This window comes from Semicossyphus pulcher, unplaced genomic scaffold, assembly GCF_022749685.1.
Source record: "Semicossyphus pulcher isolate SPU_LCO1_2020_fin unplaced genomic scaffold, fSemPul1.0.p SCAF_5, whole genome shotgun sequence".
NCBI classification, from domain to species: domain Eukaryota; kingdom Metazoa; phylum Chordata; class Actinopteri; order Labriformes; family Labridae; genus Semicossyphus; species Semicossyphus pulcher.
The window spans coordinates 12,940,922-13,229,279 of NW_027211726.1; the positions used below are offsets into that span (position 1 = coordinate 12,940,922).

General features: G+C 41.8%; 1 protein-coding gene across 1 annotated transcript; it reads left to right on the top strand.

Annotated features, from left to right (window-relative positions):
- The first annotated feature begins 108,705 nt into the window (after window positions 1-108,705).
- On the top strand, window positions 108,706-233,808 carry trps1 (trichorhinophalangeal syndrome I). Its single transcript, XM_069682128.1, has 11 exons — window positions 108,706-109,103; window positions 127,816-128,249; window positions 159,933-160,655; window positions 160,865-160,980; window positions 168,807-169,407; window positions 170,116-170,330; window positions 170,798-171,008; window positions 171,111-171,354; window positions 176,027-176,813; window positions 225,709-225,831; window positions 232,186-233,808. The coding sequence occupies exons 2-11, from the start codon at window positions 128,237-128,239 to the stop codon at window positions 233,791-233,793; spliced, it is 4,641 nt and encodes a 1,546-aa protein (XP_069538229.1). The 5' UTR covers window positions 108,706-109,103; window positions 127,816-128,236; the 3' UTR covers window positions 233,794-233,808.
- The last annotated feature ends 54,550 nt before the right edge of the window (window positions 233,809-288,358 follow it).

Consider the following 288,358-nt stretch of genomic DNA (forward strand, 5'->3'; position numbering starts at 1 on the left):
TCCCCTTAACTATCCCTTTAAGTAGATGTATGTAAGTATCTTAGATCTTCAAGGTTTTGTGTCAAAGGGAAACTGTTCGGTTCGACCACAGATCTTAAAAAGGCGCTTGCTCTTCATGTGGTAAACGGTGTCAAAGCTTTAAAGAAAAAAAAAAATGGCGGAGGTGGGGTTCGGTTTTCTACTGGAATGTGGATTACATGAGTAATATTTCCAAATCTATCTGTCTCGCCATAACAGCCTTATATATATATATCCGGTCTGCTCGCCTCCACAACAGGAATAATAAATTCAATATTCCAGCTGGACGCACAAACCCGCCATTATTCACTTTACCTGCCTCGGTGTGTGTGCGTGTGCACTTGAGAGAGTAATGGAGAGGCACCGCAAGAGAAAAGGTGTGTGTAGGTTGGTGCACATGCTGTATGTGTGTGTAGCTCCCTGACTGCTGTTTCTGATTGTAATACATGAGGGCCCTCGCTGTATTTGAACCACATGTGTTACATGCCTGCTGTTCTAGTTTTACATTAATAAAAATGTGTGTCCGTGTCTGAGCGTACAATCCTGCTCCTGCTACGGAGTGTTAGAGTAATAAAATCATCACACAACCTCATTGTTTCTGACATTTAACCAGAAAGCAGAAAGAGGAGAGAAAGTAGAGCAGAGGAGAGGAGAAACATCCTGAGGGAAACATCCTCCTGTGGTTAAAAGCTTCAAGCGTTTATTCTCCGTGTGACGGCAGCTTTATTTTCATACTAATTTCCAAGCATCACCCCGTGAATCAGAAAGCTCTGTCTACAGACGAGACGCAGGGAACTCGACTCCTGCTGGGATAAGAGGTTGAATTGGGGTGATGTATTCTTGTGTCATGGGCTGATTCCTCGTAGTTAAACCTCTGAATTTCATTGTGGGCTTTGTCAAAGGTGCTTATATGTATAGATGGTAGAACTGGACAGAGAGGGGAGGCTATCTGATTTCATCTAGAGGGGGAAGGTAAATTGATAAAAAAGTCCCCACAGATTTGGAATATCCATCTTTCTGACAGTGTGATAATAAGGAAAATAATCACCCGAAAACAATTTTCAAGGAGGAGTGGTTAGTGCTGTCACCTCACAGCTAGAAGGTTCCTCGTTCAAATCCAGGGGGTTTGCATGTTCTCCCTGTGCATCTGTGGGTTCCCTCCGGGTACTCCAGCTTCCTCCCACAGTCCAAAGACATGCTCGCTAGGTTAATTGGTGACTCTACAAATGAAAATAAGAGCCCCTTACTTCAGGACGCCTGTGTCACATTGAAACTTAACCAGAGGAAACCAGGGTCATGTTATCAGAAATATTTCTATATTCTAGTTTGTGGGGATACATGTTGATCTTTAAGTCTTATTCTAATCTTTTTGGCTGTAAATGTACTGTAGAAATATTCAGGGCCTGTGTCCATTGGCAGCGCCTATTTTCTATCCAAACCAATGCAGTTCAGTGTTTTCAGCGCCCAGCGTCCTCAGCACTAAAACGCCCTCGGCGTCAGCTGTGTTTTGTCGCTGTGTTCACAGCATTTGCGTGAAAATAGTTCAACTTTTGAAACCCAGCTGAACTTGTCAATGTCACTTCTCAAGGGTATAATTTCCAGGTCTAGAGCTGTTGCTAATGCCAGGACACGATTCCTTTCTATTGTTTTTACGCTATCTTTGTAAAATTTCCTTGAATTAAAGCAAAATATTAAGCATAGAGAAGCTTTAAAACAGACTCGACAATCACTACCGAGGGAAGCAGAAGTGCAGCCAAAAAACTTGTGTAATCTAGCAACAGTGGGCTCTGAAAATGTCGCAGAAAAACGCCGCCATTGGACACAGCCCCAAAGGGGGTTTCAGAATTCTCTACCAGAGTGACATACTCGGCCAGAGACAAATTAAAGATATATTTTATAATTCTTTGTAAAATTTGGTTACTGCAGTTTTTTCCCCCTTTTTTTGTAATCTCATTTTTAAATGGGAGGTATTCTGAAATTTTAAAATCATGATGGAATTCCCACAAATCAGGATCAAAGTGCCCACAGCCCTATCTTCTAATTACATCGCAGGTAATATAAAGATTACTGCTGCAACTATTTTGATAATGGATTAATCTGTTGATTATTTCTACGATTAATCGATTATTAATCGGATAAAAAGAAAAAAGCAAATTTTTAGTATTGGCATTATATTCAAAACACAAAAAATATTATGTCTTGTTTTCCTGTACAATGCAATGTCAGTTACGTAACTCAATATCTTTTCGATTTACTCAAATAATTTTACATGAAAAAGGAAAGTACTAATAAAAAGAGGACATTGGGGATGCAGCCATGAACTCAATATAAAAGGGAAATGTAACTAACCAAAATATATTTAATCAAACACTTCTCACGTTTCTGTTGTGAATAAATAAAAGATTTTTAGTCTGTCTCTGACTAAAGGCATGAAATATTAAAAAACTCCATAACGTCATGTTATACTCGAGTGTCTGTCCGAACAAATTTATGCTAATTAGCGACAGATTAGTGTCCGTCCGGACAAACACACGATTACAAGTTAACACAACGTGACGGACATAAATACTTTCCGTCAGTTTTCTCTCCATGTTGTGACGGTTTAATGAAGCCGGGCATTAGCTTTATCAAGAGTTAGCGACACATACGGATACTCCTCGATGAATGATTAATGTTTATCCCAAAGAAGACTGGAGACAAAGAAACTTCCTGGCTGGCTACCCCCAGTGACGTTTTCACATCGCATGCCGTGCATGACAACAAAGATCCAACTAATTGATGATGAAATTTGTTGACAACTATTTTAATAATCGATTTAATCGATTAGTTGTTGCAGCCCTAATAAAGATCATGACATGAAGTTTAAGTCAATCAGTGAATTAATCTGAATAATATGAATTTCCTCTCTGAACAGGATCTTCTGTATAAAAGTTGCCTTCATATTGGGAAAATGTGAACATCAGTGTGAAATGTTGAAAGTGTAGTCACATCATGCTGAGATATTTCTACTGCAGCTAAGTGACTTTTAACAGCCTAATGTTTCTCTGCTGGCTCAAACATCCATCACCGCAGTCAGATTTCTTTGTCATTCTTTCAGTCAGAGCGGGGACTTCTGAGAGTTTATAAAATCATGCAGAAATCCGCCACAGAACAGGAACATGGTATGAGTTTCTCCTCCCATTCAAGCTTAAAGACACGTCGCACTTTGACTAAAGAGCGTGACTCACTTTTTCTTGATAGGAACAAATCTCCCTCGCCTGCTCTCGCTCTCGCTCTCTCCCACCTACACGCGGCCAACTGAACCCAACAAGTTCACTTCTGATCTTCGGGGATTGGTTAAAGGCATTGTGGGAAATGCAGGGAGGCTTTAACTGGCGCTGAAGACAGGTTGAGAGGGAGCGGGGGAGCAAATTGCGACACTTAATCACAAAATAACTGCTGGAATGCACCGAGCCGCGCAGATAGATGGTTTCCCAGAGTGAACGAGTACCTGAGGGTGGAATTTCTCTTTAATTGTGTACACGATGACAGTGGGTAACACAAGGACACTGCTGTCCACTGCTGTGTGTGTGTGCGTCTTTGTGTGGGAGGGCAGACTGGAAACAAACTGTACTCTCAGAAAAAAAAGAATCAACAAGCTGTGACCGCGATGCAGCAAAAAGAGTTGCCGTGGCGATGTAAAAGATGCTGCATGAAGGAGAAGACACAAACAGTACTGAGATGAAATATTTCCATTTTCGCTTCACTAATTTTTCATGTGAACCAGCAGCGAAGTTTGGAAAGTTACCCTCAAGTCTAATCCATTACAGATTACAGATCGCTCGCTCAAAACGGTAATCAGTCACAGAACTCAGAGGAGAATTTATTTTCCATTACGCCGCCTCCACAACCTATATACCATCCTTAAGAGACAACAATGATTCCAGTCTGTACATTTTAATTAGATTTTTTTTTTAAGCACCATAAAGTCAGTGCAGGCATTTGTTCTTGTGGTCTCAGCACTGTTCATCTTTTCTCCTCTGTTGTGATGCTACATTGAACTTTGTGTCAGCACTCCCTGTCTGCTGGTCAGCTTTGGCAGCCTGGTGCGGTCTGAAAATAGCACAGTGTTAAAACAAAGGCAGGGGGGCCGTGGTGATGTGGGCGTGTTGCGACATGTACTGAGGAGATGAGAGATGGTCGAGGAAGTCTTGTTTAAGTAATAGATCTTTCGGTCCAAAGGCTTATTAGACCCACTGAACAGAGGTTAAGACAGACGGTCACATTCTCTCATGTTAAGAAGCTTGCAATGCCGTTTGACCTAGCTTAGCACTGAGGCAACATTTTAACAAGATTGAACTTTTTTGCTAGTTGACATCACTTTTTTCTCTCGAGCTCTGTCGGATGAGCTCAATGCAGTGGTGTTGCGTAAAATCATTAACACAGTGCTGTTTCCGTTTTAAAACGGCCACAAGGTGTCGGTATGCTTCCTGAGAAGTACGTGTTGGATCGTCGAACAGCCCCACACACCGCGGAATTGGGAGAGCTGCTTCCTACAATTTTTGTAAACTTCCGGAATCTGGAAAACCCAAATTGATCTGGAGGGAAATGAGGCACATCTCAAGCTCTGTTTTCTGTCCCTCACATTGACTTCCATATCTTTGTGTGTACAAACAATTGCGACTTTACTATTGCCTTCAAGAGATGTCCAAAATTTTCCAAAACATTAGCGCTAAGGGGTTGACAAAAGGTTTCACGAGGGATGACGAGGGGTTTGACAAATGTGGTTCCACAGAGATAGGCGTTGAACTGGCACAGAGACATGAGGCAAAGACTCAGACCATGTCTACACGTACACAGGTATTTTTCAAAACGTAGATTTTCTTTGCGTTTCGGCCTTCCGTCCACACGCAAACTCCATTTTAGGTCACTGAAAACGGATCTTTTGTAAAACACACCAGGGTGAAGACTTTTAGGGGGCTTTCACATTAGGGACCCGGGCCCAAAGTCGAGTTTGTTGGATTAGTGTGAACACTGTGTACCGTACTCGGGCACGGTTTGTAGATCTGTGCCCGGGTCCACTTGAAAAGGTGGTCTTGAGTACAGTTCATGTGTACTCGGGTACGGTATGCATCAGGTGTGAAAGCTAACCGTACCAAACCACAGAGGTGGACTGCTTTTTATAATGTCTCCTCTGAAATCCTCGTATGCGCGCAGCACCGCCGATCTCATCCTCTGAACTGCACGGCCAGGGGAGAGGAGGAGAAGGGGGGCAACCGTACTCGGGTACAGTATGAAGCAACCGTACCTACTGTGAAAACGCCCTTAGAAACTCTGTTTCCACGGAGACGTGTAGATGGGGTAAAGGGCGTTTCTGGCTCGTGACTTCAGGCAGTGCGCCGTTATCTCCTTTGTGAGGCGTCACAAATGAAGCGACATTCCTTGCAAAATGACGGACGTGACAAAAACGGTGATGCTTCTGACCTTGCTAACAGGACTTTACATGTTTACACATATACAGTATGTACAGTTCGGAGGCGTCGGGATGCACTACTTCCGGCAATAGATTTTTTCAGACTTTTGATTGGCTGCTAATTTATTTTTCTTCTTTGCATGACTGGGTTATATCGCCACCTGTTGGTGTGGCATTCTCATGAAAGCGTTTCTGTTGTGTTTTTGTGTTTTTGTTTGGACGGGTTTTTTTTTTTTTAACCGTGCATGTCTCGGCGGAGTTTTCTTTTCTTGAAACGAAGGAGAGAAAAACTTGTGTAGACATGTACCTTTCGTTCACTCTTTTCCAACACATCGTCATATTTTATTCTTTAATCTGTTTGTGCAAATGAATGATCAAAATGTTACCCCTGATACCTGCTGGGCTCCACAGATTACCGTGTTCTCATTAGGAGGATGTATGAGTGCAGGAATACAATATGAGGGTATCGTCTGAGCTTTCATTCATCAAGCTTTTATTGAAAACCTGATCGTTTCCTTTTTGGATTCCTGCGGGTAACGGTCTGTTTGCTGCTGTGTTTGTGCTTCGGTCAAAAACATTAATACATATCATTACTATAAACCTTTTATTGTCCTCGACAAAAGTGGTTCTTGTTATGACAAAGCTTTGAGTGTCTGCAGCTTAGAGCAACTAATGACTTTACCATGTGTGTGTGTGTGTGCGTTCTACATGAGTAATATTGTAGTATAGATGAATTATTGGCGTCCATCCATGACTATGCACTGCTGTACCAATAGGGTCTATAATATGTGTGTGTGTATGTGCATGTGTGTGTTAACCCATAGCTTTTATACACTGGCTGGCTGACAAAAACAACAACCCTGAAGGTAAAGGAGACAAATCTAATCACACAACACAGAGGGAAAGCAATCACACACACACACAGGGTACACAGACATTCTTTCTTCTTTCCCCCTTCTTTACGCATACATGCACACTCACAGGGCCTGGATATATGACAACTGTGGAAACTCTGGGAACTGGCTAGTTTTTCAAGAAAGTGTCTGTTCAGCGGACCGTTAACATATTTACGCAGGGTTTGGCCACAGCTCCCGGTCGCTTTCTGCTGCAAAATGCCCCCAAGATAAATAAATACGCCTATGTGTTTAAAAGTATTAAAATGTATTTACGGTTAAAGCCAACTCATATTTGTTTGAACATAATGGAAAGCAACATGTTTATAATACACCCCGACTCCTGTCAGTAGATGTAGATGTATGGCCATGCAAGTTAGATGTAAAAGAAGAGCCAAAACGCATAAACAGTGAAGAAAAATGCAACAAATGAAAGTAAAATTTGTTAGTTATGTTCATGTCGACCAGTCTGAAGATTGAAAAAAAACCTCCTTCTCCGTTTGACTTTCTACATTTGTCTTTCTCTCTGATCAGACATTTTATCCTTACAAGCCACTGATAAAGTCCAACTCACACAAACGCCATGATGAGCACAACATGACGCCTTGCACATTTTCTCCAACAGAATCATGTAATTAGAAAGAGAAAAAAACACACAAAAACAAAACTTAACAGAGAGAGAGAGAGAAAACTGAGGCACACACACACACACAGGCAGTAAAAATGTAAAATAGCACAAAGAAGAGAAAAGAGTGAGTGAGTGTGTAGGCTGAAAACAGAAAACAAGGAGTGTATGGAAGCCCAAAGCGGACATGCATTTTATTTAGTACGTTTTCCCATGATAACAAGTAATGTCGAGTTGTTTTCTCGAGATCTTGAATTATTTATTCTTGACTCACTTGCACCACTGTAACGTCAGATGATCTTAAGTTGCAAAAGCACAAAAAACATAGAAACAGGCTAAACTTACCTCATTAGTGTGGGCAACGGCAGCATGTGGTGGTCTGGCCTATCACAATGACCAGGCTATTGTTTTGCTTTCTAGGGCACCAGAAAATAATCCAGAGAAAACAAGCTTTATTATCTCAAGATAATGACATAAATTAACCCCATATAATATGAAAACGGGCATTGTTATCTCGAGATAATGAGATAAATGAATCCGTTATAATGAGAAAACAAGGTCTGTTATCTCAAGGTAATGAGATAAATTAATCCATTAGAATGAAAAAACAGTTATCTCAAGATAATGAGATAAATGATTCCTTTATAATGAGAAAACAAGTGTTATCTCGAGATAATGAGATAAATGAATCCCATTATAATGTGAAAACAAGTGTTGGTTTCTCAAGATAATGAGATAAATTAATCCCATTATAATGTGAAAACAAGTGTTGGTTTCTCAAGATAATGAGATAAATTAATCCATTATAATGAAAAAACAGTTATCTCGAGATAATGAGATAAATTAATCCCTTTATAATGTGAAAACAAATGTTGGTTTCTCAAGATAATGAGATAAATTAATCCATTATAATGAAAAAACTGTAAGCTCTGTTATCTCGAGATAATGACATAAATTAATCAGTTTATAATGAGAAAACAAGCTCTGTTATCTCGAGATAATGAGATAAATTAATCCGTTAAAATGAGAAAACAAGCTCTGTTATCTCGAGATAATGACATAAATTAATCTGTTATAATGAGAAAACAGCTCTGTTATCTCGAGATAATGACATAAATTAATCTGTTATAATGAGAAAACAAGCTCTGTTATCTTAAGATAACAAAAAACAGGAAGTCAAGATCTCAGGGAAACAACAGGAAAGTACTGGTTATCACAGGAAAAATGAGTAAGTAAAATGTTTGGGTGCGTGGCTGATTATGGCTTCCACACTGGAGATAATTAAAGGAGAAATAATAACATGAACCAATAAGAAATACAAAGATGGGTCAAAAAGATTAAAAAAGAAGGTGAAAGTGCAGATGAGGAGAAACGCTATGGTCGAGAGAAATGCAGTGAAAGTTGGAAGAAAGACTGAGAGAATCATAGTTTCCATTTTCCAGTGCGTCACATGAAAACAGTCTATTCATTAGAGCATCAAAACTAACACGCCACGCTACGACCACTTCAAAGAGAGGGATGAATATACACTGAAATATACAGAGCGAGAGAGAGGGAGGGAAAACAAAGATGCTCTCTGTCTCTGCTGCCAACTCAAAGCAGGAGTGTGTATGTACAGTATGAATATAGAAGTATGCTTATGTGTTTATTTGTGTAGATAGAAAATGTGCAATGCTAAGGACAGACTAAGGGTCGAAGAGGCCACCGCTCCGACTTTCAGTCTCTTCAAGCAAACATATCCATCATAACAAGAAATTTCACTGAGTGGTACGGAAGCCTCGAAAGGCTAAAGAAAATGATGGTGTTATCAAAATGTCTCTCCTTTGATCGTGACCTTAATACAGATGAAAAAACTTAAAGTTATTTAAAACATTATTTGTGAATACAGAGAAAACAATTGTCTGGAGGTGAACAAAAAAACATATTTCAGGAGGGTTTGTTGTGGTAATACTCATTTTGGCCATTACTGGCTGAAGTGTGCCACTGCTCCATGTACTAAAAAGGATTAAAATTGTTCCTGTTTGCTTTAAGGTGAGTTATAATTTTGCCATGGACTCAAAACACAAAGTACAAGCTGTGAATTGTGTGTTTTCAAATTATGGTAATTTACTGCCATGTCTTTTAAATGTTACATCACTTCCTGTTTTAGCCTGGTAATGTGAACTTGGGTCTTTTAGGGCCTTGTAGACATTTTAAACAGATCAAAAAATGTTTTTTCATTAACCATTTATTTTACCATGAGCACATCTCATGTTGAAATATTTCAATGTAGAAAAAATAAACTACTGCCAATGTTACTGTCGATGTATATTCTACTCAGTAAAAAGCTTATTGTATTGTTGTTTTTCTATGAGGCATTGTCTCTTTTTCATTTTGACTTTATATCACACTTATATTTTAATGTCATTTTTTACTACTCTTATTTTGTACTGTAATTTTGGAGCAATTTGGGTATAAGCATGTCCCTGTGGATTAATAAAGTTCTACCTTATCTGATCTTATGTTATCTAAATGAAGCAAACCTAATTGTGATGCCTCACGACAAGTTGAGGTCTTGATAACCATCCAAAAACTCAATTTTCAGGTTCTTCACAAACCTCAGGAGGAAAATTACTCAGCATTTCAGAAAAAACTCCAAAATTATAGAAAACTTAGATAAAAAGCTGCACATGTTGTGTAATAAAAATACCCTTTCCCTTTTTTTTTTTCATCCCTTCGGGCAGCCCTCACATCCACTGTTCGGGAGGCACCGCCCCAGGCGCACTGAAAACAGCCTTTACTTATTTACACTGTGCAATCATTTATTCACTCAGGTTCAAAAGCTAAACCGACACACACACTTTAGACTTGTAATCTTCCCCATGTGCCCAGGGGCTTCTCTAAAAGCCTGTGCTCTCACCTTCAGCCCTGCCAACGCTGAGACCCCTGTGGTCAGAGGTCCGGGGGCAACTTTCCCATCGACCTGGGCAGAAGTCCTTGCCTAAAGGTATATGGAAGAAGCCAAGTGCGAGCGTGTGGGTTGGTGCATATTAGAATTGCATTTTGCACTACATGCCCCTCTTTTGCTCTCATCGCCCGGTCTCTCTCTAAGACTGTCCTCTTTTCCCTTTTTTTCCGTCCTTCTTTTTCTCTATGCCTCTGACACCGTCCTGCCCCACCAACATGTGATTAACCCCAGGAATGGAAAAGCTGCCCCCGTCCACTTTGTGTAAAATTACATGGCCTTGGGATATTTTGAAGCGCAGATTGTCCAAACACACATTTCCATGTAAACGAGGATGTATGAACGGAGTGCAGGAGAACAGGCTGCATTTATCAGTCCGTTTTTAACAAAGTGCTCGCAGCTAAGGACTAATTCAACAGTTGTTAAAAAAACACACGGGGATTCTGGGAGATTGGCCCACAGATTGACTTGCCTGATAAGTGATGAGAATACAGACATTAAATTATCCGTGTATCCTTCATGGTAATAACTTTACAGGGTTTACATTGTGGAGAGTAGAAAGCAGTCATTAATTCATCCGAGAGTTACAAAGGCTTTTTGTGCGAGCTCAGATCAAGTCCCTCTTTTTTTTTTTTACAGAGGTTTTTTGTGACAGAAAAGTAGCACTAAATTATAACTACATTTCCCCAAAGGAAATGGACAATGTGGTTGTCTTTTTCCACTAGTGCTGTTGTCACTGAGGCTGCAGGACTTTCAGTTAAACCTGCATTCATTTTCCTTTCTGGTCCCCTAGGAGCAGCGCTACCACCTGTAAACAAAACACTGACACAATCACAACCTCTAAAGTTGCAATTAGGACTCCTTTCACATAACACGTCTTATATTGATGCATTATTAAGGTAAAAATATTGATTGATGCAGTTCAGAAGAGCAGCACGCTGTGGACTTTGTTTCATAAAACTTTACTTCACTTTGCTGAGCGTCACGGAGCACCTGTGCCTGCAGGGCACGATGACCCCCCAGAACAGTCTGAATAACGTCTACAAAGACTCTGCCGGGCAAGTTTTCAAACATCACCAGTTCCACTTCCAATGGTGGCAGGTAGTGCTGAAAGCTAGAGCTGTGAAGGTAACTGCATGGAATACAGCAGGTCGAGGTCATTACCGTCATCCCAACAGATGCTGTTGCTAATAGCATTTTAGCTAACATATTGCAGGAGATACTGCATTGCAGGCTGTAAACTTTAGCTCAAACTGTGATGGAAGCAGGCAAGGGTGATGGCGACCAAGGCAGGGCAGTACGACTCCAGTATTCTGGCTGCTACAGCACTCTCTGTTCCCGTGTGACGGCTGAGAATGAGTCTGTAGTCTTTTTTTTTACATTGCTATTCCACCTCAACGCTGTAACGAAGCTCCGCCATCATTGCCATTTTACATTCGACCAAGCCACACCGGGGTTAAGCCGCCACAGTGCGTGTTTTTACAGCGTTCTGACGTTGCGGAAACAAAACGTGCGCGAGGTGCAAACAAAAAAAAGCCAGAGCTTCACACACACACACACACACACACACACACACACACACACACACACACACACCGTGCTGTTCTGTCCTGCTGAATCCACCGTTAACACTGATGCTGTTACATCTCTGTGATGCCTCTGTTACTACCTCCGATGGAGTGAAGTGTGAAACTGAACCGAAAAACAAGTATCATAATAAACTACCAAACTGCATTAGGTGTTTTTGGTGTAGAGAAAATCCATGCTGTTGTACCCTTACATAAGAACTGTGGCGCCTTGTCTACTTTCAGGTAATGCATCAGGGATCATCTGAAAGCTTCCTCCCTTTTGGATTCTCCAGTTCCCTAAATTTCCAAATCAGGTCTTCCGAGATGATTTCCAGTTGATCAGCAGGGAATATCACGTGTCAAATTTCGGGTCTATGCAAGAACCATGTAAATTCAGCAATTGCCCAAACAAACGCTGTTTAACGCTCAAGTCAATGCTGGTGTCTTAAAATGTATTTAATGACGCATTCTGTGTAAACACCTTCAAAATACAGAGATGAGAGAGGATGGCATGTGCTGTACATAGTAGTAGAAGTACACATGCAGACAATAGCTCCTTATTCCACAAACTCTCGCTTTTACACACACACACACACACACACACACACACACACACACAAACTCGTGCAGATGCCCACTGCGACCAGATGAAAACCCCAATGAAACAAACAAAAGGCAAATACACACAAATCCAGTTAAACCAAAATGAAACATTTTATCATGCTTTAAGCACATTTCACTCCAGCAATCACATAAACACGTAAATATATTCAGAAATATTTTCCCTCTGTGCAACATTGCAACGATTATCGGATTATCGTTTCATCTTTTGTTTTGGTGGATCCGGACTGCCGATTTAAAATTCTAAACAGATCGGATAAAAGGAGGCTTTGAAGTCTTATGACTGTTTCACTTTGGTTCTTCGCTTCTTCTCCTTTTCTTTCCCTCCTTTTTTCTGCCTCTTTTGTCTTTAATGCCTTTTTATCTCTCTCTCTGTCGGTCTGTGTGTCTGCAGTTGACGTAAACTTTGTTTTTGGTCTCCTCAACAAGCTACTGATGCTCCTTGTACACAGCTGGAGTCCGGACTTGTTTTTTCTTCTTCAGTATTGATCTCTTAAAGGATTCTCTCTTTTCAGTTTCGTGCTCTGCAGGGGTCAAAGGTCAAAATGGACACTTAATGTGGGAGAAAAATCCTTCCTCTCCTTCCCTCGCCTTTTCTGTCTTTCTTCCTCGCATGCTTCTCTGCCCCTTTGTTTTCCTCTCACATATGTTGCGGTAGTAACACTAATTGACCATTCTTAAACATCCCATAACCTAATCCTGGTTTCTATGACGATATAATTCAATTCCACTGTCAGATTACTTAACAAATTCCTCCGAGAATGAGCTACACACACACACACACACACACACACACACACACACACACACACACACATCTGCTCAGTCACTTTTCCAGTTGGCATGTAACTCCAATTGAAGTAAATAAAAAGGAACACCAACGTAGAATAACCGTGTGTGTGTGTGTGTGTGTGTGTGTGTGTGTGTGTGTGTGCAACACCAGCGTTGATGGTTGATAGAAAAGAGATGAAACTATTTAATTAATTAAAAGGCAGATTCAGCAGTCATGCTTTTCTGGGACCCAGATATAAATACTCAAGATCAGCCACACACACACTCATATGCTCACACACACACACACACACACACACACACACACACACACACACACACACACACACACACTGTGCCGTTCGTGTTTTGTTAAGATGTCCAGGGAGGGAGTAGGTTTTTATTTTTTTATCCATATTTATCGTCTCTTTTCTTCTGAAATGACCCGGTTTCCACCAGGGAGATATTAACGTTTAATTTAATGTGTGTAGAGTGATATACTGTAAGGTGGATGGAAAAGTGACGCATCACTGTGTGCGGTCCCAGCCTGCTCTCCTGACTGTGTTGACATGTATACTGTAGGCCCCTGAGGGCAGGACTGTTAAATGTTATCAGCATTGTAAAAGGCAGCAGTAGCTACAGAAGCATGGCTGATTTTAAATAAAGTCTGGCAGCAATATGGACGACTGATATCATGAAGCTGTGTTTCATTTGTGAAGTTGTAAAGCCGGTATGGATAATGGTCCTTACTGCGCTTCAAAAAGATTGCAAATTTAACTCCTGGCTAAAGTACTACTTAGCCTCCTGTGCAATCATTTACAAGCATAACTTTACAAGATGCTCCACGTTCCTCATGTAAGCGCAGGCAGCTGGCTGCTCTTCTGATATTCCCCTTCATATTAACATATAGGCTCACAATAGCCTAAAACTACGACTTTATTCCTCGTAACATTATGACCTTATTCCTCGTAACAATATGACTTTATTACTTGTAACATTATGACCTTATTCCTCGTAACAATATGACTTTATTACTTGTAACATTATGACCTTATTCCTCGTAACAATATGACTTTATTCCTCATAACATTATGACCTTATTCCTCGTAACAATATGACCTTATTCCTCGTAACAATATGACTTTATTCCTCGTAACATAACCACTTTATTCCTCGTAACATTATGACCTTATTCCTCGTAACAATATGACTTTATTCCTCGTAACCTTATGACCTTATTCCTCGTAACAATATGACCTTATTCCTCGTAACAATATAACTTTATTCCTCGTAACATAACCACTTTATTCCTTGTAACATGGAGACTTTTTTCCCTGTAACATCATGACTATATTCCTCGTAATTGTACCACTTTATTCCTCGTAACATTATGACTTTATTCCTCTTAACATAATGACTTAATTCCTTGTAACAGAACGACTTTATTCCTCATAACATTATGACTTTATTCTTTGTAACATAATGGCTTATTCCTCGTAATATTACGACTTTATTCATTGTAACATAGCGCCTTTATAGTCCTCGTATCATTACGACTTTATTCCCCGTAACATTACAACTTTATTCTTTGTAACATAATGGCTTTATTCCTCGTAGCATTACGACTTTATTCATTGTAACATAACCACTTTATTCCTCGTAACATTAAGACTGTATTCCTCGTAACATAACCACTTTATTCCGTTATGCACTGAGATAGAAGGATTTATTGTCAAACTAGAGGCACCACTGGTTTTGAGTGCAGTGCCACTCCTTAATCCTAAAAACACCTTGTTGTAACATCTCTTCCATACCAGTTACCATAATATCTCTATCTAAAGTGGGAGACACAACTTCCTTTGTTTATTTAAGTCATTGAAACAAACCATACAAATAAACTGCAGCAGCTCGAAGATTATCCCCCTGAAGAGAGGCTTGAATCCATTTTCTCTAATTCAGCTTTAAACGTTCAGGCAGTAAAGTGGCAATATAGTAGACTTTAGTAACAATGATTCATGCCATTGTTATGATTCAACAACACACATAGACAATGCTAGACCCTGAAAAACTCCCCAGCACACAGAGACACACACAAACACACACAAGAGTTCAGTCATAACAGAAGCATATTACAGAAAAGCTGAATTTATGGTGCTCTTTGTTGCACCTTAAATACACGCACACACAAAGAATCACACAAACTCATAGAAGCTTTTTGCTCTCTCTCTATAAACACAGTGCCTGTCGCTTGTTATCATGCATGTCTACATTTCCTGTCTGTAATTTGAACGAGGGCGTGCTGCTGAAAGCCTGCTTGGAGCCCACTGACCTGAAACTTGCTAAATGACAGACAGAGAGTGGAGCCTGAGAACATAATGACACTCAGACGGGAGATAAGTCAGCCCTGTTAAGAAGAATATCTGAATGCTAATCAGCATCAGTGATTCCTTTATTTACTCAGGGCCTCTTTATGCTTTACTTCACATTCACACAGCTCAGTAACTTCTGCTCTGTAGAAACACGTTATCCAGCTGCTCCACTAGGGGAGCTGTGGGTGCATTAAGATGCTCAAGGGCTCTTTAAATTTCAACCTCCTTAAGGTCACTGTAAGATCCTTTACTCACCCAAACTGGAGCTTCATATTCTTGAAATATTTAATCAATAAGTTAATGAAAACAGCTGGAAATTTAAAGATCTGTATAGTTTTATCAGGAGGTGGAGACCAAACCAGAGGTAAAAGTAAAGTGAAAATATGACGTGACAATAGTTCTTTATGTAACAGGGAAGTTTTTAGTAACATATTTTTCATAACAAATTCAACCTGTGATATGGTGAAAAAAAATTTTCAGGCAGTTTAGATGTATGTCTGCCCCCTAGTGGTCTAAAAAGTGTCTTCGAACATGTGACGGGACAAAAACCAAGTGTTGTATAAACAGGTGAAATGGGTGCTTTTTACTTCAATGACTTTATTAATGTTACCAAAAAAGAAATGTCATTCAAAAGGTAGACAACCCTCCATGTCTCTCTCTAAATGCAGGATTAATCCTGTTGTGCAAAGTGTATTCAAAGAGCCGACTATTTTCACCTCCAGCAGATGCAGAACCATGAGCCCCATTTGGAGTCCTGTTTCTGCCCATATGACCAATGTCCAATATCATATCTATATCATTCTACATGTACTTCTAGCTCTGTTGTCAGCAGCCCCCGTCTTGTCTTTTGCCTCTGAAGGTTCATCTGTGTTCTACAGCTAATTCGAAAGTGGGCAGGCCGATTATAAAAGGAAATTTACCGAAAACAGCTGCTTGTTACAGCTGAGGACACCGCTGATGAGAGGAAGCCGAAAGGTCAAAGTTCTGGGTTGCATAATCTAAACTGTGAACTAAAATAGCCTCAAACATGAGCAGAGAGCTGCAGTTTCAAGAAATGACTCTCAGCGGGTTCGTGATGGCTCTTTGAACTTATTTTTTTTGATACAAGAAATGTTGATTTGTGGAGATTTGAGATCTGGTAAAACATGCAAAATATCTAAATGAGCTCTTTGTTGTGCTTTTGCTGCTTGGTATATCTAGATTAATTCATTCAACCTGAGAGCCAGGGGTGGATCCAGACCTTCTTGACTGGGGCGGCCCAACTGGGGCACTGACTTATGCAGGGGTGGCATGAAGTATTTTTCTGACAGGTAGTTATTTGATGTTATAAAAAGGATGATTGACAGCTCTGTTGACAAATGCGGCTCCTGCAGCCGATCTGTTTCGGATTAGCAGAGTAGAGGAGGAACAGCGAGAGGAGACATAACTAAAACACTCACTACCGTCATTTGAAGTTTCCATATCTGCTTCAGACCAACATAAGAAACTGTTCTGCTGTTAAACACGCCGACGTGCGGGAAGTGTGCGTTTTGGTTAGCGGCTACGGCGGCTCCACCTGCCGAGAACTGCGCAGCTCCGGCTCCAAATGAGGTCACCATCGCAAGATGGCAGCGCCGATCATTGGGGTATTTTGGCTTCATCTTTGTACAATGACAGTAGATGGAGATGCGTCGTCCATTTTTATACAGTCACTGGCCCAGAGTAACAATTTAAAGTACTAACAAAAGGAATATGACACGTTGAAATGCAAAGAAAGATACTAGCAGCTTGATGCAACATAAGCCCCGCCTCTGACAAGGCAAATAGACAATCATAGTTAAGGATTTTGTGGTTGGCACCTGGGATGGCCAATCAGATTTCAAGGGGAGCCCAGGCCACCCCTGTTGAGGGCATGCCTTCATTTTCAATGATGACAAAACAGAATAAATACAAAGAACGGCAACAACACAATTAAATACCATGTGAATGCAGCAGTGTTTGCCCGTGGGACTTTAAGCGTCAGCCAATTACTAGAACGTGTTAATGCAACAGTATCATTGTGCTGGGTTATTAATACACCATATCATGGGATAAAGTTCTGTTGGATGACATCAACACTTTTTTTTTTGCTTCAGAATAAATGACTCATTTATTCGTCCTGCTGCCACACTCCCCCAGCCGCTGTGGGGCTCTGACTTGTTGACCTTTCACATCCCTCATTAACGTAACAAGTAAACACCAGTTCTTAAGGTCTAATAGGACCAAGAGGCTTCCTAATGTCCCTTAATAGGACTAATATGCAAATGATCTCATAATCTCACTTCACACAGTTTGACGGCTGGTAGCTTTTGTACAATCTCTGTAGAATCTTGGCAGTCTAATTAATTCTCCGCTCAAAGCTCATTACCATTTTTTCGGAACAGAAATTATTTGCATATTTTCCAGGCACCTAGCCCGGGTGCTGATGATGAGGGTTATGAGGAAGGATGCAGGCTGGCATATTTGTTTACAATCATCGCAGACACACACATTCATATTCATACACTCACACACAGATTTCTCACAGCTGTTTATACTATCTATCTATCTATCTATCTATCTATCTATCTACATGTATATTCATTAGCAATCAGCGCTGAGTGCAGTTAAGCATAGCCTATCAGATTCTGCCCCGACACTCCTGGATTTGCATTTTTTAATTGCTGCTGCAACGAGTGTATTACTGACGCATCACCTACCTTTTGCACAAACACACACACACAAACACACAGGTAGTGTGCCAGAGACTTCTCAGTTAAATTTAGATGTTAAGGATCTGCGGGTTTCACCCTCTAATCCTCTCTCTCTCCATTTCTATCTTACTTTTGTTGCTAATATCTGTAATTATTCTGGCGACTGCCCAACAGTGTGTAAGGAATTGAATTTAGCTATCTGCGTGTGTGTGTGTGTGTGTGTGTGTAGTGCGTGTCTCCCTCTCCCTGTGTAATTGCTTGTTAAGCCGTTTCAAAAGCAGGTGCAGTTTGTCTGAATTACTTCTCTGTTTTCTAACTTACTTGTGTGTTTTTGTGCGGGGCGCGTGGGCGTGTGTATAATGAGGGTGACGTCTGACAGCTCCCTTCCTGGAAACACACCTAAGAAAACACACCGTACACATAGTACGTGGCGGTACGAACAAAGTCCCTTACATGCATACATTTTCACAGGCGCACATACGTGTGTACGAGCAAACACGCGGGGGGAAAGTGTCTCTCTTTTGAGAACGCGGCGCACACCTCGTGTCGCTGACAGATGAAAACCTTGACATGTCCAGAAAGTCAACATCTCAGCCGCTGACCTTTTCTGATTGATAGCCGTGTTTGTGTAACTTCACTGGTTTTTGGAATTCAGCTTTGAAGTGGTTTATTTGTCGAGGAACTCATAAATAAGCCTGTAAAACCTTGGAAAAAAGTTTGGAACGCTGTATTTTGTCTGTTTTAGAAGTAGTTTTAAAAACTGTTGCAGAAAACTTGTTTTTCTTTATCGTGCAGCACAACAGAACACAACTGTTCTGTATGCGATAAAGCGCTCGACTCAACTTGAACTTCACTATCATCATGCACCAGGCCTTTTACCGCCTGACCAGCTCGCGTCTTTTAAGGATGAAATTCCCTGGCAAATGTTTATAAAGGCCTTAATTTACTGACCCTAAATTTAAATGATGTGTTTACTGACTTTATCATTTCATACAGAGAGTAAAAGCTTGAGCGAGACAGAAGGAAATATAACACAAGAAATAAAGATAAGGAGTCAAGCTTTTTCAGTGAGTAAAATGAGTAAAATAAATGTGTTTAAAAGACAAAATGTTGGCAAAGCAATCAGAACAATAATGGAAACAAATTATCTTAAAATTGCTGAAAACTTGAAGCAAGAAAAGCAGAGAGAAACTTGATGATGGTCTCTTACTGGAATGCTTCCTGTGTAACATATCTGTGTAATTACGCACGATAACATCTGATAGCTGCCCTATACACGGACAGTCTAAACTGTTGGCCAATCTGCAGCCCCAATGGAGCAGTTGGATATTTCTTACTTTGCTCAATAACACCTGAATGGTCGGTAATAAGGTCGAGAGGCCTCCCATGCCAGATATCCCAGTGGTCAAACTGATTCTCTTCTGGCCATAAGCTGTCCTCTCTTTTTCACAACTGCAGATCTTGTGTAATTTAAGCAACATAAATCTATCTCTTTATCTCTATGCTAATTTAAAGACGATTGCCACCCAAGTGGGAACTACCAGAAGAAGAAAAAGAAGAAAAATGTGCAAAAAACTGCCACTTGAGGCTGGCTCCAAAAGGAACTCGTTACCACCCATTTGCCCCTGTATTAGAACAGGTTGTGGTCGCTTTCAGTGACAGGTGGATGCAGCTAGCTGTCTGCTTGGCTTGCTGCTTCTGACATTTCCTTTTTAGCCCCTTCCCCCATTCCCTCAAGAGGTTTTGCCTTTTGCCAGGCCGCCATTGTGAATAAGAATTTGTTCTTAATGACTTAAAAAAATAAAGCTTCTGCAACTCTGGTCAGCAACCATCAAAGATAGAAACTCAGGCTGTGGGAAGACGATGGTTAACTAGCTCATTTGCTAGCTAATGAATTAGCCTCAAGTGTAGACACCAATGGGGTGAGATGACAGTGGCTATGTCCTTATTTAAACAGTCTGTAGTGTCGCCAGGTCCACTTCCTGTTGAAATCTGTATTGTCTTTATGTCACCAGATATGAGGAGGATGTTGTTGACTTAAGCTAACGCTTTTAAAAGTCATCTTATGGGTGAATGGTTTAGAGAATTTTCAGGAGACAAAAAAACCCAGTTTTTTTAAGAGAAGTTTTTTAAAACTAAGGACAGAGCAAGGAAAGCTGATTTCCAGTCATGATGCTAAGCTAGGCTAACTGGTTGCTAGCTCCAGCTACAAACTCGTAGCGCAGACATTAAAGTGGTGTCAATCTGTCATCTAACTCTTGGCAAGAGAGTACATGTTGCTCAAAATGTTGAACTATTTCTTTCTACACAGTTTTGACAAATCGATGCAGTTTCAACAAAAACATGCAGAGTAATAAACACATGAAATATATTAAAGAAACGCTCTTGGACAGTAAGAAGAAGACAGAAAGAAGGACAGACACACAGAGACGCAGACAAATGCAGTAAAAGCATAATACGTACAAGAGCGGACGGAGGAGAGTTGGAGGGGGGTAAAACTGGGTGTAGGGGTTCCCTGCGTTCCGGCCTGTCTCATTGTAAATTCTCTCATTTAAAAAATGGTGAAATTCATTTCTCACACAGATGGGAACAGGCAAGGCTGATTTCATTAAAATACCCCATCTGTTGGTGGGTGAGAGAGAGAGGGAGAGAGAGAGGGAGAAAAAAACAAACAAGGGTGAACCAAACAAAACAGTTCTCCTGTCCTGGAATAATTTGTTTCCCCTCCAATGATGTATGTGGTTTGTGTGTGTGTGTGTGTGTGCGGTACTGATGGGGGTTGAATTTGAACAGACAGGCTGCCGTTGCGCCGGCAAGAGAGAGGGAGAGAGAGAGAGAAACAGAAATATGTATGTGATACAAGAAAGAGAGCTGGTGAGAGCGAGGGAGATGTGATAAAGGGAAATGTGCAGCTGGAGAGTGGGTGGAAGAGTGAAAAAGAGAGGAGAGAGAGAGAGACAGGTCGGAAGTCATAACTTTCCAATGATCGTGAAAAGGATGGAAAAAACACGGGTAATGAACGATTCTGCAAAAGCAAAAGATAACTGTATACTTTCTGCAATATATGACGTGGATTAGGTTAAGGACAGAGCTTGGTCGTGGCAAATAAACAGTGGTTAATGCTCGGTTAGTATTAGACATTGAAAACATTTGTCAAGTTGGAAAGATGTGGATTAACTTTAAAAAAAAATGTCCATTAATTGCAGGTTTGTGAGGGGATAGATAGCCCCGCCACACAAATGTCAAGACTACTTCCTGTTCTGGCACCAAATGCCAGCATTGGAGTTAAATAATGAGGTGCACAACTGTCCAATATGGAGGGAATTCCTCGGATACCGGAAAGTTTCTTTCGTACCTCTAAACTGAGCTTCTCAAAGAACAGACAGGGCCATCTGAAAACATCAATAGTCCTAGTGTCCGTTCACTGGTTTCCACCAGAGGAACTTTCCCCAGGGACTCAAGCACTGGGTTCTAAATACGGTTCCCAGGACTCTGTGAAAGGATCCTGCTATGGTGGTGGTACTTTCTGAAAGTACAGGGACTTTGTTAGGGGGACTTGCAGGGCCTCAACATTTTTTTTTTTTCAGACAACAAAGAGCAGGAGGAACCTTTTAATCCCTTGAAAAGTAGCTCCGGGGACTAAAAGTCCCAGGTGCTTTTGGTGGAAATAAGGCTGCAAGACAACCAGCATCAGTTCCAGTAGGTCACTGAGCCCGTCCAAGAACTGTTTTTTTCAACATTTAGGTTTTCTTCAGATTAGCAACAGAAAAATATGTTAATGACAACAAATAAATCTTCAATTGGGTCGTATTTAAGAAAAACGCCCTGTTGCTTGCTTACAAAACTGCAACAAAAACGGCTCCTGCCTACCTGAACGCCCTCATCCAGATACACTACATCCTGCCCACTGCGCTCTGCCAATGAAAGGCGCCTGGTACTCCCATCACAACAGGGCCTTAAGGTGCTAACTAGACTCTTCTCCTCAGTAGTTCCCTGGTGGTGGAACGAGCTTCCAAACTCCATTTGGTCCGCAGAGTCCCTTTCACCTTTAAGAAGAAGCTAAAGACCCAGCTCTTTATGAACACCTCTGCACTTAATGATATTGATGCTATTGATGATGACAACATTGAGGATGTAGTTTATGCTGACTAGGATTTTTATGATGATGATGATGACTATACTGATCTTGTTGATGTTGCTGAAAAAAAACAAACAACGCAATTTACACTGCCTGTTGGCACCAGCGTCTGATCGCGCTTGAAGCTGTTTGTTGGCACTTGCTGACTTCGTTCCCTCCTGTCTTGATCGTTGCTTGTGTTGTATTAACTCTCAGATGTACGTCACTTTGGAAAAAAGCGCCTGCTAAATGAAATTGTAACATTGAAACAAAAGTAGTGATGATCATGGAGAGCGGGAGGTCACAAAACATGGATTTTAACCTTTAAGAGGAACATCTTTTTAAACCTGACATGCAAACCCAAGTGTTAGGAGCATTTCAAAATGAGTTGGCTTAGTTTGGGCATCCTCTGTGAGAATGGGGGAAAAGGTAGATAGAAAGATAAGAGGGAATGAGAGAGCTTGGACTGTGTTTTACATTTGGCCTAAACTGATGGAGAAATGTTCTGAAAAGCTCCTGCTTATGATCTTCTGGCCTGGGCCAGCAAGTTGTGTTGCAACTCTTAATGGGGTAAATCTGGTAACACCCTCTGTGGGAGTGTATAAAGTTCAACGATAACGTCGAGCTACATCTGTTCCAGAGCTTCAGATGGAAGCAGCATTATCTCCTTTTCTTTTTCCAGTCCAGGGAGTTGTCCTCGTATTAAATGCTTGCTTTCACTGTGTTTTCCAGGGTGAAGTTGATATATAGACTAGCTACCACAAGACCCCCTTAGAGGGGAGGGTGTTATCTTACATGTTGCACATGCCACTTGTGAATGTACATAGTTGTGAGTGGATTAAATGACATTGTACTGATGTGTTCATGCGTTGTATATGGTTATTTACTCATTTATTGCTCTTTGTCATTTTTTTGAGCTATGTCCCTACTTATGTGGCTTTTTGTAATTAACACGGATCTACAGCAAGATGAAGCCAAAAACAAGTTTCCTCACAGGGACAATAAAATAAATCAGAGTTAAACGTAAGAATGTCAAGACGTTACATAACCACACGTCTTATTTTGGTGGGGACACTGAATTATAACCGGGTTGTCAGCTGTACAAGAATACAAGAGACGCCAAACTGTACCACTTTATGTTTTAATTGACATGTAGCTAGTTTCATGACAGCAATGAGAGACTTTTGGTCATACTTCACAAACACCCTCCTCCTACGGAAGCCCTAAATGGACAAGCATCCATAGATTTTATTTACACAGTTTTCCAGTGATAACGAGTAATTTCCTTCTCGATAAGATCTCGATTTATTTATTTCATTATCTCGAGATAACAACGCTGCACCACTGTAGCATCAGTTAATCATAACTCACATCCCCTGAGTTGCAAAAGCACAAAACAAGAAAGAAGAAATAGGCTTAACATACCTCACTAGTGTGGGCAATGGCAGCATGGCATGTCGTCGTCTCGCATGTCACAGGTACCAGCCTGTTGTTTGTTTTCCAGAAAATTATCCCATTATCACAAGAAAAAAAAGCTTTGTTATCCGAAGATAATGAGATTGATTAGTCCGTTATAAAGGGAAATCCAGCGTTGTCATCTCGAGATAATGACATAAATTAATCTGTAATTAAGGGAAATCCGACGCTGTTATCTCGAGATAATGACATAAATTAATCTGTTATTAAGGGAAATCCAGTGTTGTTATCTCGAGATAATGAGATAAATTAATCTGTTATAAAGAGAAAACCAGCGTTGTTATCTCGAGATAATGAGATAAATTAATCTGTTATTAAGGGATATCGAGCGTTATTTTCTCGAGATAATGAGATAAATTAATCTGTTATTAAGGGAAATCGAGCGTTATTATCTCAAGATAAAGAGATAAATTAATCTGTTATAAAGGGAAATCCAGCGTTGTCATCTCGAGATAATGACATAAATTAATCTGTAATTAAGGGAAATCCGACGCTGTTATCTCGAGATAATGACATAAATTAATCTGTTATTAAGGGAAATCCAGCGTTGTTATCTCGAGATAATGAGATAAATTAATCTGTTATAAAGAGAAAACCAGCGTTGTTATCTCGAGATAATGAGATAAATTAATCTGTTATTAAGGGAAATCGAGCGTTATTTTCTCGAGATAATGAGATAAATTAATCTGTTATTAAGGGAAATCGAGCGTTATTATCTCAAGATAAAGAGATAAATTAATCTGTTATAAAGAGAAAACCAGCATTGTTATCTGGAGATAATGACATAAATTAATCTGTTATTAAAGAAAATCCAGCGTTGTTATCTGGAGATAATGAGATAAATGAATCTGTTATAAAGAGAAAACCAGTGTTATCTCGAGATAATGACATAAATTAATTCATTATATTTTAAGATAACGAGATAAATAAGTTGAGATCTCAAGAAGACAACCGTTAATGACTCGTTATCACGGGAAAACAAAATGCATGGATGCGTGTCCGCTTCAGGCTTCCGTAACTTCCGTAACCTCCGCTTTAACCTAAACCACGACCCCACTCTGATGGTAGTATTTCTTTCCCTCAGCCCCTCATTAAAGGATAAGTTATCTAAGTTTCTGTAAGTTTGGAAGTGACACGTCTGCCTTGGAGATTTCAACCCCTAACCCACGCACTCTACTGGAAATGTGAAGGTTCTTTTATCCCTGCAGAAGTTGTTATGCAACACAGCTTCAATAAAATTCCTAAATAAAATGACCTCGTTTGAAAAAACTTAATGTAATGACGTACATGTTACACGTTACACATAGGCAAGTTATAGTATTAGTATCATATACGTGTATGTACGTCTATCCTGATAGTCTGACATCATCCCACTAAGGACTCAGCACACACAAAGCACTCTGACATTCTTTACATACACACACACGCACACACACACACACACACACACACACTAGCAGCTAGCCTCTCAGACTCAGTGATAATGCACACTGGGCATTTATCTTTACAGTGAATTATGGTACACTGCGGTCTCATTGACTCTGTGCACACAACTGTGTGAGTGTGTCTCTCCAAGTGTGTGTATGCATAAGTGTTGAATTATGGCCCCCGCTCGTCGGTGTGTGTGCGTGCGTGTGTGTGCACGAGTGTGTGTTGAATTGAATTATGGCGTTGCGCTATCTCATTGACTTCAACTGAGTCCCATTCATCACAACTTAACCATGGAAATAGACTTTATGGACAAAATGCTGTTTTAGCAGAGTGTGAGAGTGTGTGTGCCTACTCGTACTGTGTGTGTGTGTGTGTGTGTGTGTGTGTGGAAATAGTCCTAATGAGCATTACAGCAGAAAGAGAGAGAGAGAGAGAAGGGTTAGTGTATGTGTGTAAGATTTTTGATTTATTTCTGACTCTCTGATTCTACCTGCATTAAGAAATTATTTTACCAGCAGCGATGTAACTACAGCTCCAAAACCTGACAGTTGGCACACATGCGTACACACACACCACGGAAAAGTAGTCCCTGTCAGTTACAGCACACAAAATCAAAAGGATTTAAGAGGTAAACGTGTATTACAGTGCGCGCACACACACAGGTGTGCATGCAATCCTTCAGACTCATCCAGTATGTATGATCCATTCACACTGACCTTTTACTATAATAACATAGTTGCTATTTCTGTATGAGTGTGTTTGTAAAGGTCAGCGCCGAGTAAAAGTGCATGTGAGGCAAAGACAGCAGGATTCATGCTCCCTGTAACAGGCTTTACAATCTTTATACTTTTCCAGGCTGGAGCTGAAAGTTTAGTGTCCTGCAAGGAATTTAACAGCGGCAATGATTTCTGCACCCACTAAAGAGTATCCTCATGTGTGTGAAAATGGATGACAGGGCCACGGCGTGAGCGGTGCAGATGAGATAACTCAAGAAACCGGCATCCAGAGAGCTCTTTCATTCGGGGCGTATTTTCCGCCGAGCAGGGACACGTCGGCTGATGTTTGCCACGGTTACCTCTTTCTTCTTGGTGTGGAAACTGTATGCTTTTTCCACGGCGCAAACATTATTTTTCTTACACTCAGATATACACTTTGTGGAACAGAGTTTACCTCCTCTGTGACAGCTCAATAACAGCGGTTGTCTTTTATTTTGGCGGTACACTCACACACCTGCATCCTCTCCATATCTCCTCTGCTACTTCTAAAACATCAAACCGTCCGTCTCTTACAATCACAGAGCTTCCTCTTCTCTCTCTGGTATTATATCTTGTAAACGCCCCCGTTCCCACCGCCCCTGCCCGGCGGCGTGATTGCCACAGAGGAGTTTTTTATTTGTCCTGTTGGAGCTTAAGTGTCGGTCGATGCCCCTGCATCTCCATCCAATCTCTTTTTTCCCCGGTGTTTATCATGGCTGTTAAAAACTTTTTTAGCCCTCTCTTTTAATCTTTGAATCTCTCTTCTCTCTGCAGGCCTCAGGATTACTTCTTGGATGTGACAGCAGTAGCTCAGTGAGTTTCACACTCTTTTCATATCCGTCCCATGAAAATATACATCAGCAGTGAATCAAAACAAGTGTTTATTTCTTGACGGAATAAAAGGAAATGGAGGCAATGATGACCTGAAAGAGGCGTTTAATGACCTCCTCTACTCTGCTAATCCGGATAAGATCGGCTGCAGGAGCCGTATCAGCTGTCAATCATCCTTTCTACAGCATCAAATAATCAAATCAGAAAAATGAACACTTGGACGTAAATCAGCATGATAAGAACTAACTATAACGACGGAAACCATGTTTGAGAAACATTTATTTAACGTGTATTTTGATTTTATAGTTTGACTCATGTCCCATCTGTTAACATGGAGGAGGCGGGCTTTATGACCTATACTGCAGCCAGTCAGCAGGGTGCGATAGAGATGTTTTGGCTTCACTTTTAGGAAGCTGTCATGTCGGCCATCTTTTTATGCAGTCTATAGTCAGAACAGTCTGGATATAAGCCGACTATAAGGCCTTGCACATGGTTACAAAACTCCTGTGTAGAGAATTTATGTCAAAAAATGTTTTTTCCTTTCATGCTGTCAATCTTTCTCATCATCTACAAAAGAAAAAAATACATTGTCATCTAAGATTGATGTATATGTTCATGGGTAAGACACAGAGTGTGACCTTTTTTTACAGTGATTTATTTGCTCTTGTTTGATGAGCTCTCTAAATTTTAGACAACATTTGCAGGCCTTTTTTCATGTAGGTTTACTGCTGCGTGGCGTCCTTAAAAACAATCACTTTGTCTACATTCAGACGTCAGCTGTATAACGCCGACATGCAGGTATCCTGAAAACATAAAGATAGCACTTTTCAGATGACTTCAAGAGCGGCCCCATTTAATCGTCCACAGTGACCATAGTGAAGTTGTGTGGTTCGCTTTCTTCCATCCAGCCATTGTCTATATTGCTTATCCTGTTCAGGGTCACAGGGGGGACTGGAGCCTATCCCCGCTGACATTGGGCGAGAGGCGGGGTTACGCCAGTCAAGATCGCCAGTCAATCACAGGGCTGACAAACAGAGACAGACAACCTTTCACACTCACACCAACAGGCAATTTTAGAATCACCAATGAACCTAATGAGCGTGTCTTTGGACTGTGGGAGGACGCCGGAGTACCTGGAGGGAACCCACGCATGCAAACTCCACACAGAAAGGCCCACTATGTACGAACCATAGACTGTATAAAAAGATGGACGACATGACAGCTCCCTAAAAGTAGAGCCAAAACATTTCCAGCGCCCCCTGCTGACTGGCTGCAGTATAGGTCATAAAGCCCGCCTCCTCCATGTTAACAGATGGGACATGAGTCAAACTATAAAATCAAAATACACGCCCGATACATGTTTCTCAAACATGGTTTCTGTCATTATAGCTAGTTATTATCATGCTGATTTACGTCCAAGTGTTCATTTTTCTAACAAGTTTAGTTTTAATTAGTTATTTGATGCTGTCAAAATGATGATTGACAGCTCTGTTGACAAATTAGGCTCCTGCAGCCGATCAGTTCCGTATGACGTCACCATCGCAAGATGGCAGCGCCTATCACAGGGGCTATTTTGGCATCAATTACGTACAATGGGAGCAGATGGAGACGCGTTGTCCATCTATATATACAGTCATTGGTACGAACCAGTGTTCGAACCAAAAACCTTCTAGTTGTGAGGAGACAGCACTTACCGCTGCACCACGTGCAGCCTGGACCATTCTTCTAAGTCCTCCTAAAAGGCACTAATTTTGCCATCATTGAAAGCACTAGTTTTTTTTTTAATCAAATTGTCTATCAGAATCAAATTCTTTAGATTGCAAAAACATTTAAATCATTGACAATTATTTGTTACAGAAAAACAAGTCAAGAAAATGACGCTGACTTCCAGCTAAATATGTTTTAGTTTATTTTCTATGAAACTACAATCTGAGTCTGACATTCTTAGACAAATTACCCATAAAGCCGCTGTCACATAATTTTTTTTTTTGTGCTGAAAATCATAATAAAATTCTGCTTTTTAGTGCATTACATTGACACCAAATGCTGCAAAAGTGCATTCGATTATAACAGTATTTCTTTTCTTAAGCTTTGAAATTCACGTGACAGTTGGTGTTTTTTGAACACACAAAATGTGACACTTTGCACCCCAACAAGATTAACACAAATAAAGTGCAAAAAAAAAAAGCTCTCTCTCTCTCTCTCTCTCTCTCTCTCTCTCACACACACACACACACACACTGACAAATGACAGAGAATGCTCCTCTGACCATGCACTACAAAATATGCTGAGCAAATGAACTAAGCCAACCGCTGTTTATAATTATAGATTTACAGCTCCGTCTGTGTGCGCGTGTGTGTGTGTGTGTGTGTGTGTGTGTGTGTGTGTGTGTTTGTGCATTCTTGTTGGGACTTTTGTCTGGCTTTTTCTTTTGACTTCACCTGACCTCAATTTACCTGCTGCTTGCCTCGAAATGCAGCAACAACCTTAAACACACACACACACACACACACACACACTGAGACACACACACTTCCTTAACTTGCTTTTGCCAATGCTCGCACACACACACACACACACACACACATCCTTTGTCTCACGCACACACAATTCTCCATATGAATAATACATCGGAATATAAGCTGTCCTAAAGTCGAGATAGAGGCAGTGACGAAGTGAAGGAGGATGAGTGTGTGAGAAAGTTTCTGCGCTTGTGTGTTGTTCGAGTTACTTAGCTTATCAGATGACGCCTGTGACTCTCTGCACGGCTACACACACTGTCTCTGCTCATGTCTGCCTGCGTGTCTCTCCGTCCATTTCTCTGAAGGCTGTCAGGTTGCATATGCCAACTGATGACACTCTGATCTGCGTGTGGGCGGGTGCTAAAGCCTCTGGGTGCACCGTTTAGGGTGTTTTCGGACGGATTTTTTATCCCACCTGTCAGCTTCGGCTTCCCCTGAGACATTCAGGGACACAGGGAAAAAGAGTGTCAGGCAAAAACAGTAAAACTTTGGCCTCCGAAGTCGTTAAATTCAACATGTTAACAGATATTCTGTTTGTTTACTCGAGCTGTCAGCAGCTTCTCCAGCAGGGCGTAAAAATACCTCAGAGGTGGAATATCAATCTGGTTGTATCATACACTAATATCAAGGTGAATTACTTAGGGTTGCCAAGACAGGGTGCGTTCACACACAGTGTTTAATGAAACATGAAAAGGAGCAATTGTTGGAAAATGAAACAGAAATGAAGTTTTTTTTTTTTAACCATCTAGAAGGACTTTATTTTGAAAGGATTGATTCTGCAGCACGGACACAGCTGCCAGTTTGAGACGAGCACAGCAGCCAGGCTGACATGCCTCTGGTTAGTGTTAGGGAACCAGACATTACAGCAACACATCATGTAGCTCATTTACAAAGTCTACTGCAGGAAGTTGAACACTATGTCTTGTGAACGCATTCATTGCTGCCGGTCTATTTTCTTGCAGCGATGTTGCACTTTTAAAGTAGCATGCCACTTTGTTATTTACCCTTATTTTGTAGGGTTTAATGAAAGTTATATTTGTTGTGTTTGGGCCTGGTTTGGTGTCATTTTCCACCTTTATTAAAACCTTTAAACTAGATTTTTTTTGCTGCACATCTTGACCAGGAATCCCTCGAGAGATATCGTTGAGGAATTTTGTGAAGCTTGACAACCCAGAAGAGGAAAAGACTGATGTAGGGATGCACGATATTGGATTTTTTGCCGATATCCGATATGCCAATATTTCACAACTCATTTAGCCGATTACCGATACCGATATTTTTTTCCCGCACACCTAATTGCAGAGATCATCAACTCTCTTCTGTATTGGAATTAGCGTACAGTATAATGGTGATACTCTTATCACATTTGTCGGGGTGACGGGTCTTGAGATGGTTAATCAAGTTTGTAGTGTTGAAAGACTTTGCCTCGGCTCCTCCTCGCATCACCGAAGCTGAGCAGTCATTGCAAACAGCAGTTTTGCTATCTAATTCGGACACTATCGTGCATCCCTACTCTGATGGCTTACATTGAAGTAGTTTATATATCAGTACACATGCAGTGTAATGCCAAGTCAGCTCTAACAGACCATTCCTCGCGCTTGATGTTTAACCTCTCAGATAACGTTATGTCACTCTCCTGTATACCATACATGGCTGTCCCTTCACGCTAACAGGTCTAAACTTATCTTCATAATGTAAGCGCTCTTACCTCTACTTTATGAGCCTGGGTCGGAAGTGAGGTTGGAGCCACTCTGTCGGCTAAAACGAGGGTTTGTTGGTTTTAGAAACGGGTATCCCTGACAGTGCAGCTGTGGTGTCTTCATCACAAAGCGACTGGATTTACGGCGAGGAGTGTGAGAGGTTAGCCTGTGACCCCAAGCCTGACCTCAAAAGGCTTCAGCGTGATCTTACCCTTGGGAGCTGAGAAATTCCACCACAAACACTTTTATCATCTTATGAATGAATAAAAAAATACTTCTTATCTAGAAATGTAGAAAGTCTAGAAAGTTTTGGGCCTTTTATTCCATTATTGACAGAGAGACGCAGGGGATGAGAGGGCGGGCATGACACGCGGCAAAAGGTCGAGGGTGGGAGTTGAACACTGGGCTGCCTCATAGAGGACTGTGGCCTCTCCATATGGAACGTGCGATTTAACCAAACCGGCGCCCCAGATATTCTGAATTTTTAAACACATCTTTTGTTACTTTTCAGGCAGTTTTTACTTCTCATTTATTCCTGTGAGAAAAATCAAACACAAGACTGTCGGCCGAACTGTCGCGGCAGACGGCCTTTTACAAGGAGGATTTTTACTCGCCTCTGTTTCCAGGTGCTTGTTTATGCTGGATTAATTTTGGGTCTCTGTAAATGAAACAACAAACACAACAGTCTAGACCGGCTCTATTTGTAAAAATGTCCTGAGGTAACTTTGGTTATGATTTGGCGCTGTATAAACAAACATTTAAAACTACATTAAAAACTAAAAATCTGCAGAAACAAAAGTGTTAAAAAACTATTGGAAAGAAACTCAAGAAAAAAATAGTCCCTGGAAGTGGTGCAACGATCGCTCAGTCTAATGGTTCAAACTGCCCAGCATGAAGTTATAGCAGAGACTGTCCTTACATCACTCTGCTACCAAACTGCTGCTGATGCCAAGCTGTGTCACTGTCTGCCTCCTAGTACCAGTGTGTGTGTGCGTGTGTGTGTCACTGATAGAGAGGAGAGTAATTGTGTTTCCATTGTTTGGGTGTCAACCGCTCTTGGTGTGCTACATGTTTGCATATTGTTAATTTCCCCCTCTTACTGTGCAGCTCTGCATGTACCTGATCTGTGCCTACCTCTGTGCGTGTTTGTGTGCGTGTGTGTGTGTGTGTCCTGCCAAGTCGAGAGGTCCCTGCACACTGACACTCGATTTGACAGGCCTGCTGACACTCTAGCATTTAGCCGTGTGCGTGCAAGCGCGTGCGTGTGTGTATGTGTGTGCGATATGAGTGACAAGGTGTGACACACTAGCATTTGTCTCCTAAATGCCAGAACAGAGAAGTGACACCAAAGGGCACAGACACGGCGAGAGAGAAGCGTGGGGAGGGAGGGAGAGAGAGGGGGAGGGAAATGGGTTTCCCGTGTTCTCACATTTGATTGGTCGCTCAGCTGCGTATTTGATATTTTTAAAATCCAAAGAAACCTGCGCAGCTCTAATCTGCCTTTAAAGTGTGACAGCCTCACACCTGCCAAGGTGTTTTATCTGGCTGGGGCACCTTTCATCTCGGATGTCGCAAATGCTTTTTCACTTCACAGTGCAGAAACACTGCGACAAATCTCCATCTTAACAAGTCTGTTATTGAGGCCCTGCAGAACGTGTCTTATTTTGTATCACAGGTGAAATGTTCTGCCAGTGAGACGCCTGTGTTGAGAGAACATTTCGACATATTTCCAGTACAAATATTTGTCAGCTTTCCTGCAGTGAAAGCTGGTGCTGCCGAGGCCTTGATGTTGTTGCTATGAGCAGAAAAGGAGCTGTCCAAGAACTGGTCTGCACCTGTGGTAACGCTTACTGCCAGCAGCAGCTTCCAGCCAGTCAATACTAAATATCCTTTTTTAAACCTGTTTGTTAATTTGTCCAGGGTGGCATGTCTTGAGTACTGTGCATATCTCTCTGCTGGGATCAGACAACGTGATATCAACCTGGTGATAAAAGTAAGAGTAAGGCACTTTATCCATTTATCACATGAAGTGTGTTATAAAGAAAGAAATTAAGATCTTTCATGTACTTTGTCAACTAACTACTAAGAGCGCTTTAAAGTTTGTTCAGTAACACACTCTCCTCTCGATCTCCTGGAAGCGGCTGCTTTGAGGACCACAGTACGACTTGCTCTGTTAGCATCTGCTCGGTAAGACTGTTAGCACTTTTAAGACGCGGCGGTACAGCATAGCTATGCAGCTCTACGGCGGCTTTTTAGGCTCACCATCTTCGGACAATACACTCTGTGACACTGTATGTCTTGACCGTTTTTTAATGTATCTGCTGCAATAATAACAATGATCCTAAAACTGGCATTGTACCGCCGCCTTTGCGTACTTTTCAGCCACTTGTTGCAGACGATCACCGTGTCTCTCCACTGTAGTTGTGAGTGACGGCCTGAGTCATGAGGAGCACACTTGTTTACAGATAAGTGGTGCCGACTACTGTTGTGAACGTTGGCCTTTAAAAGTCTGTAACCCAAATATAAGACGATCGCACTTTTTTGCATGTATGTCAAGAAAAAAAAACGCCTTACATTATTATTATACCAACTTCATCACGCCTTCAGGTGTGACATCGCGAAGGCCGCAATAACAATTGTTTTCAATGATTGGTATGTCTATTATCTTTTTGATTTTTTGTTGTTGTAAATTCTTGATTAGGAAGAACCCCTTGAGATGTACCATCTCATTTTTGAGGGGGTCCTTAGGGGGTATGGCATCTCCAAATGTCATGTTTTGACCCAAAATATATTTGTTTTTTATAGAATAGGAAATAAATCAGAAAATATACATATTTTAAAAGCTGAAATTAAAACTGTGTATTTTTTTTCCTTTACAAATAAATCAGTTTATAATAATCAAACTTGTTGGTGATTAATTTAATTAATTTTACAATGAATCAATTCATCTTTGCACCTTTAAACTTCACCCTCTTTATATGCGTGTAATACCAACACTTTCACTATTTGTAGTAAAAATGAGAGAGACCAATCAGTGAGTGAAGACAAGCACTTCCATGTCATTCATAAAACTCTGTTTACAGTGAAGTTGATCGTGTGTTTGATCCTCACATATGGCAGGGAAATAATGAAAAAGGCACGTCTGATCCAATGTCTATTTGCAACGTCATGGCAACGGGCATCTCCACAACTTCCCAGTTTGGGATCAATTGAGTACGTCTTTCTGTCTGTCTGTCTGTCTGTCTACAATTTATGACTCTTTAATTGTCTAAATTGACACAGTGATCATCTCAACAGACAGTTGCAATGAGTTGCAAGAGTTTAAGTAGCTGCAATGGTATTAGCACCACCAGCATACAGTATACCTGAGTGCAGCATAAGGACTTTAATCAGACAGACTTCACCGTGCTCATATTTGATGAGCAGCAGCCTACATGCATCAATATTTCATATTCAATCTTGTACCAAAATGTAACAAAGTCATGTGGGGTCGGGTTCATATCAGAGCGCAGATTCAGAAACAGGCTTAAATACTGTAAACGCAGCAGCAGACCAGCTCATTTTTATTTCATCTCCTGTTCCGCTGGTTCACGGAGACCCTATCAGATAAATAGATAATGCACAGAGCCGCCGGACGACAATTTGCATGGGAGCTCTTTGAAATGACGCCTTCATCAGCGGTGCCAGGTTGGAAATCTTGTGTTATCAAAGAGGGATTTCTGCAACCTGAGGATGTTGGGGGGAAAAAATGCAATGCTGTAATTGTATGATGAGGTTTGACGTGACTTTACTGTCAGTTTAAATGTTTTTTTTCCTCTGAAATGCAGCAAGGTCACTAAATAAAACATGGAAAATAACAGAACAATATCGATTTAAAGCTGAAATAGAAGTAGCCAATTGTCAGATCTCTCCAAACTTTTGCTCCCACTTTGAAATCCAAACAAGTTCAAGAGCCTTTTAAACTTTTTTTTGCGTCCCCTCTGTCAATAAAGCCTCTCTGTGCTGGACTGACTCGGCCTGGAGCAGAAGTCATTTAAGGAAGAGTCCCTCACATCTCAGGCTCGGAGCAGCGATGAGTGAAAGTAGTCCCTCTGCCCGCCACCGACTCATTAAATCATATTAATTCTCCCGTCGTGTGGGGACCCAAACTGAGTAAATGCAGGCGCTCGCCCTGGGACCCGCTCTCATTAAAAAATAATAGCTCTTGTGTCATGTAGGGACGCGGCAGACGCTCGCCATGCTGAGCTCAGATTAAAAGAGAGAATTAATGTTTTTCTACCTGTGCTGGAAATGATGGAGTGCAATTCTGTTTGTTATGAGCATTCAAATATAATCAGCTGTTGCATCACTGCATAAAGAGGAAATGCCTTAGATTTCAGTACGAATTACATGTGGACAGAAAACCATGATCCTGTACAGTAGGAGAAGTAAAAAACATAAGGTAAGATGTACGATATTGTCCCTGAGTGGAAACTTCCCTTAGGTAATAGTGCATACAGCTCAGTGCAATATAACATAGAAACAACTGCTAACTATACAGACAGGTAAATGTGTTTGTAGGCACAGATAATAGAGCATAAAAGATACAATAATTACGATTCAGAAATTGCAACATTGATATTGAAACTTATTACACGGCTGTGTTAAATACTTGATTCTGGTTAATTGCGGCATTCCGAGGTCTGTTATTTCTCGATAACAGACCGTTGTTATGAAGAACAGACCGTTGCTAGGGATTCGGCTGTCATCACACAATCCTGAGGACAACATTTGGTCATATTAAACCGCTGAAAGATGTTCGGTACATTTGACGTCGGATTGTCCACAGAGGGAAAAAAGAAAAAGGGACGAAAACAGCAGAGAGAAAGCAACCTGCTCACCCTGTCGGGGTTCCATTCCACAATAACCTGCACTCTATATACATTATCCCTTACATAATAAATAAGTTCTATGGTAAATGCTGCAGGGGTCATGAGTTACGCGGTAATTTTGTAGGTAATTGTGTTTGCCTGTCTTTGTTAATGAGTGTGTATGTCTGTCTCTTCTAACTCTCTTGCTCTGTCTTACTGTCTGACTGTGCGTTCACACCGAACACGAAGTGAATATTCACCTTGTGTTACTCGTGCGAGTTTGACCGCCAGATCAAAATTCATGTTTAAATAACAGGCAAATATTCACTTCCGGAATGGCGGAGAGGAAGCGGGGCTTATCTCCATGGTTACCAACGGCGTCAGGAGAACCTCGATGTTTAAAGGCTTTCACTACACCACATGACGCGAATTCGCTGAAGAAGCTAAATTTTTTCAACTCATGCGAATTTGCATCGCAATCGTTCACGCAATCTGTAAGGGATATCTTATTCTCTTGTGGACAAGAAGTGAAATGTTTAGTTTCATTTTGTCGCTGTCAGGCAGAAACCTCGTATCTCCATAATTTAATTTCGTTTCATGACTTAATGCTATTGGTCACCCTTTACGTCTGTAGATACTCACTATATAGACAGGCAGAAAAACAACTGTGACAATGCAGTGACATCCCAGATTTTTTAAAAGTCCATAGAAACACTCCTAACGTGTTAGAAAAAACAAACCTGTTCTAGATCATAATAACTTGTAAGCTTATATGTAACAAAAAAGTAGATCCATTAATAATTCTTGTAAACTTGTTTGTCCTTAAACCCACTTAAAAAGCACTTTTTAAACGGACCCCTAAGATGAATATGTATTCATCTCATGTGTAATATATTTTCATTGTCTTAATGGCTTTTGCTGGGGAGTCATTATCCAGTCCCTCATGCTGATGCGCCTCTTTACTCTCATGTTCTGCTACCTACTTTCACTTCTGACCTCTCCTCGTATTTTCATCACAAACTGTTTCACAAACCCAAACAGGCCTCACAAACTTTAACCGTTTCTTTTTACAGTGATTAAACACAGACTTTAATGTGCTCAGTTTGCCCGAGCACGCTCACAAGCACACAGCTTATGTGTGCTTTAATGTTTGGGTTTGGTTTTCTGGTACGAACGTTTATTTTGAAGTAATATAATTAATTCAATAGGATTCAAAGCAGCATCAAAAAAAGCCCTTCTCTCAGTGTGTGTGTGCGTACTGTGTTTCCTCCCCATTGTTTGGACAAAAGTGTGTGTGTCATTGTTTTAGGGGAAACATGGGACAAAAATGACAAATGGTTTTTTAAACCCGCACTGACACTCTATAGAAATGTGTTGTGTTTTTTATGTGCCTGGGGAGCACGAGTGTAGTGTGTGTGTGTGTGTGCGTGTGTGTTTTGTGTGGCTTCACAGCTACAGTATGTTACTCTCCTCATGGGTCATGTGTAATCCCCACAGCCTGTTTAAGTGTGTTTTCACTTATCTTAAGCCCAGGACACATTTAAGAGCACCGAAAACCGACGTGACCAACTTTGGAAACAAACCTAAAAGCAGCATTTTCTCCCTGGCCCATTTGGGGTTAATTTCCCTCTGCAAAGTTTCTTACAACAAGACTTACCAGAAGATTAAATTATTGGGTTTTTTTGCATATGAGCAGGGGCGTGTCCAGACTGTTCTGACTAGGGTGGCCCAACTGGGGTACTCGGTAATGCAGGGGGGGCATGAAGTAAGAGTGTGAGCGCACACACACGTATCTGCTTTAACACATAAAAGTCACACAGTTGTTGCAGTCTCTTGTACATGTTTTTTAATTACAAAACACACAACAGACGAGCAAAATATTTCTTCCATGCTTAATTCTTTAATGACTCCAAAAAGTATAAGTCACAGTTTAAAGTACCGACGAAAGAAAATGTGCTACGTTGGAATACCACGCAAGCTACAAGTAGCCAATACAGCCCAAAGTTGGTTTGAACATAAGTCCCACCTTTGACCTGGCAAATAGCCAATCATAGTTAAGGATTTTTGGGCGGCACCTGTGGTGGCCAATCACAAGTCGGAAACGCCCCTGTGTGTTAGTCGGCCCTCTTTCACTCAAATAATAGTGTCATAGTGCCAGGAGAATAAAATGTGAATTAAACCACCAAGAAAAAAAGAAAGTTGTCTTATGAGTGCAGACGATAAAAAAATAAGATTGTTTTCTCTCAGACTCAAAATGTAATAAAAACAAAAACAAGCTACAGAGCTACTTAAAGTTACATTTTCATCATTGAGGTTCGTTCAGTCAGTCCCAAAACTGAATCATGGGTACTTTCAGCTGTGATAGGCCCATGCAGCAATGCATTATGGGGAATAGTGTGTCTACTTTTCTGAAACAACCCCAAGCCTTTATTTGACATTTAATTGAATGTGTGTGTGTGAGTTTGTAAACAAGAGATTGTGTATTTGTATAAGTGCAAAAAAACTCACTAAAAGTGAGTGAGTGCAGAGCGTCAACGTGTGACAAATTTTCAGACTGTTAATCCCTCAAACTTACTTTTTCATAAGAGGCCCAGGAGCCACATGCACGCAAAAAACACACACAGGAAGAAGGAGAAGGAAAAGAAGCAGAAGAAGACGGAGGAGGAGAAGAGGAAAAAGGAGAAGAAGAAGAAGAAGCAGGGGAAGAAGTACAACAAGAAGAAACATCAAAGAAGAACAAGAGGAAGCAGGAGAAGAATGAAAAGAAGACGCAGGAGAAGCAGGAGAAGGAGAGGAAGCATGAGAAGAAGAACAACAACAAAAAGAAGCAGGAGAAGAACATCGAAGAAGAAGAACAAGAAGAAGAAGCATAAGATAAGGAGAAGAAGAAACAGAACAAGGACAAGAAGAACCAGAAAAAGTAACAGAAATAGAAGAGGAAGAAACAGAAGAAGAAGAACAAAAACAACAACAAGAGGGAGAAAAAGGCAGATGGAAAAAAAGAAAAGAAGAAGAACAAAAACAACAAGGAGAAAAAAAGAAGAACAAGCATGAGATAAGGAGAAGAAGAAACAAAAGAACAAGAAACAGAAGAAGAAGAAGAACCAGAAAAAGTAACAGAAGAAGAAGAAACAAAGAAGAAGAAGAGAAAAATCCTTATCTTCAAACATTGTGGCTTCCAATCCTTGGAGATTCATGTGGCGCCTGTGTGTGTATGTGTGTGTGTGTAAGCTTTTGCATATAATTTCAACATTTGACAACAAAGTCATTTGTATTTGTGTCATTGTGTGTGTGTGTGTGTGTGTGTGTGTGTGTGTGTGTGTGTGTGTACGTGTGTGTGCGTGCTTTCTGATGTGGTTTTGTTCGACAGAAAAACAAGCCTTTAAGTTTTACAGAGAAAATCCACCAATCCCCAAATGGATTGATAATTACAAACAGGACAAGACTGATATGTGCGTGTGTGTGTGTGTGTGTGTGTGTGTGTGTGTGTTAGTGTTTGTGTCGCGAGGCTGGAGCTGAACATGTTTTATGAGTTTTGAAGGAAAAATAATTACAAATTCATGCCACAGCTCACAGAGAGAGAGAGAGAGAGAGAGAGAGAGAGGAAGGCAGAGACAGAGGGAGAGATTTACATCGAGAGAGAGGAGCAGAAACAATAGAAACTACCGGCAGGATGGATGGAGCAGCGAAGGGACAGAAGAGAGAGAGCAAAAAGGAAGATATTTATCATGGAGAGAAGAGCTTAAAATTTCTGTTATGTAAATAATATTAGATAGCTCGAGCCAGAGTTTGTTTTTGTTAATATGAGCCAAAAATAAATTATTTGTCTCCTAAACAATCTTTTCTTTTCTGACATAATCTGTTTCCTTTCTCCGTTTTCCATACAGTTTTGATTCGATTGTGCCAAAGTGCGACGCATTCAAAACAGCTTAGGAAATATTGTTGATTTCTGACAGTCGTGCCAAGAAAGCATCTTTGATGTGAAAATTAAGACACTGCCAGGGAGTGAAAGAGAGAGGGAGGGAGGGAGACAGAAAAGGATGACAGAGACAGAGGGAGAGACGGAGCGAGCGAAAGAGGGGGAAGACGGAGAGGATTGTTTAAAAGAGACATTTTGATGAATGAGCAGAGTTTTGGGCCAGTGGCAGTATAACTAGGCCAGAAAATTATACACTTCTAAACAACTTCACACGTAGAGAGAGACCTTGAATTCAGCACAATTAGACAGACCAGACGAGCACAGAGCAGAGAAGAAGAATAGAAGAGAGTAGTTCTTTGGGCTAAATGCTAACATCAGCATGCTAACACCCAGGCCACACTGCAGGCCTATCATGCTTAAGCGACTATATGCTAACATTGATTTTTTTAGTTCCTCTACCCTTGTGTTGTAAATTGTTCTCATGATCTGGCCTCTCGCTTGTCGACCTCTGTGTCTGCCGCTATGCTCTGATGCCCAATCCTTGATCTGTCGTTGCTGACATGTTGTTTATTTCTGGACGTTGCTGAGACTGTGTTTGTATTTGTTTTTATTTATTTCTTTATGTGACTTGGTAGGCTGTGAAACCAAATTGCACTCTGGGATAAATAAAGTTGCCTGAAACTGAATCAAACATGCTGATGACAAGAACTTATTACATTTGTCATTTTCACATTAGCATGCTAACGTGCTAATTAGCACTAAACAGCATTCAAGTGCAGCTAAGGCTAGTTTTGTAGGTATTTAATTATAAAGAATAAAAGTTGAACGTAAATGTCCATAAATCAGAGAGATCAAGAGGTCAGCAAAATGTGTAGGATTCAGCCTCTGAGGACCATGAATGAAGGTAGAGCTTTTGATGGTAATCTACCCAACAGTTGGTAAGTTGAGGGGTGGGGACCAAAGTTGGAGCAACAAACCAACACTTCCAGCCATGACACTTGTTAGCCTTGACACTTTAAAGGCTACAATAGCAATTTGTACAACTTTATCAGTGCTGCACGCTGACTGACAGACTGGCTAAGTGGGTGCTCAGCGGCTGCTCTCCTCTAATTGGTGCGTTGTTCTGGGGCGTACACCAATCAGACTTCTCCAGCCACCCGGTAGCACAGGTAAACATAACAGCCTAGAGGAACACACGGCTCTCCCAGCCACACACAAACACACAACAACATGCTTAGATACACACGGGCGGCTGTAACAGGACAGTTTTATTTTGGTACAATTCTATACAATATTACAACATATACTACAAAATACGACTACAATACCAAATACATTCTAGTTCATGCACTGTCTATAACTTTATGGGCCCTGTCTTCCACCTGGCGCAAAGCCCCAAAGCCCGCATCGCAAGTGTCATTGCTGTCTTCTACCCGGCGCATTCGTCATTTTCATGCCCAGCGCCCACGTTGTATAAATAACAAGTGATCTTGCGCCACCGTTAGCGCCGCTGGGCTTGTTGGTTTTGAAATGAGGTGTGGCCAGGCAAACGGATGGCGCATTGCTATCTTGAGGACGCAGAAAGCGACTGCGCCATAGACCAACAAAAACCTGGTCTAAAGTTTAAAGTCAATGGTGCAGTCTGTCTCTGTCTCTCTGCTATTTAAAGGGCGAATTACACCTTGCGCCTCAGTTTGTGCTCAGATTGTGCTCCATGTAACAAGTGATTTAGGGAGTGTCCAACCCACTTTTGCTAAAGACTAACTAACTGATTGACAGTCTAATCGCTCTCGGACAAATGAAGGCATTGAACTCAGACCACTTCACCTCAGCTTGCGAATGTTTTTATTAATTTCATTGCAAATGATGGAAACCTCAATGATTTCCGAGGCTTAAATAAAGGTTTGAAATGAATAATAATCGCTTTCGACTGTGCGCCTTCGTCTAAATAGGGCCCTAAGACAGTTTGGGACATCAGATGTGAAAATAAATGCGCTGAAAAAACAGATCTGTTAACCACCTTTTCTACTCCAAATGGCAATTTTTATTTTAATCCAGTAAGTTTAATACAGAAAAGAAACTTGTGTTACCAGTTGAAGTACATTTTTTAGGTGGTCCAGCATTCTGGACGTTCATGTTTTCAGGCATAAATATGAGATGACGGCCTTTGGAACAGACTTGTGCCTGAACAGCGACACACATGTTGAACTGTGACACTTGAATGTCCTAGCGAGCATGAACATCTCGGATGTCTTTATTTTTTTATGAATCATATATTTTTTACATAAAAGGTCCCTGTGATAATTTGTTATGCTCTGTGCACTTAAATGTACTCTGTGTTGTAACTGTTTTTGTCACATGGCAAAAAAACCCTACAATATAAAGTCTCTTATGAAGCAGAATTCAATAGAGCAAATATCTGTGTTCACAGTTGCATTCAGGTTCTCATGAAAAGGTAGGTCATGGTAATGTCAGGTTAAGAAGGTTTATGTTTTTCCTGAATAAGAAAAGGTTTATTTTGTTGTGAAATGTTAGAGTATTAGAAGTAGAAATATAAAAAGTAAAGCACTTGATTTTAGAGCTTGTGAAAGACGACAAATTAATTTTTGGTTGACCTTTAAAGTCATGTTAGGTTCATGGCTAAACATTTTTCAACATGCAACATTTTTACTCTGAAAAAGACAAGAAAAGTTGCAAAAATAATCATAAAAAATAAAAGACATAGATATGTGAATATATTATTAAATTGGAGTATATGCAGTGCAGCACAAAACCATCACACTCATCATATTAATCAATATCGCCTTTCTGCCACTAGAGGCAGCAATGGCTCACATACCAACACTCCTCCTCCTCCTCTTTCTCCCTCTCTCTCTCTCTGTCTCTCTCTCTCACACACACACACACACACACACACACACACACACACACACACACACACAACCATCCATCCATCACGCGTGTGAAAGATCCTTAAGGCCTTAACATTACTCTTGTTTGCTGTGATCGAGTGCTTGACAACTCAGTCTCTTTCTCTGTTTCACTCTCTTGTTCCCTCCCTCTGCCTTTCCCTCTTTTATTCTCACGTTTTCCGCCCCTCCGTCTCTTCATCTTGCCTCCTCACATACTCTCACCCTAAATCTCCGTGGTCCCCTCCTGTCTCACTCACTCCGTACCTCTCCGCCCGTCTCACTCTCTTTTCTTTTTTTAATCCTCACTTGCTGCCTCACACACATGCACACTCGCCCCGGACGCTTGTAGTTATCAATCACGCTGATTATGATCTGTGTCATCGTAGGAACATCAATGAGGGGTTTTGAGGGACAATGACATCATTCATCTATACATCACGGCTAATATGGTCTGCATTTGGTGTTCTTGAAGTGGTGAGAGAGAAGGAGACAGACAGAGAAAAAGAGACAAAAGCTCTGTTCGGATGGGATTAGTTTCCCGAAAGACGTCTGAGATGTAATTACTAACAAAGGGCGACGCTGCTTTTATGTCGCCATTCTGATGTGATTAGAATCACTGCAGTTTCCAGCCAATACAGAAAAAAACTTTTTACACTTAAGTTGAAGTTTATGACAGGAAAATAAGGTGATGATCCGACTTAATCCAACTTAAGCTCCTTGTGGAGGACAGTCAAAGTCTGTCGATCATAAATTGTAATTTCATCTAACAATGGGCTCCCAGCATGCCTTGCAACTGGTGGGCAAATAAAGCCAAACGTTTTGTTATATCCAGCACAGTGTCGGAGCTTTAAATAAAGTTTTGTTTTCTTAATAAAAAACAAAAAAACAAAAAGGTAAGGTGAGTTAGCCAATTAGTCGTAGACAAAAAAAAATAATGATGGTCTCTAATTTGCTAAACAAAAAATTATGATGCGCATTTTCTACAATTTATTAATCAACTATTGAAAAATATTCTATAAAATATATAAATGTATATAAAAATATATATATAATAAATATAAAAAAATACATAAAATAAATTTAAAAATATATAATAATTTTAATAATTATATAATATTATTTTTCTTTTTCTTTTTTAGCCTTTATTTGACCTCTTACCTCCTTTTACCAAACAACAGACTATTACAAAAGGAATTAACATAAAACTGTAAATTAGCAGCATTTAGTGACAGGACATGTGCACGTAACTGGTTAAACAGTCCTTAATCCCGCTTTTTATAATGCTTTAATATCTAAAAAGCTGTAATAAATTCATAAAGTAAGTAATCAATACTTAAAGCCTGAAAAACTCTTTTAAAAAAGGGTTCAGGGTATTAAATTACCAGTTACATATATTTATTGCAGGAAATGACAGTTAAATTATATACTTTGTTATATACTATTTTATGCCAAATATATTTTACCTCTAAAGCAATAATTACCCTACAATAGTAGGTTATAGTTTGTTTGGTAATTCTATAAAGAAGCATGAAAAACACAGTCAGCATCTGTGATGGATAAAAATACCAAACCTCATCTGAAAAATGACATATTCAGTCTAAAATAGTACAGACATAGTGTGTTTTTAATCTTGTCAGTATTGTTTAAACATGTTAACAGTTGTTTGGAGGTTTTTAATTAGTTCTGATGGTATTCTCTGTTTGTGGATCATTGTTTTTGAGATGTTTTAAAGGAGAGAAGGAAGGGATCCAAGATGGAGGAAACGAAAATAGTACGAGACAAAAAACAGTCTGCTATGAGACAAAAAGAACCCAAACAGAAAGTGAGACAATGTGAAAGAATGAAATAAAAGTTGAAGAGGAAAGCAGGACACAGACAGGCAGACAGATGAGGAGGAGGAGGAGGAGGTGTGGAGAGAGAGTCAGACAGAAACACAAGACAAATGCAGCTCCTTGTTATGTTGTGATGGATGTTGCAGCAGTGCAACCTGGGATTGATTTGGCGATGGCTGTCTGTCAACATGCCGACCAGAGAGAGGAAGTAGGTAGCGTTGGAGTAAAGATTGACTGCCATGATAACGGGCGGTAGTAATGAACTGTAAGTGTTTGGGTAGCAGTAAAATAAAGTTTTATTTTCTGAGCTCGCTGTTTGTTTCATCTCTGAAGTCTGAGCTTCTTTACTTTGTGTCTGGAGAGTTCGTTTTCAGAAGTATTTACGGGCAGCTTGGGAGAAATAAAATGTTACGACCATCCTTCTATATGTCTTAAATTTAGAGGGTCTGGTCTGTAAAAGTGTCATCATTTTAGCAGTCAGGGATTAAAAGGTACTGTACCTTTAAATCCTTAAAAAGGTCTGTTTTTTGATCTAATTTGTGCTATTTATATTTGGAAGAACATCTTTTATTATAACTTATTATCTTTGACATATAAAAGGGTCGTCATTTGAGCTGTCGAGATTAAAGCGTACTGTACCTTTAAATCCTTAAAAAGGTCTCTGTTTGAATCTATTTTGTGCTATTTACATTTTCAAAAAACAGATTTTATTATAACTTATTATCTTTGACGTATAGAGTTCATTTTCAGAACTATTTACGGGCAGTTTGGGAGGCATAAAATGTTACGACCATCCTTCTTTATGTTGAGGGTCTGGTCTGTAAAAGTGTCATCATTTTAGTAGTCAGGGATTTAAAAGGTACTGTACCTTTAAATCCTTTAAAAGGTCTATATTTGAATCTATTTAGTGCTATTTTTATTTTGAAAAACATCTTTCATTCTACCTTATGTTTGACTATAAGAGAGTGAACTCTTTTAGACGTACTGTACCTTTAAATCATTAAAAAGGTCAGTGTTTAGATACATTTTGTGCTATTAATATAAAAAAAACAAACATTTTATCTTTGACAAATAAAAATGTAATTTCAGCTGTTGGTGTTAAAACGTACTGTACCTTTAAATACATAAAAAGGTCTAAAAATATATTTTAATCTATGTTCTGCTATTTATATTTTTTAAAATATCTTTAATTAAAACGTATTATCTTACATATAAAAGGGTCACACCATTTTTGCTGTCGGGTTTTAAACGTACTGTAACTTTAAATCCTTAAAAAAAAAAGATCTACGTATGTTTGAATCTATTTTGTGCTAATTATATTTAAAAAAACATATTTTAACATCATTTATTATCTTTGAAGTATTTAGTATGATGACATTCTTTCTTTTGTGTAAAACTACACTGAGCTGAAATGCAGAAATCATTAAACCATAAAATATTCCATTTGATTTTCAGCTTTTTTTTCTCCTCACTGGACGCTGACCTTGAAGTTGTTCAGTATTTTTTTTTTCCTCCATCGTCTCGGGGGCCCTGCTGGTTTTCATTCAACTCATCGAATCCAGAAATGAGTCACATGTGGGGCAGCAGGTGAGTGCAGTTAACCAGGTGGTTCGATGGAAACCCGACAGTACTGTAGACCTGTCAAGCTATGAATTAATTCATAAAAAAAAAAGTTTTTTGTTACTTCAATCCAGGAAACTGAAGAGATTTTCTTTATTTTATAGTGCGACCTTTAGAGGGCACTGCACCTTTAATTCCCTCATGATGTAGATATGCTTACTGTAAGATTAGCTGTTATAATGTGTTTTAAGAGCCTTAACGTACTATTTATACAAAGAAATATAATAAAAAGTTACCATGAAACAAATACACACAAAATTCTGTTTGTGTATAACTCGAATTAGGAAAGGAAAAAAAAACATTTCCTTTTGTTGTCGGTGAATAAAATGTGGGTTTCTGTTTATATTTCAAACTGATCAAATGCAAGCGAGAGGAGTCGGTCTCCGCTCCGCATCCATCTGTGTGTTTGTGTTCAGCTGGAAGCGTTATAAAGCTCTGACTTACATCTTGTGTAGGGAAAGAGAATTGAAACCATTTAAATTGGAGACAGAATATTGACAATATGTAAACCGCACAGAAGAAAACATCAGTTTTACGGGAAAGGAGAGCATTACAAGAGTCGGAATGGATCGACCACACTGGGCCCTGTGTTCTTCTTTTTCCTCCCTGCATTCTGTAAATTTCCCTTTTCCCCCCCACCATCCTTAAATCTCTGTATTTGCATCCGTCTTATTCTGTGAATCTTTTTCTGTCTCTCTTTTATGTGTGATGTTATCTGACCCCGCGTCGGGCCCTCTTCTCTTTATTTACAGCAGTTATGTTAATGAATATGGATTTTCTGCTGGCGGGGAGATTTCCCTGCTAACTTTTGTGGCTGTTTCAGCACTTAAAAAAAAAAAAAAAGAAAAAAATCCTCGGGGTTTGGAGTGACATTTTGGATGAAAGTGAGTTGTAAATGGAGGGTTGCATAACAATACACAACTGGCAATTTTAGCACCAGAACGTATTAAGTGGACAATTATGCAGGAAAGCGGGAAATGGCTGCAGAACGGAGACAAGATGAAAAATGAGGAGCGTGCAACGTGAAATAAACGGGAACTATTATATGAAATAATGCAAAATAGAACCACTGTAGTAAGGAGGAATATTAAATCAGAGTGTTATTAAAGTGATTCTGCATAAGTGAAGCAGAACAATAAAAGGTGTACGTAAAAACGGAGAGTTGTCTGTGTTATCTAGGAGGTCAAAGGTCACCGCAGCAACAGCAGCAAGCGCTTAGGAAGAAACAGATAGATGATGGGGGTGCAGGGAGAAGGAATATTTCCCGTGGATTTTACACACAGTGAAGCGAATCATGTGTCTAGGAATAAAAGATGTGTGTGTGTGTGTGTGCGCACAACTTGGCGTGCTACCTCGTCTGCAGCACCGACCCGCCCATCAAGAGGAGCACGGTGGAAAATCCATCTGGATCATACACACACCTAATGACGTCACACACACACACACACACACACTGTGCAGAAGCGTTTTATTTTTGTTTCTAAATTGGAAGTAAAAAGTCACACGGACTAAACTCACTGAACCGAGAGGACGGGAGGAAGGGAAGGCAGCGAGGGAGGGAGGGAAGGAAACAGAGAAAGGAGGGGAGAAAAAGATGAAGATAAAAGAGGAGGAGGAGGAAAAAGATAGACGCAAAAAAAGATGGACGGCAGACGTCCGCAGAAGATCTTGTGAGAGTCTCACACACACATGCGCACACACATAATCAGTCTGTATCTGACCACCCCTCTCCCTTTCCCCCCCTCATACATAAATATCAAACTGTGTTATGCAGGTACAACTAATCCCCTATATGTGTGTGTGTGTGTGAGTGTGGGGTGTGTCTGTGTGTATGTTGCGAGTGGGGGGTTCGGGGGGGGATCTGGCACAGCATGGTAGTCATTTCCCTTCTAGACTCAACATCATACACACACACACACACACACACGGCAAGCGTTGGAATATCATTACGGTAAGAGCTGCAGTGAGCAGGCCTCTGACACAAGCGGCCCTTTGTTCGATCGCAGACACACACACACACACACACACACGCGCAGCAGACCCAGACTCAGGCCTTCCATATCGCCAATATAATTACAGCTATTACATCTGACTCAAATATAACTTTACATCTCTCTCTCTCTCCTCTCTCTGTGTCTTACTCGATCGCCCTCCTTTCTCCTCTCTCTCCCTCTGACTTTCTTTCTTACTGAGGACCCATGTAGGAGCCATGTAGAGCCATTTGTGTGTGTGTGTATGTGTGTGTGTGTGTGTGTGTGTCTGTGTGTGTGTGTGTGTGTAGTGGCATAATGCTATATAAACATTACCTCAACTAACGAGCGGTAACTGGTCTGGCCCAAATTGTGTGTGTGTGTGTGTGTGTGTGTGTGTGTGTGTGTGTGTGTGTGAGAGCGTGGTTTAACTTAATGACCTGTACAGTCCGGTTTTTGTTCAGAGGGCTTTTACTGTGAAACGAGGGAAAACATCTCCATCTCTCTCTCTCTCTCTCTTTCTGGCAGTCATACATTAAACGAGGGATGGTATATGAAAAAAGGGGGGATGAGAAAAGGGAGAAAGGATGGATGGATGGAGGGTATATCTTCCATGAAAAAACCCTCAGGAAACTCAACATGTATTTTTTATTCAACTGTTCAAGTCCTCGTCTTTCTCTTTGCAGTAGAGATAAAACAATTAATTTATCAGTCGATTAACAGAAAACAGAGCTGCTATATTTGTATAACCAATTAAATATGAAGTAAATCATCAAGCAACATATGTATATTATGCAACTCCAGCCTCTAAAAAGTGAGCGCTTGCTGCCTCTTTCTGTTATTTTCTCTGTTTTATCTAAATACTTGAGAACAACTTGTGCTTTAAGGACGACATTTATTGATTTATTGGACATTTTAAACACTATACGATATAGTATTTAAGCTATGCAATCTATTATTCTAATGTTTTTTTGAGTCATGTTGTTAAAGTTTAAAAATTGTGTACATATTTTAATTAAATGTATTTTTCAGAGCCTCTCCTTCCTCCTGCAGCGAACAAGCCGTTTTGCCATTCAAAGGTTAGACCTTCGCAACGATTGGCTGGCAGTATTTGGAGTGACAGCGTAGCCCCTGTGGGATCGCACACGTGGGGGAGCGGCTGCACAGCACTTATATGTACGAGCTACAATCACCAGGAAGTATCGGGATGGTAAGATGAAATCTTGACGACTGATGCTAACGCTGTTGGGCAGTTTGGCTAACTCGACTACAAGCTAGTGCAAGAAGGCAGTCTGAGGCGAATGACGATTGGTCGATGTCAGCGAAAGCAAGGATCTACGTAGAAACCTGCCGCTGTTCTGAACGGCCCATTTCAGAGGCGACTTTTTTAAAAACACAGAATTCTGCAGTTTTCACTTTTTCACTGTGAACAATAAACACCCAAAAATGTGAAACACATGCAAAATGTGAGAATATCCATCAAAAGATATGACCCCTTTAAAGCTGCAAAGAAAGGTGTGTTAATCAGTTAAAAAGAGACAAAATCAAACTTCTGTCAAGGCTGAAATGACACAGAAATAAAAGGCTTTCAAGCATAGAGGCAACTTTGGTGTCAGGGATTTTAAAAAACCAACAAAGGTTTTGTTTTTGGTTGCAGAACGTGAAACAACTCCGGAGTTACAAGTACAACTGTGTGAAATTCTTCAGCTGGGAGGCTCCACTTAATATAAATTGCATACAGGGGTTTGATTGCACTGTGTGTGTATTTGAAGTCTTCTGGCCTGGTGGATAAAGCTGTTCCTCAGTCTGCTGGTGTGTGCTTTGAGGGACCTGCACCTCCAACCTGAGGGCAGCAGGGACAACAGGGACAACAGGCTGTTGTGTGGGTGTGATGAGTCCTTGATGACCCTCAGGGACTTCCTGAGGCACTGCTGGGCGCGCAGCTCCCGCAGGCTGGGCAGCTCACACCGTGTGATGTTGCCGGGGGCCACGCGCGCACCACCCTCTCCAGCGCCTTACGGTCCATGCTGGTGCAGCTGCCGTACCAGGTGGTGAAGCAGCCTGCCAGGAGCCTCTGTAGGATGTGAAAATTAAAAAAAGGTATTTGAGATCAAATAGTGAGACTTGTGAACAAAACACAGTCGCAGTCAGACAACCACGAACAAGAAACAACCAAAATAAAGCCAGACACCCAAAAGCAACAAATAGAATCATTAAAAGCAATTACAAGAGTCATAAAAGGCGTCATAAAGTGAAGCTAAAAGCTTTATTATATTCCAGCTAAAATTTCCACTTTTACAGCGTGTGTCACAGAGCCGGTTTTGAAGCCAGCGTGACACCATTAACCACCATTAGTCAGCAGCGCACACAGTCGGCCCACGTGTCCTTTCTGCAGCACTGACCAGTGGAGGTGGAAGGTTTCATCCAGTTCATCTCGCACGACGGTGACAGTGAAAGCATCTATTTGGTGGCTCTGCAGGATGGGCTAACAGGGTCGGAGGTAGGTCCACACTGTCACCAGGAGCAGTTAAACAGAGCTAAAGACCGAGATGAGGAGTGTAACACATGCCGCACAGAGAGGCCCGAGATCCACAGCTGCTCGTGCTTAAAGAGAAACGTATGTCTTGGCTCCTAAATCCTTCATTTTTAAACATCTCCCAGGCCTTTTCAAAAGCCATTTAGGCATCAAAAGAAGGGGAAGGGATTAAACTGCAGCAGTATAACAAGCCCAAAGACAAGGCTTCACTCATTTTCATTCTGCTGAGACACTGTGCCAACTAGTAGCCGCGACTTCTGAGGGTTTCTCCCAGACCGCCACACATGTGAATGTTGTTACGTCCAATGTTATTGGCCTGTTGTCTGCAACATGATCGACAGTTTAACTTACTCTCTAATCCCTCTCTCTCTATGTTAAGACGTTTTTTTTTTTATTGCTACACGGCCCGGTTGGATTCTATGTGTGTTTGTTTGCGACAAATTTAGAGGCTCAAAGTCAAAGGGCTTTTTGTCGCAGACGGCGAGAGCAGAGCGTAGGCAGAGACAGATAATGGAAAACAGTCACTCGCCATCATATATGATGGACATGCATGCTCTGTGACGCAAATGTAAATGTGTGTACAGTGTGTATGAATAATGTATTGACATGAACTGCTAATAGAAGGAGCTGAATGCCTCCTCAGTTGTTGGTTTCGTTGCAGCAGATTGAAAAAGACGTTTGAGGTGAGGTCATGGATGAAGACTTGATTCGGTGCTCCACCTTTAAAAGCTTTTTCTGTCCGACTTCGGTGTTCAGTTTTTATGTCTTTTCCCCCTTTTTTTGCAAACTATTTAAAATATTCTTTCACTTTATTGCCGTGTCGTAACACAGTTTGTTCATCTGTATTTAAATGCATTCTGTCTGCTTTTGAAAATATGTCTGTGTTTTCTAGAGCAGATTTGTTGTTGTATAAATCCAGTTTATCGTCTCTACACTGCTTCAGCTTATGTTGCTCAAAGCTATATATCTTAACTAATTAAGAACACACACACACATTGATTCAATAAGTGACAACTGTGATACAGCCTTTCTATAAGGAACAGGTGTGTGTAGGCGTTGCAAGACGTTTGCATGAATTTAAATGAGCAATATGCTGCACACACAGACCAATATGTAGAGTTTGTTGATGATATTATGGAGAAATAACTCATTATTTGTGTCACGAGTTTAGGCAGAACCGAGATGCAGACTGACGACAGGGTAGGTGTCAAACTGTTTTATGTAGAAAAGCTTGCCGGGGGGAGCTTTGAGGGCTGAACTTTGAGGCCATGTCTGTTGAATGGTTATTCTCATATTTTGTTGGGTTTCACATTTTTGGGTGTTTATTGTTCACAGTGCAAAAGTGAAAACTCCGTGTTTTAAAAAGGTCGCCTCTGAAATGGGCCGTTCAGAACAGCTGCAGGTTTCTACGTAGAACCTTGCTTTCGCTGAAATCGACCAATCGTCATTCACCGTCATTCACCTCAGGCCGCCTTCTTGCGCTAGCTTGTAGTCAAGTTTTTTGTCAAGATTTCAACTTACCGTTCCGATCCCTCCTGGCCATTCTGGCTCGTACATATAAGGCCGAATAACCGATCCTAGAGCAGCCATGTTTTCCCCTACATGGTATCGCACACGTGGGGGAGGGGCTATGCGGTCACTCCAAATGCTGTCAGCCAATCGTGGCTAAGGTCTGACCTTTGAATGGCAAAACGGCTTAATAGGAAACAATAAATAATAGAAAATTGATTGCACAGCTGAAATATGTCCCCTTTAACAAACGATCCAGCAGGGACTGGCTGTCAGTGCAGGGTTCTTGTAGGAGGTGGTGACTGCTTGATGGCAGGCAGGTGTGCTGATAGGAGATCCAGCACTGGTGTGCAGAGCGTGAAAGGGACAGAGGGCTCTCTCTTATAATGCCTCATTTTGTAACTCTGCTCTTTCTTTTCTGTTTTTTAAAGCTTTTTCTCTCTGTTGCTCAACATTTGAGAGAGGAACAGTCAGACTTTTCAAGCATTAGTCTGCACCGACACATTTCTAAGAAGCACCATTGGTTTAACATGCCAATTTGTCTTGGAATCTTTCCCCCTTTAGAGCAACTAGAGTTTGCACTTTAGTTTTTATGCTTCTACCATGGCTGAGAACACTACTTAATTAAAAGTGTTCTTTTTTTGAGATTTCAGTGTGTTGATCTGAAAATAAACGGAAAAAAACGTGAGTCTGTACCGGTCTGAACATGGTGTTTTATTTTGAAATGACCGGATGCTGTATGCTGCTTTTGTGTGTGACTTCCTGTTTGGAACGATCTGCTCTGTTCAGCTGGACACGTGTTTGAAGTGGCGTCCGTCAAAAATAGACTCGGCGCGTATCTTTAGCGGAGCAGAGCGGAGACACGCTTCTGGGATGCGCCAGAGATGGACCACGGCGCGTGCTGTGGAATCATGATCATTGACTTGAATGGGCGAGATCGACTCTGTAGGTTGCGGCGCACATGGAACGCGCCGGAGACGGATCCTGTGGAATCGAAGGGTTAGACTCTCTTTTAATCTTAAATGCATCGGGGATTAAACACTCATGGATCATTCAAACACTGATTATACACCCCTAAAACAGCCCATCAGCCATTAACATACACATCCAACTTGTTAATGAATCCTCTCCTCCATTACTGTAGATCTGATTTAATTTCCTAACGGCAAAGAAATAATACACTTCTGGGTCATCTTAGTTCTTAATTTGCTCTAAATCCAAACTTTAAAAAAAACAGCCGCTTCACCCAAACAATTAACGAGTGGCCGGTGTAACTTTAAAGCCCAATAAATGAGAAAAATGAGTTGAAAATTAGGGTGAGCTTGTTATGCATAACTTGTACAGACACACACAGAGTCTCTCAGCAGGAGGCTGCATATTCAGGAATCAACACAGCAGGAGAGCCGCGGGCAGAAACCAATCCCGCCTGGTTTCATTTCTGAGTTTGCAAATTGGCACAAGATATTCCCGACTGGTCCGGCATCCCAATATAAACACCTATCTGATAAAGAGGGCAGTTTGTATGAAGGGAGCCTGGATTCCCTTTATGTATGTAATTATGTTTTCTGAATCAGTTTTTTTTCAGGCTCCATGGACACTGAAAGGGAGTCATTATGAGTTCAACAAACATCTCTCATAATTCATGTCTTATATGAATTATACGAGCAGCAACTCTGGCATTGCAATGAGTGGTTTTCTCCTACTGCATGTGGAGATAATGTGCTCAAACATGCATGAACCTTTACAAATAAATACAGGGGTAAAGCCAGGCTGATAGCGAACAAGTTAGACATATTAGCTGTTAGCCTAGCTGTACCGAAACAGTCCAGTAGAGGGCGCCCATCTTTTACCGATGAATCATTTTGTTTACCTCTGCAATCAGTCAGTGAACGCGGTGTGACTCCTGGGTTTGTGACCAAAAATCACAAGTACCACTCGTTTTATTTCAGTTTTTTGAAGTGTTTTTCTGGTTCAGCATTGATGGATAATTAATTTGAAGGATTCAAGGACTTTCATTGTCATACCATAAGAATAAAGTAGTAGTACATGAAAGGGAAGAAAATAAGGTACCAACAATTATTAAAACTTTAGACCCTGAGTAGTAAACTTTATATCCGTATAATAAACTATAAGCAATAAATAAAAAAACTATACCTCGATTAATGTAAAGTACCAGGAGCTACAGAAGCCGCTGCACTACTGGGAGCCGCCATCTTGGATTAACCACAGTCTACTAAATTTAATGTATAAAAAAGGGCTCTGATTTATTCACTGGATTAATAAAGTGATTCACTTTGGAAATTGCTCTGTGCTGAAATTTATTCAAGACTTGTTGGGGCGCCGGTTTAGCTCATCGGTAAAATAGCATGTCCCATGTACAAGTGTTGTCACCAAGTCATCTTTGCTCAACTCCCAAGTGAGTCTAGAGTCATTTGGTCCAAGTCTCAAGTGAATCTCGAGTCATTTGGTCCAAGTCTCAAGTGAATCTCGAGTCATTTGGTTCAAGTCTCAAGTGAGTCTCGAGTCATTTAGTCCAAGTCTCAAGTGAGTCTCGAGTCATTTAGTCCAAGTCTCAAGTGAGTCTCGAGTCATTTAGTCCAAGTCTCAAGTGACTCTCGAGTCATTCGGTCCAAGTCTCAAGTGACTCTCGAGTCATTTTTTCTTTGGCAAGTCCATTCAAGTCAAGTCAAGTTAAGTCAAGTCACTTTTTTTCCACCCAAGATCCAGCACTCTTACCTGTAGTGTCCCGTCTTTATAAAGAGAAAAGTCAAGTTATTAGTAGCTCGTCTAATAATGATATTATTGGCCAATTTATATAACCTGTTCAAAAAGTATGACAATGAATTGTATCTGTATTATCTTGGCACAGACGCAGCCATGATGATGGTCTGGTCTGAGACCGTATTGAGTAGTAACAAGTACGACTGATGAGGCTTCTCCTTGGGGGCTTTGATGTTGCGTGTTGCCATTGCGAGGAGTTTGACTGACAGCCAGTCCTCCAATAATGACAATCACATACTGTGGAGCTTTTTGAGTCGTCCAATCATGATTTCCAGTTTGTGCTGCGTACATACTTGAATTTTATAATTTTATATTTCACAGCTAACATTCAAACTTATGAACACATGCAAGTCATCCAAGTCATCATGCCTCAAGTCAAGTCTCAAGTCATTAACTTGCAAGTCCAAGTCGAGTCTCAGATCATTTATTTTTTGTCATCAAAAAAGTGACTCGAGTCGACTCAAGTCCAAGTCACCAAGTCTCAAGTCCACATCTCTGCCATATACAGAGGCTACAGTCCCTGATGTGACAGCCCCAGGTTCAACTCTCACCCTCTGCCCCTTGCCGTGTGTCGTCCCCACTCTCTCCTCACCTGTTTCTGACACTATCCACTGTTCTTTCTCTCTCAATAAAGGCATAAAATATTTTAAATATAACATTGATATTACAATATTTTAAAATGAAAGAAAAACTATGGTCTATATATTTTTTGCACAAAAAGCTTAATTATCAGGACGTTTATACGACATTCGTGAGTGTGTGTTCAGAGCTTCCTGTTGTTTGCTTTTCACATCACGTCCTCACAATTAAGCTAATCCAAACAGTTGTTACATTTGCATTACAAGACCGACAAAACTTTACAGATTTGTAAGTTTTCATTGTTTTTGAGGCTTTTCCTGAAGCTGCAATGTGTTGACGCCAACAACTAAATATTCCAGGGCCTCGTAAAATGTGCACAAAACTATAATTGTGCAAACCATCTGAATGAAGTCCTCAAGGAGCTAATTTGCAGGCAGCTGAAAAAAGATATATGATAATGTTTGTTTACTGTGTGTGTGTGTGTGTGTGTGTGTGTGTGTGTGTGTGTGTTAGCGTGTGTCTGTGTGAGTGTGTTTCTCTGCAGGGAGCACTGTTTAACACACACACCATCTGGACTTCTTCAAACACTGCATCAATCTAAGTTCCCCAACATCGGTTTGTGTGTGTGTGTGTGTGTGTGTGTGTGTGTGTGTGTGTGTGGTAAACTGTATGTTTAAGAACATGTGTGCTTTGTGGATTTCTCTCTTGGATTTGTGGATTCAGGAGAGCATGTTCACTTGCCTGCACCTTCAGGTTTGTGTGTGGTTCTTTGCTGTAAACATGCAGTCTTAGAGGGTTTTTGTGTGTGCGTGTGTGTATGAGGTAGTTTTTGGCTACAAACAACAGAAAGTCCTTAATAAACCTTAAATCAAGGTGACCCAAAACAAACTTAACAGCTTTATGGTACACTTTGGTCCCACATAAAACTTTGACATTATCAAAAGTCTCTTTTTACAGCCTGTTCAAGTCAGAGATGTTGTGCCATTATTCTGCCTCACCGCTCTGAGAATAAGATTAAGAGGTCAATGTTGTTCTACCTTTAAGCTGGCAACAGAGGTAGTAACGAAAGTAGACACCTGTGGCAATAGGACGACTGAAGGGGGCAGGGGTGTAACACCGTGAGGACCAGCAGCTAGCTAAAAAGTGAAGAAGAATAAGTGAGGCAGCTAGCTAGGAAAGTGAAGGAGAATAAGTTAGCAGCTAGCTAGAAAAGTGAAGTAGATGAAGTTAGCAGCTAGCTAAAAAGTGAAGAAGAAGAAAAGTTAGCAGCTAGCTAAAAAGTGAAGAAGATCTTAGCAGCTAGCTAAAAGTGCAGGAGAATAAGTTAGCAGCTAGCTTGAAAAGTGAAGTAGATGAAGTTAGCTAAAAAGTGAACAAGAAGAAGAGGAAGTTAGCAGCTAGCTAAAAAGTGAAGGAGAATAAGTTAGCAGCTAGCTAGAAAAGTGAAGTAGATGAAGTTAGCAGCTAGCTAAATAGTGAAGAAGAAGAACAAGTTAGCAGCTAGCTAAAAAGTGAAGAGGAAGAAGTAAGCAGCTAGCTTACAGCAATCTTAAATGTACAAGAATTGGGGGTTAGGGTAAATCATACAGAGCTGTTTCAATACCACTAGCAGCTATCAGTGAGTACACTGGTCAACGCAGGTAAACTCAGGTAAATTCAACTTAGTGCCTGATAGAATAACAGTAGTACAATGTCTCCTTTGTATTTTACCAATATACACCTAATAGTGTATAATAATTTTGTATCATATTTTGTTGTGTAATTTTGGCGCAAGAATTTCCTTCTGGATTGATAAAGTTCTGTCATATCTTTTTTTTGTAATCCATGTTTTTCCACCAATATGTATTACTTTTATTTGCAATGGTATTTGAGAGGTACTCGGAATCAGTATCGGGAAGGAAAAAATGGTATTTGAACATCTCTAAAATCCAACAGTTGCTGCCTGATTGGGGGTATTCACCCAGGTTCTTTGGAGACTCGTTTTATATCACTTCCCAAAACTCCAAAGTGACCAAAATTCAGTCTGATTTTAAGGCTATTGTAAACGGGAATGTACCCACCAGTTTCTTCCGTCTTCACCACTTTGAGTGTGGTTGGACCACAGACAGACAGAAGCATCATACTAAGCAATAAGTGTTCAGATGATTTGCTGTAATCTACTTTGGATGTACTTTAGATTATATTATAGACTGAGGGTTATGTGGTCATTGTCTCCAGCTGTTGACATCAACATTTATTAGTGTCCTTTCCATTTGCACTAATAACATCTTATAACCTACTTCCTAACCTACATTACCTCATTGTTTTTGCTGATCGGCCCTCTCTCTGACGTTATTGATAACGCACATTATGCCACTCTCACTCGCACTGCCATAGCAGGTAATCAAATCTTCCATTGCCATTTTCCCATTGCGCTTCTTATTGCAGATCTACGTCTATTACACCCTTCACATCCATCCGTCCAGCTGTCAGAGGGAGAATGCTGGCCCAGTGATTCACCAGGTAGAGTCTGGCCAGTGCAACATTTTCCCTTTGCACTCTATAAATATCATTCAATTCAAACAGTGAGTTAGCTAGCCAGTCAATAAGTCGGTCACCCAGTCAATCAACCAGCTAGTCATCCAATTATGTACCGGACCAGTTTGCCAATTATTCATCCAGCCAAATGGTCAGTCAGCCAAACAGTTAGCCAACAAGCCAAATAGTAAATTACCCATTCGGCCAAGCAGCCAGAAACAAACAGCAGCTAGTCAGACGGGCAGACACAAGTGTAATTAGTGATAAGTGATTAGGATGTTCCAGTCATTGACGATGAACAACTGCATTCTGCAATTAGGGGCATCTCCGTTTCCCTATCTGTTTCTCCACTCCTTCCTCGTTCAATACGTTGTGCTCTCCAGTTACAGTTGTGTGAGTGTGAGTGTGTGTTGTGTACGAGTGTGTGGCCCGACACGTCACTCGCACAAACACAAACATTAGGATTCTGCTCTTTGCTGCACTTAGAGAAACTTCCATTGAGAATCCATTAGCGGCCTAAAAGCACTCAGACTAATTATGAATATAAATCCACTGATGTTCTCGGATGCAGTGTTCAGATACACAAAAAAGTAGTTTTGATCAAACAAAATATTTCACTTTTAGAGTTTCAGTGTATAAAAGAGCATTTTTACATTTAAATACATGATTGAGCAGCTACAACCGATGCTGTGGGTTTTAAGTTTTTGTGTTTATAAAGCTGTAAAAGTAAGATTAGATGCAATTTCTTAATTATAGCCGTTGATTTTGTGATGTTTTTAAGTGTTCACGAATATTTCTTAAAGAAAAATATCAATGTCATGTTAGTTAATTGAGAGCTCTTTTTTGTGTTTTCTTAAGAACAAAATTAAAGACTTTCTCTAAAAAAAGAAAATTATTTGTTGTAATTGTAATGAATCCTTAAAGAAGGAGCCAGAACCTTTGAATTAAATAAATCATTTATTCTCACTGGTTTTATAGGGACAACTACTTAACTACCCCATTTTTTAAACATGAAAATGTGAGGAGGTTCGTATTTAGAGATTTGTAATGTTTGTATGTAGCAAAGTCTGAGGTTAGTTTGGAGCGATATGTGAGGTTCGTATTAAGTGATGTGTGAGGTTCATATATAGATGTGTGAGGTTCGTGTTTAGCGATGCGTGAGGTTCATATTAAGCGATATGTGAGGTTCGTATTAAGTGATGTGTGAGGTTCGTGTTAAGCGATGAGTGAGGTTCGTATAAAGTGATGTGTGAGGTTCATATCAAGTGATGTGTGAGGTTCATATATAGATGTGTGAGGTTCGTGTTTAGCGATGTGTGAGGTTCATATTAAGTGATGTGTGAGGTTGGTGTTCAGCGATGTGAGATTTGTATATAGCGATGTGTGAGGTTCGTGTTTAGCGATGTGTGAGGTTCGTGTTTAGCGATGTGTGAGGTTCGTGTTTAGCAATGTGTGAGGTTCGTGTTTAGCGATGTGTGAGGTTCGTATTAAGCGATGTGTGAGGTTCGTGTTTAGCGATGTGTGAGGTTGGTGTTTAGCGATGTGTGAGGTTCATATTAAGTGATGTGTGAGGTTGGTGTTCAGCGATGTGAGATTTGTATATAGCGATGTGTGAGGTTCGTGTTTAGCGATGTGTGAGGTTCGTGTTTAGCGATGTGTGAGGTTCATATTAAGTGATGTGTGAGGTTGGTGTTCAGCGATGTGAGATTTGTATATAGCGATGTGTGAGGTTCGTGTTTAGCGATGTGTGAGGTTCGTGTTTAGCGATGTGTGAGGTTCGTGTTTAGCAATGTGTGAGGTTTGTGTTTAGCGATGTGTGAGGTTCGTGTTTAGCAATGTGTGAGGTTCGTGTTTAGCGATGTGTGAGGTTTGTATTAAGCGATGTGTGAGGTTTGTGTTTAGCAATGTGTGAGGTTCGTGTTTAGCAATGTGTGAGGTTCGTGTTTAGCAATGTATGAGGTTCATGTTTAGCGATGTGTGAGGTTCATATTAAGTGATGTGTGAGGTTTGTATTAAGCGATGTGTGAGGTTCATGTTTAGCAATGTGTGAAGTTCGTGTTTAGCAATATGTGAGGTTCATGTTTAGCAATGTGTGAGGTTTGTATTAAGGGATGTGTGAGGTTTGTATGTAGCGATGCGTGAGGTTCATATTAAGCGATGTGTGAGGTTCATGTTTAGCAATGTGTGAGGTTTGTATTAAGGGATGTGTGAGGTTTGTATGTAGCGATGCGTGAGGTTCATATTAAGCGATGTGTGAGGTTCATGTTTAGCAATGTGTGAGGTTCATGTTCAGCGATGTGTGAGGTTGTGTTAAGCGATGTGAGATTTGTAAATAGCCATGTGTGAGGTTAGTGTTTAGCAATGTGTGATGTTGGTATTAAGCGATGTGAGATTTGTCTATAGCCATGTGTGAGGTTAGTGTTTAGCAATGTGTGAGGTTGGTGTTAAGCGATGTGTGAGGTTCGTATTAAGCGATGTGTGAGGTATGTATTAAGCGATGTGTGAGGTTCGTGTTAAGCGATGTGTGAGGTTCGTATTTAGCGATATGTGAGGTTCATATTAAGTGATGTGTGAGGTTGGTGTTAAGCGATGTGTGAGGTTGGTGTTTAGCCATATGTGAGGTTGGTGTTAAGCGATGTGTGAAGTACGTATTTAGAGATATGTGAGGTTCGAATTTATCCATGTGTGAGGTTGGTATCTAGCAATGTGTATTCAAAAGACAAGCTGTTGGTTAGTGTTAGGAACAACAACGACTACTGCATCTATTTATCTTGATTAAAAGTTATTTGTCATAGAGTAGACAATTCAATAAACCACCAGTATATATTAAATCCAACAAAGGTAATATTCTGCCGTTTTGACCGCCGGGCTTTCTACAAATTTAAAGCCCTTTTCACCTCGCCTTTTCTCATTTTTCCTCTCCTCTCCCTCCTCATCTCTCTATTCTCCAATCATGCATTTCTGTGAACCCCCTTTCTCTGGGGGGAAAGGCTGGAATATTGGGTTTCTGCTGCTAATGGGACACGTTCAGAAAGGGCCATCAGAAAATGGCTTTTTTTCCATTCTTATTGGTGCCCCATGGATATCTTCAATTTCCTTTTTTTCCACCACGTCTCCATTATTTTTTCAATCAGGGGGAAAAATCTTTTGTGGATAGCTAGAGGATTGTAAATCCTCGATTCACACGTTTTTTTTGAAAAACAATTATGCACGGTATATGAACATCAACAAGTAGGTGTCTTTAATTTTGGAAGGTTCTGAGCTTTTAGTTAATTACTTTTCCTGCTCAGCTGCCAGCAAAGAGTATGATTGACAGTAAGTTGTATTTAAGCAAATCACTATGGGCACTGGCAAGAATTTAAGCGATCCATTTCACTATTGTAAATATTAATTACCTGCAGTTCATCATTCATTATCTCTAAATGTACAGCAGCCACTCTATAAAAAAGTTATTACTTTAACCTCCAAGCACTCAAGTCCTCCAAACACCTCAGCAATAATATTTAATAAACGCTTCATTCAAATTCGTATTGCTAATTTGGGATCAGAGTTTTTCAGTTGCCTTGTAATGAACTGTTAGAGTTAATCTCTGGAAGTTATAAGGTTGAATCATTTGTGGAGGAGACATTCAGCTCATTTATTGAAACAGTCTCGCCTAAAAATAGTTCTGGTCAGAAGAATGCTGCCATATTTACCACACAGTGGTGAGGACAAACACGCTTTTTTGTCTAGACGTTGATAGTCTAAAGGCTTTGTGTGGTCACAGGAAATCAAATCTGAGTCAACAAAGGCGTCAGATTTGTGCCAGACAAAGATGTAGCAGGGTTAAAGCGCTCTTTCATGACAGAAGTTAATATGAGTTGTTAACAGAAGACAGCCGGAAAGATAGAAGACAGAGTGACATGTAACCGCATTCAAGTGTCTCAAGTGCATCATCTGACCTTTAAGCCAGAAATCCACAAAGCTTTTATAGCCACTTTTCTCCCACTAACTATATTATGGCACTAACAAGATAATGTTATGTTACAGAACGAATAAAGTTATTTCTGCACAGTCTTCCTCTCTGTCTGCTGCTAAAAAGGACAGATCTATTATCAGTGTGTTACAGAGACAAACACACAAAGAGAAAACAAATTAATTTAATAAAGACAATCCGGTATAATGTCTGTTAGCGGTCCTATCTCACAAAAATTATTGTCGGCTTTCCAATAATTGTTAATCTTGCCCATGATGTTATGAATCAATAAAGTTATAACCACAAGCTGCTGTTTCAGCTAGGTCTAGATCTATGGAGTGTTTTCCAGCTTATTGTTATGGTTATACAGCTCCCAACTTTACTGTTTTATGTTTTCAATAATAGCTCACTGTATACTACCTAACCAGCACCAAACAACACAGCACATGAACATAGTTGAGCATTAAGCCCCTAAAGGGACACACGTAAAAAATGGAGGAGAACAAAACAGAGCTAAAAGGAGAGTGTATATTTGAATAACATTTGCCAGGTGAGCCAAAAAATGTTGTGTCTGCTAGATTATGAAACATGACAACAGTGTTGTGTGTAAAACTTGTTCTGCCCCCAAATTACCAAAAAAATCTATTACTACCGCATTAATTACCGTAACATTCGGTGTATAACACACACTTTTAATACATTTTTGTTCATCTAAAAAGTGGGCTGCGTCCTATATACTGGTGCAAGCAATGGAGAGAGAAGTATTTTATTGTGTTACAGCATTTTAGCCAGACGATAGTGCTATAATCTAGCTAAATCGGCCAGTGCAGCCGCAACCCTCACAACTGTCAACGTAAACATAGGCTGAACTACCACAGTAGCTAGCAGGATTGCAAATTCAACATGGCAAAAACAGATAGTAGGCTATAATTTCTGTCTGTACTTGTATACACATGTACATTTTTATTTATTAATAGCTACAGAAAAACTTTTTTTCTCTCTGGGATACCCCCCAAAAACAGACTGTGAATCATATTCTGGATTTTACAGTAAGTGCTTTGACTTATCTAAATATAACCATGTACACACTTATCATGCTGCTAGCTGCCAGGGGAAACTACTAAAGGGGGGGAAAATTCAATATGATGAAAGTAAAAGTTTAGAGATACATTCAGTGTGACCATTTTGTTTGCAGATATAGCCAAAGGAAAAAAGTCCTTGTTATGTCTATAAAATAAACTTTTAACCCGAGTAGTATAAACAAACAGGATAATATATATTGTGTGTGCGCACGTGTGCCACATCTAGGGAAATGAGATCCCCGAAATATCAGTATAGAAACTAGAATGTCACTTGTAATCACTTTGCTCGTCATTAATCCTCGTTATCGTCACAATAGATCTTTATTATGATTCTGATGTGAGGGAGAAGGAACAGAAAAGCAATCTTTATGCTCCAGAGAGAAGAGAGAGAAGCAGAGGGAAACGGAAAGGAGAAAGGAGAACAGAAAATGCAAAGTCATAATTGAGCCATAAAGAATATTGTTAGCAGCAAATGAGCCACAAAATGTGATGACTCAGCAGTTCTTGGATCCTATCATGAGCCAGCAGTTCTGTGATGGCAGTCCATGTCACCCATGGATAGACACACAGGACTAAAGGTCAGTGGAGAGCCGACTCAGAGATTTTGGCAGAGTTCCTTCAGAAAGCAAAAAGTTTGTTCCGATTGCACTCGCTACTCGCTGAGTTTCTGCCCTTTTCTGGAGCTGAGAGAGGTTCACGGAACACTGTGAAGAGCGTTCTGTAGCCACCATCATATCTACTAATGGATACTAATAATAAATTGTTGTTGATGTTTAAATGGTACCATGCCAACAGAGGTAACTCCTGAACCTCTTGAAGCAGAAGCTAGATGTGAAATGCTTTTCATTCACTCCAAATATACTTTAATGTTATAAAGAAGTAAAGCTTCTGGAGAAAGCTTCTAGTGTGTGTTGACATCTGAACTTCATCATTGAATATGTTTATACCAAGTTGGTCTCCCAAGTTTTATCCTAACATCAGTATCTCCATTGGGGCATGGCTGGTGGCAACCAAGCATTGCATTTTATTCCAATTAGATCTGACAGTTGAGTCTTTTTCTTCTTGTGTCCACGTTTTCACAAGTTTTTCATAGGCTTGTATAGGCCTCAAGGCTGGCTCACACTAAAAGATTTTTTTAAATCTTAACAGATGATGTGAGAGACCCCAAATATGACGACAAATAATGAAAGTTTTAACAGTTTTGTTCTTGTAGTGTGTGGAGAACAACGATATGACCAAAACAACACTGCACACACCAACAGATTCTATTCACCAACATCCAGAGTCCCGACTCTCAAGACTGGAAATCTGGCAAAATCTCTCGCTGTCAAATGCAACTTAAGCATAAAAAAACATGGCGGATGACGGACAACAACAATTGTTCAGTCAGCTTGCTTCCCAATTGGCTATCGCTTCGTTCCACATGACAATCCACAGAGTGCATGCTAGGCATTCCTCTGGGTTCCCCCCACACAACATGTTTAATGTTCATGATTTGAAATTAGTGCGGCCACGACATCCTTCCGTGCAGATCGGGGGAAGTAAAATCACTCTTTACAACAATCAAATAATTGTGACTTTGCTTACTTTTGTCGGAAAGAGGGGAATCGGGCCCGAAATCGGCTTGATTATCTTGTAGTGTGCACCCCGCTTAACTTGCTCTACGCTACTGTTCATGTTAGCTGGCTTTTGTCTTGATATAACTCTGATATTTTAGCTTGGCCTAAAAAAAGTTGCCATTACCATTTAAAGTTGGTCACTTCATGCGCCTTGGGCAGAGCGCATCAGAAGAAGGCGGCATAATTTACAAATCCTAGAGGACAAACAAGTTACACATGCACAGAAAAAACCCAATGGAAATCCATTAATGTGAGGGGGCTGCACGTGGACATCACCCCCGAGCAGTTGATGCCTTGCTCAATGGCACCTCAACAGTGCCCAGGAAACTGACACCTCTCAAGCTACCAGCCCCAATGCCATGGTTGGTCCATACCGGGACTTGAACCAACTACCCTCCCGATCCAAGGCCAAGTCCCTAGACTGAGCTACCGTCTACCCCAATCAGCAATTGAATAATACAAAAAAGTGACGCATTGCAGTCAGATACTGAAAAGGTGCCCACCAACACAAGTCGATAAGGAGGGTGTTCTGATTACAAAAAGTGTGCCAGTTCACCTCCTGGGTACTGCTGAGGTTACCCTGAGTAATGCACCGAACTGTTCAGGGTATATTCCAGCTGCATCACTCTGATGACTCTCAACATTAATGCATATAGCAAGTAACAAGGGGACTAATGAAGTACTTCTACTACTGTCTTTTCTCCTTTCAGGTCTATCTACATGGGTAAGTACTCACAGACAAGTTAAGAATGTAAAGTAAAGGATGTGAAAATATCCACTGACTGGACATCAGCACACCAAATAGCCCGACCTGACCTGCCTCCTGCACATGAATATTTATGATGGGGAGTAGAGCCCATTGGGACTCTTTACGGTCCAATTCAGACCCTGGCAAGCATCCATACAAGCCCCTCAAGATGTGAATCTTGTCCCTCGCCATATTGGGTTTGATGTCACAACTCCATCTGGATCCATTTTTTGAGGCGACCATTTTATGTCCCTCCTGGCAAACAGTTCACCCATTTATTTGGATATAGGAGAGGATTCAGGCCATATGACTTGCACTGAATCACGCGGGGATCATGATTAGGACGCCATGATACATGGCTGGTAATTATAGTATGTTAGAGAGACATTTCTGTGGACTCAGCAGGTAATCACATAATATTCATCTCCAACTCTTAGTGTTCTCATTGTCTTTGATGTTTCTATTATCTACCCTCTTTTCTACCTCCCTCCAATCCTCCTTATCTTCTTTCCTTTTCCTTCCGTCCATCCATTCCAATCTTTCGCTCTCCCTCTCTCCACTTGCATATTCCGTGGACGAGAACAGGTTTCCACTGGGATCTGCGCTGAATATTATCTTAAATTTTTCATTTCTCATCTCTGCTGCAAGTTTTACCCTCAATTTGTTGCCCAGAGCCAAAAAAGCAACATGGGATTCATGAAAAACGTGCGCACACCACAGAAAATGCGATTATCCATCTCTCTTTCCATCCCTCTCTCTCGCACTATCCCAAACAACATGGGAATGGAGGATCGTGCTTGCACCACAGACTGGAGTACCTCAACGCTCTGTCTCTTGTCTCCTGTTTCCCTCATGCCATTCCTTCCTGCTTCTGCTGCTCCTTTCAATCCCTTTATTTCATTTTTTCCCTCTCACTCATCTCGTTACATGTTATCCCTCCTTGTCTCTCGTCTCTTTTTTCTCTGCTTTTCTCTGCGTCTATATTTCACTCCCTCATGCTCAGAGGTAATTCTCTCCGTCCTCTCTGGAGCCTTATTCATCATCATCATCATCCTTTTGCCCTCTCTGAAACACACACACATACAGTATATGCTCACATTGACATTCACCAATTCAGTCAGCATATCAGCGTCACCGCCTCTGAACAATATGATGATAGCTGATAGCATTTTAGTGAGAAGAAGAAGAAGAGAGATGGAGATGGTGAGGAAGTGATGCAATACGCTAGCTTGGTCAAACTATGACGTTGAAGGTACCACCATTTCTGGATGCTGTCCTCTAGTTTATGTTTTTGCTTGGGGTGGAGGAAGAAGGTGGGTTAAACAAACACGTAACTTTCATCCAGGAAACTAAGGTTCGATTTTCCTTCCCAATACCAATTTCTAACCAACACGTACGAAACCAGTATCCAATCAACTTAACAAGCAAGTCTTCGGACTGTTGTTTCGGTCGAAGCTGGAGTACCCAGATTGAAGCTACGCGTGCATGGGGGAAACATTCAAACTCCACACAGAAAGGCCTCCACCAGCCAAACCAGGATTCAAACCAAAAGCCACCTAACCACCAAACCAACAAGTAGCCCTTGTTTGCTATTATTTTTGGGCACATTGTTTATGGTAGCAGAAGATGCCTTGACTGGCATACCTGCTAATTCACTAGCAAGGATAACACCATCAACAGGATGGGATTAAACAGTTTATTGATTAATGAGATTGATGATAATGATGGATTGGATTGGAGAGGTCAAACTTCTTGCGGTCGACGTTTTGGGGAAGCTTCAATGGGGATCGCCGTAGCACTTGGACTCGACGAACCCCCTCAGGGCCCTACGGATAGGAGGACAGACAGAAACAGAAAAAGAGCAGGGCTTTTCTTGTCTTCCAACCACTGAAAGCGCTTTTACACATGTCACATTTACCCTTTCACAGACTGATGGCAAAGGCCTAAGTGCCAATTTCCAATCAGGATCTATGCCCATTCATACCCAATGGCTATGCCGTCGGAAGCAATTAGGGGTTCAGTGTCTTGCCCAAGGACACTTCGACATGTAGACTGTAGCCGTCAGGGATCGAACCACCAACCTTCCAATTGAGAGATGGACGACTCTACCACTGAGCCACAGCTGCTCCAGTGTAGGTTTACATTTAAGGGAATGCCAAGAAGAGGCACAGTTGAGGTGTGGTCCTGCTCCTGAAACTTGCTATATAGTATCAATACCTGATACTGCATTTTAGGCAGTATCGGAAGCTGATACTCATACTGCTATACTGGTATCAGAACTATGCCAACTAGGTAGATTTGTTGTCTAAACCGAACCAAACCATGACTGTTGCACACCTTATAACATGTGTCAGTGATTGTTGCTCATCCAAAAGTCATAAAATGAATTTGATTTTGAAAATGTAATGGAGGTTGCCTTTTTTTAATAGCTAAATTTACTGCTTTATTATGAAAGTGTAGCCAGTTGTTGCATATTTATTGAAGCTAACTTGACTGCAGTGTCATGGTTTATTGTTCACAAAAAGTTGAGGATCCAGATGCAGACTTAAATGATTTAATAAAACAAAAATCTGGGTAATCCAAAATCCAAAATAATACATAGGCAAACACTTGGATCAAAATGGAAAACGTACCCTGGGTTTAACAGACAAAGACAATGAACCAGCACAGAGACAAGGTAGCACAGAGACTAAATAAACTTAGGAGGTGAGGCTAATCAGACACAGGTGAGACAATCAAGGGGCAGGTGAAAACAATCAGGGCAGGGCACACAATCAAACAAGCAGGAAACACAAAGGCAGGAAGTGGACCAACACGAGAGACAAGGTGACAAAGTAAAACAGGAAATGATCTAACCAAAAAGACACAAGTGAAATACTAAACTAAACAAGACTAGATACTGACAAGAACACAGAATAAACTAAATACAAAACCAAACGATGACAAAGTGACAAGGTAAAACAGCAAACAATATCTGAACCCCGAAATACAATTCTTTAACAATGTATGTCATTTAAAAGGATTTAAACATAGGGAGAGAAAAAGGTCGTCATTGCTTCTGTGACTGACAGAAACACAGAGAAAGACGAGTCAGAGGAAAAGCCTTTTTAATTTTGATTTGTCAGAGAAGGACATGAAAAACAGGGTTTCTAAATGAGCAAAATATAACGTTAAGTCAGAGAGAAAAAAAACCTGAGGCACAACGTAGGACGCTTTCAAATAGGGGCCGAAAAGACATCATCAAATAAAATGCTGTAATTTGTCAAACTCTGTATCTCCATTGTAAGGAAATTCTCATTATTATTACAATCAAGAATCCTGTTAAAGTGTCAAATTGTTGTCAGCCGAGGTCTTAATCATTTTGTAACAACAGAATGTGAACGGGATACACGGAATATAAATGCACGGAGGCAGACAATATTAGATCTAATTTAATCAGCATGTCTGTCTGGTACAATGTAGTTTTACATGTCAATGACATTTATTTATGAAGTAAAGTTGCAACAGATGAGAGTTTTTTAACACAATCACGATTTAACACGATCAATAAAGGGGGGGTAAACGCCGTGGGGGAAAAAACTGGATAAAGACAGCTGAAAAAAAACCTCTTTCAATAGAACAGATCTGTCTTGGAGGAAAAGAGAAGCTCTATTTTCTTGGGATAATTTTTTCTCTTTTCATGAAGGTAAACAATTCAAGAGTCATCGCTCTTGGCCAGGGATGTGCAAAAGCAAAAGCAAAAAAAAAACATCAGACAGAATTAGATGCATATGTTGTCCTTCAAAGACTGTTGTTTGCTGCTTTTGCATGAATTATGTATTGTATTCGACTGCTTGGTTTGTTTTTTGTTCTTTAGTCCCTGAATATAAGCCTGCTGGTAACAGACACAACACAATTAGTCTGGTTTTCAAACTCAAATTGCTTATTCTGAAACCAACCTTTGTTACATGAACAACAAAGGTTTTTAGATAAAGATTTGAAGTTTAATTCATTTGGTTAATAAATAGGCAGATGTGAACACACACACACACACGTACGCCCACACACTCTGACCAAACTGCTGAAAACAATGATGTCATGAAAAAGGATGGAAATAGAGAGATGAGAAAGACACAAGAAGACAAAAGAGTACACACACACACACACACACTGTGGAGGAATGATAAATTAACTTCATGTGTCGTCATATACAGTTTACCCATGTGACATTAGCTAAGATGATGGATGAGCGCGGTTTACGGGCCCAAATATGTCTTTGTGTGTGTCTCTGGCTTGGGAACGTGCAAATATGTATGATTTTTGTTGTGATGGATTTGAGCAATGCTCGTGCACATTTCATAAACTTTTCTCCACTTTCATACTCTTGCCGGAATATTATTGTACTTTTTAGGCCTTACCCATAATGCATTTCATTGAAGTCCACTGTGAAATCATTGACTCTCACCACCGTTGGGCCGTGGTATACCCATTTAGCGTTGCAGTGCATATATTATATATTATGTGTTTGTGTACTTCAGTGAATCTATTAACATATCAAGTCATCAAATGCAAAATTCATTAAACCAGATTAGATCAGGGAATAAGATGAGTGGAAGAACAACTGAGACATGTATTTAAAAGAATTAAAGGCAACAGTAATAAGCATTGTGTGATGTATTTATGGCCTCTTAGGGGAGTGGGGGAGTAATGAACATCACAGCTGCAGCTGAGTACAACAAGTGAACAACATCTGATCTCACTCTCATTACTTAGAACATACGACATGAGGGAGAGTGTCAGGACGGGAGTCAGGAGACCCTTCAGTCCTGTGGGGTGCTGGCTTTGATGTCAACCGGTGGTCCCCTGAGCTGATCTCATCTGATTGGCTGTTGTTAAACATGCGACTTACCTTTAGAGAGGTGTGTTTTATGTAAACTTCTCATTTGTTGTGTAGTTAAAATGCCCCAAATAGGCTATATTTTCAAAATAAAAGCCCCAGAAGGTATGAGGGGCTTACTGCAGGCTACATCAGCCACATGACATCACTTCTTCGAGTACATGGCTGTGCTTATAAGACCTGGTGGTTTACCTTTGTTCCAACTAAGACACTTAAAGTGTAACTGCACCCACAGGTCTGACCGTAACTCCACCCGCTGCACAATTTTGAAAAATGCTCAAAGTGGGCAAGGGGCTTGGAGGGGGGTGGGTGTGTCCGACAGCTCAGTGACGACCCCTCCCCTGGCCAGGGAAAAATGGAGAGCGACACAGAGTCACAGGGCACATATGCCCCAGAGGGCTCTTTTGAGGTGGAGGACTTCTCCCCTCCAGAGTCCCTACAAGAGCACAGTGGTGGAGGACCGTGGTGGTCCCGAGCCCTATTAGTTTGAGTCGTTGGCTCCAGCCTTGTGAGGCAACGCAAGTGTGCATGCGCCGACCACGCGTGCATTGACAGGTGTTACCATTCCTTTTTTAAAATAAATTTCATGATGTTATTTTGTCCCAAACGGTCGTGTCTGCGTCACCATCGGCTGGCAAGGTCCAGGGCTGATTTAAAACAGCGTGTTTGAGCCATTTCCAACCCACGACATGCCGATTTTTCCACCAGCACTGATGTGTTTCATCACAGTACAGCAATATAATTTAGATTACAGCTCAAAAAACATGTTTCAGTGTGCAGTGACTCTTTAAAGATCCTGTGAGGAACTTTAGGTTTGCGTTGACTTTGGCGACCCCTGTTGACAAAGTGGTACCTCTTATCTCTTTGCTGATCTTGTCCTGTACGTGTATAAGATGTGTTTTTTAACAAAAAAATCTCATCTTTTTTTCTTTTAACGTTCAAACGTATCACTCTCTGTGAATCTTTGCCATGGAATATATAGAGAAAGGCTGATTTGGCAGCATGAAGTTAGTCGCCTCGTCTGACACCTACCCCCCGGCGGTGCTTTCAGGCATTAAAAATAACTATATAGAAATCATCAGTCTTGTCGCTGATGCTCTTGTTTGCTTTTGTAGCTCATATAGAGGCATTGGTGTTAATTTCAGTCTGTTTCATAACCGGCTAAAAACTCCTTTCAGCTGCTCTTTCATATAAGGCCCATAATGCAGTTATGTCACTGTGCTTTCTTCACAAGTTGCATTCTCTAGTTCAATTTGAACTTTAGAAATAAAGGAGCATATTAAAAAACAATTGCAGCAGAGACATTGGTATCATTACCTACTCTTAGTTAAGTCCCAAAACACTGGACCCTTCACTCAGTGGCACCTTTGTGATGATATCACAAGGACTATTCTCTCATACATGGGGAGATCACCTGTAATTAAAAATACTAATATTGTTTGTGCTGATATTTCAGTTAAAGCTCCTGTGAGGAGTTTTTCACTGGTAATGAAACAGACTGAAATTAATTCTGATGTCTCTATATGACCTACAAAAGCAAACCAGACCATCAGCGACAACATTGATTATTTCTATAGAGTTATTTTTAATGCCTGGGGGGTAGGTGTCATACGAAGTGATTAACTGCACGCTGCTTTTGTTTACATTTTCCAGGGCAAACATTTAAAGTGAGTAACACGTATGGCTGTTAAAGAAAGAAGGATGAGATCGCTACTTAAGCATGTACAGGACAAAATCAGCAGAGGTAAGAGGTACGGCTTTGTCCACATGGGGAGCCAAAATCAACACAAACTGAAAGTCCCTCACAGGAGCTTTAATCTGTTCCTCTTAACAAAGATATTGATTTCTTACTTCCTGATATGACTGCACTGACTAAAAGCTTTTTTGTAATAGTCTAAGGACACATGATCCGAATTTGATGCTGTAAACCATATTGCAGTTTTTGAAACCGCTTATGCTGCGCAACTGTGTGTCTTTGAGTGTGTTATAATCAATAATGTGTCAAACATGATGTTGTGATAAATTGGTCAAATAGCTCTCTTTTTTCCCCCACATGAAATGATTTTATTACTCTATTCACACGGCTATTGAAATTGAAGTGTGTGAAGTTGCTCCATTGGAGAAAAAGAAATGACAGAAAATAAACTGTGTGGATGAAACTTTTCCTTGAAACCAAATTATATTTTGCTGTTGTGCCAAATGTTCTAATGAGGACAATATGTGCTGACACTGTTGATTCAACAAATATGGAATAGGCCGTCAGAGATCAAGAGGAAAGCATGTCGAGATTGGTTTAGGGTGAATTAACCCTTGAAAAATGCTAATTGAACCACTTGGAAGCATATTATGATAACTGTCTTTGGTTTACGGTATGTTGTCCACATGTTTGTAGTGCAGGAAAATAGCTGGAGGACAAAGTAAAACACAAGAGTGACTGGATTTGATCCTGCAGCAGTGGCTTTGATAGCGATGTGTAAAAGTAGACGCTGGTGGCGTGTAGACAGTTGGCACCATGAGACAGACAGAGAGAGAGACCAACACATCAAGAGAGAGAGAGACGCTGTGGTTTGTCTTCTCATGGATATATAATCAGTTTAAGAGGAAGTTTTTTCCCCTCAGCTTCGCTTTGATGCACAATCACATTTCGGCCCGCACTGTAATTCTCTGTCTCTCTCTCTTCATCTGTCCCTCTGTCTCTCTGTCGTTTGGCGTTTGATGTGGTGGCACCCTGGCATTGTTCTTGCTATTGTGCCAGTGTGGAAAGAAGGGAGGAGGGCCGGGGCGAGCGGGACGGAGGGAACGAGACAGAGATAGATGAAGGGATGGTATTATTGCAGTATTGATGTGGCATTGAGGCCCCAGTAAAGTTTTTAAAATCTGGATATAATTGACAGCTACGCTGGCAGATCTGGGATTCCCATCAGAACACAGCGGAATGTTCTAGAATGTTCCGTGATGACCTCTGAGAACTCTGCGGAAGGGCCAGCAGGACTCGTATATCATCATATCATCATCACAAATACCAAACAGTCATGTTTCTAATTATTCCTCCTGCCCTCCGCCTTTGTTTATCTTCCATTACGCCGCTCTTATCTGTCCTCTGTGTGTGTGTGTGTGTGTGTGTGTGTGTGTGTGTGAGAGAGTGTGTTCACTCTTGTAACTTTATGAGGACCAAGTTTGAGACACTGAAGTGGGCATTTGTGAAAAGTACTAGAACCAATTCTTTCCCAGGCCTTGGTTTGAGGGTTAAAGGGTAACCTAACCCCACCTGAAAATCAAGCTATTTCCATCCTGCAGTAAATCTGTACATCCACTTCTGCAGTGATGTAGCTTACAGGTGTATTCCAGGACCATGTGACATCACATGTGGGTTTAGCTGCAGATACAACAAACCACATCCTGACCATTATGCCATTTTGAAAATGCAAACTGAAAGGTTAAAGGTTAAAGTCATATAAACGTAGGAAATCTCAAAATTTCTCTAAATTTTTTAGCAACTGAAAGGACAATGGATTATGGAAATCATGAGGGACATCAGGCCATTCTTTACCCATTAGCTCCTTCAGACGAGAGCTAACGTTAGCATTCAACCTCTTACTAGTTAACTAGCTTACTTACTAGCTACAAACTACTGTTTAATTGTGTCAAACCATATGAGGGGAAGACATAAATTACTAGCTAACATTCGTGTCAACTGGCCTAACCTTCAAGATAACTGGCTAACTTGATGTTAGCTAGCAATTGGTTTTAATACTAACATTTGCACTTGCTGTGGTTTTAGCTTGAGATATGGTGTGATATCTCTCCAGGTTTCACAGATTATCTCTCTTTTCAGTTGCTATAATCAACTGAAGTGATGAAATGATAAGTGAGGGGTTTTTTACTATTATATCAGTTTTTAAAATGTTCATAGAAATAAATGTGTGTATGTTTTCATAGTTTTGAAGTGTTGTACATACATAAAATATGAAAATAAGTTTAAATGTTTTAGGACTTAATTCATAAAATATAAGGAAGGAACTGCTGATTTTTACTTCATTAATTGTTTATAAGATAAATTGTGTTCATTTAAAATTGTTGCCTCTTTGAAGGGCCTTACTCCAGTGGTGTGACGCTTTGTTGTTGTGCGAAAAACCTCTGTCCTTTTCAACTCTTTGTTGTTTTTCTCAGTGTCCACTTTGGTTCACACGCTACACTCTGTGTAAAGCATACAAGCTTTGAGTTAAATAGTTTCACCAAACAACATTTTGTGAGAAAAAAGCTCCGCTTCAATAAAATCTCATCTCTTGATCACGTTGTGGTCATTTTATTGGACGCATCAAGCTGGAAAATGTGCTGAAGCATTTGGACATTTAGCCTTGATTAGAACAATTGCAACATCTGTATTTTTGGCTTTTTAAGCGCTCATCATGCAGCCAGCAAGAGCACAGTTGCATGAATACATGTCGCATAATGTCTCTACAATTGTTCAAATCAGATCATTTAATTCCATCAGGGCGAAATAATAACTGATACATGTAACTGAGCATCTGTTTCCAGATGGATGTGTTTGTGAGTGTGCATTTGAGCATCTACAGAAGCCTGGATGTTTTGTCTATATTTATGTGTTTGATACCATGACTCCTTCACCTGCACACACACACACACACACACACACTTCCCCCGTCTCTCACATTCTCTGTTTGACCCTCTCTCTTTCGCTCAATCAATTTTAACCACAGCAAATGACTAATCCCATTTAAATAACTCATGAATACAAAACAATCTCTGTACTGACTCATGCTGAATACTAAGGAGATAAAACAGGAAGTGACTTGTATCTCAATATCTGCATTATGTTAGCTTATTACTAATAGTAAAAGATAGCCTGATATTTTACTTGTGTTGCGGCCAAAACCCCAAATTAGTTTAACGTGTTCCTGATAATACAGTTGTTGTTTCTTATTACACAAATGGGTCAGGAATGTGTTATCAACCACTGATGTGTTTTTTAATTATAGCCTCCTATGTCTTGGTGAATCTATACTTGTTTTAATTTGGTAAACCCATCATTTTATCTCCTTGTTGGGTGAAACCAGTGGGCTTAAAGATGCCAAACAAATTACAGTCCTGTAAGCTAAGAGTGCACACTGTTATTTATTTATTTACAGAGACGACAGGAGATAGTGTTGGAAACAGGGGATGAGGGAATGGGAGTTGACACGCGGCACAGGGCCAAGGGAGGGAGTCAAACCCGGGGGACGCCGCATTGAGGATTGTAGCCTCTGTACACGTGCCAAGGATCTGACCGCGAGCTAAACTGATGCCCACTAGCAAAAAATTTAACTATAGATTTTTTTCAACTCAGTAAAAGCTTCATTTGGATTAGCATAATTATGTTCTTTCACACAGCCATACCCATTTAGAGAACAGTGCTACTGCAGTAAAAGGGAAGGTTGCTATGGCTTTTAAGGTGAACACCATCACAGTCAGTATGTAATAATGCGCAGCAAGGTGTCTATTATTAGGAATAAATGGACCACATGGCCCTGAAAGGCATTATCCCATGGCCACTTGCAAAAGGAAAAGAAATAAGACCACTGAGTGTATGTTTCACAATGTTAGACTGTATAAAAAGATGGACAACATGACAGCTCCCTAAAAGTGAAGCCAAAACATTTCGACGCCCCCTGCAGACTGGCTGCAGTATAGGTCATAAAGCCCGCCTCCTCCATGTTAACAGATGGGACATGAGTCAAACTATAAAATCAAAATACACGCCGGATAAATTTTTCTCAAACATGGTTTCTGTCATTATAGTTAGTTCTTATCATGCTGATTTACGTCCAAGTGTTCATTTTTATGACAAGTTTATTTTTAATTTATTTGATGCTGTCAAAATGATGATTGACAGCTCTGATGACAAATTAGGCTCCTGCAGCCAATCAGTTCCGGGTAGGCAGAGTGGAGGACGATCCGCAAGTAGAAACGTAACTAAAACAATCACTACAGTCATTGAAGTTTCCATACCTGTGAACGTTAACCTCAGACCAACACAGAGAAGCTGTTCTGCTGTTAAACACGCCGGCGTGCAGGATCTTTGCTGTTTTTTCATTAATTTAAGTGTGTGTTTGGGTTAGCGGAAGTGGCTACTGCCGCTTCACTCGCCGATCTCTACTGCGCAGACTCTGGCTCCGCATGACGTCACCATCGCAAGATGGCAGCGCCTATCACAGGGGCTATTTTGGCATCAATTACGTACAATGGGAGCAGATGGAGACGCGTTTTCCATCTATATATATACACAGTCATTGTTTGTGACAAGTCATCTTTACTCAAGTCTCAGCTTGAGCTTTTTGAGTCGTCCAATCATGATTCCCAGTTTGCGCTGCGCACATACTTGATAGTTTGACATAAACTTGACAACATTGAATTTTATCATTTTATATTAAACAGCTAACATTCAAACTTAGAAATACATGCAAGTCATCCAAGTCATCAGGCCTCAAGTCAAGTCAAGTCTCAAGTCATTAACTTGCAAGTCCAATTCGAGTTTCAAGTCATTTATTTTTTGTCAAGGCAAGTCGCAAGTCATCAAAACAGTGACTCGAGTCCAAGTCACCAAGTCTCAAGTCCACATCTCTGATGTTTCTTGTGTTTAGCAATCAAAATCTGAAGTTTTACACGAGCAAAACTATTTCTCCCTGGTAATACCAAAGGGTTTGACTTATACTCATCACCATCCCATAATGTTCTTACTTCGTCCCGTTGCTATGGTTACTCGTTTTAGATACAGGCTGATACTATGTAGCCAGTGCATTAGTTTGGAACGTTAAACAGGCAGTTTAACCAGAACAACAAACAGGTGTACACTACCAGTCAAAAGTTTGGACACATTTTCTCATACAAGTGAATGGGAATCAGAATGTAGTATTCGCCCGGAGCATGGTATACATAAAAATACACACACACTTTGTTTGCCATTGTCAGAATCAGCTATAAAACTAAAACTAATAATTGAAAGCAATTTAAAAACTGGTCTGTACAGATGTATGAGATGACATCTCCCATTGTCAGCTTTGAGCCGCTGCTGCCATGAAAGAGTTTCTCGTGTTTGAACAACCTTTGCTTCTCTGGTTTAATTTTCTTTTGGCTCACCTTCGGCTCTGTCACTCGTTTGCAGAATTCTCCCACAATTTTATTATGCTGTAACTCTGTCACAGTGAAGGGCCAATGAAACTGTTCTATAATCACTCTTTTAGCTGCAGGCGCCCACTGAGAAAATACTGAGTGAATGGGTCTACAAATGCATACCTTTATTTAATTTAAAACGACACCAAATAACACAAGGTTACACACAAAACTAAATATGGAAATCAATTAAATGTCACCCTAAATAATCCAATCCGTCTTTGTTTTGACTCTGAATATAAACTGAAGGCCCGTGTTGGTATACCCTTGATGTTTTTGGTCTTGTGGAAAATACAAAAAGTGGAAAATGTCACCTGTACCCGTCAGCCGTAACTGTGTTGTGTGCGATCTCAATGGTTCAATGCCAAATTCATAAAGCGTGTGCGAGAAAGATAAAGGGCGTTGATGAGAGACTGAAAGAGAGAACGACAGGGACGGTGAAGCTCAAAGAGAACGAGTGAGCCAGAGAGGGAAGGAGAGAGAGAGAGAGACGGATAGATGATTGATGGAGCCAAAAAGCCGATTTCTTGCTTCATCTGATCTGCATTACTCTGCAATCAGCAGACACACACACGCACGCAGGCACACACACCTTGCAATCAACACACACACTCAACATCTCTCTCTCACAGACTATTAGACTGCAATCAACATACAGGTTACTGATCAGCAGCTGTCATCAACAACACACACTGCATACATATAGACTACACACATACACACACTGTCAGTTTAAGCTGGGTATGAAGTCAGTGCATGTCTTCCTTTGTGCAGATAGCCTTGGTCATCACACACACACACACACACGTGCGTTTAGGTAACACCTTCCACACGGAGTTTCCCACCCTTGAACAGCTACTGAGCAGCTTTTATGTTGTGGACTCAGACGGCCTTGCTCACTTTCTTTTCTATTTTCTCTATTGATCCCCGAAGGACAGATTCATCTTTTCTCTGTTCTCTTCAGCAGGAAGGTCAAACTGCAGGGTCGGCTACACAAGCGTTCCCCAGGAGCTGTAGGCCTTCAGTATCTTACTCAAGGACGTCGCTTTCATTTTGGCCAGAAAAACAAAACACACAGACCTGAAACCAAAAACCTTGGCTGCACTTTATGTATTAATCATATTCATGGTTTGGAATAAGTTTTACACAAAGTGTTTAGTTTTATGGGGTAAAGAGCTCAGACTAGTGCCGCCACTCCTGTACAAAAAAGGAGCCAGTTTAGTTGGGTGTCTCATCTGGATGCCTCCTGGGCGCCTCCCTGTGGAGGCATGTCCAACTGGAAGGAGACCCCAAGGTAGACCCAGAGCCTGCTGGAGGGATTATATACCCCACCTGGCTTGGGAACGCCTCTGGATCCCCCACAAGGAGCTGGAAAACAATGCTGAGGAGAGGGAAGTCTGGGCTAACTGACAGGCTTAGCCTGCTGCCACCGCGACTGGGCCTCGGATAAGCGGGAGAAGATGGATGGATGGATGTTTAGTTTTGTACTCAGGGACTCTGCATGTTCTATTGTTCCTATCTCCCACCCTACTGCTCACAATCCCCTCACTCATCAGCTGTTCTCATCACCTAGTCTCATCTCCCCAATAGCCCTGCAACACACCCTCATTGTTAGCCTATTGTTGTTGCTGTCATTTAAATATGGCTTCTCTCTGCCTCCAGTTTATTCATGCTATCGTTAAATGCGACCTTCCACCACCCAATCACTGCCCAGTCTTCAACATCAGCTGCATCATCTCATCAGCCTTAGATGACATCATCAGCCAACACCTCCTGTGTCTCCACCGGGGACATATATATATACTATATATCTTGGTGCTGCTCAGGGCTGACACCCTTCGATCACCATGTCTCCCTGAAGAGTCCAGGCGCTTAAGACTTCTGATCACGATTCATCACCACATCATCATTGTGGGATAAATATTGATCCTTACTTCATTTACTTGTCTGCTCTGATTGAACTAAAGGTTGCTGGTGTCCAACCAGTGTTTGTTTGAAATGGGGCAAAGCTTAACTTAACTTATGATAAGAGCAGCAGTAATTGGACTTAGCTTTAGATTGTTGACTTTGGGTTATTTCTAACAAAGAAGAATTATATATGTGGCTGCTTGGGGAAAACTTATGAAGTAATTAAAAAAAAAACACATTCGTGAATTTTGGTCTTATTTTAACTATTTCCAGAGGAAAGACAGACTTTTGAATTACTTAAACAAACTGACAGCTTCCAGGCTATAACAACAGTTGTGTGAGATCCAACTGATAGAGGTTTGATTTGGATACTTCGTTGACTCTGTGGCATGTATTATAAGAGAGAAGAGTACAACTCAGATGACACTATTGCTGCGTTCGAAATGCCATACTATACTCACAGTACGTACTGATTTGGTCAAAGTGTAGTATGCAGTATGCAAGCAAAAGCAAAATGTGCAGTATGCCAAAAATACCTGGATGTCGTACAGATACGGGAAAAACTCTCCAGTATGCATTGGACCAGTCTGCCTCGCCTACTGTATCCCACAATGCAAAGCGCTGGAACGTCACAGCGGCAGTTGAAATGAGGGACAGCAGCAGCATTCCAGCAGAAGGGGGCGATATAGCTAGAGAAGGTTATTGTTTACTTTCACCTGGCGTCGCATACTGCAAAAAACTGAATTGAAAAGCTCCTCCATACTACATACTACCGCCGAACCCAGTATACACTATATGGTACATAGTATATAGTATACACTATATGGTACGTAGTATATAGTATGTAGTATTAAGTACGTAGTATAGTATATAGTATGTAGTATATAGTATGGAGTATAAAGTATGTAGTATGTAGTATATAGTACGTAGTATATAGTATGTAGTATATAGTACGTAGTATATAGTATGTAGCATATAGTATGTAGTACATAGTATATAGTATATAGTATATAGTATGTAGTATATAGTATGTAGTATATAATACGTAGTATATAGTATGTAGTATATAATACGTAGTATATAGTACATAGCATATAGTATGTAGTATATAGTACGTAGTATAGTATATAGTATGTAGTATATAGTATGTAGTATATAGTACGTAGTATAGTATATAGTATGTAGTATATAGTATGGAGTATAAAGTATGTAGTATGTAGTATATAGTATGTAGTATATAGTATGTAGTATATAGTACGTAGTATATAGTACGTAGCATATAGTATGTAGTACATAGTATATAGTACGTAGTATATAGTATGTAGCATATAGTATGTAGCATATAGTATGTAGTATATAGTACGTACTATAAAGTATGTAGTATGTAGTATGTAGTATGAAGTATGTAGTATATAGTACATAGTACATAGTATATAGTATGTAGTCTGTAGTATGTAGTATATAGGACGGCATTGGTCCGATTTATTTAAATACATCCAGCTTTTACTCATTTTAACAGTTCTAGTTAAATTACTTAGTTCTGTGAGATTCTAGTTAATAAAATCTCCAAAAAATAATGTGTTTCGATCAATCTAAGTGTTAATAATAAGGAACATTAGACATTTACCATTGTGGAAAAAAAAAACACTTTTCTTTATTGATTGATCAATGACAAATCTACATCTACACACAAATACGAACACAGTGTGCATTTTGCTGCATATGCAGTATGCTCACAGTACAAACTGTAAGCTATTTCTAATGCATTTGGTACACACACACACACACACACACACACACACACAAACACACACTTATGCAGACAAAACAACAACAACCCTGCTTATTAAAGAGATGATAAATGAGAACACAGATTTGAAGAGTTTCTAAAGTCAATGAAAAAATATCACACACATACACACACACACACACACACACACACACACACACACACACACACACACACACACACAGGATGACAAATTAGTAGTCTAATGTGAAGTCTTTCAAAGCAAGTGCATGCAAACACACAAACACACACACACTCCACATAGATGAATGATTAGTAACTTAATGTTAGTGAAGCGTCATCATTTTTCAGTTGAGTGCTGGTGGTTTGTTGGTATGAATTATGACCTCTGAGTTGCCATCCATCTACCACTCTCTCTCTCTTCTTTTCCTCCCTCCATCCAGCCTTCTCTCTCTCTCTCCCTCTCCTTCCTCGTCTTCCTCCCTCTCTCCGTGTCATTGCTCATCTCCCTGCTTGCCTCATCATCATAATCAGATATGATTTATAGTGACACACACGTGCAAACACGCACACACGCGGAGTCCGACACGCTCAGATCGCTAATCAGATATTTGTCCTGCGGTGAGCTATCATAACTCTAAGGATAGATTAAAAAAAAACCACACACACTGCAACAAGATGCTGTCTGATAAATTAATCTCCATCAGTGTTTTATGCGCACACACACAAACAAAAACACCTTTCTGTACACACATGCATGGATACCTGCATAAAGAAAACTGCCCCAATGTGTCCTAAATGAGGCGTAATTAATGGAAGTAGACAGGACACATGCTCACCTATCCTTCATCTTCATGTCATCATTTTCCAGCCTAACTGGTTTTTGATGTGTGACACTTTAGCTGATGCAAAAAACATGCTAAATGATGCCATAGTGCACTAATGGGATTCATATCTGCCAGCGTGCTAATGATTGCTGGTATAGCTGATGTTAAAGGTGTTATGGGTAATATTTCACCGGCTTTTTGCAGTGTAATTCATGAGCACGGGGGTTACAAGTGTTGCTGATCAATGCCAGCAGCTCAGCAGCCACCGAGGTAACAGAGGAGCTTTCAGATGTTCTGAACAGGCAAGGTCTGATTAGAGAGCTTCAGTCTGTGAATGTGAAAGTAACGCCAACTGGAGAGATTATTAGGCCATGAAGGACTTGAAACATTTTTGTGTTTCAAAATTAAAAGGCCACAAAGTGAAACTACTAACCGTGTGGATGCTTGTGGCTAAGAAAATAAGACATTTTGTGGGTTTGCTTTTGACATTTCTGGTAATTAGAAACAACCTTTGCTCCAAAAGAAATTTAATAATTAATTTTTCTCGTGGCTTTTTCAGATAATGGCTGTTGGAGTTGAACCAGCAATGCATTCTGGGAGATTCTTTTAACAAAAGGTCAAAAGTTGAACAAAGAAGCCAAAGATTGATTATGGTTCAGAAGTTATTTTAAAAGCCTCCCGAGGCACAAAAAGGGATATATTATAGCTATAGTCACTTGGCAAACATTAAACAGATTATTCACAGGCAGAATAAAATCAGATACAAGTCCACAAAAAACATGAACAAATGCAGGAAGAGCAGAATTTAACACTGATTAAAAATATAACAGTAAAATGAAAGCACTCAGATTTGAGTCCCCTGAAGGCGGCATGGTGGAGCAGTGGTTAGAACCGTTGCCTCACAGCAAGAAGAAGAAGAGAAACTTTACTAATCAATGTTTTATTATTACAAATATGCAGTTGGGGGATTCAGTCCCTTGCTCAAGGGCCAGTCGACAGTGCCCAGGATATGACACAGCACCTTTCCAGCTACCAAACCAAATTACACACTTTGTCCGTACTGGGACTTGAGCTTGCCACCCTCCAGTTCCAAAGACAAGTCCCTACAGACTGAGCTACCGTCTACCCAAGAAGGCCAGGTCTGAATCCTGGTTTGTCCGGCAGATCCCTCTCAGTGTGGCCCTGCCATTCTGAACAGGATAAGTGGTATGGATAATGGATAGATCGAGAGTCCCCAATATCAACGAGGCTAACTTGTCCCGCTAAGACACAGTCCGACCAGCTTCACAAAAACCATGCTTTTCAAATAGTTATCAGAGTTAACCAAATGAAGACGAAATGGTTTGGAAAATGGGAAAGATTACTAAAAAATAAAGTAGATTAAAATGTTGTCTGGCACTAAAAAGAGATTATGAATTGGCAAGATACCACTCTACTTTCAGAGGTAGAAAGCAGAGGAACATCCAAAGAAAGTCAAGGCTCCAAGACCAAAAAAAAACACATTATATAGCGCTTTTCTAGTTTTGTAACTACTCAAAGCGCTTTTACACTACATGTCACATTCATCCATTCACGAACACATTCACACACTGATGGCAGAGGCTGCTACGTAAGTGCCCAGCTGTCAATCATTCATCACATTCGCATTCTGGGGCAATTTGGGGTTCTTGCACACTTCGATGTGGAGGCTGAGGGAGCTGAGGATAAACCACCAACCTTCCGATTGAAAGACGACCGACTCTGCCACAGCCGCCACCACTGTAGTCACTGTTCAACAGGTGTGGCTAACATGGACAGACTGTGTTAGAAAAAACAGATCAATGAAATATGCTACATTCACATTTGTAAATAAAAATACTCAAAATAGGAAACGTACCACATCCTGAGAGAGGATGAATCACACAGAAGGGAGCTGCATCACTGCCATCTTTTTTTTCTCCTCTTAATTTACTTGAAATTGGTCATTTTAAGCGGTTGCTTTTTATTTCTGAGAGAAATGCTCTGAGGATTTGTTGTTTCAATTTGTGTGTCCCTGTCTTTCCTTAGTTCCTTCCACACTAGCCTCTTTACTTGTACCTCTGTCAGACGGACAAAAAGACTGTATGAATGCATGCCAGCTGAAAGCGAGGAGGTGAAAGCGCTGAGAAAGACAGGATTTGGCTCTGCGCTGTTTGGTCAGGCTGCACTTTCCCGTCTTGTGTGAGAAATTCACCAAAGCTCACCAATCTTATTTCACTTATTCTGAAAGGTCGATCGAATCAAAACCTTGTCTGAAGGAATAAATGTAGAATGACTCCGTGAGGAAAAAATGTCACACTATGTCTCACAGTGTTTAAAACCAATGCTCACATGGAATATTGGAAACTAATTTTACAACAATTCAGTAGAAAGTAATACAAATTAAATAATCCCATTTAAGCATCTGGGGATTTAAAAAAATATTTCAGCTATGAGCAAAAACTATCTGGTTAAGCACATCCCTTTTAACGTCACTATGAAAACACAAATACACTAATCTTGCTAGCTAGCAGCTGCTTGCTAGTTGTAGCTAACGTTAGCCTGAGACACACTAGAAGTAGCTGACAACTTACAGTAATGATGCAGCTCATTTAGACAGTCTTTTCCTCCATGTTTAGCTTCACAATGTCCTCCACCGAGTTAGCAATTAGCATTCTTCGTGCTGGAATTAGCCGTCTGTGAATCGCAGCCAGCAACATCTTTATAAATAGGTAAAGCAGCTGATCAGCAAATTAGCTTAACCACACGAGAGCGTACAAACTTTACCAGATTGTTTCGAAACTTAGCTCTGCTAGACAAGAAACTATAAGACTAACTTTAGTATGTTCACTTGAGCTGTATTGCATTGTATTGTGATAAATGTATCCATGGGGAGCAGGTAAGACATTAACATCCAAAAACAAAGCTTACACGCTCAAAAAAACACGATTAAAACACTGATAGAGGTTTGGTTTGACAAAAAATAGACTGACCCAGAAACAGGGAAGTACAAAGGCTAATTGCACTGGGGAGGTAATCAGGCACAGGTGAGACTAATCAAGGAACAGGTGGAAACAATCAGAGGCGGGGCTACAATCAAACAGGAAGGAAGTAAAGCTTCATACAAGGGAAAGGAAATTTACAAAGTAAAACAGGAAATGGAATCTCCAAAAAGAGTGATGTATAACTAAACAGGGACATTACAAGACACTTCAATGTCTATATATGTTAAGGTGTAACCACTATATCCTAACCTAGCCTTAAGCAAATGTTATAGTTTCCTAATCCCAATCACAGTTTAAAAGCCACAGCCACCAGCTTTTCCTCACCTTAACCTTAACTATACCATATATTGCTATATGCAGATGACAACTTAGAATATACAGGCATTGATACAACATTGTCCTGTTATAATGGCCAATGCTTTAGATTCACCTCCTTATAAAGCACCATACCGAGCTTTGGAGAGAATCCAGAATCCCCTTTGATATTATTGTGACCTCTTGGATACCACTGGGACTCTCAAGCACCTTCGTCTGGCATATAAACAAACCTTAAGTCACAGTGGTATTTGTGAGCGACGCCTTACTCAACAGGGATTTGTATGTACTGCAAATCTGATATCACTCACGGGAAGTGATGTGGGTTTGTTGCACCTAAACTTCAGCAGACTATAGCAAGTCTTTTACTTGTTGTTCTCACATTTCAAGGCCTTCAAATAAGGGCATTACAGTTTGCTAACCTTTCCTTTCTCTCCTTCTCTCTTACATAGATCTGTATATATGTGATTGAATGGAACACGGACAGAGTTTTAACTGATCAGCGTTTGTGTCAATCAGAGCTGTGATTTCCCTATCGGTCACTTTCCTGCTTACTTGTGTTCTTGGCGTTCCTCCATCTTGCTTCTGTGCAGGACAGTTCTCTTTCATTTACCAAAAAGTGAGAAAAATTCCTTGCATTCCTAGTGTCTCTCATACATCTCTATTTGCTTTCCATCCCTTGTCATCTCCATTTCATTCCCTCCTTCTTCCTTTTTCTAAATCTGAAATCTGTCATCCGTAATCAGGTCTTCTCTGCACCCTGTCCTGGTCCACATCTGGGAGCATGTGACGTGATTTGGTCCTGATCTCCGTTTTCGCCTCTTGATGACTTCATCTCCTCCTCATCACTGGATGTGGAATACCTTGTGTTTGTAACCCAGCCTTCTACAGTGGACCACTATTGGATTCATGGATCACCACCTGGCTGTCAGCATGACATCCCTGTAACCTTGCAACAACATCTGATTGAAAACCGGTTTTTAAAGAAAGTGTTTTTTTTCCCTCTCCATCGTGCACTCTATGACCCAACCTCCGCCCTTCTGCAAACTCTTCAGTGAGCTCTTCTGGCTCACGGTGTATATTGTCGCGCTTTAAGCCTGCAGCTGAATGTTTAACAGCAAATATAACATCCTTATTTTCAACTGTAGCTTCTTCAAAATGATTGTATTTTTATGGAGGAAAATGAACACTTTCATAAGATTGATGCAGATATTACTTTTGCATTCCAGGCAAAAGCATAAAATAGTTTTTATGGAACTGTCACAGCATTCATAAAAATCATGACATACCATCATATATCAGTGCGCATTGTTACGTTTGAGGGATCACAGGCGTTCGCCATTTATCTTCATTGTAAGTTGGACTTTTTTCTATAGATGGGTTGTGAAAGACACAAAGGCAGCTTGTTTAAAGAGCTGATGTATGAAAGATATTTGCCCTTGTCTCTGAAGTAGTTTTGGTTTAGTTTCTACTCAATACGCAAGTGCAAAAAAAACGCAGTTCCTTGAGTGGCCACTTGAGGCTGGCTCCAGCAGCCAGGAAACATTGTGGCAGATGTGAAAATGCCCATTTTTACAGCAGAAATAAACATGTTTAGAGCCTGGTACAAAAAACTGTTTTGTTACTAATAGCTAATTTTACCCTTCAAGATAACTGTACGGGGGGTGAAATTTTGTTTATAACACACCTGTTTTAATTAAGCCTTACAGTGCGTTCACACCGAACAGTGAGATTCCATACAAAGTCGATGCAATGACGTGAGCAGACGCTAATTTGCGTTGGGCTGCGTGAATGAGGCGAAGGATCGCGTCTCATGGTGTTGCGAAAGCCTATCAACATTGAGATTCTCCTGACACTGTTGGTAACCATGGAGATAAGCCCCACTTCCTCTCCTCCATACATGAATATTCGCCTGTTATTTAGACGCGAATTTTGATCCGGCAGTCAAACTCGCGTGAGTAACGCGAGGCGCGTATTTGTGAACGCACAGTTAAATCATAGGAGCCGGATCACTTGAGTGACAGGTGGATACTGCTGTCCGGATACTGCGAGACGTCAACACAGACACACCGTCACTGAACTAAACCACTACGTGTTTGTTTTGTTGGAGCCTTTTGGGGATTTTTTAATGCAAAAATGGGACAAAAAACACTAAGTTAAACTAGCTCAGTCACCAGCTAACGAGTTAGCCAAGGGCACAGACTGTTGAGTCTTTTATTACTTGGCGTTTACCAAACCGTCGCTCCTTTCCAGCTCCACCCTCTCATCCAAATATGGTCACTGGCTCCAGAAAACCAACATGGCGGCGGCCATATCCCAAACTCTAAGCTTAATTTATGCAGTCAAGAAACCAGTGGATGACGTCACAGTGGTTATGTCCGTTATTTATACAGTCTATGCTTTTTTCACTCCCTCTTTGGCGTTAAATTATTTAAAGCTACAGTGGAAATAATTGGGAGGCTTGATAGAAATTTGAGCTGCTAATCATGAAGCTGTTTTCCAATTATATCAACAGATAAACCTTGTTACTTGGTTTGTAAATCTGAGTGAAACATCAAAGGCTAGTGTGACTAGCACTTTGGATAGAAGGCCCTTATGAACAAGCACACAGAATAGTCTGTGATTTTTCTTATTTAAGAAGAAGAAAATCTAATGGGTGACACTGATAACTGATCATTTAGTGAAGAAATAACTTTATTAATGCTACTCAGACTGTTCATCAGGAAAAGCTGAAAGCATTATAAGCTAGCGATGTTGTATGACCTTTGAACAACACTTAAACCGAGAGGGCAAATTGGCAAAAACAACTCTTCTGCAGGACACAGAAGCCGTCCCAGTTCTGAACTTGAGTGGTATCCCCATAAAAGAGGGCCGGTCTTCAGGGTCACCAAGGTTCAGTGTCGACAAAGACAGACGGAGAATGAGTCTGAGGAGGAAAGAGAGAAAAACAGACAACAGAAGGGCAAAACCTCATCAAAAAGGCAGAAAAGATATACAAAGTTTAAAAACAGTTTTATGAAGACAAGAGGCAGAGGAGAAGGAGACAGACGGAGAGAGAGGACGGGGTGGAGGCTGAGTGGATGGCATTGCATGAAAACAACAAAAAAAAACCTGAAAACAAAAAGAAGAAACGTCACCGCAGAGAAGCCGATTGCATGTTCAGATCTTAAACTGCTGGTCAAAACAACTACACGTGCACAGACGCACACACACACACACACATGCAGCGAACGACACACAGAAGAGGGTTATTCTAAGCGATAATGTCTTTAGCAGGGCAGAGGCCTCATTCTTTTCGGTCCAGTGGCTGGGCAGCTCTGAAGCCACAGGCTGTGATAGTTACTCGCTGATCCTGAGGCATGAGGGGCCAAATGATCTAAGTCATATAAGTGACATTAACGGACATGGCTTTTATTTTACGTACAAGGGAGAACACGTGGCCCCAATTACAGGTTCACCGCAGTGCTTTAACGACTGACACTGAATTTACCAATATCATTTGCAACCCAAATTACTTCTAGAACAGGCAGGTACCAGTAGTTATACTCGTATCAGCACTTAGAATATGGTATTGTTCTTGGCTGCACGGTGGTGCAGTGGTTAGCGCTGTCACCTCACAACTAGAAGGTTCCTGGTTTGATTCCCCGTGTGGACAGGGCCTTTCTGTGTGGAGTTCGTATACCCCTGCTTCCTCCCACAGTCCAAAGAAATGCTGGTTAGGTTCATTGGTGACTAAAATTGCCCGTAGGAGTGAATGTGAACGTGAAATGTTGTTGTCTTAGTGTGTCAGCCCTGTGACTGACTGCGATCAGTCCAGGGTGTAACCCCGATAGGCGATAGGCTCCAGCCCCCTCGCGACCCTGAACAGGATAAGCGGAATAGATAATGGATGAATAGATGCAAGTCAGTCACACAGCTGTAATTATCAATGCTATTGTGATTTAAGAGTCGCCGGTTTGAATCCCTCCTGAGAAGGGAAACTGAACATTTAAAACATCCTAAAAAGTGCATTCTATAGCTGTGTCTCAATTCGGGGGCTGCAACCTTCCAAGGACGCGGTCTGCGCAGGATGAGCCATTCATAGCCTGTAGACCGCTAAGGCCGAACTGAAATGAGGCAGTCTGGTCTACGGAGGATTTCCTGTTTCTGCCAACAGCTGCTCCCGCCCTTACCCTTGTGTCACCAAACACCGCTCCTGTCGCCTAGCAACAGGTAGCTAGCGGACCAACTAGCTATCAGAACTAACGTCATGTAAGTTAACCTATTACTTTAAAGATAATTTGCTTCATGGCCCCTTTCGTGTCTTTAACATTTGTGTTGCTAGCTATTCGATTGAGTTGAAACCAATAATGTTTACATTTTAAAGTGTATTCCTCGGCCGCTTGAGAGTCCACCATCTCGTTAGAATTGACGCGCAATGATTCTCAGGATATGTTGGGCTGCGAAGGATACCCCCGATGGATCCCTCGTGGCCCGGGAAAAGTAGGACGCATCCTATACGCGCTTCGAAGGATGCAGCCCCTGAATTGGGACGCAACTTAAGTCTGCCATCTGTACTGGGTTTCCTCACACACGCTACACATTTAACCTCCTTCATTGTGTGATGACTGCAAGCATTCTGAGACCTTTTCCACATCCTCCTGGATCACCAGCAGACTGACAGTCAGACCGGTGCCGATGCATCTCCCCTGCCATTAAAGGCGCAGTGGAGGCTTCCATGCAGAGAAGCCCTGTGTGTGAGGGAGCTGTTGTGTTTGGAGACTAAACTTCACAGGGAGGCCCTGTTCCATTTCTGTGGTTCGTCTCCCTCTCTCAATTTCTTCCCTTCTTTTTGTCTATCAGTCGATCTGTTTGTCTGTTGTGGTCGGTGCTCCTTTTAGCCTGAGGACAACCCGACTCTACACACACACACACACACACACACATGCACAAGCAGGCACAGTATTTTGGCATTGAGCTCAAACAAAACCACAATGGTCCAGCCCTTGGCGATGCAGCCAAGATGAACTGACCACTCTGACGTCCGTCTGGACTCACACATACGCACAAACACACACAAACAGAGGAGAATAGAATATCTCTGTCAATTCATCCGACTCATCCAATTCAGTTTCTCTATTAGAGACGATTTCTGCTTTGTTATTTACCTGTGAGATGAAGGGTTAGTAAAAAGTAAAGTAAAGTAGTAAAAATTTCTGGATGAACAAAAAAAACTCCAGGAATTAACTTCTTGATCGGACTCCAGCTTTAAAACACCTTTTTTTCTAATGAAATTAAGTCCAAGTGGGCACACCACACCCTGACTCCGACACACACTCACTCACTCACACACACACACATACCCTGTGCAGGGCCCCAGCTAAAAGCAGAGGGGACTGTTTCCTGTCTGTGGAACCCCGCCCTGAGTGGAAGATGGAAAGAGTACAGGGCACTCATGCACTTTGGCAAATGTAGTTTATCTGTGACATGAACGTTGTCTTTGTTTTACTTAAGACTCTGGGTTTGTGTAGTCGAACAGTAGATTGTATAGCCTGCAGATATGAGAGTACACTCTCTTATACAGTATGAGATATTTCATATGTTTTGTGTAAGTCAACATATATGTGTGGTTCTGACGCTTTTCCCACAGTATACAGACAAACGTATACGTCTTGGGTTGTTTTTCTAGGACTTGGTCACTCCCTTTAATTCAGTTTAAAATCTAAATGACTTTATATATAGTGTTTTAAACAGCATTACTAACTTTGTGGCGACAGTCCAGGTCAGGCCTCTTCCTATTTCATTACGAAACTTGCTGAAGGAGAACTTTTCCGGCCTGCGCTTGTCCCACATCCAACTCCTTATGGACGAAGAACACTGCCGGAGATCTAGGACTTATATCTTATATCATCATTGCTTCTGCTTCCGTCTTCTCTGATCAGCTGATCATGAGCGTTTACTCTTTTAAACCAGTCATCTTGCCGCTGTCAAACTCTGCTGCTGCCAGTGGTCGTTGCAACCATAGACTGTATAAAAAGATGGATGACATGACAGCTCCCTAAAAGTGAAGCCAAAACATTTCGGGCGCCCCCTGCTGACAGCATAGGTCATAAAGCCCACCTCCTCCATGTTAACAGGTGGGACATGAGTCAAACAATAAAATCAAAATACACGCCCGATAATTTTTTCTCAAACATGGTTTCTGTCATTATAGTTCGTTCTTATCATGCTGATTTACTTCCAAGTGTTCATTTTTCTGACAAGTTTATTTTTAATCAGTTATTTGATGCTGTCAAAATGATGATTGACAGCTCTGTTGACAAATTAGGCTCCTGCAGCCGATCAGTTCCGGGTGAGCAGAGTGAAGGACGATCCGCGAGTGGAAATGTAACTAAACTACAGTCATTGAAGTTTCCATACCTGTGAACGTTAACCTCAGACCAACACAAAGAAGCTGTTCTGCTGTTAAACACGCCGGCATGCGGGATCCTTGCTGTTTTTTCGGTAAGTTAAGTGTGTGTTTGGGTTAGCAGAAGTGGCTACAGCCGCTTCACTCGCCGATCTCTACTGCGCAGACTCTGGCTCCATATGATGTCACCATCGCAAGATGGCAGCGCCTATCGCAGGGGCTATTTTGGCATCAATTACGTATAATGGGAGCAGATGGAGACGTGTTGTCCATCTATATATACAGTCATTGGTTGCAACCCTCCTCCACCTGAGTCACCTCATTCCATCCTTTTCAGCTCTCAGCCTCACAACCTCTTTTGAATACAGGAAGATGTCGCGATGGGGCGTGATCGCCAAAAACAAAGACTTTTCTAAACGTATATAATCAATAATCATTCACGCATAATGACGTCCCTCCTAATTGAAATGCTCTAGTGGCTAAATGGGAATAAATTCCTGCTGTCAGGTTCCAAATGTCATGTGCACAACCTTCCCAGAAGAGTGGTTGCTGTTGTAGCAGCAGAATAAAGCCCCTAGTTTATATCTGCTCGTCCACATCCATTTTTTGAATGTCAATTCACTTTTGGGCACGCAGCGTAATTCTATATGTGTCTATTTTTATTGTGGTCTCATTAGGTGAGGACACCTGCCTTTAAAACACAGACGATAGCAGTTCTCGTGTACGTGTGTGCGTGTGGTGTTCATTCTTGCCCAGGTGGTCATTGCATTGATAAAAAAAGATTACTAAAATCCCTCAATGTGAGGAAATGTGCACGAGTGTGTACCTGTAGTGTGTGTGTGTTTGTGTGTGTAGGTGTGTGCGCGCGCTCAGGTACATAGTATAAGAGAAAACTTAGCCATGTATAAAATTGGCTTCGCTGGCTGGTTGCTCGTATTCACTCAACCAGCCTTGTAGCCCCACACAGAAACTATCGTTCAAATCAGCCTGAATGCTGATTCTCTCTCTCTCTCTCTCTCTCTCTCTCTCTCACTCTCTCTCTCTCTCTCTCTCCAGTTCCACAGGCTGAGCTCTATTTTAGCAGCCAGCCATAAGAGAGCGGGCGAGGATTCAAATTGAAACCTGCCCATTTATGAATCAAATTTGTTCCGCGTATACATTTTCCATAGCGCACAGGACTGCATTAGACTGTGTTTAGATAAGTCTGCACGCCCCTGTGTGTGTGTGTTTCTTGTAGTGTATATGATCTTGCGTGTGTGTGTACATTTATGAATTATACCATTGTTCCCCTCATCAACCGTGTTTACAGTACACTTGACCGAGCCTGATGCTGCGTATGTATGAAAGTTTATTAATCCTCTTGTGATTTAGGTTTTTCGCTTCCTGGAATTTTCAAATGTTTATCCAGGCAGAAGTATATCCCGATTGTTGCCTGGCATCATTCACTGAGTGGACAACATATCATGACCTGCTGCTGCGCTCACAAAGCTACACTGTTGGACCTGGAGGTGAAAGCTGTCGCTGTTCATCGATTTCACCTTTTAAATCCGCTTTAGTCATAAGAAGGAGAAGCGACTGAAAGGTTTCACATTGATTGACACATAGATTTTAAATCTTAAATATTCAAGAGCCCAGCCTTAAATCACAAACCTTTGACCAACACTTATTGTAATTAAAAGAGAAGTTGTGCGTGAAATTTGGACTAAGGCAATCTAGTGCAGAAAAACGAACCCTAACCTAAATCCATCCGCATACACCTACACATTTTTCGGCTACAAAGTAAGGGCCTGTGTCCACTCACAGCGTTTTTTTACACTGGCAGCACCTATTTTCTATACTAAACCAATGCAGTTTAGCGTTTTCAGAGCTTAGAGTCCTCTAAGTTGAAAATAGTTCAGCTTTTGGACCACTCAAAATCAAGTAGGGGGCGGGACTTACGATATTAACTTTGTCAACAACGATGGCGGAGGTGAAGCTAATCCTTTTGTTTTATCAAGGCTACAATTTCCAGCTGCTGACGCCAGGACACGCTTCCTTTGTTTTTAGGTTTAATTTGTAAAATTTCCTTGAATTAAAGCTGATATTAAGCATACAGAGCCATTTAAAACAGACTTAACGGTCACTACCGAGGTAAGCGGAAGTGCCGCCAGACAACTTTGGTAACCTAGCAACAGTAAGCGCAGGTGAGAAACACTGTTAGTGGACACAGCCCCTAAAAGCATAAAGTAAACTGTAAAAGTGAAAAATACAAACACTTGTATTGATGTATTGTAAATGACCCCTCACAGCCCACCTGAACCTTTCAGGCCCATGAGTGGTCCACAGCACACTTTGGGAATCACTGGTTTAGACTATTACAGTGACAGAAACAGGGGGGAAGATTTGATTTGATGTATTGAAACATAAATACAGCTGTAAAAAAACTGTATCGAAATACATACAACACATTTAAGACTTTATTCACAGAGAGAGGACAGTGGATAGTGTCAGAAACAAGGGAGGAGAGAGAGGGGATGACACACGGCAAAGGGCCAAGCGTGGGAGTCGAGCCTGGGGCCGCCGCTTTGAGGACAGAGCCTCTGTAAATGGGACTCGCTGAGCTGAACCGGCGCCTTTAAATATGTTTTTTTTTCTTTGAAATATTCTATTTATTTTGTATTTCACATGATTAAATTCACTGTAACTGTAAGATAAAAGTATTTATGCATAAAAGCATTTCCTTAGATTAATATAGAAAACTGCTAACATAAAAACATTGTCTTCTTCTTCTCTGCACATATTAGAAATAGACCTCTCATGCATATTAACTTCAAATGGCTACACTATTGAAATCATTGTTTCACACAAGTTTTTAATTATCTGACTAACAACTTCCTGTCATCTATCAGGGCAGACTTTGACTCTGAGCGAGCAGCTTTCAGTCAGCATGCTCATTTTCCTTCCTCTCCATAACAAAGCTACCAGCGGAGCAGTCGTTTCAGGTTCCCCCCCTTTCACACACATTCAGCTTCTTTCAGTTGCAAATGATGAAGTGGGTGAGTGCCTGCGCTCTGGGACCTTTTCCATGTGGACTTCGGAGTTAGAATCAGTCTGACATACTGGGAGCATGTTGGTTTGATTAAAGTTGTTTGTGAAACGCTTTTATAAATGAGGCCGCGGGGCCGATAAAACATGATCAAACGAGCCATGAATGATTAGATACACAATAGACTCCAACTTAAGCACATCCAATGTTCAGCCGGAACAATAAACACATCTGGAACGCCGCATTATAAAAATAATTTCTGAAGGCCAATTACAGAATGCGTATAGAGTTTTATAAACCCAGGATGATTTGTCCCGCTCCGGACTTTAAGAGTAAATCACAAACTGAAAAATTAAAACAGCATGTTACTTCCAGGATTGTCGGAAACTTAGTGATCTGTTTTGTCAGTCTTTCTTGTCAAGTATTTTTCTAACTGCGTCTTTAAAAGGTTTTAGACTCCCTCAGTTCTTGAGAGAGAGCTGGGACATTTCTAGAAAGTAAAAAGAGATAGAATATTGAAGAATTCATGGAGGGTTTTGAAGGCGTAGGACGGGAATACAGTCAGCTCAGTTCTCCCTCACTCCTCATCTCCCCTGAGCAGAAAGAGAAGACGAGGGGAAAAAAAGAGGCAAAGCGAGTGAACATGGTGAGATGGAAAAAGTGAGAAAGAAGTCGGTCGGGGCCCGAGCCGGTGGTTTCACCAGTATAACTGTCCTATTGTCTGACTCGAACGGAGACGGAGCGCAGGACACACACGCAGCTGTGTCGTCGTCATGCCTGTCATGGAACGCTGAATAAATCCTAATGCAAGAGTTTTTGTAAACCACGACCGAGCGGGGGGCCAACACGATGTGGGAGACAGAGGTGTGGCTGCTGTGGAAGTTTGATGAGGATGATTGGGACTACTTATCATGACGCAAACACACATCTTGCAGGTGTTTCGTCTTCACTCCCAATTTAACTCCACATGCCGGCTTCACAGACATTTCTTGACTGCACTCACTGACGGTGATTTACTCCACCTCAATGTTTTTAAGTCGCCTGTCTTCCAGGAAAACCCAGATTCTACATCAGAGAGTGAGTGAGAAGGTCATGTTAGCTAACATTACTTGTGGCTAATCCCTAAGAGCGATTAGGTAGCATTATTAAACAAGACTGAACACAACTTATTCTTTTTTAGTCCTTCGATAAGTCACGTGAGATTGATTCTCAACTATCGACAGTGAAAACAACAACTCCCATGATCCCACGCTACTTCAAAACTTCATCAAACTACAGCTGTGTCCCAATACAGGAGCTGCATCCTTCGAAGGACGTATTTGAAGGCAGATTGCGTCCTCCTTTTCCCTTGCCGAGAAGGATCCATCGGGTGCATCCTTCTAGGCCCAACGTATCCCAAGATTCATTGTGTGAAATGGCTGACTCATGATAATCTTTCAAGCGTAAAAGCTTTTGGTTTTAAAAATAATGAAAGGGGCCTTGAAACAAATCCAAGTCACGCGGCGTTAGTTATGCTAGCTAGTTAGCCTGCTAGCTACCTGTTGCTAGACGAAAGGAGCCGCGTTTGGTGACGCAAGGGTAAGGGCAGGAACAGCTGTTGGCACAAACCTCCGTAGACCAGATCGTCTCATTTCAGTTCGGCCTCAGCAGTCAAAGCAGGCTACGAATGACTCATCCTCCGTAGACCGCACCCTCCGAAGGATGCAGCTCCCGAATTGAGACACAGTTAACCTCTTTTGTAGTTTTTTTCTATTGACAGATCTACATACTGTAGAGTTAACTTATTCTCATACACTCTATACAGTATATATAATAATAAAGATATATTAAGTGGCATATAAATCTTTATTGTATAAAACCACAACTATTACACTGATTATGTCATCTTTGAACAGTTTTTACTCCTCTAACAAGCCTCACCACTCTATGTGTTGCTATCTAATAGACTGCATCGTCTGTTCTTCATCGTCTCTGTAACCATGTCTTACCCTTCTTGGACCAAAAAACGGACTGAGTGCATTTTGGAAAAAACTCTTTTCAATTGGCATAAGCTGTGCACCTTTAATACCCTCCGCTGAGCTTGTCGCTGTGAATAAACCTGTAAACAGAATATTCCAGTCCAGCTGTGGTGTCCCGCTCTCAGAGGGAACAGGCTGCCTGCTGTAAATCCTAATACAATAATAACAATTATCATCCCTTTGGCAGGAGCAGAAGTCAATGCTCATCATTAGCTTGAGCAGATTTATCAATGCAATGATCGCTGGGGCAAGAGTGAACACACATGTATACCACACATGCACGCACACACTGCAAAAACTAAACATCGAAATACAGTAGTAGCCTGAGTCAAATTGACGGACAGACATCCTAACTGGTTCTCCAGTTATCTGACTACGATCTTAACTGGATTATTCTCACAGAGTTATGTTACCTACCTGTGTCCAAGGGCAGGTAACATGAGGATCCATGTTTAACAGGTTAATTCTTTGTGTAAATTTGGTGACTGTGCAGTTTTGTGCAGGTGCATGAAGCCTTAAATGTTATTTTCTAACACAGTGAGGATATGTTTAGACATGACCACCAGAACTGGCTTACATGAGCAACTGGGATGAGAACTGAAAGCGCCTCACATTTGGCATGGCTGCAGTGCATGTACGGTGTAGTGCTGAGTGAGTCAACGTGTCGTAGGAGACGGTGAGCTTCCTTTCAACACAGGGCTGGTCACGCAGGCACGTTAACCATACATGTGGACGTTGTTAGAAACAGTAGATGAGTTAGATAGGTACTGATGACACAACGGCGACACACAGGTCAAAGTTTATCAGTGAATGTGTCGCTCCACATGTTGTCTCTCTACTTCAGAGCTGCTGGGAAAGGGCTAAACCAAGTGCGGTAAAAGTAAAGGTTATGTCTTCATCTCAGTGTTTGTCATTTTGTCACTTCCTGTTTTATTTTGAAACGTACCTGTGTCTCTGGTGTTTTCCCGCCACCCGTGTAAGCCCCACCCTTATTGGCATTACCCTGATTGTCTTTGTACATATACCCTGTTTGTCTTCCCTCCTGTTACCAGTTTGTTATCTCTTGCCTTTTTTCCTTGCGGTCATGAATTTTCTCTGAATTGACAGGGACAAGATGTTGACTGTAAGCAGAAGGGTGTATGTACAATCTATAAATGTCCCTCTGACATATTGACCTACCAGCAGCCGTCATCTCCGTCATTCTCTTTCACACACGTGTTCCCCTCTACTGCCGCTCACTTTATGTGAAACTTCCTAAAAGCTTTAGGCTGCTTCACTGTTTAAGTTTAGTTTATGGAAATTGCTCGGGGAAGGATGGAAAGAAAAAAAAAAGAGAGAAATTAACGTGATATAATCACAAAAGCCTTGATTTTACTTCAGGCTAAGATATTATGAACGAGCATGATTTGATCCGTGTGTTTATGATGGATGAGTTTGGAACTGAAACATCTCAGAGCTAAGTACCTTAAGATAATTTATCACAAGAACTTCATTAAAGTGATATATTTCCAAGGGCTTCACTTCACACAGAGACACTGACTGATATTGTAATAATGGATTTCCTGAGATTTAGAATATTAGTTGATCTGATCTACATAATTTAGATTTTGAACTTTTCCGAAATATAATAAACATTCAAGCTTGTTATAAGTTGAATCTTTGAAAACCTGAACACCGGAGAAGACAATATTTAAGAGCATGAACGAAGAATTGCAATCAGATTACTTCTGATAATCACTTTAGAAGTTGTAATCAGATTTATTGCATGCCGCGGTCCGTCTCTGGCGCGTCCCAGTAGCGTCTCTCCGCTCTGCTCTGCTAAAGATACGCGCCGAGTCTATTTTTGACAGAGGCCTCTTGAAGCACGCGTCAAGCTCAACAGAGCAGATCGTTCCAAACAGGAAGTCAGACACGAATACAGCATACAGCATCCGGTCATTTCAAAATCAAACACCATGTACAGACCGGTGCAAACTCCCGTTTTTTTCCGTTTTTTATAACATCAACACACTGAGATCTTGAAAATAAAAACACTTTTAATTAAGTAGTGCTCACCCATGATAATCAACCTCGGAGGTGCAAACTGAACTCTTGCGCAATTCTCACGCGGTGTAGTTCTCCCGTGATCTTGTGAATCCAGCAGCTTGGGCCAGCGCTCCGCTGCGCAGATGGAACATAAGCAAGGTGACCCAGAGGTCCGTCTGACCTGCAACGTTTTCCAGCTCCTCCTGGGGGATTCCAAGGCGTTCCCAGGCCAGACGGCATACATAATTCCTCCAGCGAGCTTTGGGTCTACCGGGACATGCCCAGAAACCTCCAAATGGAGGCACTCAGGAGGCATCCTAATCAGATGCGTGAACCACCTCAACTGAAGTTTAAAGATTTGAAATGACTAGCTTTGCACAATTATAATGTTAAATGACTGTTCTGGAAAGGGGAATATTATGTTTGATGGTCTGGAAGAGGTGGGAATCGTAACTGTGCCACTCTGGAACGAAATCCAACCTCCACATAGAATTCAAAGCCATAACCTTTATGCTGCAAGTCAACTGTGCTAACCACTAAACCACCCTGCAGTACTTACCCCCCAACATATATCTGTTTTCCATACATTAATATATGATTATGATGATTTAAAGTTAGGCCCTAGCAAGGGTGTTCTTTGTTTTGCCACGGGTTGGATTCAAACCAGGGTGCGATACACATTGAGCTAACTGGATGCCCTTCCTTGAGGGGTTTGTTCAGAGATTTGAAATCCTTATAGTGTCGCATATTTGTAACGTTAAATGACTGCACTGGCAGAGAGAGTTTGACGGATGTTCTGGCAGAGGTTGGAATCGAACTGGGGTGTAAATGCCTCACACCCAAGATCACTCTTTTGATGCACAGGACGGGTGTTTCTCCATTAAGCTAGCTGGATGCCCTATCGTGAAAGGTTCGTTCAGAGTTTTGAAGTCACTACACTTTTCTGTAATTGACTGCAAAGAAACATGCAGCCTGTTCCGGCAGAGGTCTCAGGAGAGAGTGAGAACAGTGAGAACATTCAAGCTGCACTCCGTAAAGGCCCAACCCAGCTTCAAACCCAGAACCTTCTGGCTGCAAGTCAACAGCGCTAACCACTGCGCCACCCTGCTGCCCTGAAGCAAGTTCCTGTTAAAGTGTATCTGTTTTCCATTACATTCTGATAGTTTAAAGAAACCCAATCAAACCCAGAACTTTGGATTACCAAAGAAATATCTTGCCACTCTGTATCTACGCCCATGACAGGTGCCAACCGTTTTATAGCCACCTTTTATGTCTTTAAATGTTTGATAGTGAAGATACACTTTGGGTGGAGTTTTAATTTAATGACGCTGTGGACTTGTCGGCGCTGGAAGGGGCCACTCCTGGGACCACGCCTCCTTTTATTTGAGGCCGACACGTTCGTTGAAAACAAAAGATGAGTCAGACCATTTTTGATTTGACTGCTTGTTTTGGGTGCGATTCAAAACAAGCAAACAGATAACACACCTTGTGCACTGAAGCAGATAATGTGGGCCACAGTGTGTATTTGCATGTCCTTCGTATCTAGGCAACAATGTACCTGTTTGTTCACTTTTATATAAAGTGTGTTCAAGAGGATGCCATTAAATACTTAAGTCTAGAATTGGCATGAAATACTGTGCGAACGTACATCACCATCATAGTTATAATGTCTTCAAAATCAAACAGAAGATTGGTTTCACTGTCGACCAAATCATTCCTCTTAGCCGCTTCCATTTCCGGTGTTAGGCTGACCCCAGGAATATAAACCAAATGTTTCTCCTCTCCTCTCCTCTCATCTCCACTGGAGGAGGCCTGCTCTGTGATGCTGTTAGAGGCTTTTAGTGAGTGCTGATACTTCTCTGCAGCTCCAGGTATACCTTAATAGCACTTTCAGAGGGTGGGCAAAGTAACTCATTGTAGCTGGATTCTAATCTTGATAGTCATCTTTTAACACTGCTGTGAAGGCTTTGGAACGTATTTCCTTTTGCATGGATTTAGATTTCTTAAAAACCTGTTGATGATTTTTTTCCACACTACATAACGTGCACAGTTCTTTATTTGGACAAACATTGTGTACAGAATTACGGATATGGCAGCATAGAGAAGTGGACGAATGATTTAGATCCTTTACTTAAGTAAAAGTAGGAATTAAAGCAAAAAGTAAAAGAAGTACCCCCTTTTGGAGCAAGTGCATAAAAGCAGCTCTTTCATGTTGTTGGTGGAGCAAATTTGAACTACTAGAGAAAAAGCGCTGCACCCGCCTTTTTTGTGTGGCCACTCCGAGCGCTTCGAGTTGAAAATCTTGTTGGTTGGTGTCATCGCCACTGCCGTTTTATTTCAGGCAACCAATCAGATGGGGTGCCACTCGTCCCCCTGGCTACCACCAATCACGGAGCAACTTATTTTGGCTGTTTCGGTCTACCTGAGCTGTATATGACAAACAAACAAAATAGAGACCGAAAAGCCCAGTTGTGGACACAGATCGGCAGAACACTAAATGTTGCTGGTAAGTGTTGTGCTTGTATCACCCTATACGTTGTAGGCTTGTTGTAGTTATTGTTGTCATAGAAACAAAACCGGCGTGCAAGCGCTTTTTCTGTCACTGCACAAGCGCTTCACCCCCAGCTCTCCGCAGCGCCCTGCTAGCGCTTTTCTGCTAGACACTTGGATTTCTTGTTGGAGCTTCTTTAACCAAGACAGGCACAATGCACTGACTATGGGGATGAGAGAAGAGCTCAGCTAAACAGCTAAAGGCTGATTTTAGAGTAGCTCAGGCTCTGTGTTTGCAGATATCATTTGATCAGAAAGGGCCTCCTTCCTTTAAGGTTAGTTGACGTCAAATTACCTTGGATCTACCATAGAAGGGTCCTCCTTAGTTGTTATCCACAATATCTTAAGCTGCTTTCCCACTGGTCAAAAAACCCGCTAACGCCCGGCTTTTTTGCTTAATGGGAAAGGCTACAATCGGCATTCAGACCCGGGTCAAATGACTCTGCAGTAGACCCTCGGCTCTAATTGATGGGAACACAAATTCCGTGTCAACATGCTAATCTCCTACCCCTTTCCAGCGCGACGCTATGCTCCATCGTCCAAATTTGTCGGCGCCGAGTTTGATAAACAGCCTGAATGAGTAATAGATCTAACCACTGTAACATCTTCACTGTTGACTAACCCTGTCCCCGGGTCGTTTGTGACGTCGGACGGTGACACAGCAGAAATAAGGCCGGAAGGAGTATACTGCTCTGGCAATGGGAACAGAGACAATCTGCATTTATAAGCAGGTCTTCCCAGGTCTGAAAAACCCGCCTCAACACACTAAATTGATCTGGGAAGGGGATATTACTGACTTGCCGTCTTTATGGCAAACTCAGCTGTGATGTGAAAGCTCTTATTTCGTCCCTGCAGAGCAAAAGAAAGCCCTTACACACAATGCCTTCATTTTCTGTGGTGATAAGGCACAATTACATCAAAATTGTAACCATGGCTTTCTGGCTCATTCCTTCCATTGATCATGATGGTTGTGGTCATGATCCTGGCAACAATCTCGGAGCTGGACCACCGCTGGGTATAGTCATCGTGTTTTTTTTTACAGCCAAAGCTCTTTGGCTTTTTGTGTCCTACAAAGCTTAGAGATAAAGCACTTGGCACAGCATTGAACATCAAAGTGAATTAGCCCGGGGAAAGCTTGGTAAAACAAAAAATGCAGTTTGGCTGAAAGTTGTTTAGCTGGACTTTCCAGTCCCTCTTTTTCTCTCTGCTATGAAGGAATTTATGATGAAATAAAGCGTTTCCACCTTGAACATTTTCACTTAACTCTCATTAACTGATTTATATTATGTTTGGTATTTTAATATGATTAAATGTTCAATATAATGGATGTAATGCCTCCAAACAGGCTGGCAAATTACTCTGTGGAATAAGAAGATTTTTAACCATGGAATATAGACCATTAAAAGTTCTCATTGGCAAAGTCATTAGTCTTTTACCTTACTGTTGTCCGATGATTATTTTGTTTGCTGTTGCCAAGGTTAGAGATTAATATGATTGTTGGATTTGGGTAATAAAGTTTGAATAAACATTGAATTTCATGGCAGTGGGAATCTAAGAGTCATGGGTATGAATAAGTTATAATGGTTTGAAAAAATAATGACTTTACCTTGGCAGAAGGAAATGTGAGTGGGTTAAATGTTTGACAACAAATAATGACTGTAATGTGGAAAATATAAAAAGTGACTCACTGGACTAAAGTACAAACCATGGAAAAGCAATGTCCACTTTATGGGTCCAACCTGACGACTCTGGTATTCACAGTCTCTCCTGTCACTACATATCTCACTATGTTTAATAAAAGCAAATTACACACAGTTATTTATGAGTGAATATTGAAGAAGACGTTTAAAAAAACACCAGGCAGATGGAAAGGGAAAATGGCTGAAGGAGCTTCTTTGTAGGAGTAATTGCCGGTCAGAAAGACAGGCGTCTGCCAGTGAGCCACACTGACCAACTGGAAAAAATCAGCAAGCTGCTGCTAGAAACACAGCAAACAAGTTAACAAATGTAAGAAACGTATAGTAGTGTGGGACACTCAGGTCAACGAGGGACAGATGGAAAGGTGGATATATATTGTAGATGTCTTACGTAGAAGCATTTTGTGACGCTTGTTCGAGGATTATTGGGACTGATTGGTTTGTGGGATACCGCTCAAGTTTGGCCTTTTGGACGTCGCCATCTTGGATTTTGGGATCCGTAAGTAGTTGAACAGGAGGGAGTTGGAGTAGAGTTCAGGGTCAGCAAATGCAAACTTCTTAGCTAATGTTAAAGCTAGCTTAGTTAGCAAGGTGCATGAAGCATTGGGCGAAGCACGACCCAGGAAATTTGTGGACGCAGCTCGGCCGAACACTAAATGTTGCTGGTAAGTGTTGTGCTTTTATCGCCCTATACGTTGTAGGCTTGTTGTTAGCTGTGAAGTCGGCTTAAGTTATTGTTGTCATAGAAACAAAACCGGCTTTTTCTGTCACTGCACAAGCGCTTCATCCCAGCTCTCCCCAGCGCCCTGCTAGCACTTTTCTGCTAGACACTTGGATTTCTTGTTGGAGCTTCTTTAACCAAGACAGGCACAATGCACTGACTATGGGGATGAGAGAAGAGCTCAGCTAAACAGCTAAAGGTTGATTTTAGAGTAGCTCAGGCTCCGTGTTTGCAGGTGATATCATTTGATCAGAAAGGGCCTCCTTCCTTTAAGGTTAGTTGACATCAGGAGAATCAGGCAGTAGCAGTAGAATTTTGAGAAATGTACAGCTTTGAAACGTACCCTGCTTTAGGGTCTGTAATTTACAAATGAACATCATGCTGCATAGAAAACTTGAAACTTACTATTGAGACCATCAGCTCTTTACTTAGCTAATAAATCCAATGAGAAGTAGGGTCGTTTTCTCATAGACTTCTATTCAATTGACTCTCCTGCCCCCTCTAATGGCTATTTGAGAGAATGCAGGTTTAAGGCACCTTTATATTGGCCTCACTTTGGGATCCGCTTAAAGTCTATGGTTGGTATATCATCCTATACCAGACACACCAGATACACTATGTATCCAAATAAGGTTAGTGTTAGGGTTAGGGTTACTCTTCACCTGGCTGGATGAGTGAAGGTTCTATTGGGCGTGGGATTCGTAACAAAAAACTATGCAAATTAGCCAACACCAAACTGTAGGTCACGTCAGGTAACATTCATGTGTCTCTGAGGGGACAGTACAGTCAATGATAAATGGACTGTACTTGTATAGCACTTACAGTCTTCTGACCGCTTAAAGCCCTTTCACACACTTATTCATACAATGATGGCAGAGGCTGCTATGCAACGTGCCAATCTCCAATCAGGATCTAACCATTCACACTCATTGCCCTCGGGAGCAACTCGCGGTTTAGTGTCTTGCCCAAGGACAATTCTTTTTTTCATGACAAGAAAAAAGTGGCATAAAAGACAAAGAGAAAAAGAATGAGACATTGGACAGACGTACATTGACGGTTACAGTAATGTGTGGATCATGTAAGACAAAGCTGGCAGTGGAGATATCATTTGATTAATGAAGAAGAGAGAAAGGGAAGGAGACTTTTTCACGTAGAGTGCGGAGGCCGGGGATTGAACTGTCAACCTGTCACGAGACGACCCGCTCTGCCACTGCGCCACAGCTGCCCCATCAGTGTGGCGTTCGAGGCAGAGTGTGGCATATCTCCCATAACCTTGAGAGACAGGCTATGACCTTTTGCTCTTATAGATAGATAGATGGATTAATAAAATAAATTGAGATAATCTGACTGAAAAACACTTTTTTGCTATTTTACGGATATTTTACTGACCTTTCCCCATTTTTTATGCTATTTAACTGACAGGGTCGCCCACACGTTCTCTAGTTTTTAGAGACAACAGCAGCAGGCAGGCATTTGTCTTGATACTGAGTCTGCCGGCAGCATCTGCTGCTTGTATCAATAAGTTTCACCTGACACTTTGTTTTGTACATATGTGTTTAACTGTTTTTACTCAGCGTGAAGGTTTGTGTTTGTGTTGTGAAAAGTATTAAAGCTTCCTGAATAAAGAAATTGCCTTTTTTATGCTGACTCAAAGGCTCTTGTTCTCACAGGGATTATGCGTACTGCTGATTGCTGGGATATGGTTTGCTGTTTGTGTGTATACACACTTATTCATCATCCTCTTTGTTTTCTCTGATTAAGGTCAGCTACATCCACAGCTTGGCAGTACAGACGAAAACTGCATTGATCTTAGGCTGCAGAAGACTCTGCCTATTTGTTTTCCAGACCGCGTAGTCAAAGGATTTTCTTCTCAGTTGACCCTGTTACTTGATAAAAATATGCAGAATGTCTTCTGCTTTGCTGCTGTGAATGCTGAACCTCATTACTCCTGACATTTTAGCCCTCAGGGGCAATACTTCTTTTTGCATGTTTTAGTACATTTACTACAAATCAAAGTGCTCGTGTAAACATGTTAGGAGTTTTATCTCTTCTCCTCCTCAGATTCTTTAGATCCAGAGGTCGAGTATGACTCTTAAACATGTCTTTAATAGTCTCCCAGATATGACATGAGGTTCAGTTAGCTTTACAGGACAATATAAGGGGCACTTACTTTTTTACTTTTATCTCATAAGATATATCATCCATCTATATCTATACAGCTTATCCTGTTCAGGGTTGCAGACGGGGGCTGAAGCCAATCGCTGAAGCCATTGGGCGAGAGGCAGGTACACCCTGGACAGATCGCCAATCAAACACAGGGCTGACACAGCACACCTACAGGCAATTTTAGAGTCACCAATCAAGCTAACGAGCATATCTTTGGACTGTGGGAGGTAGCTTCCCACAGAGAGGCCATGGTGGTTCAAACCAGGGACCTTCCAGCTGTGAGGCGACAGCGCTGGCAACAGCACCGCTTTGCTGCCCCATTTAAAAACCTTTACTTTTTAATCTATATTTCAGAAGGGGTGCAGTTTCATTTTCTGCCGTCATACTTGAGTAAAGAATGTATATATTATGGGCACTCGAAATGTTTTGGCTTCACTTTTAGGGAGCAGTTACACCTCCGAAGAATCCATATATTTCAGTACCTACATTGAGAAGACAAAAAGAGGTCTGTCCACAAACAGAGGGGTCCTTAAACACTAAAAAAGAGAGAGAAAGTTTTGTGGTAAAGCAGAATAAAACATGACTGACACTGTGTGTCTGTTCAGCCAGTGTTTTCACAGGCTGATGTGTCATTACAAGCGACATTGTGACAATACATTGTATATTATCTCATACACCCCATGTTGTGGCTTCAGGAAACAATGTTCTTCTTCACCAACAGGACGAAATTAGTTGCAAATAAGAAGATGGGAACTGTGAGACAGGGCTATCTTGAAGACAGATTGTAGAATATAATGGAAGAAGGAAAGAAAATGGGACATTTCAAAAAGAAGTCAGCGGGAGGTTTATGTACGAGACTTGCGGCAGGTGGCAGGTGTATTATTTCTCCGATGTGACTTTTCCCTCTGTGGTCCATCCACAGCCTGCACCACTCAGGAGGTGGTGGTGGATCCAGCAGTGTGTATGCCTGGAGGCTGCAGGATTGCCTTTGTTAGCAAAAAAAAAAAATCTTACCTTTGGCTTTTGAAGGGCAGTGTTTGAAAAGAAAGTAAAAGTTCACAGTTTCTTCTTCCCTGTGGGGCAGTGGGAGAAGGACTGTGGAGGAAAAGGTGAGAGACTTGGTTTTTCATTCCAAGATAACAAGGATGTTTTCATTATTTATGTCACTCAGTCCCCAAACAACACTCCTGTAAACTATCCTTTGATTCTTTTTGCATTATGGCCACGATAAGAACTCTGACGGAAACCTGTGTGAGTATATTTCTAAATTACAGCACTTTTATTTCACTAAAATTCATAATTTCTTCATGTTGCTTGGTTTCCATCTTCCGGTGCAAAAAGGTCGAATAAAAGCATCCATTAAATGAGATGAAATTCAACTAGAAGCTTTGCAGTGTCTCCCTGGTTGAAAGAGGACTGTCAGAAGTTCCCGTATACAGGTCACATGACCACACCTAAAGCCTGTAAGTGACACTTTATTGAATACGACTTTAATGTACGCATATTTGTTTACATTTAGTGTTGGGCTGGACAATTTGTTACAAAGTTCGCTATGAACTCTGGGTAAGTCCCACAGGAAAGTCTGCAGATATGCGGATGCCCTTGAAAAGTCTGCATTAGAGCCCTCACACACTTGGTGATTTGACAGACAGCACAAAGCTATTTGATCTTTATGTAATGTAATGTAATTTTTTACTAGTTGCAGAACTGAATCACACATTGATATGAATATAAAAATCATTATCATGCTGGCCCAGGTTTTATTTGCCCTCCAATTAAATAAGTAGTGATTCCAGATAAGAGTTATTATGATGTATGCATCAATGATCTTTCAGTGTAAAGGATACCCAATTTGAAATTTGATTCGGATTAAAGGCACTTTTTAAAAAATGACTTTGCCTAAGGTTTTAATTTAATATTTGAGTTTGAGTTTTATGTGTTTCTTTAAAGGCTTAAAGCTACACCATGGGGTGTCTGACCACTAGGGGTGCTGTAGCGCTATGTTGTGTGGATTGGGTATCAATATTATTTGTCTGTTGTTGTAACAGCTTTTGATGTTTTTATTTTATGTGTGTCCTGTTTTGCACATGAACGCTAGTTTATAAAATAAAGTTAATAAAGTCTTAAAGGAAACACATTTAACCTTTAAAATCTGTTTTATTTGTTTGTTTTGGTCATTTGTTTAAAATAAAAACTATACTGTACCTGTCATTTTCTAAAACTTAATAGTTTTAGATTCAAATTAAGCCCAGATACTCTGCTGCACTTGAGACAGCCCTCTTGATTTTAATTCTCTTGTAACTAGGTTTCAATTTCTCAAAATACATAGCTATGATTCATGCATTTTACTCATTTGAGTAACAAGTTTTTGGTTGAGTATCAACTGTGTAAATAAGTGTGTTTGTCACTTTAAGAGGCATGGTCTTGTTTTTTTAGTGGAGTAGTTGTTTTGGTTTATCTACATAAACAGAACATTAAAACGGTGTTTGTCGCTTTAAAAGTCACTGTTCTTGGTTTAAGCGGAGAAGTTTGATTAAAATGTATTTCAATAAGTGATAAAATATATTTCACTAAGTGATACTGAGTGGGTGTCACTTTATGAGTCAGAGTTTTTTTGTAAGATAGTTGTTTTGGTTTATTAACATATAAATATAAAAAAACATTTTTTTCTTTTAGCGTCAATGTTCTGTTTTTGGTGAATTTGTTGATTTAGTTTTGAAACAAAAAAAGAAAGCATTACAATGACTGGTTGTCACTTTAAGAGTCCATATTCTTGGATTTAGCGGAGAAGTTTGATTTAACAACTGTCTTAATACGTGATATTGAGTGTGTGTCACTTTAAGAGCCCGAGTTGTTTATTTTCGATGAGCAGTTGATTTGGTTTTGTATTAACTGTGTAAATAAGTGAGATTATAGTGCGTGTCACTTTAAGAGTCAGTCTTCGGGTGGCTTCTTGATATTAATAGAGCTGCTGTGTCTTCCTCCTCTGACGTAATGCCCACAGCCTACAGAGAGACGGGCAGAGAGGTCCTGTCACAGCAAAGCGATAACACTAGTCTGAACAAAAAAATAACAGATAACGAGCTGCACTGCTTTGGTTTGCTGTTGACCAGCAAATCCGGGCTCTGGGGTGGCTGAATAACAAACTATAACATCGGAATATTACAACACCAGAGCCAACCTAACTCACTAATCAGTCGGTATCAGTGTTGCCGCGAAGCCTTAACTATCTCTCTTTCCCTCTCAGACCAAAGAAAAAAAAGAGACAAGAGAGCCAAGACACAGTCACCCCGTCCGACATCATCAACAAACAAAAAGCCCACAAAGAGACGAACCAGCCAGCCAAGCAGCCAGCCAGCCACCATCTTAACAGGCTACTGAAAGAGACACACACTGAGAGAAAAGAGGCTAATGCTTATTTTGATCAACAGGTAAGCAGCACCAAAAGAAACACTACTAACACAAATGCACACCATGCATATCCTACAGCCCTCTCTGGTGCAGTGACATTGTAAACGGCAAAAAAAAAAATGCACGCGCGATGCACGGTTGGAGTTGTAGATGGCGAAATGCATGCTCGCGGACAAGTGGGAAAAATGAAATTTGTTCGTCTTAAAAGGAAGCCGGGGCTATCACTGGTGCGTTTAGGAGGCATAATATTGCTCTGTTAGCCGTTACTAGTTTTACGACGGACAGCAGTCGGTTTGCGTCTTATGTAACTAACGGCCTGAGCAGCGTCGGTAAGGAAAGGATCTGCTGAATGAGAGAGAGGAAAAAGAGCAGCACCGCTTTGAATTCACATGGCAATTTACATTTAGGTTAGGACACCCAAACGCCACACAAATACAAATTGAGGGGGCTACTGGGGACGGCTACTGCTTTGATTTGAGACTGAGTTTGAAGGCAACAGCAAGGGGACGTGGAGTGACTTACTCGCCTCAAGTAGGTTTGTGTTTTTAATAAGTTTTGTTTCTTGTTTTTTGACATTAATTCACGATAAGTGGCACCCTGACTGAGCTGCTAGGGCGCGCTGACTTTTGAGTGATTTTGTAACCGCAAAGTAGCACTTGTGTAACTAATGTGTGATACTTTTTTGTTATTTTCATTGATAACTTTTTCGTTACTTTTGTGAATGCAAACTTGATACTCAAGTTCAGATTTCTTGCTCCTCCGAGTGACGCACGTCGTAGAAAAAGAGGGAATGAGTTTTGAGCTGAAAGATGAACACAGTTAGATGCTTGTACTTTTGGGGGATAGAAGTTGACAAGTGTGGCAACTCTAGATCAAAGAGATTGTGTTTATCCAGTGGTTTACAGCCGATATGGCGCTGGTTTTTTGCACCTCTTTCATTGTTAGCGAACTCGCGAGCGCATGGTGGATGTGAAATGTCGTAAAAGATCCCCCCCAAACATCCTGTCTTATCAGCTTAAAAGCCCAACTTATTAGCTCACATGTCGCGCGTGTTATAAATGTGTTGTTGTTGTGAAACTTTTCCTGAGTGATGCCGGGAAGCCTGAGTTGCATTTCCACACAACTTTGAAAAGTTGCCCCCCCCCCTCCCCTCCCGTTGTAAGAAACTGTGATGTTCCTTTGAGATAAGGGAGCCGGGTAGGCATGACAACTCTGTGGGGAGAGAAGAGTATGTGAAGCCAGTACAATGAGGCACACACTGCAAGGAAGCTTTTTACATAGTCCTTCACAGTTCTCCAAATCTGGCCCCCAAACTGCTGCTTATGTGTGGGACGACTTTTATTCAACAGATAACCTCAGTAAGTTTTTAACAGCAGAGCAAGCTTGTGAGACTTTATGTGACCTCACACTTGTTCACGGTTGTTTTTAAAGTGGACGGTTTGTATTCTGTTAAGTGAGGAATTAATTCATGTATTCAGCCATAAAGCTGCTTAACTTTTGTTAGCTATTTTGTACAGTCTATTTACATCTTTAGCTTCACAGCATTTCAATGTCACACTGTAGTTCGACAAAGTATTGCACTGAGATTTATTTGAAAAAAGAGACTAAGTTTTGATTGATGTTCTTAATCTCTCTTAAACTTCTTCAGCCTCCAATATTGTCAAAAAAGTTATCTGGGCAGCAGTTCCTCCGACAACTGCGCAAAGTTTTCCAAGTTTTGTACCCTCGGCCAGCGCAGCAGGGAGAGATTATACACGTAACTCTTCAATTCATAAAACAAATGTAGACAATGGCAATTTAAATTATGTGTTTGGACTTTTAAAGAGCATTACTTGTTATATTACAGACAGCAAACTAAGCCAGACGTCTTCTGGAAGATTCAAACTTGTTGTGTTTAATACAAAACAAAAGACTTTTTAAAGTCACACAAATGTTCAAAGTTAAATATACTTGTTGATTTTTTTATAATAGAAGCTTTGCTTTTATTTAAATGTCTGTATCCAGTAAAATTTTGTGGCTTATAGCGCGGTGCTTAACTTTTTTAAACAAGCAATACTTGCTTTTTCATCTTTTTATAAGCTGACATGAGTTATATCGATTCAGTACTTTGATTCTCAAAATAACATCTTAACATGCTTTGTAATTAAATCAGGATCAAAAGCTTTAATGTTTTATTTAGTTGGGAATATTTGTAACTCATTCCTAAGCTTTCCTGTCACGTCCATCTCACCAATTTTAATGTTTGTTTTTGAACGCTTATACAACCACTCCTGCCTCGTGTGCAGTCTCTCGTATCTTAGAACATGTCCAAATAATTTGTTCTAATATCCACAGATATGCTGCATGTAATATGCCCGTGTTAAACTTTTACAAACTTTTAACAAGTTTCTTAAAAATGTGTAAAAATATTTGATCTAACACTTGCTCCATAACTCCAAAAACGCTTCCCTCTTTCCAGACACTGGATATTATTGTATCTTACGGCCTTGTTCGTAGCCGCTATTAAACGTCAAAACAGTTGACGACTTCCTAAAGAGAACCTCTGCTTGTAAAACTCTTTCCCGTATGTGTGTGAGAGACAGAGTGGGAGAGAGCCCGGCACTTTTCCTGTGTGTGTGTGTGTGTGTGTACGTGTGTGTGCTGTGGAGTCAGCCATGGCTTACTCATATGGCTGCAATATGTGAAGTCTCTGCGGTGGAACTGGGAAGAGAGAAAGTTTTAAAGAGAGGAAGACAGAAAGAGCGAGGGAGAGAGAGCGAACACATGGAGCGAGGGAAGTCAGAAATGTCCTGTTCGACTAGCTGGAATGTATCTCCTGTGTTTTATTGATGGTTGGATGTTCTGTAAGACACGAGAAACAACTGTAGTGATTTTGTGGGCTGCCATGCAATTTTCTCTGGTCGTTTCGAGGGAGTGCTGCGTCGGAAAGGGAAAAAAGTTTGGGATGGAGAGTAAAAGTCCGGACAGATGAAAGGAAATGTATGCACCATATTTTCTTTTAAACACTTTAAACGACAGATGCCATGATTAGGAATTATCAGGGTAGAAAATAGTCGTGTGTTTGTAAAATTTGTAATTTGTAAAACCTTCAATTTGGAATAATAACGGCAAAGAAAGAAAGAAAGAGACATACACTGTATTTTAGCAAATCATGGGTCAAGACCTTTCACAATAAAATCCATAACCTCACCTACGCTGGATAACATCAGCAGTAAAAGTTAACAATATTGACATAACTTTTTTAACACTTATTCCAAACTGCTACTGTCTCCTCTACAATACACAGAAGCAGCTTTAGGACCAGGTGATGTATTTTATTTGCTTTACACTACCTGCTAAAAATCCGTCATTATTACAAGGGAGTTAACTTCCTCCTTTATAATCTGTGGCTGTCCTCCCTCCTCTCCCTTTCGTCTGGCTGTCCTTTCTCATAATGTATTTTGGCTTAGCATTGATATTCTGTGGGTTAATGTCGTATTAGCATGCTAGCTAATTAGGCAATCCCATTCACAGACCTGTTGCTGCTTACAGTGACGGCTAGTTTAAGGAAGAATCTCACTTTAGTTAAGCTTAATATTTTGGACTGTTCTTAACTCTTTTTTTGGAATGACTGAAGTTTAACTTCAAGCTCCATTTGTGCATTTTTACTTGTTGGATTAAAAGATGTTCAAATAATAGCACACGTCTTATGCTCGTGCATTAACACAATCCATACCAGTGCCAAATTCGCGATAAATCAGTGACCATCTTGTTTCAACATAATCAGAAGCGATAGTGTGTTTTTTCCCCTCGCTGCTTTCAAGTGTTTGTCTTCATGTAGACACACAGCTTCCATCTATTTCTTATTTCTGATCCCATTTCTTTATGAGCGTGCACTGTCTTAACCCTCATTGTTTCCAATAAGCAGGAAAAGATAGCCTCCATTAGAGCAATCAGCCGTTATTCATCCCAGCCCTGCCTGCAGTTCAGATAAAGGAAAAGCTCCATTTGTCACGGATAGTTTATTTAAAGGGGGGGAAAAAAGAACCTTTTTGTAAGGCTTCTGGCTCTCATGTCTCTGTAGCTCGCACTCCTTTATTACCCAGTCTCTTGTTTTGCTCATATCCCGAGGACACAATTGTTTTTAACTTATTTAACCGTCTGGAGGCATTGTTTTGGCTCTTTCATTGCTTTATATTAGCTGCTTGTAACGCCGGCGATGCAGGGATTTAAGCTTTTTTCTTCTATTACATTTACTGGAAGTCGCTGTGGAAAAGAGTGTCTGCTAAATGCCCAAAATGTCATCCCTGCTCTGTCTGTGGTTAGCGCAGCCTTGTTTAGGCTTGAGTTTGCCTCTAATGTCTTTGGTTTATTTTAGACTTTTAAGTCTGTCTTTTAGCCGGCCTGCGCCAGATAACGAGCACATGGTCTTGGTTTAGGGTGAAATGATTCTTTTTTTCCCTCCTGTCTTTTAGTGTTTTTGGGACAGACAAATCCTAAATATGGGACTTTTTTTTTTCTTTTTACTTCCTTTGATCTGGAGGGAGTAAATAATCCCTCTGTCACGATACAGCGGAGGCTGATAAAGTGGCGGCGGTTGAATGGATTTAGGGACATATACGAGAAGAAGGTGATGACACAGGCGGGCGGTATGGTGTCGTGGTTAAAGAGAGTAAGGTTGCATGGAAGTTAAATCACTAAAATGTCCCATAGATGACATGGGTTCACAAAGATTAACACAACTGTGCTTGTGAAAGCTACCCTGTCTGAGAAACCTGCTGTTATGTTATGAGTTTTGCGCTACTACTGCTTTGACTCAGCATTGACACGCTCTTACTTCCTGTGCAGCAACATTTTCAGTTACCTTTTATCTGTTATCTACATGCTGTTCAGATAACATTGTGTTAAACTTGAGTGTAAATCAAGCTCTTATAAAACAATGCTCCTTTGCTGCTGTTTTTCAAAATAAGAGCCTTCTCGTATTAAACTACAGAACAATAGTGTTTCCATACATTCCATATTGACGTTTTGCTTAAACATCAAACAGCCACGAGTTACACATTTCATTCCAAACATTCTGCGCCTTTAATCTGCTCCTTCTCTCCACGCTACACTGCTGAAAAAAAGAAGTCAAAAATGAATGTTTGCTATTATGACAAATATGTAGCTTTCCTATAAACAGTGGTCAGTATGTATCTTGAAACAAACTCGACTGAGCGTGTTCGGTCTTTGGAAGTCTGATCCAATTTTGCGCGAATAAACAAAACCATCCATGTGTTTTAGATGTCGGTGTCACACACAGAGGTCCTAATAGGAAAAGTTTGGAAGGCTTATTTGTGAGATCTCTGCGTTATAACGCAATATTAAATATTTTGAGAGTCTAAATATAGTCCGACAGCTTATTTACAGTCTTAAAAGAGTGTGTTTTTGTCAATGATGTTGACTGGCATGGCGGCCTCCTCGTTGTGGTGTCACATTTAAAAATGGAGCTGCACATTAAAAGGTAGAGTCTGATAAAAACCTGGTTATTGACGGTGACATAATATTTTACAATTGAGGTGAATCGTGTTGGAGTTGCCCCTTTTGCAACTCTTAATCCCAGCGTAATGAATTTGAATGCGATCCAGTGCTGCGGTTTGTCATGCTGACACTCTTTTATGAGGTCGCGGTTATCAGAGTGCATCAAATATACTCGCATCTGTTACATCATTACCCTCCCGGGTGCTTTAATTGTTTTTGTTTGTGTTATTTGCTGAACTCTCTTTTTTCCCTACTTTTAACACATTTGAAGATATAACGTTATTTATTTACAGCGCAAAAAAAACCAACTGGAAATGACTTAAAGGGAATACATGACAGGAAGCGTGTTGGTTGAATTTGGTTGGGTGATTATCTTCAGTTTTTTTGTCCAATTTTTTAAGTGCTTCCCTTTAAAGCTTTTATTTTGGCGAGTTACTGCAGGGAGATATGGACGTATTTCAGCATATAAACTTGATTTGATGATGAAGATTTGATTACACAGTGATTTAAATTTGTTTATCACTTTTAGCGTAAGTGTTAAGAACTGAAAAAGTGTGTTGAAATGTGGCAGGAGTTTAATGATGATTGGGTGATTTACTCCAAAAATAGAGAGGAGGAAAAGCAGTTTTTACGCAACTTTTTCCTCAATAAAATAGGCCAAAAAATTAATTATGAGAGGGGGAAATTATGCTAAACGTTAAATATTCCACATTTAACTGGCACTGGATTTGATAGATAGGCATATAAAAAGTTAAGTATGATGAAGAGACGAGGAGAGATCATACAGACAAGCTGTAAAAGTGCATTCAAACTTGCGGTGTTACGAGTACATTTGTGTACTGTACTCGGGTGTTCCTGTGAGCACACGGCTCCATCTGCAATTCCATAGTTTTTACACATCGCCCCGGGAGACAGACAGCGAAAACTATTAACGGAAAATGTGAAGGTGGCATAAGTGGCATAAATTTGAATGTGATTTATGTTTGTAAGCGTCTTTGTGTCGAGGCTGAAAAGGCTGCGTGGCACGCAGATGGAGCGAATACTGATGCATTTTCCTCAAGTACTGTGTGCTTAATTCAGTGAGACTTTTCTCGAGTAGAAGTGGCAGTTTGTTTTTTTTTGTGTCGAGGAAGTGGCACGGGTAAAAAAAAATGTATAGCTCCAAAGTGAGGATTGATGCTGAATGACGGTAATTCGATTCGGAGCATGTGGGAAAAGTACACCTGTTGCTTTAAAGTTGGAAAACTATGAATTTTGCACTCTCACAGGTTGAAGATGCACGTTTATTTAACTTGTAAACATTTAATAAGTGCAGCTTAACATTTTTATCAATATGGCATCTCTTCCTGCTGCATTAAAATGCAGAATGCTTCTCCTGCAGCGTGCATTCACCTCCACGCTGTGTAGCGTTGTTGGTAGATGCCTATCATTTGTTGTAACGGTCTATTTGCGCTTATCTCCTTCAGTTGAGGTCAAATCAGTCTCATCCGCTGCTCGGCTGAACTGACTCACTGTTTTCTATATTGATGGTTAAATGTCAAACCAAGAACTGATACGCATACATTAATGCATGCTGTAGAATTACAGTTAGATTTCTTAGCTGATAAATTTGCAGCTTGGGTTTCACTTTTTATCTCGAAATCGCTCTCATCCTGACTCGAGCGCACAACAAGAAAGCGTGTCAGTGTCACGTGTGCTTGATCCCGCTGTAAGCACTGTCATAACACTTGATTTACTCGCTCCTAGATTGCATATCAAGTGTAAACACGCGCTGACGTTTGTTTGCTATTGTGATCCGTCTCAGTCACAATTATATATTTTATCCAACATTTGATGTGGCATTTTTTTCTGCACCCTAAGTGCGGCCCTATAGCGCTATCGCCACTACTGCCTCTTTATTGCATGGATGGATGTGCCTGTGTGTACGTGCACATAACATTTATCCTTTTAGCTATGACAAGTTCAAACAATCAAAGCTTTTATATGTGGATCTGTGTATTTTCTTTGTGTGCAATATGAGGTGGTTTGTTTCACTTCTGTAGGATTGTTAGTATTATACACCTTTTGGCCACTCTCTCTCTCTCTCTTGCACACGCGCACACTTGCGTACACGCGCACGAGCAGCCCCATTAGTATTGTAGTCTGGGATCTGGCTAAAACATCTGGTGGCTGAGTAACTTTTCAAAGTAGTCTTTGTCCTCGCTGTGTGTGCATGCGTGCGTGTGCCTGTCGTTGGTGTGTGTGTGTGTAATAAGGGGCAGACTTTTTATGGCGTCCCGTCAAATTAAAACTATGATTTAAACAACTAACATGTTTTTTTTCGGTTAAGCGAATAGCCACACCAGACTCTTTAGATTTTTTTTGCCGTTTTTTTTTTTTCTGGCTTTGTTTGGACTGTGGAGGAAAAACATTAAAATAGAGATTATGGGTGGATTTAGTGACTGTAATTCATGAATGGCCAGTCTGCCTGCTGTGTTATTTTATTCATGTAACCCTGGCTAAGTGCTCCATAGCAGAGAGACAGCAGGGCGATATGACACCCTTCCAGCTTGCCTCAGGTCCAACTTGACATTTTGACCCGAATCTGAAAGAACTGAGAAAGCGGGCTGCTTCACCTGTGCTCTGCAGGGTGGGGTACAGCTTGGTATTTTTTAGCGATGCTGTTAATAATCCTGCCGTAGCAGCTCTGGGCTTTAGAGGATACAGCCCTGTAGACAGTTTGAGCTGATGCCCTCAGGGCTTCTCTTCAAACCTCATACACTTTAAAAGGGCTTCATCTTCTCTTACTGCACTAAAGATCTGCTTAATCGGCACATTTAAAGGTGTAGCATCTTGTCCTGGTACAGGCATTAAACTTTTTGTATCATATATAATGTAGGGAATTCTCTTCGTGCTAAATGAAACACTTGACTTTGGGCAGTGAGCCACAACCTGTGAGGCCAGGTAGATTTTCTTTCAGATTTTTCTCATACGACTTTCAGCGGCACTCTATCTGCATTGTAAAGGCAAAGAGAGGGGTCGTCTCAATGGCTGCACGACACTGCTGAACAGTTTTGAATAATGATGGGATCCAGTATCCAGTGTGGCGCTGCGGTCAGTGGACTAGCTTTGTGGAATTAAGCACTAATAGTACCGTATTGTTGTATTTATTATCGTGGTTGATACCTTATTTAGAGCTGCAATTATTAGTCGATAAGAAACCTACAATTATTCAGCAACATGGGCCCTCTCTCTCTTCTGGTTTGTATCAGTCTCCTATAATCGTAAGCTGAATATCTTCAAGTTCTGGACTGTAAATTGGACAAAACTAAACATTTAAAGGCCTCTCTTTGACATTAAAGGAACTGCCACTATTCTGTGTATTGACTTACAGAACTACAAACGTATGTATGAATTAGTGCTAAGCAATACAATCGTTATCGTGATATAAGCATTTGCAGTTAACACATCGCAAAAGTCAGAGTTTATTACAATGAATAAGAAAAATATTAAGTGTAAACAAGCAATGCTTTCTGACTAAGCATGCAAAAGTGTAAAGGCCATGCTCTCACTCCATTTTAATGCAATAAGATGAAGCTAAAGCTAGCTGTCGGCTACCCTCAGATTAATCGGTGTCAATTTAGTGGTGAAAAAATCAACAGCTTGTTGGGTTTATTTTGGATGCAGGAAGGACATGTTGCAAGCAAAGGTGGTGTGCAACATGCAGAACAGCAGATAAAGACTTATGAACTAAGAGTTAAAATGCACTCTTTATTAAATGTTTGTTTGGCGTTATTGTGATATTTAAGCAATATCACACGAGAGGGAGTGATGTTATACTGAATAACAGCACTGCTGTCTTTATCTTCGGCGTCAACATCACAACCTCGAGTTTGTTATTGCTTTCATACAACGGTTATACAAGCGGCACATATTAGTCAAATCTAACAAACAGATGATTACCTTTTGCTCCACCAACTCAACTAGTTCCACAACTCCACTGGGTTGCTTGGCAACAAAAGTCCAGTTTCAAACATTCTCCTGCACTCTTGCTACTTTGTTTGTGTCTACAGGTTACAACAGAGCTGCTACTTTGTATGATGTGCATTTATCTGTTATAATTTATCAAGCAACCAGTGAAGTTAAAGTCTGCACTGTGATTCAGAGGTACCAGCTTGATCAATACACACAGTGAAAGGTCCCAGTGATGTTATACTCTATATCAGCACTCATGGAATGCCTCTTATCCAATCAGATTACTCGGTCGGAACTAACTGTTGTATACTGAACCTCGTAATGGTGCATTGCAGAGTTTTGTCATGTCGTGCAGGCCTACTGTGAATGGGGAAAAAATGTCAATAGACAATAAATTGGATTATTTGCCGCATGTTAAATCTGATTCTCCCATAATCCTCTGCCCTCACACTAGAGCTCCTATAATAATCATACATGTGACTTATGTAAGGTGCTTAGAATACTTTTAGGTGTTTTTTGCAGGAAAGTCAAAGTAAATTATTTTCAATTTTGACTTTAAGAACTGACTTTATCAGTCACGTACGTCACTTAAACTGGATTTGTTCATTTAATTGCAGCCATGAAGCTGCGTACCCCAAACCACATGCTTATAAAACCTCCTCAGGACTCACCTTTGGGTCCTGAACCAGCATTTAAAGACCACAGAGATTCATAAAAATTGGTTGCCATCAGCATGTTCCTCCTTATAGATACATAATAGTTTTAGACGTCAGCATGTTTTAAAAAAAAACCCTCTGAAAAGGGGAAGCACTGGCCTCTAAAGGATCTGATAAGTGATATTCGTCATGGTCAGCATGTTTCTTTTTTTTTTAAACGCAGGAAAAAGAAGCAAAGTCTACTTTTGGCTGATAAGTGTGTTTTTGAAGTGTGTATGTGTGTAAAGTGGACACATGGATAGATGGATGATAGCGAGAGGGAGGTGGTGCTGGTTTTGAAATGGAAATTAAGGGGGCACACATCTGGGGGTCTTTGAGACTTTTGTGGGGGGGAGACGGAGAAGGTGGGTGTCGGAGGCCCACAGTCAGAAGTGTGTGTGTGTGTGTGTGTAGTTGGTAGGGGGCGGGGGTTAAAGAAGAATGAACGAGGGAAAAAAGGGAAAAGGAAAGGGTAGCTTCTCTTTTCTGGGGATGTAGGAGATAAGGAAACGGGACACAGAGCGCTGTCTTTGGTCGGCGTTGGCCCGCGGAGAGGGAGAAAGAGGGATGGATGGGTAGAGTAATGGATGGAGGAAGTGAGACAAAGGATGGGTTAATAAAAGTAGGTTATGATAATGCAAATAAAGGAAGGAAAAGGAAATGCTTGGAGTAAAACAGAAGGTAGAAAGGAAGGATGGGCAGAAGGACGGATGAGGCGCTCATTTGCATGGAGTCGGGAGTGGGAGGAGGACGAGCGGGGAGAGCAAAGGGGCCAAAAGATCACTCGCTATAGTCGAAAACTTTACGGCTGACAGTTAAATTTACCCTGGGCCTGTGTGTGTGAGCGTGTTTGTATGGGTGTGTGTGTGTCGGGGTGGGGGAAAAGCACAGTGGGGGGCACGGCGTTTGTTCTGCAACATGGCTTTTGGGCTTTTTTAGTGCTTCACACACAAGTTCTCCCTTTTCTTTAGAGGCCGGTTTCACCTAGCTGTGAGGATCTCTCTCTCTCTCGCTCTCTCTCTCTGTCTGTCTCTGAGGGAGTGACTTAATGATTCGATTAAATTCCACTCTCATATAAAAATGTCGGTTTATAGGCCGAGCCGTTTCGGATTGGGAGGAGATTCCAGAAAACCAGCTTGGATGACGTGCCTTGACAGATCTAGTGTAACTTTGTGATCTCTTCAGTTGGACACTCCCTCCGCTGTCTTTTGTTCTTTCTGCAGCTTGGACATCTTAAACTTTCATACCTGCCTGAGGTGAACTTTATGTGTCTTAACCACGCTTGAATAAAAACCTCCCAGGACGTGTCTGTTGTGCGGTTAGATAAAAGAAGCACTCCTCCATGTTTTTGTTTGCAGAGAAAATGTATTCAGGATTAGTTTGGCAAGGTAGAGGAACACTCTGGCGTTATCTGTTCTGCTACTAAAAGCAGCTTTAAGAAATTGAGTCGCCTCTTAAAGGAAAACATTAAAAAAAAAAGGGTTTCTTGCTTTGTTTGTTCAGGATGTATGCAAGTAACAGGACAACAACTTTCCATAGACAAAAGTTTATAAAAATATATAGAATAATGACTACTTTAGGATGAGGCAACTTCAATGTTATAGTTTAAAATCAAGGACATTGGAGGGAAGGAGAGATGGAAAGAAAAGAGAGTGGACATGTGGAATGAGGGGTAAAAGATCTTAGCAGCTTAGGCCAGGAACTACTTTAAAGAGGGGGTATTCTGCTGTTCACATTTTAAGACATATATATAATGTTACAATGTTGGATATCCAGACTAAACGTGGGTCAAGTTTCAAATCTGTAGGTAAAAGTATGTTGGAGTAATCCCCAGGCTTCTCAGCTCAGTCTGCAGGCTGCTGTGAATGCCAGGTTGCACACAGCTTTTTCGACACGCCGCACTTTGTGACGTCACAAAGTGCTTTATCAGACCATGGTTGCCTTAATGCACATACAAGGCACATGCTTTTTAAAATAAATGATTCAAAATTGAGGGCTGCACGGTGGTGCAGCGGTTAGCGCTGTCGCCTCACAGCTACAAGGTTCCTCATTCGGTCCCGGTTTGGATGAAGTGGGCCTCTCTGTGTGGAGTTTGCATGTTGTCCCCGTGCATGCGTGGGTTCTTTGCGGGAACTCCAGCTTCCTCCCACAGTCCAAAGACACGCTCGTTGTCTGTCTCTCAATGTGCCAGCCCTGTGATTGACAGGCTGTCAGTCCAGGGTGTGACCCCGCCTCTCGTCCAATGACAGCTGGGATAGGCTCCGCGACCCTGACCCTTGACATATATATTTGATGTGCACTCATGTATCTGATTGTTTTTATTGCTGTGATAATTCCGCATGTAAACAATCATAGAGACTCCCCCTGGTCGTATAAATCAAGCTTAGAATTGACATTAAAGTCCAGTATTTGACTGCAGTCCAGCCCTGCATTGACATCACTGCGGCCCTGAAACCTCCCAGTCTTGCTTCCCGATAGTGTTCAACAGGGAAACGCTGCTTCACTTGGCCGCCGTGCAGATAGAAAGCTCTGGAAAGGAATATAAAGTCAACATTGTGGCTTGAAAATGTTCCGTTGTGTGTCTGCGCATGTACGCGCCTGTGTGCGTCTTAAGTTTGTCCAGACATTTTTCCCGTCGGGCCGGCTGTTCGCAGGAAACGTCCGATTCTCCAGGAGTGGAAAGTGTGTGTGTGTGTGTGTGTATACATGAGAGAGAGTTGTGTCGGAGTGTGTAGCAGTATGCGCATGCTGTTTCTGACTGTGGATGTGTGCATGTGTGTGTGACTGACGTAATGTTTGAGCTTACCCAGACAGGGACAAACCAAACACTCACACACACATACAGGGGTGTGTGCATGTGTGTGTGTGCGTGTTTAAAATCATCAGATATGCCTGGCAGACTTGCGCAGGCTGGTGAGATGTGTGTGTATGTGTGTTGTGTGTGTGTGTTTCTGGCACGAGGGCAGTTTGTTTTCCGTATTTTTTTGGGGAAAAGACAGCCGTGCAAGCGTCAACAATCAGCATGTTGATTTATGCAGCTACTAGTTCCTTCCATTACGCCTACAACTAGCTCTGAAGCCCAGTTTGTTCTCCATTATTTTTGATGTATGAGAGCCTTAGCTGTGCAGAGCAAGGTCAAAATCAACAGGCCCGTGTTGATTTATGCAGCTCCTGGTTTGCTGCTACTATCGTACATCAAGGCGGGACATTAACACCGTCCACGCAGGCGAATGCGGAGGCTGTGGTTGGCGAGTTTGTCTCCTCTACCAGCCACAGAAGGCAGTTAGCCACACTTGTTTGCTTTAAGGACGGCAGCAGACCAAACCTTTTTCCCTCTACAGTTAACAGTCTTAAAATCTGTCCTAGACTTGGTAGTCGTGTACTTGTTCCATTGCCAAACATTAGGAGTTTCATTTTTATAAACAAACTGGAAAATTACTGCTGTTTTATGGCTGCGACAAAACTTTCAACTCCCTGTTTTTTCAGTGTTTCAGATGCCAAATTTGTAACCACTGAGGGGCCAACACGAGCTGTTTGTTTTTGTTTTGAAAGCTGATTTTTTTGGGGTCTTTTTGTGCCGTTGTTTATAGAGAGGACGGTGGATTGTGTTGGAAACAGAGGAAGAGAGAATAGGGGATGACGGGAGGCAAAGGGCCGGGGGTGGGAGTCGAACCTGGGGCCGCTGCAGCGAGGACTGTAGCCTCTGTAGAAGGGCTGCCAATTTTATCCATATGATTGATTTTTATATTGAAAAAAAGTTCAAGAAAATGTCACATTTCTGGGTTTTATGAAGTGCTTAGTGGACTAAAGCACATAGCGTGTAATGGCAATGCTTCCTGTCTACCTGGGGACGTTTGCTGCAGGTCAATCGCCCTCTCTATGTCTCCATGACGACTATACTGTTAATTCTTGAATGTAAAATGCAAAAAATAGTCTTCATTAAACTTAAAAAATAGTCGTAATTCTTAAACTGCTGGCATAAATCTGTGAACAATGCCTCAGCTGTATCCAACAAGAGGCCTAAATTCAGCCTCCAGAGGAACAAGCGGACTGATACCATCCCTTTGGTTGTTAAGCAGGCGCCAAGACATCCTAAGAGGAACAGGACCGTGACAGGGAAGTGGCAGTGTGTCAGTAATCTGCACGTGCGTCTGTGTCAGAGCAACACTTCTGGGCGTTGCTTACAGTAAAGAAAAGACAGACCACACCTTTAACCAACTTTAATCTCAACAGCTGACAGATCTGGTCGATCAAGGTCTCTGAAGTCGTTCACTCGAGAGCGATCCTGTTATGACAATGTGACCTTGTCTCCTGACAAGTTTCTTTTGTGTTTTTGCACTCATGCAGACAGCAGCTGCTTACATGACATGACACAGCAGCACACCAAACCTGTGCAGAGAAGGTGACCATTTAAGAAAAGGGCATAATAACAAAGGGAGAGGAGGATTGCGGGGCTGCTTGTTGTCTTTTTGTTAGCTAGATTGTGGGAAAACCGATGGCACGATTGTCATAAAATTTGGTGGAAGGGTGTAAAAGGGGCCAAGGAAGATCCCATGAAATTTGGGACTGAATCTGAACAAGCATTAGTAGACTAGTAGCAGATCATACTGGACTGTTGGAGCACATGACGCAGGTTTATTTAATGTCAAAAAAGTGTTGTGATTATACTGTATTCTCTACATGCAAGCTTGACAGTTAGATCACCGCTGTTACCTTAAATTTTGAGCAGATTTTTATTCATAACTAATCTGCTGAGTCATTTCTATATAACGTAATGAAATAGTTTTCAAAAAATGTCCTAAAAATTGGTCATTTCAAATCTTAAAAGCCCCAAAACTAAGAAAAAAATTGTTTGAAACTAGAAGTTATCGACCGAGTTAATCAGGAACAGTGAAATACTCTGTCATCAGAGCAGTGATTAGACGTGGACATCATCAGTCAGTGTCAGCTGCTCCTCAACTGCTCATCATGGGGTCTGTGTCCTGACACATCCTCCGCTGGGAGTAATCAAAGATAAAAACAATATATTTATTTACACTGTTTTAACAGAGGAGATATCACAAACTTAGTGTAGCTATTGACAGTTCTGCTTTCTCTCTTTTTTAAGCCCATTTTTGCACCATTTTAAAGAATTGTTTGTTCTTATTCAGCTTTTCTTACCAAATCCGTGCTGCACGAGTGATGAGTAAACAACTGGGACAAAAAGGAACCACTCTCTGCCTGTCTGTGTATTCAGGGTGTTCGTACAATGCAAGTGATCCTGTTTGCAGCTTTCACAACACTGAAAACGATCCCGACCATTTAAAAATTTAAAGTGAAATAAATATATGCAAACACTTTTATTTTTAATGACCCTGACTGCTTGATGTATTTGGAACACCCAAAAACAACATCAGATGTAGGAGAAACTGGTTAAAGCTGATTGGCTTATTATTATATCTGAGCTGTGATTGGTTGAAATTTTAGAACTTGAACGTCACCCTTTGTGCATTTAAAATATAAACAGTCAAAACAACTGAATAAACCCATAATTTTCCTTTTGTAGCGTTTCTGCCCGATGGGTAATTGATGAAATGTGGAGCTAAACTCAGCCGACGTGACATTTTAAAACAAACAAACGCACATCAGAGGACGACGTCCTTCTCTCTGCTCGTCCGCCGGTCGGTTTGTTTGTAAAGATACAAGATAAAGTTTTATTAGAAGACCAGCAGTGCGTGTTTGAAATCCAGAAATCAAAACCGACTAAAATAATCGTTTTCAGATGGAACGGCGTAAAACAATACGCTCTCTGTGCTGTAATTGGTGGAACATGGAGCTTAAATCTGTCTACATAACATCTAAAAACGCAGCGAGACACATCAAAAAGGCCTTTCAAAGAAAATAATTTTCCCGGGGACGGAGGGGGAAAAAAATCAGTGAAAGAAAAGGAAGAAACAAGCGTAATTAGTTTGACCACCATGTCATCTGAAACGGCATTAGCAATAACAAATCAGAAAACAATAAAAGATGAGAACGATGATAAATTAAAGGGCTTGTGTTTCATGGTGGAAGTGATCGAGAATGAATCTGAAGGGAGTACAGCGTGTGTGTATTTTGATGGCGTGTGTTTATGCGTGTGTGTGCGCGCGTGAGAGCCAGTGTGTGTGGGTATCTGTGTGTAAGCGTGTACGTCAGGCCGTCATGAATGGTGTGTTTGAGTCAGAGCGGAGTGTGGAGTTCCTCGGGCTGGACCAAATTGGAAACAGAAAAACAAACATTCCCTAGGAACACCCCCCCCCCCCCCCCACACACACACACACACACACACATACACTCTCCAACTCCTCCACCACCGCCCCCCTCCTTGTCTGCCGGCCAGTGGCGCAGTCCAACCTGTCTGGGACAATGTAACGGTCTATAGTCGGACCGGACCACACACGTTCGCGGAGGGGGGTCGGAGCGCAGGAGGGAAGGAGGCGGCTGGGGAAAGCGGAGGGGGGGGGGGGATCTCAGCCGTAATGACAGTTGGAAAAACAGAGAGAAGAAGAAGAAAATGACAGAGTTTGGTGATGGATTGATGGGAAAGACAGAGAGAGAGGGAGGAAACAGTTGATAGACGTGAGATGGGGATGACAGAACGAGATAAGTCACGGTGTAGAAATAATAAAAAAGAGGAGGAAAAGGAGAAAAACGGAGGGCAAAGACAGTGATTGAGTGAATGAGTAAGCGGCAGCTCGACTGAGTCACAACTCTAAAGGGAAAATATTTAGAGACACACTCACTCTTTCAGAAAAAAGACATCTTTTCTCTCCTTCTTTCTTCCCCCTGTTGTGAACACTGCTAATGAGCAAGTCGCCCTCCAGTTCCACTTCTTCTTCTTTCTCTCGCTCTTCAAGTAAACGGTCTTACCTCCCTTTGAGCTCTAATAGCTAATGCTATTATGTGGTCAATCATGTAATAACCGGAAGCATATGTGTGTGTGTGTGTGTGTGTAATTTCACAGTTAGGATATTACGGCCTGGAGAAAACAGCACAACGAAGGGAGTGTGATCTTGTGTGTGCGTGTTTGCATTTAAAGCCAAATGTGAAGTTTTCCCACTTCAATACATCCTTTTTTTAAAAGCAAAAAAACTACTTAAATCCTCAAAAACATGACTTTTTTTTAAAGATGGGAGTGTTTTTTCAATGACTCATAATTTCAGCGATGACTCATAATGTACTGTTCATGCCAGCAGTGCTTTTTTCTCCCCGCTCTCTCCAAACAGCAGATATCCCTTTTCAGATAATGGCACACTCCACTTCTCATACGGCTGCTGTGTTAACGTTCCATCTGCTGTCTAAATAAAGTTAAACTGGATGTGGTCGGGGGGGGACCGCACCAACCTAGGTGAAACGCTCAACAGGTACCCTCAAAGGGGGAGAAGATATAACAATGGCGTTATAAGAAAGTAGTTCCAAATTTAGACTCTGCTCGGAAGTGTGTTGTCCACCTCTGATACACACACACACACACACACGCTCGTCAGACTGACCCAAGGAAACCGGCTTTGTATAAATACAGACTCAGATTTAGATTTGCGGTGAGAGAGAGAGAGAGGCAAGACGGATGGAAAGAAGAAGAAGGGGTGGCAGAAGGAGAGAGAGACAGAGAGGAGAGGGTGGGGTGATTTCTGCGGTTGGGGCATCAAAAAGGGGGAACTGAGAACTGGAGACATTTAACACTAGAATTACCGAATAAAGCGACTCCAGTCGAGGACGGTCGCAGCCGCCTGGAAGTTTCATAAGCGACAAATTAATTTATTTATTAATCCGGGGAAAGTGCTCATTGACGAGCGCCTCGCTCTGAAGTGATCAATATTGAAACGGAGTGAATAATAATTGTAGGAAGGCAGAGAAGGAGAGACGCCGCAGCCTCTGATTGCTTCCACTGGCTGTAATTGTTTTCTAATTTGAATGAATCCCTCCTGGGATTATTAGTGGCTTTTTTGCCACCAATTTATTGGCAGCAGACTGTACAGAAAACTTAATGCAAAGTTGTTTTTGTCTGACTCATTTAAGACAAGTGTGTTTGCTTTAAAGGTAGCTGCACCAGCTCTGTAATCCCTGTTGAGAAGCTTGGTGTAAAGCAGTGTTTCCTCCGGTTCTCAACACATGCTTTTGTCTTAAAAGCATGTGCTCGTTTTGAAAAAAAAAAAACTTTATTTCAACAACAATTTTCTGAGGTTTGAGAGACGCTTCTTGTTTCTTTCCCTTGTCACTGTCAAACATCTTTTTTTTTGACGTTTTACGACACATTATCTGCGGCTTGGCTCCGTCCCGGGGCCTTCACATGTGGAAGGCGTTGTCAGCTGTCAACTATGGTGATAAAACAAAATTGGTACAATTAGAGAGTTTGTCTGGCTGTGGTCACAGCAGGGCACTAAATATTTTTTGCTTATTTTGTACCTTTGATCAGCGAGACAATTTGGCTGTCTCAAGTCTGGGGCGTAGAATTGTTTCCTGTCCGCGTGAAGAATGAAGAAAACCTCTGAAGAAGTCAGGCTCTGGTAAATGTTGCAGAATGCGCTTGTCTCTAACGTAATTTGCCCTTCTGTCATTTTTCCAGGTTGTTAAGGTGATGGTGGACTCTGACAGCCGTGACTGAGGACCTAAACCAGAGCCAGAAAAGAACAGAGACCGGACAGCCTGCAGAATACCCTCTTACACGGATCTACAGCAACCTTAAGAGGAGCAACAGCCCTGCACTGAAGCTAGCTGATGCTACGTGGAGTTTAAGTTTTCACCCTGATGCTCATGGACCTGTGTGGAGTTACGTGGACCTGATAAAGCAATGGAGGGATATTAGTCCGAAACCTGGTTTCTGCTTCCCATTACCGTGTGGAGTTCAGACGGCTCAGTAGCCGAGCGTTTGGCTGCTGCTGCTGCTGCTCTTGCTGGACGGACCGCTGCGGCTCCGGGTCCAATCGAGCCGCTTCAATAGAGCTGATGCCAAGACCGGGAGGCAGCCATGATGTTTTTATAACCTGATGAACAGCAGAGGTATGACCCATGCTCTTATCCAGCCTTTAAAGAAAACACCACTTTTAATGTCTTTACTTTGTATTAAATACACATTATGTCTGCATGCTTCAGGAGCATTAACTGATTAGCTAAGATCCCTTTATTTTGCATTTACTTTAAATAATTGCTCATTTATCTTTACCTTATTGCTGTAATTCTTCTATATGATTCTACATTTCTAAATTTGAGATTAATTATTGTTAATTGATCGCTGTTAAATCCATCAAATCATGTGGTTTTTTTTCAGTTCGAGCAGAGCATCTTAATTCATCTTTAATTTTAAAGCACTGCTCTGATTTATGCAGATTAGTACAATCACATTAAGCTAATTGCAGCGATTTAATTCATCGTCTTAGAACAGAATTATGCATATTAGCAATTGAGCTAACTTAAGACACACAGAACTACATGCTTCATTTGTTTACATGAGAGTTCTGTCCGACATGTGGGCCTCTGAGTAGATGAGTGTTCAGCTGTTAGCTGCAGTGCAGGGGACGGGGTCTAAATGAGTGGCTGAGATTGCTGATAAAACGGGTGTTCATGCAGACTAACGGTACTCTTGAGAAGTATGATGAAAAGCTGCTCTTAGTCATCCCTGCTGGAGGAAGTGACTGTCTGTGTTGACTCAAAATGCTACCCATATGTGTGGTGTCTTTGCATGTGAGGGTGTAAAGCTGTCGTACATTCAGAGAAAAAAACCAAAAAGTATGTGCTCTTCCATCATGCCTGCTTGGTTGCGTCCTCGCTTCAGTAAACCTCATTAGGAACACGGCTCATTAGCGCAGTTTTGAGGAAAATCACTGAAAAATAAAATGATTTCGCTCCACAGTAACAGTTGTGTCGATGCATGCGGGAAAAAGCGCTAGTGACAGTCATAGTGAGCCTGCAGTTATATTACGGTGAAGCTTTTTTAATTAAATGTGGAGCTTTATTTAAACTTTAAAAGCGTTAAAAGTTAAGGAGCATATGTTCCTGTTTTTTTAAGCATGCATGCATTCACACACACACGCGCACACATGGTTTATTGTACAACAGGAAATGCAAAAACATACAGCTGAGGTTATGATGTAAGAGTGTGTGCACAAAGCTGCAGTGGTTTGTGGTGCAGGGTTATTATAACAGTAGGTTAATGAATATTATATTGTTAACGCTAAAGCACGGTTAGCGTAAAGCCGTCAAGCTTTTGTAGTTTTATTTACCTGTATTGTGTCTATAAAATTAGGTGAAGTAAGCAGTTTATTTGCAGCGGGATGAACTTTAAAAAACAGCATCATTTGCGGGATCAGGACGAAGTGTGAAACTGGGATTTAATTTGCACGGACGATTTGTGTTTCAATTTTCCCTCAAGTCATCAGTTGCAAATCTACACACACACACACACACGCACGCTCACACACTCGTACAACTGCTGTGTTATCCTCCTACACCTGTGTCACCACCACACACACACAGTCTGAAGCGCTGCCTGTTTCCTTTCTGTTTCTCTCACACACTTTTTTTTTCTTGCTGTCTCAACAGTGTTTTTACGCCAACGTACAAAAAAAACAACTTTGGATTTTTGAGAGACACTTGTTAGTTTGATTAAAGTTATTTTGCAGTATTTTGATCGGACGTTTCATTAACTTTAATTGTATTAGGATGGTGGCAGAAGTCTCCTTTAAAAGCCGACAAAAAATAGGTGAACTGATCCTTTAATCGCAGCTTCAGCTGCACACTTTGCTGTGCGTCTCTGTGTGAACGTCTGTTAGTTCAGCGTCCTTTCGTGTAGTTAAATTACTGCGAGCTTGTGTGTATTACACTGGTATGAAGCTTGTGTGTGTGTGTGTGTGCGTGTGTATGTTTTTCATTATGTGGTATGATGGCTCTGCTTGGTGATGTTATTCAGCAGGGCGGATTGCTTTGAGCTGCTGTGGTTTCCATTTGTCCAACTGTTTCTATGTATGTTTGCATCCCTTCAATTGTGTATATACACATATGGATGCACGCATGCATTCCTGTGCATGAGTGTGTGTTTGTTTGTGTGTGTGCGTATTGTGGTTTTATTTAGTCTTTGATGTGCAAGTCCAAGTCAGATTTGGCAGATTTTTTTTTCTCAGCGTTTTAGAAATTGAAGAATGTTGAGTGTAGACAATCCAGCCAGGCCTACGAGCGACTTTGACTCTCATGCGACACACAAACACACACATAATGAAGACATTCAGAGGTTTCTCTCTGTCATGTAGCGCCCCGCAAACAAGTTTCACTCCTCTGAAGCAGTCCCCGTGTGTTCTCCCTTCTCGCCTCCGCGTAGATATAATTCTTTCCGTGTCATCTTTGCACAGAAAAACACAGAAGCCATCTCCAGAGGAAGGTTCACGTTCAGGGGAGAGTGTGTGAACGCGCACGCGTTGGCTACCTGTTGACCTATTTGCACAAAATGGGTCGACGGGTAGCTCATTGTGTGTCTGATGAGCTCATGTGCTCACCTCTGTACAGCAGGATGTACCACTTTTAGTTCTCACATGTAGACACACTCACATATAGGTTTTTGTGTCAGTGTGTGTGTGTGTGTGTGTGTGTGTGACGCAAACAAAAACTGATCTATCATTCTGTACAGAGGGCATTACACTTCTACCCTTCCTGCGCGCACACACATAGACACACACACATGCACCCACTGCAGGTTTTTCCTCTTTGTCCCCCAAATCCTAAACAACAATAACTTATAATTAATTCCAATTAAGGCTTATTAATTATGCAGACAGAGATTAATAAAGGATGTATCGCCAGCTGTCATCGCAATTAATGACTTCATTTGTTGGTTTGTTAATGATTGACTCATTTAAAGGGCAAGAAATCAATCATAGATCAACGTGACAGCTGTGTGTGTGCGTGTCTCTTTAAATTCTTGTATTGTAAGTAATTGAGGCAGCAGACATTAGTCTGTCATCACTGTTGTGTTTGCATTGTCTCATTTATATTGACAGTGACATTTGGTTTCAGGAGTAAATGAGTGAGTTACAGAACATCCATAATGCATGTTCATCGATGCGTCAGAGCGCTGCCTAATAATCAGCTTGTCTTTCAGTGTAGAAGTCACCAAGGTAGTAAAAGTGGCTCCACCCACAGCTCCTTCACCCTGTCATTACTGGCTCCCACACTCACGATGAAAGACTCTACCTTGGTCCATGTATACACATACCTAATCTGAATCTTGGGTATATTCCAAAAGCCACTTGTGTCCCAATGTGAGCACCCATCCTGCTAACTGGATCTCAGTCTCATCCCAGATAAGCCCCAAGTTTTAGGCCCCAAACCTTGTTAAATTTGGCCGCCGTATACAGTCCAGATCTGCCTTATATTTGGATGGAGCAGTTGACTAAATATTGGGCCCCAACTTGGCTGGTGAGGATAATGTTGCAGTAGCTTGTTGCTAATATTAGCCTCTAGTTAAAGAGGTGGTATTATGCTGTTTCACATTTTAAGTCATATATATAATGTTACAATGTTGGATGTCCAGACTAAACGTGGGTGAAGTTTCAAATCTGTAGGTAAAAGTATGTTAGAGTAATCCCCAGGCTTCTCAGCTCAGTCTGCAGGCTGCTGTGAACGCCAGGTTTCACACAGTTTTTTCGACACGCTGCACTTTGTGACGTCACACAGTTGGGCGGGGTTTCTTAAAGGGACAGAGCTGACTGAGTCGTTTCAGGCAGAGGCCTGTATGAGGGCCTGCACAGAGCACGAATGTGAGAAAAATGTACTGTAAATTATGCTAGGCTAACCCACAGGTATCACAGAGTGAAATATGAAGCTTGAAATTAGCATAATACCCCCCCTCTAACAGTAGGTTTACATCATTGCCGAAAGTTTAAGCACTTTGCTGGCACGATGAAGTGTCAACTATTGACTTACTCAATTGAAAAACAAAGCTGTAACTCTGCACTTATTTGTATGGAGTAGTTGCCTGTCACATGTTGACACCTGATTGTATCACTATACCTTTTAACCCTGCTGTCACAGCAGTAGAACCCAAAGCCAACATGTTGTTCAGTGTTCTTTCACGTCCGACATGTATTCTTTTCTCAATCCACCTGTAAATTTATCTGTAGGAACAAGTTTAAACAACCAAAATGAACTTGCATTCGTTGATCACTTGGTGTGTTAATATTCCACCTCTGGTTTTAAGGGTTTTTAAAGTTTTTTCTCCAGCTTTTCTGGGGGAAAAAAATCCGTTAATCCAATTAGGAACCGTAAATAGGCGAAGCAGGGGCAATGGACCTAACCTAGTTTTCATAGCTTCAACTAATTTATCTTCCTCTCCGTCTGCTCCTGTGTTCGTAGCAGGTTTGGGGTTGGAATCCATTAATCAGATTAGGTTTGCAACTGACCACAGAGCCAGAGGGAGACCAGACCCCAACTAGTGGTTCAGTATTTCAGTGTTATTATACCACAGAATCACACACATGGCCTGCGTGTGCATGAGGAGGAGTCACATGAGACACCAACGCTACTTAATGCAAAAACTTTCCACTATTCCCTCTATATTTCTGTCAGTGTGCGTGGATGTGTGTGTTTCCCAGGCCATTACTTATCTGCATGTGTCTATACTTGCTCCAACAATAGCCCCTGCTACGCCCATTCACCTTCAAATCGGCTCGTAAAGGATGTTCGCTTGTGTGTGCGAGGCTACCTGTTTGTGTTTGTGTGCGTGCAGCCGGCATGCGTGCCTCCCTCTGGGCGTGCGCACATGTGGGTGTGTGTGTTTTTTTGTTCAGCTTTGACTACAATAGCGTGTTGTATCCAAGTGAACAAGTGTTAACAAGCTCTGCGCAGACTGTATTTATTTAATCCATATGCTGGTGAGCTATACAGCTGTGTGCTGCTGCTGGTATGTCTGGAAGGAAAAATCACTCTGCAGTCGCAGCCTCGTCCGAGGTGCAGGATTTATTGCCAAGTCAGCTCCAAAGTGGCTGCTTTTATTGACAAAAAACTCTGTGTGAGAACTTACTTTTAATTATTTTTTGCTTAAAGTAGCACTTTGCTGATACCCAACATTTTTCACCATGTATTGGTCACAGGGGTGACATGGCAGCCCTGCAGATGTGCTTTTCATCACTTCAGCAGCTTTAACCATTCACATCTCAATCAATCGATAAATCAGTTTTTATTATAAGAGCGCCTTATCACAACAAAAGTTATCACATGACACTTTACACATACAGCAGGTCTAGACTGTACTCCTTCATTTACAGAGACTCAACAGCAATCCACCAATAATTAAGACATTTTCAACAGTGGCACGGAAACACTTCCGCTAACAGGACAAAAAAACTCGCAGTACCAGTTCCATTGCTCACCCGGTTGTGTGCGGCTCATTCAGCAATGGAAAGTGACACACGTGTGGCAGTTGTTGCCACCTGCAGGGACTTAAGCCCTGAGGTGATTCCCTCCATATCCCTCCAGTATTCATCCAGGAGCTCCAGCGTGCGCTCGTTGCTATGGCTGTTGAAAGAGCGGCCAGAGAGGACAGCAGTGATTACCCACCACTGTTCAACAAGGCGTACAAACATTTCATGAACGGAGCTCCAGCGGGTTTTACAACACTGGATAAAGCTGTGCTTTGGGAGAGCCATCTGATCCTGCTTCAGGTGGAGAGCCTGCATCGACAGGGCGCTGCGGTGAACATGTGCCACAAGGCGACTAGGCGCTCCCACGATGCGCTCTAGGTTAGGGACATGATGAAACCATCATTGATGGCCAGCTGGAGCGTGTGGGCCGAGCAGCTGACCGACTCCCAAGTATTACCATGCAGAGCTTTTTTTGCCGCTATCAGCCGTGGTGTCACCAGCAGCTTTAGTGTTTGAGAAAATGTCTCGGAAAATTAATCATTTAGATGAATCAACTAATCGGTAAAATAGTCGACATGTGAATGGATAGATAATAGTCATTAGTGGCGGCCCTAGAACAGCCATCTCCCAAGAAAGTGGGATAGAGGAAGAGACAGAAAGATGGAGATAGATAAACTGACAGCCACAAAATAACAACATGTAACACAGACTTATTGTAGAAATGTGGATAATTATAGTAGAAATATGTCCCATCAAGCAATAAGAGCTTTTTTAATGGTAATGTAAGTATGACTGATACTACTAATTGTAGCAGTTGGAGTCGAGCAGCTCCACGACAGCACGCAGACTTCTACATCCTGACATCATCAGTTCTGGCCGAGTTTGCACGAGATCGTCCAACTTCCAATTATGCACGGCAGATTTCATGGATTACTTCACATTTTAAACCATGTTGTCACCATTTATGCAGATTTGTGCGAGCCAAAGTCCACCTCTGAGGAATTGCAACAAACAAACGCAGAGGCTCAGGCTGCTGCTGATAGTGCCGCTGCCAGCTCGGCTCCACCAGCCTCCTCCACACCCGAGACGGTGAAGCTGCTGGGAGCTGACGGGCTAGCGGCTAGCGGTGGCGCTCGCAGCTAGCAGCCAGCGCGACCTGCTGGAGCAGCCAGGGCCGTCTGGCAGCAGCAGAACAATGTGCCAGAACAGTAAAAACCAGAGTAGCTGGGGGCTGACAGATAGTTCCAACTGGTAGTCTTTTCAGGTCCAGGTGCCAGTCAAAGCTAAACGCTGAGCGAGTCAGTCGGCGTGCTGCAGAGCGTTTCACTGAAGGCTGCTGCGTTTGTTTGCCTGTGTTGCCAGTTTGAGTGCAGAGGGAGGTTCTGGTGTGTGGATCAATGCAGGCGCAAAATTGTCATCAAAGATAAACAGGAAGAAAGAAGCGTTGCCAACAGGAACATCAGGAAGTGTATCTGTAAATATATGCCTTGCTTGTGTATGTTATCATTCGTTGATGTCATGATTGCTCATATTGTGAAGTTTTCAGCACCTGGGGGCAGAACTGGTGGCTCGTCATAGGTGAAACACTGCTCTGTTATAAAATTCAGTAGTATATAATACTGTATGTACTTCCCTCTTTGTGAAAGGAAGTTCTGCAGCAGTTCGATGAGTCAGAGTTGCTCTCTTTCTCTGCATCACGTCCGACAGAAGTCACTTATTTAGTCTTAAGTCGACGCTTTCGACCCCAGCTGCTTCGAGTCTCTCGGATACGTCTGACTACAATAACAAACACTGCTGACTTTGACTCCCGAGTCCTTTCAGAGCCGATGGTCTATAATGGAACATGAAACTAAGCATGTTGTTGAGACTGTCGGAGGACCTGCTGTGTCTTTGGAACCACGAGGAAATAAGAGCACGGAGAGATCGGCAGAAAAAAAGATTGAAATACCGACATTGAGAATAAAGTTGTTACTTCATTATTAGATTAGAGTATTAAGACAAGGCAGCACTGAATTGACTTGTGAGTATCTGCTCGAGTTCATCATGTGTTTCTGCTTCAGAGCGGCTGCCGTTAAAATCAACGTGGTGGAATTTGACCGACCGGGATTTCAACGTTGAAATTTGGTTCACCTATTTCAACCTTTTTTCAACCGGCTAAAATACGTTTTTACGACATTAACGTGTCAGAAACACATTTTTGTTTTATCATTTTGATGATTTGTTCATTTAAGCAATGAACGGGTGACGAAGTGATGATTGTAGCGGCAGTTTTCCAAATTCATTTTGCAGCGGTTGGTGAAATCCCGTCTACACAAAGACGTAATTTCAAGTAATTCATAAGTAAAATAAGTGATGGAAGGTTCAGAGACATCGTAAAGGAAGCTAGTTTAAACATTCCCCACAGGTTAAAGTGCTGTGCAGCTCTAGCCCCTTTTTACATCGCGGTTCCGTCTCAGCGCTGTAACAAAGCTGCGCCGTCATGGGACCGGCGTTGCAAAACGTGCGTGAGGTGTAAACAAACAAGCGAATGCTTCCAGTACACACACGGCGCTGATGGCTCCACTGTTTACAGTGACGCCGTTTCGCCTCTGTTACTACCTCTGATGCCGGCTCAGAGGCTGAACGACCTCGCCCCACCATTCCGCCTTATGCATTTTACATAGAAGACATAACAGAGCTTTGAACTGGCAGTGTAAAAGGGGCTTTGGACTATAAAGGCAGAGCGACCCCTGGATGCTGACGTAGTTGATTAATACCTGGCGAGCATTCGTTAGAAGTTGGTGGTGGGGCAACGGTTATGAACGGTATTTCCGTTGGTGACTGTGGTGCACGGCTCATCATTTTATCCGTGTGTGATGAGTCTTGTGACAGAAGCAGGTGAACTCTGGTGCAGACATAAACGTTTAATCAACGTCTTCAAATAGTCGGTGAAAAAAACTTTTGAACGTCTTTTCAACGAGGGCCATAGTCGTCATTTAAACATCTTTTCAATCGCTGGGTTATTTTAACAAGCCAGTCACTTTAATACTATTCAGCCTAAAGCAGGTTTCTAAGTCCCCAGTGAAGGTGATGGCAGCACACTGTAAAACTAGCTTAAGTGAAGTTTTGTTGCTCTTTTTTATTTGGCACAAGACTTCTATAATATCTGCCCGGAGTTCTTAGACTAGTATGGAATAATGTCTGAAGCACTGACAGACTAGAATCCAATTTTATTAGACATGCCATGATACTCATTGTTATTTAATATCATTGTCCGATGCCAAATATCAGTCGTAATACCGGCCGTAACGACTGGGCGCGCTCCGCTCTGTGGTCCTGCAGAGTTCCAGCGTCTCGCAGACATCTGCCCCAGCTGCTTAACGGAGCAGATTTACAACCGCCCCTGTCGGAATATTAAGTTGAATAGCTACTTTTAGACTGCGGAAAATAACCAACCTCTCTAATGGATAAGAGCCCCAGAATGCTTAATGCTGAGCCTCCGCATGTGTGTGTTTGAACGCGTGTGTATGTGTGTGTGGTAATCTCCATGGCAGGTTCCTTTACCATTAGTGCACCGCTGAACAAGGCAGCAATTCATTCAGCAGGTTTAACTGTCTGCTGTGTGTGTGTGTGTGTGTGTGTAAGAGAAAGAGAAAATGCGTGCGTATGTGTGTGTGTGTGTACGGCAGGTTTCTAAGTGCAGAGTGTGTGTGTTGTTTTTAGAGAATTGTTTCCGTGCGCCTGTCTGCACCATATGGCCCAATGTGGAAAAAGGCCCCTTTAGGGGTCTGTGTGTATGGGAATGTATATGTGTGTGTGTGTGTGTGTGTGTGTGAGAGCGAGAGAGATGGAGAGAGAGAATATGTGTATGTATGGTGTGTATGGATGTGTGTACAGCGGTCTGGTCTGCTCCAAGTGAAGCTGTAAAAACAAAAACGTCTTGAGAAAAGGAGAAAAAAAAGACTGCATAGGAGAAGTGATGTCAAATACTACAGCATGCTCTCTTTCTCTCTCTCTCTCTCTCTCTCTCTCTCGACCTGATTTATTAACCGTTTTTTCATCCAATTTAGCCTTTTTAAAATTTTCATTTTGCCATTAGTGAATCTAATCTGGCGTTTCGCGCCAATAATCACGTCCTGTTTTAACTCCAATAATTACTTTGTTTTCTGTCACCGTCACTTAAATCAGCTGTTTTTCTTCCAGTATTGTTCTTAAACTGGTGAATATAATCACTTTAATTTTTGCCCCAGTAATCACTTTCTTTTCTCCTCTTGTTTTTCATTTGTCTGTTTTGTTTTTCGCTTGTCGTTTATTCTGTCTAATTGGCGTAAACCTCAGGGCTGTGGTAATGACTTCTGAGGTTAACGAGCTTCTGCTAACAATCACTCACTTACAAACACTCGCGCACGCTCGCGTGCACTGTATGGTACACTCAGATGTAAGCATACTCGCGGACACGTTCATGCTAAGGATGCATACACACTCGAGGGCACACACACACACACACACTCGTGCAGTGTTTGTGGCCGTCTTTCACAATCTGCAAGCTTTGACTTTATCGTAAGAAACCCGTCACATTTGATTCATGAAGCCTGCGCACAGCTTTACTCTGAGAGTTGCTTCTGGAGTTAAAGGGACGTTTTCAGGTGGGGAAAAAAAAAAGCCAATTAAAGCCGAGGGTTGACGTTTCAATGAGTAATGTTCGGAAAAGGAGAATTTACTGCTTTACTCTGAAATTCGTAGGCAACAAAATAAGGCGTCATGAAGATAAATATAGATGTCTGATGGAAAGAAGAAATTCCCATGATGGTAGAGAGCATGATGGTTCAGAGAAACGCTGTGGTTGGTCTGCCAGAGAGGGTAGGCGGAGCTAAGCGGCTGCTCTTCCGGTCTCTTCAAGTGTTGCGAGTAAACAGTAATCTACTATGGCTGAACAAAGAAAGAAAAGATGGATGACTACAGATACAACTTCAAAAATAAGTGAAAATCCAAAGAAGAAGAAACAAATCTGACGCTCAGATGAAGGCAAGAAAAAGGAAAGCGACCGTCAGCGAGGATACGACCGGAGCCAACCGTGGACGTCACACATGCAAGCGTGCTCGCACTCTAAATGTATTACTACTATCAGGATTATTCCACCGTTTTGTCTTGAATTAAATAAAGAAAATGTAGCAAAATCACGTTTCACCATGCAGTGTATGTGATGCAATCACAAGATACCACAGACGGCACCAGCTTCCCCTTATCAGAAGGAAGTAGATTGTAGCGATGTATGACCGTCAGCGGTGCTTAAATGCATTTTTTTCCCCCTCACTTGAAATTCTTCCAGAGTAAACCTCGCAGCCCTCAGTGAGCGTTGCGTTAGCATTAAAAAAGTTCTAACGCCTGTAGCGTGTAGCCTTGGATTGACCCGGCTACACAGGTGTCTTATAGATCCATCTGGGCATTCCCTGTACATCCAGCAGCAGATTAAGGAGGTATTTGGATGTACATCTTTGAGATGCTAAATTCTGCTAAGCCTTATTGATGACTGGTACCTGACTTGAGTTTTGAACGCATCTCCTGCTACTTCTCCTGGTGTGAACTCCGCTTTAATCTCTCTCCCCTCCCCTCTCTCTCTTGGTCTCTTTAGTATCTTGATATGGTCTGTGTTCTGCCGTGACTTCTAAACATTTACATTTCTGCTTTCAAGTGCTGTTTATATATGGCTCTTATCTGCTATCTTACACACACACACACACACACACACACACACACACACACACACACACACAGTGAGACAGGGACAGACGGTGAATCAAACCTTTAGTCGTCCTGACAGCACCACTGTTGCTTTGTCCATAATAGGACAGGAGGAGAGAGAAAGAGGAAGGCGGTGAGGAGAGAAAAGAGTGCCACATAGACAGAAGGAGGGGGGAGGCAGATAATTTGCCACCAGAGGGTTTTTGTGGTGAGGTGAGGCGTGGAACTTTGGTGACTTTAGCTCACAGGCTGTTTTTGTCAAACTCCATTCATCCCCTGTAGTGAGAGCTCTCTTTTCATCTCGCTGCCTCCGCTGCAGAACAGCAGGTAGAGCTTCAGCGCGTTGCTCAAGGACGCTTCGGCAGGGTGGAGATAACGCAGCCTTCTGGGTTAAGATTCTTCTGCTGTCCCACCCCGCCCTCAGCGTACGCGCCTGAACGAGGCACTTCTTGATTCAATCTCGACAGATTTGAAGTGTGAAAAAGTCACCTCTCAGATCTCAGGCTTCACTCTGTAGGGCAGGACAGGCGAATACGCCAGGGCGGTACACGATGCATATAGAGGTGGTTAAATCCGTGGTCTCCAAACTTTTGGGCTTGCACAACTAGCTGGTGCTGCTTCTGCAGTTATTGTTTTGGTGACTTTGTCTTAGCAGAAATGCCCCCTTGCTTCAGCTTCTCTTTTTTACCTCCTTGTAAACTTAATATAAATGTATTTAAGACTTATGTTCTGAGAAGAAATGTTACCTTGGTCTTTAGGGAAGCTGCGAGCACTTTCTGATATTTTGTAGACTAGAACGTTGATTAACTAAATGGGATTTTTTTTTTGTTAGTTGGCGATGCATGCCTTTTATTAAGAGGGAGGATAGTGGATAGTGTCGGAAACAAGGGAAGAGAGAGTGGGGGATGACTGGCGACAAAGGGCCGAGGCCGCATCAAGGATATTAAACCTCTGAGCTACACCGGCACTCCAGTAAATGGGAACATTTTTTGGCGATTAATCCCGAATGAATAAAAAAGTTTGTTGCTGCTCACTCTGAATCACTTTAAGTTTGCTTTCACACCTGACAGCTTTGGTCCGGGCCTTCGGACTCTACTTAGAAAGTCCGGTTCGTTTGGACAGGTGAGAACACGCATTCGATCTCTGTAGCGGACCGAACGACCGGACCATGGTCCCCCAGGAAAGACGGGTCTCGATCCATTTCCAAACAAACCACGGGGCGGTTCAATTCAGGTGTGAACATAAACAGAGTTAAAGTAGGACCGAATACAGGAAGCAAACCCAAGAAAACTGTGCATTGTGGGTTGTTAACGGTTAGACAGCCACGCAGCAAGATGAGTATAGGACACGATGACGTTCATAATCTTAGTTTATTGTGTTAGCATGCTAACATTCGCTAATTAGCTATAAACAAAGTATAGCTAAGATGGATGGGAATTAGTTTTTGGGAAGAGTTTTGAAAGTATTTGGTCAAACGGAAATGTTGGCGAAACTTTTGGGAATATTGACCAGATGTTGGCGTTGGATGAAAAGTCGGAATATCACGAAAGTGATCATGAGGAATTCCTTAAGTGGGCTTGAATGTATATAGCAAAATTTCATGGCAATCAATCCAACAGTTGTTGAGAGAACCACTAATGTCGGCCTCATGGTGGCGCTTGACAAGTCAGAAGATCATGAGTCTTTAGGATGCATCCTCTTGGGACCATGAATGTCTGCACAGAGTTGCTGAGGACCAACCAACTGAAGTTCAGATGTTCAGATCCATCGCTAGAGCCATACTGGGAGGACTTAAGTTACGTTTTGTGTTGCAAAAACATGCACTTCCTGTTTTCCTCTCCTCTTGCTTAACCCCCAGGGTGGAGACCACTGATGTAGGCAACCAGAACAGCACCACGTGTCAGCTTGGAGTAGATCCTGACCTCTGACCTTGCTTTTATTCTACGCCAAGAGAAAAGAGAGATCAGTGGAATATCCCATCAGACGAGACTACTTCTGTGACTCATTGTCAGATGGCTACAAACGGACAGTGTATATATTGTTAGCTCATTTTGACAGCATTTATCTCTTCCCTTTTGTTGAGGATCGTTGAATATATCGTTCCAGACGGGATGATCGTGCGAGGAAGGCCCACAGAGAAGGAGAGGGAGTGATAGAAAGTCTGGTTACAGTGAAATGATGGTGAGAGTAGAGAGGGGTAATGCATTAAAGAGAGAGAGAGAAGAGAGAGAGAGGAAATGACACATAGGTGGAAAGAATCTCATCCCTGCTCCTGTCTCGCATTCCCTCTCTCTTTGTCGCTCTCTGACAAATTTGCACACAAACGAGCGCACACGCCATAATTGAACAGTAATTGAACACTTCTTATCTACTTATCTGTCCAAAGAGGTTCAAAGCAAAGATTCCGCGGATCGTGTGTGTGTGTCTGCACGAGTGCATGTGCCGTCTGATTCTTATCGCACTGTTTGACTCGGAGCTGCTTTTAAGGCAATGAATTCACATCTCGTCCTCTCTCTCTCTCTCTCTCTCGTCTCTTCCCCTTTCGGGCTGTCTTTCTAAATCTCTCCCAGACTCCACTTGTGTGTTAATCTCTCTCTGTCTCTCTTTCCGTCTCTCTCTCTCTCTCTCTCTCTCTGTCTGTCTTTCAGCAGTTGCAGCTACAAAATGTGACTAATAGGTGTTCAATTTCCTGTGTGACATAAAGTGGAGCAGTGTGAAACATAAATCACGCTCTGGGCTAAATATCTGCAACTTTTTTCCTTGTTACTTCACTCACGTTTCTCCCGAACGCCACTCAATTTAACATGTCTATTAATTCCTTCTCTCTCTCTCTTCCTCTCCCACACTTGTGTACCCTTCGTGCAGATTATGCCTGTGTAAATATGTATCGAGAAGCATGCAGAGTTGCAGGTTTGACAGGTTGAAAGATAACAGATAACTACTGAGGTTAGGAGGAGTTGATATCCTCCCTCTTTCTTTGTTGGTTTACATAAAGGGGTTTCACAGGTAACCCGCCAAATTAAAAGCATTCAAATTTTCAGTCAAAACCCCCGAGCAAATTGTCGAGCAAAGTTTCAGTTTTGCTCACTTCAAGTTTTTTGACTTGCTGCCAGAATTGTGGTGTGTTGTGTTTGACTCACGCGTAACTGCAGCGTAATGGGGCAAGTGTAAATACAAAGCACAGGCAACAGGTAGAGATTGACGGCGGAGCAGGTAGCTAAAGGGCAGAAACAGGGGAGCTGTACCTCTGGCTAATTTCTCCATTCATGCCCTTGTTTATGTGACTTTTTCTAATGCCCTGAATGTGGTTTGGCTCCGGGGTTGAGCTACATCTCCGAACATGTTCGAGACACTTTCAGCTGTCAATTGCAGCAGCAATTGAACAGGGAAAAATAGGAGAAAGTCTGAGCAGCACACAGAGGATGTGTTGTGTTTCTTTGTCATCCGTCAGCGGCGCAGATCACAGAGAGATTAGAGAGGTGAATAAAGGCGGAGGGAGGGGCTGGGTATAAAATAAGAGATGAAAGGATTTTGGGTGTTGTAAGCGCTAGATAGGTGCCTCCGTGTGTTTGTGCGCGTCCGTGCTTGTATGCATGTGGATCTTAAAGGGTGTACCAGCAGTTAGATGGGTGTGAGAACTAAACATTACATACCTCTGCTCTTATTACTGATCCACACCTGAAACTCTCTTGTAAGTCTTTGACCTACTTAAGGTGTCCTGAGCCAGAGGAGGACGCACGGCTTATCCTCAGCACGCACTTGAAAGAGGCTGTTCTGACAGACGAGGCGAGAAAGGTTGTGTCATGCTTTGTCTTTTTCAAGCTTGACCACGGCCATAATTTGAGGCCTAGGGAGCTGGTAGCTAATGCTAACGCTAACGCTTACGTATTTGGAAGTCAAGCCCAGAGATTGTCCAGAGTTCTAAGACATAACTTTTTTTAACTTTTTCCTATTACAGCTTGAAAGGCTGATTACTTGTACAGAACAATTGAAAGAAGGTACAGCGACACACAAAGGTTTGTTTGACCTTGCATGAAGAAAAAGCAGTGCAGCATGCGTCACCTTTTAGTCACTCTTTGGATTTAATACAGCAAAATATTTCACATGATTGCACTCAACTTGTCATACTTGTTATAAGATCTGTATTTGTACGCAATACCAGTTATTCTACATGATGAACTGTGCATGTAGCACGTATTATGTTAATTTCAAGATTCATATTTCACTCTGTGATACCTGTAGAGTAGCTTAGCATAATTTATAGTTAAAAAACTCCTAATTTTTCTCAGACTGGTGCTCTGTGCAGGCCCTCATACAGCCTCTGCCTGAAATGACTCGGTCAACTCTGTCCCTTTAAGAAACCCCGCCCCTACAAGCCTGCTTTCTTCTGATTGGCCAGCTCTCTGAAGCCTCAGAACTCAGTGTTTAAGGTACGCCCTCTACCCTGTGGCCGTGTTAGAGTTGTCGGCAAAGAGTTAACTTCACCTTTTCGATTTGAAATGAATGTCTGCTGCTCTTGTCCTTTGTAGAATGAAACACTGATGTCTTTCCTTCACAGCGAATGAAACACCAAGACATTCTTAACCAACTTGACGAGCAGAGCTGTTGAGCAGAGTGGTGGAGTGAAAAACATTTCAGAGGGCGTGTCCTTGAACTGTGCCAGGGGCGGGAAGTTCTGCTGTGTCTCGGGCAGATGCCCAAATATAGAGTTCCTCAACTTTGTGACATCACAAAGTGAAGCGTCTGAAAGCTTTTTCAGCAGGGGATTACTCCAACATACTTTTACCTACAGATTTGAAACTTCGCCCACGTTTAGTCTGGACATCCAACATTGTAAAATTATATATATGTCTTTAAATGTGAAACAGCATAATACCCCTCTTTAAAGTAAAATTCAGCAGCAGGTGTTTACAGCTCGTTCTTTTTTTTTTGACCCATTACCCAAAATGCACTGCAGAGGAGTTGTAGCATCTGCCCTATAATACACTATTAGATCGATCGCATTCCGTCGATACTTCAGTCAGAGGAGCCGTGTCAAGACAACACCGTGAATAATCACCGCCTTCATCCCACTTACAAACTAAAGGCGCCTCTGTCCTCCATAAAATCATCCCGAGCTCCCTGACACGGACAATCACAAGGGATCAATTCCAGGTTATCGTGGGGAGAATGCAGAATGAGATCAAATCAGGTCAATGTACGACACAGTCCCTTCTTTGGTGTGCATAAGCTGCTGTGTTGTTTGATATGTAAGCTGCAGTAACCTGGGTTAACTTGATATGTTTGATTGGCAGTTAAGATGTCAGATAACAGTTGAAATATGTCACTTATTTTGCCGTATGCTTTCAAAAACCATCACATTTGGCAATGGCAAAAATTCCTCTTTGTAAAAATGCACAGATCTTTAACTAAAGCCTCCAAATTTGAAGGCTTTTATTTTGTAGTACAGCTACACAAGTCATTCTGAAGTAAGCTGATATTATCTGCCTCTTGGAGCACAAAGAGCATTACTGTAACCACAAACTAGTTGTACTGGGCTCATTTTATGTATATTAATCGGACGCACTCTTACTTTGAAACAAATCCCTTGTCAGTTAATATAAATCAGAGGAGCATACAGCGTTTTGCCGGCGTAGTGATGAGTGGTAATGTCAAACTTCTTTGGACTTTGTAAGAACTTTGATGGATTTATTCATGATTAAAATAATGGTTTTAATCAGCATGTCGATTTTATTACACCTCTTAGGTGGGCAGGGTTTAAAAAGTAGATTTTTCCGATTCGAATCGATTCTCATTTGAATGACCCAATATCGATTAATAAATCCCGAGATCGATCTTTCAAAATATGTGTAAAAACGTGCCTGATCACTCACGTTTCTGAGCGCTCCTGAACGCAGCACGACTCAGCGGGCAGTGAGGGAGACATGCCCGGACTTGTTTATTGCACCTACTACAGAGACACCAGTGATCGCAGACAGACTCTTTTTATCGTGTGTGAGTATGTAAGTTAGTTTTGCACTGATGTTTATGTCACTCTCTGTTAGCGTCAGCTTTGGCCGTGAGTGTATTTTCGGCATGTTGTACAGTATGCCTTTCCTCATAACTCTTAGTCTTGTGGGGTTTTGTTCTTCGGGCTATGAGATCTCATGGCCAAATCTCGCGTGAGTTGAACAGACTGAAAATCCGAAACTGGACAAAAACTTAATTAGCTGTCTGATTCAATAAATTGTTAATATTTTGTTGACTGCTGTGTGTCATGTTAAATAAAAAGTACAATTCTTATTGTAAACATGAAAAACTTTGATAATGCACCAGGTTAGCATTGATATTGTAACTGACATACCCCTAAACAAATCGATATCGAATCGAATCGGGACCTTGTGAATCGGATTTGAATCGAATTGAAAAATCCTTATCGATACCCAGCCCGACTTTGTAGGCAAATTCATGATTGTATAAAATATCATATTCGTGTGGAAATCCCAGCACGACAAGATCCAGATACCCTAGGTTAAATGGAACCGTTCGCAGTAATAACGGTAAATAAAGGGCACTTTTTTATTGGGAGAAATAATACAAGCATTAGGACGCATGCAAAACAAGGTGTTTACTTATGATTGCAGCTTTTTTGTACTCTTATTACTTACTTATTAGTAAAATTCATGCTGCGAAAAACCCTAATTGGTCTCTCCAGGTCTTCAAGTATGTGTGTGTGTGTGTGTGTGAGTGTGTTAAGGAGCTTTTATCTCGAACACTGATGTCGCAATGACCTGCAACTTCCCCTAGCACGGGAAAGCTCACCGTCTGCGCCTGTGTGTCTGTGTGTGAGTGTGAGGGAGTGTAATGATGAAAACGAGTGCGGCTGTAACGAAGGACAGATGATGGATGTGAGCTCACCAAAAAAAACCCACGGACATTTTTCAAGAAATGTTTTTGTTTCAGGCACAAAAACCACAAAGAAGCAGCTTTAATTAGCGAAAGAACTTTAGCTGCCGCTTCTTAGAGAGCGAGACCCCTTTGAGTTTGTGGATGTGTGCGCCTTGTGAAAAATGTGACACCTGCTCCTGCAGAAAGAATGATCGCCCGAAGTGAACACAAAAACTCGACACTCCATAAAGAATTTTAGGCGCCTTCGGACTTCTAGTCTGTCTTCTGTTACTTGTTGAATTTCAAAGTAAAAGCTTCAGGTATTTTTAACCCCAAAGTTACAAAATGATGATTTGCTGGAAAATCCCTCAGTGTCTTATTTTTGGTGCTTCTCTCTGATGCAAGATTATTATCTCATTGCGAGGGTGATGTTTCTAGCGCCAGTTGTGTGGCGGTGTTGTTGTTCCTATTGTGTTATTCTTGGTGGTTTAAAGCATGAAGGGGGTTCTGTCCTAATTCTTCCGAGCCAGTTGTCTCCCTGTCGTCCCTCTGGGCAGGCCAAAAGTCTCGTAATCATCCGCTCTCGGTCCGTCCATCAGTGTGTGTCTGTGTGCCTGTATGTATGTATGTGTGTGTGTGTGTCTCTCAGTTGTTTTGCAGGATAGAGGAAATGAAAGCTCAGACTGAGCCCCCAGGCTTTCTTAACTGTCTCAGTGTCCTTCACATGCATGTGTTTGTGTGTCGCTGCATCCGTGTGCGTCTGTGTGTGTCTGGGCACTGAGCACATCTGCTTCCATAAATAAGTGTGTGAGAAAACACGGGTCAGTGCCGAAAATGAGGGAAGATGCACTCATTTTCATGCACACACACACACACACACACTCAGATGCCGCACACACAAACGCATGCATGCACTGAATGCACAAAGTGTAAGGAAGTGATTTAATCTCTGCTTTTATTGTGAAATATTGGACAGCGCTGCAACCTCCTTCCTCTTTTTAGTTCTGTGTGTGCGCGTCATTTGATTGCACATTTGTGTGTACAAATTATAACACCATGTGGGCGCTATGCTAGCCATTCGTTGCTGTTCACTATGCTCACTTTTTTACGACCCAGTGTGTGTGTGTGTGTGTGATTTCCTGGTTGTCCCCCTGCAACCCCCAGAGCTCTGATCACAGGAAGTTGAGAGGAAGTTGTCAGGTCTCTGCTATACACACACATAGACACACACACACACACACACACACTGCTATCCCCTCCCACACTTTCACACTGGTAGGGGAAATAGTAGTAGTGCGGGAATATAATAATGAAGAGGAGGAGGAGGAGGAGGAGGAGGGGACGGTGTTCAGGTGTGAAAATTCTCTGTTTCTTCACTGCCATCTCTCACTCTCTCACCCGCGAGGCATGTATCACCCCTCAGCTAACTAACAGGCCGTTCACGCTGAAGGAGTCAAAAGAAGGGAGAGCAACAGGCTGATTTTAAGCGGGATCAGCTGCGACACGCGGGAGAGAGAGCTCAGCACTATGCAGATATCCTCTGATGCAATGGGAGTGACGGGCAGGTGAGAGCCAGTCCAGCGCGTGGTGATGGCTGCAGAAACAGAAGCACGCGGACGCTTACTGATCGAGTCGAGCAGTAGCGAGGGGGATCGCCTCCGGTGCTGAGACAGGGACACATTATGAGACAGTCTTTCTGGCTGTGGTGCAACAACAACACACACTGCGAACCATGATTATGTTCTTTGGAAATAAACTGTGGAAGCAAAAGTACAGTGCTACATTTACACTTAGTGTCCACACTACTCCGGAGTTTAACAGCCTTAAACAGAGACTTTTGTAAATGCTGACAACCTGGTTTTATTTTGAAAAGTTCTCTGTTGCGTCTGAGACTAGGGTCCATTCTTTAAAGCGTGAAGCAAGATCAGACTTCACTTTAAAGTTCGTGTTCTGCACTTTTATGGAGTTTTTATTTATTCTTAAAATAATACATAATTTCACCACACTTTTTGTTTTTCTATGTATGTGCTTACTTGAGTGCATTTAAGTGTACGTGGGATTTATTTACAGTTTTTACACATGCAAATTTTTTGACGTCATACCCCATATGTATGTATTTACCGTCTAACCCTGTACCTTGAGACACCCACAAAGCATCATGGGTCATCATGTAATTTTCTGCGTTAAAATTGTGATAAAAAAACCAACCAACAAACCAATTTTTTTTTTTTTTTAACTTGGTAAAAAAAAAAAAAATTGGTTAAAGGAAAAATTAGGGCCGCTAGTTTAGCTCAGTTGTTCATTTGGTGGATATCATCCCAAACTCTCTCCTCCCCACATTCCCTGTCTCTCTTCACTCGTCCTATCTAATAAAGGCAAAAGCAAAAAAACATAAAAACAAATCAGGATTTAATTGTCCTTGTTGGTAGGATTAAAATGACATAGTAGAAGCGGTAACCCGCCCAATCTGGCAATACTGTTTACTTCTCTATTAGTGCAGCACACACACAGACCTACAGCCTCACAAGAGGCTAGAAACTGTCTACTACTTTACAGTCTGTGTGAACGCAGCGAAAGCAGAGGTGTCTTTACACACATACTCGTAACCTGATTGTGGTCTGCTCTCTGTGGTATCCTGATGTTAAGAAGTCTGGTTAAGTAGACCAGAGGAAGAAATTATTAGAAACTCAGTTAACAGTATTTCTAATGTGAAAACTGTGTGGCCATAATGTGCATGCTTAACTGGGTTTCTAATGGGGCTTAAAAACATATATACACTTAGCAGCCTTTCTGTGCTCTGTTAATGTTGGTAGGTGTGTGTGTGTGCCCTCAGTGTGCGGAGTTAAACTGCTTCTGCTCACGGTAATCAATACCCTGAGACAGACTCCATCACTCTGTCTTTGAACACAGAACGTCACAGCCTCGGGTTTAAAAACATCATCTTATTTACTGTTCATATTTTCTCAACTACTTTTTTTATCCCAACACAGACACGTGCTGTTTGTGCCGTGTCCCGCACCGTGCCGCTCTATCAGCGTGTTTGCTTTGGTATTAAGCCCCGCCATTTAAGAATTTATCGAGCGTAAAATGTCTCTTTTTCAGGAATCCGCACACATTTAAGCGGAAAACATCCCGCTTTATTGTTCGCGCGGCTCGTTGCGAAGCCACAGCAGATCTGAAACTGGTGATTATGATGGTGTGCGGTGCGGAGAAACCAAATGAGGGTTTAATGAAGTTGGATTACTTTTAAATAATGCAAATGATTAGAGTCAAATGGTGGGACTAAGCTTTTAATGTGGTCATATTGCGGCGGGTTTTATCGTTAAGTACGATCGTGTAGAAGTCAGTGAGATGTAACTGTTGCTCAGCTGATGAAGGCTTATTGAGAAGTGTGCGAATATGTTGATGCGTTTCCACCTAACTGAAGGATTTGTTATTTTATGGGGTCTTTTACTGAAATATTGGAGGCATTTTTTGGTAACACACTCACTAAACTGATTTTATGTTTTTCCTCTGTGTGTGTGTGTGTGCTCCTGATCCACAGGGATCTTCTCCCATCGCCAACCCCTGTCTCCCGGCAGCCACTTTAATGATAATTAATTACACACACTCCTCGCTGTCTGCCTCTTTGTGTGTTTCCACGTGTGAAACTGTGCTCCCCTGTCCCCTAAAGTTATAAATATGCTTCGGCACACACGCACACACGCGCGCGCGCACATTAGTGGCAAGTTGCCGTTGACCACGATTTACTCACCGCAGAAATCAGTTAAGGTGACATCATCAGCGATTGTGAGAGAGATCCATTTTTAAAGTCGCTTTCTTAGACGTGACCACACACACATGGTATGCTCCTCACACACACACACACATTCGCACACAGACAGAGCATGCTCTAAGGAGCATAGCAGGGGAGCTGTGTCTGTGTGTGTGTCTGTCTGTGTGTGTGTGTGTGTATAAAGTTAAAATCCAGACCGCCATTCCAGAGGCCAGACTATTGAGTCTTATAAACTCTCAGGTCACAGATTATTGAAATAGCAGAAGAGATATATAGTCTGCGCCTACTTTTGAGTGTGTGTGTGTGTCGCTCTTAAAAATATCACAAATTACTCCGACGAAATCCAGACACGAGCGAACACACACCCGCACCTGCATGTGCATAAATTTAAAGAAATCACAGGTGTGTGTGTGTGTTGGATGAAGTGTGTGTGATCTAGCAGCTTGGATCTTAGTGTGTGTGTGTGTGTCCAGTAACACTGATTTATTTCAGCTCCATTTATAGCCCCTCTGGGAACTGAACCAGCAACCTCTTGGCAGCTCTCTCATTGTAACAGTCTCATGTTCGCACAGAGGCTCTATTGTCTGAGCTAATCTAACAAACTGTAGCTTATTCTAACCTGCTAACCTCCTCAAATCCGGCTAGCAATGCGCAGAACGCCTAATAACTTGAAGCTCATTCCTTCAGAGGAACTCACTAACCTGTTTTTATGCTCCCCTGACCCACCTTTGGGCCTCCACACACACTTCAAAATAAAGTTTTATAGGCCGTGCGTCCCAGGGTGCTAGCGTAGCGCTCACAAGCTAGCTCCCAGAGACGAAAAAACAGCTAGTTTGCGTCACGCTGGGTGGAAAACGGGCTGTGCTGTCACTTGTGCGTCGTAAAGTAAAAGAGCTAATTGAGCTCTAAAAGCAGAAGTTTAGCTCTTTGAGTTTGTGAACCAGTGAAGAAAGTCTCCCTGGGTAGTTTATGCAGGTGTGTTCGAACAGCAGGCTAAACCTTAAAGCTCCCAGTAGCCAGAATGTCCATTGTTGTACCGGACAGCTCCCAGTTATGTGTTTATGTGTGTGTGTGCTGCCAGTGTTAACAGGGTTCTGCCTCTAACTCCCCAACAGGGTAAACAGCCCTCCTACAGAGTATCACACACACACACACAGAGTACAGTACGGTGGTTCCCAGACCCTGTGTGGTGCCGTAATCCAATGTAGTTATTAGAGGTCAGACTCCTCTAATAGACTTTTAATAAAGTTTGTGTGGTGGGGGTGGGGGCGGCGGGGGCTTGGCTGGGATTGTGTTAGTGTGTGTATTTTTGCGGGGGGGGTTTTGGTAAGTAGTTTTTGTAAAGCGTCTTCCACTGTTTGTGTCTGAAGTTTTGTTCCCTGCAGAGCGTTTCTGAGCGAACAGTTTTGGCATGTATGATTTCACCAAAAGAAACAGCATGTGTCGCAATAATCGCACCCTCCACGATGGTGTGATCGCTCGAATTCACGCAAATTTAACCAATCTCTGCACATTTTTCGCAAACCTTGCAATTTAGGCCTATCACAGCAACTTCCTATCTCTCTTGGTTCCCTGTCATGAGCTATCTAGTCCTCAAACATCAGCGTCTGTAAGGAGACTCTATACAGTGACTTGAAAACTGTTAGTCGTCCACCTTCTGATGCTTGTGTTGAGGCTATTGAGCAATCAGGCGCTGTGTTCCTAACTTTCCACCAACCAGAGGCTCTGTTACTGATGTGTGCGTCAGCGCTGATCTCGTAGAGTCATTATTAGGGGAATCACAGGGTAACTCAGGATACGATACGCAATACGTGGCCCATGATATGACAATATCGCGATTCTGCGATAAACTTCACGTTACTGTTCACATTACGCTCGTTCATGTAAAGGCGCCACTGCAAGGAGTCATGAAGTAATGACGCGGTGAGTCAAAATCACAGGGAAATCTGTTTAGAGTGCTGTATATTTATAAATGAAGATATCAATATTTGGCTCCAGCCTATTGATAATTGTATTGCACGAGTCAGGACGGCGATATATTGCCATATCGATATTTTGTCCCACCCCATTGTACAGTAAGATGTCTCCTGAATGGTGCAGCACTCAAAATATCGAGTAGAACAGCAATAACCCGTAGAGTCTCTCTAACACGCTAATGTGCATGCGCAGAGTGAAATTAGCATTTTATTTTATTTTATTTGGCGTCTTGTCAAAGAAATCGACCAGAAGTGATGTCAGAGGACATGTGGCTCAGTGGTAGAGTCGGTCTTCTGTCAATCAGAAGGTTGGGGGTTTGATCCCTGACTGCAACGGTCACATGTCGAAGTCTCCTTGGGCAAGACACTGGACCCCGAATTGCTCCTGGTGGCAAAGCCATAGATCTGACATTGTGTGAATGGGTGAATGTGGCATGTAGTGTAAAAGCAGCTTTGAGTGGTCGCAAAGACTAGAAAAGCGCTGTATAAGTACAGTCCATTTACCATTTACAGCTTGCTCAGCCAATAGATGGCTTTATTGGTGCGTTTTTTTCATACTGCTGCCTTATTGGCCGCAACAATCACAGAAAAAGCCGGCGAAATCCCAGAAGTTCTGAATAACGAAGGTTTTATAGTGATCTGCAGATCTACACTACTCATTGTAGTGCTTCCATAACTGGCTAGCAATGACAGAATGCGTTTAACACCCAGTTAAAAGAGAAAAATATGAGTACCCAGAGAAAGTTAAGATTAAAATTGATCGTCATTTTGCTCTGAATCTAAGGTATCCATACTGCAACTTAATGCAAACAAGTCATATCTTTGCATTGGACAATATTATTTGAAGTTCTCTGCATCTAAAGATATAAAAGAAAAGGCCAGAAAAACTCGGCATTTCCCACTGAGAAACAGAGACAATTTGAAGGACTAGCAGTTTTATCAGCAGAAAAATGGAACAATGCCCACAAGTAAACCATAATACCGCACGTGTCACTTTCTGAGCTTGTCCCATTTTTTAAACAACATTTCTGAGCTGTGTTTCATGATTAGATGTCTATCTGTCAGTGAAGTGATTGAGGCGTCTGTGCTATCGACACCTGCTCACACACACACACACACAAACACACACACATCAAGGTTCGTTTAAGGATACCGCAGAAGTTAGAGGAGCAGAGAAACAAAGATTAGAAATGAGACGGCAACAGAGAGAGGAAGGAGGGAAATGTAGCGAGAGATTAATTGAGAGGGTTAGATGAAAGATGGACAGATAAGGGGAGGAAGTGTGTGTGTGTGTGTGTGTGACATTTGATTGTGTGTGTGTGTGTGTGTGTGCAACAGACCAGTGCAGAGAGAGGCGGCGACGGAGTGAGGGAGACTCATAAGGAGAAGGAGAGGTATTGAAATGTGAACCTCTGATTAAGTTTGACATTTAAGATGACATATTTTGCATGCTGTTACCCCATTACAAATGAGTCCTACACTCTGTGAGAGTCTGTCTATATATGTGTGTGTGTGTGTGTGTGTGTGTGTGTGTGTGTGTGTGTGTGTGTGTGTGTGTGTGTGTGATTTGCCTGATCCGTGGCAGGACTGAATCGGGCCCCTGCTCCACAGCAGATGAAGTGTGTGTGTGAGAGGACTTCTGGCATTGATTAGGGGCCTAGCAGGCAACTGAAAGCTTTTAGTCTTAAAATGGCAGGTGGACTCATTGTGATTTTTACGTTTTCCTCCCCCTCTCTCCCCCCTTCTGTTTCCCCCCCTCCCTTTCCTATTTCCAATTAGACTCCCGCTTCTACAAAATCAATTCCAAGCTGTTTCTGGTCCCCCCAAAAAGCAGACATGCTCCCCTCAGTTGGCTCCTTATTCCTGTGTTTTTGTACGAGGACAGCCCGGCTTGCACTTGTGGCTAATTCCCATTATTACCCCGCCGCTCCGAATAGTCTCGGTTTCACGGACTGATTGGTTTTGTCTGTGCGGGTACTACGACGGTCACGTGCAACACTTTCATTAATATTTTCTTCAGCTGCTTTCATTCAGCCGGCACGTAACCTGAAGCTACGAGTCACTTCGGCGTGACTGCCATTTTGTGCATCATTGGCCTCCCTGGGAGTAATAATCTGTGACATTTTAGCATAAATAAATGACAGCTGAGTGATACGACACAGTCATTGAAAGCTTTAATAGTCGGTGTCTGCCAGGTTGCTCCAGGGAAAATCCTTTTTCGAGGACAGGAAGTGATGCGTTACAGGTGTCTGGCAGCGACTACCATGGTATTTAAGAGGAATAAAGAAGCCATATTGAGAAAACAATAGCTGAGGATGGATGGGAAACTGTGGCAAGTCATGACTTGTTATGGGCATTATGGCACTATATTTAGACAATAGACTAGTCAGCAGGCTAAGCAACGTAACCCAGACGTCTTGGTCAACCACGGGGTCTCCTCCCAGCTGGACGTGCCCTCCACAGGAAGGCGACCAGGAGGCGTCCTAATCAAATGTCCGAACCACCTCAACTGGCTCCATTCGATGCGAACGAGTTGCTGCTCTGCTCCGCGCTCCCTCCAGATGTCTGAGCTCCTTCCCCTATCTCTAAGGCTGAGCCCAGCCAGATATTATCTCTGTGGTCTTAAAGAATTAATAGGCCTCTTTACATATTAAATCTTTCTTCCAGTGTACTATACAAATCTGCAAGGTGATGCTTCAAAACCATCAGAAGCTGCAACACAAGAAAATACACTTAGGTCATCCATCCACCTATTATTTTAAAACCGCTTGTCCTGCTCAGGGTCGGGGCCTGGAGCCTGTCCCAGCTGTCATTGGGTAAGAGGCGAGGTTACTGATCGCCAGGGCTGACACATAAAGACAACTTTTCACGCTCACATTCGGGCAATTTAGGGCAACCAATGAACCCAATGAGCATGTCTTTGGACTGTGGGAGGAAGCCGGAGTACCCGGAGGGAACTCACGCATGAGCAGGGCCAACTTCGTCCGAACCCGGGATTCGAGCGAGGAACCTTTTAGCCGTGATTCAACAGCGCTAACCACTGCGCCACCGTGCAGCCATGACAAGATACACAAATGGTCATCTCACAAGTCATGTGAATGTAATATTAAATACAGTTTGACTTCACACTTACACATCCTGATGAATGCATTTAATGTATTCAGTGTGCCATTTGGCCAGGACGGCTCGCCCCCGCACGTCCACACATTCTGACTCACTGTCATCGGCTGTATCTTTTACAAGTTCCCCATCACCTCAAGAATGAAATCAGAACACGACATCTGGATGATATAAGTTTTTATTATTAAAATAATCAACCGGCTATTCTGCTGCACATCATCCGAGGTGCAATCCTGATGCACGACTCCGTCTTTGAATTTTACACAAATTAGACCCAAAATGTGCCAAATGTGTTATTTCTGTTTTTCCACAGAAAGTTTGGAAGAATAACAAGAAGTAACTTTTATAACGTCCCTCTCCAGTAACCCGACTGACTCCCCTGTTCCAGTTGGCAAAACTTAAACTCGCTGTGGAGATCAGGGGAAGTTTTAAAGATGATATAATAGTTATCTTCTTTCGGGGGGATGCTTATTAGTATGAGGAGCTCATCTGCTCTTTGCCTTTTGCCTTTCCTCCTGCACTCCCTTCCTTTGCTGCTGTATCTCTCCGTCTATTTCCCAAGACAATCCCTCTTTTTTCCTCTTAAACGGAGAAATATATTCTCCTTCCTCCCATTTACAGTCTCTTTTTTAGTCCACCACACAAGTCTCAAACTCAGAAATACAATGAATCAGTGGAAGAGAGACAGAATGGAAGCCTAATAAGAAAATAGGGACGAATGTTGCGAGGATGACGCAGATCAAGCAACAGAAAGAAATGCTCGAGCGAGATCTCTCTGCGTGACAAGACCTTGCCTTCAGCATTATTTCTTCATATGTTGCACATTAATCCTTTGTTTATGAAAGATGGTTTATGCCAACTACAGCTGTCCCACGGGGAGGGGAAGGGCTGAGACATCAGGAGGCCGCAGAAAAATGTGCGACACTGGTATTATTCAGCAGCAAGAACCATCCACTCCAGTGGCTTACTAACATGAAGTAGAGAATTAGATTGGAGTGAAAATCTAACTATACTTTGATTTCTTTTGGAACGAATGCTCACCGTCTCCTGCTTCCTGTCGCCAAACATAACTCTCGCCGCGTGTGTGCTGCAGGTAAAGCCGCTAGAAGTAAACACTCCGTGGCACGTCCGCTCCGTTTATGAGGCCACAGCATTAACCAGCACCGGGACAAGGTGCCGCTGAAAACGGGAATACATGCACTCAAAAGCCGCCTCATCTAACCTAGCGTCTACCTTGATCCTCACGCCGACAAGATCGCTGACATGTTTACAGTAGGGGCGGGAATCGCAGGATAGCTCACGATAAGATACGCGATACGTGGCCCACAATAACAATAATATCACGATACAGTGATTCTGCGATAATTGATATATTGCAAGACAATCATATAATGATACACAACTTCTTCTTCGGCCAATAAATCACCCTCATTCATGTCATTTATGTCATAAGCGCCACCGCGACGGGGTGGTGCCAGCGTATTGATAATTGTATTGCACGAGTCAGAATAACAATATATTGCCTTATCGATATTTTGATATAGACTGTATAAAAAGATGGGCGACATGACAGCTCCCTAAAAGTGAAGCCAAAACATCTCTATCGCCCCCTGCTGACTGGCTGCAGTATAGGTCATAAAGCCCGCCTCCTCCATGTTAACAAGATGGGACATGAGTCAAACTACAAAATCAAAATACACGTCAAATACATTTTTCTCAAACATCATTATAGTTGGTTCTTTTCATGCTGATTTACAAGTGTTCATTTTTCTGACAGGTTTAGTTTCAATTAGTTATTTGATGCTGTAAAAAGGATGATTGACAGCTCTGTTGACAAATACGGCTCCTGCAGCCGATCTGTTCTGGATTAGCAGAGTAGAGGAGGAACGAGGAACGAGACGTAACTAAAACAATCACTACAGTCATTGAAGTTTCCATATCTGTGAACGTTAACCTCAGACCAACACAAGAAGCTGTTCTGCTGGTAAATACTCCTCCCTGCTTTTTCCGGTAAGTTAGGTGTGTGTATTTGTTAGCGGAAGTGGCTACAGCGGCTCCACCCGCCGATCTCTACTGCGCAGCTCTGGCTCCGAATGATGTCACCATCGCCCTTCACAGGGGTATTTTGGCATCTTTTTGGCAGTTGGAAGACATAGTCTCAGGATCACGACAAGTATGATCTGCAATTAAGCTACTTTGTGATGATTGGATGAGCGAGTGATCGATTGTCAGTGTAAATAGACGTTACAAAGTACCCGTTTGTACCCGACTGGACGCAAACACCATCTTCAATACGTACCCTCCTACCTTGGCCTTTCTGAAATCACACACACACATCCCACACTCCTCTCAGTTCATCCTTCAACAGATGTCTTGGGGTGATTATTGGCAATTTCAGATAAAAGCCTCGCTGGCGTTGGGGCTAATTGTAGTTGATGGAAATGATTAACTGTCACATTCACCCTGGCTGTGGTATTGAGGCCATTGTGGCGTTTAGGGGTCTAATTGTAGCTGGTAGCAGTAGTTGTTATGCGGTATGTTGTGGTGGGGTGGACCTAATTGTAGTTGATAGTAATGGTTCCAGTCTGTGTATACAGCCCGGGGCGGACAAAGGCTGCACTGCGACACACAGAAACGCACACTTACGGCACAGGCGTTTCACACACACCTCTCGTTCCTTGCCCACATCCTGGAGGGGACTCAGTATGCAAATTAATACGTGATGCCAAAGTAAACACAATTTTCACTTCCTGTTTCTCCCTGACTCGCTGACATCACTCATAACTGTTCTTATCATCACTTTGTCGCCGCAGAAGGCACACGGGGCAGATGGAAACACGGGCGGGTCAGTCATCGCTTCTTAGGTCGGGATTTCAGCTTCACTGCATTACCACAACGATCTGTAGTTTTCCACTGTGTGTGTGTGTGTGTGTCTCTCTGTGTCTGTGTGTGTGTGAGCGAATGATGAATTCTGACTGGGTGTGGTGAACATCAGATGAGATTTTCCTCTGCTCCACACACACACACACATTGAACACACATAGCGCAGAGTGCCAGGGCTGGTCTAGGCGTGGGCCCTCGCAGACATAAATTGCTTTATTTTAATAGTTGTACGGGGGAGAATGACGGGAAGAAGAAAAGAGTTAAAACGCAAGAAAATGCCATCGAGAGAAAATTGGATCGGAGGGGAAAGCGGCGCTCGCTTTGTCACGCTGCTCCTCTTTTTGCGCGCGTTTTACAGATTGCAGAACACGGTTGTAAAATATACTTCTTTTTAATACTTCTGATCATCTGTTTCCAACTACATCCCCTCTTTCTTCCTCTCTTCCTTTCAATCCCTCACGCTTTAACTGCTATCAGTAAATAACAATAGGCCTTTATCTGTCGCGCTAGTTAATCACAGGGGCTGCACGCGCTATCTCCCGTGCACACACACACATCACAAACGCGCGCTCTGCCTCGTCACGTCGCGCTGATCTAAAAGCGATCGGAATTTGGCGTCTATCAGGCGTCTGCCGGGTTCCGCTGTGTTTATTACCAAACGCACACACATACAAACACAGCGCATGGGTCAATGGGTTGACTGTGTTTACGACCGAATATGAACTGAACGACCACAAATAAACACACACTCGGAAAGCGCGCGCACACACACACACACACACTCCGAAATCTCTCTGTCATGACTGTTGCGAACAGAGAGACCACAATTGTTCTCTTTTCAAACAAAAGAAACATTATGGTTTAACATGAAACACATGCTCGGTTATTTGATGGCTTTGTACAGTGATTATAAGGGAGGGGGAGGGGGAGCGGGAGGGGTGGGGAGGGGAGGGCAGGAACGGAGAGAAAAAATTTAATGATGGAATTACTGAAATTATTGTTGCAATTATTCCTGCATGTGGAAGCGGGAAGTAGAGAAAAAATGGGAGTAATACAAGAAAAATGTAGTTTAAAAAAGGTGTTTTATACTGATTATTAGTGAGTATGAAGGCGACACTGGTTGAGGGAGATAAAAGGCATTGAAAGGAAAGTGGGATTTAACCTCATTGATAGAGAGGATAACATGTGGCAAAGGGCTGAGGGCGGGAGTCGAACCCGGGACTGTAGACTCTGCATCTGCTTGATTTAACCGCCGCCCCTAAACTGTGATTTTAAAGGTGCAATACAAAAGGTGAAAAAGTGTGGGTCAGAAAACGATGCAAGAAAGAGACGCAAGAAAGAGTCGAGGGCTGGAGGCGATGAATCGCAGTCCTCCCGCCTCCCTCATCCATCTTTCTGATATGGTGTGTGCAGTTTGATGTGGTTGTCTGTCGGCCTTTCTCCCCCCGTCTCCCTCTCCTTTCTCTCTCTCTCTCTCGCTCTGTCTCCCTCCCCCCTCTGTGTAACCCTCCCCGCCTCTCTGATATGGTTTGAGTTTTGATGTGGTCATGTGTTGAAGATTCTCATGGATGGTTTCCATAATGATAAAAAGATTCACTCCCTGGTTTGAGAGAGAAAAAAAAAGAGGCAAAAAGTTGCGCTTTAAGGATGCGCCGAACATCTCGACACACGTGCACGCACACACACGCACCCCTGAGAAATGTCTCCCAGCTGACATGTTTCTGATTTGTTGGGCCTGTTTTTTCTTTGACGAGGTTTGTGGTTGTGCAGCGTCACAGATTTTAGCGTTCAAAGGAGTTAGTAAATTGAATCAAAGCTTTTCAGTACACATACATCATTGTCAGAAAATTATATTTGTGTGTGTGTGTGTGTGCGCCTTGTATCTCTTGAGTCTTTCTTCCAAGGGATTATGAAAATCTGCTTGTTATTGTCAAAGCGTCAAAGGAACAATAAAGCTAAAAAAAAGTTTTTCTGTCTCTTTTCATCTTATCAGAGATGGTGAGGAAGAAGAATCCCCCTATCCGGAGTGTGGGAGGTGAAGAGGAGGAGGAAGAAGAGGGGAGGAGGCCGGCAGGAGGAGAAGAAGAAGAGGAGGGAGAGGAGGAGGGGAGAGTGGGAGCGGAGGCCGAGCGCATAAACCGGCCCTCCGAGCCGGAGTCCTCTGACCGGATCAGAGGAGACGAGGAGCAGGACGAGGAGGAGAGCGAGTGCGTATCCTCATCCGTCTCCCCGTCATCTGCCAGCGAGCGCTACAGCAACGAGGAGAGAGCGGGGAGAAGAGGAGGAGGAGGAGGAGGAGGAGGGGGGAGGAGGGCGAAAGAAGGAGGAGCGGCGCTGACCGACAGAGCCGGGAGCCAGTCGGAGCCTGAGGACGGGGAGAGGGCGGGAGAGGAAGGAGAGAGGAGCGACAGAGGGGAGGCAGATCATCTTGCTGCTCCTCTCCTCTCTGCTCCCCACCACCTCCTCCTGCGCAGACAGGAAGGAGGGGAGGAGTCGGCGACAGACACCCCTCCTCTTTCCTGCAGCCCCTCGCCTAAACTCCAGGACTTCAAGTGCAACGTGTGCGGTTACGGTTATTACGGCAACGACCCCGCTGACCTGGTGAAGCACTTCAGGAAGTATCACCTGGGTCTGCACAACCGCACACGGCAAGATGCTGCCCTCGACACACACATCCTGGCCCTGCACAACATGGCCCCCCAACACACTCCTCTAGGTAACCTCAGCTCTAATGGGTTAAACTTGTGTTGGTGTTTATTCTCAACAGTATCTGTGCAGAGTGCATCAGTTTTCTGCTACACAACTTGTTTTTTCTTTTTCACAGCAGTCAGACTTGTCCTTGTTTTTGTGCCTCTGGCATCTTGACCCTTTTTTTTTGTTTGTCTGCTTCAACTCTAAACTCTGCTTGTATTCGTTCCCCCCCAGATGTACAGTCAGGACAGGGGCAGAGGAACCAAGCCAAAGAGTTGGGGAAGACGAGACCAGACATCCACAATCAGCAGCACAGGACAGTGATGATGAATGGCACATATGACGTACAGGTAAGCACGAACCACAGCCTCGAGACGTAAAGATAAATAGATTTAGATACACACAAATAAGTATGCATCAAAAAATAGACAAAAAAATGTGCACAGCACGAAGAAGAAATAGAAAGAACACACAGCAGGACTGAATTAGGCAAAGCGTTACTTCCTGGTTAAGTTGAGCTGAAGTTTATAGCATCTTAAGAGCTGATACCACTTTAGTAACAGTCAATTACACAACCCACTTTACAATCACTCTTAAGTTTGCTTTGGCCATAGACTGTATGAATAATGGACGTAGCCTCAGTGGCATCACCCATAGGTTTCTGAAGAAGCGCTTTTAATCCCCAATTACGGTCGCCATATTGGAAATGCCAGAGCCGGCTAATCCAGAGGTAGGCAAAGAGGCAGACGTGAGCGAACTGAAGCCTATGGCTGAGGACTATGGGCGGGCCGCATGAATGAGCCAGCTACAGCTAAGAAGCTAGGTTATATGCTCCTCAGCGTAGCTAGCGGTCATTAGCCATAGACTGTATAAATAGTGAATGAGCTTTGTGTCACTACGGTCTGCTGTAATCTCTCTGGGGACTTCTGCATTGGCTTCATTTTTAGTTTACGTTCCCTGTGAGAGGACCATGAGCAAACTCATCCAGTCAGTGTCCCTGCAAAACAGCTTCAGGAGCCGAGTGCACCAGCTGGGCGTAAAAAAATAGGTCCTATCTTTTATGACCGACTTTGCTACCATCGACTTCTTGATTGGAATTTACACCGAGTGCACCAAGCCGAACTGATACGGGTGGTAGCGGCGCTTGGTCTTATGATGCGTGTCCACGTGAACACTTGCTAAGCTGTGACCGTCTCCACTCTCTAACTTCTTCCATTAAACTATCAACAGAAGACAACACGAAACAAAAGAAAGTTTTACAGACAGTGAAATAAGGAAAGGAGTTGTTTGTAGAACAACACGCACACCAAGAAACAAAATCTATCGACTAGGAAACCCTCGTGTTTTGAAAGGCCCGGTTGGCATCAAATCTGAGCTCAGTCAGCGCCTGCAGGGCGGGGACAGTGCTGCTTTGTGTCCGACACATGCGGGAGCTGAGGGGAGAGTGCTTCAATTAATTCAAACAGGACCTGTCTGTCAAAACGAAACCTATCGATCAACTTACTGTCCGATCACGGATGACTCTCTCTCGTTTTAATGCCAACAACAACAAGACGCGCTGCCACTGTGTGACCGTTACTTTAACAGTTTGTTTTACCGTGGATTTAAGTCTGGCCTTCTACACTTACGCCTGCTCCATCCTAGGCGTAAAAGATACACCCGGGTGCAACGTCAAGTCTAACTGGTGCACAGGGTCCGTCGTAACTTTCAGCTCTCAGTCGGACGTAACGTTACACCCAGGCACTACGCCCCGCTGGTGCGCTCGGCTCCAGGAGTTCCAATGAAGGATTATTTGCCACCCTGATGTCACCACACTGTGCCTGGTCCATAATTATGTCAGACATAAACTGTAACGTCCTCGATGCGGCAGCCCCAGGTTTAACTCCCATCCCCGGCCCCATGCCGCGTGTCATCTATCCTCTGTCCTCTCTCCTTTAATAAAGGCGCAAGAGACCAAAAAAAAAAACATTGACTGTGACAGTTTGTGGCCTTGTTCAGCGCCCCTTTAAGATGCACTTGACCTAATGTCAGAGTTGCTATCATGACTGTTCTTCAAATATGAACCCATGTCTTGCAGCTTTGCAAACACAGACTATAGCCTGTTTAAGATACACATGTTGACTGGATTAACAGTGTTGTCTTTATGGTCTGTAAGAGGGCTTTTAATTTTCATTTGTTTGAGAATAAGTCTCGTCATATTTGCTCACTTCTTTGGTACTGTCATTTCTATGTCTTGAGATCTCTATCTTGTACTTTAATAGGATGTACCTTCTGCATTATTTCTGTTTACTTTTCGCCGAAGTATCCAAACTTAGAAATGTTTGAAACAGTACGGTAAAGATCCACAGATGTAGATGCAGCTGTTTTGGCGTTTGGTCCACATTTTAACATCTGCTTGTCATTATTAACAAAGCAGGTTGCAGTTGTTGTGTATCAGAAATGTTTAAAGAAATCAAAATCAGTTAGAAAGTTTGATTGAGAACAGGTGGCACACTGATTCAGTTAACAGTTCGCTGTGAGCAGTCCTTGTTGTCATAAATCTGTACATCCAGGCCCCGTAACTGAACTGACTAATTTATTGGGTCGGACAATCTGCAACTGATTTGTACCACTGAGTGTGTGTGTTTGGATTTGGACAGTGAGGCATTGTATTGCAAGATGTAAAATTTAATAGGCTGACTGATGAAAAGACACAGAAATGGGGACGCACAGCACCTGGCAGGCAGACGGCGCATATGTGTAAATGCACGCATGCACGGAGACGGGTACGCTTACAGGCAATGCACATGCACACATACGTATGCATACTCGTGCGCTGCATGCATCATAGTCATTGCGTTTTAAATGATGGCTAATAAATGCATATCCCGTGCTAATCCGTCTTGTTCAGCGCTTCATTTGTAAAAGAGTCAACAAGGGCTGGTGTCTGCTGGAAGCTGCTTTGCAGGATAAAGACAGAAAGCAGCAATGATTCAGGAATTCAGGATTCCTTGTGAATGAAAATACACTTAAATATGATTGCAATTATACACAATCAGAGCGCATTAAAAGTCAGATGTTATTAACAACATATAAAAGGAATATATGCTTGAATATCAGCAACATATTTTCAAAATAAGAGTTGCAAAAAAAACTTTCCTTATGCTTCAGCTGTGATTATAAATCTTTTTATTCCATCTTAATTAAAGGCTTTTTTTGTAGATTGGGAGGTTGTTTCATTCCTTAAAGTAAAGTTTCACATTTTAAGACATATATATAATGTTACAATGTTGGATGTCCAGACTAAACGTGGGTGATGTTTCAATTCTGTAGGTAAAAGTATGTTGGAGTAATCCTCAGGCTTCTCTGCTCAGTCTGCAGGCTGCTGTGAACGCCAGGTTTCACACTGTTTTTTCTACACGCTGCCTCAGCAGGCTTCGGAGAGCTGGCCAATCGGAAGAAAGCGGGCTTGTAGGGGCGGGGTTTCTTAAAGGGACAGAGCTGATTGAGTCGTTTCAGGCGGAGGCTGTATGAGGACCTGCACAGAGCACAAAAATTAGTAGTTTTTTAAACTGTAAATTATGCTAAGCTACTCTACAGGTATCACAGAGTGAAATATGAAGCTTGGAATTAGCATAATATCGCCCCTTTAAAAGTATAAATCTGCCATTGAACAAATAAACCTGCATCTTATTTTGAAGTTCCTCATGAGATCTAATGAAAACGAAACAAATATCCATAAATACTTCAAATTGTCACATTTCATTCTGTAAAACTTCATACACATTTAAAAAATAAGCTTTTATTTTGAAATACATTTAAGTGTCCTTTTTTTATAATGACTTCTTCGGTTTTTGTAACAATTGGATCATATATTAAAACTTTGATTGTGCGTGAACAGGAGGATTTTGTCTGAAAGCTTTAAACAAGATGATCTAATAAATGTGTGTGTGTATGTGTATGCGCACACATACATATGTGTGTGTGTGTGTGTGTGTGTGTGTGTGTGTGTGTGTGTGTGTGTGTGTGTGTGTGTGTGTGTGTGTGTGTGAGGAGTAGTCTAGGAGTTTCATTACACTTAAACCAGGAGTCTGTAATGCCCGTAAGTCACGTAATGGACTCAGACACACACATACACACAGTCGTCTAGTGCACCACACACACACACACAGTCAGAAATAGAAAATCCAGTGGGCTTAAGTCGTCATTATGAAGAAAAAGTGAAAGTATAAAAAAAAGAACGAATGAAAGGGGTCTCTATTCTCTCCATCCCTCACTCGCTTTTTCTCTCTCCCGCCCACGTTTGGAAAATTCCATGTTGTCATTTGCTCAGACGAGATGCCCCGTCAACCAATGAGACTGCGGGAGAGAAGACTCGGGGAGGAGAGGGGTAGAGGAAAGAAGGAGAGAGAGAGAGAGACGGGCGAGGAAGAGACAGACAGACAGAGAGAGAGAGAGAGAGAGGGAGGCTTTAAAACCAGTAGTTATAATGGGCTGTTAGGCAGTGTAATGAAACAGCTGTCAGACATATTTAACTTTCTCCCCCTCTCATCATCTGTCTTCTTCACCTTCTCCTCCGCTCCTTTATTCTCCACTCACTCTTCTTGTCGTCCTCGACTTACTCACTTTCCCCTCGACTCGTCCCACTCCTCCTCCGCCTCTTCTCTCACATCTCCCTTTGTGTCTCTCCGTCCGTCCTGCTCCCCGAAATGACTTGATGTTTGGCTCGTCTCTAATTGCCTGGGCATGGTCTGTGGGATGTGATGATTGGATGATTGCTGTTGTGAGATCACACACGGTAATAGATCTCATTTAGCCTTCTGAATTTATTCTCTTCAATGAAGCTGAAACGTACCAGCTCACATTTTTAATTTGTTTTCTTGCTCTCTTTATAGCATGAATAAATGTTCTGCATTAGCATCTCACTCCGTGCCCTTTTTCTGCCCTTTTTAAATTCCTCTGCACGGGCAGGAGCTGCTAATGAATATGAATTTATCTCTATTGTCTTTCACACTATAGGAGACACAGTGAGGGGTTTAATTGCCCAAAACAAAGGAAGACAAAGCAACTTCAACTGTGTCGTTCTCCTCAAATCTAATCTGAAATTACAAACCAGATGTCAAGGATAGATTAAACGATAAGAAGGTACATTATTCATTCTCAGAATAAAATACAACAAAGTTAATACAATAAATTGATAATTATGACAAATCAAATTACATTACATGCTCAGTGACATTTGCACCGTAAAAGTAGAGCCATAAAGCCCCATATAGAAATATGCAACCATACATCTTTGCTTGTTAAAATGCACCTTAGCTGCATATTTTCCTAGCCAAACCTCATTTGCAAATCCGTATAGCAGTGTGAATTTCGTTAACGAAAATTCTGACAGAATATTCAATACAAAATATTCGTCAGCAACCTTTTTTCCCGGATGAAGACGAGATGTTACCAGGCTAAAAACAGATCGTTGATAATAAAAACGCTGGTGATGCGTATGTTTCATTTTCGTTAATGAGACGAGACGGGACGAAAACGCTTCTTCCATGCAAAAAGGAGCGGCTGTCTGCTTCAGTCAGACTGTTTAAATGAGAAGATGATTATAAAAAAAGTTTTAACACTGCTGCTGTGAATAAGGCAAGAGGGGAATGTGCAGTGTGTGCTACTGTAAGTGCACATCTTCATTCTGTGGCTTTACATGCAGAACGTTAAAGAAGTTTACATCCCGTAAAACCCGGAATATAAGTCGCAGTCTGTTTTTGGGTGTATCCCAGAGGGAAAAAGGTTTTCTATAGCAATTTATTCATATAAACCTGTATACAAGTTATTTCAACACTATTTACATTTGTTTTCATTCAAAACACACACAAATTACAGCCTACCAACTGTTTTTGCCATGTTGAGCTTGCAATCCTGCTAGCTACCGGTGCTGTAGCTCATCAGGAAACAATTAATGTCAGGACGGATGAAAGGACTTTACAGCAGATTGAACCTGTATGAGGTTGATTGAATTAGTTTTATCATGCTTTTATTGAATCCATTTGATCCTTTTCCTCGGTGTCATGGTTTGGAAGCCTCTCTGTTAAGAACAAGAACTCCTTAAATCAAATTGTGAAATGGTCAAGTAAGCTGACCGGCGAGTCCCAGCTGAACCCCTCTTTCCTGTATAACAAGCAGTTACAGCGGATAGCCACGACCGTTTTAAATGACAGTTCGCATCCTTTGCACAGTGAGTTCCAGCTTCTTTCCTCGGGTCGGAGGTTCTTAGTCCCACGCTGTAGAACGAAACGCTTCAAAAACAGCTTTGTTCCAGCTGCAATCACACTGGTAAACAAGCTGTAGAACCTTTGCACTTAACTGCACGAGTCACTTTGGAGCATGTATCTTATATCTTATGTATTGATTGATTCTTATCCCATTGTTTTATTCTATTTTATTGAACTGTTTTTATTCTTTTAACCTATGTCTGGTAGGAATTTTTACTTGTGGCGTTTTTTAATTATATTAATTATTTGCTTTTATTCCATGCTTGTATTTCATGGATTGCAGCACTCTTGTTTCTTGTTTTATTTCGTGTCTAGATTATCAAACTGTGTTGGATGTTTCAACTCTCGACTGCGAAACTAGTTTACCCTTGGGTATCAATAAAGTAACCTGAACCTGAACCTTAGTTCAAAAAGAGAAAACCTTTTGACTAAAATGTGATGACTGTTTATTTACTGAAACTGGACCAAAATGTTTTGACTTTCGTCGACTAACACTGTAAAGGGTAAAAGTTACTAAAATGCGACTAAAAGTAATAAGCATTTTCGTCTTAAGACTAAAATAGCAGCCAAAATTAACCCTGCCGTAAAGTGACAAATCCATATTGTACAGTAGTAGCTCTAATGTCACTGTAAGACTCTGCCGGCTCACCAATAAAGCCAGCAGCACACTATAACCTATAGCTGCAGCGTGGACTTAATAAAAAACAGACGAGTGTCAGGTTGCTCGCTCAGTAATAGAAGATCTTACAAGGTCTCATACATTGGATACTATAGTAGAGTATGATAGATTTGTTATTGGTCAGTTGGTAAGAGTTTCAACACCCTTTTAATAGTCTACAGTTACACACAGAAAATGATGGATTACATGTGTTGTGAGTTTAAGTGCCATGAGCAGATTAGGCCTAATTTTCCATACAGCTCTGCAGTTTATAGACTCTTTTCATATGTCTTCCAAATATGTGCTGTGTAGGACTAAAAAACGACGATGATGAATGTATTACTTTTGAGTAACACCCAAATATGTACACACGTTTAGCAGCGATCCAGGCTAATTTTGGAATACTCTTTTGAAAGGCTATAAACTTTTGCAATTAGAAATTATTGGCGTTTTTGCCTTTTATTTATAGGACAGCTGAAGAGAGACAGGAAATATTGGGAGAAGAGAGTGGGGGATGACATGCAGCAAAGGGCCCAGGGTGGGAGTCAAGCCTGCGGCCGCTGCATCAAGACCTGTGGCCTCTATACTTGGGACGCCGGCTCTACCCACTGAGCTAAACTAGCGCCCCATCTGAATCTCTTTTTAATCCTGCTGAAAGACTGCAGTTTAGAGAGGCTAATAAGTGTTCACAACCTGAAGCTACAACTTGAAAATGAACCACTTGCTCCAAAATAAGTTCACAAGATAAAAATTTAATCTGAAATGCATTCAAGTTTAATTTGAGAAAAACTCCTCCTGAATTTGACTCTTGTAATAATCATTTATTTTACTTTGCAATGAATATTTGGCCGAGTTTAGACACCAGATTGCAGAGGACACATTAACCAGACAACTGCCAAAGGTCAAATCTAAGTACCACTAGTGGTAAAGTCTGTTAATTGCCGGCAACTGATATAATCTGCCACAGGTGCTCTTTGCTATTTAAATCAGCAAAAGCATCAGCTCTCAGTGTCAGCTCAAAATGAGAACCCTGCTACCTGACTGATTTTAGATATTACTGTTTGCTCTTGAGATAAAAACCTTGATAAGACATCGGTTTGTGTTTGAGCTTAGTAAAAGATATTGTCCAGAAATTGATCCAAATGGAACCAGCTGTTGAAAGTTGATTCGAACTTCGGTAGCACTAAGCAAAGGCCAGCAGATTCCAGTGGGCTCCCTCTTAACAAGCTGCGAGTTTGAATCCTTTTTTCTTATTTCTGCTTGTCAACAGGTGACGCTAGGTGGCACGCTGATCGGGATTGGCCGGAAGACCTCAGATTGCCAGGGGAATACCAAGTACTTCCGCTGCAAATTCTGCAACTTCACATACATGGGCAGTAATTCCTTAGAACTTGAACAACACTTCCTGTCCTCGCATCCAAACAAAGTCAAAACTCCGCCAACCACACCCCTGCTGGCCACCAACAACCTGGGAACGCACGACAACCAGGCAAAGGAAAGGAGCCAAATCTTAGACGGGGCGGAGCGAGTCGCAGTGAGAGCGGAAGACGACTCCTTGGTCGGGTACTGCATCCCGGTCAGGGCGTGTTTGGATCCGTCAAACTGGACGGGGGAGGCGGGTCGAGGTTCTGGTCAGGCGTATTATTGGTGTAAATTCTGCAGCTGGAGTTGTGAGTGGGCGGGGGGCTCTGCGAAGCTTCTAGAGCACTATGAACAAAGACATAGGATGAGCACGGGAGGTACGATGAGCCCAAACAACTCAAATCCGGACAGAGAGAGGGAGAGAGGAGGGAGACGAGAAGGAGAAAGAGACCACATGGCCTCCAAAAGTCGGAAGGAACTGTCATCCAACCCGTCCAGCATCAGCCAAGGTAATTTAATGGTGAAATGTTTTGGGATCTAATTGCTTATGGTATTGGTTTGGTGCACTGGCATGTCTCTGATACCCGATACTGCATTTTATCAGAGGCTGATTCATACAGACATCCATACCGATATCCATACCGATATCGATTCCGACATCCATACCAATATCCATACCGATATCATACCGATATCCATACCAATATCCATACCAGTATCCACACCAATATCATACTGATATCAATACCAACATCCATACCAACATGTATACCAATATCCATATCAGTATCCATACTAATATCATACCGATATCAATACCAACATCCATACCAACATGTATACCAATATCCATACCAGTATCCATACCAATATCATACCGATATCCGTACCAATATTCACAAAGATATCGATACCAATATCCATACCGATACTAGTACAGATACTGATACAATTCTGAACAACTAATTCTAATGGGCAAAGGCTAATGATCAATGATTTTTACCTTTTCCAGTACTAAGATGCTTATCAACTTTGCTCTCTCTGTAAACTCTGACAGTGCTGGCCTCTTCTTATTTGCTGTAACTGCACCACCAAACTGCTAGCTTGTATTCTGTGACTGTCACTATGCTTTGGAATTTCTCTAATGTCCTTGTTTTTCTTCTCCAAGACCCAAACTGTTTAATTTAACGGACCTTTGCTCTGTTTTCTGCTCGCAGGGGACCCGAACAGCAGCGATCCAGACGCCGTTGTGACCAGCTATAACTGCCAGCTGTGTGACTTCCGGTACTCCATGGCCCACAGTGCAGACGTGATCGTAGTAGCGCCGTTACTCCTTCACTACCAGCACAACCACTCCATCCACCGCTGCTGCATCCAGCACTGCATGTACTGTCCACAGGGCCTCTGCCAGCCACATAAACACCTGGGGGAGGTGAGATTAATAAAAATATTGAAATGTTTATTTGCTCGGTGGTTTTTCTTTTTTATGTTTGCTCGGCAATTAGGAGAACGATGAGCTGTTTTGTAAGCACAAGGAAATAAAATGTCTTATATGAACAAGTGAGAAGTTAATTACTCCAATTTCCAGGCTAGTTAAAATTCCCTTGCCCCCCACCCGATCCACCCACACACACCCCCCACCCTCCTTTGTGCCAGCTGCCAAACTCCGCCGTCGCAGCTGTGAAAAAACGCAAAAACGGATGGTTAACAGCAAAAATAGGAGGTGGCATCATTCAGTTAATGATGCACATTTACACCTGTACCGTTTGATATCACCTGCGTAGACAACAACAATTACCTCAAAGAAAAAAGGTTTAAAAAGTCTTCATCGACCCTTTATGCTGAGTTTTTTATCAGTAATAACTAACTACACTCCCTCAAATTGTTTTTATCCAATAGGTGTCTCATCCCTTTGCTTGTCGAAAGCCCACCTGCCCTAAATGCTCATCCAAGTTTCCTCAGTCCACCAAACAGCAGGAAACCATCGCTTCAAAACCTGCCACCTCCACCTCACCCAGCATGACCCCTCCTAATCCTAGAGGCGACCCCGGTGTGATTGCCGGATCAACTTTTCACCCCTCTAACCCTTCCCATCCTGTCGTCACACAAGGTACTCAAACGCATACTTCCTGTTGCACCATTTTCACCTTTGTTTTTGTACCTCGATAGATTTAACTTTCTGGTGCCTTTGTTGCTGTTTCTCTGATCCCAGGCGTCACCCACTTGTGCGACCAGTGCGCGTTCGCCACCACCGACATCGACGTGTTGCTCCAACACTACGAAGGCTGCCACACCCTGATTAACCTAAAGGGGGCGCCGCCACATGTCAAGGCTGAGGAGGAGGCTGGGGGAGAGAAGGAAGGAGGGAGAGAAAGAGGAGGTGGAGAGAGGGAGTTCTCTTGTACAAAGTGTCACTTCATCACAGAAGTGGAAGAAGAGATTTTTAGACACTACAGGTAAGATACAGGTTTTGGCTTACTGCCATCTTTATGGCTTGTAGTTTTTTTGTATATGACCATGAACAAGTTGTTCTTTATTTTACATTTTTTGCTAGCAAGCTTAGATTCTGTTGCACACTGTATTTTCTATTCAGTTTGTGGTACATGGTGTTTTCTATGTCAGTGCAAGAGTCCTGTAAGTTTCAGTTACTGATCCGGAGATGAAAGTGTGCTTTTAAATCCATCTTGCACGACAAGATCGGCACCAGGTCCTGCTGAGATATCAACGACTTAATCTAATCTCGGAATCGGCTCTGAAACGTAAAACTGTGACAATCTGTTGTTGACAACCTTTAAAAAGGATCATGCGGCCTTTCCATCGTGGCCTTTTTAAGCGTCCTTTGATACCACTCTGTTTAAGTTCAGTGAATCTACTTCAACTACAAAGCCTACAAACCAGCACGGCACTTCGTCGTGAGCATCGTCAGACAAACTCATTCTTCTTTCCTGTCAAAACCTGGCTGCCTACATGACCCAAAATGCAACTCACCGGCCTACAGTTCAGCGTGTGTTGAAGTAGTAGCAGGAAATATAGCCTCCAGTTCTCGTTAGAGATGAGGATGGGCTCATTTGTAGTTTTCCCCAAGTGATGCAATTTAATTTCACGCAGCTCCCTCTGGAAGGATTTTTTCACATACGCAGTAGTACTCCCCACGGCCTGTAAACAGACTTTAATGTGGAAAATAAGTGGGTATGATTATGATTACTACTAGTATTTTTACTGACAGCCTTCCCCGAAGACGACCAGCCTGACTGTATAGGACCAGTATGTTTGTTTATGTGTTTACCTGCTAAATGAGCTGAGAGAGTATCGACTAGACTCCACCAAAACACGCGTACACACATAAGCTAAATTTTCAGTGACAGCGAATGATAGAGGCTAGAGTAAGTTAGGATGGGAGTGAGATAGAGAGGACACAGAGTACGTATAGTTGTGTAAGATCTTTTTGACTATTTTAGTATTGATCCAAATATCTGATGGGGATTGCTTCTTGATGTGAGCTCCCAAACAAACCCACATACACACAATTGTAGTCAGACAGAACAATCTTAGCATGATTTCAACTCTTAATCACTGAGAGAAGTTTGATTCATTTCAGGGTGAAAGCAGAGAGAAGGAGAGATAGATAGGTGATGGATCGACTGAGGGAAGAAGACAAAGAAACAGAAGTAGAAACTAGGAGAAAGGCAAAGAGGAGAGGAGAGAAAAGGTGACAAAGCGAGAGAGAGTGGGGGAGGAGGGGATTTAACAGTCCACTCACGCTTCTAACAAAATCTAAGCTCTGAATCTCTGAGCTCAAATCAAATAAAACTGAAATACAGGCAGCGAGTTTCAAACCACCGCGAACATCGACCTCATCTAAAAAGATTCCACGGCAGAGTTTTAGAAAACAAAACTCGGGATTTAATTATAAAGTACTCAGAACAAAGGACCACTGTGTTCGGGGGGGAATCAATCAATCAATAACCTTTAAAACTTTTACACCTAAACACTAAGTGAAGTTTAGACACCCAACAAGAGGCTGCTAACGTGACATTTCATTATGTCATTAAAATGCCGATATGTTTTGCATATTCATCGGGAGGTTGTTAGGGCTTCAAAACAAGATGCAAAATATTCCATTACACCACTGGTGTTGCAGATATACTGCCCTGTTCTGACTGTAATTATTACCAGTATATAAAATGCATTAAAGTTTGCTCTGTTGGAATCAGTTGCAGGTTAGAAACCTCTCATTTACATGCGGGACACCTAATATAAAGCTGCAGTGGGCTATATAATGTTGGCTGATGTTGTATTGAATATCATCACGACCTCAGGTGTGATATAAGATTTTATACAACAGTTATACAAGTGGCAAAAATTATCAACAACTGATTAATACTTTTTGCTCCACCAACTTAACTGAAACTGAACTTTTGTTGCCAAGCAACCCAAACATTCTCCTGCACTCTGTAGCTGTGTCCCAATCAAGGGGCTGTATCCTTCGAAGGATGTATTTCAAGGCCGATTGCATCATAACGGCTCGTCGAAGGCTGTCCCATTTCAAAGGCTCCTTCAGATGCGGCCGGCAAATGCGTCCTCCTTTTCCCGGGCCACTAAGGATCCATCGGGTGCATACAATGTATCCCAAGATTCATTGCGAGCTAATTGAAGCAAGATCGTGGCCTCTTTTTAAATACACTTTTAACTTAAAAAGTTTTTGCTTTCAACTCAATCGAACGGCTAGCATGTAAAAAAAACAACAACACAAACACAAATTCTCTTTAAAATAATAGGTTAAGTTACATGATGTTAGTTATGCTAGCTAGTTAGCCCGCTAGCTACCTGTTGCTCGGTAACAGAAGTGGCGTTTGGTGACGCCAGCGTAAAGGCGGGAATAGCTGGTGACGCAAACAGGAAATTCTCTGTAGACCAGAGCGTCTCATTTCAGTTCAGCCTTTGCGGTCTACACAGGCTACGAGTGACACATCCTCAATAGACCGCGTCCTTCAAAGGATGCAGCTGAAGGATGAAGTTAGCACAGATCATCTGTTTTTTAAATATGTACGTTTATCTGTATGTGTTAATCTATCATCAAGCAGTAAAATAAGAGGCCCAGTGATGTTATACTCCATATCAGCACTCTTGGAAAGCCTCTTATCCAATCAGATTACTTGGTCGGAACTAACTGTAACTGATACCAATGACGACTTCTTGCTTTGCCTTGTCACTTTTTTTCACAGCTTTTGTGCATATGAAGTTGATTAAATTAATGTACTTACTCAACAGATTATGTTTTCTTTAAATGTATACCCCCAAGGACAAAACTATGGCATCTTATATTTTTCATCTTTTTGTGATGCCAGCCTTTTTCTCCCAAAGATAAAAACTTTACTCAGTCGAAAAAAATCTGCGAACCCATGAAACGGTTGTTATTCCAGATAGACAGATAAAATCATTGCATTCAGACTGCTTTAATATTCTTTATTCCCTTACGACTGATCCTTTTTATGCTTCAATCCTAAATGTGTCGTCCTCATTCTTATTCTCCATCACTGGCATGTCATTTAGTATATGTGAGACCGATGTAGCTGCTGACACTGTTCACGCTAAAGGTGGATTACATCACTACATGCGTAGATTGAATGATTAGTTATTATACATGTGTGAGTGTGTGTGTGTGTGTGTGTGTGTGTGTGTGTGTGATAGAGAGAGAGAGAGAGAGAGAGAAACCATGACAGAGCAAGTGAGCAAACGAGTCAGTAAGTGCCCCCGTCCATGTGTGTATGCATGTGTGTGTGTGTGTGTGTATGTGGTGATGACAAACAGAGAGGCCACTGTGTCTTTGTTCAACATCTGGAGACATTTAAGCCAGCTAGGTACGAGGTGTACTTTCCTAACACACACATTTGCACAGGTTTTGACAGATGCGTGGATCCTCTTGATCTGCTGAAGATTCTGTTTAAAGACCCAGATTGATTCTGTCACAACGCGGGGTGTTTATGTTCTTCAGGAATTATTAAAAGGCAATAAATAGATGGACAGAAAGTGAGAAGAAGTGATAATATTTAATTAATCATGTATTCATTCACAGCAGCTAGTTAATATATTCCCTGCATACCTTAATGCAAAGCAGCTGCACATAGTGGGTCGCCGCAAACAGGAGTCCAAGTTCTCGCTATAGATGCTCGATTGATTCTGCTCGCTCGCCCGAACAAGAAGCACCGTAATCTGTTTCCCGCGCCAGGAAAAAAAGCCCTGATGTCGCGTATCGTATATACAGTATACTGCCGGTCACTGTGGGCCTTCGCCAACAGGAAATGAAGGTGGTTTGTTGATGGGTGATTCATTTCTTGTCTTGGTTTCTCACAGTTTTGTCCTAATTCGTGGTGATTCGGTGGAACACTGAGTCACTTTTTGGCCACAGACTCGGTGAAACTCTACCTGAGTGGTTTAAATCAGGCAGGGACCAATGCACTTTAGATTTATTCGATTCAGGGAGTGGGTTTTCCTGAAATTGTGATCAATAAAAAAGCTTTTTGGCACGTCCTATACAACCCATTAAAGCTACTATAGCTACTATAAATGAATGTTTTTTTAAAGTTTATAAGCAAGGGAATGTAACAGTTCGATACACTATACTATATCTGTATTTAAAGCTCCTGTGAGGAGTTTTTTTCTGGTTATGAAACAGACTGAAATTAATTCTGATGACTCTATATGAGCTACAAAAGCAAACAAGGCCATCAGCGACAAGATTGATTATTTCTATAGAGTTACTTTTAATGCCTGAAACTGCTGACGGGGGGGTAGGTGACAGACGAAGCTATTAACTGCACGCTGCCTTTGTTTACATTTTCCAAGGCAAAAATTTAAAGTGAGTGATACATATGACTGTTAAAGAAGACAGGGTGAGATTATTTGGCCAAAACCACCACTTACTCATGTACAGGACAAAATCAGCAAAGAGATAAGAGGTACGGCTTTGTCCACAGGGGGCGCCAAAATCAACACAAACTGAAAGTTCCTCACAGGAGCTTTAAGTTCAGTTATTCCACCATTTAGCTAACACTCATCCTTATTACTTATTATATGTTACATGTTTTTATTTGTGTATAATTCACTCCCTTTTTCCCCCCTCTGCAGGCGTGTCCACGCATGTTGCCGCTGCCGACGCTGTGACTTCACCGCCCCTGATTCGTCAGCCCTCCTCGACCATTTTAACTCCGCCCACTGCCACGAATCCTCCCCATCATCGACAACGACGTCCTTACCCACCTCGCTGACCTCCTCCCTGACGCCTTCGTTAACACTCTCAGCCAATGGCTGCTCAGCTCCCTCCACCTTAGCCATCAAAGAAGAAAGCAAGGGAGACCTGCGCCTCCTCTACTCGCTTGCGCCACCTGAGGGACGGTTGGCAGAAGGAGGCAGAGAAGAGGCAGGAGGCGTGGTGAAAAGCGAGGGAGGCGAGGAGAAGGAAAGAGAGCGGGAGAAGGGGTGGATTCTTGGGGAGACGAGAGGACTGGGAGAAAGAGGAAGCGAGCAGGCCCACGGTTTGCTCTGGGTGCCCAAGGAGAGAATGGGACCCGAAAGAGGAGCAGGAAGTGGGAGCCCCTCTCTTTTCCCCTCCCCCCTCTCACTGTCCTTTGTTGCAGCCAATCACGAGTCGTCGCAGCAGAAGAGAGGCGTGGCTTCCCCTAGCATGGTTTACCTGGGAGACACCAAGTCGTTTTTGGGAGATACCAAGTCGTTTTTGGGAGACGCCAAGCTGTACGGAGGAGGGAGGCCGGGAGGAGCGGCTGCAGGTGGAGGCGGAGGGGAGAAGCAGATGCAGATGCCACAACAGCAGTACACAGGAGGAGGAGGAGGGAGCGGAGGCGGAGGTGGACAGGAGACGAAAGCAGCGAAAGAGGAGTCCCAGTCGCTGCTACGGGTAAAGTTGAACATGTGCACACCCTCCTACTTCCTTATTCCTTACCTCCTTCTCTCATTAAGCCCAAGCTCTTTTCTTTCCTCATTGACACCCTGATTTTAACTTCAAGCTCTCTTAAAGGACTTTGTAGCGAGATCTCTTACCTGCTGAGAGCATTACTCGTCAAAGTGCCGCTATTAATACACCTTCATCTCTCGTCCTTTGAATCAGATGTGAGGATTAGACCTCATGCAGGGAGCCGCTTCAGTGTAATCTGTAATTCCTGCATCGTAGAGTGCTCATGCAGATTGCCGTCGGCTCACAAAGTGTGTCCGAGGTCGAGTTTTTTTCCTTGTGTGTGTGTGTGTGTGTTGGGTTTGTGCGTTTCCATGACGTCATTTCCTGTCCAATAAGTTGTATCCATCTTTTTCAGAATTGAATTTAAAGTCACAACACCCAGAAACTTGCCTGTCGCCACAGCAACCTTGAGGCAAATTGACAGTTCCCATGGTTACCACCTGTCAGTTCTGTCATCCTACTTTGTGGCCCACAATGCCTTTCACTTCCCAGTGATGTCATAGACTGGCAGGGACGTTCTGCGGTTTGCCGACGCCGCAGAGATTATTGGCTATGATCACATTAGATCAGAATAGACTGACGTGTGTGTGTGTGTGTGTGTGTGTGTGTGTGTGTGTGTGTGTGTGTGTGTGTAGTGTCATGGCACTGGCATGGGTCTATGTAAGTGGTATTATTGAGTGTGAGAATGGCGTTCATGGTGCGTGAGTGCACATATCAGTGTGTGAGTGGAGTGTATGCCGTCTTTATACAAGTTTTGGGTTGGTCTGTTACATGTGTGTGCGTGCGTGCATAAGTGTGTGTGTGTGTGTGAGAGGTGTTGGCAGTAACTTGGCAGGCTGGGCAGGGTGGGGCAGCAAGAGGTTTACTCATTATGGTGGGTGGGGCAGAGTGTGTCTGTGAGAGCGGTAGTGAGTGAGAGAAAGCATTTGTGTGAGAGAGAGGGAGGTGGGGGAGTCAGATGGAGATAAAAGTCTGTTGTAAAAAAATAACCCTTCAAAATTCTGACTCCTTAAAGAAATGTTAACTCCCTCCAGAACAACAAACAAGTTTTACCATGTGATTCGTAGCTAAAGAGATGTTGGGACAGAGCGAGGAAGCAATAGTATTTGAAAGTGACCCCATAGCTGTGGAGAAAGTCGTACAAACTGCTCGTGGTTTCTCCCATTCTACATTCCTACAACACCCAGCATGCATTGCGTCCCTCCCTCTGAAAAGAACGGACCAGCGAGAGACACTGGAGTGAAATACTACCTTTTGCGCTGCAGGCAGAGCGAAACAGAATCTGAAATAGGACGAGAAACCTACTGGTGGATCGTCTAAAATATCTTCAGGTCTGCAGTCTACATTTCAAACCTGACGATTTTGAACGAGTCATGACGTCGGAGGCGGGCGTCCTAGATTGAGGAAGTGTAGTTTGGCGAGCTCCCTGGCCTCCACCAGATGACGCGTTTTACGTAGTCTAAACTGTCGAATCTTTAAAAACTCTTAGCTGAAAACTCTTAAAAACTCGTTCTGTCTTCTTTGTGGAAATTATGAGCCCTTAGGAGTTACTGTTTTCAGTTTGAGAGAAAAAGACAAGAATGATGGCGAGTGTAGGAAGGTGAGACGAAGAAAAAAGGAGGAAGACAGGAAGGGACAAACAAACAATTTAACAATTTATTAGAGGACAAACAAAGCATGACTTATAACTTTAATAGCTTCATAATGTACGGCCTTTGCTGCTATCTTTCTCCCTCTGTCCTCGCTCCACACAATATTTATTCTCAGTTTCCATGGCATGCACTGACACGTCTTACACACACAAACAAGGATACCACACACACACGCACGCACGCATCTGTTGACTCATCACTGGGCAGAGTAAGGGAGGGGCTCCGATGCAAAGGATCAAGCACGCATGCACACACACACATGTACCGACACCCATTTAAATGCAGCCTTTAACTCGAAAGGTGAATCCGCCCACAAATATGAAATGACGCTTTGTAAATGGCAAGTGAGAAGGAGGTTGTGTGTGCGGTTCTGCCGCAAGTTTCTGTTTTTCTCTCATCTTTACTCGTTCCTTCTTTTCTCCCCCGCATCGATCCGCCTCTCCACTTTTTCCTCCCATTCTTTTTCTTTCATTTCCCTTTTCTCCCCTCAAAGGACAACTCACCTGATACGCGGGGATCGATGCACAACCTCACACAAACAAAATCCTACAGGCGTGCGCGCGAGCACACGCACACATCAGAGCGTTCGCATTCTGGGACGGGAGGCGTTCGCTTTGTAGAGAGGAGAGATTTTTCTTTTCAAAGGCCTGATCTATAATTGCTGCGGTGTTGAGACATTGCCTCGCTATTGGCTTTGTTTTTATGTTGATTTATTACATTGACGACATTTTCTCAGTCTGAAATTCAGTCTTTTTGACTCGCTGCATGAGGCAAGGATAGAAAACTTATGAGGTTTAAAAATGAAATTAAAGTAAAAGCCGGGGTTTGACGTTTGAGGATATAAATGGAAAGAGACAGACTTTGAGTAATGGTGGTTTTTCGAGTTAAGTAGGGCCGAGAAAGGTCCGCCTCTGAGCCAAACATATGTGAACACATGGGAATATGTGAATTGACCCAAAATTTATGTGATCTAATAAATCCCAGAGTGTGTATTCGGAGGGAATTCCACCTCAAGGACAGCACAGAGGAGATGAATCGTGAATGTGACCTTACAAACACAATGTGATCGTGTTCATCTTATGTGGTCATAATGCCATACTGAAGACGTGAACCTTCGGGGTTCTTAGAAGTCCCATGCGTGACTTCAATTCCATCTGAGTGAAGAGAAAATAGAGAGACGAGCTGAGAGATAAAGGGGAATGTGTGCTTTCAGCAGATCAGAGAAGAGTTTCATTAAAGTTTCTCTCGTTTACATTTCTGCCCGACGGAGCTAATTATGTTTAAAACACACACACACACACACACACACACACACACACACACACAGCTGTATTTCCATAAAGTTCTCATTACTTCCCTTTCTATTTCCCGTCTTTCCCCGCGTAAATTCATGTGTGTCTGCGTACATGTGCACTGCTTGTGTGTGATGTCTTCGCATTTGCATTCTGTCTGAGTGTGTGTACGTGACTGTGTGTGTGTGCGTGTGTGTTTTGTGAGGAAATTAAAGCATGAATTGAACTTATTTTCCGTGCTGATAATTTAACATCTCTTTATATCCGCTGCAGGAAATTATAGAGCTTATGCTCAAGCCAATGTGCGTGTGTGTGTGTGTTTGTGTGTGTGCGTGTGTGTTAATGTTTCACAGTGTTTGTGTGCTTGATGCTTTTTTTCACACAAAAAAAGGGAAAATAACTTTAATGAATTAACTTAGAAATTATGTTCCCTAACTGGTCTGCTGTGCTAACATATGCTAAGTTGCCTCTCTATTTCCTGGCCCTTTGCACTTCCACTATAATTTCACAAAAACAACCACTTTAAATTAGCTTTAATGTATAATAGTGTGTTTTAAAGTTTCTTCCTTTGTGACTTTTTGATGTAAGATCCCTTGAGTAGAGAAAAGTGGTCTAAAAGTTTAATGTAGCGATAAAACAATGCTGGAAAAGTTTCAATTTGGCAACGAATATGTAACAAAAAACTGCATTACAGAAATACTTAAACTATGTATGAAGTCCAGTTTATTTCCCTTGAAAATATGTATATTTTTATATTTCTATTTTTATTTAACCTTTATTTGACCAGGCTTGTCCTATCTCTTTGCAGTGGATACATGGCCAACAATATCAGCAACATATAGTAACATTAAAGGGGGGGGGTATTCAAGCTTCATATTTCACTCTGTGATACCTGTGGATTAGCTTAGCATAATTTACAGTTTAAAAAAACTCATCATATTTCTCACACTGGTGCTCTGTGCGGGCCCTCATAGATCCTCTGCCTGAAACGACTCAGTCAGCTCTGTCCCTTTAAGAAACCCCACCCCTACAAGCCCGCTTTCTTCTGATTGGCCAGCTCTCCGAAGCCTGCTGAGGCTGCACTTTGTGACATCACAAAGTAGAAAAAACTGTGTGAAACCTGGTGTTCACAGCAGCCTGCAGACTGAGCTGGGAAGCCTGGGGATTACTCCAACATACTTTTACCTACAGATTTGAAACTTCACCCACGTTTAGTCTGGACATCCAACATTGTAAAATTATTTGTAAAAAAAATAAAACGTGACCAGTTGGAAAATCACTGATTTTGAAGTTTAAATACTCACATTTTAGATTTTTAAAAAAGGCAACTTCAGGCTTTTGAGGCAACTTCATACAGCTGGTAACACCTAATGAGTGTTGTCATCATTGAGAGACCTTTGGACCTTTGTTGCTTTTCTCTTTATTTGCTGACGTGTAAGATCCAGCTTTGAGTGACAATGCAGGCAGACTACTGATGTGCCTGTACAGTATATTCCACTGACTCTCTCAATACCGGCTACAAACTATTGAGTGCTGCAGCAGCCATTAAACAGCGTGAGTACAGCAGTGTGGTACTCAGGCGTCTGAGCTGAGAGGTGCATTCTCCACAGACAGTCTTATAAATGGAGCTCATAGAGGAGGGCGCTCTGCTGAAAACTGTTCGCATCCTATATACAGTCTCTTATGGAAAACGTCAAAAGTGTCTTTATTCTGTCTAGTTGCTGAGGTAACGTTTATTTGTGTGTGTGTGTGTCGGAAAAAGGGAAGACACACTGATATTCACCAAACTTCTCTCTCTCTCTCTCTCTCTCTCTCTACACACTCAGACAGACAGGGTTGTCTGTTGGGGCAGCTCAGTTTGTTTGTGTAGCAGTCCTATTTCCTATCAGGACACAGACTCAAATAAACAGTCATGCTGGAAAGAGAGAGTGTGTGTGTGGTAGCGCGTGTGTGTGTGTGTGTGTGTGTGTGTGGTAATGTCGCTAGTGTATAACATTTAGGCTGTGTTTAGTGTAACAGAAACATAACCAGACAACCTGTTTGCTGTAATTTGGATGTGTGTCTTGGTGTGTCTGTCGGTGGAAATTCTGGTGGATAAGTGTGTGCGTGTCTTGAGTGTCACAGTTCTGACCCATGTGTGGCTTTCCGCTGTGTGACAGTCCACAGAAGTCTCATTGTCCGTTAGGAATATTACATTTGGCTTGAAAAACAAATTACACCATTTAAACCACATTTGGACCCATTTTGGCTCTTCAGCACAGCCCACGCTCACACACGCATATTACAGCTGACAACATGCGTAGTGGGAAGGTGACAGCTTGGCGTTTTTGGCTCACGCTAATCAACAAATAGCTTATTTGTTTGACTATATCTTGGCGCATGTGTTGGATGTTAATTCTCCTTTCATGTGAGCTTTGGGTTCTCTGATTGACTGATTCCGACTCGGGTTTGGGAAAAAAAAAAAAAAAAAAATTCCTTCTGAACCTGCTTGGGAACCATGACTTTTCACCACATCGCACTAAAAGTCAGTCATCAGTCATAGAAAAGTACATTAAATAAACTGTAAAATCCCAGGATTTGGCTGTGTGGTTTCTCTTTGGGCGGTGCAGTGATTAGTCAGATGTCCCTCAACTGAAAGCATGAGCTCAGTCCAGTCCCCTGCTCCTGACAATCCTTACTGAAGTGTCCTTGAGCAAGACATTAAAACCATACTTGCTTCTGCTGGTATGTAGCTGACCCTGCCGCTCACCTTCCTGTGGAGGGGCAGCAGAATTGCTCCTTGTGGGGTCAGCCGAGTATTAAAATAGACTTTCCTGTGATTGTCTAAACTTAACTGGAACTCTGAACCACACCAATCTGGCGCCGAAGTAGGAAAAACCATTATAAATATTCAGATATTTCATGAACCAGCCTCTAGATTAAAAATAATTATATAAGAATCTGAATATAAAATGCATTTACCCAAAAAAAACATCACCTTCTTTACGGATGATGCACTGGTTTATATAACATATCACCATATGATATACTTAGTGACTTGAGCCTAACAAGCTGTCTATTCATATATTTCATGAACCAGCCTCTATATTAAAAGAATTATACAAGAATCTTCATCTAAAATGCATTTACCCCAAAAAAACATCACCTTCTTTACGGATGATGCACTGGTTTATATACCATATCACCATATGATATAATTAGTGACTTGAGCGTAACAAGCTGTCCGTTCAGATATCTTCTCCTCCCGTTGAACGTTTCATTGGTTCAGACTCACGTCGCTTACACACACAGCCCTTTCATTGGTTCAGCCGGGAGCCCATGACACAGATGTTCCACCCTTCCCGCCAGTGAACCAACCAGCTGTTTTTCATCATGTTGACATGGCAACGGTAAAACACAGTGGTTATTTTAGCTCCTAGCTGTAATTTAGACGTTTACATCAATTACTGTTACAATCAACTTACACACACACACACTACTGGAAGTGTGTGTATGTGTGTGTGTGTATATGTGTGTATTTTATTTTCTCAGTCTTTTTCTGCCATGGCTTTTACATCCAGTCCCTCAGTCTGTGTATGTTTCTCTTTGTTGGTCTTTCTCTCTCTCTTTCTCGCTCTCTCTTACTCGCTCTGTTTTCTTTTTTTGGTGTAAGGTGGGAGCAATTCACCACAGGCCATATGTATGTGTGTGTGTGTATATGTGCGCGCATGCAGATGTGCGCATGCGTGTGTGTTCGCACATGGAACCAATATTAAAGCCAGATGATCATTTTGCTACAACAAGACCTCTACACGCAACGCTGGCCAGCTACACACACACACACACACACATAGAAAGGCACTGGGTCCACCATTCTGGCAGCACTTGTGTAATTAGGAAGCTGATTGGTTAGATTAAATGTCCATCTGACCCCTGACCAATAGTTAATTTGAAAACCCTGCTTGCCGTCCCCTTTCCTCCATCTCCAGACTCTCCTGGTTTTTTCCTTTTCTTCCATCATCTCTTCTTTTAATCTGAGGTTCTTTCACACAATCAGTCTTTAAGAGTGGCTGATGTAATTTGACAAATGAGAGAAGAGACGCCGGAGAAAATGAATAGTTTATGTAAAACTGCTTCCAGGAAGTGACTGAAGTAGAACATCAGAAGACTGCAAATGGCTTTATTTCAATCAGTGTATCATCATAGTGTAAAAAATATTGTTCTTTCATCTTCTTCATTTATTTTCCGTTTATTCTCTATATTTTTTTATTGTAGGGTTCCTTCTCTTCTGTACATAAGGCCTTATTCACAGGCGTGCATTGCTAGAGATGTACGGATACCATTTTTCCTTTTCTGATACTGATACATAGACTCCACTAAGCCGATACTGTTTACCCTTCTTATACCACTGTGATACAAACATAACAAAAACACTGATTGCTGCCTTTTTGCTAGCGTTGACTGTCATTTTTACCCATTATAGTTTTACTCTTTTCGTCGACGTCAACTCAGAACATTTAAGTCCAATTTTTGTCAATAGAAACATTTTAGCCATCGATTTTAGTCACAATGTTTCTCTCTTTAAGCTAATTAAATTAGCCTTAAACAGGTATCAGAAACTGGTATTAAGGTGGCAGCTTGTACCAAGTCTGTAAAGCACCATTTCACTCATTTGACACTAAAATCAGGGTTCCTTACTTTGGATAATCTAGCCTAGACTCTCCCACCTAATTTGTAGCCACAGGGCGTCTCTCTCCCTCTCCTGTTACTAAATGGACTGCACTTATTTAGCGCTATCAGTCTTGCCACCACTCAAAGCTGCTTTTACACTACATGTCACATTCACACAGTCACACAGTCACACACTGATGGCAGAGGCTGCCCAAATGTCAGTCAGTCATCACATTCATTTGGGGTTCAGTGTCTTGCCCAAGGACATTTCAACATGTAGACTGAATGACGACCGAGTCTACCACCAAGCCTCAGCCGTAACATATTAAAATGTCTCCATCTGCTTTTTTTACCCGACCAAACCCGTTTTGCGTGGATGCCGTCATGTTGTCAAGCTGCCGCTTTGGGACATCCTCACCTGTGTGGCTGAATCGGATTCAGGGGGATCTGCACAAGCCAGTTAAAGGGATACATTGCTTGTGATGTGACAGACAGGTTAGACGCACAGTGGGGGAAAATATGGATTTTAAATGTCCAACAGGACACTATTGACATTTTAGCCCCGCCTCGTCTCACTGGCAAAAACAAAACATACGTGACGCCAGAGTTTTATTATCAACGATCTATTTTTAGCTCGTCAACAACTCGTCTTTGTCATGGAAAAAAGGTTGTTGACAAACATTTACGGTATTAATTTTTTCGTAAAGGAAATTAACATTGCTTGTCACGTGATACATTACAGTAAAACCAGGTGATTTTTTTTAAGGGGGCAGGCTAATATATTATGGTATGGTATTGATGCATTGACTGGCACACACACAGATATCGCAATTTAGGCTGTATCGGAGGCCGATACCGATACTGGTATCTGTATCAAGCAAACTCTTTGTGAAGCTTAAGGGAAATTTAGAGGCCGTGGGAACGCTACAACACATTTATGACTTATGTCCCATCATGCACGGTAAGAACAGCGCAGCTCACCTGCGTCAAACCTCAACAGAAAACAATGCGCGATAAGAAGCCCAGTTAGTTCAACCTGTTTGTCAGTTGCCAGTCATGACTCCTCCCTTGTGACGTATTTATGATCTGCAGTGCGTCATGTATTCAGTATGAAAGATGGGAATCGTAGTCCCAGCAACAAAGGATGCGTATTTATTGAAGGATCTATAGGTGCATTCCATAGGTAAACACACACTCCCAACTACATGTATACTATCACATGTATAGACGATATGCACGCACACATACATAAATGGGCGTGACAAGTCATTTTGACACTTTAATCCACTGCGCTTTAGGACATCCAGTCACACCTTGCTTTGGTGTGTGTGAAAGAGAGAGCGAGAAAGTGTGTGTGTTTGTGAGTGAGCAATGCCATGGCAACCTTGGCGGTCCAAGGCCCTCTTGGCAAGGTAGCAATATGGCTCTGGGCATGTGCGCGTGCAGCAGACTCTTCCATCCCGGCGTGAATGCGTGCGTGCGTGTGTGTGTGCGTGCATGCGTGTGTGAATGGAATGCAGAGTGGAGATTTTCACTTTTAACTCCTCTCGGCGGACACGCACATCCATCCTCAAACTTGTAATACACTCACACACACTCACGGTGCCGTGCATACTTGATATCGGGTGAAAGCTCAAGAAGGATATATCAGTTTTCGCTCTCTGTCTCTCTCCCCAACTCCTCCTTTTCTCTCTCTATCCGTCTACCCCTCTGTGTCCCCTGTGAGGTTTTTCGCTCATTAGGAATTCTCCACCAGTTTGTGCGTGTGTGTGTGTGTGTGTGTGCGCCTGTGTGTTTATGAATTCTGCTCCACTGGCATGATGCATCTTGTATACCCAAATTCCCTTAAGACCATTTCTCTTTTGTTCTCTCTCTCTCACTCTCTCCTTCTCTCTCTCTCTGGGTTTACGACACAACAGGACCCGACACAGCTCAGCACAGCTTCAACTGTTCAAGACTTGTTTGCTCCCAGAGTGTATATCGACTTGTATCGCTTCTGTGTTCCTGTGTAGCTCCGAGGATGGAGGCAAAGCTAAATACATTAAGGTCCGGTCGTGCTGAGAGAGAGCCTTGTTTTTGTTCAGTCTTAACAGCTAAGGCGTTGTGATGAGAGCCGTAGAGAGGCTGAGTTTGCTCAAGGTGCGTTTTGGGGTTCCACGCTGCTGCATACTTCTCCCGTACATTTATTGGTGCAAACTTGCATCAGAAATTGTCAAACATGAAACGGATGAAACTTTTCCCAAACAGTTTGAACTGAAAATTTCAAACTTTTAAAACATTATGTGTGCATAAAATGAAGCTCAAAATATGCAGGTTTTAATCTGAAAGTTAACCTACAAAACGCAACAGTGTTTACAATTAGGGATGACCGATATTAGATTTTTTGCCGATATCCGATATGCCGATATTTTACAACTCATTTAGCCGATTACCGATACCGATATTTTTTCCCGCACACCTAATTGCAGAGATCATCAACTCTCTTCTGTATTGGAATTAGCGTACAGTATAATGGTGATACTCTTATCACATTTGTTACAGCGGTCGGGGTGACGGGTCTTGAGATGGTTAATCAAGTTTGTAGTGTTGAAAGACTTTGCCTTGGCTCCTCCTCGCATCACCGAAGCTGAGCAGTCATTGCAAACAGCAGTTTTGCTATCTATTTCGGACACTTTGAAAAACTTCCACAACATGGACATTTTGGCTTCTAACTCTCTCATGCTGCAGGTAGACACACGTGACGTCATCACGCTGCGCCGCGCAGGTCTTCTTCGCGCCGGGGACATTGCGCCGAGGTCGGGCATGTAATCAAGTATGAAGCAGCCCATTATTTTATCGGTTAATTATATCGGCGGATATCGGCGTGTTGGCCGATATCCGAAAGTTCATTTTTAAGCCGATATCGGCCGATAACGATAACGTGCCGATAATATCGTGCATCCCTATTAACAATTATGGAAACTGTAATTAAATTGAAACGTATTAAAGACCATGAGAACTGGGGACAAAGAAAACAGCTGACATGAAGCCTTATAAAAGCCTCCTTAATTCTACTCCAGGTCCGAACACAGTCCTTTTTTTTTATGGTAGTGATACAGTAGTGAATTAACAAGCAGTCATAACAAATCAAGCAAGATTAAATTGTCATGCAGTGACCAAAAAGTGACTCAAACACTCAACAGATGCACTGATTCACACATACAGTATTCTCTTTCTTCAGTCTGACAGCAGAATAACTACATAAGCTCACCTGTCACGCCAGTGTGATAAGAGCAATGACACAAGCCCTTTTTTACACTGCTGTTCTGCCTCAGCGCCGTTACAATGCCATTTTACATTGGAGCAGGCAACTGCCAGCACAAAGCCGCCCCAGTGTGTGTTTTCACATAGCGTTGCGGTAGCAAACGTGCGCAAGGTGTAAACAAACAGCAAGTGCTTCAAATACACACGGCGCTGTTCCGCCCTGCTGGATACGCCGTTTACGCTGACGCAGTTTCGCCTCTGTGACTACCTCTGATGCCAGCTGGAACGACTTCTCCAGACCATTCCGCCTCCGTGCGCTTTACATAGAAAACGAGGCGTAACAGAGGCGTAATAATCCCACCTTGAACTGGCAGTGTAAAAGGGGCTTCAATTTGTGTTTCTATGGCACTAAATCACAACAGAAGTGATCTCATGACACTTTACATAAAGAGCAGGTCTAACTCTTTGTCATATTATTTACAGAGACCCAACATTAATCCACCATGAGCAAGCACTTGGCAACAGTGGCAGGAGAAACCTCGAGCAGAACCATACTCATTGGTGAACAGACTTCTGTTATGTTATGGCTGGGGGGAGAAAGAGTTATAGAGGGAGAGGGTGAAAGAGAGACAGACAGGGGAGGGATCATTTTGCTGTTGTTTGGTTTTATTTTGGTTAACTTCTAAAAGACTATTTTCACCGGAAATCCAATGTGGTCTTGTAGATGATGCTTACCCTTCTAACCCGGATGTTGTCAATCATCGTTAATCATGTGTCGCTCTCTTTTGGTTCGCATGTTACAAACATCATCATCCTGCCCGCTCACTCGCCATGAATGTTCCTGACTATTAACTGATCGCACGTCGGCTCACCCGGACTTCTTGTGGACATTCGGAAAGTCGGGATGAAAACTTTAGACTTTGTCATTAATGGGTGCATGTTTACCGTCTAACTTCTTTGTCTGAAGTGTCTTCTCTATGTGTGTGTTGTGACTCACATTTAGAGCGACATTTTGGAACTCTGTTGGGAATCGTTTTGTTTATTTGCAGAGAGGAACAACAGAGGTTTTGAAAGGAGTAGAGGAAATATTTAAATAGAAAACAAAAGGTGAGGGAGTGCTCTGTGCTAAACATCAGTTAAATAATTGCATAATTTGTGTGTGTGTGTGTGTGTTTGCCTGATGTGTGTGTAATCTTTTTTTGCTGTTACTTGAAGGTACGTCATTGCTGCAGATGTTTGGCGTCCTCTTTGTACACACACACACACACACACACACGCACACACGCAGACGCTCTGACACAAACATTCACACAGTCAGGTCCCCGAGTCCCATCTATCCTGTTCTTTAATAGGCCAGGTGCAGCCAAACAATGGGTGTGTGCATGTATGCCCCAGTGTGTGTGTGTGTGTGTGTGTGTGTGTGTGTGTTTGTGGGTCACTCTGAACGACTGCTGTGCTCACATGTCCTTGACATTTTTTGTTTTTTCAAGTTGTCTTTATGATTTAACTCCATAAACATCAGCTCTCATAAAGCACACACACACTAATACAATTACTCAGTGTTTATTTAATCTGCTTGTAACTGCAGCGAGTGTGTTTATTTCCCATTAGAGGAAAACATAGCAACCGTGCCTCATGTGTCCACCAGATCAACGCAATTACACCGCCGTTATCTCCTCTCTTCTCAGAAACGTTGGAGCGCGATCCGTGTTTTGGACTGTAACTAAATATCTGCCGTTATTTAAGCCAAGTCTGATAGGATCCGCTCTCAGTCGCACATTTATCCCGGGCGTTGTTGCGTTCAGGTCAGCGAGATAACCGAAGCCATTTCAGAGAGAAAATCCTCTCTGAAAGTGAATCCATGTTATTCCTTTGATCTAACACAGCTCACTGATTAAGAACAACTCTTTCTCTCAAAGCCACGGACCTGAGACTCGCAGCTTTAATGTGCGCTGCTACCAAGAGGCTTGTGAGCGAGGCTGACAGTAAATAGAGAGGGTGACAGAAAACTAGAGGAGTTTCTTTTATCTCTTGTAAAGTCTGCCTGATCAAAAAGGATCATTTGGGTTTATTACAATTTTTCTACTTGCATATCTTTGAATGCAACGCTGCGACATCTCACTCTGATAACAGGTCTTAGAATGACGTCCAAGAGGTCAAGAGACACGGACGTTCGCATGTTTTTTCCATGTTGCATTGGAATTGGTGGATTGCTCCCTTCGGATTGCAAGAGAGGCACTGCCCCAAGCGAAGGAGTTCAAGTATCTCGGGGTCTTGATCATGATGTAATGGATCGTGAGATTGACGGACGAATGGTGCAGCGTCAGCAGTAATCTTGGCGTTGTTCAGAGCGTCCTGGTGAAGAAGGAGCTATAAGGTGAAGCTCTCAATATACCAGTTGATCTACGTTCCAACCCTTACCCATGGTCATGAGCTCTGCGTAGTGCAAGTGGTCGAAATGAGCTTCCTCAGCAGGGTGGTTGGACTCAACCTGAGAGATAGGGTAAGGAGCTCAGACATCCCGAGGGAGCTTGGAGTAGAGCCGCTAATCTTTCACATCAAAAGGAGCGAGTTGAGATGATATGGGGCATCTGATTAGGATGCCTCCTGGCCGTCTCCCTGTGGAGGTTTTCCATGCACGTCCAACTGGGAAGAGACCCCGGGGTGGACCCACTGGAGGGATTTTATATCCCACCTGGCCTGGGAAAGTCTCGGAATCCCCCAGGAGGAGCTGGAAAATGTTGCTAGAGAGAGGGACGGATGAGCTGAGTTGCTTAGCCTGCTGCCACTGCGATCCGACCCCGGATAAGAGGAAGACAATGGATGTTCGAAGCTTAATCCAAAAGGCAACCGAACTTGGTTGACATTCTTGACGACGCTTCACGTCTCATCCAGAAGGCTTCTTCAGTTCTAAAAGGAGAACTTCAGAAAAAGCTTTAGAATGTCAACCAAGTCCGGTTGCCTTTTGGATTAAGCTTCGAATTACCGTGACCTGGATGACTGAGAACCTTCACAGACAAGAAGATGGATGGATGTTGCATTGTTCTTTGATAACGTAATACATATGATACAGATGATAAAAACCATAATAAACTGGTGTTAATAAAATATAATGCTGCTCGGGCTTAACAGAGTTAAGCAGATTTTTAAGGACTCAATTTGGGGTTTAGGGAAGTCAGGAACAGTCTGCAGTCCTGGTGCAGTTATTATGTGCAATCATGACTAATAGAAATAATTGCCTAACATACAAACCAAGACAAAAATAATGAAAAAAAATAGATTAATCATTTATGAGTGATTTACTGGTACTCTTTGGAAATGTCCATAAAACAGATTAACTCCCAAACACCTTGTGTGCATTCTTGAGATTCGCGTGAGTCAATTTCTAATAAAAATAAATCTACTTTTGAAATGTTTACATTTTTAAACAGTGAACTGCTTACACCTGTTTTTGCCCGCCTGCTGTCTTGTTGTTCGCAGCCTTATTTTGAGCAGAGCTGCGTTTGTTGGTATATTTCCACCACCAACTTTTTATCTGTGAAAATCAATGGCAAATCCACTGTAAAAACATCGCTCAGCAGAGCTGGTGGTGGGCAAAAACTCCTCTTGGTACCTTAAATCATTTATTATATTTACATTTTGGTTTTACTTTGAAATGACCTGCAAATTTGATAATGCCACGCATCAAATGGGTGCACAGTTAAAAGTTAAATACAACCAAACATAAAGGAATAAGCATGAACCCTGCAAACACAAACACACCTTGCAAACAGATGGACATATGTAAAACATCACCATTATTTAAAGCCCCCCGATTTGCAGATCAACCAGGAAACAAGTTTTACATTACCCCAAGACCACCGGGAGAGCGAGCAGTACACAGAGGAAGAGAGAGAGAGAGAGAGAGCACCAATGAGAAGAGAGTTAGTCAGAGAGACAGACGGAGCAGGGGGAGACGACAAAGACATGAAGAGAGAGAGAGAGGGAGAGAGAGAGAGAAGACCCAGGGAGAAGGAGCAGAGAGAAATAAAAGCAGACAGAGAGAGAAAAGGGAGCAGCTGCCAAGCTCTGAGTGGGGTTAAGCATCACCACAAGTACAACCTAATAAGGTCTGAAAGTGTGCACGAAACACACATACACACACAGACACACAGACTTGGCGAGCGTTCAAAATCAGTGTTTCTGCAGTAAGCAACAGTAAGCAGTAACTCACATCTGCCTCCAGTGCCTCCGAAGCAAAATAATGTTGTGATGCATAATGCTGAAATAGTGTGGAGGAGTTCTCCTGACCTCACACTTCATGATACTGCAAGTTATTTCAGTTGAATCATTCCCTTTAACCAGCCTTTCTTCTTCTTCTTCTGAAACACAGGCGGCTTACACGCCTACACAACCTGCTGCTACTAGGAACAAGTGTCTAAATCTGTCACCTGCACATGCAATGTGTAAAAGAGTGAATATTCCACCCGAAGTCACACATTGATGGCCACAGGATGTGTTGCATCAGCTTGCATCCTGTCTGCAGTGCTTTGCCCCGTTAGCCTGCTATCTAAGAAGATACACGTGAGCCGGAGGTTGCTATCTCTCTATCTGTAGTGTGTGTGTGTGTGTGTGTGTGTGTGTGTGTGGTCCGTTGTCTTTATCTCGCACATGGTTCCTCTAGACCAGCCAATTCCAAACGTAAGCATGCTGCAGCCCACTTTGGAACTCCGCTCCAAATGTTCCTTCAATCAGCGTCTCTCTCTTCATGTCATGGCCAGCCCGATGCAGATCTGAACACCATTGAAAACCTCCTGAATGTGATCAAGAGGAAGATAGAAGATCACAAGATAAGATAAGATCGACCTTTGTTAATGCAGAAGGAAATGACAGTGCCAGATAGCTCAAAGAATACAGTACAAATTAGAGAAATACAAAAACAACTCAAATATAAGTGAATATATAGAATATAAAGTGTATGGGTTAATGCAAAAGAGACTGATCCTGATAGAACAACAATATTACAATCATCAGAAGTAGGCAGGGAGTAATGGTGGCAGTTAAATTGACAGAAGGATTGACAGTTATTACGTAGTAAGAACTTCGGTTGCACAAGTTTATGAATTTAAAGATAGTGCATGATATATCGGAGCGACTCCAGCATGCTGCCGCCCGGGACGGCACCGGAAGTGAATCAGCCGTCTGAGAAAGCCGAGCTGCTTGAATTTTCACTGCTTGAACGTCAGCAATGTGAAAGACTGGTGGAGAGCATGCCAAGACACATGAACGACTCAATTTAAAATCAGGGTTATTCCACCAAATACTGATTCGTGAACTCTTCTTAAGTTAAAACATTTGTGTTCTGTTGTTTAAAAATGAACATAAACTTGTTTTCTTTGCGTTTTTCGAGGTCTGAAAAACATCTTTTTTGCATCTTTTTTGTTATCTTCCGCGAATAAAAGACCTAAATGAGAATATTTTATTTGGAAGTAGCGAGGATTTTTTTATACAATAAAAAAAGTTAATTTTACACAACGACAAACCTATTAATGCTGGAACCAAAATTAAACAGATGTTTGCGGTGCTCTCTCATTTTTTCCGCAGCTGTATATTCTATGTAAAAGTGGACGCTCTGCAAGTTTATAATTAATGCACATACACGTAACTATTTGTAAAGCGACAAAATAAGCGCTAAAGTAAAATAAAAGAATAATAACTTTTTATTTGTATATTATAAATAACCTCTTGCGGCCCGCCTGCAGTTCCTCCGGGGACCACCAGGGGACTGTAGACCACACTCCGGGAATCACTGCTCTTTTGAATGTCTTGATAAGAAAAGAGGGTAGGAATATTTAAAGTGTCATTTGTAATGTTGTGTATACATTGTGTGCATTTCTAGGACACAAAACTATAACTTGTGATATTAATTTGAAAGCGCCTCCGATAAATGGCAGACATTAGTTGAGTTAGCAGACTGAAACAACTCGGGAATCAAACTAGATTCGGCACTATTTTCTCCAGTTTGTGGTGGTTATTCTACACATACCAACCAAACATGAAAAACTATTTGTCAGTATGTTTTCTATTGTTAATTTTAATCCATTTAGGTCCCATATATTTGCTAGTTCGACCCTCAGTGTCCACACAGAAAAGAGAAGTGTCACAGAGGTATTAAAACGACACCATCATGCAGTTTTAACCGTCTATAAGGCATTATCTGGACTGTTGTGATGCGGTTAACCTTCGCCAAATTACCTCAGGTGCTGTAATTCAACTTTTATAAACCATCTTTTGAATAAAGCTTCGATACACTTTGAAAGAATGCTTAAATCATCTCCTGAAATACATGAACTGCCCCAGGACTGGAGACTCTCCAGTGGGAAGAATGTGCATCTCTGTTACTCAAGTCCCCAAATCCCCTCTTTAGTCCCTCCAATCTGTTTAAACGTTATTAATCCCCCCGCAGCATTTTACACCTGTTACTCTTTAGCTGAAACTCAAACTGTACCGGCTCCATAATCAGGTACAAATCACATTCTCGGGTCTGAGCAATAAGCAGTGATCTTGTTGTGAGGCCCAATGCAAGAGGAAAAAGTCGGAGTGATTCTGTGTTGTTTGGGCAGTTCTTAATCTCTTTTTAATGATGTAATGTGCAAGTTTAGGTTGCGCTTTCACCACCTCGGTGTTTGTGTGCTTTTCTAGTAAGTTGTCTGAAAAATCCAAACTGATTAGAGAGAGTAATTGGCTGAAGGATTAGCTGAAAGCTTTTGGTCCATATCTGTGTTTTCAACCAGTCTGACGCACAAGACTTGGCTTTTCTAGCTATTAATCTTTGACGAACAACTCATTTAAACAGCTTTAAAACAAACACAGAAGCTGCAGCGTCACAAACTGGACGCTCCAAACAAACCATTCCAAGCTAAATAATAAGTGTTGAGTCCCTCGCAAGCGCGAAGTGAGGAATGGATGCTGACAATGCTGCTTGCAAACGCAGCCTTCCTACGTAACCTAAGAAGCCAAAATGAAACTCTTAAAGTATTTAGATAATAAAAAGTAAATCACACACGCACACAAGCACACGTAAAGTAAGGTAGGCGACTCCTGCTCGCTCGCCCTGAGGCAGGGAGAAAGGAATGAGACCAAATGAATCATGGGAGGATGGAGAGATTTGAAACTTTGCGTCCCCTCCTCTGTGGTTATCACTTTCTCTCTGAGTGCCTCCTCTCTCTCTCCCTCTCCCTCCCCTCTCCGCTGAATGGAGATTAAAAGCTGATAGGAGATTGCAAAGACATGTTGCACTCCTGTTCTGACACACACGCGCGCGCTCGCACACACACACACACATGCAAACAGACGGTAACATTAGCTCTTGTATAGCTGGGAGCTCCTGATGTAAAACACATGTTCCTGCCTCGGCTGTGTGTGCCGGTGTGTCTACGGCTGTTTAAACCAACTTTATCGCTCCATCAGTTCGGAGACAAGGAACGATTCATTCAGAGAGAGAAAGAGAGAGAGAGGAGGAGGAGGTGGAGGAGTGTGTGTATATGTGAGTGTGTGTACTGTGTGTGTGTGTGTGTGTGTGTGTGTGTGTGTGTGTGTGTGTGTGTGTGCAGAGACAATGATTGACAGAATTTTTCCATCTCTCCCCTCTGTATTAATCAAACCTTTGGAATGTCAGACGCACTGATATTCAGTCGATGGCTCCATCTGCCAAAGAAGGCCGTAGAGACGCTGATTTTAAACGTGGAGCTGCTTGATTCAGTGTGTTCAGCAGTTTTAATTCAATTAAGTCGGTTAGTTTTGGAGAGAGGGGACCTCTGCTGCTCATTCAGCTCCCGTTAGAAACCTCATGAGCGACGAACACGGAAGGAATCTCAATCTAAAAACAGGCACACAAAGCAACAAGTTAAGCTAACGTTAGCAGCAGCTTGTCTCTGGAAAAGCTAGCATGCATAGTCGTCACATGATAAATGACCTGTGACCCATTCTTCTTCGCTGCTTTAAAACAGACGTTGACGCTAATTGTCGTTCCCTAATTCATCCCTTGTAGCACCACCGTTCAACTTCCTGTTTGGGCAGCTGTTCTGGAGCAGAGAAGAAGAACTGATTTCCAGTGAAACAGCTTCATTTTTTCGGCTAATCAATGACAGCATTAGATCGATGCATAGACTTGTATACTCAGCGATACCCAATCATGCATTCAGGCTGTATTGGAGGCATTTCTGATCCTCGTATCGACATCAAAACATTTTTACTTTGACAGTGATGTTAGCTCCAATGTGTGGTAAATACTTGACAATATTACAGAGTGTAAATATACAGCTCTCTAAGGCAGTGGCTCTTGAGATCAGTTCGGGGGGGTTGTAGAGAAAAAATAATAACAGATTGATATTCGGAAAAGTGATGAATGAATGAAGTGTTAGAAACTGAACAGGAGTAAACACATGAGAAAGTAGCTGTTAAACTAAGGGCTGTATGACCATTATTATCTGTTTTAATACATGTTAACAGGACCAGTTATCTCAGTAATATGACAATGTATTTATATCTAGTGCTCTTTTAGGCCTTAAGCAGACATGTTGACTGTTGACTGTGAAGGTGCCGATATTTCAGTAAATCTAAATAAAGCCAAAATCAGATTATTTGTGTCTGCGGGCAAAGCAACGGTCATCCTGTGTGAGTTTGGCAGCTTTTCATGTGTTACATTACATTAATATATTACAGTAATCCCTGAACATTCTCGGGCAGACTGACGGGCTGCTCTAAGGTTCCCTAATTTTAAGCCAATAGTAATTCTTCACATGACATATAAACCAGTTGAAAGGATTGATTCTCGTACTTTTTTTGATCAGCTCAATCCAATATGTTCAAGGCTGATATATTAGCTTATTGCAAAAATTGCCACAGGCGTACGTGTCCGGAAAAAAATCCGGATTAGATTTGAAATAATGTTTTAATTATGTTTCCATTACACTGACAAGTATGGAACCAGCATGCATCCTGGTAACTAGGGGCGGGACAAAATATCCATGTGGCAATATATCATCGTCCTGGCTCGTGCGATACAATTATTAAAAGACTGGGGCCAAATATCGACCCCTCACGGTGGTGCTTATGACGTGAATGAAGGAAACGTCAACGTAAATTAACTGATCATGTATCGTGTGTTCCCACCCCGTCTGTTAACTATGAAACATTAATAGAAAAATTTAAGGACTGACTATTTAATGGTTTATAAGTAGTGAACAGATCAAAAACATCTATAAAAATATAAAACACAACATTAAATACAACCACTAACAGGATGTCTTCAGATTGCGCTTCAATTGTCGTCTACACTGACCTCCTCAGTCTAATCAAGTGTGGTGGAAACTAAACTTACGTCCATGTGGCCCCTGAGTACCTGGCTCGAAGCTGATTCACGTCACCTAAATTGTAACGTTGGAACAGATGTGAAAAAGAGCCGCAGCGCCGTCACACAGTCTGCTTCTGGTTAACCACCAATATGAGTTTAGTCTGGGCGAAAAAGAGTAAAAGTACAGGTGACTTCGTCATGTACACATATTTTACTCTCCCTGCTCTGCGTTGCATCAGACTTCAAATTACCCCGCTGTGTTTGTAACGAGAGAGAAAGAAAGAAATAACAGAGCCTTGCTGGGAAAGGTATAATCCATCAAAGAAGAATGAAATCAAAGTATGCAGTCCGTCTTTCCTCGTGTTTATGCGCTGCCCTAAGTTTAGCTCTATTTTTCCTCCCTGCAGTTTGACAATAGTGTGCTACTGAAGCACTGGCTCAGAACTGTAGTCACATTTTAACTAAATTGCAGAGTGCTGTGAAATTGAACGCAACACACATGTCGATAAAATTTTGTTAAAGCGATTGAAAGGACGGAGGAGCGGGCGCGCCGGGTGGAATAACAGAAAACAAATAGATTTGCTTGATAAAGGTTTCGTCTTGCCGCTAGTCGTTCTAGCAGACTGAACTCATCTACATTTAGATTCACCGGCCAATGTGTGTGGTCATCCGTGCCTTTGAGTTAGAGCCTGCGTATGTGTGTGTGTGAGCTTTATTGACCAGCAGATGAAGGCTGTGTGTGCGCGCGATGAGAAGCAGGCGACCAGATGGACTTATGGGAAATAAAAAGCTTTTATTTATTTATACGATTTGATTAAATGGCATTTGTTTCTGTCTCTCGGTGTGCGTGCGTGTGTTCACGTGTGGTACTTTGTGTGCGTGTGTGTGTCTTGTATTTAATGACAAATAGAATAGAGGGATCAGAGCAATCAGGTTTGAATGATTACTATGGGAACGAGGGAGCGAGACTGATAGGGAGGGAGAGGAAGGGAAGGAAGAGAGACAAAGTTAGATTACAGAATCAACTAATTCTCGCACATCAGCACAAAACAGGAATTATTGCTTCTGTTTCTTCATCTCACTCTCAATTTCATTCTTTCTTTTTACAGTCTTTGTATTTATTCATCTTTATGAGATGGATAACAGTAGGTCTGCATTTCTTACTCCTGTTCTTCCTTCTGTGCTCTCCCCCTCCCCTGTTCTCCCCCTCTATTCTCCTCTCCTTCCTTTATCTGTATCAGTGCTTCTAACTTATTAAAATGGTCTTTTTGTTCAGAGATGAGATGCCTGGAAATGACATCATCGTTAGGGATGGGTATCGGTAGGACTGTATCGATGCCAGTAGTAAAAAATAGACACATAAATAGTTACATTTGGTAAAGTGAGCCCAAACTTTCAAACGCTTAGCTCTGTCCGCCGACACTTTCTCCAGAGAACCACAACAATGCAACGTCGTTGCCTGGCGACGGCGGCTACGTCATCACTAAGGGACGGATGGCAGCTACGATAGAATGAAAACAGCATGAAATAAGACAGAATGTTAACGTTAAGTTACGATAGGAGCACCGTTTGTTTGTCCATGAGCTTATTGGTACTGACCAATCACGTACCTGTACCAAAAAATACCGGTTCTTGATACCCATCTAATCTTAGCACATCATGGTCATCAGGACTGTATTACTATTAGTTTTGCTGTATATTTATTGATACCTGTTTGATTTATCTATAACTGGGTTTGCCTACGGACCGTAAAAACATGCCAGAGTTCTTTCCACTTCTCAAACTGAAGTCTTGGATCAAACCAATCAGGGCTGCAACAGACTATAATTGATTGTTTGTTATTAATTCAGAATTTCTTTACACCTTATGTAACTTTATTTGTCTGACCAACTGTCCAAAACACCCACAATAATCAATGTATTGTTTATGTATATTCTTGCAACCACACGTTAAATGTTGTCTTAAATGATTATTATCGGGCCAGGTGTCAACTTTTAGTCCATCAGCAAATCAGTTGATAGATGAATTGCCGGGGCTCTGCAAAGAGCACGACAGCCAGATGCCAAAACTCAATTACATACAATATTAGAATGATCTGACAAAGGGCCTGCATGGTGGTGCAGTGGTTAGCGCTGTCACGTCACCGTTAGAAGGTTACTGGTTAGAATCCCGGTTCAGATGTAGGGGGGCGTTTCAGTCTGGAGTTTGCATGTTCTCCCCGTGCATGCGTGGGTTCCCTCAGGGTCCTCCCACAGTCCAAAGACATGCTTGTTAGGAAGGTTGTCGGGCGATCAGTCCAGGTGTGTAACCCCGCCTCTCGCCCAGCGACAGCTGGGATCCAGCCCCCCTGCGACCCTGACAGGATCAACGGTATAGATAATGGATGGATATGACAAAGAGAAAGATGCAGGTCCTCACATGATAAGCTTGAAATTATCATTTAATGAATCATTCTAATGGGCATTGTGGGTGATGGCAACATAAACTATGTAAGGATTCTTCCTGCAGTGTTTCTCACACATGCTCAGATTTATCATCAAGGTGTCGAGTGCATAAGTTCGGCTAAAAGACACTTAATATTCAGCGATGCTCTTCTGCTGTACAGTGCAGCCTCCAAAGGTCACCGCCCATTCTTACCAGTTCATAAATGTGTGGTGTACATTAATTCCAGGTTGGGGGAACTGAATGTCTTTTATGGTCTTTCCTCATTAGTCTGAGTCTGGCTGCAAGTAAAACGGCTCTTTAGAGAGAGTGAGAGAGATTGTTTTGTGGAGGTTGAACTCTAAAATACCCTGAATCGTGCTAACCAATTAGCGTGATGCATGACAAACTACTGTCAGCAAGCAATCACGACCCTATGTGAGATATTATGATGAAATAAAGCATCCTAAAAGTAAGAATAGTTGTTGTTAAAAAATGTTTCGTGTCTTGGTAGATTTTCTAAATAGCTAAAACTGCTTAATCATGAACAATTGATGACACTTTCTGCATGTATTAATTTCATAAGCTTAATCATACAACAGTTTTTTCGGACGAGGTAATCTGATTGGATAAGAGGCATTCCATGAGTGCTGATATAGAGTATAACATCACTGGTGTGGTAGAATGTTCCTTATTCAGGTCTAAGAGTAAGAAAATATTAGTTAAAGCATCTGCTGAGGCCAAACGGACTGAGAGGTCAGGCACAAGGAGATAGTATCCCCGAGGTACAGGGTGACCCTATCACACTGTAGATCATAAATCCTACTGTGTGCTGATGAAAATATACACCGTCCGCAAGTTGGCCTTCGAGTTATCCGTTGTTATGGACAGAGGTTCTCCATACCCATTACTCCTCCTAACACTTGTTCCCGTGTCTCTGCCCATTTGAGGCTGTCTTATTTAACTATAAGTAAGACTGCTTGCAATATACTTCTAAGATCAGGACTATTGGCTCCAGTGAGGTCCTTGTATGGTAGATAGTAGATAGACACCACGTCGTCCGAGGGGTTAAATACCGAGCACGCGGACTGGTCTGTTAGAGTTGACTTGGCGTAACACGGCTCCTTTAGGTGTATTGTTTCTGTCACTTCTCCTTGATCAAGAATACAAACTCTTCAACTTAAGACACCTGAGTCTCCTTCCTCATCTGGTTCATCAAGCTTACCGAATTCCACCACAACTGGTACTTTTCACTGTGTGTATCACTCCGCCTCAGCCAGGTGTTCTGAATGCTGTTAATTAACACTACAGCAGACCGTGTATGTCTACAGCAGACTCATATTTCACTGACTGATAATGAATTAAAACAAACAGATATATGTACATGATTAAAAACAGCTGATCTGTGGTAACCTGTAGACACAGAGTGCAGGAGAATGTTTCGGTTGCTTAGCAACAAAAGTCCAGTTTCAGTTAAGTTGTGGAACTAGTCGAGTGGGTTATTTCTGTTAACTACTACTTGCCGCTTGTGTAACTGTTGTATAAAAGCAATATCACACTCGAGGTCGTGATGTTGTTCTGCATATCAGCACGGCTGTGATTCGGTCGAGGCCTCGTGTGTACGAGCTGAAACTCGCCGCAAATTCTGTTGCAACTCTGCTAGAAGCTTTGCAGGGGATGTTGAGTCGGTGTGGTCCTTTTTAAAATGTAGCGAAAAACAAGTTCGGATCAAAGTACAGAAACTGTGAATCCCAAAGGAATCGGGTCAGTTGTGTGTTTTTGTGGTATTCTTAGAAAAACTCTGGTATTCTTTTGTCTCGCTGGATTTTTCTCATTAAGATAATTTTAGGTTGGATGCTTCTCTTGTAGAGTTTTTTGGATCGTGACTCAAATGATTTAGAAATGTGGCTCCCCAGAGGAGATGACTGTAACTGCCTGAGTCTTCCAGTGAGAGTGTGTGTGTGTGTGTCTGTGTGTGTGGCTGTAGCTCACAGAGGATGTAGTGTGTGACTGCACAATGTGTATCTGTCTACTGTACACCAACTAACAACCTGCAGCTTGCTCGACACACTCAGTTTGGGCAAAGAGTGTGATCTATGCGTGCGTGCGTCGTTGTGTGTGTGTGTTTGTGCTAGAAAGAACCAACGAAAGACAAGGAGTGTCTACATATGTTCCAGCACAGATTCCAACCTCATAAATCACTTCAACTGGTGTTCAACAGTCAATCTCTCTCTCCCCCTCTCTTTCTCGTCTCTTCCTCCCTCTCAGTAGAAACACGCCGCTCTTCCTCTGCCAACTGGGAGATTTGTGTTCTGTGTCTCTGTCGTGGAGGATTAGAGAAGAGACGGAGAGAACAGAAGGAAGGAAAGAGAGGGAGAACGAGGAGGAAATTGATAGAAAGAGGAGTTAAAAAAAAAAAAAGAGGGCGGGAAACAAGATTGTTGCCTTTTTCTTGGCAGTGTGTGAGTCTCTCTTTTGGCCGTCTCCCTTCCTCGACATCATCTTCTTGTGTGTGTGTGTGTGACTTTATCAGTGCCTGTGTGTCCTGATGCTATCCAGATGTGCGGCTACAGTGGGCCGTAAAACTCAGAGTTATTGTCATAACATTGTGTGTGTGTAGGTTATGTGTGTGTGGGAGAGAAGGTTGGTAAGTGGGTGTGTGCACGTGTGTTGCTTCCTGTTCTGACACTTTATCACCAAGCTGACGAAGAGTCGACACACACATGCGCATGAGCAAACACAAGAGTGAGTATTTTGCAGTGTAATTTGTTCCGTTATATATTTGCAGTCTCTTCACTCCATCTGTGTCCACGATGTCCGGCTCCTGCTCTGTTTGCTCATCTGTGTTGGTAGATTTAAGATACCTGGCAGGGATGTGGAATCAATAGCTCCGCTGTGGTTAGTGACGTGGCTCTGTTACAGAGGAGAGATTACAGAGCGTGTCCGGCCATATATCAAGTTTTTAATAGCAGCATTTTTATCTCAAAATTGAGCCACTTTGAACTTCAAAGATGCACAATTTTGATGATAACTCAGAGGTAAGTCATGGTTATCAGTTGGCGACAGTTGAGCTATAAAAACAGTCTCCTGTAAATTTACTCAGCTGGATTTCATAATGAACAATTCTGCAATTTGGCCAAAAAACAAAAGAAAAGAAAGCTGCTTAACATGCTCCACCTCTGCAAAACGTTTGCCAAAGATGGTTGTGTGGAACAAGAGGCGCCACTCAGTATAATTTTTTTAGTTTAACCTCCTGAGACCCTGCGTCCTCATACGGGGACATTACATTTTAGGTTCACAGCACCATAATATTTAATTCTGCAAAACTTAGACCCGTTCATTCATGGACACTTTGTCCACCACTCTGTGATCACAAAAGCAAATTACACTGATCGGTGTACATTCAAGATGGCCGTGATCCCGACCAAAAAGTGTTACAAGTCGGTTTTATACTTATTAGGTCCTATTAATCTCCAAAAGGTAGGAGAAATTAAAAATGCATACCAAACAAAAGCTCGGGTCTCAGGAGGCTACAGAAAAAAAAGAGCTGTAACATTTTTACAACAGACTTATTTTTATTCTTTTTAAAGATTTTTTTTTGGCCTTTATTTATCAAGAGGACAGTGATAGTGTTGGAAACAAGGGAAGAGAGATAACAGTCGAATCCTGGCGCTGCCACATCGAGGACTATAGCCTCGATACATGGGCAGACGATTTAACTGCTGAGCTAAACCGGTGCATCATAAATGTGGAAGGCATGACATAAACATTGCTCGGGGCGGCTGTGGCTCAGCGGTAAAGTCTGATCGTCTTTCAATCGGAAGGTCGGAGGTTCGATCCCCTGCTCCCTCAGTCTACATGTGGAAGTGTCCTTGGGCAAGGCCCAACCTGAATCCCAAGTTGCCCCCAGTGGCATGAATGTGATTAGTTGGGCACTTTACGTAGCAGCTTCTGCCATCAGTGTGTGAATGGGTGAATGTGGCATGTAGTGTAAAAGCAGCTTTGAGTGGTCGCAAAGGCTAGAAAAGCGCTATATAAGTACAGTCCATATACCATTTCCTTAATGTGTGTAAAATAAAATATGAATATGTATGAATACCAAGTGCTTTTCAACACTTAATCATCAACTCTGTCAAAATAAAAGCATAACTTGACCTTGTTAGTAGCTTACGGTAAAGATCTCTCAACAGCTGACACTCATTCAACTTCAACTTTCATTATAATATCCTGAAAGAAATTTGATCTGCAGCAGGAATCAAGACAAAACAGATTCATAAAGGACAACATCAAAGGCAAAGATACCGAAGTTCCGCAACTCATGTGCAAACAAAGATGGAGGGAGATGCAGGCTGGGTAACTTTAAGCAACACGGCTGCAGGACACATAGAATTGAGTGTAATAGATAAGCTCAAGATCTGTCCTCTTAAAATACCCAATGCAGATATTTGAATCAGTATCGGCCCTAATATCAGTATTGGATCACTGTAAACAAAATCTCTTGTCTCTTGTCAATAATTTCAATATGTTACTTTCTCTGCTGATCACTTTGCTAACTGACTTAGAACTGAACTTTTCTCTGACAAACTCTGGGAAGTTTTCATAAAAAAATATCATTTTTATTTACGTGTCTGTAAATGTAAAAATAAGTCAGTTTGATCTTATAAAACTATGTAGACCCAAATACAATCAGTGGAATATATAGGAAATAATTGCAAAAAGAGATCACAAATTTGATGAATATAACACATTTTCTTTTGAGTTTTGTTTAACTTGAATTCACACCGAGTGTCTTGTTTTCGTGTCTTCGCTGCTGATATCAGATCATGACTTATGACCGTTGTTTTTCTTGCTTCCACAATGAGCCCTTTGCCCGCCTGCGTTCAGCTTCTGTGTGAAAAAGCAGTTTGTTATGACTAATAAGCCATCACATGCAGCCTGAATGTGGTTTTGTTTCAGTTTCTGCCGAGCCTGAACTTTCCACAGCTCCCCTCTCTGCTTACTGTCAATCACCTGACACACGCAGGAAGAAGCGTGTGCCAGGAAATAATCCCTCAGAAGCTATAGTGCAGATATATGGGTGACGGTGTTGTTCGGTGTGTCATCTTCAAGTACTTAAAAATAAAAAAACAAATAAAGTCACGTTATTTATATTTTCTGGCCTGTCAAACATTTCCCTACACTGTCTTGTGTAATCTAATCCTAACTGTATCAGAGGAGGTGGCTCTTCTTCTATGACAGTGCATCTACCACTAGAGGGAGCAGTGAGCTGTGTCTTCCTGCACAAATATGTAAAACTAATACCCCTTGTTTAAACAAGTGCATGCACCGTGTGTACGGGGAGAAAGAGAGGATGTTAGATGTGTCATTACAACGTGTAATACCAGACATGTGTTCCATCCCTCATACTTTTCCTGTTGCACAGTCTGCCCTGTGACACCAGAAGCAGTGGACCCACGCTCCAACTGGCCAAATATTTGGGGTCTGAGCAGCAGAAAAACATATTTCAGGGTGTTGTAACATTTAATATTACCTCCCGTGTCTGTGTTGTGTTTCTGCTGCACAGCTCCTGTTGGAAATGATCAGTATCTCCCCTCCACTCCCTTCTGTTTACTCCTCTCCAACCTGGAGTGTCTCTATTGTTTTTTATTTGTTTTCTCGCTGCGAGGAGATGAGAGCGAAGATATAGCAGGAGATAAAATAATAAAAGGAAAACAAAAGGAAGAAAATCTGAGCCGTGGACTCGGCATCACCCCCTCTTTTTGTCTTTCTCTCTCTGTTCCCAGCGATCGCCCTCCCGCCCCCCTCTCTTCCTTTCACTCAGTAATGACAAGGTGCTAACTATCACTTTGAAGGTCTCAGTATCGTGTCTTTAGTGAGTGTACAAGCGTGTGTGTGTCTCATTATGAGAGTGTGTGTAGCAGTGTGAGGAGAGTGAGTCAGCCCCCAGGCCGTATCTGCATGAATGATGCGTGTGTGTATTTGGGTATGGTGGATAATATTAAGCTGTTAGTACAAAGTCTTATTCACTTGCAGTAATTTGTTCGCACTCTTCCTTCTTGTTCTCTCTCTCGCTCTCCCTCTTTCTCGTCCTCTCTCGGACAGATTGCTTTCTGCACAGGAGGGGGGGGGGGTGCAGAAGAAGAAGAGATAGACGGGGAGAAAAATTGAGAATCCTTGTCCTTGACTGACCCAGTTCCATTTCTCACTGAAAATGAAAAAGTCTGCTTTGTAGTCGTCTTCAACCACTGTTTCTATTACGAGGATTTTTTCGTATTGATTTTTTTGAATTCAATAAATTTTGCTCAGTTTGTTTTATTTTTCCCGCCCTTGAAGAAACAGCCGGAGTTTCTCGGTGCTTGAGATCAATCCAGGTTATCGACTCGAGTAATTACAACTATTAAGCTAACAAAGATGCTGTTCTAAAGATAGCGCGGTTTGAAATAATGGTTTTCCTGACACTTAGTCTCATTTAGGTGTTTTAGCCTTTAAGTGTCACAATCTCTAATTTCTGTTTATCAACTCATTTACCGAAACATCAGAGCACACATTTAACAGCCCTTCATAAAATATTGCACCTTTTACTGTCAATTTAAGTAACATTAGGCCATATTGATGTGTTGTGAAGAAAAATTCACTTTCGAGGCAGGGGCATGTCCAGGGGGTAAATCCAAAACTAGGATTGGCTATCTGGCCAGTCAGAGGCGGGAGTTGGTGGGTGCTCCACCAACTTCTTAGGCTCTGTTGCAACTCGCTGCAAGCACATTTTCTTTTGTTCTGTTAAGTCTTATTTTTGAGTTGTTAAAGAATTAAACTGGTGATCTCAAAGATCTCGGTTTTGTTCTCCTTGGCGGCACCTGTGGCGATAAACGGTAACAGCAGGAGCACACTAACCGAATGTCCTTTTTAGACTGTTTGCTTTCGTCTGAGCGTCGAATTCGTTTCTTTTTCTTTGGATTTTCAATTATTGTTGAAGTTGTATCTGTAGTGATCGATCTTTTCTTTGTTTGTTCAGCCATAGTAGATTACTGTTTACTCCTAACGCTTGCAGAGACCGGAAAACCAGCCGCTTAACTCCACCTACCCTCTCTGGCAGACCAACCACTGCTGGCTGATGGAAAACGCGTCACTAACTGGGCGCCGCTTGTGATTTTTTCCACGAATGTTGCCATATCTTGTCTTTTTATCTGGACCTTAAGTCTGTACTAAAGTTTGAATTGAATTGAATATTCACATGATAATGGTAGAAGTAGTTATTATTAGTGGAGACATGGATGGTAAATAAATGCTATGCTTACATACTTCCACCCCTGCATAATGTCCGTGCCCGATTGGGGCACCCCAGCCATAAAAGTCTGGATACGCCCCTGTTAAGAGGCACAACCTGTGAAGTGTCTTGTTTACTTTTACAGGGCTTATTATTGTAATGTAAAAGGCAATGAATAGATTATTGATTTATTGACAATCACGTCATTAACAGAAATTGCACATCGTCGAGAAATGGCAGCTGTAGACCTAAATTTAGATTCCAGATCTGGTCTTGACCGTCGCATTAGCACCCTGCCTTTGAAGGCGTGAGGGCAAAGCTTGTTCTGAGCCAAACCTGTTGATAGATCAGACTGTTAGGCTGCAGCAGTGAGCCAGGTGTGAAAAAAAATACCCCTTTTTTGTTCCAATTAAGGCCTCAGATAAAGTGACAGCTGGGTTTTGAAGCCAGATAGGACCCTTCTTTTAGTGTTGACGCTGTTGTCTCAGTGGGTGCAGGGCTGTATGAAAACTCTCACCAAACAGGACGTCAGGTGATATTCCCTAAGAAGCCTTTTCTCTCTCTCTCTCTCTCTCTCTCTCTCTCTCTCTCTCTCTCTCTCTCTCTCTCTCTCTCTCTGATAACGTGAGGGTTATCATACATGCTGCTGTCTGGAGCAAATGGAACAAAGATGAGACATCGATTACACACACACTCACACACACGCGGGCGCACTCCTTAGAGGGTAGCTGATCTGTTCAGTTCCTCTTGACAGCCAGAGCATGGCCATCAACGCCTCGAATGTGTGTGTGTGTGTGTGTTTGTGTCTTTTCTCTTAGCCTGTACGCGGTGTGTGTGTGGCTGTGTATGGGCCCCATTGCAGCAAGAGGACTTTGAGAAAGAGAGAGGGATGAAGGGAGGACAGGCTGTAGAAGGGGTTAGAGTAATTCAGATATTGATGTTTTAGGCTCTAACTCCACCCTGAGGGCCTGTCAAAGTGGAAAATGTCAAACGGGCCCCTGGCTGGGCGCACCACTTAGCATCGCCGGAGCCTCAGCAGTGACACAGAACAAGTTCACACAAAGCGGAAAAGAACTGGACTCATAGACTGAAATATACAGATAAATAAAAACCATAGGCTGTATGTAAGGAATGGATGTAGCCTCTTGTTTTCATAAGTGAAGCTAATGCAGAAGTGCCAAAAGCTGCATTCTCTCTAATGGCCAGCAGGGGGCGACTGCACTACTTTTCCCTAAATGTATTACGTCATATCAGAATGAGTTTATGCTCTCAATCTTAAGTTTCATGTCTTCTTCAATACAGCATGATGTTTATTTTGTTAATAATGGTCCCATTTATAGTCAAATCGAAGGTAAAGCAGGTTCTGCTTTTGGGCGTGGCTACCTTGTGATTGACATATCGCTACCATCAAAATCACTCCCTACCTGCTTTATAGTCCACTATATACTGAGTTTGCCATTCTATAGTGTTGTGCGAATGTTCATCGACACTTATTTTACCCTATATAGTGGAGACAAAGTATCCCACAATGCATCTTGAAAAGTTATGTACATGTGGCACACATTGTACGTCCAAGCTACACATCCAGGATGTAGTTTAATCCTGAATTTTGTAGTCTTCTGTGTCGGCTCTGTTGAATTCAACCAGAGCAAACCGTGCCGCCATTGAAACTTTGGTGCCGTGTACAACCATCAATCCAGCATTATATACCACATTCACTTGCACTACAGGAATGAAAACACCTATGATGTTTACAGTGCAAAGAAATTGATACCAAGATGAGGTCACTATAATACACTCTACACAGAATTCCCGTTATATTGAGAAGGACTGAGTGAATGAGACATAACCCCTGTTATTACTTAATACATTTGTTTTAGTCCTCAAATAAAACCTTATCAAACTTGCCAACTGTTTTTTTCCCGCTTGTTCTTTGGTCTGTAAGAGTTCACACCAACAAGCAAGCAGTGCCGTATGTTTTTTCATTGCCCGTATTTTCCCTCAGAAACAAGCGTAGTAGTGTCACCACCTCTAAGTCCCTCCCCATAAATAATAATACCGACTTATCCTGAGCCCAGCATACACATTGTTACCTTACTATGCATTCACACGCTCGTTCGCACACACCTGAACATGGTGCATCATACAGAGAAGCACCTACTCAAGCCGCTGACTTCTCCATCATTGACACTGCACAGGGACAATGTCAGCATACAGTCAACAGCACTCCACAGCATTCTGAAGGGCTGCTGACGGCTGTGCGCAGCCACATAACCAAATGCTACAGCTCTGTCAGTTCCACAGTAATGATGGTTAAAGGTCACGGTATTTCATTAATTTCAGGCCCTCTTTATCACTGGCACTAGTGCTCTCGGTGTGAATTGCTTCCTCTGCTGACTGAATGCGGCGGGAGAACTGGGTAAAAAGACGACGGCTTGAGATGCTACTTTGGATTTTCAACAGAAAATATTGTCCTTAAACGCCTCAGAGGGAATTTGATGAGAAAGTTGATCCAAGTCATATTTATATGTTAAATCAAAAGCTTGCTTCTGCTTTCATTATGTCGTGGAATCATTATTTTGTGCTATTAGTCCAACATGGCCTCTGCAGTTTGATGAGTGGGCCCTAATGAGCTGCCTATTACCATTTGTCCTTTTGGCTTCTATTTGATGCTGCACTTTGAAGTTGTGAGAATACAGTGTGTTATGACCCTCGGGTTCCAGCCTATTGTTTTTATTTTGCTGTGGCGTAGTCTCACTCAATAGTCAGCTGGGTCTGAGCAACATGTCCCCTGCGTCACCTGGGCAACTGGTCTCCATCCACCAAGCACCAGTCGTCAGTTCCCTCCAGTTCTACTTTAACTTTGGTTTATTCTCATTTACGTTATTTCAACAATAAATGTCTTTGTGTGTCTGAATACATCAGTTATATGTTGCTTCCCTTATCCTTAAGACCTCCCTACACTGGGTTGTAACACAGTGTCACCACTTCCAGTGTATTGTTTTTTTTAAAGGGGGGGGTATTGTGCTTATTTCAAGCTTCATATTTCACTCTGTGATACCTGTGGAGTAGCTTAGTATAATTTACAGTTAAAGAAACTCTCACACTGGTGCTCTGTGCAGGCCCTCATACAGCCTCTGCCTGAAACGACTCGGTCAGCTCTGTCCCTTTAAGAAACCCCGCCCCTAGAAGACCGTTTTCCTTTGATTGGCCAGCTCTCAGCGTGTAGAAAAAACAGTCTGAAACCTGGCGTTCACAGCAGCCTGCAGACTGAGCCGAGAAGCCTGAGGATTACTCCAACATACTTTTACCTACAGATTTGAAACTTCACCCACGTTTAGTCTGGACATCCAACATTGTAACATTATATATGTCTTAAAATGTGAAACAGCAGAATACCCCCTCTTTAAACTATTTCTTTCATAAATATGTGGATATAAAGGTTAGTGTTGTTGTTTTGATGGAAACAAACTTGGATTATGAAAACCACTGTGATAAATATTGTCTTTGGAACCTTTATTAGCGTTTAGTCCTCATATTCACACAGATGTGACTGAGACCTCTTTTTGTTTTTGTCAGGGTTGATAACAGTTTACATTGAATTCCACTTCTGTTGCTCACCTTATATTTTATTGCCTTTGTGTAAATGCTCGTGTGCAGTACTGAATCCACCATCAGCTATAGTCCGGTAAATTCTCCTGTGTGCGTTTCTGTCTCTTCCTCTGCACAATGTTCACCTTGACCTCTGCTCCCACTCAGTGTTGCTCATTCCCCACAACCGTGACCTTTGACACCAGCGCGCGCACACTCGCACGCATGCAACTGCTCGGATACAGCAGGAAAATACCTCATTTGCCACCTGACTGAGGCCAAGATGGACTCTGAAATGTTGCACTTTTCTGGAGAAATGAAACCGCCAACCTCCCCCCCTCTCTCTCTTTCTCTCTCTCTTTTTATTTTTTAAGGCCATGAATTCTGAGCTTCCTCCACTTGTCAATACCTGTATTGACAGCGCAGGGAGGAAGAGACAGGCAGGTGAATAGGTGGACAAACGGCTAGATTGGGCGACAGGCGGACAAAGTGGTCGCTGAATATATAAGTACAGGCAATAATTCATCCTGCTGTGGAGGGACATAAATTAAAACCTTTCAAGGAGACAGGAAGAGCTCCTGTAGCAGCGGATTTAAAATATTAAAAATGGCCGCCATGTTGGGAACTTTTACATCCTTATTTCTGTTTTTTCAATATTCTCTCACTCCCTTCCCGGCCTCCTCTTCTTCTCCCCTCCTCTCCTTTCACCACTGGGGCTAATTGAGGAGATAAAGTCATTTGGCAAGGCAGTGTGTGCAGTGTGTGTGAGGTCATTTAGAGGTGTAATGTGCTAAAGTGCCATCTATTATGCAGTTTGGTTGGAATTACACTCCTCCTCCTCTTTCTTGCTCTTCTAATCTGCCTCTTCTTCCTTTATCCAATCATTTTTTTTAACAACCCCGTCCTCTTTTCCGTCACTTTATTTTTCTTCCTCTTTTTCTCCTCAAGTAGGGAAATATTCCTGCCCAAGGTCGTTAAGCAATTAAGATGTATTTCCATTGTGCGTGTGTAATCGTGCACATCTTTACCGTGTTAAAATGAATGCAATTACAAGCATTTAGCGACACAGCTGTTACCTTCAAACCGCAATAGAGATGTAGGAACTAAGAACAGGTTGCTATCGTGTCAGGGTTAACAGAGAGGAATGTGTTTGTGCGAGTTTGTGTCTTTTTGGATATGATTTTTAACACTGTGCCGAGCATGGTTTCTCGCCTGTCAGGACGACTTACTGCATGAGAAGTTTAACATCTGAATTCTGCGCATCTTATATCCTCCTCTCTACCTGTGTAGCAAAGATCTGTATCCCCAGTTACACTGACACAAGGGTTCAACTAATTACCAAATCATAACTTTCTAACTTCAGTTTTTTTAACATCAAAAGATCAAGAGCATGAACTTTATGATAATAATGAATATACAAACATCTTTGATGCCCAAAAACCAAAGACATAAAACCTTGCTATTTGCATATTTCTAATACTCTACATTTAATCGCCTTAAATTCCTGCAGAACACAGTATACCTCCCCCTCATAGGAAACCCTGCTGTATCATGAGTCTTTGTGCCATTATCTGCCTGTTTCTTTAATAGTGTTTTTAATATAAGTATACAAGTAAATCAAACAGTGATTATCTTGTTATTTCTGTGATGCAAGTGGGAGGATTTTAATTATTAATGACAAACTTTGCTTTAAAAGATACTGCGTCAGAGCTGTGGCGGTAAAGACACAACCACATGTATGCAAAATAACATCCAAGGTTGTGACATACCGTAAAATCCCTAATATAAGTCGCAGCAGAATATAGGACGCAGTCTGTTTTTGGGGGCAACCTAGATAGAAAAAAGTTTTTCTATAGCTATTTATTAATAAAAATGTGCATACAAGTTATTACAACTTTATTTTTATTCGACACAGATTCAAAACACACACAAATCACAGCCTACCATCTGTGTTTGCCATGTCGAGTTTGCAATCCTGCTAGCTAGTAGTGCGGTAGTTAAGCTCAGCTTACGGTCACATTGATTGTTGTGCCAATGCAGGACGATTATGGCGGCGCATGTCGTCTGGGTAAAATACTGTTACACAATAAAATACCTCTCTCTGCATTTTGTACTGGTATATTGGTCGCACTGGTATAAAGGACATTATGGGACAAAATATCAACATGGCAATGTATCGTCGTCCTGACTGCTGCGGTACAATTATCGATAGGCTGGCAAATATCGATATTTGAATTCACAAATATATGGCGCTCTAAACAAATGTTGCTATTTCATGACTCCTCGCAGTTAATTGGCCGAAGAAGAAGTTAATGAGACATCTTGATGCATCATTATATGATCATCTGACAATATATCAATTATCGTAGAATCGGTGTATCGTGATATTATCGCGTATCGAGATATTATAGTTATCGTATCGCGTATCGTAACGTGAGTGATTCCCACCCCTATGTCACATTCACCCTTTCACACACAATCTCCAATCAGGAACTATGCCTATTCACACACTGATGGCTTTCCCAAGGACACTTCCACATGTGACCGTAGCAGTCAGGGATCGAATCCCAAACCTTCCAATTGAGAGACGACAGACTCTGCCACTGAGCCACAGCCGCCCATACTAACAGGGATATGACATTTTCCCAGATAGGTTAGTCATCGTCATTTTAAGTTGGATGCAGATCCTAAGTTGAGACCAGAATATAACCTGTTCTCCAACGCTCATAGATACCCATTGAAAGGGAATCCTTAATAAGATGGCGGAGTTCAGTGTTTTAGGTTTCAGTTGGCCTGTCAGTGTTCAATTCTAACACTGAACACAGACAGTTTTTCATTATAGCAACACTAGCAAGTTAGCTTTCAGCCCACCAGTACCTGAATGGGTCATGTGGGTCCATGTTGTGTGGGAATCAGCCCACTGAACTATTCTCAGATAAACAATAAAATGCAGCCTAAGACAGTTAATAAGACACTTAATACCAGAGGATAAGACTGCAGGTATTAAGGATGCACATAATAATAATAACTCTCTCTCTCTCTTCCCCTCTCCCTCTCTCTCTCTCTCTCTGCTGTCTCTCTTTCTTTACCTTTGGGCAGTGGGGTGAGTTAAGATTTCAGTGTCCTGGTTTCCACACATAATTTGTGTATGCGTGTGTTCAGAAAAGTGTTTTAATGTCAACCTGCAGGGCCTTCCCATGGACACACACACACACACTCATACCCCCCCTTTCTCTCTCTCACACACACACACAGACATGGTGCTCTCTGCCGGTCAGTTTGAAGTGGGTCACTGCTCTCCAGACACAAATATAAAAACTTTTCTAAGGAAGGATCATTTTTAGATGAGGAAAATAACTCCCAACTGAGCAAGTGCACATGTAGCTTTTTACCAAGACAATACATGCCATTAAACCAGATAACAAACATACACATAATCAATTATAGAGGAAAAAGCAAAGTTTATTCTTTTGTTATAATGAGAATTCAGCGTAATGCCTTTTAATTCTTCCTCCAATATCACATGTACTGGATTAGCAGAGCTTAAACTTCTTAGCTTGTAGCACTTGAACGCAGCCTGACCCCTCATAGAAGGTTATGCCCTTAGTTTGACATGAGTTAAAACAAAATACAGGTTTTAATCCCTCATTAGATTGTTTTATAGAGCTGAAAATATGGAGTATTTAAAGGGCCAGTGCGCCGATTTTCAACCTCAGTCCTATCATGCTGTTATGGGGAGCTAATGCCATTATGGTAGGAAAAAATGCAATTTGGCTCTGTGCCTTTGGAGGACGCTATCGGCTTCTTCTCAACCTGACTACGTAAAACGCATCATCTGGGGGAGGCCAGGGAGCTTGCTAAACTACACGTCCTCAATCTAGGACGCTCACTTACGATGTCATGTCTCATTCAAAATCGTCAAGTTTGAAATGTAGACTGAAGACCTGAAGATCTTTTAGACGATCCACCGGTATATTCTTGTAGCGTAAACGGTAGTATTTCACTCTAGCGTCTCTCGCTGGGCCGTTCCTTTCAGAGGGAGGGGCGCAATGCACGCTGGGTGTTGTAGAAATGTAGAATGGGCAAACTATGGCGCCAATTTCAAATATTATTGCTTCTCTCGTTTATAGAGAACACCAGCTTTGACTGACGGTGGCTTTTTTCAGGGGCGAATTGCTCCTATAAACAGGAAACAAGCATAAAATAGAGAAAATTCTATCTTTCGGTGGCAGCTCCGATTTGTCGTAGGTTCCCTTTTTTTTGACACAAAATAGTGCCGATTTGTTTCTGCTCCAGTTTAGTGATATTAGCATGAGAACCAAAAATGCAGGGCCCCTATCACAGGCTCTATCGCTGCACAAAGAAAGTCCAAGGTTGAATCAGGAAGACTTCTATTACAGCAGGAAGAAAATACACACACAGTCTATCTTCTGCTATCTGATCAAAGTGATAAGTTTTAGCTGTATAGAATCAGCTGCTTGATAAACACAAAGCCAGGTAGCTGGGAATCAGTTATCCAGATACAAACAGCAGAAAAAGAGGCGCATAAATACACATTATCACACACACACACACGCCTGTACAGAACAAGGAGCGGACACACTAACACACACACACATCTGCGGTCTCCGGGTCCATGAAGTCCAGGACTGCATGTATCCAGGCTGTTTATCAAAATTAGATCAACGTGGAACGATTTCCTTTTTTTCTCTGTTTGCTAATGTGCTTTTCTCTTTCTCTCTCTCTCTCGCCCTCTCAATCACACACTCTCTCTCTCTCTCTCTCTCTCTCTCTCTCTCACACACACACAGTTCACTGGTTATCCAGCTTCTCCCCCCCAAGAACACATAACCATGAAGTCGATGCAACCGCGATCGTTTATCAAAATTAGATCAATGAGAAATAGGATTTTTGCTTAAACGACGCCCGGCCCGTGTTTGCGTACGAATTTGTGCACGCTTTTCTGCACAAAAGTTGACACTCTCTGTGTTGTGCAACAAAAGGTAGCAACTCCTGTATGAAGTGAACGCATTGGGGGGGATGAAAAGACGACGGAAGAGAGGGGGGGGGAAAGGGCCGGAAAAGAGTGATAGCAAAGGGTGAAAGAATGAAAGGCGGGAAGTGGGCCACATTGTGTGTGTGTGAAAGAGAGAGAGACTGACCTCACTCACCTTCTGGCAAAGTAGAGATGTGTGTGTGTGTGTGTGTGTCATGGTGATGTCATCCTCTTCCGGTGTTTTAGATGCTCTTCACATGCAGACACGCTCACACACATGTATTGTTACATAGCATACTTCTGTTTCACTCTTACAAAGAAGCGACCGTGTGTGTGTGTGTGTGTGTGTGTGTAGAATCTTATTAACAAAGGATCTAGGTTGTCTTCCGCTCTCTTCTCCAGCCCCTCCGCTGTGCAGAGACCATCATTGTCTTTTATATTTATGGAGCAGCTTCCACTGTATCTTTACAATTTTCTCATTGCACAAGCTGTTATAACAACCCAGCATGTAACACACTTACCACTTTAGTTTGCCCCACTTTGAATGGGTTTTTCACACAGCTACTAAGAGCTGACAGACTAAGAGGTATGAACATGACGGACTCCAATAAAAGGTGCCGATAACGGAGTTTCAGGCCGAGACAAATTACCATCGTCATCATTATCACCGTCTCCATGGTATCGCTGCCAATCAATGACAAGTGATCATCGCTTTCCTCCTGCTTAGACCATCATGTAGAGCCGCAAGGCAGGAGGGATGAAGGGGCTGTTACACCTGATTATCTTTTAGGGTTGAGGCTTGAATGGTGTGACATAAGCAGAGGTGTAAAGAGCACTGAAATATTCTGCTCAAGTAGAAGTACTGTTACTTGACTGAAATTGTACTCAAGTAAAAGTAAAAGTACTTGTGTAAAAAATGACTCAAGTAAAAGTGAAAAGTTACTTGGTTACTTTCCCACCCAAAGTTGCCATGGTTACCTTACACATGTATCCTATGCAAATGAAATTTGTGCCAAAGAGTAAGATCCTTTGTTTAACCATTTGTCATAGCAGCTATATAGCTCTCTTCATAGCCGCCAGAGTCCATTGACAAAAACAGTAATTTTACCTCGCAGAACACGGCAATTGCTGATGGTCTACTGCTGCATCCATCGGTTAGTTTGTTTGTGTTATTGTGTGGTGTTTTTAAAGGGTGAGTTCAGTTCCAAACTAACGTGCGTTACGACTAGAGATAGACCGATGTGGTTTTTTCAGGGCCGATACCGATACCGATTATTAGTAGTCAAGGAGGCCGATAACCGGTATTTGGAGCCGATATTCATTTGCAGTAAAAGTGAAAATATTGGCGTCAAAATTTTGAATAATACAAACTCCAACACTTAACTTTGTTTAAATGCCTTTAAGCATATGTTTATTAAACAAACAAACAAAAAGCGCAGGGAGTTCCCAGGGTCAGCAGCATCTCTTATAAAGTTAACTGAACATTTAAATAAATAAATAAATAACTTCCTGAAGTTTTATAAAGTAAATAAAACAAAGTTAAATAAAATTTGCAAAGAAAATATTTCGTCAAAATGCCGAATATCGGCACTGATAATCGGCCTGGCCGATAATCGGTCTATCCCTAGTTACGACGTGTAACGAGGCAGAGGTACACCAGCGAGTCCCGTGTTCTGCGAGGTTAAATGACTGTTTTTGTTAATGGAGTCTGGTGGGTTTGAAGAGAGCGATCTAACGGCTGTTTCTGGTTAAACCAAAGACTTTTGCATTTCATTGGTGTCTGGTCCAAGTCAGTTTTTCTTTCTAGCTTGCAATATCAGTAGAGAAATATTTTACTCAGAAACAGGTCTTTAAATGTAGCGAATACTTCAGTAAGTACACGAAAAAGCTACTCAATGACAGTAACGTGAGTAATTTGTTCGTTCCACCTCTAATAACAGTATACTTATCACATTTCTAATCTTCTTTTAAGTTTGATCATATAAGTGTTTTTGAAGTGGGTGAGTTCAAACCCAGCAACAAGCACTTGCAGCTCTCCGCACAGCTAATGTCTGAGGATGGATTTATTTCAGCTAGCCTCTCTTTGAACCACCAGCCTTGCTTTTTAAACAGTCTCATATCATCACTGAGCGTTATTTTTCTGTCCTCAAATTAGATTCCCTTCAAGTTCTGTCCCCACAGCCTCTACGGAGGGGAGGGGAGATACTGCTGAATGTGCTGCAGCGATTCCTTTCCGTGCTGGGAAGTGTGTGGGCTGCTGGAGGAGGCTGTGCGTGGAGGGGGCAGCTCGGGGGCAGTCGCACACTGAGCCGGAGGTCGTGCTGGGTGTGATGCGGGCAGCAGGTGATGTGTTAGGGTTAGACTGGCCATTTTTTTAGCCGGCAACAGTTTTCTTTACTGCCACCTAAATCCATTTGACATGTAGATATAGTGTTCATATTCAGTGGGAGGACCGCACAGGCTTAGAAGCACAGCAGGTTTGTTTAGCTACAGTATGCTATCATTTTCCTTTTTATAAACTGTCTGTTGATTCCTGAAGGGATAATTAGTCGTTTCATTACAGGCTTACCATAGGCAGGGCGTTTTTTTGGACGTCTGCTTCTGTACCAGTCTCTCCCCGCCTCGCTGCTAATGTCATCTGAGTAGATAATCAGCAGGAAATGCGGCATTCATTGCTGTGTCGATTTTTCCGACTGTTTCCAATAAAGCCGAGATTTCCTCCTAATTATTTTTTCCCCTGATTCAGACGTTGTTTGTCGCAAATCTTTGTCGTCCCTGCTGCCTTTAACAATCTTAAACCGGCCAGTTTAAAGAGGGGGTATTTTGCTCTTTCTCATTTTAAGACAAATATATATTTTACAATGTTGGCTGGCCAGACTAAACGTGGGTGATGTTTCAAATCTGTAGGTAAAAGTATGTTGGAGTAATCCCCAGGCTTCTCAGCTCAGTCTGCAGGCTGCTGTGAACGCCAGGTTTCATGCACTTTTTGCTACACGCTGCACTTTGTGACGTCACAAAGTCTTCGGAGAGCTGGCCAATCAGAAGAAAGCGGGCTTTTACGGGGCCGGGTATGAAGCTGCGCAGAGCACCAGTTTCTTTTAACTGTAAATTATGCTAAGCTACTCCACAGGTGTTACAGAGTGAAATATGAAGCATGAACTTAGCATAAAATAACCCCCCTTTAAGTGGCTGTGTGCCGTTTGTACCCCTGATTCTCATCGCTGTGATACATTAGCCACACTGTTGTAGTTTGGTTTTCCTTTTCTGCTCGTTTCTTTCTCTTGAACGAGAGGAAACTAGCAGTCGGCTCAACATAAATTCAGTCAACTCAAACCCAATTATTCTATTAGCAGGCCATTTAAATGCACACAGTAGTCTGAGGGTAAACCACACAGGTGGACTCCAGTAGGCAACACGTATACAAACACACACACAAACACCCCAATGGGGGAGGGAGTCTCTTAGATTGGACCCAGATGCTTCTCAGTGTGTGTGTGTGTGTTTGGAGTTTAATGCAGTGAATCCTTATCTCAAACTATCCCTGTGCACAGGTCTTTTTCTTCTTTTTTTTACATCCGTGTGTGTGTGTGTGTGTGTGTGTGTGTGTGTGTGTGTGTGTGTGTGTGTGTGTGTGTGTGTGTGTGTGTGTGTGTGTGTGTGTGTGTGTGTGTGTGTGCGTGCGTGCGCATTAGACAGAGCGAGAGACTGATTCAGTGTATAGGATATTGGACCTGGCAGTATGGAATTCAGTTAATTCCTGCAGCTAGTCTTCTAGCTTGATTAAATAATCGCTGATTTAATGCAAGACAGTCCGTGTATCAATGTAAGTGTGTAGGCATGTGAGTGTGTGTCTCTTAGTGTGTGTGTGTAACATGCAGGGCTGACTTTAAGTGAATTAAATGTAATTTCATTTTGAAAGACTTTGTTTTTAGAGCGACTTCTTTTTAAACTCAATGCCGACCGCAGGGCGCCGTAATCTAGCTCTCTCTCCAGTCACCTTTATGTATCTTTGTCTGTTTCCCCACATAACTTTAAGGATAGCAGCCTATTAATATTTTTTTTAAATATATTTTTAACACAAGGGAAAAATCTGCTCGTTTTTTGCCACAATACTTCAGAAAAATGTGACCCTGCCTGTTGAAAGCGGCTGGTTTTTCACAAATGTAAAGCAAAATGTGCCACAAAAGTCCTTAAATACAAGATATTTGAATAGACTGGAATTCAATTTTTTAAAGCATTATAAAAAAGAGACGTTCATGTCTAGGCCACCAGTCTGCCTCGCCACGTTATTTAAAGTGAAGCTACACAACCACAGTGAAACATGCCTCTGAGTATTGGTTGCAGATGGACGCTAAAATACATTCGAGGGAGTTTCGCTACAGAAACCAGCCGATGCTTATCTGTTAGGGCCAGCTCTTCCACAAAGATTTAAAACGGCCTCGCAGTGTAAACAGTTTGTACGACATCTGTAAATTACTGGCTTCAGGAGACTCTCGGAGTGGACTCAAAGCCACAGCTGAAAGGGTTCAGCCGCTGTGCGGTTATAACATATGTTTTGATGTCGAGTAAAAATCAGATTCTGGAGAATGAAGTTATAATTTATTAGAACATTTTATAAGTGGAGTCATGAAAGAGTCACTGAGAAACAGCTCATAACTTCTGTTTGAATTTGAAGGATAGCAATCACTCTAACCCATTTAATGGAGCGCTGGCACAGCAGCGCAGACCCATAAAAGTCTAAAACAAAATTAAAATTCAAGTTGTTCAGTCACAGAAGGGAGGAATAGATGCAATTTTAAATGTAGCTTATTTCCAAAGTGCACATTTTGCTAAACAAACGGGTCATGTAGCCTCTTTAATGCATTCTTGCATCTGCTTTTCACAGGGGAAAGCAGCTCTCTGTTTGTGTATTCTAGCAGAGACTGACCGCTGATTGTGAAAGTTATTAAAGCAATAAATGTTGTTTTATGTGCAGCCTGCTGCTGAATAGAACTCGTAATATCTGCTGCTTTATCAAGAGCATTATGAGACTGCAAATATGGTCTGTGCTTTATTTTTTGATGTACAATAACAGTTTTTCATCAGGAGATGATATAATCTGACATCTTAACTAGAGTTGTTACAATACTGATACCAGCACCGATTCCAGGGCCGATACAGATGCCAGTATTGGCCCAAATGCAGTGATGGCTATCAGTGAGTATGCCATGCCTTTGCCTAGAAATCGCCGGGTGGAGCCACCATAGCCACTTCCGCTAACCAAACACACATTCAACTTACCCCCCAAACTTTGCCAAAGACCCTGCACGTCAGCGTATTTAACAGCAGAACAGCTTCTCGTGTTGGTCTGAGGTTCACAGATGGAAACTTCACTGACTGTCGTGATTGTTTTAGTTACGTTACGACTTAACAAACTTATTTGTATCTAAACATCAACTTTAAAGTTTACTTGTTGTTCTTGATTAACAGGAAATGGATAAAGACTTTAATAATAATAAACAGATTTGTGTCTCAGTTTCTGTGTCCCTCCGCATGCATGCGCCGCACGTGCGCACGAGTCAGAGGGCGTTGTCGGCGGTGCTAATTGAACTGCATCATAGGCCGCAGATAAATAGGTGTCATTAAGCCCCCTGAGCTGTAATTACCTGCCGCCCTCCTCTGCAGGCTGAGGTGAGCGGGAGAGGCCAGGTATCAGTAATCAATCAGAGAAACATGCACTGGTACACAAACACAGATACACCTCGCACACAAACAGTTAGAAAGCCACCAAGAGGTTTACTCCCACACATATCTATGTTTGAATATGTGAATATACAAGTGTGTGTGTGTGTGTGTGTGTGTGTGTGTGTGTGTGTGTGTGTGTGTGTGTGTGTGTGTGTGTTTGAATGTAAACTCACATATTTCCACACATGTCCAGCCAACCACCTGATGATTAAAAGGGAAGTTGGACATCATGAGCCGAAGCTTGTGCGTGCACGTGCACATTTTGGAAGGTGGTGGGGGCTATTTCTGCACTTTTCCTGTGTAATTGACACTTGGACCTCTCTCTCTTTCGTGCATGCACACACACACACACACACACACACGCACACACACACACACACAGTTATCCTTGTGTCGTGGTTTTGAAGTAGCCAAGATACCCCCAAAACACACACACACTCTCCTTGGATTGCGGCCTCTCATCCAAATCCTGCATGCCTTCATTAGCAGTGGAAGCAAATATTTTCAGGTGTGTGTGTGTGCGTGCATGCATGTGTGTTGCGTTGAGGGGCAGCTGCGGGGCCATATGTGAGTGATTTGGGCGTTCGGAGGGAAACCGAATTCTGATGACAGATGCAGTGTTTGGCTTGCAATGCTAGACTATCACACACACACAGACAGACACAGGAAGCGTACATCAATCAATCACCTGGCTCAGCTTCTCTACATGTGGAGACCGTATGGTGTGTGTAACACACACACACACACACACACACACAGTGGCAGAGCGAGCCAGAGCCTGGGAGGATTTGATCATGTAAGTCTTCTGCTGTCTGATGTCAGACATGAAAACACATGTACCATAAAGACTCTAATATTAGCTCAGGTGTTTATTACATGCTACATTATTGGAAACAGGAAGCTCTATTATAAACACACTGTTACTGAGAGACAGAGTTTTCGGGGTAAATAAACACTTGTATGGTGTTCTTTTGTTTTAAATCTTGAACATCTTGATTTTCTCTCCTGAACAGACAGCATGAAGAAGGTCATCGTAAATGTGTGTTTATGAGCTGCAATTACACTCAACAAAAGAGCTGTTAAAACTGTTTCTGTTGGCAGAAGAGGTCAATTTCTGATACTTTAACTAGTAGAAATGATAGTTTTAACACTAGAGCTATAAAGGCAGGCACGTTTACAATGTAATAACTTAGTTGAAATAAAACCCTTGTAACTGTAGGACCTGGCCTTTACTTAAATGTGTCTATATTTTATTCTTACATTGTTATTTAATTGAAAAGCATCTCTACCTTGACTGGCTATAACATAATGATCCTGCGCAGTACAGATAACGTAGCATTTCAATGTTTGCTCCTTTTTCCTGATCTTACAACCTAAAACCTACCTTTATTGTTAAGGAAGACATTTTCCATATTTAAGGCTGCCCCACACTGAAAGATTTTTAAAATCGTAATAGATGTTGAAAATGTGAGAGACCTCACACATAACGACAAATAAGGATAGATTTAACAGTTTTGTTCCTATATTGTGTGGAGAGCAACGATATGACCAAAACAGCACACGGCACACTCACAGATTCAACAACCGGAGTCCGACTCTCAAAACTGGAAATCTCACAAAATCTCTTGCGGTTAAACGTGACTTTAGGGTAAACAAGCAAACAATGATAGTTTTTTTTTTAACTTTTAACTGAAAATGTATGAAAAAAAACAAAAAAAGTTGACAGCTTGAGTTGCGCATGTTACAGCGTGCACGTTACATCGTGAGTTGCACGTGTTACGGCGTGAGTCGCACGTGTTACGGCGTGAGTCGCACGTGTGACGGCGTGAGTTGCACATGTGACAATCAGCTTGCTTCCCAATTGGCTATTGTTTACTTCCTTTGTAACAATCCACAAAGTGTGTGCTCAGCTGTCCTCGGGATTCCCCCCACACAACAGGATATCGTATTGTAAATATTACATGTTTAATATTTACGATTTGAAATCGGAGCGGCCATGATGCTCTTCCGAGCAGACCTCACACCACAGGAGCATCTGGCAAGATAATCTTCATTATCATCAAGCCATCAAAAAATCAGGACTTTGCTTACTTTTGTCAGAAGAGGGGAATTGGGCCAAAATCAGCCTGATTATCTTGTAGTGTGTAGCCCGCTTAAATGAAGATGCTTAGATGAGAATACATCCATTGTAATTTAACCTTTTAGCTTTTTCTTTTTATTTAACCTTTTATTTTTGATTATAATTTAACAGCATGTTTTCACCTCCTTAAACAGAAATTGGTCTCTCAATCATTTTCTCTTTTTCTGGTCCTGATTGACTTTTTTTACTATATGTGTCGCATTGCATTACCCATTCTCATATTGCAGATCCATTTATTGTATATTGATTGGTTACTGAAGTCCACTAGTTAAGCTGTAAGGAGGACCTACCTTCCTTGTATCTGTACTCGATGTAGCAAATGGGCTTTGAAAACTTTCCTTAAAGGTTAAATAGGAAAGTTTGGAAATTCTGTTGTTTAAATATATCTGCATTACTTAGGCCATAAACAGTATGTGTGTGTCTGAGCGTGGTGTGCGTTACCACAGAAATGCAAGCTAGTTAATTGTGCTGTGATCCTCACAGTACATTAGGTTGAAAAAAATTAAAATAAACCGAACAGTTCTGTACCCACCGGGCCCTTCTGCTTCTCGCTGGCAGCGTGAAGCAGATGCTCGGTGGAAGTGCTGCTAGTGTTTCCATCTGTAGCTCTGAGACTACAGACAAGCCTGATTGAAGTGAAGCGCTCTCTTGTAAAAGAAAAAAAAGTTGAAATGTTTTTTAAGTTCCAGCACCCGGTGCATTGAGCCCCGAGAAATTAAGTATGCAAAGCTATCAGCACTGTCATGAGCATAAAACAACAAGAAGTTAGCACTGAAAGGAGAAGAAGGTCCCGGTGGACACAAAGTCCACGGTGGAGGGGAGAGGAGAGGGGGAGGCAGATTGGGATAACTGCGAGAAAACAAGAGAGGGAGTGTGTAAGAGGGAACATGGCAGGCACAGAGGGTGTTTATAGGTTTAAAGGGCCAGTTTGCCAGTTTTTTAACCTCATGCCTATCATGCTATCATGGGGAGCTAATGCCATTATGGTAGGAAAAAAATACTATTTCACTCTGTGCCTTTGGAGGACGCTATCCACTTCTCTAATGGGCCCTGGAAAACCTCCGTCAGACTACGTAAAACGCGTCATCTGGCGGATGCATAACTACACTTCCTCAATCTAGGACGCCCGCCTCCAATGTCTCGTTCATAATCGTCAGGTTTGAAATGTAGACTGCAGACCTGAATCATTTTTAGACGATCCACCGGTATATTCTCGCCGTATTTCGGATTCTGTACCGCTCTGAGCCATTGCCTGCAGAGAAAACGGTAGTATTTCACTCCAGCGTCTCTCGCTCCGCCGTTCTTTTCAGAGGGAGGGGCGCAATGCACGCTGGGTGTTGTAGGAATGTAGAATGGGCGAAACCACTAGCTGTTTGTACAACTTGCGCCAATTTCAAATATTATCGCTTCTATCGATTACAGAGAACAGCAGCTTTGACTGACAGTGGCTTTTTCCAGGGGCGTACTGCTCCTTTAAGTGAGCAGTACCTACAGGCATATATAGAGGATATGCTGGTGTTACAGTATGGGCATTTAAAAACAACGGAAAAGAGAAGGAAGGGGAAAAAAACTTAAACATTCTGAATTTTTCTTAATCAGAAAAGCTTAAAGTAAAGTAAACTGAAATTTAGAGCAAAAAAAAAGAAAAATTTGAAAGATTAAGAGGATAAAATGAAGATCGGACAGGAATAATAATGAGCTAACACTCAGAGAGGAAGAGTGGAACAAATGATTGGATAGAGAGGCAGATAGAGAGCGACACGGACAGTCATGGTGGAGAAAGATGAGGTATGCTGTCCTCTCAGGGTCATAAAGGTGCTGAATGGGGCCACAGACTTAATGGGATGGAGAAACGTTGTGATTGGCTCATTACTGTGATGGAGCACGTTGCCACCAAAATTGGCCTTTTCACCCACGCCCCTCTACCCTTCTATACGCACACTACTTCTCTATGCACCGCTGCTCCCTGAACTGCAGAGGTGTGTGCGCCTAATACAGTAAAAGTCAAACACTTGGCTGTAAAGTACCGTCTGCAGTTCAGATAAACACCAAAACACTTTATGCGACAAGGTGAGAGCATAACTCTTCTCTGCGCGCGTCTTGTCGAGGAGTACTTGACGAAATTACTGCAGTGTCTCTCGCAGGATGTCTCTCACTCGTGTTTAAAAACACACACCAGCTCAACTAGATCATTCTCTTTTCATTCGGTGTTTTTATTAACCTTGTTCCATACGGGGAGAAAATCAGCATAGAGGAGAGCTGTGTTCATGCGATTTCCCATTAGAGCGTGATAAATGAGAGCACATCATCTCTCTGGCACCAAGACAATCTGTTTTCTCTCTTTCTCTACTAACCTCAATATCAAGTCATTGTTCTGTTCTTGAGTTTGAAAATTGAAAACTTAAGTCAACATTTCCTCTCTTTTTTTTCTCCCTCTAAGGTTTTCCATCATTCTCATCCTCCTAGAGTTTCCTTATCAGTCTGTATTTTCACTTCATCCTCTAATGTGGTCTGTCTTTCTCCGTCCACAGCGGCGCAGAGGGAGCGGAGTTTTCTGCGCAAACTGCCTGACCACCAAGACGTCGCTGTGGAGGAAGAACGCTAACGGAGGCTACGTGTGCAACGCATGCGGTTTATACCAAAAACTGCATTCGGTAAGTCGTATTCAGGCATGTATTAGGGGTGGGCGATATGACCTGAAGTTTATATAACTGTATTTTTTAGATGTGTTCATTGGTGCGAAATAGGAATGAAAATTAGCTAAAGGCCTTCATGTGTTTTGGGGGGAGGAGCCTGCCCTGTTTCGAGCTGTGAGTGAACTGTTTTCAACCAGGTCTGACCATAAAGAAAATTTAGGGAGGTAATCTAAAGGTGGCTGCACATTGCCCAGACAAACACCAACCAACTCCAACCAACACCAACTGTCGGTTCAGTGTGCGCCGACAGTCAGTGTTTATTGGAGTTGGTTGGTTGGAGTTGTTCGAGTTTGACATGTCCAGTCGGGTTTGAATGAATGAATGAATGAAGGCTTTATTTCGAACACGTGAGAATAATACAAAAAGAAAAAAAGAGCAACAACAGAAAAAAGAACAAAAGAAAATACTAAAAAAAAACTATTAACTATTAACATGTTCGAAAAGGAGTAGGAAGAAGCATCAGCTTATTTAATCCTACCCCTTCTCCACTTCGTAACTAATTAGTAATTAGTTTACTCTGTATCCCTATCAAAAAAACTCACAAACACAACTAACTAACCATATTTGTCTGTGCTAACAATAGAAGATAAATAGAATAAATAAACAAGTAAATAAACAATATGTGAGGACCATAGGACTCTTCTTGATTGAGATTGATCAAGAAGAGTCCTGTGATTGGTTTGGTGGAGTTGTGGAAAGTGGGACCAATGTGCACCTTTTCCCAACAAACCGCAACATTATGAGAGTGCGTTCCCTTGGCAACTAGCCTATACTCGTCCGTGTAATAAAAAACAAAAACTTAAATAAGAAAAAGTAGGCGCCAAAAGTCTGTCTTGTCAGCTAACATCGGGGCAGTGTGGAGCTGGCAGTTGGTTTCCGGAACATTCTAAAGAATGCAACCAGCAACTGCCGACTTTAGAATGTTGAGGAGAGCTGGACATTAGCTGTGCCCCAATCCAGCGGCCGCAGCCTTCGAAGGCCGTATTTAAAGGACGATTTCGTCACAGAGGCGCATCGAAGGCTGTCCCAATTCGAAGGCTCTTTCAGATGCGGCCGACAAATGCGTTCTCCGTTTCCCCGGTCGCAAAGGATCCATCAGGTCCATTCTTTACGGCCCAACATATCCCGAGTAATTCGTAATTCGTAAATTCAAACGAAATGGCGGACATTTAAACAGCCGAGGAATAAACTTTAAAAAGTCAAGGTTTTTAGTTTCAACTCAATCGTATAGCAAAACATGGTACATTAAGTTTCTGTATATTTATGATCCCCTTTAGTACATTTATCTTTCCAGCTAATTAGATGAGAGACAAAACGGGAGCTTTGAAACACTAAAAATGTAGAGAGACAGAAAGGAGAGTAAAACTAATACAAACAGGTGAGAGGAAACTCAGGTGTATCATCATACAAGAGATATTCTGCAGTGCTGAGACCAACATATACCCGCTCATAAAGGTCGGGCTGCATCAGGAACCCAGTGCTTTACACAATTTTATCGACTCTATGTGTTTGAGGATCTCCACAGGGTGGTTTTGACCACTAATTATCATTCCTCATGTCTGGCCGATTAGCATGAACGGCAAAGTAAATGGTCCGTTCTGCAGTAAAAATCTTGTATATATTCTGCGAGCCCCGCTGTGAAAAAGTAATATTGTGGAAAAAGTATATTTGATCTGGTGGGTGCTGGGAGTTACAGTTCCGTGGAGTGAGAAATATGATGGAATGAATCAACTTTACCATCTAAGCCTGAGGAAAGTCTATGGAAATCCCAAATTTAATTAGACCGCATGAATTACAGATGAGATAAAGACCCAGGCTGGAATTTAGTTCACTCTAGAATATTAAGCTTCCTCACCTCAGAGTCGTTTTTATGGGGTTTAAGCTGATTTCACACTTGAATATACCTGTTTAACTCAGGGATTACAGAATTTACCAGTGTGAAACAAGCCTTAAATGTATGTGTATATACACTGTATGTGAACCAGACTAACATGTTGGCTTTTTGGGCTCAGCTTGTAAAACTTCAGAGTAATAAATCACAGTGTTCATAAATGCATCAGTGGGTCGACCGTGTTGCAACCCAGAGCGCTACACCGCAATTATCAAATGGAGCCTTAAAGACCTTTCGCAGGATGACAAGCCATCGCAGTGCGCTCCTTCCTGCCCCTGCCGATGCCCCTCGGTTCAACCCGCGCGTCTCATCTGCGCCTCCGATCACGTCCGCGGCTCCCTCCGCTCTCGACAATCTTCACGACAACCGTATTTTATATCCCGTAATAAAAGTTTTATACGCTCTACACACATTATTAGAGAGGATAGCAGCTAGTAAAACACTTCAGAGTACGAGAGGGGAAGGGAGAGTTATGAATAAAGTGGGGGGGAAAAATGGTGGACATAAAGGGAGGGAGAGGAAGGCAGCGATAAAGAAAAACAAAGAGAAACAAGGGAGGGGGAAGAAGAGATGATTAAGGTAAAGAGTTAGGAGAGGGATAATGAAGTGGGAGGGCGGGAAAGATTAAGAGATGGATGGAGACAGAGAATGCAGATGGGACATCTGCGAAGTGAAGGAAGGAGATGGACGGAGAGCGAGATTGAGAGTTATGTTTGTCAGCACAGGTATTCTATCAAACCAGGCCTGCAGCCATAAAGATGTGAAACTTCACGGTGAGCTTGTGTGTGTATTTCTTCAGCTGGGCTGTGGACACAGAAATGCTATAAATGGTTAGCTTAATGTTCATACAGTTAATTAGGCTAATTCTGTTAATGCAAAATGTACAGTTTGAATTAAGGGAGGAAATAAAGGACTGATTTGTCTATGACGTAAAAAAAAAACACTGAAACATTTGAGATATTGTGTAGTAAAACACCATGGGACACTTACACTTGGATATAAATTAGCACGGTAAAAAGGAAGAGTAACTTATATTTAACTTCTTGCCAAAGCAAAAACTAAGAGCAGGAGTGACACATCGACTTTGACTCCACTGTGACTACCAGCTACAGCTCTGTCTCCTTTGTAAAATGCGTTGTGGGACAACAGTGTCCATCAATAGCACACTCTGCTGACTGTTTTGAGTATGCTTTATTTTGTAACCTTTCCACTGTGAACAGATCGAATCCTGCTGGAGTTATAACAGGGTTCACCACGGGTGCCACTTTTTCTTATCCATTCCTTTCTCTTTTCCTCACGTCCCCTCATTTCTCCTCCTCTGCTCACTAGGCAAGGCAAGTTTATTTATAGAGCACCATTTATACATGAAGCAATTCAAAATGCTTTACACTGTTAAAAACAGAGCATTAAGAACATGAAAAGAAATGTGACACAAAGCAAAAAATAGTGCCAAAAAACTAAATATATTAATATATAAGATCAGGTCCGGTCGGAACACTACAACGGTATATGCTTAGTTCCCTAAGGACGCATTCTAACACAAAGTATTGAAACGCCTTTTTTATTTTTAACTCGTCAATTAAACTTATAAGTCTGGTCCCCAGAACACTTTTTATCTACCCTGAAAGGAAGGGATGCACGATATTATCGTCACGATATCGGTATCGGCATCGACAGATATGTCATTTTTCTGCCGATATTTTATGCCGATAAAGCAATGCTTTAATTCTGCCTAAATGCTCGAAGATTCCCTAAAGAGGCTTAAAATATAGCTTTAAATATATACTTTTTTCTTTCTTAATCGCTGAATGCAACCAACTCTTTTGTCTTTCTCTTTAATTATAACTCCTCAGTTATCATTTTTCCTTAGTTTTTAGAATTCCCAGAATTCTTTGGAGTCCCAAACTCCTACTGTTGCAATATTCAGCCTTCGCCTTTGTTTTAAAACTGCATAGAAGTAATTAAATAATTAAACTAAAATAATTAAGTAATAGATTAAAATATAAGATCAATTAAAAGTAAATAGACATTAATTAAATTAAAAGAAATAAGTCAAATTGGATAAGAAGTTATAGGAGTGCAGCAGTAAATAAAAGTGTTTGAAAAGAGCTCACTGATTGAGAAAGCCTCAGGTACGCCGATTGTTTCACATCTGAGGAGCATAGAAGCTAAAAGTTGCATCACCCTGCTTGGTTCTGGTTCTGGGAACCATGAGTAAACCTGTCCCAGAGGACAGGCATCTATTACACTTTCCTCTGATTCATTTATCTTTCCTCTGTTGCTAGAAACACAAAACCTGAGGCCCTTTTTTTAAAAAAAAGAACGATATGAGAAATGATTTGACTGACATAAGTGCTTCGTGAGTCTTCTCAGTGATGGTACTGTTTCTTTATGTCACACATCCCTGACACGTATTCTGGGTAGCAGACATGGTGCTACACATACAGGTGCACACATGACCATGAATACAGACGCAGGATGAATCCTTCACGTAAACCCTGCATAGACATAGCATACATTTCCCTTCTTTAAATAGAACTCTTCACCCCCGTTATTTCTGCTCTTCACCCACCTCTTTGTCATTCATCCATGCTCCTCCATAAAAATTTCACACTATCCCCGTCTTCCTGCTGGGTCCGTCTATATGCATCTGATTGGTTTTCATCTGCCACAATGTATGTCAAAAGCCCTACATCACTTACACGCAGACAGACAGAGCAGGGGATTGCAAGAGACACAGAGGAGCTACATACATGTGCACGATAACAGGGCTCTCTGCCGTTTTTGCCGTTTTAAGTATTCAGTGAATAAGAATGCTCTTAAATTCAACCTGAGCTGCAGCGTGAATTAATGACTTGAGCTTTTTAATGCCTGAAATGCCTCTCTTTGTGCAAGTTGAATATAGATGTGTTAATGCTCTGTGGAGGTCACTATTTATTATATGTATTTAAAGAGGAGGCTTCAATTAAGTTTGTTCTTCAACAGTGAAAGGAGAGCAAGTCATTACTTTGAGTCGAAGTGAGACACTTAAAAAGGCACTTTAAACTCTACAGTTTGTTTGACTTGCAGAGGGGAAAAAAAATCAGTCGCTAATTTGTGTGGAAATGTTTGTGACTGATTTTCTTTTATGACGTGTCTTTAGGAATGAAACATCAAAATAGTTTCATCATCAAGTACTTTATTTATCCCACTGGGAAACTGAATAAGTGGGTTCAAGAGGGTTAAGAGGGGTGCTTCAGAATTGTTATTGTTGTTTGTAATTCTTCTTACTTATTGCCTTTAGAGTTTCTTTCTGGATCTTAAAAATTGTTTGCACTGCAGTACTTTTTGTCGCTTGCTATGCGTGTAGTTTGAGACAGCTCTTGATGTTAAGACTTTAATGAGGGTATGCAGTATGTTGACATGTTTGTGAGGGAACTGTCAAGAGAGTAAGTGGTGAGTCTCGAGGACAAACTTAATTTACATCAGATTCAAGTGCTCCCCCTTGTGGCAAGGGCACAAAAACAACTGTCCTAACACATGCTGGATATTTTACCATCTTTTTTTCAGCTTGTCACATGTAGTTCAACCTAGGTCTTTAAGAAATTCATTTCATCTAACATCGACTTGACTAAAAATGTATTAACACTCCTTGTCTAAAATGTCGTCATAGAAATGTAGCAATTGTTGTAGGTCTTTGGTCAGCCATAGTGTGACCTCCTTAGCCTTCATACAGTATGTTTATGTAGTTGGTCATAAGCTTCAATTAATATTTTATTATCAAATGATGCAGGAGTAAGTATGCTTCATATTAATGATCAGCAACCTTCAATAATGGAAGTGAAATCCCTATCAGTGATGATGTCATGTTCAAACAGGAAAATGAATTATCTCTAGGGATGCACCGATCGGCTGAACATCGGAATCAGCCGATATCGGCCGTGCTGACAGACATCGGTCCGTCGGCAAATAAGGTGGCAGTAGCCGATGTTTATTTTACTGCTTTAATTGTGCAGTAAATTTAATTGTAACATAAATGTATTTATGTTTTCAGAATTTATTTTTTATTATATATTTTTATTTAGGCTATGTAAGCACTGAAACAGCTTTAGAGGCTTTTCAGGCATTTTTAAAGATAATTTTTATATGAAAGAAGTTTGAGGGAATTTGAAAGATTTAATTCATGCTTTCTCAAAGAGTGTGATGAAGGCCTGAATACATTTATGTTTTCATAATTAAAGTTAATTTTGGCCCCTTATCCAGGCGAGGGCATTAATAACAACAAAAATTACAGATATCGAAAAAAAGCATCGGCCATCGGCAAAATTGTTGTTTTAAAAATGAGCATCGGCCCTGATCGGTGCATCCCTAATTATCACCATGTTTATTATTACACGTTTACTAACCCTTATTTTCCATATTCTTCTTTCTCACCTTTCCAGACACCCAGACCTCTAAACATCATAAAGCAGAACAACGGCGAACAAATAATCCGACGACGAACCCGAAAACGCCTCAACCCCGATTCGCTGTCATCCGAAACCCCCGCCCCCAAGCAACAACGCATCACCAGCGAAGAGCGCATGAACGGGGAGGAGTCCGACAGAAGCTGCGCGTCCATCAAAAACCAGCAGCCCTCCCCTCGCTCGCGTTCGCCCCGATCCACTCAAGCCTTCCTCGCCAATCAAACGTTGGAGATCCACCGACGCATGCCTCCGCTGCTCCTCCCTTCGCATGCCCCCTCCTCATTGGTAGCTGAGGGCAACGGGGTCATTGCTGAAGGAGGGCTAACTTCAAAGGTAGAGGGAGGTAAAGGAGGAGGGGGATCAGAAAGAGGAAGTCCCATTGAGAAGTACATGCGTCCATCGAAGCCGTCGAGTTATTCGCCTCCTGGTTCACCCATTGAAAAGTATCAGTATCCCTTTTTCTCCCTACCCCTGCCATTAACCCTCTCCCCTGATTTGACCCCTGAGTCTGATTGGCTCAGATTCTGGAGCAAATACAAGATGGCCGCCGCCTCTGGGATTCCTGGTAGCATCAGTAATCTAAGCAGCCCTGGTAGCCTTGGAAATAACGCTCATTATCTTGGCGCGATGGTGACTCCAGTACAGCATCATCAGCAAAGCTACACGGTGCCTTACTGCGCCTCCCCTTACTCTCCTCTGCCTCCTCCTCCAGCTCCTCCTCATTATCCTCCACCTCCTCTTCATTCCCAAACCTCTTCAGCAACCTCGTTAGAAAATGACGCTCCCCTGGATCTTGCAATAAGACAACGAGATACGAGTGCTGCAAATGTGCCCATGTCAACAAATGGTGCGGAGAGGAGAAGGCAAGAGTCGCCGCTGGCTGAGAGGTTGAGAGAGAACTGGAAAGGAGTGAAAGAGGAGGAGGAGAGGATAGATGAAGGGGGGAACCAAAGGGAGGAGGCAGGAAAGGAAGAAAAGGATCATCCGGCAAAAAGTCGGCCAAGCGTCCCATCGAATCGCTCAACGGTGGAAGCATCCACACAGGATGACCTGACCAACCGTTGTATCCACTGTGGGATCTACTTCCTAGACGAGGTCATGTACGCCTTGCACATGAGTTGCCATGGTGAACAGGGACCATACCAGTGCAGTTTTTGCCTCCACGTATGTGCGGATCGCTATGACTTCACCACACACATACAGAGGGGCTTACACAGGTACACCGACAAAACGTCACAAAACAGGGGTCCCAATGAGGGCGTAATTCAGAACGCAACGCTGATGTCAGAGTGTGGGAGTCGTAGCGCGACGCCAGAGGAAAAAGTTGATCATATGGAGATCACGGATGAAAGCAATGATGTCGTAGATGATTGTCGTGACAACCAGGAAAAGGAAATTCCAGGCGATGATGCCACGGACATTGAAACGGGAGTTCAAAAGGATGTTCAAGGAGAGGATCAGGACATCACAGACCAGGAATTAGGAGGCAAGATGGCGTCAGGTAGCAGTGATGTTGTCACCGAAACTTCAGAGACAACCGTCTCTGAATCTAAAGACTTAGATGAGAATACAGAGAGTAATTAATCTGAGGCCTTTGACTCACACGAACCTTAAAGAAACCTGTTTTAATGGATGAATAAGCTGTGTGCCTCCTCGTTCCTGGAGGCTGGCTCATGTCAAAGTGGGCCCATCCTTGGCACTAAATGGAACGCATCCTTATGCTGGAGGCACTCGGCTGTCAAATGGTCAAAAATCATTGTAGGATCCCGCTGAACTGCTACAGGGACAGTTTGGGGGAATAGCCAGAATCCTGACAGCTCCATGGCGAGTATTCAACAACAGAGTCCAGGCATTCAGCTGAAATCACCTTTTAATAAACAGCCACTTCATGTGCTTTCAAAATAAGAGGATTGGAAGCTCGACTGAAAGTTGGACTGGTCTCAATAAGGATGAGTTTGAGGAGCTCAGCACTTGCACAGCCACCATACAGCAGAGAAAAAATGCTGGAAGCAAAACACTTTATCTGAACTGAGCTGGTTAGTAACGCACCATGCTAAAAATGAACCCCCAACTTGTCTGATGCATCATTTAGATTGTTTTATCTTGGTACAACCAGATCTGATCTGGTTAGAACTACTTCCTCCTGATTGTGACTGTCCGCTGTGCAAACGGATCCAAAACCAAAACTTTGTTTGACTCTTTTGAAACTGGTCAGAGTTTAACCAGTTTGTTCTCGGCTGCAGTTCAGTTGGGGGTTCCCTTGGTACGAAAAGGATCTTCTTTCACTCGTGCCATGTTGTTTCTGAAACTGTCGATGCAAAATCCTCACAGCTGCAAAGTGGCCCAAAGCGGGAGGCTGGTTGGGTTTGATTTGACCGTGACTTTTTGAACTGCTTAAAAAACCAGTTTCGACTGGTAAAACCGGAGTAAATCCGGACCGAAGTGTTCTCTTCGTCCGTTTGGATCGAAACCAAGTGACATTATTTTCTACCTTCCTCTGTGCCATGATACTAGCTATGTGCCTGGCTGCCTGCCTAATAGAACAACCATCTATTAACCTGCTTAACATTTATATTATTAATAATAATAATAAAGGTAATAATAATGATGATGTTATAGTACAAAACATGCAATTTGCTACACTTTCCTACATAATATCTTATTTTGTAAAGCAAATAATGCTTTTTTTTGCAGGAAATGGTACTATACAAACTAGTCTATTTGAGTGTTTTCCTTTTTTTGTTTTGTTTTTTGAGTTATTTGTCGTTTGTGTTCTTATGGAGACATGTTACATCGATAACAGCAGTCTTACACAAAATGGTACAGCGAAAGAGGGGGTTGTGTGTATGTGTTTGTAATTGCGTTTATGTGTGTAAAAGGGTCAAAGGATACGTCCGTCCCCAAACGATGATGTAAAATAATGAAGGCTTGCGCTCGGTATTTCAGTCCTCAGGGGTCACACGTGTTGCACACCAACCCACCAGTTTCACAGCATGTGACACATCATTTTTACATGTTAAATGGTCTAATGGTTTTAGCATGTTACATAAAGTTCTCGTGTGTTTATAGGTCAAATGGTCTTCGTATGTTACATATTTTACAATGTGTCTTTCACATGTTGTAGGTTACATGGTTTAAAACGGAGACTTAGGAACTTAGGGAGATGAACCCTCATTTGTTTTCATAAGAACTGATTATTTGGGTTAACTGTATGAACTTTAGCTCTGAGTCCACAGAGCGTCTTGCCTACAGTGTTTTATTCAGCCTATCTCTTATTTCTGAGAGTTTGGTAGGTTACCTTTATGTAGCATGTTAGTGTCTTACAAATCTTCAAAATAACTTGCCTTGTCTATGAATGAGAGATGTAAAGTTACATTTTATAAGTCAATGAAGTCAAATGTTCATGTTGCTTTCAAATCAAACTAACTAATCCCACTTTGCTACCATTTATTTACCATTTTGAGTTCTGAATCAGCCTTTAAAATACAACAGAAAAGACCCACTGAACCCGCAGCTGAGTCTCTCCTCAAACCAAACTTCACAGTTATCGTCGTTTATTTTCATAATTGAGAGCGTCGGCTCCTCAAGTCGTCCCATTCTTCACAGTGAATCAACAAAGTGGCCAACTTGCTTATTTTTATAAAGAGAGAATCACTTCTCCAGCCTTGATGCCTTAGTTGCTAGAAAGCAAACAAAAAAAAAAATCACCAAGGGACTCCTTTGAAGGAAGTAATAATAGGCTGAAAGAAAATAAAAGACGGGAAGGAAAAAGAGAGTTATTTTTCTATGCCAAAAGACATGAATGAAAACTATTCCGCCGAGTGCCTGCTAACTTGTACAGTTTTTTTTTGATAGGTATGTTTATCTGTGTCAAAAAGTTTTGTAAGTTACGACTTATGTCTGGCAAAGTTGGGGCGAACAGATTCCCACGCATCACATTATCAGAGTCATCCATCATGATGCTTGATTTCAGCCTTGTTCAAAAGTGGCATTTTCAGCCCGTGTGCTTTGAGAAAATGAGATCAGCTGCCAACCGCCTTCTATTTGTGCGTTTACTCGTATGACTAATGTTGTAAAGTGAATCTTGTACGAAAGACTTTAATATCAGTGGTTGATAACGATATGCAGTCATATCACCAGAGTGCCCATATCATGGTAAAAGGTTTTCTTATTGTAAAGTTTAATACATCTTCTAGAGGTAAAATTAAGATTTAAGAGCAAAGGTCACTTTTTTTTTTTAAACCAGCAGTGAGATGAGATTTCCATCCTTCAGAACTTCAACATTGCAAAGAGAAACTTTTCACCAGAGCGTTGTTTTAGAGTCAGTGTGTGGGAGTGCTGCTTAGAACCTCCAAACATGCTCTCACAATAAGACCGTTTAAACTCTGAATGTTGAGGCAAAATGTTTAATTAATCTTGATTTATGTAAACAAGATGAAGCCTCAGTTAATGGTGACATGCTTCCGGTGTATGGTGCGTGCACCGGGTCAATACAAACTGTCCTAACAGTGCTCGATATGTCTTATTAGAACACTAAGAAACCTTTCAATTTATTAATGCAACATATTTACATTGGAGTTACTTGACTGTTAAGAGGTGTACAGTCTATGGATAGACACTTTGACCTCTAAATGGTTTGCCAAACCTTTCCTGTGTCCGGCTCCTCAAGAAAGGCTTAACTGCACTAGTTACATGGTTTAAAAAATGCTTTTATTCTGAAGTTTGCCCTTTTTATTTCATGAAGTCAATTCAAAACACAAAATGTTTCGCTTTCTTCTAGAAAAATCTAACGCGTATGTGTCAAGTTTTTAGAATTTGTGTGTTGTAGTTATGGACAATTTCAAAGGGCTGCTAGCATGAAGCAAACTGTTTACATTTGCAAATGTAGCAACAACATAAAAAAAAAAATAGCAAAGGAATGAAGCAGTGCTTTCTTAAAAGACAGAACAAAAGAAAGGATCGAGGGAGACCTGCTGAGATGGATTGATGGAAGCCTTTGAAGAATATAAGGCGAGCAGGTGGGAAAATGGGATCAAATGGCGCTTGTAGTGGCTGATAAAAGACGTTTGGTTTGTGTTTTCATTCATCCCTTCACTTCTGTTTTGTTTGTCCCTTAACCTGCCTTCAAAATCACTTTGATCTTTCTCATCTGTTGTTTAATTTGACAAATAACTCTCTGTCTATCCGTCTTTTATCTCCACACCTGCTGCTGTTACCCTCTCCCACTCATCTTCTCTGTACTTCTCCACTTGCCTGCGTCCCTTCTGTGGATTAAGGTAGCCTCAGATGGTAGACGGGGGTTTAAACGGGAGTTAGGTGTCGTACGGAGTAGACTCAGTTACCAGAGACAAACCGGAAGCTTTTTGCTCACATTAACTTTTTTTTTGTTGTTGAATTTCTCTCCTACTTGAATGATCCTTGGATTGTTGAAAGAAATAACCAGCAGTGAAATTCTTAAAGCCTGCTAGAAGCAAAGTGCAAATGTTCTCGGATTTAAGTTCTTTCATTTGCCAACAGGATTGGCATTCAATAAAAATTCAACATGAATTCATCTTTAAAAGATATCGCAGTCTTTGTGGAAGATTTTCATAGATTTCTTGGAAACATTTGGGCACAGATAACGAAAAAAGAATGTAATTCTTTTGCCTTTCTTTCCTCCTTTATTACCTATCTAGAGGAACATCTCATCTTGTTGAACCATGGGGATTTGTCAGCGGTCATATTTAGTGGTTTAAAGAAAATTGTTTCCTTTACTTACTGAGTTGGAAGTAAAAGAACCAAGATAAAACTTTATTCATGCACATTTTACATACTGTAAGTGTTCTGCCAAACAATTTCCTACCCAATTATCTTTTGCGTATTTATCTGCTTAATTACTCTCCCATCAACCAGGTAATGATTCTGTTGGTCTAAATCATCTAGATATAATTGATAGGAACTTTGGGAGACATTTCAGCTGTTGTTTATGGTTCAAAGTAATTTTAAAAAAGCGGTTTTGCAGGACACAACTGACCTTCTTTTACTTCAATAATGAGTTTATGTTTTAGGTTTGATGGCATTTCACATCAGCGTTTACATTGGGGGGCCTTAACAAGTGTTTTAATTTTTGTCTTTGTCAGAATGTGTTATAGAAAAATGATGCTGTCGCTTGCACTCCATTTATTATGTTCTTATTGCCAAGGAAGGGACAACACACGCACACACACACACACACACGCACACACACACACACACAAAGACACGCACCGGCAGTGGTACAGAGTGTACATTTTGGGATGTACAGTATTAATCATGGGAGACAAGGGAGCTAAAGGCCAGTTTATCATTGGTCACACACACACACATATGCATACATGCACACACAACATCAACTATGTACATTTAACCAATATATTTTAGTAGAATTTTGTCTCTATTAAGTTGAATGGCTTTTATAGAATTTTTATTTTAGGTTGTTTTTCTCTCTCATGTTGTATTTTATTCTGCTACCTTTCTGTACGTTATTGTTTTTAGGTTTTATCTCATGCAAAAATGATATTTCAACAACATATTTTGACAGCCAAGAAAAAGTTTGTTACACAGCTAAACTTGAAGAATAATGTTGATGATGATGACGATGATAATAATTAATAAAAGTAATAACAAACTGAAAATGGGCAGTGGTTGTTTCATTTGTCTGCGATTCATTGTGAATGTCCAGACTTTCAGCTATAAAGCCTCAGACAACATACCAGACAAGCTGTGGCCTTTGCTGCACATGAGGGACAATCTGCTGACTTTTTGGAGCACAAAGGAACAATGTGCTGGCTGTGGGCTGAACATCTTCGATTTTTAACACCAAGCTTTCATACCAAGTCAGGTGAATTCTTTTTTTTACAAAAGGTTCCCAATAGAAAAAAGCGCAGCCTCCAAAGACACCTCCTGCTGTGCTCTCTGAATGTAGCCAGAAGCTCCACAGCCATCATCTGTTCCTCACTGCAGCCTGCTGTTTTTCTCTATTGTACATTTCTTACTCCTGATCCACTTATCTACAAACAGGACATTGTCTAGATATCAAAGTGGCTTAAAAAAAAAAATAGCATGTCCTTTTTTCATCTAAATTTAATAATTCATTTTGACTGGAATTACATACAGAAATTCTGTCAATACAACACTGTTGGTTAGTTTGTTTCAGATGGTTTCAAGCAGCTTCCTCCAGGGTACAGCCAAAGCAGAAGTGCCAAAAACTGCAGTTCCTAAGATGCTAAGATGGCCACTTGAGGCTGGCTCCAAAAGCGAGTCAATCCCCATAGAGCCTCATGTTAAAAAGCCCACGACAGTGGAAATAAACATGTTCACAGCCTGGGACAAAAAAAGGGTTGTGGTCTCTAGAGATTATATGGATCTAAGGGTGCGTTCAGACCTGACAGCTTTGGTCCGGTCTTTCGGACTCCACTCTGAAAGTCTGGTTCATTTGGACAAGTGAGAACACGCATTTCAAATCTGGTGCCCGAAAAGACGGGACTTGGTCCGCTTCCAAATGAACCATGAGAAAATTCTGACCAATCAGAAAGCAGTTTCCTCGGCAATCAAAAGTTTTGGTCCGCTTTTAAAAGCTGCCGTGTGAACACAAACCAAACTCGACGTATCAAATGAAATAAACGGACTTAAGGTGTGAAAGCACCATAAGTTCCGACTGTGACCCTTTAAATATACTGACTCGCAAAGGTCAAAATGACATCTGCATGATGAACACTTTGAACTGGAAGCTATCGTCTTCATCTCAATTACGTTTGCAGTGAACCCTCAGTGCCCTCAGAGGATACATTGTAATTTTGCTAGTGGCCCCTATGACCTTGCTTGTAAGCCAGGATTTCAATTTCCAGTCAAGAAATATGAAGCGATTGTAATAAAAATTGACAATTTTTTGAAAATCTTTGAGCTTTTCTCTTGAGCTGCTGCCAGGTCAAAATGTCGACTTCACACGCTAAAGAAACCATTGCCATGATGATGTTGATATTATGATTATTGACCCTATCACCTTTTTCCTCTAGTGGTACCCTCAGGACAAACGTGATTGCAAATAAATATTATGCTGCACTATGTTCTAGATACCGTATTGGTCCGAATATATGACGCATCCCCTTTTCAAGACTAATTCTTTGGAAAGACTTTTTGTTTGTATAAAGAAAACAATTTTATTTTACTTTAAAATAAAAATCAAATCATGCTTTTAATGTCTTTAAGATTAAATTGTCACATTTAAATTAAAAATTAAATAAATCATTAACCATCAAAGGGAGGTCTATTTATACAGCAGCCCTGAAACAGCTGAATGACAGCTCTGGTAACAGGCAAACCTTCATTACATTTTTCATTTCATTACGTGTTAGACGCATGACGTGCCGCCCTGGTCGAATGAGTAGGCGGCTTCTCATTTACCACCGCCGGCCTCTCAGTTACCTGCACTGGCTTATCATTGGCCAGATCAGTAGCTGGCTTCGGCAAGGATATAGCCTCCTTCGGTCTCTCAATAGTCTTAATTTCGTCCTTTTCCCTGCACCATATTTAAAAGCCTGAATATAAGACTATCCTACTTTTTCAGGTGTATTTTCAGGGAAAAAGAATACATCTTATATTCGGACCAATACGATGCCTTTGTTGAATGAGTGTAGGGTATTATGAACTTCACAGTAACTTTACAGTTCATTGACTGAACTGTTATTCATGGCAGATAGCACAAACAAACTAACCAGAGGTGAACTTTTCACCAACACACACCACGGAGGAATAATTATTTTTTAATCTTCCCCCCCAATCCTCGTTTGGGTCGGGAACTTTGACAAAACTAATCTCGGCAGCGTCACTATCAGTCAGAAGACAAAAGCTTCTTATCTGACGTCTATATTATGTTTAGCATTATCAATGTATCTTTGTGTTCACACTATGAGCATTGATTAGAGTTGATTAACACTGCATTAGAACCGGCAGTGAAATTATGTAGCATCGTGGCATCATTTAAATAAATGTGCGGGTGTGTTGTGAGTGTACAAGTGTGTGATGATTGGCCACAGAGAGTCAGTGTAAGAGTAGAATACTAAACACCCTGGTGTCTACTGGAGAGGTCAACACAGACACATGCAGCTGCACATAATTATGAACCTGTTCAAGGCGAAAAAAAAAGGAAATACATCAATTGAATAAAAGGTGAAGCGCATTAAATGAAATGTAAAAGCAACATGCAACAATTCATGGACGAGTGCACGCTTAGAAGAAGTGGGAAAGAATCCAGATTCATGCATACATACACCGAATATTCCTGTTTTCCAGCGTCACACTTCGCACATCTTCTCTGTATGCACCCCTGGCCCCTGCCTGTCTGTCTGTCAGCCCGCCTGTCTCCCTGTTTCAACATCTCGCAAACATCATTTCTGTTTATTGTAATTCATGTTTATGTATGAGTTACCTACACTGTTGACAGAAGGTTTGACTCTGTGTACTTGTGTGTGCGAGAGCAACAGAGTAAGGAGGTGTGTGTGTCGGTACTCATGCATGAAGCAGCAGGGTTGTTCTGGTTGTCACGTCTTCATTCGGCTTGATTGAGACGTGGTTTGAAGACTGGTTAGATTCCATTTTCTGTCAGGCGGAAATATCTGGAAAGATCATGGAGAGATAGATAGTAAGATTTTCTCTCTTTGGATGTGGCTCGTGTTGACAGCGTCGAAGTTTCAGACTTTACAAACATGCGTGGAGGAAGAGAAAGAGAGAGAGAACGATGGAGATAGACAATAGGATAAAGAGAGAGAGAGAAAGAGAGAGCGATATGATCTACCTTTGAGGCTTATTGAATATTATATGATTCCAACATTGACGGTGGTGAGGTCTGAGACAGGAACCCATATTCATTTTATGATGTACAGCTCACACATGACTGATGGATGGATGGATGGATGGACAGACAGATGATGGGTGGATGGAAAGATGGATGGATGATGGATGGACGGACAGGTGGATGGATGATGGATGGATGGATGGACGGATGGACGGATGGACGGATGGATGGATGGATGGATGGATGGACGGATGGATGGATGATGAATGGATGGACGGACAGACGGATGGATGGATGGATGATGAATGGATGGACGGACAGACAGATGGATGGATGGATGGACGGATGGATAGATGGATGATGGATGGATGGATGGACGGACGGATGGATGATGGATGGATGGATGGATGGATGATGGATGGATGGATGGATGGATGGACGGACAGATGGATGGATGGTGGATGGATGGACAGACAGACGGATGGATGGATGGATGGAAAGATGGACAGCCAGATGGATGGATGGATGGATGGATGATGGATAGAAAAACAGACAGATGGATGGATGGATTGACAGTTAGATAGATGTATAGATAAATGGATAGATGGATGGAGGGATGAATAGATAGATGGATAGAGGGATAGCTGGATAGAGAGAGAGAGAGGCAGGTATGAAGATAGATGGATAGATAGGACAGAAAGACGAATAGATGATAGAAAGATAGATGGAGGGATAGACAGACAGACAGAGAGAGACAGATAGATGGATGTGTGTAACCACACCTGGTCCCTGCTGAAAGTATAATTAGAGCTCTGTGCGGCCTCAGTATGTCTGCTGTGTATCATCAGCTTCACAGTGAGGTCCACTGCAGAGGGATCTCGTGTGTAATCTGCTCTCTGTATATTTCCTCTTTGCTGCTCCGGGTGCTAAAATATCGGCTCCTTCACTCTTCTATCCTCTTCTCTTTTTGCACTTGTTTCAGATTCAGACACACTTGATTGACATTGAGGGAAATAAATAAATGTCAGAAATGTATGACAGGGCTTAAAAATGACAGAAATGCAAGGACCTCAGGAACATTTTATAACTAACACGCCTGTGTTTTGTGTAAAAAGCATTTTACAGTTTGACTTTTAGCGGCAATCTCTTCTCTTGCTTCTCTTTTCTTCACTCAGGTCTAAAAAAGACTAATAGGTTTCCTCCATTTCTTTTGACAGTTTTGCAGGGTAGGCTTTATCAGAACGACACACACAAACATCAGCGCTCTCTCTAACTCACACACATGCCCGAATATGGTTGTGCATGCATGCACATATACAGTATGCAAATACACTTTGTTTTTTTGCAGAAGTCGGTTTCCGGGAAAATGCACTGACTCATGCATATAGTATACACACACACACATACACACTGCATCAGACACACTCAGCTTTTCCTTGCCCCGTCCTTCACATGAGGGCTCAGGAGTCATTTAATAATAATTCTGTTAATAACATCCCCTCACAATAACACTGATAATGGTATGTGTCTGTCTGCATGTGTGTGTGTGCATTTTCCGAAAGACTATTTCTATTTCTGTGGAAAACTCTGATAAGCTTCTGCTCAGTCTCCTCACCTGCAGCCCACCTCTCCTCCTCCGTGTAACCTTCCCCCCACTTTTCCAATAAAATGCATTTTAATTCTCTCCATGAGAGGACACCGGGGCGAGCAGTCAGAACAGCTGACTATCAAACCCTCTCTCCTCCATTCCTGCTGGATTTTTCAATTCTCGCTTTGCTGGTTGCCGTCGTTAGCCCCAGTTTTATTCTTATTTTCAGAGTGTATAGTTTGTACTTCAGCGCACATTAAACTTTAATAGGGTCCTTGAAGTGGATGTGAGAGAGTTTATCTGCGTTGTGTGTATTCTTACTTGGTGTGCATGCGCATATGTGCAATCAAACATTGATAACATCTTTTCAGCTATCATCAGAAACGGAGAAAAGCTGTGAGCAGATTCACAACCAACATTTTCTAGCTGAATGAAACTCGTTTTTCTTCTGTTTTTTGGGCTTCGAAAAACAATGTTTTCCCTCACACAGTTTGCAAAGAAGCCCCTTCCTGTCAAACTCATTGTCTTCACATTATCTGTCGTTCTCGATGCACTCAGAGCTGTGATGCATGCTCACGCAGCGTCAGTGCTCGTGCTGCTTTCGGCCTTATTGTCTCCCGCGGTCTCCGCCTGTGTAATCATCAGCCTGCTCATCCTGCGATGTCTGCCCAACAATTGGAATTTGATCAAATTTGGGAGACTGATGTGTCTCACCACTGCATTCTGACATCCTGGAAATTGAAATGATTAGCCGAAACAGTGCTGTAAACACAAATCAAAACAGGATGCATCGTGCAGTGGTGACAGCATGTTTACTGTTGCCTTTCGACATCCTGCTGCAGTCACACATGTGTCTTTTACAAAAAATAAGCAGTGCAATTTTGGGACTTAAACTTGGTGTCAAAGAAGCCAACATGGAGGAATTTATTCTGGAAAGAATACCAAAAAAAACATTTTTTAACTTCATCCATCATATCCTGTTGGGGGCTGGAGCGTAACCCAGCTGTCATTGGGCGAGAGGCGGGGTACACCCTGGACTGATCACCAGTCTATCATGGGGCTGACCTACGGCAGTCACCGAAAAAGCATGTCTTTGGACTGTTGGAGGAAGCCAGAGTACCCTGGGACATGCAAACTCCCCACAGAGAGGCCTGCTTCGTCTGAACCGGGCTTCGAACCAGGAACGTTCTAGCTAACCACTGCACCACCGTGCAGCCCTTAAAGCATTTGACAAAAATTGCTTACATACACAAAACCCCAACTAGAATGTTGTATGAATGTACATGAAACCATTTAACCTACTGGTTCCCTGCAGATGAAACATAGAAATATGTCTTCTGTAGACATATCAAATCCTCGATGAGACATAAATTAGCATCTTTATTCAGTTTATCCTGAATAAACTAAAATAAAATGTCGTAAAACTACAGCCGAAAACAAAACACGTCTCTGCCATCGTTAAGCGACAACTTGGTGAAACTCAGCTAGCTTGAAATGTAGTAATTAGCAGTTGTAACGTTAACGTTAGCAGTCAGAAGTGAGTTTACAACGATTATGATGAGACCAGGCTCGTGCAGCGCAGAAATGGTTGCCATAGGTTACATTTTATGATATGCAAAGCGTCATCCCGTCCATTAACGGGATTGGCTCCTTAGGTTTGTGACGTCTCAAATCTGCCAATCTGAAAACGTGTTGTTCAGCCTGTCCTTGGTACACTGCAGTTTCAAAGCAGACAGGCCCAGCAATAGAGATGTGTTCGTTAGGATGTGAGGGTGAAAGGTCGTCTGTCTCTATGTGTCAACCCTGTGATTGCCTGACGATCAATCCAGGGTGCTCCAGCCCCCCTGCGACCCTGAACAGGATAAGTGGTATAGACAATAGATGGATGGATGGATGGATGGATGGATTCCATTTTTCATATTATTTTTGCTAGGTACTCTAAAACTGGAAGCTAATTTTATGTTTATTAATGAAGATGAATAGTTTCTTTTTGAATTCGCATTTGGCCTCAATAGAACTTTGCACATCGGGGTCTTCATGGTTTCTCTCATACATATGTAAAACTACACACAAGCATTTCTTCTGTCTCTTAAAACTGAAGCCAAAGAATAAAACTGAAAAAGTTGGAAAAGTCGTCTGGTTTGTGTTCCTCACTTTCTCTCATGAATAAGACAAACAAAGCTTTCCTCTGAGAGCACCAGCGGCGGGTGTGTTTATTCCACAGCAAAGTAAGAGACCTTCAGAACGCAGTAATGACCGACTTATTGGGTGATTTCATCTTCTATTCATGCTCATCAGACTCCTAACTGTGCTGACAGAAACATTTGCCGGTTTAAAAATTACAGCCGATGGCAATTTCACTTTTTCTCTCGCTAATTTCCTCGATGATGATTCTAATGGTGTGTATACATCTTCACTTGGCTTTAGGCTGCTGACATTTCACATCAACAACCATTAATGCGGCTACGACTTTAAATATATTCAGGCTCAATAAGCCGGGAATATGCTTGGAAACGCAACGTTCCTCTAGGAAACTGAAGAGCTTGATAACTTAAGATTCATTTTCATTAATATATATTCCCTCCTGGAGTAACATGGCTTGGAGAAATCTGCACTGGCATGGTGCTTATGAATAAGGGTGTTAAAGGGTCAGCCAGCTGTAGGCCATGGTCCAAGACTATACGCACCAACACTGCGGCGCTGAAACAAAAGCTTAAATAAAATCCGACTGCAGTTCATTGTTTTAGAGTATTAAATCCATTTGGCATCCTCTGAAGTTGCCCTGATAGGTCGCATCCACTCGCTTCCATCATTGCTATTAAAGTGCTTTGGTGAACTGTTGTATCAAAAACTTCAATAGAGCTATATTGTTCTCCACTGGAGGAAAAGGGGTCACATCAGGACAAAGAAACAACAGCATTTTTAGCTGATAAAAGGGTTTAATTTGATGCATTATTTAGATCAGTGCTTCAAAGCTTTTTGACCTTTGACCTGAAGTTGCTATGCCCAGTTCCCACTTACTAAATCAAACAATGATGTTTCTTTGTCACAATTCTAGGAGGCTAAAAGCTAGGGATAATCAAGTGTCTTCACAGCAGAAAGTTTTAGTCTCTCTCGACATCTTAAATAAAGTTGGGCAACATTACCTCATAAGGTACATATTTGTGTACAAGTTCGTTGTGCATTCTTTAATTGGTAAACTCACCTTTTATGTGTTGTTGGAAAATTTTAAATTTTTTTTATCCAACTGGGAAAATGTACCTAAACGCTCCCTCAAGTCGGAAATTTGGAGAAAAATTTGGTCTGTGAGTTGACAGGATCTACAGCTGTGTCTCATTTTGGGGGCTGCATCCTACACGTGGTCCACGGAGGATGGGTCATCCTGTGTGGACCGCTCTGGTCTATGGAGGATTTCCTGTTTGCGTCACCAGTTGTTCCTGCCCTTGCGGGCTCCTGTCGCGAATTGTCGCACAATGTATCTCGGGATACGCTGGGCCGCGAAGGACACGATGGACCACGGGAAAAGGAGGACGCCCGAATTGGTACACAGCTTACATCATATTACAAAGAAATATGGAGGACGAAAATAACAGTCTGCTTGATGGTCACAAACATTGCATTGTGATTCTTTCTTATAACGAGTAAACAACCATTAGTTGCTGTCCATGTAGAGTGGCCTCCATTAGTTCTTTATGACTAAAAGCTCATGAACGCACCAAGGTGGGGTGATCTGAGGATTACATAAATGTTGGGTACAGCTTTAGAAAGATGGGAGCACACATCCTGGAAATCCTTGTACACAACAGATGTTGCGTTCAAGAACAGCCAGCAGTATTGTGGTGTCACTACTTGAAACAGCTGGATAGATCTACTGTAAAAAGAAACAAAAAAGTCTATGTGCTTTTGGAAAGAAACTCCCATGTACATGCCAGTACAGTATACTGACCTTCCAATATATGTAAGTTGTTATATTGTTTTTTTGTTTGTCTTCAGAAAAACTGGAGCCATAACTTCATATTGTTGTCCTCCGTTGACATGAAATCCTTGAGCATCTGTATTAGACGGGATACTAACTTAAGCTGCTCCTAACGGCTGCTGAAATCATTTTTAATTCCCCTCACAAAAAGGTGTTATGACTCAACCAAAGCTGCTCTCACTGCTGTCTTCCTCATTCCGGTTGCGTTATTGCCCTGACCTTTGTGTTTCAAGTGTTGCATGCTTGTAATTTTGACAATCCAGGAGCTTAAATTGATTATTGTATTCCACTAATTGACTATATCTAGCCATTCCTCCATTATGATAGAGTTACCAGCTTCAGGCAATATTTCAATTTCAGTATTTACACGGGTCAAAGTGGCACAATTATTCTAATCACTCAGCTTACATGGATTCATTTATTAATTGGCGTACAGTTCTGCTTAAATAAGACACAGGGGTCAAAGTATACTGACCTTTGACTGCTTGGCAGATCTGAAGGGCTTCCACTTCATCATACACTGAACAACAGAGGAAATTGTACCCTGATTGTGTGCATAAAACTGTAATGATGTCAATACTCTGAGAGAGAAAAGAAAAACTACTACAGACAAGCAGATGGGGAGAGTGAGGTGAAGGCATCCCACCTCTCCTCCACCTTCCACTTCACACATCCATTATTCAGTATACCTTCAGGTCAAACTCTGAGTGTCTGCCTGACACCCCCTCTTCTCCTCCATGGTGTATCTCCCACTCCCCTTTCCTCTTTCTCCTACTCTCCGTCACCCTTTCATTTTCCCCAGACATGACCTCAGGGAGGAGAGACCTGGATGTGAATGTCAAAAAATTATTGATGTATTTTTCTTAAGGATTTTAATTATAGGTATGCACAAAGATTTTCAGAAGGCAGAAGTTCCTGGAAAAGAAGAGGTTTTTTTGCCACCTGCACCTCTAACTTTCTTTTATTTCTTTTCTCTTTATGATACTTTACTCAGGGGCACAAGCACAGAAAGAGGCGCACCTTTATAAATTAATGTGTCAGATTTCATTCATAACCTGCTTTACTTGTAAATTCCTATTCCAGTATTGAGTCTGTATTGGACTGCAACAAGTGCCTCCTCAGGGGAATTTTCCTTTTACCTTCTTTTCACAACATAGTCCGCTGCAAGGCTGAATTTGAGTTAGAAAATCCAAGTGGAGGGAGAGCTAATCTTCAGAAATATTCTGCCATCTGTGGCAGCAGTACAGCGGCTAACATTTCCTCTATTTTCTTCACTCTTAAATTTAAAATTCTCACAGGTAACGTTGGCCTCTTTTTCTGTATTTTTTTAGCATCTACTCCCTACCATAACACCTGCATTTTATAAGCTGTATTTGTCCACTTTCAAAATTCTTTATGTTAACAGTAGTAATATCATCTACAGAGTTGTTTACTGAATATCAATAATGGTTACAAAGGAACCTGCTTTTATTCTGGCCGTAAAAGGTTTCTAGCTGGGAGTAAAAACTTTTTCTGCCATGCTGATTCACACCCTGCTGGTGTGTACTTGCATGTATTATGCACAAACAGTACACTATATAGTATGGCCTACATAAAGCCCCTGCATACGCAAAGACATGCACACACACAAACACCACTCTTGCCCATGTTTCATTATTCATTTCTTTCACCATCTTTCCCCACAAAACAATGTGAATCCCAGACTATAAAATCATTTTGAATTAAAATGCAGAACAGCTGCATAATGCTAACTAGTGATATAAAATGGCTAAAGTATCCTCTGGAAAATGGACTTACTATATTTATTGAATAATGCCTGAACCAATGTGGGACAGATGTAGGCTATTTACCATTTCAGCCCTTGTCTTTATTTAGTGGGTCAACAAACAACAGGTGTATGCAAAGTCAAACACAGAAAAGAGAAAATATTCAAATTTAAACTAGACTGAACAGGTGTTTTTTTCTAGTCTTACCATTGCTTGAATGTCTCAAAGTCTGCCCGGTTATTTCCTGCTATTTTTCATTTCTATGTTTTTTATATTTTAACGATTAAAACATAGTTTGTTTTAACAGTTGGAAACAGTTACATTCTCTCATAACACAGTTTGAAGTTTTGAACGCAGCTTCACGGTCTTCAGCGTCATACGTGATGGGTGATTGACAGGACGTTACCCTAATTAGCCAACGTCTGTCGACACCTGCGTTGTGTAGCAAAAAGCAAAAAACTTGATGAACTGGAGAAAGAAACTTCACTCGAACAACAACTCGGACTTTAGCGGGGATTTGTCACCACAAAAATAAAAATGAACTTTTCCAACGTTTGGAAGAAACGCGATATTTCTTGTGCCAGAACTGGATACAAAGAAACCGGGCTAGCTTAAAGAAGATTTGCACGACGCGAATACAAGACGTGACGACTTCGTTCATAACAGCAACAGGCAAGTTCTCCCATTTTAATAATACATTAGTGCTGTTAAATGCAAATATATGACGTCTAAAGTCGTTGTTTTGGGCGTTGACAGTTGCCATTGCTTAAGTAGAGGGAGAAAAGGTGCCGTTAGCTCTGTGTCCAAAAACAATTGAGTGCAGGTGTTTCGGTTTGACGAGTGACCGTGTTCACTGGCGACTGAACGCGTATGTGGTTGTGACAGCTGTTGAAAAGAGGAAGATAACATTTAGGTGTCCTCGTGAATCCCTCTTTGATTAGTTTTTCATTACAATGTGTACTTAACAGACATGTTTTAGAAATCTTTTATGTGCAAATGTATCAAGTATTTACCTGATACAAATTTACACCAGTGATTCCTCAGGTATATTCATTCAGCAGTAGCCACTTGGCGTCTTGTTTGGTCGCTCTACTGTTGTTGAGTTGTTGAAAGCTCATCTGGCTACAACATACCTTTACTCTGTAGCTGTATCACGTACAGTACAGCCATATCAACCACAGCAAGGTAGAATTGCTGTGTGCGGTGCCTCGAGGTTGTTTATATTATTTATGTGGCCTTACAGATTTCATTTATATCAAATTGGATCCTTGCATCTGGACGGCTGTCAGAAAAGTCACAAAAACTATATGTTTTATGATTTTGTGTTACTTTATATTCTGTATAGCTTGCACTTAGCCTACCTTTAGGGTTAGGATGTCCTAGACTGAGCCTATTTACCATTTTGGAAGCATTATTTATACTATTTCATCTTGTAGCAGGGTAAAACACCTGAGCTAGATGCATTCTTTAATTATATTATGATATTTAAAAAGCACATCAGTAAATATTACACTACAAAGGCTGTGTGTAAAAGAACAAGAACAAAAACAAAGGCGATATTATTACACATAGGCTATTTAAACTTAGGGTGCATTACTGCTAATGCTTTAGATGCTTTTATAGTGACAGCTCTGGGCAAAGATCCAGGGCTGCAGCTACTATTACAATAACCCTAATTATTAATCAATCTGAATCTAGATTTATCCTTCACTTTATGAAATGTCAAGTAATGATGAATTGCATCTGATTGTCCAAGATGGCGTCTTCAGATGTCTGTGTTATGTTCGATCAACATTTCAAAACTCAAACATATTACATTTCTATTAATGTAACACAAACATTTTTAGTATCTGGAATGAATGAATATTTGCTACTTTTTGCTTAATTGAATACATTCAAAAATATTTATTGATTGTCAATACGTAACACACTAATGATTGAGCCTATGTCCCACTGATGAAAGCCTTTGCATTGTAGTATTATTATTGACTGGCTGTCTGTGGCGACATTCGCAGAAATATCATTAGAGGCGCCCAGTAAGTGACGCGTTTTCCATCACCCAGCAGTGGTTGGTCTGTTAGAGAGGGTAGGCGGAGCTAAGCGGAAGCTTTTCCGGTCTCTGCAAGTGTTGCGAGTAAACAGTAATCTACTATGGCTGAACAAACAAAGAAAAGATCGATGACTACAGATACAACTTCAAAATCAAAAAGAAAAAGAATAAAATTCGATGCTGATGAAGGCAAACAGTCTAAAAAGGAAAGCGACCGTCAACGAGGAAAGTTACAACCGGAGCCAACCGTGGGTGTCTGGATAAGTAGGAAGTGTGCTCCCGTTACCGTTTATCGCCAGAAGGTGCCGCCAAAGAGAACGAAACTTAAATCTTTGAGATTGTATCTCACATTTATTTATGAACTGTTTAAACCTACACAAAGATCCTGACTATTTTAGTATTTGGTCGCTTATGTTTCTGTGGTTATGTAGCCAAACATAAATTTAGTGATATCCTCTAAAGGTATAATTTGTATTAAAGGCCTTTTATATTGTGAGTAGTCAAGAGTATTAAAGGGAAACCAGGAGATGGAGTTTTTAAACTGACTGCACTGAAAGAAGCTTGAATGATTAGATTATGATTGACTGAATAGTTGTGTGTGATTAAATATTTCATTTCTTAATGAAGAAAGTCGGATGGATAAAACACATTGAGAGTGTTGGAGAGGTATTGTAAGGTGAGCTATAATTTTGAGTGATGGCAATCATGGCGTGAATGAGCAACTAAAATGAAGTACTTGAGTAATTAAGCAAAGAAGAAAAGAGTAATGAGAAAGAGAAAAAAAATGAAAAGCTGAGAAAGTCCAGAGAATGAAGAGGTGAGACGAGAGAGACAAAGGAGGAGCGTGAATTATGAAGCGAATGGGAAAGGTTGCGTGACAGAGAGAGGGAGAGAGAGAGCGACGTGATGTGTAAAGAAAATGAAAGTGGCCGCCAAGTGATATGAATTGACCGCAGAATCTCTCCAGCACTAAAGGCATTTTAAACAAGTGAGGGAGATACAGCGGGGAGGCGATGACTCAAGCGAACAATGAGGGGAGGGGCAGGAGGAGGAGAGGAGAGGGAGAGAACAAATGCATCGGAGGGAGTTAAAGAGTGAATAAATGAAGCAGCAAGAGAAAGAAGGAAATGATAATGATCCTTGTGGAGTTAAGCGGGAGAGCATTAGGAAGGAGCAAGGTGGAGATAGGCTGAGTGACGGATGATGGGAGTGCCGGGGAAAAAGGGGGGAAACGCGGGGAAATGAATGGCGAGGACAAGATGACAACAGAGATAGAAAGGTGGAGGTCTTTCTCTCCCTGTGTCTACTCTTCTCTCATTTCCTCATCCTATATCACTCACTGTCGCCCCATCATTCAGGGGCTTCCTGTTCCCTGTCCTGTCTCTTTTGTTCAGCTGCTCTTCATCTCATTTTCCCTCTGGACAATTACTCTTTCTGCCCTTCTGTTTCCTTTTTTCCTACTCTTTGTTGGATATGAATTTCCTCTTCATTTAGGCAGTGATACATCCTGTCTAGGAAACATTGTGTCCTATCAAAGTATATGAAAAGAACATGTAGGGGTAGTGATAATAGGAAATGGACTGCATTTATATAACACATATTTAGTGTGAAACCACTCAAAGTGCCATATACTACATCATTTTCTCTTCATTCACTTGTACACTGACGGCCGAGGCTTCAGTGCAAGGTGTCAACCTGGTAATCAAGCACTAATGGCACTTCAACTGGTTCAATTAGTAGACGGCACTTTCTACCTCCTGTGCCACAGTAGCCCCCAGTGAAGAAAGATGAAATGGTTCTTGTAGTCTTAAGCTAAGTACAAATAAACCCCTCCCTTCAGGGCTAATTGAGAAGAACTGCCCTACAAATCTGTGGCCGTGCATTGCTAGGGAAATCTCTCCAACAGCTGTCTAATAACCAGCAATATGGCGGAAACAAGATGGTCGGCTACCCAAGGGTAAAGCCTAAATTCAACAGGGCGTGGATGCTTCTAAAAATGTGCTATAAATCTGACATTGAAAAGCATATTTAATCTGGTTAATTTTCAAAATAAAAAAATAAAAACATTTACCATCCAGATTTGATCAAAGTCAATAATAGCAGGCAAGATGCTCCACTTCTGAAATTCTTAATTGTGGGGTTTGAAGCCATGTGGATGACGGAGCCAAGCCACTACGCATTTGAGACATCACAGAGACATGGGCTGTGGAATCCCATCGTAGAAGAAGTGGGATACGCTTAGCGCTTTGCATTGTGGGATACAGTAGCCGAGGCAGACTGGTCCGATGAATACTGGAGATTTTTTCCGAATCAGTACGACATCCAGGTATTTTTGGCATACTGTACATTTTGCTTTTATTTGCATACTGCATACTACACTTTGGCCAAATCAGTACGTTCTGCCAGTATAGTATGGCATTTTGAACACAGCTTGAGTGTAGCTGACAGAGTTAGAGGTCGGAGGGCAGCGCAGAAAGCTACCTGTTGCTAATAGGCTGTGATGGTGTTGTCTTGTTCCCGTTGTTTCCCATTTAGCCGGGAATGTTTACAGGCGTTTGTTTGCAGCGGACACTCAGAGCAGACATCTATCGGACCGGGAAGACATATTCGATGATTTGATTTCACTACAAATATTTAGGGATGCACGACATTGGATTTTTTGCTGATATCTGACATGCCGATATTTTCCAACCCTTTTTGCCGATTGCCGATTTCGAAACCGATATAGTAGGCAGGTTTTTTTGAGGGATAGACCGGTTATCGGCCGGGCCGATTATCGGCATATCGGCATCGGCCTTTTTTTTAAATTTATTTATTTTTTTTTATCCGACAGGCGATAAGAGATCAATTCAAAACTGGGTTATTTTGGCTCTGATGCATATGCTTAAAGGCATTTAAACAAAGTTAAGTGTTGGAGTTTGTATTATTCAAAATTTTGACGCCAATATTTTCACTTTTACTGCAAATGAATATCGGCTTCAAATATCGGTTATCAGCCTCCTTGACTACAAATAATCAGTATCGGTATCGGCCCTGAAAAAACCATATCGGTCTATCTCTAGTTTTTTCCCACCTAATTGCAGAGAATATCAAGTCTCCTCTGTAGTGGAATTGATGTCATGCCTACTCGTATTGTAGTCGCCCACTGGCAGATGCAGAAATAACATAATACAGTGCTTCACTGGGCAATATAAGAAACTACTTAGGCTGAACTTAGGTTACAAAATGCCATATAGATTTGTTTGTAACATTTTCTTTTTTTTGGGAATCATTGAGCATTTAGGCATTATTAAAGCATTGTTATATCGGCAGAAAATATTGGCTGAAAAATGACATATCTGTCGATGCTGATATGTTATTTTCAAGCCATAATCTGCAGATACCGAAAACGTGCAACCCTACAAATATTGTACCTCTAATACTCCTGCTAATCATAAAGATTATGAATTAACTTAAACACTAAATGATGTAAAGGAAACAACTAATGTCTTTATTACCTTTTTTTTATTTACCTTACATCACATTTCTGTTTCCCCACATGTTTTAATGTGTGTCACGTTTCATTTCCTCTCTTTCCACCAAAAGCAGACCACGCGACCTCTCCACCATCCATCACTGCACCAGCCAACAACACACTTACTGCGATTTTCAAACAGAAGCAGGTGGGGAAGAGTCTGCCGGTGAGAAGTAACTGAGTAAGTAGAGTCTGACTGCAGGAATGAATATTTCACCTTTATCGTCGCTTAAGTAGCATCTTTCGAGTGATGCAAAACTGAATGAGGTTTGTAGTGCCTCTCCAGCAGTGTACACAGAAGTGAAAGATGGCACCCAGACACTCAAAGTTCAATGAAGCAGATGGCAATTTTAAGTGTTTTCTCACAAGCTGCAAATCAATAGGCGTGTTTAAAATTTGAGATGCCTCGATGAAGAATCCTTTAAAATGTACGGTTTGCAATCAGAAGAGCAGGAAAGTAGCCCGGACTGGTTCGTCGTGTTGTTTAACACCATGACTTTACTAGTTAACCACTTGCAGGCATATTGAACCAAGTTCAGAGGGATCAATACAGCAGTTACAGAAAATGTATTTTGTCCACTCTGCTGCAGCAATATTGTGTGTAATCTATTTTTTTACCAAGGCCAAAGTCAGACATATTTCTGTGTGCAGTTATATATAACCTGGTGCACCACCAGCTTTGTTTACGACACACAAAGAAACTCGACACCATCCATCAGTAGCTGTTGGTGTCTCAGTCAGCTGATTGCTACTCAGAGCTGATGTCCCTGTGTGAGGAGTCAGAGGTCTTTAATCACAACAGTGACCATATCACAGACAAGATTATTGTTTTGATGCCCTCTGAGTCTATGTTGCCCTCCAGTCCAGAGACACACTATGTCAGAGAGTCACCTTAAATACCTTTTAGACACATAAAAAACTTAAAAAGTTAGGTTAGTATGATAACTTTGTAGCAAACTGTGAAAATGATGCTATTCGCTTCGGAAAAACATTGTCTTTGGTTTATCATAAGGCCAGGTCATAGATGGACTGACGGATGATGAAAGGGGGGAGAATAGACAGGAAGTAAGTAACGAGAATAGATTAGAGGGAGGTGAGGAGAGAGAAGTTCAGGACCGGTGAGGTGTGAAGAGAGGAGAGGATGAACAAGAGGAGAAGTGTACCCGCACTGAGACAGTTAGTCCCACCTACAGCTCACTCAAACTCATTGCATATTTGAATAAAATATAAATATAAATACAAAAGAAGCAACAGATGAATGGAGGGATAGGTAGGTAAATATAAGATGTTCCCACACCATTTTTCGGCGATTGTAACACCTGAATTTGTCTTTGAATGATGTGATGCAAGTGCGAGGCTTGAAAAACCCACCCATCCATACGTCCATCCATACATACGTCCAATTCCCCAGTAACATTTTCCAGCTCCTCCTGGGGGATCCCGAGGGGTTCCCAGGCCAGGTGGGATATATAATCCCTACAGCGAGCTCTGGGTCTACACCGGGGTCTCCTTCCAATTGGACGTGCCTGGAAAACGTCCACAGGGAGGCGCCCGGGAGGCGTGCTAATCGAATCCCCGAACCACCTCAACTGGAAAAATCACAAACATGATCGGTGAAAAAGGGGCAACCCCGACGGAGGCCAACACCCTCTAGGAACGTATTTGACTTTGTGTCAAGGATGCGGACACACAGCTGGACACAAATAACCCTGTATGGATGTGATATGATTGCTATCATATTTGTATTGCCTGGTTTAAGGATTAATTGTTAGAGAACTTTCTTCGATTTGATGGTCATTCATAAGATTGGTTTGACACAACTCTCTCACTTACGTGTTGGAGAAACGCATATTTCTGCTTTATTCCGCGTTTTTCCACCAGTTTCAATTACTGGTTCACTGTGTGTCGGAGAGGAGGAGACCTCTGCAGATAATTCGACTTCCTGAAACCTCTGGAACAGCCAACGACAGAGGAATTCAACCTTAAAACAAGCAGAGCGCTGACAAGTTGAGCTAACGGCGGAGGCTCGGTTTGCAGCCCCTTAGACCTGCTGTGTCTACTGGAGTGTCGGAGAAAGACTTGACACTGCTTAATTTAGTGTAGCTTTGACTAACAACATTAACTGCTAGTTATTGTAACCTAATGACTGACTTGTCTCGTTTGCTGCTCTAAAACGAGATTGCAGCCCTAACACATCCACGTGCTGGATGCAGGCTTCTGTTTTGGAGCAGAGAAGAAGAAATGTTTTCCAATTAAACAAGAGGATTTTATTGATTGCTCAACCATCACAGTACCCAATTGGTGCGCGGATTGACGTACATGCTGATACCCAATCCTTCATTTTAGTCCGCATCAGAGGCATTTCAGCATCGGTATGGAAACAACTCTGAGTGAATATGTTGCTCTGTTCCCAGCTGGTTCTGTATTCAACCCCTGCCCTCCTCTGTAGTGCCCCACCCTTTTTCTACACATCACTCTGCTGCTGAAATGATCCTCATTTCCTGCCTCATCTCAACACACTGAGTCAGTCCCTGCTGGTCTGTTCCACTGAATAACTTTTGATTGTCATTATTAGTTGCAGAATGCGCTGCAATTTTGCTTCTGTAACCACAACACAGCACAAAATACCCAGGATGCTATGTGGGCTGCTTTCCCAGAACACCACACTTATCATACCAATAATTTGCTGTTGTTCGCGGTGGCTCAACTGTATGCTGCTCGTCCTATCACCTGTCTGCAGAGGGATTGTATCAGATGTTGTTTACAACTGCTTAATGACTGCGAGCGCTCCCAAACCCTCACTGCTTGTTTTCTTTGTCGTCCTGAGTGTAAAGTGGATTGTGACACTTCCCTCACAAATGGCCCCTTAAAGAAATATGATTACTCAATATTTTACCTTCAGTGCTGTGCATTGTGCATGCTAGTGTGTGTCTCAGAGGGACAATTTAGCCTGGGTGTAAAATCTAGCTGTTTAAATTATTGCTTACACAGCAGCACAGTGATGCAGCACACACACACACACACACACGCACACAAACTGAATACACAGAAATGACACCCATGTTTCTGCAGCATACACTGCACCAATGAATCCGTATTAGGTTGACTTTCTGTGAAGTCATAAAACAACAAAACTTGAGAAGAAGACATTTCCCTTTCAACAGTAAAAGGCCTAAGGGGTCTTCAATCTGGGAGGCTTTATGACTGAATGTGTTATCTCTGCATTTATGATGTGTTAAAAAGTTTCTTGACGCAAAAGAAAAAAGAAAATCACAGAAATACAGTTACAATATGTTGATGTTTAGTTATGGGAGGCTTTAAAATTGTCTGTGTAATTCAAAGCAGATAAAACTGTGACTATCCACAACCAATACATAAAAATGTTTGCATTTAGAAGTAGCCTGTATGAGTTTGCTGTGTTGAACCACCACAAGAAGGACTCTCAGAGCCCATCAGCTGCTACGTCGGTCAACAATTCGTGTGCTTTTGGTGTAGCCACACATATTGGGGTTACTGATGTTGGATATCCTGGTTAAGAAGCTGTCTTCTGTCTAGTGGCCGTTGTTTACAGTTTGACTGCAGCTTGAGATGTGATTGAAAATAGAGTTGAGAGACGACATTATGCTTGTGGAAATTGATGAACCGCAAAAGTTTCGTCCGGTGATAGCTGATGGGTTCTGGTTTGCAATTCAGCCAATCTATCTGCCACATTTACTCTCCGCATGGACTGGATTTCTGCATCAAACCAAAGCTAGTTTAAACACAGTTGGTCAATGCTACTAGGACAAAAAATGGAAGTGCTACCGACATTAAAGTTGTAATCTCGAAGGTCACAGTTTCGTTCTCTTTGGCGGCACCTTTGGCGATAAACAGTTATTGCGCGAGCACATTTCCCAGATATCCAGACATAACTCTTGATTTTCCTCGCTGACGGCCGCTTTCCTTTTTAGACTGTTTTCCTTCATCTGAGCGTCGAATTTCTTTCTTTTTCTTTGGATTTTCACTTATTTTTGAAGTTGTATCTGTAGTCATCGATCTTTTCTTTGTTTGTTCAGCCATAGTAGATTACTGTTTACTCGCAATGCTTGAAGAGACCTGAAAAGCAGCCGCTTAGCTCCGCCTACCCTCTCTGGCAGACCAACCACTGCTGGGTGATGGAAAACTCGTCACTAACTGGGCGCCGCTTGTGATTTTTTCTTCGAATGTCACCACAGACACCCAGTCCATAATATTGCAAATGCAAAGGCTTTCATCAGTGGGCCATAGGCTCAATCACCATTATGTTACCTCATTCTGCAATAGATAGTGACTTAACAGACATTTATTTAAATGAAAATCTTCTAGATTGTTACTTTAATCCCTCACCTTGCAATCCTATGATGATATCCATCCAAGAGATTATTTCTTTAGTAATAGGGCAGACTTTGAGTGTTTAAAAACATTGAAATACACAGATTATTATCAAAACTATGATGATAATCTGTACCATACTGTAAAGTGGTGACTGAGGGACGAGCTTGCAGGTTAGATATGGGTGGTTCATGTGACAGAGAAGCCAACAGGAAAGAGCCCGGACTGTCGGCGCTGAACATTGGTTTTGCTTATGAGCCTAAAGTTCTGCAATGTTTTGTCCGCCCATACAGAAAACAGATGTCTTTGTTCCCAGGATGGCTTAAAATTATCTTCATTTGGTGGAAACAGCAGACAGAGAATCAATAATCAGTGAAGCAGCCCTGTTAGGATTTACTCGGGGAATTGAACCAGAAACAAAGATGTTTACCCAGGACACCTAAAGGCTGAAATGATGCTTTAATGTGCGGGTAAAAGGACCAAACAGTTAAAAATCAGCTTGAATTGCCCATTAAGTTGTAATCAGTAACAGTATGACAGAATGAGCTAATGGAGTGATTGTAGACGCAGGGTTGTAGATAAGAAAAAGCTAGGATGGAGAGGTCTGAAAGCAGCTTTTCAGGAGGCAGCCTGCTCTTTATAGGAAAAAAAAACTTTTGGAGCAGCAGTAGTAAAGGGCAGGTTTCTTTTCCCTGAGCGTCTCATGCTGGTCTCTGGCTGGGTGAGTGGGGTCATGGGAATTTTTGCTGCACTTTTCTTACACTTTGCAGGACTTCGGTAGAGAGAAGCAAACAGCTGCTGGGCCTCTCTGCAGGACAGATGACACTGCAGATATTTCTGAGGGTTGGTAACCAGACAGTGATGGATGGAGACGCAGATCTGCAGACTTGCATAAGTGGTTATAACACATTGTGTTTTCAGCTGTGACAGAAAAAAAAACTTTTTTCTGTTGGTGGATGTTTGGCAGAGCACTGCGAGTTTTGGAGATAATGATCCTCTGGACCTTTTAACTCAACAACTCTCCTATTCTCTCTGCTGTGCCTATTATTTTGTAATAATGTGTCACGTTATTGATCAGCATACGGTCCCTTTGCCCCTCACCTCAACTCAGGTCAGTGCACCTGGCTGAAAAACAGCTCTCCCTGTTTGAGTGATGTCTCTCTAATAACCAAGCCACCCTGCTGCCTGTAATATCCAGGGGGGGGATGAGTAGGCGAGTGTGTGTGAGACCTGAATCTCTATTGTTTTCTGCACATTAAGCTCCAATTTGTTTGTCTGCTCTCGACGGTGACAGGCGGACCGAGCCATCTCGCGTCGATGTCAGCGCGGTGTCATCAGCGATTTTGAGCTGCTCTGACAGAGGGGGCACCGGAGGGGCCGTCGTTTGTTTGAGGAGCACAGAGGAGTGAGGAGTGCGTTCATAACCCCAGGACGCACCTGTGCTCATAATCGGGACACAAACGCACACAAACATGCATTTCTTCTCAGGAAGTGTTATTACCAGTGAACTCGTCATTTGAAGAGTACTGAGTTACCATGGCAACACGCAGTGTACCCTATCTGAGGGGCTCTATGGGAAATAAATGATCACTGAGTTTGTGAGTGTGTGGTTGTTCAGAGGAGATATTGATGAGGAGCGCACGTGTGTGTCACATCTGGGTGTGTTCTGACACGGTGGAGCTTTTTGGTCGATGTTTCTGTGATATTAAGTAAGAGAAAAAAAAAAAAAGTGATTGAGGCATTAGGAGAAAGAGGACAGGCAGAAATAAAAAAAGAAGTGATACCTTGTGAAAACCCTTGCTGAGGTGTGAGAAACAACAGATTGTCCACTTCTGACTGTGGGGGTGAGAATTGCCTCTCTACTGTGTGTGTTCTTGTGGCTGCAGCATTGGTGCTCCTGTGTGTGTATATTGGTGAGGGTGCATGTAACCAGGTTTGCATCTTAAATGTGACATCTCAAGAAAAAGTGGAGAGGAGGGTTGCAAAAGGATTGTTTAATATTCAGTCTGAAATACCCATGCTCAAAGGGAGGGATATACTTTTCTCACTAACCCCGTCGCCACAAATTATTTTTGTTACAACTAATTTGCAAAAGCGTTTTGGGAGAAACATAATGCTGACTGACTTTTCTTTTCTGTTCAAATGTTAATGAAGAAATGTTGGGGATTAATGTTTTCGGGAAGTAACAAAAACATCAATTGAAAATTCAGTAATGGTAATTTTGAGTTCAGTACAACGGTCACTGAAGATGTAATTAATTTGTTTTCTGTCAAAATGGACGATCGTGCAATACAAATTCACTACCAATGCAAAGTGACTAAAGTCATATTGTTAGTTATATTTATTGCATAAATAATAAGCAGTGACTTCAGACAGAAACCACAATCTTTCTCCCACCTTAACTTCTGTGGTTTTGTTGCCTAAACTTAACAATACACATAAGAGGTGTGAATCTTTCAATATCTCACTATTTGATTCGATTTCGATTCTTAAAGCTGCTGTGAGGAACTTTTGGTTTGTGTTGATTTTGGCGCCCCCTGTGGACAAAGCCGTACCTTGTATCTCTTTGCTGAATTTGTGTTTTTTAACAACAAATCTCATCCTGTTTTCTTTAACAGTCATATGTATCACTCACTTTAAATGTTTACCCTGGAAAATGTAAACAAAGGCAGCGTGCAGTTAATCACTTCGTCTGACACCTACCCCCCCGCCAGCAGTTTTAGGCATTAAAAATAACTATATAGAAATAATCGATCTTGTCGATGATGGTCTCATTTGTAGGTCATAAAGAGTAATCAGAATTAATTGCAGTCTGTTTCATAACCATCGAAAAACTCATCACAGGAGCTTTAAGGCAACGATTCGATCCAAAACCGATTTTAAACTGATTCCTGATTCACAATCAATGCCCACTTTGTTACAAATGGGTTCTTATTTCAGGATTTACTCCAGTCTGCTGTCTGCTAAGAAAACCGCAGTGGCAAATTATTATTTGACATTAAAGCACAGTAAATCTTGTGTTCAAGATTCAAGATGTTTAGTTTTTGTTACCATTTTTTTAATGACTTCAACTGTAACATTTTAAGAACAGTTTCACTCTCTTGTGCGAGAACACGCCCACCCCGCCGAGCTACCGTGGACAGCATCACGGTTACCTTTACACTAGCATGCTAACTGCAGGCTACCGTTGCACAAGCATGCTAACCGCAGTCTAGCTTTGCTTGTCCTACCCGGTTTGAGGCACCTACCTGTCCAACAGAAAGAAGGCCAACTCTGCATCGCTCTTTCGCCGTGTTCGCCGGTCTGAATGGGGCCCAGTTGCTAATTTGAACCACTCCCACACTCACCTATACGCTGTGATTGGCTCAGGGAACCACAACAGCGCCCCTCCTGAAAACGCCCCGTGCAAAGCAAAACAACAGAATAGATGCAGAGGGAAGGGTCTCACAAGGGTCTGCACACACACTCACCAACACACATGTATAGAGGCCCATAAGTGATGATTCATATTATATTATATTTTAAGTCTACATTTAATTTTTCTAGGAAAATCCTACTTATTATACCTTTTTAATATTGCTTTTCCTTAATGCACATACTTTCTTATTCACAAGCTGATATTTTCTCCTTCAGACCTCCTTATTTTCTTCACCCATGGCCTTTTGAGATCACAAGCAAATTACCTCTCACAATGAAATACTACCAGTCATCTTCATTTGTCGTTTGAGAGCTGTGTTACTTTGATTAAGGCCAATGTCCCTTTAATAGAAAGGTCATTTACTGCTGGCTCCGGGGGTCAGAATGATAATGAGGAGCCGAAGTGTTAATTATAATCTTTATGTGTAGAATAAAAGTTTCCTGCTCTCAGATGTTAAGTGGACAGGTTGTCCATATCTGACACTTGCTCTTACACACACAGACACACACACCTACAGCAGGCCCAGATGCATGCAAGAGCACTACCTTAGACACAGTCAATATCTGACACCTATTCATAACCTTTAAATATGAGCAAATAAGTCTCTCACACGCACACACACAGACGCTTCCTGTAATCAATGGCTATAGATCTTAGACCAGACACACACACGCACACACACAATCATGCACACACAAGGACACCAAAATGGCACACACATTCAGAGGGACCAAGACATTGGTGGTTGATCCAGGAAATGTATTCATGACCTCTAAATATGAGGTGACATGCAATACACACAAAAGATCAACTCTGTCACACACACACACGCACACGCTGAGTGACCCTGCCATTTCCTGTGATTGTGTGATTGATGAGCCTATTGATGTTCCATATGGTTCATCTCTGGGGTTATGACCTAAAGTATTGATCCAAGAGTGTGTGTGAGTGTGTGTGAGTGTGTGCGAGTGTGTGCGAGTGTTTGTGGATGTGTGGCTGTTTTGTATCTGCTCTGCATTTGAATGTGTGACGGACCGTGCGCGTCATACACGAGTCTTGTCTACGTGTGAAGATGTTGTGTATCAATGTGTCGTGGCTGCGCGTGTTCGCTGCGCGTGTTCGCTGCGCGTGTTCGCTGCGCGTGTTCGCTGCGCGTGTTCGCTGCGCGTGTTCGCTGCGCGTGTGTGTGACCTTCTGTCATTGATTACAGGCGGGGCATGATGGGAATAATCACTCTGTTGTCAGGGGGCTTGTCACAGGCGCATTCAGAGCCACACCTAAATCCTCCACAAACCTCGTATGAGATGTTTGACGTTTCGACATGTGTTTCAAACAAGCGGTGGACTTTGAATGAAAGCGGAAATCCTCCTGAAGTTTTTGTAGGGGGTAAGGTCTGACTCATCTAACTGAGATGGAGCTGCTGGAGTTGCTGAATATATATATAAATTGTACAGAGTGCACAGAGTGAACTGTCCACTGTGCTGCAGAGTCTGTTTTACCTGCTTAAGACGGACTGTCCCTGCACGTACCTGACACTCAGCGGCGACCTCTTCCTGGTGCTGGTTAACACTGTTGCTACATACAGGACTTTTCACGGAGCGGCCGTGCCACAGAGCGTTTACTTTCAGCGGCTTAGAAAAGTTAGATGTTATACCATAAAAGTATCGCAACTGCAGCCCAGTATGTTGTATTTATTTTAAGAAACGTGTCGCTCCACCTGAACTCTACTCTTTCTACTCTAATTTTTGATGCAGGTGTCTGAGCCACTGTGCCAAATGTGGTAAAAGTAGGAGGAGGGGTTTGTTTTGTTTGAAGAACATAAACTTAAAGGAGCAGTTCACCCCTGGAAAAAGCCACTGTCAGTCAAAGCTGGTGTTCTCTGTAATCGATAGAAGCAATAATATTTGAAATTGGCGCCATAGCTGTGGAGAAAGTTGTACAAACAGCTCGTGGTTTCGCCCATTCTACATTCCTACAACACCCAGCGTGCATTGAGCCCCTCCCTCCGAAAGGAACAGCCCAGCGAGAGACGCTGGAGTGAAATACTACCGTTTTCACTGCAGGCAGTGAGTCAGAGCGGTACAGATTCAGAAATACGACGAGTATATACCGGTGGATCGTCTGAAAAAAAACTTCAGGTCTGCAGTCTACATTTCAAACCTGGCGATTTTGAACGAGACATGGCTCAGTTATAAATGTGGAATGACTGGGAGGGAAAACGGGAGAGCAGGCAGTGTTTCAAGGCACCACACGAAATAAATGATTAGCCTACATTTTACGGTGTTTCTGTTTTTATTTTTTCAACTAAACCCTGCAGACATCGGAGGCAGGCGTCCTAGATTGAGTAAGTGTAGTTTAGCAAGCTCCCTGGCCTCCGCTAGATGGCGTGTTTCACGTAGTCTGGTTTTCCGGGGCCCATTGGAGAAGCGGATAGCGTCCTCCAAAGGCACAGAGGGAAATTACATTTTTTTCCTTCCATAATGGCATTAGCTCCCCGTAATAGCATAATAGGACTGAGGTTGAAAATCTGCGAACTGGCCCTTTTAAAAGTCCCAAATAATAAACAGTATGATTGTTAATTGTTAATGTTCATGAAAACACACACAATTTCCTGAATTTGTTAAAATTTGCAATAAATATCGCAGAACAAAGTTATCGCAATGTTATTTTTTTCCAGTATCGTGCAGCCCTACTTTGTTTTACAATGGAAGTGACCAAAAGCAAAAGATCATTACAAAAGAAGGTAATAATCTGGATATGTGCAATGTAATGATATGCGAGATGATTTATAAAGCCTGGTCATTGAAACAGGCTTTTTAGGACTCGTCTCCTGCCAAGTACAGCTCACACTGAAAACACACCAGATGTAACACATTAGTGGTTAACAGACTCTCAGTCCAATACATAATGACACTGACTTCTGCTAAAAGGACAGCATCTGGCTTAATCTATTTTTAATAAGAAAAATCCAAACATTTTCTATATGGACACGCCAGTTTTCAGTAGGCTACAGACACACACACACACACACACACTATGCTTTCCTGTCAAACATATCCTGGAGTAATTCTGGGATTTTAGTCCACTTAAGTGTAATGTGTGTTTTAGTAGGCAGAGGAGTGGGATGAGAAAAAGGACTTGTAGGGATTTACGTTAAGTAATCCTGTCTATTGTATTCAAGTTCATAATGTTGAGTCAACATGCCGGCATGGGGAATGAAGTGATCTTAGTGTATAGGAGGTATAGATGAAAGGATACAAGTGTGATTAAAACAATGTCATCAGAGGGGCGTTGACATCGGTCTGTGCTAACTCTAGATGCTAGAGACAGCCAGAGGCATAGGTAGTACAGTAGCAAAACATTATTTCTAATAATATACTCCTGTAACTTGTTTCATAATAATTAAATATCCAAATAATTAATAAAAAAAATAAGAAAAATGTACAGTTGTAATGTAAAGCAGTTTCTAGGACTGAAGATGCAGTGTACATGACCATTCCTGCAAAAAGCAATTACGCTGTTTCCAGCCAACATGTATTTAAACTGGATTTAAACGGGTATGATAGGAAAGCAATTACAAGCAGGACTATTTTCTTTAACCTTTTTTTTGTTTTGTTCGGTTGTTCTTGCGGGGACATTTGCACCCTGCATGGTGCTACAAACAGTTCCCACACACAAGCTCTGCCAGAAGCACAGTGCCGCAGCTTGAGATCACTGGCCATGTGCACTATAACATTGCCTAAAGCCAATCTCTACCTTTTGTTTCTCCCCCTTCTTTTGTTGCTTTCTGCTGCGTTTGCAAAGAAGCGCGCACGCATATTTCCAGGGATCCATACTCGTACTCTGGACACACATACACTCAGAAATAAAAAAACTAAACCCAGAGTTTGCACACTGTAGAAAATTCTGGCTTTGAACTGAATTATTGGTGATTCACAGTGTGTGTGTCTGCATGGAATAAACCTTCTTGTCCCTTTCTCTTTCTACTTTATTGCTGGCCAGGGACACAACCCATTTATAGCAAATATTTTTAGACAAATAAATAGTTTAAAAAGTATGTAGTCTTTCTCCTTCACTGGGTATGACGTGTTGAATACTTGAGGTCGACTACACTAGTAACTTCACAGGCTTACCCTCTTGCGTCTTAAAGGTATAATACGTAGGATTCTCCTAGAAAAATAAAATAGACTTTTACTAATATAAGATAATATAAATCAACTTATACTGAATTATTATTACTTATGTATATATTATGGGCCTCTATACATGTGTGTTGGTGAGTGTGTGTGCAGACCCTTGTGAGACCCTTCCCTCTGCATCTATTCTGTTGTTTTGCTTTGCACGGGATGTTTTCAGGAGAGGCGCTGTTGTGGTTCCCTGAGCCAATCGCAGCGTATAGGTGAGTGAGGGAGTGGTTCAAATTAGCAACTGGGCCCCATTCAGACCGGCGAACATGGTGGAAGAGCAATGCAGAGTTGGCCTTCTTTCTGTTGGACAGGTAGGTGCCTCAAACCGGGTAGGACAAGCTAACCAGTGGTCAGCATGCTAGCGCAAAGCCAACCTTCGGTTAGTATGTTAGCACAACGGTAACCGGCGGATAGCATGCTAGTGCAACGGTAACCGGTGGTTAGCATGCTAGCACAAAGGTAACCGTGATGCTGTCGGTGTTAGCTTGGCGGGGTGGGAGTGTTCTCGCACGAGAGAGTGAGAGTGAGCTTCTGGTGACGAAGAGCCCAGGAAGGGGGAACCAGTTTGAATGTGCTGTTGAGAAAATGCAAGATAAAATCCCACTTATTATTCCTTTAATACTGCCTGTACATGTGTGCCTGTTGACCTAGCTCTCTAATGTGCATTTTGAGAAGACATGAAGCACAATGCAAACAGCAAGGCGAAAGGAAAAACAGTCAGTTGATACTTCTTGAAAAGGTGATGTCAAATGAGGACAGAAATCCAGGCTAGGATGGCGTAGGAATTGCTGATTCCCATCCAGACCACATCCAAACATCTTTTTATGTTTCTTTCAGGATGTCAACGTTGTCAAGTCTTACATATGTTGCTGTCTCAACTGTCAGCAGCCTGGAAAAAGGAAACTGATAAAAGGAAAATGATAGCTTTGGAATGTAAATAGCCAAGGAGACTGGTAGACTGGAAGCATCACTCACATACCAACGAGTAAATGAATGGCCTGTGAATATCAGACAAAAACATGAGCGAGTGATTTACACTGTGTACACAGTAACAGCTGTTTGCCATTGTAGGTGTAGGTTTATTAGCTGATGTTTTACAGTGAGGTAAATATAGTTAGGAAGCTTGTGTGTAAGAAATTTCTTTTGGGACCTTATCCGCATTGATTCTGCCTGCAAGTTCAGTGAGTAATCAATAAATCATTGAAAGAAAATGAAACGCCAATATGGAAGATTATTTCCCAAATAGCCTAATCTACTTCAGGCTTCACAACTGTGGTTATTTTTTCCATTAGTCTTTTATGATAGAAAAAGAATATGCTTGGGTTTAGGTCTATTACAGAAACTAAATATTTGAAGATTTTGCAAAGAGGTCATTTAATCTAATATAACTCGGGGACACAACTACTAAGTTAAGTTTACAAAAAATAACTAGAGACCACTACAGCTACCACTGGCATCAACATGTTGGTAGTGCACAACTGTGATGCATGATGTCTTGAGGGTTTGTGATTATAAGTTTTGAAGTTCTGTTTTTATAGTTTGTATCATTTAAAGTGAACTGATATAGCTGTAGTTAAAAATAATCTATCTCTGATGTTGAGCAAATTGTGCTTTGATGCGTAACCATCTTTTAAATTGAACCTCGCTGCCTATAGAGTCGATTAATTACATTGAAAATGAATTGAATTGACTAGCGAGCCAATTGAGGTAAAGCAAAGTGTAGTGGCTGAGGTGTATCATTTTACCATGTCCAGGATGTAAGAAGGGTCTGGGCGATTGGTACAGTGGTAGGCAAGTAGCAGAGCCTTGGATGAAGACACCAGTAGGCGCAGAAGATCAGAAGAGCAGTGTAGGGTTGGTGAACTTTGGTAAGTCAAACACCAGCCAGGCTGCTGCTTGTTGGATGAGCTGCAGAGATCGTACGGCGCACAAGCCAGGAGTGGGTTGAAGGCACAAAATGACAAGAGCCTTGACCTGCTCCTGTGCCACCTTCTGGGGGAAGACTGGCTGGGTGGTGTTGTAAAGCATGAATCTGCATGAAAAAGTTACAACACTACAGCGAAGGACATCTGATCTACCAGGTTGCTTGCCATCTGAGCAGGGTGCAACATAGAGCTCTTAAAGGTGTGAAGAGGTCCTTGACAGGAGATTTTTTTTCTCTGGAAGAAAACAGCTTGGCTTTCCTTCAATTCAGCCTCTAGTGGTGTGCAACCCTACATTAATATGTCAACCAGGAGCAGGGAATCCTGCTGCCACCTTAGTTTCAGGCAGATATTTGAGTGCCATCTGCATAGCTGTGGTAGACAGGTTGCCAGGTATCAATCTATATGAAGAGACACCAGAACAGCATAGCAACAAAGCATGAGGCAAAAAACACAGAAAAAAGCAGTTGCAAACTTTGTTTGACTTTAAGATAATTACATAACTTTTTGATACTTTTGCCTAATTTCTAACTTATAATTGTTACGGAAATTATTTCCATTCTGATAGATAGTTGTGATGGTAATATGCGGTGAAACCCTTACAGTTAATGGGTTTGAGTTTAAGAGGTTGTGTGTGTATCCTCACACAAAGGGAAGTTTGTGATAGTTATGATCATTGATTAAGATTTATAGATAAAGGTGCTTTTTAAAACATCATTCACAATGTTTTAGAGTACTGACACAGTACGTGGCAGTGTCTCTGATTTGAAATATGTTTTATTTCATTATTTTTTCACTCCTAATGTATCACAAATTACAAATCCATTTCCATTACAGGCCAGCGTCATAAATATCCTTTTATTTTCAAGGCCAGAGCCAGCAGCTACTGTAATTTTTCTACGTGCGTGTCTGTGCGTGCACGCAAATGCATGCATTCCCAATTCCTGCCTCCTGCATAAAATTTATGGCATGGCATCAGAGTTCCTGATTATGCATCTACCTCCGGTTGTTACATAATTAATGGTGCACACTAACACACACACACACACACACACACACACACAAACAGGAGTCTCTTGGCCACATTAGAGCTATTTTTGTGCTGCTTGAGCGTGGTGCTGTAAGAATGGCAGTGTTGATCCGTCTGGTGCCCAGTTGTTTCACGCATCTTTGGTCACATGGGGTATATTTGTTTTCCACTAGGATGTGACTGTCATTGGTAGACTGACCCAAAGTCAGTTGATTATTGTGATGATCTCCAACAGAGGTGGTTCAGTATTTGAGAGTTCTGGGATAAACTAGAAGGGGGAAAAAAACATTGACTTGCTTTGACTTGTGACTGATCTTGAATTGTAACACGACTATATTTTACATTACACACAATCCAAATTTAGAGGGATGAGAGCAAAGGTACGAAATGGACCATAGGACAATAACACATACCAATCAATGCTGTTCCAGGTAACTACAACTACCCTGCAAGCCTTACTGTGGAGTTCTGAGCTCAGAGGTCGTGGGGTTGAGGTTAGACAAGTTCAGGTTGACTGAATACCTCCGTTTTATCTCACTTTTTCTTTATTTCCCCATTGTTTGTCACATCTGACAGCAATCTACACGTACCTGAGATGCTCACAGCCATAAGCATAGCTCACAGTAAGTCGTATCATGTACAAGCCAGTCAAATTTGCATGAGAGAGAGATTGCGAGCAGCATTTTGTCAGGGAACTGTTTTGGTTGTGGCCCTGTTTGAGTCGAGTTTGCGTGATCTCCGTGTGTTTTTGTGGGGCTGCTCTTACATTCCAAAAGCATGCAAGCCAAGTGAACCGGATACTCTAAATTGCCCTTTGGCATGAAGTGAGTCGATCTGTGTCAATTTGCGTTGGTTCCGTGATTGGCTGGTGACCCATCCAAGATGACATGTTGCACAACACTCAACGCATACTGAGAGAGGCTGCCTGCTTAATCTTTTCAGCCCTTTTTAAACTACTTTGCATTGTTGCAGCAGGAGAATTTCATGAGAGGGAAAACTGGGCCTTTGTGAATATATGCTGTTTGCAATTTTCACAAATGATGTAAAATTTAAGAATAGCAAAAGATAAGGTAGCATTATCAAGCCTTAATTCTCACATTATACCACACCAAAAGCCACAGAAGAACAAATAATGAACGCAGTAACGCTCAAATAAGCATAGATTTGATTTCCCAACATTCGGACAAAGCATTTTATTTTCCACATATCAATAGGAATATGCAAGTAATCTAAAATAGGTGGCAAATAGGTGGAAAGAAAGCATCTAGGTTGCTTAGCTCGTAGATTTTAGTTGCCTATTTGTTAACTTATATTATTATAATATATTCTCTGCGGGAGCGATAGATGGTTGACAGATTAAAACCGAAATGCTTGACCCCTAGAGTAAGAGTGTCAAGTTCCAAGTTATGTTGTATGGGGCATTTTGCTGGCATGGTTCAGGTCCCATTGTCCCTTTAGGGTCCAGTAACACCAAACCGACACCAAACAAGTCGGGGCTGTAACTGTTGTATCGCCTCTTGTTGCCTATGTCTTGGCCAAGAAGGTGCCCGCATACTTTCTGTGTCTGTGTGAGAGCAGTGTGTTTGACAGTGATCTCTACCACCATCATTCAAACACCTAATGAGGGAATCTTTTGGAGGAATGGTGTTCCTCCAACAGTAGAGTTCAGAGAGTTTAAAAATGAATGCCAAAGCACATTGAAGTAGAGATATGGTTTTTTCAGGGCCGATACTGATACCGATTATTAGTAGTCAAGGAGGCCGATAACCGATATTTGAAGCCGATATTCATTTGCAGTAAAAGTGAAAATATTGGCGTCAAAATTTTGAATAATACAAACTCCAACACTTAAATTTGCTTAAATGCCTTTAAGCATATGCATCAGAGCCAAAATAACCCAGTTTTAAATTGATCTCTTATCGGAAGTCGGATAAAAAAATAAAAAAAAATGGCCGATGCCGATATGCGTCAACATGCCGAATATCGGCGTCGATAATCGGCCCGGCCGATAATCGGTCTATCCATACATTGAAGCTAATCTGGCATCTAATAGGGGCCAAACACCTTACCAAGGTGTCCATTAGGTTTGTCCATTAATTAAATTACGGTGCACATTTAGCTGGCCGATACAGATACCATCTATGTGTGATTAGTCCGATTTTTAGGGCCTTGCATAATAAGTCCATATCATCAATTGACTTAAAATAGTAATAGTGAATATGACTGTTCTGTTTTCACTTTAAGTTCGCTTGTATGGTAGAATTAAACTATGAATCATTCTGTCCCAAATGTCATCTCTCTCCCTTCGCCCCTCCGAGTGTCCACATCACAAGGAAAGAGAACCCAATTTTAACACACAGTTTTAATGAGATCATTTTGTGAACTGGCAGTTGGAGCCAAAGGCTGAATTAGGAGGGTTGCCGGGGTTGATGATGTGCATTTCCAGATCTTGCTCGGTACAGAGTTAATCAGAGCTCAGGGTGAAATAAAAGGTCTGCTCTGGTACCACTGGGCGACCCTGAGTGTGTGTATTTTATCATTTACTAATCCAGTGGTTGTTGTCAATGCTTGCATTTTTTTTTTTCAGCAGCACCTTTGTTGAACACGTTCCGTCTGAGCACTTTGCTGTAGACATTTTAACGTCAGTGGACCAAAGCAGATTTTTGGGGTTAATCGTCCTGGGCAGACTACATCAATACTTGTAACAAGGCAAAGTCTATGGCTGCATGCCCTTCCATTTAGCTTGAACGGATACGGGAAACACACATTTTGCATGTCAAAGTAGCTTTGTGTTTTACTGCCTTTGTAACCTCTAAAGTCTGTCATTTTCAAAATGTAAAATATATTGCGGTTTATAGTTGTATTTGGTACTCTCTGTTTGGGGTGCAACAGGAACGTTTACATGCAGGGGCCAATGAAGCTGCCCTTTTCACCAGCAGACACTATGACCCCTAGATCAGAATCAGCTTTATTCATTAAGTATGTGGGCACATACAAGGAATTTGACTCTGGGTTTTTCTTTGCTCTCAAGTACAGACTAAACAGAGATGCTTATCTTAAAAACAAGGACAGGTTAGACACAGGTAACACAGATACTTAGACACTAAAAACTAAATCTTGAACTACTATATACACACATATTTTACATATTATTATTATTATATATAGACAATAGTGCAATGGTGCAATAGAAAGTGCAAAAGTGCAGAGATAAATATGGTTGTGAATCAGGTCGTGTACACGAGGTAGGTGGTTGTAGTATTTACAGAGAATGTGGATTGACCTCTGATGTACAAGAGGGTGAAGTAAGCAATGACTATAAATAATAAATAACATATTTCTCATGCACAGTGGATGTTTGTATGACTCACATGTACAGCTGATAAGATTATTACACATTTATTGTTCCTGACACTCTGGCTGAGTTCGCTTGTCAAGCTTCTCTCGTATCATACTGGTGGGAAGTTTTGAAAGTGTGGTTTAAGGTAAGGCTTTCTGAGATGGCTATATACACCGATCAGCCATTATGACCACCTGCCTAATGTGTGTGCAGTAATAAAAAATATATTGGCTGCCAAAACAGCCCTGACCCGTCGAGGCATTGTCTCAACTAGACCTCTGATGGTGTGCTGAGGTATCTGGCACCAAGATGTTAGCAGCAGATCCTTTAAGTCCTGTAAGTTGCGAGGTGGGGCCTCAACGGATCGGAGTTGTTTGTCCAGCACATCCCACAGACGCTCGATTGGATTGAGATCTGGGGAATTTGGAGGCCAATTCAACACCTTGAACCTACTGTATTAGCTAATGTTGGTTATAGCTAGGTTGTCACAATGCCTTTGATTTCATGACAATGGCTTATTTGGTGGTTTAAAATGGTAAGAAGTGACCATTATTGATGAGTACAAATTCACATCTGGGCTGAATTTAAAGCTTACATGACATATGACCATACATAAAGCAAACAGCCATCACACTGACCTGTTGGATCAGAGGGCAAGAGGCTGAATTGGACTCTGGTACATAAAGGAGGACAGTCCAGCCTCTGAGAGTAAAACTACACAATTCAAGGCCCGCAAACATAATTCAGCTCTCTATGGGTCATACTTTGCCCCAGGTGAAAGATCACTGCTTGCTTAACAGAGATATCCAACAGTGAGAATTTACACAGTGGGAGAAAAGGTGCTTGTATTTCTCCCCAGTTTCATGTTTAAAATAATTGCCCAATACCACACGCTGGTTTTTAGTGATCGTCATCTAACACTGGGTTGGAAAGAAGAGCCGAGCTGAGGTATTTGTTCCCCAAAAAGAGTTCACCGATGTCAAACATACGCCACGAACGGGTTGGAGGTGCTGACCTAACAATATTGTTTGCTCGAAAACAGGGTCTTAAAGGTCGTTCAGGCCGAATTGAAATGCTGGGAGTAGAAATAACAAGAGCCCACAGTGGCTGCACTCTTTCCATTGTGTTTGTTTAACCTTTGTTAAAGACACATGGTTTGAAGTGGGACTATTGTAAGGTGAATGTAATGTTATAAGGGTTAGTTGATAGTAGGTGGTCCAATTGGTCAGTGAGGTGGATCTGTAGCTGTGGCATTGCATATTTCTCCTGTCTAAGATAACATCATTAGCAATGTGTGCTTAAATTGTGTGCCACATTTCTTCAAAGTTAATGCTATTAAACACAATAATCCCACTGCGTTGTTGTTATTACATTTTTAATTGCTTCACGTTTGAAAAACCTCATTTACTTTTAATATATTTTCTCCTTTTAAATTCTGCAATTGCCCCCGCTTTCAACTCGGTTTAAATTATATTTAACAAACCAGGTTGAAGTCGCGGCGAATAAGAAAAAACAAGGATGGAATCTCAGGAGGGTCAGTTTTAGGTTTGAGTGGCCCTCATCAACTCTAAATGACTAATCATGGCAATATTTTGTGTGCTAAATAACTTTTAGTGCACGAGAAAATCTGGATCATTGTAGATATTATATGGTAATTTACCTGCATGAGTTGTGGGAGTCATTTAAAATGTGTTTTGAGACTGAACTTGATGACTTGTATCGAGACAATTATCTTAAAAGTTGGGCGTATTTCACTGTTGATTTCTTTGACGACTGCTCTCAGCTGATCCTCCGAGCCAAACCTTTTTATCACTCAGTCTGTTTTATCCTTTAACTGCTCTGCTTCTTTTGATCTCGGAAACTAATTTAATCACTACCTCTTATGAACTTTGTAACACTGAGGATTGTTTTCGAAGGACTTGTTATTTCCCTGGTTTGATGAGGTGTGCGCTGCCGTGGCAATGCATGCTCTCGTGAAACATTTCTTGAGTTGCCCTGGTTTCCTTCTTACTCCCTGTTGTGTGTTATAGTGCCATCTTACATATTCTCTCACCATGTAGCCTCCGAAGTATCCACTAATTAATGTTGAGGATTTGTGTGGAATATTTCTTTAACAGAAGTGATCCATTATTATTTCTTTTTATTTAAATGAGCAATTTGGTTAATAGAAAAAGTGCCACCTGCATTTCAAGCCTGTACTGTTTTCCATTGCATGACCTGGTTGCTATAAATATGCAGTATTGGCTGTGGATAATCATTTTTCCAAGTAGGAGAAACCTGTTGCTATTGATTAAGTTCCCCCTAGAAAACTTTGGCTAGATTTACATAATGCTTTCTTTCATCTCTGATATAGATATCCTCTTTAGGTCCCGTATAAGTGAAGTTTCAATTGATTACCAAAAATACCCTTCAGTCGGAGGAGAATATTTCACAGCTAATCAAGACAACCCAACTAGAAGTTGGCATCTGAGGAAGCTCATTGTGAATCAGTCCTCACAGTCAACCCTGTTCCAAGCCTGCATCGTGCCCCCAAGTTACCTGATATTGCTGCACCTCCTCCTGTTCCAAGGACAAGCTTCAGCCTGCTGTTTGCACAACTAAGCGGATCAAATGCCCCCACTTCAAGGAGCTGAATGATATTACTCGCTAATAAAGGAAGGGGCAGATGTCTAAATGGGGTTTCGGAGGCTTTTGGCCTGACAAGAATAAATTATTGTGAAGTTCTTTCTAATCTCAAAGACACTGACTGCAGATGCAAAAACTTTAAAAAATCGTCTGGTAGTAGGATGTCAAACACTCCTCAGAAAACTCTTGCTGGAGTTGCCTTGAACTCGTTCCTTTTTGATTGGAGAAATTTGTATTGCTCAAGGGAGACTTTGACAGAGGCACATGTGCATCTCACATCTCCCAGCTCTGCACAGCCTATAGACTTTGTTTATTCATGCAGTTAACGCATTCAGAATGTCATAGAGTACTCACTTTGCAGACAGATAATGTATTAGTAATGACAAAGGTATACGTTTTCCTCTGCACCCCTATGGTTGAAAACAGATAACTTTTGAGTTGGTAGAAAAGGGTCTTCTTTTGGACTGCTGTATAGATCTGATGGTTTTAGATGACTATATATTTCTTTGAGAAGAAAAGTTGGCTTTTCTCCTGCAGAGAAGACGGCTCAGACCCACATCAGAATGTTTGTAAGAACATATATGCCATTAGACATTTTTCTTTGGATTTTCACTTATTTTTGAAGTTGTATCTGTAGTCATCGATCTTTTCTTTGTTTGTTCAGCCATAGTAGATTACTGTTTACTCGCAACACTTGCAGAGAGCGGAAAAGCAGCCTCTTAGCTCCGGATACCCTCCCTGACAGACCTATCACATTTACTCTCCACATGGACTGGATTTCTGCATCAAACCAAAGCTAGTTTAAACACAGTTGGTCAATGCTACTAGGACAAAAAAATTGAAACCAGAATGCTACCGACATTAAAGTTGTAATCTCGAAGGTCACAGTTTCGTTCTCTTTGGCGGCACCTTTGGCGATAAACAGTTATTGCGCGAGCACACTTCCCAGATATCCAGACATAACCCTTGATTTTCCTCGCTGACGGTCGCTTTCCTTTTTAGACTGTTTGCCTTCATCTGAGCGTCGAATTTGTTTCTTTTTCTTCGGATTTTCATCGATCTTTTCTTTGTTTGTTCAGCCATAGTAGATTACTGTTTACTCACAACACTTGCAGAGAGCGAAAAAGCAGCCGCTTAGCTCCGCCTACCCTCTCTGGCAGACCGACCACTGCTGGGTGATGGAAAACGCGTCACTAACTGGGCGCAACTTGTGATTTTTTCCACTAAAGTCGCCACAGACACCTAGTCTGTTATACGGCAAATGCAAAGGCTTTCATCAGTGGGCCATAGGCTCAATCACCATTGTGTTACCTCATTCGGCGAGAGATAGAGACTTAACAGACATTTATTTAAATGAAAATCTTCGAGACTTTACTTTAAGGTAGAAAAACACACCTTTCAACATTTAATTTCTCTTCCTTGTTGCTTTTTGTCACCAATAATTGTTTTTGGTTTCCCCTGATGATTCGTCCTTGTCTAGACTTACTCCCTCACAGGGCAAATGTAGACACCAAGATTGCACGCTGTTTGATTCAAGCATTAGATGACAAATCACTGATCTCTAAATGTTTGTATGAAGCCGTGTGGTATAACTATAACGACTAAAACATCGATTAAAACACCACTCAAATCTTAAGTGCGCTTTTTTGACTTTATAGCCTTAAAGAATACGACATCTAGTTCTTCCCCGGGATCGCTCCCTATGTCTCTCTCTGTTTATTATTCCTCTATATTGAAACCTAGCATGAACTCACTCCACTTCCCCTTTTTAAGGATAAAATAAAATCTGTATTGTCTCACATAAAACCCTCATGTCTTTGTGCTCATTTCATTTCAGAATATTCTTGGACCAGGTTGTCATAAAACCACTTTGCGTAGCGGCGTGTGCGAGGCCATTTTCATCCTGGGATATGAGAAGAGTGTTTGCACCAGTGCGTGCGCCTACTTCTGTTAAATGGCCTCGTATTCCTCAGACGCTACACAACCATTTAGAACAATCGACAGACCTGATGAGTCCCGCAAGACGGCTGACCGCTGTATAACAGATTTGACCCCATGTTTACAAGCTGACCACGGACACAGTCAGCCAGATCATTGCTTTATTTGGCTTTGATCACAGTTCCTCTTTCCATATGAATCCCCATGGAGCTTTAATGGCCTTATGGAGCTGTTTTCCTATGATTGTGTCCAAGTTTTGTTTATCTCACGCACACACAGGAGGACAAAAGTTCAAATGTGCATGCAATTAACATGATACACAGTCCTCACAATGGTTTTATTCCGCCCTGCTCTTCGGCAGGTGAAGGTAAAACACCAAGATGTGCAGTAATGGCTGTAAACTCTCCTGGAATTTAAAAATACTCCGGCCTTGAAAATGTTTTATGAGTAAGGAGAGGCGTTCAGCGTGTTTGTTTGGGCTCAAGGCTTTACCAGTGCCTTTTGGTGAGTAACACTGCATGTAGTTTGCTAACAGGAAAAACTCCACAGGGCACCTTTTAAATAGACTCGGGATTATTAAAAACTGTTACATTAGCATGAATCTACCTATCTGTACGTTTACTTCCAGGCGTTTTCTCGTTTCTGCGTATGTTCATTGCTCATGTGCATAGTGTGGGAGGACTAAACTCATCCTGTACTTCACATTTCTGCGTCTGTGTGTGTGTGCCTTATTTTTTTCTCCCTTGCAAAATGGAAAATGGAATGGATAAATATTCAATCATCTGCCAATTCGACCGCCTCACTAGTGTCTCACACGAAGGCATCGCACTTTCTCTTGGTCTGTGTCTGCCGTGTGCACACTGGCAGATTTTCACCTGTTTGTGTGTACGTGTGTTTGCACATGTGTTATTGATCCAGAATGACTGCTTAATCCAGTGCAAGCCGAGTCTAGTCGACTTCTCGGATTCCAAACTGGGTGGATTTACTCCGTACTGGTGGAGCGCTGTGAAGGTCAATACGCTCGCCTGTGTGTGCACATACAAAGATTTTTTTGTGTGTGTTCCAACCATAGACTGTATAAAAAGATGAACGACATGACAGCTCCCTAAAAGTGAAGCCAAAACATTTCAGGCGCCCCCTGCTGACTGGCTGCAGTATAGGTCATAAAGCCCGCCTCCTCCATGTTAACAGATGGGACATGGGTCAAACTATAAAATCAAAATACATTCCCCGATAAATTTTTCTCAAACATGGTTTCTGTCAAAATAGCTAGTTATTATCATGCTGATTTACGTCCAAGTGTTCATTTTTCTGACAAGTTTATTTTTAATTCGTAATTTGATGCTGTCAAAATGATGATTGACAGCTCTGTTGACAAATACAGCTCCTGCAGCCGATCAGTTCCGGGTGAGCAGAGCGGAGGACGATCCGCGAGTAGAAACGTGACTAAAACAATCACTACAGTCATTGAAGTTTACATACCTGTGAACGTTAACCTCAGACCAACACAAGAAGCTGTTCTGCTGTTAAACACGCCGGCATGCGGGATCCTTGCTGTTTTTCCAGTAAGTTAAGTGTGTGTTTGGGTTAGCGGAAGTGGCTACGGCCGCTTCACTCGCCGATCTCTACTGCGCAGACTCTGGCTCCGCATGACGTCACCATCGCAAGATGGCAGCACCTATCGCAGGGGCTATTTTGGCATCAATTACGTAAAATGGGAGCAGATGGAGACGCCTTGTCCATCTATATATACAGTCATTGGTTCCAACCAATAAAAATGTAACTTCTCACATAAAAAATCATGTTTTCCTGCGGTATTTATATTTCAGTATACAGAATACATAACGTTTCACCAAATATACGCAGTTTTTATTCATGAACAGATTTGTCATAATTTAACAATTTGTTTCTTCTAACAAAACACCCCTCCTACTTCTACCACACTTGGTTCAGCCCTCCGCCACAAACTCTTACACTGGCATAAACAAGGGGAGGAAGAACAGGTGGAGAGGAAAAACAACAGGTTTCTTATAAAAACTTTACAAATGGAGCTGTGTGTTGCAGTTGGGTTATTAACAAGTAATCTAACATTTCTAGCAAGTGAGTAAAACTCTCAAACTCGAGCAACAAACACATTTATCATGACCATGTTCCAGTTTATAAGCTTGAAATTGAACGTCCTGCAATGCTGCTGCTGCACACGCACACATATATTGATGCTGAATCACTTCATCTTGCAGCCCCACTTTGAGTTAACAATTTTGATACTCTATCAAGCTCGCCTGTTCCTTTTGTGATGCACAAGTGTCGGATTAACTGCATTTGGGATTGGGTGGAATAATTCTTGGGTCTATTTGGAGTTCGACTGATCTCTGGTCTCGTTATTTGGCCCCTGAACATGCAAGTGCCTCTTTGTGAATAAGGGAATAGCTCAACAACAAAGAAGTTTAAAGGTCTATCACCTCCTCATTCTGCAACAAAACAGCACATGAACCTGCAGCTGAAGTATTGACTCACAGGGTGTAAAGGGCTCCTCCAGCCGCTGTGCAGCCTAGTTTTCTCCTGCCTGTCGGCCGCTGTAATAAGACAATATTGTCTCAGGCATCCCATGACAATGTTGCGGGTCATTTGGGTGTTGACAAGTACTACAGTACAACTGTGTGTCTTGCTTATTTTATTCTAGCTTTGCCTCCAATGTGACATTGTAGCATATAATTAAATTTATCACGTAACAACCCCAAATCACTTATCCCGCACTGGGATGGAATATTTAGCTACCTAAGCCCCCATGGCCATAGGACATAATTACGGGTACACACAATAAACACATATAAAAGCACACACACTCGCACACAAGGGATCCACACGTTTCGCACAAACAACTCAGGAACGCACAAAGAGAAAACAACTACTCGGAGCCCAGATGGCTCTTTCTTTCCTCTTTTCCCTGCCTTCATTAAATATCAAGTATCTGAGGGAGCAATACAAGGACAGACACACACAGTCAGTCTCTCTCTCTCTCTCTTTATGCCATCAAGATTTAACTCTAACGCACTAACGCGCACAGTTTTCACGGGTAGAAATCTCAGCCCCCTGACACACGTGTGAGCGCTCACAGACACACACTTGCACATACGCGTAGTGCTATTGCTTCCCTTTAGTAAGTCTCAGACCTGCAGCCCCGTGCTCTGTCGTTACCCTGCATTCCTTAGCGAAACGCTTGTGAAATGTTCAGCCTGGTTTCAAGGTAATTACACATGAAATCATGTGAAAAGAGTAGAAAAAACCCGGTGATAAATGACTCCAGAAGGCCAGAGAAAACACACCCTCTTGTTTTTGCCGTGGCTTTGAAATCTGAACGGTGGAAATTGAGCCGTTCGAGCAATTAAAACGGCTTAAATCTGTATATTAATTATTTCAGGGATTCGTGATATCGGAACAGTTCAGTGGGCATGAGAAGACCTGCGAAATGGTCTTTTTCAAACAGCAGAGATAATGAGGTCTGAAATTCACTGTTTCTGATGAATTAGCCGACGAACACAAGCTGGTCTCAATACCCAGTATGAACATTTGAATATGAAGCTGATAACACCAAAGTGCTTTAGAGGACAGTTACAGAGGCGTAGTGGCTGCTCATTTAAAACCTGACAGTCAGTGAGGTTTTTTACAAGCCATATGCGAGAATATGAAACTATATTACAATTTATATGTGGAAATCACCATACATCACCATATATGAGGTATTTTGTTATGTAAATGATTTTCAATATTGTCATTATGACATGTTAAAGTGTAATTCAACAAAAAAAGGCTGTAGCCGCACTAGCCTGATGGTGGTGTAGATTAAAAGTTAGGGGATAACCAATGTTATTGCAATTACTCCTAATAAGGAAATTATTGTGTATACCATATTCCATGGCACCTCATGTAATAGCTTATGACACATTTCACCAAAAACCACAAGTTTAAACTCATGTTGGCACTAGGGTAAAAGTCAAAGGGGTCAACAGGATGTTGTTTTGGTTGCCTTAAATGCATATTACCAGTTACATTATGGTCGTGGAGAACGTAATTCAGACTAGAAAACGACAACATCATTTAGAATACAGCTGTCGCTTTTCCCAAAAATCAGGTTCAAATGAATTGTGATATGAAATTCGTCTGAATTATATCGAACAGTAACATCAACAACCCCCCCACTCTGTACGTAGTGGTACATACAGCTCTTCTGAGGCATTGGTGTTGAGATGATCAGATCTGTAGCCCGGTCTTAAACTAGAAGCGTAGCTCTGTTTTGGGAAGAGCTAAGTGCCTTACAGTGGGGTGGTAGAGCGAGTGAGAGAGAACGTAAGTGTGTGCACTAGTTATGCGAAGTGTCGGGGACCGGAGCAGCGGAAGAGCAGATAATCGGTAGCTGTGTAAACACCTGAACTAATGTACAGTATGAATATGCTGCTGGCGTATTAAAGTGACGGGAGTTAGCCCCGAAGCTAGCTAAAGTTTCGGCGCTAGAGCAGAACAACAATGAATCTCCCCTGTGCTTTCTGACTACGATCGGGATGCTGAAGCAGGAAAGGTTAACAACGACGTGGCACATTAGTTTCCTCCATTGGTTTGTAGCAGGCAGCGTATTATCGCCATCTGTTGGAACACAAGGTACACTACTTTAAACGTAATGGCACTCTGGGACTCTGGGAAGCTGTGCTTCAGTTTTGAATTCGATCACATCATTACAGGGTCAAACCATATATCGAATTTCAATTGAAAAGTGACCCAGATCTTTCTTTTAATCAACTAGACCCTACAGCGAAAGAAAGTAATCTTTTATAAACCTAACTTTCTTACACTTAAATGATCATCACAGTGTTCCTTAAACGTACACGTATTGGCTCTGTTGTAGACTGTAAAGCATGCACATAAAGTTTTGCACATCACTCACAGATTAAACTACAAAGCAGGCATCCCACCTAATTTCAACATGTGCCAGTAAAACCGTCCAGTATGTCCAAGTGTGTCACCAAACACAATTAAAACCACCACCCACTGTTTCACTCGGGATAAAAGAGACTCCATTTACTGTTCTACATGTACCAGACGAGGTTGGAGGATCTGCTACCTCCACGACTGTAACTATGCCAACCCTCCGTTTTAGGCCAGAACGACTATATGGGGGCATTGGAAAGCTCACTACCAGTTTAGACAAAATCATCCTGCCAGTTTTTTTCCTCCCAAACTTGGCACGCAGTAGAGAAGCAGCTCTAATAGCCACTCAGGAAATGCAGTGCTGATTGGTCATGCAGCGTCTTGATATTCAGCTATAATGCTTACGAGTGGCAGGAATTTGAAAAACTTGATGTGGCAATCTGATCCGAGTCGTGACAGCTGGAGAGAAAATCCTGCGCTCGCTGTTTTTTTTTTTTTTCTTCTTCTGTTTGACTGATGTGTTGCTGTGAAAAATCACTTGACTCTGAGACTCCTCATCAGAGGCTGTTACATTGGATCGTTGTCATCAAATGTGGCAATTTTTCATGGATGTTTGAGATGTGAAGAATAGGATTTTACACACAGTAGAAGTCCTTGCCTGCGAGAGGGCAGCATGAAATGGGTACAAGACAGCTCAGTGCAGCAAGAAAGATAAAGAATAAAACAGATGTCAGCGTGAGGACAGCTTGGGAGAACTATATCATCGCATTTGTGGGTCTGTTCAACATGTAAAACTGGTTATATTGGGACTTGCACTGTATTTGTGCATGCTTTTAAATCAGAAACAGACCTGTGCTTTCTGCAACACCTCGTCTGATCCTATAATCTATTTGTCTGCCATCAGCTGTCTTATTTTCCTTCTCAAAAAATGACGCAACTGCCCTCAACTGTGTTGTTAGTTGAGCTAAGCTGACATTTATGTCTTCTATTGGTCAGATCAGACAACAGCCCGTCATGTTGTCCACCATCAGAGGTTTAGCCTTGACCACAATAAAAGAAAAGTCTCTTTGAAACCCCACAAATGTTTTATTTTCCCCTTTTCCGTCTTTATCAAGCACTTTTGCTGTCTTATTATGAAGAAAACTCCCAATCATAAAGTTGATACAATAACTAAAGGCCTGCAGCTTCGTACACAAATTCTGCACCAGCTCTGTTTGTTTATTTGACCCCTTATCAACTCTGCTGGTTCGTAGATATTTGCAAGTCCAGGGCAAAGCATGACGAGACAAAGGAAAACCGTAATGAATACTTTGGGTTAGAGGGAGTTTGTCCATTTCTCACCAAGTTACTGGAAATATCCAGTGAAGTTTTATGTGACTGCCCTTGTTCTTTCTTATTAGGGTCAGCTTGCCTTTTTGTGCACATCCCTCCTGCTCCAGCAACACTCAGAGTTCCTGATGTCAACATGGCCAGTGGCTCTGCAAAAAACTGAAACAAACAGGCCAGGTCAGGCAGAGTACTCAAGTGTTGTGTTACATTCATATGACATACTCCAACCCATGCAGCTTACTCTTAGACACAATGTTATCGTTCCAGTCGAGTGGGATGTTGAAGCCTGCATGCTCTGATGAACTGCTTGCTGCTGCACTGTTCCACTGAAAGCTGTGCTGCAACTGCTGCGATCCTACGCTGATGCTACTCGCTGTTGCTGCTTTTTATGTAGCATTACATGAGCCCTGTTTACACGACAAGGTCCACCTGTACACTCTGCATTAAAGTTGCTCTGTGCTGTATGAGTGACGTGTTTAGGGCTCAAAGCAACGCTTATTGACAGAAGCATAGAGTGCCAATATCAATACCGATATCTGTACTGATACCAGTATCGATACCGATTCCAGTAGCGGTATTGGCCCCCGATATCGCACGTTAGGCAATATCGGGTTTCATCAAGTTAAAGGTACCATTCCGATACCATACCGGTAGATTATTATGTGATGTAAGCAAACAACAACAAATTGATGCTAACAGAGTTTGTTATGTTAGACACAGCTAACAAATTGTCACCAGTCAGTGTTTTTCCACCAGTAATATGGATATTTTTTTATCACTGATTTCGGATGGCTCCCCGGTATAGGTCGATACTCTTATTTTGGTATGATAAATTGGTATCGGAAGGGAAACATTGATATCAGAACATCTTTTGCATTCATGTTGAGTTCCACATTCAGCTGACTTAACCCTAACCCTTACCCTCAACACTAAAGCTCTATAAACCATTTTTACTGCACAGAAACTGTATTTTCGAAGGTATGTAACGATAATCTGTAACTAAAATTCCTCGCCCCCTTCCTTTTTCCCTTCTTCCTTCTCTCCACAAAGTCTCATTAATGTGTGAAGCAGCCCCCAGGTGCTGTCCCTCTATCACACTTTGCCTTGTTATCTCCCCCTCTTAATTGACCCATGCTCATTATCTGCTCTAAATGGAGGACCTCTAAACCAGTGTTTAACGAGGAGGGGAAGAAAGAACAGAGACGAGGTGTTAAGGGTGTGACCTGTGACATCGCAGCTCCCGGGGGGATTTCCCATGATCACACACACACACACACACGAGCAGAAGAAAGAGAGAGACACGCAGCTTTGCACACATATATGCAAAGACACACGTGTTAGACTTTCACATACACACAGTGACTCACTCAGCTACCACAGAAGTGCAATTATGCACGGGTCAAGTCAGATCTCGGCATCTCAAAGGTAGGAGACAAGAGGTCACATTCCAGGAGACAATCAGAACAGAGAGAAGAAGGGGAGGAAGAAACGAGGTTGAAAAAAGGGAGCAGAAGATTGACAGAAAAACAGAGACTGATTGGTGAATGGATAACAGAGGGGAGGTATTATTCTTAAAGCTCCTGTGAGGAACTTTTGGTTTGTGTTGATTTTGGCGCCCCCTGTGGACAAAGCCGTACCTCTTATCTCTTTGCTTATTTTGTCCTGTACAAGCTTAAGGGGTGGTTTTTAACGACAAATCTCATCCTGCTTTCTTTAACAGTCATACGTATCACTCACCTTAAAAGTTTACCCTGGAAAATGTAAACAAAGGCAGCGTGCAGTTAATCGCTTCGTCTGACACCTACCCCCCCGCCAGCAGTTTCAGGCATTAAAAATAACTATATAGAAATAATCAGTCTTGTCGCTGATGGTCTGATTTGATTTTGTAGGTCATATAGAGTCATCAGAATTAATTTCAGTCTGTTTCATAACCAGTGAAAAACTCCTCACAGGAGCTTTAAGAATAAAAACCAAATCGCACCACAAATAGCCACACAACAACCCTATTTGATTGTACCACAAACCACACTGTCACTGGATCTGACTTGGATTCAGAAACAGCACCCTGTTTTGTTTGTGACTGGCTGGCCACGGGACTAGGGGTAGGACAAAATATTGATACGGCAATATATCGTCGTCCTGACTCGTGCAATTATTGGTAGGCTGGCACCAAATATTGATGTTTTAATTTACAAATTTACGGCGCTCTAAACAGATTTCCCCGCAATTTTGACTCACCGCGTCACTACCTCATGACTCCTCGCGTTGGCGCTTATGACATGAATGAGGGTAATGTGAATGGAAATTAACTGGTTGAGGAAGAAGTTGGTAGCAGGATAAAAGAAGAAGGGGACAAATTCTGTGAAACTGACCCCAAATTGCAGTGAATAATTACATTAATCCTGAACTTTGCCTTTTTAAGGGCATTTTGTGTTCTTCAGTTCATCAGATATCGTGATATATCATTATATGACTGACTTGCAATATATCAATTATCGCAGTATTGCTGTAACGTGATGTTATTGTTATTGTGAGCCGTGTATCGTATCGTGAGTTACCCTGCGATTCCCACCCCTACACAGGACCTGTTTTCAAGTTGTAGGCATCAGAGTATATCAAATCTTATAAAGGAAACCCTGGCATGTTTGTTTTCTTAAGGAAGTCAGTCCAAGTTAATTTGCGATGACATTCAGTTTTTGGTGCAACTCAACTGCAAATTCATGCAGATCCGAAAAAATCAACCTGTTAAAGGCGGGAATTGTAAAAACACAACCTTACAAAACACATCATCACATGAAGTGTAGATACGTTGCTGCTTCATTCTACTTGCGCAAATATGTTGTTAAAAATAAAACGACATCTGATAGTCAAAAAGTAGCAAGTCATAACTTCCCAAATTGCAAACTTAGATCCAGAAGTTGTGTACGAGTCGCGTCCTACTGCGCGTTGTGTACGTGTGTGGATGTGTGAGCGTGATAAGCTCTGTGTTTCTTTGATTGTTTCCTCTCTTACACTGTGCTCCACGGCAATCACTTTCACAGCTCAGTTGGCATCTGATTATCTCTCTCTCGCACACAGAAATACAAATACAGAAATACTCACACACACACACGCGCGCTGCATTATTTGCATACCGCTTCCATCTTGAAATTGTTATTTCGGTAATCAGACAGACAGAGAGGAAACATAATTATGGAACTGGCTTCCACTTAGTAACAGCAAGGCTTTGCGAGTGTTTGTGTGCGTGCGTGTGTGTATGCGATAAGTGCTGTGTTTTCTTCTTCAAAATTGTGTTGCAGAAAATGTCAGAATGCAGTGCGTAAACAAAAATCAGGGCTCACTTTGTAAATTAACCTCAATGTCAAGGCACTCCGTTTTTCTCTGGTTCAACTGGGGACTTTAAAGAGACAGTGTTCCAACCAGCAGTAGGTGCTTGGAGTTATTCCAGGTTTCACAGGTGCCATTGTTGTTGATTATTTCTGTAGCAATCAAAAAAAAAAAAAAAGATTTATTTAGCTTTTTATGAAAATTTCTCATTAAGTGTTGTTTGCATAAAACGCCTACTAGCTGCATCTGACTGACTGAAAAATGATTGTTTGGGTGATAGTTTGTTCTTTGGGATGGGCTGTTTGTTTATCATTGATCCGACACATCCATGCAAACTAGGGATGCACGATATTATCGGCACGTTATCGGTATCAGCCGATATTGGCTTAAAAATGAAATATCGGATATCGGCCAACACGCCGATATAAGCTGATATAATTAACCGATAAAATAATGGGCTGCTGCATACTTGATTAAATGCTCGACCTCGGCGCAATGTCCCCGGCGCGAAGAAGACCTGCGCGGCGCAGCGTGATGACGTCACGTGTGTCTACCTGCAGCATGAGAGAGTTAGAAGCCAAAATGTCCGTGGTGTGCAAACATGCAATAGCATTTTATTAACTACGAATCTGGTCAAATATTACTAACATTACCTATGCATTTGTTTGTTGATACTCCAAATAGTCTTTCCTAACTGATGTTCAAAGTAAAAGGGTGTTGCCAGTTTGACCTCTACCTTACTGAACAAATGGCGGTTGCAGCACAAAAAGTTGCAGCTTTATTTGATCAAATTTTCCCATATCAAAGCATAACTTATCATACCTTCAAGCGGGCATGACTCAGTAGCTGTAAATCTGATTAATATTGAGCTTTGTATAACGTTCTCTTGGTGGAATCCCAAAGAGGCCCTGGCAGGATGTCATGGCAACCTCTGCTCATCTTCTTCAGTCTGAGGAGGTGACAATGATTCAGCAGCATGAAATATGGCCCTTTTCAGTAACATTTCAGAGACATTCGTTGGAGTTGTCTGTGGAAATCTTATAGACAAAGTTTTA

Excerpts from the sequence above, each read along its gene's own strand:
- trps1 (XM_069682128.1), top strand. Across the intron at positions 171,355-176,026 it reads GAGATTTTTAGACACTACAG|GCGTGTCCACGCATGTTGCC; the intron begins GTAAGATACAGG and ends CCCCCTCTGCAG. Across the intron at positions 225,832-232,185 it reads TATACCAAAAACTGCATTCG|ACACCCAGACCTCTAAACAT; the intron begins GTAAGTCGTATT and ends TCACCTTTCCAG.